The sequence below is a fragment of the Rhinatrema bivittatum genome, chromosome 3 (assembly GCF_901001135.1).
Source record: "Rhinatrema bivittatum chromosome 3, aRhiBiv1.1, whole genome shotgun sequence".
NCBI lineage: Eukaryota > Metazoa > Chordata > Amphibia > Gymnophiona > Rhinatrematidae > Rhinatrema > Rhinatrema bivittatum.
The window spans coordinates 299,452,716-299,741,073 of NC_042617.1; the positions used below are offsets into that span (position 1 = coordinate 299,452,716).

General features: G+C 45.1%; 4 protein-coding genes and 1 long non-coding RNA gene across 8 annotated transcripts; 2 read left to right on the forward strand and 3 right to left on the reverse strand.

Moving 5' to 3' along the window:
* Nucleotides 1-24,276: 24,276 nt before the first annotated feature.
* On the reverse strand, nt 24,277-72,692 carry LOC115087623 (keratin, type II cytoskeletal 80-like). The gene is made up of 11 exons (XM_029595031.1): nt 72,650-72,692; nt 71,658-71,762; nt 70,137-70,357; nt 60,900-61,117; nt 46,418-46,478; nt 43,815-43,910; nt 39,884-40,048; nt 34,586-34,711; nt 25,329-25,549; nt 24,701-24,753; nt 24,277-24,544 (listed from the first exon to the last, which is right to left on the reverse strand). The coding sequence occupies exons 1-11, from the start codon at nt 72,675-72,677 to the stop codon at nt 24,420-24,422; spliced, it is 1,419 nt and encodes a 472-aa protein (XP_029450891.1). The 5' UTR covers nt 72,678-72,692; the 3' UTR covers nt 24,277-24,419.
* On the forward strand, nt 70,692-93,072 carry LOC115087624. Of its 3 annotated transcripts, none has more exons than XM_029595034.1 (3): nt 70,692-70,926; nt 90,890-91,284; nt 91,442-93,072. In XM_029595034.1, the coding sequence occupies exons 1-3, from the start codon at nt 70,785-70,787 to the stop codon at nt 91,517-91,519; spliced, it is 615 nt and encodes a 204-aa protein (XP_029450894.1). In that variant the 5' UTR covers nt 70,692-70,784; the 3' UTR covers nt 91,520-93,072. The 3 variants fall into 3 exon arrangements, 2 of the variants coding, with proteins under 2 accessions (XP_029450894.1, XP_029450892.1); XR_003855564.1 differs by lacking the exon at nt 70,692-70,926 and adding an exon at nt 71,101-71,166; XM_029595032.1 differs by having other exon boundaries at nt 90,890-93,072.
* Nucleotides 93,073-94,971: 1,899 nt separating this feature from the next.
* On the reverse strand, nt 94,972-239,783 carry LOC115087626. 2 transcript variants are annotated; one of them, XR_003855566.1, is made up of 3 exons: nt 239,722-239,783; nt 220,013-220,164; nt 94,972-97,532 (listed from the first exon to the last, which is right to left on the reverse strand). It is a non-coding gene; the product is annotated as an uncharacterized LOC115087626 (long non-coding RNA). The 2 variants fall into 2 exon arrangements; XR_003855565.1 differs by lacking the exon at nt 239,722-239,783 and adding an exon at nt 236,125-236,215.
* On the forward strand, nt 178,765-197,372 carry LOC115087625 (keratin, type II cytoskeletal-like). The gene is given in 10 exon segments (XM_029595035.1): nt 178,765-179,436; nt 180,286-180,497; nt 184,337-184,397; nt 185,950-186,045; nt 188,212-188,376; nt 188,820-188,945; nt 196,287-196,507; nt 196,887-196,921; nt 197,040-197,119; nt 197,122-197,372. Coding segments are annotated over 10 exon segments (1,605 nt in total). The 5' UTR covers nt 178,765-178,938; the 3' UTR covers nt 197,233-197,372.
* Nucleotides 239,784-275,617: 35,834 nt separating the features above from the next.
* On the reverse strand, nt 275,618-285,602 carry LOC115087627 (keratin, type II cytoskeletal 5-like). Its single transcript, XM_029595036.1, has 9 exons — nt 285,016-285,602; nt 284,494-284,708; nt 283,316-283,376; nt 283,012-283,107; nt 282,033-282,197; nt 281,169-281,294; nt 279,921-280,141; nt 279,425-279,459; nt 275,618-277,680 (listed from the first exon to the last, which is right to left on the reverse strand). Exons 1-9 carry the CDS (start codon nt 285,493-285,495, stop codon nt 277,457-277,459), a joined length of 1,623 nt encoding a protein of 540 aa, XP_029450896.1. The 5' UTR covers nt 285,496-285,602; the 3' UTR covers nt 275,618-277,456.
* Between the last annotated feature and the right edge of the window lie 2,756 nt (nt 285,603-288,358).

Genomic DNA, 288,358 nt, shown 5'->3' on the forward strand with positions numbered 1-288,358 from the left:
AACAATTGGATAATTTTGATGATTGATTCTGTGGCACTTCCTTGAGATGTGCTCTTCATCAACCAATCATCCAGATGCACTCCCAATATGTGAAGTTGCACAGCCACCACTGCTAAGCATTTTGTGAATATGCATGGTGCTGACACTAGACCAAATGACAGAATGCAATATTGGAGGTGGTGTTTCCCGTTATCAAATCTGAGATATTTCCTGTGACCTGGAAATATCCATATCTGGGTGTAGTGATCTTTCAAATCCAGGGAGCATAGCCACTCTCCTTTTTCCAAAAAAGGAATTAAGGTATCTAGGGAAACCAACCTGAATGCTTCCTTTACTAGAAACATGTTCAAGGCCCTTAAGTTCTAGGCTGGTATGGAGTCCTCCTGACTTCTCCGGGATTCGGAAATACGTGTAATAAAATCTCATGCCTTTGTTCCCATGGTGGAAAGGGTTCAACTGCCTTGGTCTCTAAGAGGGAAGAGAGCTCCTTTAAAAGCAGATCCTGATACTGAGAGGAAGATCATGAATCTCTCAGTAGTCTGGTGGAATTTCCAATAGATGTAATTTGTATCTGTTCCGGATTAGATTAAGAATAAAGTTGTCAGAAGTTTTACGTAAACTTCTGCCTCACCCTCCACATCAATTAGGTTAAACCTGAGTAGGATACTTTTGTCCTCAGAGGAGGCATTATCCTTTGCCCCCTTGCCTCCACCATCAGAGGTTTTGCTCTCGAGCCAGACAGCAGAAGACTCCTAAATCACAGCTGGCCCCCCAGTCAAAACCTGGCATGGGATTTTGACTGGTTCCAGGAAAACATATTTTGGTATCAGTTCTGAATACTGGAATATTTGCTGTTTCCTGGATCCAGCCAAAACCCAGTCAATATCCTTTTACCCCTTCCCTCCACACACCTCTCACCCCTTCCAGAGCCCCCAATTCTTTCCACTGCTTTTCACCCCTTCCCCAGTTGTTCACCACCTCTTAAACTCCCCACCCTTTAGTTCCCCATTGCTTACACACTCAGTCTCCGAGTCCCCGTTGTCCTCCTTTCATGTATGCAGATAAAATCCAAATTTTGATTCCACAGCTACTTTCCTGGGCTAATATTTTTAAGCCCTTTGGGAAGTGTATAGATACCAGGGCTTGAATGGACCAATTCACATTCATTAAAATTGAGTACAGAAAATACTGAAGTGCTGTAGATAGGTTCCAGTCTGTGGCTAGAGTTATTCACCATTCCAGGTGGTGGTTACTTAGTATGGGCTTTTGTCTGAGGTTAGCTGTTATTTTGGATTAGGCGTTAACATTAGACAGGTGGCTTCCGTAGTTAGGTAATCTTGTATTAAAGAAAGGTTAGCGTAACAATTTTAACCCCTGCTTTGCCCTTCAGACTTTAGTGGTAATATGTGTGAGGTCGGGGGGGTGATGGTAATTTTCACTGGGGCTTTTTGCGTTGAAAATTACCGTCTGTACCTGTGCAGGGCTGAAGTCTGCAGAGAAAAAGTATCCCCAGATTTTAGCCAGAAATTTTAAAGTGGAATTTTTCCCACACAAGTCCACTTTGAAAGCTCCCGGATTGTGCCGGCACGAGACACAATAGCAGCTGTTAACTTTGATTACATTTAGGCTTCGGAAAATCTAAAGTATGTTTTCACGAGAACGTCTACCGTGAACGGAGGGGGTGGGGGGGGGTAAACTATGCACAAAATCGGGGTTTTTCGTACCTTTCCCCACACGGACCCCTCCTTCCTGGTCGAATTCCAAGAGGTGATTCATGCACGTAAACCAGGGTTTATGCACGTACATCTTTTGAAAATTATCCCTTTGTGTATTACTTTGATAACATGTACAAACGGTCACGCCAACAAAGTTTGCTTTGTACGGATCGGTCTGTCTCTGTCGAGGCGTGAGGGTTTACAGGTTTCTCACCCTCCATATAGCTAAGCACACCGCTGTAAGTAAAACACGTCCACTACTATATATCATCATGGCATAATACTATTACGGGAGCAGGTGCCTCCCTTTGGCAGCGCTTATTATCAGCAGACCGCCATCAAGCGGGGAGGGGGGAGAGAACGCTCTGGGCCCCGCCCGAGCCAGACCGCGAATACTTGTCCCTCGCTGATTGGCTGATACGCGGGCCCGCCAGATTCTCACACCTGGGGGAGAGGGCGGGCGGGGAGTTCCCGCCCACAGCGCAAGACGGCAAACGCGAGACAAAAATAAGGGATGGGGGGGGGGGGAGGCTGAGAGACAACTCCTCTCCGTGGCTGCGTGAATTAATCACTGAGGTGGGGGATTCATTCTGAAAGGCTGCACGTCTCGGCTTGGGGGGGGGGGGGCACAGCTCCCGCCTTAGGCTGCCGGGAGGACGCCCCCCTAGTCCTGGCCCCCATTTGCTGCCAGCGTTCCAGGCGCAGGAGTCACGCGCGCTGAAACCTTTTAGGGAAAGCTGGTAGCAGCGTCCGAGGGGCGCCGGTAGATCCTTTGCCCTCTCCGTGCTTGTTGTTGAAAGCGGGATCTTAGCGTAGACGGCAGCAGCAGCCCATGACTGAAACTAGTACAGACTATGGCAGCCAGGGCGGAGGTGGGGAAAATGAATCTGTGCGGCACTGACAGTTCTCAGGAAGTGGCAATGCATCTTAACCACTATGTTCAGCACCACCAATTCCGGCTTTTAATTATTCTCCTGTTCTTGGCTCGGATTTGTGCCACGGCGATAAATCTTATTGTAGCGTTTAATCTCAGATATTAAACTTCCTTTATCCATGCACACCTTTGCTTTTCATTACTCAGCAGCAGAGTGTTTTATGTACATCACCATATAAGGTTGGAATCTTTTTAGGTTAGGGCATGTTATTGCTTTTGTGCCCTCAGAATGCCAGACTAGCCAGTCCTTACTCAGGACGTGCAGGTACTCAGTACTTCAGTTTCCTGACAGAGGACGCAAGAGCTGCTTGTGTATTAATGGCATGACATGGTTTGTGGCCTCCTTGCTGTAAAGAGAGAAGGAGCAGGACCTCAGACTCAAACTGAGACACAGGACAGGGGACCTGTAAGTGCTAGATTTTCAGAAAAGCAGCATAAATTTGTCCCTTCTCAGTTTCGCCAACTTCAGACTTTCAATGGCCCCTGCCTCACATAACCCATTTGTCCTTCCTTTTTCAAGATTGCCAAGCCCATCTTTTCTGATCAAAAGAGCAGATGGGGTCTCCTTTCTTCTGCAGGTCAATGCAGAAAGCTAGGTATTAAGAAACTGCACTGGTTTTCAGCACATATTTGTAACACCCGGATTCATTTTTTGTTTTAACTCCCAATGCAGTAACTTAATGTTATGCTAATACACTGGGAGTTAAAAAGCGCAGGCCGAATGCACATTTTAACTCAGGAATGTGAGGGGGAGGCATTCCTGATAGGCCACTGCCACTTACCTGGATAATTACTGACTTATCTGGTTATCTGGGTGCAGCATGCCATGATTTGCCACTAGTTAGTTGCCAGGTAGCCAGGTAAGTCAGTACTGATCCGGTGCGTATGTGGTGACTACTGTTGCTTACCCAAATAATGTTCTGGACTTTTTCCACTTTTTTCCCTCCTTTTTTTTTGTGCCATTGCAGTAGTGCTGGAAACATAACTTTAGCTCTGACCCAGGGGTTACGTTTCCAGTGCTATGGAAGGTGTGATGGCCAAATGCATTGGGAAGTACTCCTTAATGCCCTCATTTGCATAAGATTTCCATGTAAGGCTCTAAGCAGTACTCCCGTTTAGGGACACATGTTCTGCACGCAAAACTCATTGCTGCATCAGCAGTAAGTTTTGTGCACAGAAAATGCGTTGAAGTGCAGGCAGAAAAATGCATTCAACTGAATGCATTTTTCTGCATCAGCCTGTCAGTAAAACGGAAAATGTCATAATGCCTCTGTATCACTCCATGGTGAAACCGCACCTTGAACACAGTGTACAATTCTGGTCGCCGCATCTCAAAAAAGATATAATTGGGATGGAGAAGGTACAGAGAAGGGCTACCAAAATGATAAGGGGAATGGAACAGCTCCCCTATGAGGAAAGACTAAAGAGGTTAAGACTTTTCAGCTTGGAGAAGAGACGGCTGAGGGTGGATAATATGATAGAGGTGTTTAAAATCATGAGAGGTCTAGAACGGATAGATGTGAATCGGTTATTTACTCTTTCGATAATAGAAGGACTAGGGGGCACTCCATGAAGTTAGCATGGGGCACATTTAAAACTAATCGGAGAAAGTTCTTTTTTACTCAACGCACAATTAAACTCTGGAATTTGTTGCCAGAGGATGTGGTTAGTGCAGTTAGTATAGCTGTGTTTAAAAAAGGATTGGATAAGTTCTTGGAGAAGAAGTCCATTACCTGCTATTAATTAAGTTGACTTAGAAAATAGCCACTGCTATTACTAGCAACGGTAACATGGAATAGACTTAGTTTTTGGGTACTTGCCAGGTTCTTATGGCCTGGATTGGCCACTGTTGGAAACAGGATGCTGGGTTTGATGGACCCTTGGTCTGATCCAGTATAGGTATGTTCTTATGTTCTGTCTGCTGCCTGCCCTGACCTTTGGCTTGTTTCCTGGATTTCGTCTGTCTGCTGCCTGCCCTGACCTTTGGCCTGTTTCCTGGATTCGTCTGTCTGCTGCCTGCCCCTGACCTCGGCCCATCTGGTTCTGCTCTCACCTGTCGTCTTCCTGGATTTGTCATTCAGAGACCCGTGCCTAAGTCCAGCTGGCCCCGGTACCCAAGGGCTCAACCAGCGGGGAACGAGGATTGGTAGTGGTGAAGGTCCAGTTGAGTCTCTGCACCGCCCTGCTCTGCCTGCCGACGACGGGGACCTGCAGAGGGGATCTCCTTCCATTGGTAGCGTCAATCCTGCCTCAGCCCAAGGGACCATATCACAACACCTCTAACCCTCCCTCCTAGTATCCTCCAACCCCATCCTCTCTTCTGTCTCTTTCCCAGCATCCTATCCCCATATCTTTAACCCTCAGCATTATCTCCTCTGCCTCTTACCCACCCCTAGTCTCAACATCACTCCTCGCCCCATCTGCAATATTTGCCTTCTACCAGCATCTTCCTTTTACCACCCCTCTCCCCCAGCCTCCACTGCTGTTCCTCCTGTCTCCTCCCAAACAAAATACGCATTTAGTGGAAGAGCCGCTACCACCACTTTGCTCTGTCAATGCCAGCTCTGCAAGCATGTCCCAAACTTGTGGGCTGACACTTCAGTGCTGATCTTATGGTGCATGAGATCAGCATATAGTTTTTGCCAGCCTCTAAATTTTGAACATGCTCGCAGAGCTGGCACTGACAAGGAGGAGCAGCAGCAGTAGCAGTGGCATCATGGGCTCCAAATGTTCCTCCTAATCTACCACTGGGGGACAGATCTACACAAGTTGAGGTACAGCATGTGCAGCGATTTAAGGAATGCTACTTGTTTGCACATGCACACACTATAGGGAACAGTGATAGTGCTGACCATGGCTGGCAGCACCCCTCACTGTATGGTGTGCTACCCTGCCTGCCCTACGCTAAAGCTGGCACTATGTGGAGGCAACTTTCACAACCCTTTGGAGGAAGTTTATTCTTTATGCAATAGCAGTACCTAATGACCATGCTCAGTGTCCACATTAACCAGCTTCCAGAGGGAGCTGCAGTTTGTGGCTCATAGCTGAGGAATGACTGCTTCTTAGACAGGGAGTGGGGCCCGTGAGAACCTTGATGCCCTCAGATACTTAATGGACATGTCTTCCACTTGAGGCAGTACAGGACTGTCTATTAGAGATTGCTAGCTCTCATTATTTACTTAGAAAGGAATGTGAGCAGGAAAAAGGCTCAGCACTTTCAAAGCCTCAGCCTGTTTCTCCAAGCCGTAGAGTTCAACAAGCCAAGGTTACCACAGCAACCCTCCCCTTGTTTAAAAAACAATTCAAAATCCAATGAACAAGACAGTGCAAGGAATGGAGTTTATAATGAAAGGTGCTGAGAGCCCAAGGATGTACTGACAAAAATTAATTTATCAGTGAATCATTGTTGGCACGGAGCTAGAGAGGTAAACACTGATACAACTTCTAGGTCACACACTTAGACAACGCACATAGTTCCTCTCAACACACACTCACAATCCCTCACTCTTTCTAACAGGGCTGTGTTGGATATGCTGAGGCCCTGGGCAAAAAATAAGGAGAGGGCCCCCTCCAACCCCAGGTCTTCTCTCCCAATCACAATCCTAGCTCCTCTCCATCATGGCTTTTCTGTTGCAAATGCAAAGACCCCCATGCTGATTCTGTCTCTGATTGTTGCCCAAAGACATACATGACAGGGAGGGCCGTGCCTCTGTAACCTGCTACTACACTCTCAAAATCAGCAGGATATCTCCCAAAGAGATAGGTTTTGGGTATACCTTTCTTTCCGGTCCCTCCACTCTCCATGTTCTCATGTGCTTCCACATAAAACTAGGGGTTTCACTCACTTTGAGTCCAACCATCTTATTTATTTTTTTACACATATAAGACACAGAAAGCACAGGTCCCGGTGCAGATGATAAGTTCAGTAAAATCCCCAAAGCTGCCAGCACATTAATGAATAGCCTTACTGTCTGATACAACTTGGCAATGCTGCTCATAATTCTGAAATTTTTCCATTGATAAACAAGCTGAATTAGCCATTACATGTGGGGTGACATCCTCTGGTGGCACTCGACTGAGCATGTGCAGGAGTTTCCGTGCAGGCATTATCTCGTGAGTCTCCCTAGTGATTTTTGGCCGAGAACAGTACAAAAATGAACTCTGATATCCTATATTTTTTCTGTAAAAATCTTTAAAACCTTTTTTCAATTAGATATTTTTCTCATTTTCTACTTGTTAAGTTGCTTCACTGCCTTTACAGCCCCAACAATAGCACTTTTCAGTGTTACTAAAAAAACAAACCAAAAAACATCATACCACCAGAGTGAGGCCTTCACTTCTACCCTGATTGGACAAAAGAATCAATTATGGTGAGCGGTTTCAAAAGTTGAATCCGTGGAAAGATTATGTCCCTCACCAATGGGCACAAATTGTGTTACCGATGCCTCGGTCTGGAACATGATCAGAAGAACTGCTATTCCTGTGGATGGATGTCCCTGAACTCACAGAGAACTGGCAAAGGAGTTGACCGGGAGCTCCTCATCTGCTCAGGCCAAAGCCATGGGGTCGAGTTCCACCAGCCACTCCATGTTGAAGACAAAGCAACATCAATCATTAGAACCATCGTCTGCGTCAAAGAAGCACAAACATTCTAAGTGGGCTTCATCAATGCCCTCGGCATCAACAGCATTGACACCGCACACTGAATTGACTCGCTCGATGCATCTTCCACCGATGCAATTAATACACGGTGCATCAAGGAGCTCAGTGCAGGACATGCTGAGGTGCTCGACGCACAACCCACCGATGCACTTGATGCACGATGCAGTGGTGCACTTGATGCTTGATGCTCCGACACTATGGAAGTGTGCAAATTTAATGCATATCAACACACATAGTACTCAGAATCCTATATAACATGATCCTGCGATGCACACTGAAAGGATATATAGTGCAGCTCCAATGTAACCAACATAATATCGACCGGCACCGGATTTCTTGACTCACATCTCAAAGCAACCGTCAAAGCATACTAAAGCATCCAAGGCATCCAAACACTCTGCTACATCAAAGCTACAGATGCATCCATCCCAGTTTTCAATATATCAAGCTGCTTTGCCAACAAATCTGTACACAACCTATTCAAGATCTGCAGGAAATTGGGTCAGGTTCCCCCTTCCACCGCCAATAACCAGAGCACTCACGCCACCTAGGCTAGTGGCAGAAGGGTTTCGCCTGGAGACTGCAGAACCCTTACATAGAAACATAGAAATGATGGTAGAAGAAGACCAAAAGGTCCATCCAGTCTGCCCAGCAAGCTTTCACACTTTTTTTTCCATACTTTTGCTACTCTTGTCTCTTTAAATAATTTTTTGGTTCTATTTCCCTTGCACCCCCACCATCGTAGATAGCAGTGCTGGAGCTGCATCTGAGTGAAGTGTCCAGCTAATTGGTTTGGGGTAGTAACCGCCGTAATAAGCAAGCTACTCCCACGCTTGTTTACCCAGCCTGTGCAATTCAGTCCTTGTTGGTTGAATATAAATCCTCTTTTCTTCATACCCCCTGCTGTTGAAGCAGTGAGCTGCGCTGGATATATATTCTAAGTGAAGTATCAGGCTTGATTTGGGGTAGTAACCGCCGTAACAAGCAAGCTACACCCATGCTTATTTGTTTTTACCCAGACTATGTAATTCAGTCCTTGTTGGTAGATGTCTGAATATAAAATATCTTTTCTTCATTCCCCCTGCCATTGAAGCACAGAGCTATGCTGGATATGCATTGAAAGTGAAGTATCAGGCCTGTATGGTTTGGGGTAATAACCGCCGTAACAAGCAAGCTACGCCCCTGCTTTTATGTGGATGCAAATCCTTTTTTCCACATTTCCTCTTGCCGTTGAAGCATAGAGCAACGTTGGAGTCGCACTAACCGTGTGTATGTTTATTGAATAAGGATATTCATCTCCAGGTAGTAGCCATCATTCCCGCAAGCCACCCCATGCCTCTTCTCTTTCATTCACATCCTCTAGACTTTATGGATCCACAGTATTTATCCCACGCCCCTTTGAAATCCTTCACAGTTTTGGTCTTCACCACTTCCTCCGGAAGGGCGTTCCATTTGATGTTTTTGCTGTTTTGAAATATTTTATTGGAAATTTTGGATATTCTATCCATTAGCTGGTTTGAAATATTTATTATTTTTATGAATATGAGTTTACTATTATGATGTTTTATATTTCTTGATTTTATTACTTGTTTTATGAAGAATGGTAATGTTTCTGTTTTTCTATTGTTGCTCTTTATATAGAGGCTGGCTTGTTATGGATTCCAGTTCAATTCTTCTCAGCACGTTTCTATATATACTTTCTGGTCTCTTTATTCTGTATTTGGTCAGGGTCTGTCTATGTTCTGCATATGTGTCTGAGGTGAGGTATTCTGCTGGCATGTAGTTTCTGTGAGGGGTCTATAGCAGCCTGGCTTGTTCTGTTTTCCTAATAAGAGGTGTATTGGTGTTCTAGGGCCTGATGTAATAGTTGCAGTGTTGCCTTTTCATAGATAAGGCTGTTACTGTTTGAGTACTGGCAGTTAGGGTTGCTTTGGTATGGCAGGTTTACTATATTGTAATGGTAATTCTGTTTATTCATGGCTTTTTGAGGTGCCATTACAAATTCCATAGGAGTTCCAAGGGTCTTTTTTGCAGAATTTTCTGGTTGGCACCACAGCAGTGCATGTAAATATAATATACATGTTGTAGGTGATATTTTACCTCAGAAGACTGTACTTTTGAATGTTCTTTTTCATGTAAAATTTAAGTGCAGAATTAAATTTTCTGTGGCTGTAAACAGGGCAGATGATACAAAATTGTTCAGAGTAGTTAAATCACAAGCAGATTGTGATAAATTGCAGGAAGACTTTGTGAGGCTGGAAAATTGGGCATCAAAATGGCAGATGAAATTTAATGTGGACAAGTGCAAGGTGATGCATATAGGGAAAAATAACCCATGCTATAGTTACACAATGTTAGGTTCCATATTAGGTGCTACTACCCAAGAAAGAGATCTAGGCGTCATAGTGGATAACACATTGAAATTGTCGTTTCAGTGTGCTGCGGCAGTCAAAAAAGCAAACAGAATGTTAGGAATTATTAGGAAGGGAGTGGTGAATAAAACGGAAAATGTCATAATGCCTCTGTATCACTCCATGGTGAGACCGCACCTTGAATACCGTGTACAATTCTGGTCGCCGCATCTCAAAAAAGATATAATTGCGATGGAGAAGGTACAGAGAAGGGCGACCAAAATGATAAGGGGAATGGAACAGCTCCCCTATGAGGAAAGACTAAAGAGGTTAGGACTTTTCAGCTTGGAGAAGAGACGGCTAAGGGGGGATATGATAGAGATGTTTAAAATCATGAGAGGTCTAGAATGGGTAGATGTGAATCGGTTATTTACTCTTTCGGATAGTAGAAAGACTAGGGGGCACTCCATGAAGTTAGCATGTGGCACATTTAAAACTAATTGGAGAAAGTTCTTTTTCACTCAACGCACAATTAAACTCTGGAATTTGTTGCCAGAGGATGTGGTTAGTGCAGTTAGTATAGCTGTGTTTAAAAAAGGATTGGATAAGTTCTTGGAGGAGAAGTCCATTACCTGCTATTAATTAAGTTGACTTAGATAATAACCACCGCTATTACTAGCAACTGTAACATGGAATAGACTTAGTTTTGGGGTACTTGCCAGGTTCTTATGGCCTGGATTGGCCACTGTTGGAAACAGGATGCTGGGCTTGATGGACCCTTGGTCTGACCCAGTATGGCATGTTCTTATGGTATTAACCTTTCTACTGCCCTGTGCAAAAAATTACTATGCTGCCCTCCCCCCCCCCGATTCATTCAGTCTCTGTCCTGGGCCTGTCCCTGCTCCCTCTTGCAATGTATATATTTTTTTAGAAATGACACACACCCTTCCATTCAGGAAGGGTATTAGGTACCTTAGGCAAACCTTACAGTCTTGTACACATGCCACCCCCCACATACATAGTAATTTTTTTCACAGGGCAGCAAAAAAAGCTAACACCAGCACTGCCCCTAACTTAAGTTCCTAAATTTAGGGCCTCAGCTTATTTTTTTTAACATTGGCCCCTATCTTTACATTTATACCCTGCCTTTTTATCCGAAAAGGGTTACCAAAACAGCATAAATACATTTCATTAAAAGAGAAGCCATTTTCAAAAGTTCCTATGTTGTTGCAAAGTTCACAGGTCCTTTTTTACCTGTGGGCTTTGCTGCAGTTTTAAATTACCCCAGGAAAAAAGTACTTGAAGATTTGCATCTGCTTTTCCTGTGGATACTCCCCATGAAAATAACACCTAGATTTGAAAATGTCAATTGCAAACAATATTTCCAGAAAACATGTTTTTTACGCTTAAATCACATTTTATATGCACAGATCAAATTTTTTTTTTGTAAAAATCATGATTTGTGCACATAAAACAACTGAAAAAGTGCAATAGAGAGGTATAAAGTTCAAAAGTGCTTCTCTTTGAGGCAGGAACTTATCACAGTTTTTAACCATAGTGTGCAAACTTGAATATGTAACTATCATTACGTAAGCTCTTTGGGAAAGTTACTTATCATAGCACCAATGTCACCATTCTGCTACTCTATATGTACAGCTGTCAGCTGCTGTCACCTCATGCTTCTACAGCTCTCCGTGGCAGGTCCACCATCTTTCATCACACTGTGTCAAGCATATTTTTTATTTATTTTATTATTTATGCAATTTTTATATACCGTTGCACAGAACACAAGATTCTGTCTTTGCGGTTTACATAGTAAAAGTCATTAAATAACAGTTAGAAACAAAATAAATACAATAAAATCAATAAAAATAAAACCAAGATAGCTAAAATCTACTTATTAAAAATAAAAGAAATATAGTTAAGAAAAGAAATAAGAAACCCTCTGTCTATCCTTCCTGTCCAACAGTTCTGCTGTCAGCTGCTCTCCCAGGTCTTATGCAAATATGGAGATGCAAAAGGCAACAGAGATAGATATTTGTACATACAGAGGTAGATTTTAAAAATTTGCGCGATCGCGAACAAAAGTATACTGGATTTTATAAGATACGCGCGTAGCCGCGCGTATCTTATAAAATCCGGGGTCGGCGCGCGCAAGGGGGTGCACATTTGTGCAACCTGCGCGCACCGAGCCCAGCGCGCGCTGCCTGTTCCCTCCGAGGCCGCTCGGCCCTATCTAAACCCCCCCCCTTACCTTTGTTGGCAGATTTACGCCTGCTAAAAGCAGATGTAAATCTGCGCGCGCCAGCAAGCTGCTGGCGCGCCATCACCCGACCCGGGGGCTGGTCCGGAGGCCTCGACCATGCCCCCGGGTCGGCGCCACGCCCCCGGGCCTGCCCCCGAAACGCAGCGTCATTTCGGGAACACCCCCGACACACCCCTTTTACAAAGCCCCGGAACTTACGCGCGTCCCGGGGCTCTGCGTGCGCCGGCGTCCTATGCAAAATAGGCTTGCCGGCGTGCGAGGGCCCTGCGCGCGTAAATCCGGCTGGATTTACGCGCGCAGGGCATTTAAAATCCGCCCCACAGCGAACACTGCGTGATGGTGATAATGGTGCTACCATAAGTACCTTCTCCAAAGAGCTTACATAACGATAAACAATCATACCACAATTTTGCGTTTGACTTGGGGAGAGCCCAGGATAAAGTGCCTTTGGGCTTGAGTCCTGGGACTGAGGGTCTTTGGTTGAGGGTTCAGGACGTGGGTACCTCAATGCTTAGTCCAGATTTTTTTAGTCTTGGAAATTTAATTCTAAGATCAGAGGTGGAATAAAGTGAATTCACATTTCTGGGGCTAATATTGGTCTGTGATGTGCCAGCGTGTTCCTGGAACCTGGGTTCCCAAGATGCAGTGATACCCCTGGGAGACCAAAGTTCTGGACCCCCCACTCTCAGAGCCGATGTAATAAGCAGCGGTAAAGCTGCCACGAGTTTTTCTGCGCTTACTTGCGTGTTTCTGCATGGGGTTTATCCCTGTGCTAGTCTCATGCAGGTATGTAATAACGCAGTGATGGCCAACCTTTTGAGCTCAGTGTGTCAAAATTCATAAAAAAGCCGAGCATAACTCGGGTGGTGTGTCACTTCTAGAAAAATCCATAATTGTGATATTTGTAGCTCTAATTAATAACAAGTTATAATTTTAATATATGTACTGTATTTATTAATAAAGCAAAAACAAATAATTCTTTACCTTGCCTGCTTAGTGACTTTTTTGTTGCAGAATTTCGTCAGCTAAATCTTCAATTAAAACACTCTCTCCCCCTCCACCCCCCCTCCCACACAAACTCTTACTCCCCTGGATTTTCTCATACACACGCATGCTCTCACACTCACTGGCTCCCTCATATACACACAAACCCAGGCAGGCTCCCATTCATTTTCACACCACTCCCGCTCCATCCTCCAGGCAGGCACCAATTCATTGTCACACACACAGACCCCCAGGCAGGCACCAATTCATTCTCACACACACAGACCCCCAGGCAGGCACCTATGCATTCACACACATACACCCCCAGGCAGAGTCCCATTCATTCACATGCACACACTAAAGGCAGACCCCCTCTCTTTTGCCAGCAACCTCGGAACCTCTCTCATTCCTCTGCTGCCACTGTCACTGCTGCCACATGACTATTGGGGATGTTACTATTCTTGCACATTCCCAAAGATTACATGTGCCAATCACTAAAAATATATATATATTTTTTAACCTTTGCTGTCTGATCTTAGTTTTCTAATTGATTGGTCACAGGCTTTTTTTTCCCACCTTCCCTTTCTTATTTTTTATTTTTTTTTTGCCAATTCCTTTTATATTGTCTTTTTTTCTGTTTCTTTTCTCTCCATCTTCTTCCCTCAAACACACAGTCAGGTTCTCATTCTCACATGCATTTCTCTCTCTCACACACACACACACAGGCTCTCACTGGCACATGCTGTCTAACTCTCACACACACAGGCTCTCTCTCACTCCCACATGCTGTCTTACTCAAGCACAGGCTCTCACTGTCACATGCTCTCTCACACACACACAGGCTCTCACTGGCACATGCTGTCTAACTCTCACACACACAGGCTCTCTCTCACTCCCACATGCTGTCTTGCTCAAGCACAGGCTCTCACTGTCACATGCTCTCTCTCACACACACACAGGCTCTCACTCCCACATGCTGTCTTGCTCAAGCACATGCAGTCTCTGCAAACATTCAGGTCCTCACTCTCACACACAATCTCTCAACTCATGTCATACACGCGCGCACACACACAGACCCTCAGCCTCTCTCTCACCTCTGGGCCTCCTCTTCGCGGGTCGCGCAGGATGGGCTCTGCAGTGGCCCTGCTACCGGGCTTCTTCCTCTTCTCGGGCCGCTGCGATTTGAGATTCGCGGCGGCCCGTAAGTGCAAGCGATGCTCCTCTTCTGCACGCTCTGATGCTTCTCCTCCTTCCTGCCCACGCGGCTCCGGCAACGTTTACTTCCGGGGCCGCACAGGCAGGAAGGAGGAGGAGCATCAGCGCGTTTAACACGATCTTTTCCCGTCGATAGCAGGGCTGAATTAGCCATGCTGTCATGGGATCTGTCCATCAGGCCCAGAGGGCGGAGCTTGATAAAGCAGAGGTTAGACTTTTAGTCCCTCTGCGGCTGCGCGTGGGTTCCCGCGCAGGAAGTACAGATTCTCCTCAGTCTGTTCTTTCCGCGCGCCAGAACGCACGCGGAGCTTGTAATGTCTACAAAAATGTCGTCAAAATCGGGATTTAAACGTTGCCGATGCGGCAGAGTGATGGCAAAAACGGACGGTCATGACCGCTGCTATCGCTGCCTCGGCATTAACCATAAAACAAAAGAATGCGAATTTTGTGCAAAAATGTCGCCGCGGGCGCTACGACAGAGAGCTTACCGCATTCAAGAGTTAATTACTACCTCTGATCCTTCAGAGGTTCAGTCCTCACCGGGACCGGTGAAGACCAACCAACAAAAGAAGAAAAGACCCACTTCGTGTGATAACGTATCGGATAACGGTCAGAGCCCAAAAAACCAAAGAGGCCGGTCACCTATCCGAAATCCGCAACCGTCCACTTCCAGGCATGCCAAACATGGCGCAGACCGCGCCACCCGACCAAGTAAGTCGGCACATGGCAATGTGCGCCATACTAAGGCGCAGGACAAGACGGCGCCAGCGACTGCGGCGCAGGAAAAGAAAAAATTAAAGGCGCATAGGCATTCTACGGCGCGGTCAGCGCCTCGATCCCTCACTGCGCAGACGGTACCGTTTGTGGACCTAACGAAGACAGCGCATCATTCGGCACAGTCGGCGCACACTGCGCAGCAACCTCCTGCGCAGACTATGTTAACATCTGCGCAGACGGCGCCACAGACACCTTCTCCGGCGCAGTCCTCTTCCAATTACACTTCGGCGCGACCGGCGCTACATTTAGATTCGGCGCAGACGGCGCCCTGTCAATCTACTGCGCCATCAGCGTTACCTCCTGTTGGCTTAATGGCGCAGCAGGATCTTTCTATTTCAACTGAATCTGACAAAATAATACGGGGGATGGATATTCCTGGGAAAGACTCCACCCGCAGACTAAGAGTAACAGAGAAGTCCCATAGGAGGGATTGGTACTCTCTTTCCGGAAAGTCCATATCTGAGGACACTACACATGGAGTAAAATCTCTCAAAGTCCATCGCAAACGGAAGCGTCATTCATCTCATTCCGCTAACTCTTCTGGCTCTCATCCTCCTTCCAAAACTTCGTCTCATACACGGAAAAGAAGTCATAGTCCAGTTCTTCGGACTCATCAACACCGTGCAGAAACTCATGCCCCTTCTGATATGAGAATCTCTGGAGCCAGTAAAGGGAAATTTTCTTCCTCGACTTCGTCATCTCGCTCTAAGTCTATCACCAAGTCAACAACTTCTGTTTCTGTTTCTCAACACTCTCTCTCTAGAAGCAGATCTCTTACCCCGGTTTCTAAATCGCCTCCGAGCCAACCGGAAAACCGTGTGAATCAAAGGCCGACAATGCCATCTCACGCTAAAGAAGCGTTTTTCCAACTGTCACAGTCTTTGACTGGCTTCTATGAAACCATAGAATCCGCATTTATGATGCCTGCTCAGAATGAACCAGCACCGGCTATATCAGCATCTCCAGTGAAAACTGCTTCTCATCAGCGGCGATTACAGTCTCCAGTTTCAAGTCACAGTCTATCACCTTCGTCTAGACACCATACACATCGTGGTTCTCCTTCGCTGTCCCCATCTCTTTCACCGTCCTCTTCAACGGGGTTCCCTTCCGACCCATTGGATGTACCTTCTGAACCGTATTCTCCACCAGAGGATCTTACATATCCAAGGTTTTTGGAGAAGATAGGAAAGATTCTAAACTTACCATTGCAGAAGGAAGTGGACCCTCGGGCTGAAACCCTTGGTCTCCTTCGTATTTTTGAGACTCCCGGTGAACCTCTGGCTATACCGCCACACGAATTGCTTCACCAAGTTCTGTTAAAATCATGGGAAACTCCTCAATCCATTACATCTGTTTCGAGAAAATCGGACCTAAAATTTCGTATAAAGAAAGAACCACCTTATGCACTTCCACAGCTTCCACATGACTCCATTGTGGTAGAGTCCGCTATGCAGCGGTTTCGGAAAATGAGAACTCACGCTTCCTACCCGCCAAATAAAGATAACCGCTATCTAGATGAAGTTGGAAGAAAGCTTTTTCAGAATTCAATGTTGAGTACTAGGATATTGAACCACCAGTTTTACATGGTTCAATATCTTTATGAGTGTATCCAGGCGACTAAAGGTCTCTTGACCACTTCAGCCACTACTACCCCTCAGACCCTCCATGATATGGAGGAGTGCACCAGGCATTTATTACGCTCCATATATGAAGGCATGGAGACTTCCTCGAGAGCGTCCGCAATTTCCATAGCGGCTAGACGTACCGCATGGCTTCGTTCCAGTTCCATAAGAGAAGATGTCCATCACAAATTGGCGAATCTTCCGTGTGTTGGAGATAATCTATTTGGCACCAAACTCCAGGAAACGGTGGGGAAGCTAAAAGATGAGGCACTCGCGGTACAGTCTCTACAGTCCTCTGCTTCAACTCAGTACCCCAGGCGCAATTTTACATCTAGTCGCCGTTCAAACTATAACCGCAGACCTTATAGGTCTTACCAACCCTATAGACCTCCTACCTATCCGGCCTACCAGAGGCCACAGCAACAGTCTCAACAAACTCAACAGCCACGACGAGGACGCCCTCGTAACCAACGTTCTCAACCACAATCTTCCACTACAACTACGAAACCTGCACAGGCTTTTTGATTTGGCAGCCACCACTTTCCCTCCATGCTCCTCCGGGCAGAATTCAGACTTGTTTTCCCAAATGGCAATCCATTACGTCCGACCAATGGGTATTGCAGATAGTACAAACCGGTTACCAGTTACAATTTCAACACAGACCGAACCTCCCGGTTCTTCCCCTACCTCGGTCTCCGAGTTCAGAAACTCAACTGCAGTTAGAAATCTCCTCTCTCCTTCAAATGCGAGCCATCAACAAACTTTCACAAGCACAGATCAACCAGGGATTTTATTCCCCATATTTCCTTGTGCCAAAGAAGACGGGAGGACATCGCCCCATTCTAGACTTGCGAGAGCTCAACAAATTTCTTGTGAAAGAGAAGTTCAAGATGGTATCCTTAAAGACCATTCTCCCCTTACTGCAACCCAACGATTGGATGTGTTCCATCGACCTCAAAGATGCTTACACTCACATCCCAATCCATCCAGAGTCCTGGAAATACCTATGTTTCACACATCGGAGCATACATTATCAATACAAAGTACTCCCCTTCGGCCTTTCAGCGGCCCCCAGAGTATTCACCAAGTGCATGGTGGTAGTGGTGGCTCATCTTCGGAAACGTGGAATAACGATCTTTCCATATCTAGACGACTGGCTCGTAGTAGCCTCTTCCAAGGACGCTTTACTCAGTCAGCTTCAAGTGATAATACCCTTTCTACAGGAACTCGGACTGGTAGTGAATTTTTCAAAGTCCCATCTCCAGCCGACACAGAAATTAACTTTCATAGGGGCGCAACTCGACACCACTCGTTGCAGAGCTTATCTTCCACAGGAGAGGCAACTTCTCTTCAAACCTCTCCTCCTCCATCTCTGCGGGATTCGTTCAGCGACAGCGAGACAATTGTTAGTAGTCTTGGGTCATATGGCGGCAGCCAACTTCATGGTGCCCAACACCAGGCTCCACATGCGCCATCTTCAGTGGGGGTTGAAGCGTCAATGGAAACAACACGCCCAACCACTTACACGCATGATCACAATTACTGCAGCCATGCGACAAGACATTTTATGGTGGATGAAACCCACTGTTCTAAACAAAGGGGCATTATTTCGCACTCCCACTCACGACTTAGTTCTAACTACAGACGCCTCAAGAAAAGGTTGGGGAGCGCATCTGGACATATACGAGACACAAGGTCTCTGGACTCCGTCCGAACGCGAACTTCAAATCAATTTGTTGGAACTCAGAGCCATCAGGAAAGCGCTTTTAGCATTTCAGAGTTACTTACAAGGCCACAGAGTAATGATTTATACGGACAATCAGGTGGCCATGTTTTATATCAACAAACAGGGAGGGACGGGATCCTGGACCCTTTGCAGAGAAACGTTGTTGATATTTCAGCATGCTCATCTCCATTGCATTCATCTACAAGCAACATATCTACCGGGAGTGGACAACACGAGAGCCGACAGATTGAGCCGAGTATTCCACCCTCACGAGTGGACTCTGCATATGGAAGTCGCCCGACATGTATTCACACAGTGGGGAACCCCCACAATAGACCTCTTCGCTACGGAAACCAATACACGGGTTCCACGTTTTTGCTCCCTTCGGCCCAGCCACTACAGGGAAGCGCAGGATGCGTTCCTGCTGTCATGGTCGCACGGTCTCCTGTACGCATTTCCGCCCATCCCTCTCATTTCCAAGACCATTCAGAAATGTATAGAGGACAAGGCCTTTCTGATACTAATAGCTCCAGCGTGGCCTCGTCAACCGTGGTACAGTTTTCTACTCCACCTGTCGCAGCAGCCTCCCATTCATCTCCCACAACGTTCCGATCTTCTAGCTCAAGATCAGGGAACATTGCTACACCCCATGCATGCCTCTCTGCATTTGACAGCATGGCTATTGAACGGAGCTATTTCACCGATTACAACGTCTCTGAATGAGCACAACTCATTCTTTTAGAATCCAGGAGGTTATCGACCAGACGTAATTATAATTATAAATGGAAACGTTATGCTGTTTGGTGTACAAACAACGGGTTACATCCAAAAGATTGCCCTCCAGACAAACTGTTGGACTATTTATGTACGCTTTTTGACACTGGGCTTGCTGCCTATTCGATTCGGGTACATCTCAGTGCCATAGCAGCTTACCATACGTTGTGTAACAACGCAAGTATCTCCACTCATCCACTCCTTTCACGTTTCATCAGGGGACTCTATCGCATACGTCCACCTACATCCAAACCACTCATACCGTGGGACATTAACACTGTTTTAGAACGTCTAATGCTTCCCCCATTTGAACCAATGGAATTAGCACATCCCAAATACTTAACCTGGAAGGTGGTCTTTCTGGTAGCCGTAACATCGGCGAGAAGGGTGAGTGAGTTACAAGCATTGGTACACTACTTTCCTTATTTTCAGTCTCACCCACACAAAGTAGTGCTCAGGACACATCCCTCCTTTTTACCAAAAGTGGTCTCGTCCTTTCACCTTAACCAAACCATTGACCTTCCAACCTTTTTTCCACCACCTCATACCAATGATAGGGAAAAGCTACTTCATACCCTGGACTGCAAACGAGTACTACAGTGTTATCTCTCCAGAACACAAGCAGTATCGAGACCTTCACAGTTGTTCCTTTCCTTTGACCCTAAGGCACCGGGTCTGCCGGTCTCTAAACGGACCATTTCTAGTTGGATTGTACAGTGCATTCAGTTTTGCTATAGATCTAGCAACATACCCCTGTCCTCCACGCCTAACGCTCATCAAGTCAGAGCTTGGTCCACCTCATGGGCTCATCTAAACAATGTCCCACCAACGGATATCTGCAAAGCAGCAACGTGGACTACTCTCCACACATTCACTGCTCATTACTGCCTCCATCAGCAAACCACTCAGGACGCAAAGCTGGGGCAGGCTATACTCCATTCCTTATCATCTGATACTCAAGGACTGCCACTATGATATGATCACGAACAGTTACCACTTATATCAACCGTGATCGGGAGCTTTGGACTCCCATGACAGCATGGCTAATTCAGCCCTGCTATCGACGGGAAAAGCAAGTTTGCTTACCGTAAACGGTGTTTCCGTAGATAGCAGGATGAATTAGCCATGCTGACCCACCCTCCTCCCTGGCAGTCCATGTGTCTTCAACTACCTTAGCTTAATCACAGACTGAGGAGAATCTGTACTTCCTGCGCGGGAACCCACGCGCAGCCGCAGAGGGACTAAAAGTCTAACCTCTGCTTTATCAAGCTCCGCCCTCTGGGCCTGATGGACAGATCCCATGACAGCATGGCTAATTCATCCTGCTATCTACGGAAACACCGTTTACGGTAAGCAAACTTGCTTTTTCTTTGGGCTGTGGTGAAGTGAGCCTCACCACGGCCCTGCCTGTCGCTGCGCCTCCCTGCGCCCGGGGGCATTGGGAGGGGGGGGGGGGGGGGCTGGAGGGATACTAAAAAACTAATTTTAAAGGGTTGGCGCAGCCGAAAAAAAAAAAAAGGCTCGGCACAGCCAATAAAAAAAAAAAAAATCGATAGTCCCGAAACGCTAGGCGTGTCAGCAAAAACGGCTCGGCGTGTCACCTCTGACACGCGTGTCATAGGTTAGCCATCACTGTAATAACGTATTCAGGACAGAAAAAAGTGACGTTTAAAAAATTCATGGCAGGCTCTGCGTGAGTGGAGGCGATTACATAAACACGGGCAATGCAGAGAGCCGTGCTAGCAGGGAGATCGGGTTTGTGCAGGGTTTTTAGTGCGGGTTTTTAACACCTGAGTCAGGGCAGAAGTTAAGTGAACGTGCCGGTATTGAGACCAGTGTTTTGATGCTTTTGCGGGTCAGCCAAGCGGCGGATGGAACTAGTAGAGAGAAGGCAGCTTCTCGATGAGGCAGGATTGCTGATCTGCATTTCATGCTCTCACCGGCAGTTGGAGTCCAATTATGAAGGGGTTAGATATTGCTCTACTCACCTTTGTATCAACTTTCGGCCCACCAATTTATTCATTTTTTTGAAAAAGAAAGGCCAGAGAATCAGTCACCGGTGTTCACAAGCTGATGGGTTTCTGTGCAGGTTTCTGTGTGGATGTCTGTGTAATTTACTGTGCGCATTATCGGGCGGATTTTCAAAGCCCTGCTCGCGTAAATCCGCCCGGATTTACGCGAGCAGGGCCTTGTGCGCCGGCGCGCCTATTTTCCATAGGCCGCCGGCGCGCGCAGAACCCCGGGACGCGCGTAGGTCCCGGGGTTTTCGGAAGGGGGCGTTTTGGGGGCAGGGCCGAACGACGCGGCGTTTTGGGGGTGGGGCGTTTTGGGGGCAGACCCGGGGGCGTGGTTTCGGGCCGGGGCGTTCCGGGGGCGTGGCCGCACCCTCCAGAACCGCCCCCGGGTCCGGTCTCGGCGCGCCAGCAGCCCGCTGGCGCGCGTGGATTTACGTCTCCCTCCGGGAGGCGTAAATCCATGGATAAAGGTAGGGGGGGGGTTAGATAGGGCCGGGGGGGTGGGTTAGGTAGAGAAAGGGAGGGGAAGGTGAGGGGAGGGCGAAACAGCGTTCCCTCCGAGGCCGCTCCGATTTCGGAGCGGCCTTGGAGGGAACGGAGGCAGGCTGCGCGGCCCAGGATAGTGGCAATGAGAAATCTACCAATGGATCAATAAAAGCAACAGTGTCATCAATGATGAGTTATGCACTCATGAATTAACTTGAAATACTATGGGGTAAATTTTCAAACATACGTGCAGGTGTACATGTGCGCCTGATTTTATAATATGTGTGCGCAAGGGGGTGCACACTAGTGCATTTTGCACGCGCCGAAGCCTTCCCCATTCCCTTCCCCCTAAACTAACATTCCCACCCCTTCCCCTTCCCCTACTGCCCCCTAGCCCTAACTTAACCTCCCCCCCCAATTCTTTTAACTTACCTTTGTACCTGCTCTGGGCAGGCGCAATTTGTGCGCGCCGGCAGCCTGCCAGCACGCAATCCTCCGACTCAGCAGCAAATGGCCTCTGGCCCTGCCCTGGACCACCCCATCCCGCCCCCATCCCTCCCCTTTTGTAAAATATCGGGAATTGGACGCGTCCCGGGGCTTTACGCCCATCGCTGGGCCTTTATAAAATAGGCCTGGAGCGCGTAGGGCTTTTAAAATCCGGCCCTATAAGAATGACAGAGCATAATCTGCATAGATGTACACATTCCATTAATTGTGTGTGCGCATGTGTATTATTGGTGCATTGTTCATTTTTTCCAATGTTATAGAAATATTATGAGTGCATCTACACCCTTCACTGATCTCTTCTTAAGATGCTCTCACAGTAGGTTGAGAGACCCAAACACAGCACAAGACACAGCCTCTTAAATACAGCCTTTGTATTACGGTATTAAGGTATATATAATTCTTGTTTTCTATGTGGATTTAATGCTGTCTTTAATAAGTTCACATTCTAAGACACCTCTGTCTCCCATGAGAAATAGATCACTGTGTCAGTCCGATACATCAAACCTAGCAGTTTTCAATAGATTGACTAAAAATAATATACACAGAATGTAAGACCTTCAAGATCAAAGGCTCCTTTATTGGACTCAACCTGAAAAGGGAACTCAGTATACAAGATACAGTATTTCCATTTTCCCACACACTCAAATTAGGAATTTTTTTAAAGTACCTACAAAATTACAATTCATCAAGAACTCATGCATTAGAAAATGTCAGGTGCAAGGGAAGGGGTTTAAAAGGGGTTAACTTTGTTTCTTTAAGGTACACTGACATCTGACATTAATAACTCTAACAGCAGAACAAACTGAAGCAAACGTTTGGGTTTAACTTTGATACTATAGATTCGCCACAGTTTTGAACAGCTACCAGCAAATCTTCTGTTTGCATTTACCACATGGGTTCTTTGCAGGTTGTGTGATACTTTTTAGTGGACCAATATAAGAATTACCCAGATGTTGCATCTGAATTTTTGGCACTACAGGGTGCCCCTTCTTCAGATGTTTGTGGAAGAAGCTATCAGAGCAAGGGAACTTTCAAACATCTATTCTGGGAAAAAGTGAGTGAAATTAGTGCGGGCATAACAGGTTTCTGTCTTCCGCTCACCTTTTCACTTGTGATGACTGATTAATGTGTGTGTGGTGAGAAGCCTATTGTTCAAAGCAATGGGACTTAACATACTGTAATTTGTGTTCCATACTGTTAGAATATCTACTGCAGAATGCTAGCGGGAGGGGTGGAAAGTCCCTGCTGATACACTGAAATGGTTCCAGAAGACTTGGAAGATATTGTCAGTGGAAGAACTTAGAGGGTTTTTTGTTTTTTTTAATTGAATAGGTATAAAATAGGTTACTGGCTCCTAAACCAGTATCAGTCAGTTCCTTCAATCCTATTTAGTAGCCAGTTAATGGAGGTTTTAATTCCAGCTAGATCTGTGGATTGACATATCTTTGCTGCACGTTTGAAATCTTTTGTCAGTGACTTCCTATTCAATAAATTTATACTCTGTGAAATTCTTACCCAGGGGAACTTGTTGCTGTTCATACTGGAATTTTTACTAGTTGTCAAGAAATGCAACATATACTATTATTGTCAAAATTCTGTAAAACAATGAAAAAAGAATTGGAAAGGAGACCAGGCCCAGCCTGTGGGTTCATGACATGGGAAGCAGGTAGACAACACTGGCAAGAAAATAAAGGGTAACTATCAGGAAATACAAAATTCTGTTGATTCAAAGACGCAGGATGCTAAAGGGACTATAAGATACATGCTACCATCCATAAAGGTTACCAGGTAACTCCTTGCCGCGTAAGACAAGTTGATCCAGGCCTAGTTGTACCACATTTCAAGTACTGAGACGTAGTTCCCGCTTTTCTTAGGGAAATCAGAATTAATTAATTAATTTATTTATTTAGATTTTTTATATACCGGCATTCGAGACAGCAGTCACATCATGCTGGTTCACATAAAACAGGGGTGCAAAGTAAACATAACAATAACAATGGTGCTGAAAAGGCAGTTACATATAACAAGGTGATAAGAACTTGGCTTAGAGGAAGAGAAAGGACAGGTTATTAATTTACACAAGTAAACGATAGGAGATAAGGTCGACCATAGTGTAGATGGAGATTAGGGGTGGCTTGGAAGTATTAGATCAATTGACGTCTGGGAAGGCTTGTATGAATATCCAGGTCTTTAGTCTTTTTTTGAAGGTTGAGATGCATGGTTCTATTCTGAGATTTGAGGGTATGGAGTTCCATAACGGTGGGATGGCTGTAGAGAAATTGCGTGCAAAGGGGGTAAAACCAAACTAGCTGACATGGAGTCATCTGAATTACCCTAATCAGGGCGAATGGAGAGTAAATAGCCTGGCCACTGTTGGCGGCGGAGCTACTTGGAATGCGACTGCGTGTGATACTCCACGGCTTTAATAAGCAGGCTCTTGGATCGGTTCTTCCTTGGCGGTTGGGGATTCGGACTTCCCGCCCACTCAGCTGCACATCCTTTCTGCACCACTGTTAACAGAAAGATATATATATATATATATATTTTTTTTTTTAATAAAGTTGGCGGAATATGCCAGGACTCGGACATCTTCAGCATTGAAGACAAGAGGAAATGAGAGCAAATGAGGTTGAAAAATATATTTTTTTGTTTCCGGGTATACTTACAGCGACTGGGCCCAGTCTGGACACTGACGATGGCAGCAGTGGGAACCTGTAACCTGCAGGGAGAGGGAGAGTGTCAGAGCGCTGTGGTGAACTCCAGCTGCATTCTGTTTTCCTTTCAAAGGGTTTTTTTCCCCCCTAATGATCTCTCTTGCCACATTTTCCCCCACCCAGAGAAGGTTCAACCAGTCAGCATTGTAGAGTTATGTCTACATTTGTACAGTATATTCTCTTCCTCTCTTATTATACCAGTAGTTGTACCTCATACCAAGGGACTGTTCCTCTGAGCTCTATAAAGGAAAGTACACGCAGACTTTAGCCATTCGCAGGCCACTGAAAATTACCTTCTACTGTATAAGTAAAGTGGGATTGAGCAATATTTCTCTGTGAAAGTCCATATCATATGATGTCACTTGTGACTGAAGCCCTCTTAATGAAATAAGGATGTCTCAAGCTCAGAATGATGAAGCCATCTGATCAATGGATATGATTGTTAAACTGGGCATGGCTAACTGTGGCAACTCTGGAACAAAGGTAGCTGCCGTTGCCAAAAACCAAACCAATAGTGAGATTTTCCTATCAATGAATGGACACAGATATTGTGTCCCACACCTCATCATAAGTATCCCACCTGCCTTCTTCTCCCTCCAGTAGTTTTTTGTACGTGATAATCTCCATATCCAGCGCCAGCTTGATATTCATTAGCTCCTGGTGCTCCCGGACCTGGCACGCCATGTCTTGCTTGGCCTTCTGCAGGGCAGCCTCCAGCTCTGCCAGTTTGGAATCAGCATCTTTGGTGGCAGCATCACCGTCTGTTTTGGCTTCTTTTATAGCATTTTCTAAGTGGACGCTCTGCAGCAGCCAATAAAAAAAAAGAAAAAAGTGGCATTAGCTCTGTGGAAAACAATGGAAAAAAATAATTACTACAGCCAAGGAGACATGTATCATAGGGCTATGGCATATAGTAAGGAGACCTTTTTTATATCTTTTATTTTCACTACTTTTTTTTTTAATTCTTTATTTATATCCTTTTACAAATTTGTATATGAGAAATACATGGTTATTCAGAAAAAGAAAAAGAAAAATTAACATAACCAATCAAGGCGACATAATACAAACTCTGTATCCATTTTACCAAAAATCATTTTGGACAAAGAAAAAATCCTATGTTAATATTGAGAGAAAACCTTACATAACATTTAAATATCAAAGGAAAAGCCTAATCACAAATTTCCAGCTTACACTTTTTTTTTGTTTTTTTTTTTAACTATAGAGGAATTTAAATCATGGACTTTTTTGCATCAAGAAAAACTTTTAATTGTTCAACAGAAAAAAAATATATATACTTCTGAGCCCTTTTTTAGAACACATTTACACGGAAATTTTAACAAAAAGGAAAAACCTAAATCAAGCGCAGCTTGACGTAGAGTTAAAAAACTTCTACACTTTGCTTGCGTTATAGGGGCCAGATCCGGAAAAATCTTTATTGTCGCATCCATAAATGATACTGAAAATAGCTGAAAATACTTTTTCATAATAGCTTGTATATCCATCCGAGTTATAAACGATACTAGTAATGTAGCTCTATCCATTATTTCAATGGATGAGCTTTCTAAAATGTCAGTCAAATTTTCTTGCAAATTCGGTCTAGTCTTTGGTGGTCCAGATTTAGGCAGAAAATAGCATTTATTGATAGAAGGCATGTTTTCTTGTGAGAAACCCAGTGATTTTTGAAGAAAAGCCTTTAATGTTATAAACGGTATTTCTCCCAATACCTTAGGAAAATTTAAAATCCTAATGTTTAAGTGTCTATTGCAATTTTCCAAAGTCTCCAGCCTTCTATCTATTGCTTCCCGATCTTTAACTGTTGCAGCTTTAAATTTCATATTTTCCTTGTCTTTTCCCTCCAAGGCTAAGACCTTATGCTGTAAAACATTAACTTGAGATTGTATTTCTATTGTTACTGAATCACTCTAACGAATCGAATGGTCCATTTTAGTATTTAAAGTATTAACAGCTTTCATTAGTCCAGCCATTAAATCCCATATAGTATCAAGCGTTACTACTTCAGGACGAACTGGTATTACTAGGGGAGTGAACTCAGGGGGGTTTTCTCGCAGTAATTGCAGGTTTGCTGCGAGTGGTATCCCCCCCACCGTCCCTATCTCCACCCGGGTACCTGAAGTTCCAGCGCTGTTGTTATTTGTCGCTTCTCCCAGTGCAATTTCTCCTTGCTCTGGGATTTCGGCCAGTGATTCTTTCTCTGCAAATGACCCCGATGTAGTACTCTCAAACTGTGGTACAGGGTGGGAAAACGATCCAGCTCTAAAAGTAGGTACTTGTCTGAGATCTGGACTCAACGATGTCTCCTCCGGTAACAGCGGTCCTCTCTCACCAGCTGCTACAATGGGCTCCTCGACTCGTGGACTTTCTGCTGGAAAACTCAAAAAACGTGTGATTTCCTGCTGCATTAATGGTGAAGGCAGCGGGACACTTGGGTACACACGTACCTTCCCTTTTCACTTTGCTAGCATCTAAAAAAGAATGAAATCAGTAACAAAAAGCAGGAAGTCACTCGCTCTGAGTTGTGCATTCGGCCATCTTGGATTTACTCTTTCCTTTCCCTTAAGGTCGCGATGAGACCAGCACATAAGGTTCCTCCTCCCAAGCCGAACTAAGTCCGGACGAAGCCGGACAAAGCTGTGCGCACCCCTTAGGTGCGCACGGCTTTGGTGGCGCGCCGCTGCCTCGTCGATTTTCTTCTCGCGGCTCCTCCCTCTCACTCACGTCCAGCTGGGCAAGATGTTCCGGTGCAGGAAGTAGAACCAGCAGCCTGGTCTCACGCTCTCCTCAAGCGCCGCCGCGTCAATTTTCTTCTCGCGGCTCCTCCCTCTCACTCACGTCCAGCTGGGCAAGATGTTCCGGTGCAGGAAGTAGAACCAGCAGCCTGGTCTCGCGCTCTCCTCAAGCGCCGCCGCATCGATTTTCTTCTCGCGGCTCCTCCCTCTCACTCACGTCCAGCTGGGCAAGATGTTCCGGTGCAGGAAGTAGAACCAGCAGCCTGGTCTCGCGCTCTCCTCAAGCGCCGCCGCGTCGATTTTCTTCTCGCGGCTCCTCCCTCTCACTCACGTCCAGCTGGGCAAGATGTTCCGGTGCAGGAAGTAGAACCAGCAACCTGGTCTCGCGCTCTCCTCAAGCGCCGCCGCGTCGATTTTCTTCTCGCGGCTCCTCCCTCTCGCTCACGTCCAGCTGGGCAAGATGTTCCGGTGCAGGAAGTAGAACCAGCAGCCTGGTCTCGCGCTCTCCTCAAGCGCCGCCGCGTCAATTTTCTTCTCGCGGCTCCTCCCTCTCGCTCACGTCCAGCTGGGCAAGATGTTCCGGTGCAGGAAGTAGAACCAGCAGCCTGGTCTCGCGCTCTCCTCAAGCGCCGCCGCGTCGATTTTCTTCTCGCAGCTCCTCCCTCTCGCTCACGTCCAGCTGGGCAAGATGTTCCGGTGCAGGAAGTAGAACCAGCAGCCTGGTCTCGCGCTCATTTCACTACTTTTAATCAACAATGTATATTTCCAAGCAAGCATCATTCAATAATAGTTACATTCTATTTGTTTTTGGCTTAGGGTTAAAACATAAAGTACATAATGCGTTTTTATTATGGGGTGGTATCTGTTAATAAAGTTCACATATACCTGTTCCAGGGTTATCCACTATACACCAAAGATTTTGTCTACAGGTCTTTATCGCCATGCGCCTTACAATCGCTTCCTATTGGAAATCGGAGAACATTCCGGAACTGTCAGATGTGTTGGGTCGTGTTTATGTCACAAAGCGCTTAGGTTTTCTCACATCACTTAAGAATAATCCCCTTGCCACCTTTTATAAAACTTGGAAGCCGCTATCCGCTCCGGATATATAGGGGTGGATAGTTGATTTTATAGTAATGTGAGACTTGCCTGCTTACCAAATGTATGTTCCCTCCTTTTTCTTTTCTACCCTCTCTTTTCTCCATTTTTTCTGATTCAGGCCTCACTATGAATGTCACGTACACACTCGGATCATCAGTACCTATATGTTACTAGATTCAAAGCGTATCTTATACTTAATCTTTTACTAAATGACACATATTTTATGCTCATACAAGCTGGAAGCTTATAGTTTATTGTATCATTTAAACAGAAGTAGAAAACGGGTGGGAGGGGTGGGATGGGTGTTAACCGCTTCCTTATGTTACTAGTATTGTTATCAAAATTCGAATGTAAAAGAGTTGTAAAGTTTTCAAAATCCAATAAAAACGTTAATTATAAAAAAAATAAAAAAAAAAGTTCACACAGAGGGCCTGGTTTTCAAAAGCACTTACATGCACAGAAACGTATTTTTATGTACGTAAATGATCTTTTAGAAAATTGCCCCAGGGGTTGTGTGTGTAAAAATAAGCCCAAAAGCAATTTTATACATACTTTTAGAAAGAGGCATTCCCTGGGTAGAATTGAGGCTACCAAACCATTTATATGCATACTTTTGATTCCAGCCTGCTTGGTCTTCTGCATTCTCAAAAGAAAATGCGTAAGTGTGCTCCTACACATTTACACCTGCTCCCAAGCAAACGTAAATGTGTGTCTGTGTGTGTGTGTGTGTGTGTGTGTCTGCGCTGCATTTGGTTCAGCATAAGCCTGCTGATTTTCAAAGTGGACTTAGGCAGGTAAGTCCGCTTAGAAAATTTGGACTTAAGTCCTGTGCAGGCTGTTATAAAATTGTCCACAAAGTGCATTCCACAATGATAATACGATAAGGCATCATAGTAACAGCCCCTTATTCTATCAAATAATGTTGCACAACATACATTTTTGAGCCTACTTGCCCCTTCCTTCATACAGTCAATGTAACTTATAAATGGCTATATATATATATATATATCCCAGTATCTATTTTTAATGAAATTTTATCACAGGTTATCTTTGCTCTTGCCAAGGGATCTCATAGCTTCACAAACCACTCCTTCACATCAGGTAATTTATGAAGCAAGATGCCTAGCTAAAAAAGGAAATTAGCTTTAATAGAAGGAAGTATTTTATCATTTAAGGACACATTAAGTGCTTCTGACTTTGTATAACTAATTTTAAACCTTGAGATCTTACTGAAAAGTAGTAATTCTTTGAATAAACAAGGCAACGATGTATGGCACATTGTAACCATTAATATAATAATCATCTGCAAATAAAGCCATCTTCACCCCAAGTTTTCACAGTTCACTCCCTCTATATTCCTATCACATATGGCAAGATGATCCAGAACCCAAACACAAACAATACTGAAGTCAGGGGATATCCTTGTCTAGTTCCTCTTCTGATTCTCAGCAGCTACCATTTGCTTTGTTTCTGGTGTTTGATGCAACTGAATAATTCTTGCCTTAATTTTAATTTAATGTACTAATTTATAGCACACTTTTCCAGCAAAGTCCAAAGCAGATGACATATAGCAACATAAACAAAAATTAACATATGTGACAAACTATATATATATAATGTGACATACTGGTAGCAAACTACAGATACAAAATCTTAAAAACACAAGGTATAAATGCCGATGATCTAAAATTAGGCCCAAGATGAATCTTTTGAAGCGCTAGTTTCAAAAACTGACAAGTCTTTTTTCAGTATTAAGTTACAAAAGTAGAGTTTGGCTTTTATCTGTATGAGACTTGTGTATTACATTCAGTATTTTCCTTGTGTCATGTGTCTTGTCTTCTTGCCACAAATCCTGTCTACTCTTTATTAGGGCAATTTTAAAAAAAATGTAGCCTCATGAATGTCAAATCTGTAGGTGCGTCTACCCATGGACTTTGCACCAATTCTTAAATAAGCCGATGCAGTATTGGGGCGCGTTAAACAGGCGCTCATGAATATCTGCTCTCTTAACGCGCGCCGATCCACCTCTCCCGGACGACCGATTCAATATTTAAAAGGGCTGCTGCGGTAGAAAGCAGGCGCTAGGGAAAATTTTGCGTCCCTGGCGCCTCCTCGGCATTGGGCGCCCAGGAGAGGTGGCTGTCAGCGGATTAGGAAAAACGGGCGCTCAATTTTTACAAGCGTCCGTTTTCCTAACCTGACCGCGGGCGACACTTTTATTTTTCTGTCCTCCTGATTTTAGGTTCCTCTGACTTAATATCGCCACAGAGGAACTACAGAAAAGCAGTGTTCTTTGCTTTTCTGTAAATATTGAGAGTAAAAATGTGCACTTCAGGCGTACATTTTTATTTTTTTTGCATTGGGGGGTAATAGCTAATAGCCACATCAACATGAATTTCCATGTGATGAGCGCTATTAGCTTCGCGCTTGTTTGGACGCACGTTTTGGATGTGCTAATCCCCTTATTGCATGAGGGGTTTTTTGAAGCGCATCCAAAACGCACATCCAGGTGCCTGTAAAGTCGTGCGCTCAGCTGAGCATCGGCCTGAAAGAGAAAGTGCGAGCATTCTTGCCTTTGGAAATTCGCACTGGGAAAAATATACCCACAGAAATTTCACCTGCTTAATCTGCGGGTACGTTTTTTCCCTTTAAAACGACACTGGTAAATCCGAAAATCCAATCTTTGAACGTTGTTTCCCTCCTACAACCTAACCATGTCCCTGAGCCTTCCTATTTTATTCCCTGGATAAAAGTACATGTGTTGTTGATCCCCCATGTGTATTATAACACGGGTATAACGTGAGCAGTTTTCAAATAGCCAGTTTACCTGAGTGAATGGCTTCTACAGATTGCCCTCTGTTTATCATATCTGATAAAATTCTGTTCAACCTTCTTGCCAACATTTTCACATATATCTTGACATGCAGGTTTAACAGCAAGATAAGCCTATATGAGCTGCATTCTGCGGTGTCTTTACTAGGTTTGGGGAAGATTGTGGTGCTAGATAACTTCATTGAATGTGGCAGGTTTTCTCCAATCAGCGGATCATTGAATAACTTAACTAGACTGTCTGAATATAATTACTAAAAAGCTTGTACAATTTAGCAGTAAGCCTGTCTAAACCTGGGAATTTGCTTGCATGAAGTGATTTAATACCACTAGCTACTTCATACGATGCCACTGATGAAATAAAAGAAAGGGAATGTGATTTAAGAAAGCTCGCCTCTTTTCTGATGGCTATCCATCATACTTTCAGGAGTACGGGATTTCTCATAGAACTGAACAGAGTGTTTTGAAATCTCCTTTTCAGTATACACCATTCCATCTCCCCCAGGGCCGGCGGAAGCACTAGGTGAGCACCGACTATTAGGGGGTGCGAGACATGTGGGGCTGCGAGTGGTGGCGGCAAAGAGGAGTCGAGATTCAGCCGACCGCTCGCTGCTTGCGGCCCATAAAACTGAGAGGAAGGAGTTGGGGCAGTGACCGGGTTTGGGGGGGTGGGGGTGCACAAGGTGACAGGTGTCCTGTTGCCGGCCCTGATCTCCCCTGCCTTTAATACCAAAAATATTTCCTTTATGGATTTGTTTTGTAAATGTAGCGCTGACAATCTATCTGCGTTATTTCTATTTTCAGAAAATGTTTGTTTTGCACGTTATTGTGTGCTGAAGTTTTCCTCCAGCTGTTGTTAGTTTTTTAAAGATTTTTTTTTTGCTTCCAGTATTCTTATGTTCAGTTTCTAGCTGGTTTGTTGCTGTGATAGTAAGGACTTTTCAGCATTCCTAAGCTTATCTTTGCTCACTCATACTTGATTACACTTTCACCTCCCAGGTTTTGCTTCTCTGTTATCTCCTGGGTTCTGCTCCCCCCTCCCCTCACCCCTATGCTAAAACAACAGATCCCATATCCCTGTCACCTCCTGAGCTTTGCTGCCTCCTTTCCTATACTGTAAAGATAGAGGCAATCCCCGGTATTCCTGTCACTTCTTAATGGACCTGAAGCAAACTTTTTTCATTGGAAAGGCATCAACCACACTTAGTTTTATCCAAGCTGTGGAAAGGAAATTCCCATGAAACAAAACTTGGAAGGGGATAGGCTCAGGAATAGCATAAAGATCTGGCTGTCCTAAAGAAAAGGAAATTAGCAGGTAAGTAGTCATTTCTTCATCAAAATACTGGTGGATGCATGAAAAACCAAAGAATCAACATGAGAACATAAGAAATTGCCATACTGGATCAGACCAAGCGTCCATCAAGCCCAGCATCCTGTGTCCAACAGTGGCCAATCCAGGCTACAAGTACCCAAACATTAAATAAATCTCCCCAATGACAACATAAAACAGCATCTTTCTAACAGAGATAAAAGAGACTATAATAAGACCCAGGCTGAAACAAACAAATTTCAGCAGATCCATAATCAATAACTACGTACCCATGCCCATTCTACCACATCTGGGAAAACTAATTGAAAGAATAACAGTGCATCAACTAACTAACCTGTTGAGGAAGGATAGTTCCTTTACCCAGGGCCAGCGCGTCCCAATAAGCGAACTAGGCGGTTGCCTAGGTTGCCAGCCATTAAGGGGCGGCCTAAAGCAGCCATGTGGGGGCCATGAGCAGAGTCCATCACCACTCACGGCCGAGAGGAGTAGAGACTCAGCGGGCCGTGAGCGGCAGAGACTTGGGGGGGGGGGGGGGGGGCTGCGAGCGGCACCCATCCTGCTCGCAGTTGAGAGAAACAGAGTCTTGGTGGGCCAGAAGCGAAGCCTATGTTTGTGTGTGTGTGTGTGTGTGTGTGAGAGGGATTGTGTGTGTATGAGAGAGCAATGGTGTTAGTGAGAGAGAGGGAGTGAGGGAGGGAGCCTGTGTCAGGGTGCCTGTGTGAATGAGACAAGGAACCTAAGAGTGTGTAAGAGAGGGGGCCTGTCTGAGTGAATGAGGACGGGGCCGGAGCTGGGGGGGGAGAGGGGCAGGCGCAAGGCAGAATGTTTGCCTAGGGCTCCAGATACCCTTGCACCGGCCCTGCCTTTATCCTTTCCAGATGTGAAAAAACAAAAGCAAGACTGATGCCTTGGAAAGAAAATTTATTGAGTACAATAACGCCCGACTCCGGCGGACGTAATTTGTTGTGTTTTGGGAGGTGGCGACATGGCGACGCGCTGGAGCAGCGAGAATGTGGTGGTGGAGTTCCGGGATTCGCAGAACCTTGATTAATCAACAGGATACGGATTTAAAGTGTTTGTCAAATTAACACTGTAATCATTCTAAGCAGCTGCAACTCACACCTTTATACAAATGTGAATAATGTCATATTTGTAAAGTATGCAATCATAAGCCACTGATGCAGCCGAAAAGGCAAAACTTGGCCGGAGTCGGGCGTTATTGTATTCAATACATTTTCTTTCCAAGGCATCGGTCTTGCTTTTGTTTTTTCACCTCTGTGGCTACCCTAGACCGACTTCCGTTTTGTTTTTTTGGGTCTATCCTTAACAGTCCTGTGGAACACTGCCCCAAAAGAAGTAAGAGCCATCGATGATTACCTCAGATTCAGGAAGGCATATCTTTTTAGGTCCAACTTCCTGGGATATGCCACATTTTCCATTGACCCCCACCCTATCCATTTTAAAGATCTCTTCCCAGAACCTGCCCTAGACTAATCCTATCTCACTGAAACTACAACCTGCCCCTTAACCACTCTCAGTATTGAATCTATCTCCCCTCCCCCTCCTCCTCCCACCTTCCTAAACTACCGAACACAACCCTTCTACCTCATTATTCGTATTCCCATTACTGTACCCAATCTATGCAACGTGCTAAATTCTAACCACTAAATATACTGATCGATGCCTCTGTCCGCACTGCCGTTATGGTACTGACCCATACCATACCAATACTGAATCTATGCTGTGCGCCTCCCCAAGCACCAGTTTGATTCAGTGCTATATAAAAATAAAATAAATAAATAAATAAATAAATAAATATTCTGGGCTCACCTGATCCTGCATGGCCAGGATCTCAGACCTCATCCTCTGGATGCTCATGTTGAGCTCTGTAATTTCACTCCTGCTGTTGGCAAGATCATTTCCATACTTTCCGGCCCTTGTTGTGCTTTCATCCAGCTGACAGAGAAAAATTCAGGAAACATCAGCACCCCTAGCTCCCAGCAGACAGCACAGAGTGCAAGCAAGCAGATTGCTCCTGCAGAAATCCTGATTCTTGGCAGGCAGTGTTAACTTTTGTAGGACCCATAACCAAACTATCCAAAGAAGTTGTATGTGAGTGAGGTCTTTCCTTCAGATGCCCGTGTCTGTTTCTGTCCTAATCAGTACCTGATATCATCACAAAACCGCTGGAACAGGTAACACCCCAGAAACCTGCATCAGCAACACTGCATTTACAGCAGGGTCACCACCAACTTCATTTCATTGGTAGTTAAAACAGATTTCCCTCAGCAGAAAAAAAAGGTGTTAAATTTTACCTGTGGTGAAAGGAGGCCTTCCACATACACTTTTACTTGTGAAATTTAAAAAAGTTCCTGCACATTTTTTGGGGCAGAAAAAGTAGTCACACACAAAAAAAAGAGGCACAGGTTTGTGGGGGTAACTATTTCTTAGGCAATTTTCAAAGGGAAAGATTTCCCATTGAAAACTGTTGCAGTCTGCAGGCAAAATAAATACCCATCGGCTTTGCACTTCTGTGGACAATATGAACATTGCTTTCTTTCTCTCTCCCTCCCTATATGTAAATGTAAGGAACCATAGCAATTCCTTACCAAAAGAAGTGAACCAAATTCCCGGGGAGGCACAGAGAGATTTATTAAATAGAGTTTGGGGTTTGGTTCCCTCATGTGGGAGAAGGAGATGGTGTGTTCGAAGCCTTTAAAAAACCCCACCACCATCTCAGAGCATGGATTTTTGAGTTGGATTTCCCAAAGGGTAGCATATCCCATGCTGGTCCAAGCTTATTATTTTCTGGATTAGTGCTCAAGGCTCTTCCTAATTAGAGGCTGGGTCAAGTAAGGAGACCCTTACAATTTTTGTCCATGAATTGTTGGAAATTTTTTGGTTAATTGAGAAGGAAGTTTTTTTTTCTATACCATTCCTTCTCCTCTGAGTGAACTGTTTTGCATTTTTGTTCCTGAGGACCCAAGGGCCTGCAGTAAAGTGCGCTCAGGTTGAGCGCTCTGTTAGCCCCCGTTTGGCCGCACGTTTTCGATGCTCTATTTTTACCCCTTATACAGTAAGGGGTAATAGCACGTGGAAAACACGCAGCCAAGCCCCCCGAAACTAATAGCGCCCACAACATGCAAATGCACGTTGATGGGCCTATTAGTCATTCCCGTGCGATACAGAAAGCAAAATGTGCAGCCAAGCCGCACATTTTACTTTCAGAAATTAACAGGCAGGCGTTAATTTCGGCTGGCACTGGGAAAGTGTACAGAAAAGCAGAAAAAATGACTTTTCTGTACACTCTCCGACTTAATATCATAGCGATATTAAGTTGGAGGCCCCAAAAATTAAAAAAAAATTAAGAATTAAAAAAAAAAAATTAAAAATCTGCCTGCGGGTTGGAAGACGGACGCTCAATTTTGCCGAACCCGTGGCTGTCAGCGGGTTCGAGAACCAATGCCGGTAAAATTGAGCGTCGGCTGCAAACCCGCTGACCGCCGCCGCTTCTGTCAAAAAGGAGGCGCTAGGGATGCGCTAGTGTCCCTAGCACCTCCGTTTACCGTGGGCCCTCATTTACATTTTTTTTTTCTGAATCGCGCGCCCAGGAGAGTGGCCTGTGCACGCGCCGGGAGTGCGGGTGCTCGCCAGCTCTCCCGCGGGTTTTTCTGTATCGGCCCGTAAGTTAGTGTAGCTGGGTTTAAAAAAAGGTTTGGATAAATTCTTGGAGGAGAAGTCCATTAACTGCTATTAATCAAGTTGTGTTAGGGAACAGCCACTGCTATTACTGGCATTAGTAGCATGGGATCTTCTTAGTGTTTGGGTACTTATCAGGTACTTATAGCCTAGATTGGCCATTGTTGGAAACAGGATTGAAATGGGATTGATGGGATTGCCATACTGGTCTGACCCAGTATGTCAATTTCTTATGTTCTTAGTGTATACCTGCATCACCTTTTCCCTGTTTTTTTTCGCCAATTTCTGGCCAGTACTGCCTTTAGCTTTTCATACTTCACTGGCTGACCAAAGTGCCTCCTTGCTCACATGAGCTATCCAGTGGTCAGGATGGATAGGACTACACTTGACAGGGTGTAGCTTGGGTGACTTCAGGCCTAGCTTAACTCCCTACTTGGGTATTTTTCAGCTAGTGATCCCATTTCAGGGATTGTCTTTCATAGCCTGACAATCTTGACCTCTGTCCTGGTTGGTCAGTTCTGTCTGGTACTTTGGCAGGTAGAGTCTTCCACAGACCTGGCCGCTGTTGCCGCTTCTTCTTCCAAGTGTTGCTTGGGTTTATCTGCCCATTGTATCTATCAGTCAATAATTAGGTGCATTCTGCAAATGCATTCTGTCCTTCAGATGCTAGTGGCCTGCAGTTTCTTTCTGGAGGGCTTTCTGGTCCCAGTTGTTTTTTTGGGTTTTTTTTGGTTGTCTTGTGACACTGAAGGTTGATTCTCTATGCCTTTTCCTGTATCGAAAGGATCTAGACCTACTTTGCTTGTCAGGGTTTGCTGATCCTAAACCCTGACTGTAATAGTCCCATGAGGCAAAGTATGCTTCTCGCTGGACTTTGCACCATGCTTCTGTCTTTGGCGCCTCTGCTACACATCAGGGTATTTGTGTCTCAGTCTGTTCTATGCTTTTCTTTTGTAGTATCCACATTTTTTCCCATGGGTCGGCTACCTTACAGGCAAATGGGAGAAAGATGGTGCTTTCATCACTGTGGGGTTCCCTCCTTTGTCTATAGCTTGGGAATCACCCATGTGGGAGTACTGCCATCATGCTTGTCCTCGGAGAAAGCAGAGTTGCATACCTGCAGCATGTGTTCTCCGAGAACAGCAGGATGTCAGTCCTCACGAAATCTATTCGTTGCCCCTGGAAGTTGGTTTCTCCATGCATTAGCTATATCATGGACGGAGGGACTCTGCCTAGGGGGCAGAGTGATAAAAACAGCTGGACATGCTCAGTAGGGCATGTTTGAAAGCTCTAGAATCTTTGAGGTCAAAGTCCCGGGCCGGGCTCCATCCAGTGATGTCACCCATGTGTGAGGACTAACATCCTGCTGTCCTCGGGGAACGCCTGTAACAGGTTAGCAACTCTGCTATATTACAAGATAATAACACATTGCTTAGGCATAAACTGAAAGAGGAAGCCATAGATGTAAGAAACAGGCAAACTGATGTACTGAACAGTGGAGGTAATGTGGCTGCTTCTACAGAACAGCAGAATTATAAGCAGGCAGTTTAACATTTCTTCAGGACTTGTATGCCATATACTGTCATTCTCCCCCCACCCCCAATTATTTGTTTTTGTTGGATGGACGGCAGTGGAAGAGCATTTCTCCTCTGGCAACTGCAAAGTCCCCACCCCTACCTTCATCTGTGCAGCCCCCTCCCCCACTCCACTCCACTTCACACACCCCCTGACCCATACACTTTGCTCCTGCTATAGCTGCTCATTTGTGTCCACTTTGTCTGTTCAGCATTCCAGACAGAACCTGCTCTGGCTTTATAATCAGGATACATTACAGCGTACCATCTATATATAACAAACTTCTAGGAATCTTCTGTCTTCCTTCTGTGTTTCTTTTTTTTTTTAAACTCCAGACTGCAGGTTTAAACCTCTACCATCTGCTGGAGACAGAGAAATACTGAGGGACTGCAGGCGGCACTCTCGTTGAAGTAGCAGTGCAAGAAAAGTTTTGTTCTCTGCCTCCATCTGCTGGTAGGGATGCATAAACCCACTGGTCTGGACTGATCTGGGGTATGACCAGGAACCTGCAATTATTCATAGCTGCTCTGGCTTTTAATAGTGAATATTTCTCTTTTCATTTCTCTCTCTCCATTTCTATCTTCCTCTCTCTAAGGCCTGGATTTTCTAAAATCGCAGGCCTTAGTGAATCGCGCGGTACCGGGGGGGGGGGGCCTGCAAAAGCCGGCAGTGATCGCACCACCGCGGTGTTATCGCTGCCGGCTTTCGCAAACCAATAGCACCACCGTGAAAAATGGTGCTTTTGGGCGTGTTACTGGTGGCGATAAGGGGCCTAACCTTTTCGCCGTCAGCGATGTCTTCACCGCGTCCGCCCCGGTGCCGCCCCGACTCCTCCCCTTCTGGTGCCAATTCCACCCCGATTGAGCTATCGTGTGCGAAAAGTCCCTTTTTGCGTGCGAAAGCTATAGAAAATGACCCCCTAAGTTTTCCTCCCTTTTCTCTGAGTTGAGACTGCAGAAAGATTTTTTAATATTTAAAAATGATTTAAAAGCCTGGCTTTTTAAACAAGCATATGTGGATGTAAAATAAACATATGACAGATCTGATTGCTGGATTAACATCAAGATTAAATGAGGCCTCATGAATATGTTTCCCGATTTTATAGTTGTGTTTATTTTAAGTCTGTGTTTTGTAATAGTTCACTTTTAGCAAGCATTTTACTTGAATTGTTTTTTTTAATCTGGCTTTATTATAATCTTTTAATCTGCTTGTATTTTATTTATTTATATTGTGAACCGTTATGACTGTATACAGAATATAGGTATAAAATAAATAAATAAATGGACAAATAAATAAATAAATAAATCTATTTCTTTCCCTTTCTTTATTCTCCTCTCTCTTTCTATTTCTCTCTCTGGGTCGGATTTTAAGACAAAAGCGCAGGAGTATATTTGTGTGCGCAACCCGGTGCGCACAAATGTACTCCCGATTTTATAACTTGTGCGCGCAAGGGGTCGGCGCACGCAAGGGGGGTGCACACTAGTGCACCTTGCGCACGCCGAGCCCTAGGGGAGCCTCGATGGCTTTCTCCGTTCCCTCAGAGGCCACTCCGAAATCGAAGCGGCCTCGGAGGGAACTTTCCTTCCGCTCCCCCGCCCCCCAGCCCTACCTAACCCCCCCCCCAACATTTATTTTACAAGTTGTGCCTGCCTCTGACCATGCCCCGCCCCAACCTGGACCGCCCACGCCCCGCCCCTTTTTACAAGCCCTGGGACATATGCACGTCCCGGGGCTTTGTGCGCATCGCCGGGCCTATGCAAAATAGGCCCGGCGCGTATAGGGATTTTAAAATCTGTCCTCTGTGTTTATTTTTCAAGCTGTAGTTTTTGTCACCAGTGCTTAGCGTGTGGGTACCTTGGCTTTACACAGGGCTTCAGCATCCTCCCTGCTCTTGGCAGCTATGGTCTCGTACCGTTCCCTTATATCTTTCACAATGTTCTCTAAGTCCACGGTACATCTGGTATCCATCTCCACAATCACCGAAATGTCCTTGATATCATTCATCAGGTCCTTTATTTCCTAAAATTGTAAGAAGAACAGCAGAGATGAGCTGAAAAAAATACGACGTCCGGGATTTGGTATGTCATGGTGTATTGACTCATCTATATTTGTATCTAAGTCTAGGTATTCCAGTCCCAGTAGAAAACCCCCGCTGACCAATGCACAACTGGGATGAATTTCTTTTTTTTTTTTTTTTTTTAATTTATTTTTTATTGAAATATAACATTTTATACAAATGAATATATTCAAGAATTCCAAAAAGCAAAAACAAAGAGAAAAACTCACGTTATTATTAACTCTCATTTTTTAGGATATCTAGCCCACGTCTAGGGAGAGTGGGAGTAGGGTCTGATATACTGATATATTCTAATTTCAACCATTATTTATACAGCCGGCATTTCTACTGATGACTTATCCCTAAGGAACCGCTCTAAATGTAACGGATCATTAAACACAAACTTATTATTCTGATACATTATATGACATTTGCAGGGAAATTTCAAATAAAAACTAGCTCCTAAATCTAACACTGATTGCTTATGAGACAAGAACTGCTTTCTACGTGCTTGTGTAGCACGCGAAACGTCAGGAAAGACCTGAATCTTCTGACCACAAAAATTCTGATCTTTAAATTGAAAATATTTTGCGAAGAATAGGTCTTTCTCTTGTCTCAAAGAAAAAGAAATTAATAACGTTGCTCTGGTCGGAATATTATCCATGGAGTCCTCTAAAAAAGTAGAGACCCCAGGACTTTCCATAACATCAATTCCCCCTTCTTGTGTCAATAATGTTTTCCCTTTTGGGATATAATACATCTTTGAAAGTAAAGGAATCTGTGTAGAATCATAAGATAATATCTCAACTACATATTTTTTATATAATTCAAAAGCTGACATTAGCCTAGATCTCGGGAAATTTAACAATCGCAAATTACTTGATCGTAACTCATTTTCTAATAGCTCAATTCTATTATGTAGGATGATGTTATCTTTAATGGATGATGCAACTATTGCTGGAATATTAGTAACTGTGGGGTTCAAATTTCCAATTAAAGTTTCAATTTTATTGGTTCTGTCTTCTAACTCCACAAACTTTTCCCTGGTTTCCACAGAGAAAGTATGGACCTTAGAGACAGAGCTAGACAATTTCTTTTTCTGGTTGTTAACCTCCATAGATCCAATAATGTAACACTTTCAGGTTCTACCTCATTTTCAAAACCCTCATCACTTACATTAAAAATTATAGCGGGACATTTGACTGTTAAGTTAACAGCCAAATTCCCCCCATTCACATTATTGCCTTGTGGCTGTATATTTCCACTTGGTACTGTCCCCCCCTTTACTTCAATAGGAGGTGAACTTCCCAAGGGATTTATACCTCCAGTAGCCTCAGGAGTACCATCCCTTCTGGGCTGTATATGATGTTGTAAGGGCCTAGGACTTAAGGATATCCCTGATTGGGAATCTCCTACTATCATGTCCTCTACAATGGACTCCCCTAAACGAGTTATATGGGAGTCCATGGGTCCTATCATTCTTGGCACTACTGGTATAGGAGATGAAGAAAAAGTTTTTGACTTCTGTTTTCTACCCATAATTATCCTACGAAAAGAAATTTTTTACCAGGGGCGCGCCCCTTTGGCGCGCGGCTTTGGCTGCGCGCCGCAGGGTCCACAATCTTATACTATCCGGGTGGCGCCCGTCAATGACGTCACAGCCTGGGTCCGCCCACTCGGTCTGGGCTCGCTTCTCACCACGTTATAGAGAGAATGGTAAGTCTCTTGCTGCACTCCTGCAGCTAAACGGGTGCCTCTCAGCTCTCTGACCTTCCTTCGCACTCCCCAGTCAGTCGCCGCAGGGCCCACGATCTTATACTGTCCGGGTGGCGCCCGTCAATGACGTCACAGTCTGGGTCCGCCCACTCGGTCTGGGCTCGCTTCTCACCACGTTATAGAGAGAATGGTAAGTCTCTTGCTGCACTCCTGCAGCTAAACGGGTGCCTCTCAGCTCTCTGACCTTCCTCCGCGCTCCCCTACTGGGTTGAATTTCTGTGTGCCACTGACTTCCATGAGAAGGCAGAGAGATAGTAATCTTTCATATTCAGGTGCATGTGCTGATCAAAAATAAGACAGCAGAATGAAACAAGCTCTGCTGGTTAGAACTAGCTGGCAAACACATGTAAAGAAAGGATTGCTGAAGTAGTAGGGGCCAACTCTGAGGGGCGGATTTTAAGAGCCCTGCTCGCCTAAATCCGCCCAAATCCGGGCGGATTTAGGCGAGCAGGGCCCTGCGCGCCGGTGAGCCTATTTTACATAGGCTCACCGGCGCGCGCAGACCCCGGGACTTGCGTAAGTCCCGGGGTTCTCCAAGGGGGGCGTGTCGGGGGCGTGCCCGGTTGTCACGGCGTTTAGGGGGCGTGTCGGCAGCGTTTTGGGGGTGGGTCCGGGGGCGTGGTTACGGCCCGGGGGCGGTCCGGGGGCGTGGCCGCGCCCTCCGTACCCGCCCCCAGGTTGCGTCCCGGCGCGCCAGCGGCCCGCTGGCGCGCGGGGATTTACGCCTCCCTCTGGGAGGCGTAAATCCCCCGACAAAGGTAAGGATGGGGTTTAGACAGGGCCGGGCGGGTGGGTTAGGTAGGGGAAGGGAGGGGAAGGTGAGGGTAGGGCAAAAGAAAGTTCCCTCCGAGGCCGCTCCGATTTGGGAGCGGCCTCGGAGGGAACGGAGGTAGGCTGCGCGGCTCGGCGCACGCCGGCTATACAGAATCCATAGCCTTGCGCGCGCCGATCCCGGATTTTAGCGGATATGTGCGGCTCCGCGCGTATCTACTAAAATCCAGCGTACTTTTGCTTGCGCCTGATGCGCCAGCAAAAGTAGGCCAAATCGCGCGGTTTGAAAATCTACCCCTGAATGTGCAGAACAGTTTGCCAGAAAGGGACTAAGACCCAGTCTGATCAATCAACTCTTGGCAAGAATTTAAGTCTGGAAAAATCATCGTACGGGGAATACTAGGATTCCTCTTTCCTTTCAATGCCTCTTCCTCCTAATGATTTTCTCTAACATGAGGTATTTCTCTCTGCTAGCCCCTTTGCACCACTCCCTCTCTCTCTCTCTTGCTTTTTCTTCCTTAAATAGTCTTCTTTTTGCGTGTTTATCCTTTTCTATGTTCCTTTGACTAGTTCTCTTTTCTTGTTCACTATTTTGTTCTCGCCTTTGTCTCTCTTCCTCTCTCAATCCCTTTGACTCTCCTCCTCCTCCTCATTGGCTTTTAGAGTGGTAAAGTCACAAAGATTATTATATGGAATACTTTGGGGACATTATGATCCCTCATTGAAAGGCACTGTACTGGATTTTATATATATATATATATATATATATTTTATTTTATTTTTTTTTTTTTTTTTTTTGCAGGACAGGGCAGAAAAGTGATCATTCTTTGAGCAAAAACAAGGGACTGTCTCATCAAATGATCTCTGTGTCTTAGTTTCCCTCCATCTGGAGCAGTTTCATTTCTGCTGACTGCTACGCCTTTTCTAATTAAAGTGTTTAAACAACTCTTTTGCCTTTTTCTTTTTAATCTTTAACAGCTTTGTCTGGTGCTTAAATGTTGCTGTGATACCAAAAAGGGACCTACCACTCCTAAAAGACAGATAATTTGTTTTCTCTGGATGAACACTATCCAGGGAACAAGGCTGTTCATTATATTCTTTAATTTCTGGATACATACAGGAGGCTTAAACAGTAGCTTTTAGCTGATAAATTGAAGGGGGGAAGGAGGGAAGGATTCTTACCTGCTCATAGATGAATTTCATTAATTGGATTGTTCCCTGGACTTCCGACAGTTGTGATTCCAGCTGTATATTGTCCAGGGAGATGCAGTCTAGATCCTTTAACATAAAGAATATAGATGAGTGCTGTAATTCCTGATTGGCATTTTATATCCTGCTGGGCATTTCCCCTCATTATCCATAGCTAGAGTTACCAATAAGCTCCCTATTGTAAGACAGAGCTGAACCAGTCCTTCATCTATAGACTTATTGTTGCAATATCTCTGAGGAAGACTGCACCCTCTACTAATGCGACAGTATAAAACCAATACTGGCTTATGACTGACAATTCTATGCCCGCTAGACCAGCCAAGGGAGGCAGTCTGGTTATTTTTTAAACCCTTTTCCCATTCCCGTTTATTCTTTAATTCACACTACTGGCTTAACATGACAAAAGCAGGACTGAAAGCATCAAAACATATTGTGGAAAAATGCAAAAATATGGATTTGAGTCTGATCTTCACACAATGTTTTCCACTAGCAGCCTTAACCACCAACTATCCATCAATATCAGCATGTAAGCCCTGCAAACTTGGGCTCTGATTTTCTCATGCATCACATGCTGTGGGACATAATGTTAGTACTTGGGGAATGGGGGTGAGAAGAATTGGAGGGGATGAAATGGGATGCGAGGAACAGTTTTCCTTCTGATCTTTTAAACAAGAGTACATAACTCCGGATCTCAAGGGTCACAAATGGGTCTTTTTTAAAAGATATCCACAGCCAACCAGAAGTCCATAAAATCCAACTTTCAGCTGGGATAGCAAACTCTACTCTACGCTCATTTAAAAACTCTTGGACACTTTTTAATACAATAACAATTATGTATTTTCTATTTATTGGTAAATCCAACCACAAATCATATAGTGGCTTATCTAACTTCACTACATGTTCTATTTACAATTTACTTGGGGGAAAAAAAAAAAAAGGAAGATCCCTTCTTCAGGGGACATTTTTAGATAATTCCTATGTTAAATTGTCATGATCTGTAAAGAATTAGGTAGTAGACAAAGGCATTCCAACTTTTACAATGGGTTTAACTAGCCATACCTGATCAGATAAGAAGAGCTTAGCTATGTAAGTAAATAAACTTTTGCTGAAGGCCAGAGTGGGGGGGCTGGAGGGAGGTTCCTTAAACCAAGTGGCTGCTGCAGATGAGATCAGGATGCAATTTCTCTACACAACTCTTCCCATGCTGCATTTTACCCAGCTACCCTCTGTCAATGTCAGAGCAGTGTCGGGCTCCGGAGTCATCATGACAGTTGTGAACAGGAGGGCGAGAAACACATTAGAGAAGGAGGAATATAAACACCTGGATCTGGCTCCATAGTGCTTTGGTTTTAACAGTCAGGAGATGCCTCTAGGAATTGAGTACATACTTTTTGCATGGCTGCTAGAAACTGGGAGTGCCTGAGATAGAGGGGTCCCAGTTTCTTATGCACATCCTCTGAGCACCTGCCACATGCCTCTGTGGGAAACAGGATGCTGGGCTGGCTAGGTCTGATTTAGTACGACAGCTCTTATGTTCTTATCTTTGGTTATAATTTTAATTATTAGTTCTGGTGGTAATTTCCTCAGTCTGCTTGTTTCTGTTTCTCCCTCTTTGCTTATTAGAGCTACTTCAGCAGAGTGCCCGTCCTCGGACACCATGAAAAACATGTTCTAAAATAGCACACACAAATGCCCAAGGAGGGTAATTTTAAGAATTTTTTTACACAGGTAAACTGTTTACCTATGTGAAAAGCATGTTTGAAAATTGCTCTCCCATAATTGGTAAAAGTATTCATGCTGTTCACAACGAACCACACTTTTACCTGTGGGGAAAATGGGGAGGGGTTTAAGTGGGGGAAGGGAAATTAAACATGGGGATTTCATTTTGAAGTCAACCCCCCCCCCCACCCTGCATTCCCCTGCCAGCCAGAATTTTCAAAAGGAAACTCCTCTGGAAGTTTTCCTTTAAAAATGAGCTTGCAAGACCCATGGATAGGTTAACTATCTCCTCCAATATATCTAAAAATAAAGGGGTCATCATATAAAACAGGCGAAAAGATACATCTACAAGTCATTAGGCCACTGATGCTCAAACTGGTTCTTGGGCCTCCCCTTACCCCCTAGCCAGTCAGCTTTTTAGGATTTTCCTAATGAATATGCAGGAGAAATTTGCATACATTGGAGGTGGAGCATGCAAATTTATCCTGAAAACCCAACTGGCTGGGATCAGGTTGAAAACCACTATCTTAGGCAATCAGTGTGGCCTTTGCTTGACACATTGATTTTATTAGATTGTATAAATTTAGTTTGTTTTAGTAGATCAGGAATAACCAACTTCTGGAGTGCTACAAACAGATCTGGTTTTCAGGATATTCACAACGAATATGCATGGAATATGTTTGCATGCACTGTCTCTACTGTATGCAAATCTATCTTATGGATATTCATTGTGGATTATTCTGAAAACCAGATCTGTTTGCAACACTCCAGGACTGGAGTTGCTTACCTCTGCAATAATCATGAGATGTTTTAGGATTATGAAGCATGATTTTGGACATCATTTTCTCACCATTTACCTTTTTTAGTTGAACAAAGGAATATTGCAGGTCTATGCGAGTGTTGAATTCATCCTCATACCTGAGAGGTAAAAAAAAAATGTGACAGAGTGATTTATACCCTAGGATGCTTAGGAGCAGGGCTTGCAATAAACATTCTTTGCTTTTACTGCTATGTTAGGCCAACTGGTCATATCCTGGGAGGAATTTCAGTGACCCTGAGAAAAACAGCTTTTAGAGCTACGATACCGGATGTTTAGGCAATAGGCACACTATTCCTGCTAGTTATTTAGATTATTATGGAGCTTTGTGGTTAAACATGAGCTGGTGTGTGGGAAGGAACTTAGGTAAGGATCTTGTATGCTCATTTACCCAAGAACAAAATGAGGGAGATGAAAAAGACTGTCCTGAATAAGAAGAAATCTTAGAGGTGCTCACACTCTGTGGCTGGCAATTGGGATGTATCCCTAGCAGTGTGGACAAAATAACAAGAGATGGAATGGTCTTTTTCTGCAGTCATCTATGTTACTATTTTACTATAAGTCAGGGCATTTTCTTCATAGTGTTTTGCATTAGTGTCCTTATCCCACAGAATTCACTGATTTCTGAAAATGATCTTTAGCATCTGCATAGACTTAAAGATTAAACATTTCACTGACAGATCTCTCAAATACAGTGCTAACTGTGAATAGCAACAACTTTCATGGGAGAGCAGAAATATGTTGTCTGCCTGGTACCCTTTTGCAATCCTGTTCTGCAAAAGAGTGGGAGGGGAGATTAGGATGGATCATGCAATAAATCAAGCCACACTCCTTGGCGGCAAGACGCATTAGAGAGATTTTAATCCAGGAAATGTCTATTAGAGAGACTAATCATATTTATATATTTTAATATTCATTACTTTTACAACATCACCAGTGCACACCTTGTGACACAAGATAAATCACAGGGCTACAAGGTCCCCGCCCCCAAAGCAACCCCAATTTAAGCTTGAGCATGGAGAGACTAATAACGGACTTCCTCAGGGTCGTACAGTGAGGGGTAGGGGGTTTCCAGGTTTTTGTGTTCTGCATGCTGACTTGGACATGGAGAAGCTCTTTTGTTACATTGTGGGTTGTTTTTTTTTTTTATTGGGAGACAGTCATTAAAGAGATGGGATCAAGTCAGGATACTTCCACTACAAAAGTGAATCATACTTGGAGACTCCATCAGAAGACTTCTGCATGCAATAAACAATAAAAAAAAAATATATGAATCAGTGTGGAAGACCTTTGTCAGAGAGCTGCCCTCTGGATGGAAGGCTTCAGTGGTGATTTTCTACCAGGTCATAGATCTGAAACCTTATGTCGCCAACCTGGGACATTTTTAAACTTGCTTCCTTGTCCCTTTTGCAGTCGGAATGGAAGGTAGAAGCTACCGCTGGCCCCAACCTGGTTGGTTTTTTTTTAAGAAATTAGCTCTAGAGGGCTTCAATTAGAAAAGTGAATCAGGCTGGGAGAGGTTTATAACAGAAATAATATGGGCGAAGATTCTTTGATGAGACACACTGGGTGATGTCTTGGGTGATGTCTCTATCTCCAAAATAGATTAAGGTGTATATACCTTCACCTTCAGGCGAGGCTAATAGGATTTTGTAAGCTTTCTAGAAATAGACCTTTGTTTATGCCTTCCTCTATTAATTCATATAGATCCAATCCTGCTGTTTTCAATCAGGAAGTCTTGGGTTCCATTAAAAGAGAGGACAGAAGTTTTCAAAGGATTTAAAAATTGCCCTGCCCAGAGTGGCTAAATATGACCGTCTAGTTTCACTAGGTGGTTGCATTTAATTGCTCTAAATGCAGGCATTCCCAGAGACATAATTTGGTCCTTCATATTGAATATTCCAATAGATGCATATGGTTTCCCCCACCTAATCCCATCTGCAGCTATAACAGGGGCAGATAACTTCACCTGTCCAAAAACACCAGAAATCCCATAACTGAAAAAAAATCTGAACAGAGAGAGTTCACTGGCCTGTTCTCCACTGTCACCCTCCAGGAGTTGAATGTATGGCCTCATGGTTTTAGAGTAGCGGGTGGAAAGCCAGGGATCAAATCTCACTTTTCCTTGAGACCTTGCACAAGTCACTTTGCCCTCCCTTGCTGCAGGTATTAACTTCAGTTGTAAGGCCTCTTTAAGGCAGGGAATTGTCTTGAGCAGTGATTTGGAAAGGCAAGTAACTGAATCCAAATCATTAGTGGAAAAGGATCTTGGGATACAGATTCCATAATAAGGGCTCAACTGATCTGCTGGGGTTTACCAGCTATAAAAATATTTTTTATGAACTCGTGGGCTAAAACCAACTCTCACCCAGACCACGTGCGTCACACATAAGGAATCTTCAAAGTCAGATGTATGTGGGAAAGAAAGCTCCAAAACTGTACGGGCAAAGACATTAGTCTGGCAAGTCTGTCGACACAGACAGGTGACCACCTACAGAGCGGCAGATTCCTTCCACTTTCCACCCTGTTAAGGAATTTATACCTGTTTCATCATCCCACATTTTAAAAAAACTAAGCTCCTTTGAAAAACATCTGCCATTCCAGTTTTTCTAGCCTTTAATTTTGATGCTTAAATCACCACCAGCACAAAGGGATGGTGCTTAATTATAGCTTCATTTGATCAACAGCAGCAGAGCAGAAGCTGAAACTTCAGGCTGCAGCCCTACTACGGGCTGGTTGATGAGTCAGCCCAATATGTTTCATTGCATTTTGTAAGGTAATGGCTTCTGGTCACTAGAGGCCAGGTATTCCACAGGGTTTTTTTTCCTACTTTGTGTTAATGGGAAGTAAAGCTTAATACATTTGGCCCCAAGTATGCAAATTTGCAGGGGGCCTGGGCATGTGTCACTATAATAGAATTTCATACAGTGCCACAGGAGTAGGTACACAAGTGCTAGTGTTTCTTGATGTCTTCTGCTGCTGCCCCAAACTCATGCTTTCTTCCTTTGTACTAAACCACACCACTTAACTATTATTCAAGATATCAGTTCGGGGGTGGGGGGGGTGTGGAATGGTCCTAGAAAGAATGAGGATCATCAGTGCTGTGTGCTCCTCAGGGCTCTGAACATTAGAAAGCAGAAGGAGGGTCATCAGTGCTGCATGCTCCTCTGTGCTTCTGTGTAACGGGACTCATTAGACCCAGTATCAAAATCTGAAATAAACCAACTCATCACTAAAATGAAGCCTGCCACCCACCCACTGGACCCTATCCCCGCAAGTACCCTGAAAATAGTAAACAGCATAATAATTCCGATATTCACAACCATAATAAACCACTCGCTAGCAGAAGGATTGGTCCCCAATAAGCTGGAATCAAACCAATACTAAAAAATAAAACTGGCAGAATAGATGACTGGGACAATTACTGACCGATATCCATCCTGACTTTCATCAAGTCCTAGGAAATGCAGTGTTAACACAATTAGAGAATCACCTAGAAGACAATAATATACTATACCCAAACCAATTAATTCAGGAAAAACTGCTCAACAGAAACTCTACTCATTTCCTTAGCCAACCCTGCACTCCAGGGGTTTGTCAACAATGAATCATATACCCTGGTACAAACTGATCTTACAGCAGCATTGGACACAGTTGACCACTCCCTGCTATGCCACCAACTGAGAGATACTGGAATAGATGGAAATGTCAACAAATGGTTCTCCTCCTTCCTAAAAGATAGGACATTTCAAGTCAAACTTAACAAACAAATATCTGACACCTTCCCAATGGATACAGGTGTCCCCCAAGGTTCAGCTCTCTTGCCCACTCTATTCAACCTTTATTTGCTGCCTATACGCGCACTACTGGTAAATCTAGGAATCAACTTCTTCCTATATGCAGATGACATTCAATTCTACATCCCTTTCAACAAAACATTTGAAAAAACTGTGTTGTGAAGAATATGTCTGATTAAGATAACCAAGAATTCCCAGATGCCTTTGCTGTATCGTGGCCTGTCAGAGGTGAATGAACTTTGAGAGACTTTCTGACTATCACAGATTCAACGGATGCAGAAGATTTTGGGAAACTGGTAAATCCTGCAAAGCTTATAATTACAGGCCAGGAAGGCATCAATGACTTGCAGAGAATCTCTGAGACAGATTTGCTGGCAACAAAAGGAGAGAGGCCTATTTTAATGGCCACATTTACTTCACAATGCAGGGATACTCGTTCTGCAGGAAAACAGGATGCAAGCCTTTATCTTGCAGATATTGGTTTCAATGACCTGAAACCAATTTGAATGAATCCTGGTGCCAAGCTCTATTCAAGACCCAGACTGGGAGGTGTTTACAATAAACAAAGAAGAACAACAGAAGACAAGAAGAGAATACTTGCATCAAAGCCAGTATGATACAGGAACTTGTTTACATTGGGAGGAGTAACAGGGTTAGAAGAATTCTTAGTTGAGGGAGGTCCTCACAAGCATTTCCTATACAGGATAGATTGTCATGACAAACAGTATCATGTGTTTGTGGGCGGTTACACTTTTCTGGAAGCTTCGAGAATGTTGGATTTTAATTATATAAGTCAGAGCAGGGCAGAAATTCATGGAGATGCTACTTATTACAGAAAGAGGGCAGATTGCATCTCACAAGAACACTTGTCTCTGCATGTCTTTTGAAAAAGCCAAAATAAACTAAATTTTAAAACCTCTTGCTGAATTGCAGTGTTCTTGTGCCCTAAGCTATGAGTCTCAAAATTAGACATTTTGGCACCCCAGATGGGACTCTAATAACTGTTGTTATTGTTAATTATTAATTATTAATAAGCTGTAGTGTTATGGTTGGTGGACAACCTAATACTAGGTTCTTGAAGGGTAAAAAAATTTGGCTTGCCGTTCAAAGATTGAGTTACCCAGGTAGCCTGGAGGTTTATCCCGGAGAATTATGAGTTCAGAGCAGATGTGGAATGAAGTTGGATCTATTTTGTGAGTATGTAACAAGAAAAAAAAAAAAAAAAAAAAAAAAGGAAAAATCTGTAAGTAGCAATGTTTTTATTTTATTTGTTGTACAGTGTATATAGCTTGTGTGTTATATCAGGTTTAGAATATTTTTTGCAAAATGTTCTTTAATATATGTTAGGGAGACAGGACATGAGTTGATGATTTGATTAAAATCAGATTGAACAATTGAACAAACAGAGGGATAGCCAGCACTAGTCAGTCTGGGGTCTTTTGTTCTTAGACCGCATGGCATGCGCTCAAGCAGTTTCACTTTCACTTTACACCTGGTGAACGGCTGAGTAGAGCGGCTGTTGTAAGTGTGTAGATTCAGAAGGAGAAAGAGGGAATAAGATACAATTGGTAAGTTGAAAGTTTTATAATTAGTATGATAAGGTGTTTTTCGTTAGTGGATTTTTACCAAAGTTTAGTTGTTAAACAAAAACAAATGCGGTGCTTTTAAAACTAGAAACTGCATGGCTGGATATTATAGTTTATAGCTGTCTGTGATTAGAGGTACATAAATGTCTCCAGTTTATTTTAGTCTATGAGATTTATTGTTATCAGTTCATATTTAAGTTTGCTTTGGAGTTAATGCGTGATTGCTGTTAGGGTATCATTAACCAGAGAAATGAAGTTTTTCAGTTTTTTGGTGTTTTGCTTCTCCCCTCTCCCCCTCAAGGTACAGAGCTGACTAATGTAGCCATGGCTGGCCACAAGGACTCTTATGTTCACTGTAAACGTAGAAAAAGAATAACCAGCCCAGTAAGCTTTTTAGTTTTTGGTTTTATTTCCTACCATTAATGCAGAGATGCTCATATTTGCATCTAAGTTTTTAGAATTGTGTGATTACCGAGAGTTTATTGTGCATTGTGTTTCATTTCATTTGGTAAGAACGAAAGCATGAACTTGTGTTTATTTAAAGCCATTTATAATTAGATTTGATTTATCATTGGAGAGGGATGTATGGTTTTTTCTTTGGTCAGGGGTATAGGCAGAGAGATAGAAAGGAAAACAATCTATAGATATACTACAAGAGAGCAACTTTATTTTAATGAAATGATTTGTTTAAGGGTTTTATCACTTAACAAACCTATTCATTGAGGGTAACAGTTGTTTGGCGGGAGAGGAGGTGACCCCCCCCTTAGGAATGTGGTTGAGAAGAAAGGAAAAAAAAAAAAACACCTGGGAGTGAGTCACTTTTAAAATGGATTTTATAGTTCTGCTGAAAGGTTTGAGGTTTAAGTATGTTATAGGACAGAGTGCACAGGTGATAGAAGAGGGACTAATGAATTGATCTGTTTAATGTGAAAACAGAAATTTGTGTTGAAAGTATGGGGAAAGTGAATATTAGGGATGAGAGATGAAGTAATGTTGAAGAGGGAAGAGATTTAGGAATATGTAGAAGGCTGTGTGCTGAGCAATATATGTGCAGATAGGATTTATTTTAACTTAAACACAGGTTAGAAATAAACGGACGGCATGCAGCAGTAAGGATGATAAATATTTCTCAGTTTTGATTATACTTCAGTAGCTGCTACCTTTTAGAAGAAAGGAAATGAATTAGGTTGTTTATTTTGATGGGAGTTCAGGTAGTACATGTTTGTATTGTGGACTGGTTAGATGATATGTAAAGGAGTAAGATTGTGAGACGGTGAACAACAGAGAAATAAGCAGCAATGCATATTATCTATTTATGTGCCAGTAAGAAAAACTTTTGGTTAATGTATATTAGTATGTGCCATCCTTTTATTTTGCATACTTCCAGACTTTTAGCTGATATGTCTGTGCTTTTGGAAATGATTCGTATTTCTATTTAGGGTATTTGCAGGATTTGGTAGTAAGAACTTTGTGGAACATATGCATATTGGATGGAAATAGAATGACTTCTAATTAAGTGAAAACAAAAAGAGATTTTAGATTTGTAAAAGGAAGTAGCTCTTATCATAGGGGACAGCGCCTCCTAGGGGTGGACCATCAGAGAAAGGAAAGTAGCTTTATGACTGTTTTTTGCTGAATTAAGGTATAACAGTAGTTTGACTTTTAAAGAACATGTAATGTCATTTTTAACTTTCATTTTAATCATTATATTAACTGTCATATATTAGATTTCTTTCCAGGGTACCAAAGCACAAAGCGCATCTGTCTCTATGCTATGGGAGATGAAGATCAGTTTTTTTCCAGTTTGATTCCTTTTCAATTTTTGAATAGATCTATTTTAATTTTCATTCTGAGTTTTTGTTTTCTTTTGTGGATCGATCCAATTCTTTTATATTTTTAAAATACGTTTTTCTTTTTTGAGCTCAAACGTTTGACATGTTGTCTGTTCTATGTTACATGTGTACAAGGAGGAATGAATGAATGAATGTATTATGTGGTCAGTGCTGTGACATATATGTTTTAATGTATAGACTGAGTATTTATGTTTGGACCATTGCATGATGTTTTGAAATAATGTGGGGATTATTTGGCAACTTAAATATAGGGAGTACGTGATATAAAAGTATTTTCTTACTACTTAATCGGATTTGTTGCACTTTTATTTAGATTTGACTTCATACACATGCATCTAACCTAAGGAGCTAAGAGATTCTGCCTTGACATCATCACTGAATCCTACTAAACGAACTATATACGCCCTGAATGCAGAAATTATGGTCACAGACTTTCTTACATATTATATGGACTGCAAGGCTTACAATTTATACCTGATATTTGCTTTTTCTATGTTTTGTGGGAATGACTTTATGCAGAATTTGGGTTCTTTCATTCTCTGTCAGCACTTAGGTGTTCAAGTTAATAATATTATTTGAAGTGATGCTGTTTTTATTAGTTTGTATGTTCCTAGTTAAGTAGTATTTTCCAGTCTTAGACTTTATAATACTTATATGTTGAATCAGTTAAATGCATATGTACTAGGTTTTCCTATCTTTATCTATGGAAGCTGCTTTGATCACATAGAGGGTGATGTGTTTCATTGTGATTCAAATATGATAATTCAGGGTTCAAGAGGGAGATCTCTTTATATTTCTCTTTCACACCAGCCTAAGTTATAAGCTATTTCTATTCTTTGGTTTTGCAGCTTGCACTTAGGATAATCACTTTGTTGATCTTTAATATCTCAATATTCTATCTCTTATTCTAATGTTTTTGCTGAACCCTTCTTTGAATATCTTTTCTTATGACACTATTTACTAGATTTTACCTAATGACTGTTTCACTCTCTTTCACAAAGATTACTTTTCTCCTTGAAACAAATACATACCTTACACATGAGGAGCTCTGCTATAGGGATTTGTAATATTCTATTACTATATTTTTGGGTTTATTAATTGCTCATTGTTCTTTTCTTCTTATCTTGGTCCTTTCATTATAAACTCTATCTGTGACTTATAAGCTAGTGGGTTTCTATTTAGGATTCCAAAGGGGAAGATATAATTTTCCTTATTTCTGTCTTTTATTTATATGACATTCCTTCCTTCCCTGTGTAAAATCTTACACTGATGGTTTACATAATATGTTAAAGACTTTCTCACAGAGTTAGCTTTCATCTATTGTTATGATTATCCCCAATATATTTAGACTTACCATCATTTGAGAAGGGTATTAGCCCCATTTCCCCTAGAAGTATCTGAAGACGAAGCAGTATTACTAGCCATCATTTACCTTAATAATTAATACTTGCCCTACACAGCTGTATTATCTCTTGGATATATGACTGCTACAAGTGAATTAGGACAGTCCATACAGTGAGTGCTTTCACTGCTACAGTTTATTGTCATAATACTGGATAGTACTATACATACCCTACAGAATTAGTATGATGTTTCAGACTTTTGCTATGCCTTTGCCTATCATGCATATGCTTTTGTATTTGATCTTCCATCACTACAGCATATGACTAGAATATGTCTTATGCTTTGCAACACTTTTACATCATGTATGCACAACACAGTATGAGTTTTTCTATAGATTCTTGGTTTTCTTTTATGTTATTGGTTTCTTTACTTTTCTGGTAAGGTGCATTGATTATATCCCTGTTTGCCATTTTAATGAATATTATCCTGGGTAGTTGTTCACAACAACAGTATTCATTGAAAAGATTTGCCCAGTATACCTAGTCTTATATGAGAAACACAGTACTTTCATACTAGTCTCTCTGTGTACTTATTTTTACATGTTATACCACTATTATGTACTTACTTGATTCTGAAAGATAACATATGTGATCATGTTATTATGAAGTAGGTCCTTTTTATAATGCAGGTATCTGTATAGCTCCATTATAGAGCTAATAGCTACCTAGTGAAAATTAGTTTTGATGTTATTTTTTGATTAACTAGTGAATGCTTGTGGGAGCATCCTTCATATTAATTAGGAATCTAGAGGGACACACACCTATGCACTACACCTGATAAATACCAAGGTTAGGGGTTAGGCTACACTTTTAAGTTCCTCTGTCATGGCTTAGCATCGAAGACTGATTGATGTGACACCTATCCATTTTAAGGTGTCCCATAGAGGGAAATGAAGAATATGTCTGATTAAGATAACCAAGAATTCCCAGATGCCTTTGCTGTATCGTGGCCTGTCAGAGGTGAATGAACTTTGAGAGACTTTCTGACTATCACAGATTCAACGGATGCAGAAGATTTTGGGAAACTGGTAAATCCTGCAAAGCTTATAATTACAGGCCAGGAAGGCATCAATGACTTGCAGAGAATCTCTGAGACAGATTTGCTGGCAACAAAAGGAGAGAGGCCTATTTTAATGGCCACATTTACTTCACAATGCAGGGATACTCGTTCTGCAGGAAAACAGGATGCAAGCCTTTATCTTGCAGATATTGGTTTCAATGACCTGAAACCAATTTGAATGAATCCTGGTGCCAAGCTCTATTCAAGACCCAGACTGGGAGGTGTTTACAATAAACAAAGAAGAACAACAGAAGACAAGAAGAGAATACTTGCATCAAAGCCAGTATGATACAGGAACTTGTTTACATTGGGAGGAGTAACAGGGTTAGAAGAATTCTTAGTTGAGGGAGGTCCTCACAAGCATTTCCTATACAGGATAGATTGTCATGACAAACAGTATCATGTGTTTGTGGGCGGTTACACTTTTCTGGAAGCTTCGAGAATGTTGGATTTTAATTATATAAGTCAGAGCAGGGCAGAAATTCATGGAGATGCTACTTATTACAGAAAGAGGGCAGATTGCATCTCACAAGAACACTTGTCTCTGCATGTCTTTTGAAAAAGCCAAAATAAACTAAATTTTAAAACCTCTTGCTGAATTGCAGTGTTCTTGTGCCCTAAGCTATGAGTCTCAAAATTAGACAGTTGTCCCTGTCAACATACATGAAGGAAATACAACAAAAACTTTCTCAACTGGAACTAACTCTAAACCTCAAAAAAACATGAAATTGCGTGGTTACGGAGAGATACAACGATAATCAAACCGCCATCACTAGACAAAGGAATTATTAATATTACTCCCTCAGAACAAGTACGAGACCTAGGAATACAAAATGATGAGAACTTCACCATGAAAAAGCATATAGGCAAACTAATAAAAACAGGACACATTGAGCTGAGAATATTACACCGACTGAAACATAGAAGTTAAAAAGAAAAAAAACGAAAAAAGGTAGCACCAAGGGTTGCACGAAGGGGTGCACAAAGGAGAGTGCCCCTTTGTCGCGCCCCTTCGGCGCACGACGCCAGGTGGAATGGCGCCATTTATTACTAGGAACAAGGAAATTTGACCACATCACCCCTTGCTGATGGCACTGCACTGGCTTCCTATACAATCCAGAATTCACTATAAAGTATTAACCCTAATTTTCAATATCGTCAACATCAATAACCCATGCTTAGTAGGAGTACACTTCAACACTGTGCACCAGAGTACCCTAAGAGCACAAAACAAGGGACTTCTAACGGTGCCTTCTACTCAGAACACACATCTAATGCAAATAAGGGACCGAATGTTCTCCATAGCAGGCCCCAAATTGTGCAGCTCCCTTCTAGAGTCATTACGCCAGATAACAGAAAAAAAGAATTTCAAACGTGAACTGAAAACATGGATCTTTAGAGAAGCTTAAGATTTAACATAAAACACCAGTATACTGAAAAAAAACCTCATCGTCAATACAAGAGACAATGGCAGTGAAGTGAGCAATAAGTAATGAATGATGTATAGGTAGTTGAATCAGAATCTGCATTTGTTGTAATGCCAACTTTGAAAATGTACGAATATGAAGTCTGTAAATCCACTGTCATGTTGATCAAGAATATGTACGAACATGAATAAGAACATATATCTGCTGTGGTTTTGACCTAGATTATGAATGCTGGCACAGAATATGATTGTTAAACAAGAATATGAATGCTGCTGTGTCATGTGAGAGTACAGAAGGAAGGGGTTACTGTGGAAAGGATGTAGCTCATTAGTGCTGTGTTCTCCTCTAAGATGCGGTGTCATGTGAGAGTGCAGAAGGAAGGGGTTACTGTGGAAAGGACGTAGCTCATTAGTGCTGTGCTCTCCTCTGAGATGTTGTGTATAATAAAAACAATCAGCCTCAGTATTTTCAGTGTGCTCAGTCCGTTTATCTAACCTAAGCTCTAAGTTGCAGGGTTGGTGGTAAGAGGGAGGTGGAGGTGGGGGTGGGAGGGATGATGGGATAAGGGGATGAGCCACAGTGTGAATGAAGGGAACCTCCCTTGCAGAATAAACAGCTTTTATGATCCCATGATTGCAGCTGTTTGAGTCTATTTCAGTTCTGACTTGTGGGAAGGAGAAAGTGGGAAAAAAAGAAAAGAAAAGCAGTTGCAAGGTGATCCTGTTTAGACTTTTTTTCCCTATTTGTCTTTCAATGTTTTTATAACAATAAATCATTATTCCATCATTCTAAGGGCGATTTTCAAAGCGCATTTCCACAGGTAAAACATTGTTTCACACACAAAAAAATGGGCTCTTGACAATTGCCCATCCTCTCTGGGCATAAATGTAGGTGCACAGCGCCCAATTTTCAAAAGCATTTAAATGTGTAAAACTGGGTTTTACATTTGTAAATGCACTTTGCCCGTCTAAGTGGGCTTTTGAAAATTGCTACAGTATATGCCACCAAATTGTGCATAGGATTTACGGTATTTGCAAAAAAAGTGGCCTTTAAAAATTGCTGCAATAGTATGTTACATTTACGAGCGTAACTCCTTTGAAAATTCACCTGAGAGAGAGAGAGGAGGCATTCCCAGAGGCGGATTCAGGAAGGGAATAGAGCACAGGCGCTGATCGGGCTGGGAAAAGTACCTGCACAAAGAACAGCAGAGACTGGTCCGGGCACAGATTTTTTCCCCAATCTGTTTTTTTTAAAGGGAAAGCTTTTCCCTTCGAAAACTGATGCACAGTGTCTTTATGGGTATAAAGGACTTGCAGACGTTACACATCTGCGAGTCTCCTGACTCACCGTCCAGGGGCTCCGACGAGCAGTCCCACATATGTAGTTTTGATCTGCCCGGCAATGCAAAAGCGCGCGGTTAAAAATATACGGCCAAAGCTCAGAAGGGTTTTTTTTTTTATATAGTTCCAAAACGTATTTATTTATAAATGTCGAAAGCATCAAGAACGCGAAGTCCTTCAAAAAAATGATTCACAATTATCAAACACCCTAACAATTCAGAATTTCATGAATTTCAGCAGCGGTCGGTAACAAGCAATCACATTAGCAGTGGATCACGACTGAGTTGCCCCCGACGCGGCCGGGTTTTCGTCGCGCGGCTTCATCGGGAGGGGCGCTGCTGGACGGGCAATCGGTAAGTTTAACAACCACAGAAGAGGGGGTAGTGTTTCAAGCACTGATTGAGCTTCGCCCATACATTTTTTTCTCCTCCCACTCCTTTTGCATTATTTTGCATCGTTTGGTGTGAGGTATTTATTGTTCATAGTCACCTCGCTCTTGTCGGCTTTGATTTGCCCAACAAACGCAGGATGATATCTCCGTGCAGGCAGTGGAAGTTAAACCAGGACTGGATGGCACTGTCCCTTCTGACACAACGCTGTGTAGTCACTCCAAGGGGGAGGTGATGGAAAAGGGCACTTCTGTCCATTTGGTAAGGACAGAAAACAGAATGAAGGAGATCAGGGCCAGATATAAGATTATGGTGCCCGCAGGCAGAGGACGGGGGGGAGGGGAGGGGGGCAGGACATTTTTGCCCCTGGAAATCAGAGAGGGTAAGTCTCTGATTTTTTTTGGGGGGGCGCCTTCAGAATTTGGTGCCCTGGGCGCGTGCCTGTGTTGCCTACGCCTAAGTCTGGCCCCGAACGTGACGTAGGAGCATTAACTTGGTTCCATGACATTTCGATGTTTTTCAGCAGCTTGGGATGGGGGAAGGGAAACAGTTTTAATGCTGTCAGTAGATGCAGATGGGGAAGAGAAGCGGCATTTTTTCGGGGTAAATTTTCCAAACGTTTACGCATGTAAAACTGGGACGTTTCACACGCAGGTAGCACGTACACGTGTAAGTAGCCCTTGGCAAGAGATCAAACTATGTGCGTGCTAGCAGCGTCACATGGAAATAAGAGAGGATGGAAAGGGGGTGTTTGGGGGAGTTCCGGGTGGGGTTCGGAAGTTCACGCACAAGGTTCGTGTTTTGCAAGTGACATACACGCAATTCCTTATCGATCTTGTCCACACACTTTCCCATCCACTAATTAAGTCATAGAGACGGAACTGCGCATGCTTTTTGTTTTACAGTTTTTGGGGAGGGGGCTGTGTGGATTATGTGGAAGTACCAGAGGATCTGGGCGAACTGGCTGAGGTGTCGGCGAGCTGGCGACTGCAAGCATGAGCACAAGTATCTTCATAAGTGGAGCATGCCCATTCTTTATAAAATATCCACTTCCGTGTGTGCCTCGGGGTTATGATGCGCACCAGGGTACAATTATTACGTGCGTAAAATATATGCATGTATTTTTATAAAATGGTAGAGAAAGTACGTGTTTTCCTGCATCACAACCGTTTGTACTGAAACATGCACAAGTACTTGTGAGGCAGAAATACGCATTATTTAAAAAATGGTATAGCTCCTGCCACGTAGTCGATAATATACTGCTGTAACTAGATTCACAGACTTACGCATATCTGCTGACTATATCACATTATTCAAGATTACCCTCATAGTGTGTTTAGCATATACTAGACCAGTGTTTCCCAGCTCTCTCCTAGAGGCACACCTAACCAGTCGAGTTTTCGGGATTTCCACAATGAATATGCATGAGGTAGATTTGCATACATTGGACACCCAGGGTACGCATTTCCCAACCCTCTCCCTCCAGGAGAGGGTTGGGAAAGGCTGTGCTAGACATGACCCCTCACTAACGTTGGAGCAAGAACACTTGTACCACAATTTTCCTTCCACTGAATCTATGACATGGTCCACACAATTCACATAACTCTCCCGGTCCTGCAAACAAATTCTTTCTAGCAAGGCTGGAATGGCTGAGAATGGTCACTTACTTGTCTTTGTAGTCATGGACAGAATCCATCGTTTTCATCACCTTTGACTGAATGTCGTTATTGTCTTTGTTGATTTTGGTCAGGTCTTGGAGTAGCTTGCTGATATACATTTGGTAGAGGGGCTCCATATCTACCTGGTTGGACTGGGAGATATCCTGGTCCTGCAAGTGAGCCCACCTGTCTTCCAGCATTTGCTTCTGCAGCTCCAGATACTGGATCTGTAGTGCCACAGAGACAGAGAAAGAGAGAGGAATGCACTGGTAGCATCTACAGCATAAGCTGAACACCAATACTTCAATATTCAGTAAGCCTGTGAGCAGCAAAATTATCTGGAGAAAGTTTCCTGGATATTCAGCGGGCCCTGTGTATAGAAGTCTGCCACTGAACGTACTCGGATAAAGTTGCGTTCAGGACTTGATCTGGGCAAAGTTAGGACTGCTATTTTTCCCAAACAAACTTGTGCGTGTAACTCTACACTGAATATGCATTTACCGGGTATAGTTCAGCCCTGCCCATGGAATGCCTACACAGGCAGAAAATGCCTGTGACATTTTCACTTGCTTTGTCTGCCAGAAAAAACTTTCTGGAAAACAGTGAATGTACACATTTATTTATTTAAAGTCTTTTCTATACCGTCGCTAAGTTATATACCATCGCAACAGTTTACATGTAGGCACATAAGTAAGTTTGGAGTAAGTGTACTATATAGTACATTCTAAAAGGTGCCATTAAGTTTCGGTTACATTAAATCATAAAAATACGTACAAATGTTTAGTGATGTAGGTTCTGGCCAGGTGTACCTAGAAGGTACTTTTACAGGTCAAAAAAATCACATTTACTGTGTTATATTATTACATTCATTGTGTACTCAATTTGTTAAAATATTGTAATGCACATTTATGAGAATAGTGCTGTGTGCCGTGCTCTTCTGTTTATTCCGGTGTATTTTCTATTCTCCGGTCTCTTTATAAAAGGCTTTTTTAAAAAGCCATGTCTTTAGATTCTCTTGAATGTTTTGGGGTCTCTCTGTAATCTGGTCTCCAAAGGCATTGTGTTCCAGAGTGTGGGTCCTGCTAAAGACAATGCCCTTTCTCCTCCCTGGGTTAGTCTTGCTGTCTTGACTAAAGGAATGGTTAAGAGAGCTTTGTTTGCTGAGCGAAGGTTCCCGTAGTGCAGTGTTTAGCCAGTCCGCTTTTTCATCATGTATTAGTTTATGTATGGTGCATAGTGCTTTGTAGTTTATTCTTTGTTCTATTACTTCCCTTCCATACCTCCAAGAATGTCTCCCCTCAATCCTACTAAAATCACGCACACTGTGGTAGGTGATGTGCACTTTTAGCTGGATTGAGTAAGGGCAATTTTCCAACAGGTCCATTTATCTGGGTACATATTTTTAAAACCTGTCCTCAGAATGCAAAAAAAAAAAAAAAGCATGTAAGATCAATTTGCAAAGGGATCTAGGTGGCTAGGTAAAGACTTAGCCGGCTAGATCAAAGCCTTGAAAGTTAACCATGTTGAGTGGATAAATTTAGCTCCCTAAGTTTCATTAGGTTGCTAAATTTAGTCAGCAAAATTCTGGGCAGGCTCAATAGCGGAGTTAGGTCAGGGCCTGGGAGACAGGAGGAGGAGAAAGTTAGGAAGCTAGCACTGATTTTCAGATCTGGCCACCTAACTTGGCTGGTAAAATCTAGAATGCTGCAGTAGTAGACCCAAATCTGGCCAGCCACCCTCCCTCCCTCCTAAAAAGTAGCACCCACTAGTGGTATCTGCTTTTCCTACCTCATGACAGACACTTTTTGAGTTTGATTTTTAAAGTAACTTGTGTGCCTAAAACTTTGTTTTATGCCTGCGATGGCACTTTGAAAATCAACCAGGGGCCAGTGCACATAGAAGTACATACATAACCCGGTCCTGCCTACATTTTTAAGCACACTGGAAGTAGGCACTGCGGAGGGCAGAGTCAGGATGGGGATATGCCCATACTTTCATATTTTTTTTTTAAAGTATGTGTGCAAGTTATCATTTACAAGCTAAGTGCTGATCGGAGCAGGTGTAACTTTGTGAATAGACAGATCCACGCAATTAGAGATGGATTCTCAAAGTGAACATATGAGCATAAGTTTGATTTGAAAATACTCAGTAAAGTGTACATTGCACAGGCAGACTTTACCGCTGTGCAGGGAGTTAAATTATTCCTCCCTAAAAAAAAAAAAAAAAGTCCCCACCTCTGGATGTGCTCGCCATCTCTCCCACCCTCCCCACTGTACTTTATAATTGTCCTCACGGATCGATCGTCCCACTCTCCCACCCTCCCGACAATCCTTGTAAAAAGAAAAAGCCTCCATGACCTGCTCTGCCTGCCCAGCTTCCTCTCCACTCTCATTTAAACATCACGTTTCATGCTTGGGTCTCCCTTCCCTCCGTCCCTCCATGCCGTCAAAAAGAAAAGGTGTTTGTGGGGCATCCCCCTCCCTCTCTTTTGTCAAAAAAGGAACCCCCAACCCCCTAGTATCTCTGAGGTCTAACGGATCCCCCACCCCCCGTCAACCCACCTCCCGCACGTCGCTCTTGTTGCAAAAAAAACAAACCCAAAAACAAAAAAACCAGAGGTTTGGGGACCCTTAGTCTCTGCCCTAAAATAGAAGCTCTGCACCTTTAGAAAGGTTTCCCTACCATACCCGACCCTCTTGGAAACCTCCTGGGACCCAGTGGGGGCAGGAGCGCTATCCATTCATTCCTCCCCCGCTGACACCAATTTTTTTTTTTAAATGGCGCATGTTGACCCCTGATACTCCTTTGCCTCTCTGCGGGCCTCCATTAGACTGAAAATAAGCTGTGGTGGTGGTTTCCGTGAGAGCGCCTGGGATGAAGGTGGGGCTGTTTGAAATGAATGGGAGTTATACTGTGGGACAAGGACAAAAAGGACTTGGAACCTTTCTCTTTTTTTTTTGCAGTAAGGGCCAAGGTGTGGGAAGTGGTGGGTGGTAGGGGGGGGGGGGGGGGACTCCCTAAACCTCCAGGAATACTGTGACTTGAGGCTAGGGGATTGTTGCTGGGGCGACCCTTTAACTCATAATCCCGGGAGCATGCTCTTGGGGGAAAGTTAACTTCTCCTCTTGAGGTTTAGTTAACTTGAACCGAATAACGTGGCTTGCCAACTTTAATATAAAAAAAAAAAACGTTGCCAGATAAATTCATCAACTTAGGAAATACAGAGAGAATCTCTGAGTTGCTTATAAGAACATTTTAACCTTCATGCCACCTCACGGATACTGGTGCAAGAGTTTTGTCTTCCAGTTTTTTCACCGCTAAATGTACTCTTTAATCATCGGTCCAAAGAGCACGTAGAATAATTTTTAAGCTGAAAAAAAAAAAAGGAAGACAAAACTCAGTATCCGCGAGGTGGCATGAAGGTTAAAATTTTCTTATAAGCATCTCAGAGATTCTCTGTATTTCTTAAGTTGATGAATTTATTTGGCAACGTTTTTCCTATAATAGTTTTATTTCGGTTGGCACTGGACACTGTTGACTTTTTTTGGTGTGATTTACAACTTTAATATAAACCACGTTATTTTATTTGCATAAAGCCTTGCGCCGGATTTGGCAATAATGCACATAATTTCAGCTCAGTGAGATTCTCTGTATTACAAAATAATGTAAAAAGGGGCTCCTAAGAGCTCCCAGAGATCTCATTGATTTAAAAATCCTCCATACAAAATCCCAACATGGCTGTGTTTTGACATTAATAGAGACCGTCTGTCTCAAGGCAAATGTCATGTAACAGCAAATCACATTTTGGTGGCAATTTCACTCCCACAATTGGATCCAGCAATCTATGACAGTGGATAGCATAACAATTCATGTCCACTCTCTGGCTGCAGTTTATTTACTGCTTCTGTTCACTGCCTCCAGATAAATATCTAGATTTGTCAAGTGGTTTGGGGAGCCAACATCTGTTGGCCTTCCCTCATTTTCAAGCGGAACCTGGGACTTGTACTTCTTGGGTGGCAGCACAATTTTAAGCAGGCACGTGTTCGGGCCTTCATGCTACAGACCCATCCTTGCCATGCTACGATGAGAATGCCATGAAGGGAAGTGTTGTCAGTCGGACAATACAAACATTGTTTTGAGAGCACAGAAAAACCGGGACTATTTCAGTTATACCTTATATTCCATACTGAGTCTGAAATCTGACATGCCCAAATTCGACAATGTCATGGTGAAAGCTTGGAGGTCATGCCCTACTGTGATAGCTGGACCAAGTGTTATAAGGTTCTCATATTTCATGGACAGGCCCCCTATCCTTAGGTTAAAAAAGGAATCAACAGTTATGCTGCAGAGAAAAATAAAGGTGGCTTTGTACAAACATGCCTTAGGTGTATGAATAAACTTTGGCTTGTAAAAAATATTTCCTTTCCTTCCAACTGTTGAGAGCGGAGAGGAAGTCTGTGAAAGGCCCTTGGCTGGAATTGCTGAGGTGCTGCAGGTTATCCAGGGCAGACTGCTGAGCCCATCTCCATTACGCCTGTGGACCTGCATTTCCTATTTCTCTAAGAAAGGCAGAGGCTGCAAGCCTACATCTGCCATGGGGCAGAATCCAGGATGTGCTCAGCCGATATCCCTTAAACCACATGGAGCATGTTGTTAATGAGACTCCATCTACATCGTCACTGATGCAATGAAAAAGAATAATCCCACAGACCTTACTGAAAGGCTGTATAGGGTGTCCAGTTAGCTCCATGTCAAGGGGGACAAGCTAAGCCAGTCCTGGGTTTACCCCATTGCTCAGTGGTCGCCACTTAGCCAAATAAGTACTTATCTAGCTAAGTGGTAGGCATGATGGGAACGTAATGGGGAGAAGCTACTTATTCGTTGCATGCACGGCAATGCAGTCCCACTTTTCTTAGGGAAATCAATAGAGAATCCAAACTATAGGTCCAGGTATGCAATGGGGTAAAAGGAGGACTGGCTCAACTTGTCCTCCGGAACATGGAGGCATATGGTCACCCTGTGTAAAAAGGGTGGCCTGTCTTTAGGGTGTAGAAAGTAGGCCTTGTGAATTTTCAAAGAGAGGAGGAATGCAGTAGGGTTGGAAGCTTATCCACTCACAGAACATGAGCCCTATATCTATGCCTTCTTGAAGACTGAAGAAGTGAGGCACTAGTTCCTCACTGGAAAGGTTTAGGGCTCACTTACAGTCCTTGAGGGCAGCAAATGGACTGGGTTTTCAGGATTCCAAATGAATATGCATGAGACAGATTTACATACAATCGAGGCAATGTGCATGGAGATCTGTCTCATGCATATTCCTTAGGGGTAGACTGAAAATCCAGCTTGTTTGCGGCCCTCATAGACTAGAAGTGAATACCACTAGTTTAGAGGGAAATGTCTGTCTTTCCTGGAGGATGAGTAGGAAGGCCTGCTGTTCTCACTGGAGGGTTGCAGGAGACTACTCTTCACCAGAAAAGCCTTATGTGATCTTCAGGATTCTATTTGCTTTAAAGTCCTATAATATGAATGACTGGAAGTGGTTTGTGAAGTCTCATACTTTAATGTTCAATGCAGATATTCAGCGGATCCTGAGACCCTCATGATTTTATCCTGCCTCCTCATTTTACATTCCTAATACCTTCGGGGCCAATATTCAGCGCCATTTAACTGGAGGGATTTCTCTGGCTAAGTGGCAGCATTTAATGATTTAAAAAAAAAAAAAAAAAAAAAAGTTTCTATTCTGCTTTTTGACATTTTAAAGCAGATTACATTCAGGTACTGTATATATATTTTCCTGTCCCCAAAGGGCGCAGTATTAATCTGGCTAAGTGGTAGGAGGGATGGGGGCATAATAGGGAGGAGCTAATTATCCAGCTAACTTACCCCTAGATTCATCAAAATGTGATAACGAATGGATAACGCCGCAATATGAAAAAGGGGAGTATTTAGGGTAATCTTAGAATTACCACAATATGTGGTAACATTGAGCTTCACATAGGTATTGTATGAGTGAGTGAGAGAGAGAGCCTCTGGGGAGGCCGTCATAGTATACAACTATTTATATGCCCATAGGAGGGGCATCTAATAGCTCGAGGTGAGGTGTTTGTGGTGGTTTAGTGGTCAGTTTATAGTGCAGATTGAGACGTACAAACAACACAATACACCTCGGTGAAGATTTGACTTCATTTGGAGTGAGGAAAGACTCACAAAGATGACATTGCTACTATGTTCTCTCACCTTAGCTTGATGGACTCTATAACAGGGTACCAAGAAGCTAGGGCGAGATAACAAAGTACAAAATTTCATCTTTGTGAGACTTTCCTATCTCCAAATGAAGTCAAATCTTCACTGAGTTATACTGTGCTGTTTGTACGTCTCACTCTGCATAATAAACTGGCCCCTAAACCCTAAATCACCACCACCTCACGCTATTAGATGCCCCTTCTATAGGCATATAAATAGTTGCATACTGTGACGGCCTCCTCAGAATCTCTCTTTCTCTCTCTCTCAGCCAAAATGCAATTCTAAAAATGTATCGCAAATTGCATTATGGCCATTTTGGTCATATCGCATAGCTTAACGCCAGGAGAAAAGGTGGAGTTAAAACCGTATGATATTGCCCCTCATTCTCATAAATCCGCCCCTTCCCAAAATTTGTATTTGCACCATGCAATAGCATTATTATTGTGTGTGTTATACCTGGATAACTCAAAAGTTATCCAGGTATATTCAGTGGCGCAGCCACACTGCTGAATAGCCTAGCCAAGGGCCTGATTTTCAAAAGCATTTGCATGCTTAAAAATGGGTTTCACATATGTAAATGCACTTTACTTGTGTAAGTGGGCTTCTGAAAATTGCTATAATACATGCCATTGAATTGCTCTTAGGATTTATCTGTGTAGGTGCACTTTACGCTGGTAAACGGCTTCTGAAAATTGCTACATTAGTAGTTAGATTTCCACCTGTCAATCCTTTTAAAAATTACCTTCTAAGTTAGCTGGATAAGTTTATATACTAAACCATGATGTTGTATCGCAGAAGGGATCGCACTATCGCGGAGTTGGGGGGTTGGGGGGGTGTCGCTGTGATAGTTGGGGCCCCTCCCATGAAAAAACATTGTGGCCCTCTGACACATTTTTTTGTCTCATGGCCAAACTCCGCAGGCCAAAAGATCGCAACCAGCAGCCCTTTAACGAGATGGCGGCCCTGACCTCATGGGATCACTATTGACTTAAAGGGCCTCTCATCCAAAAATAGCAGCAAAACGGGGAGGTTGAGCTGGGGTCTGGGCTAACCCCCATCTCAACTCAGGGCCACCACTTGATGCAGCCCCCAACTCCCCCCAAATTATAAAAATAAAAAAAATGCACCTTTGCAGTGACGGCCCCAGCCCTGCCACCCTCCAAATCCATCAAATAGAGACTCTGGCCCCGGCCCCTCCTTCCCACCCCTACCCCAAGTGAAAAATAATGTTTCAACACTCTCTGCACAAGTCAAACATCCCCAAGTCTAAGTTCGATCCCCGGACCTTACCCCAGTCACATGACTGGGGTAAGGTCTGGGGATCTGTTTTAAGGTTTAGGGGGGGGTGCTGGAATGGGGTCAGGGGTGGGGTGGAGGGTGCTGGGATGGGGGGCCTGGACCAATATATGTTTATCTCTTGGGGGGTGGAATTTGGGGGGGAGGGGCCTTGATGTTTGACTTGGGGGGTGGGAGGGTGTTGGAACATTATTTTTCACTTGGGGGTAGGGGCGGGGCCCGAGCCTCTATTTTATTTGATGGATTAGGGGGGATGGGGGGGGGGGGTGGCCGGGGCCGTCACTACATGGGTGCATTTTAAATATTTTTACACTTTGGGGGCCATTGGAGCCTCTTTGAGTGGTGGTGCTGGGGTGAGACGGGGGTCATGTGACCCCTGCTCAACCTCCCCAATTTGATGCTATTTTTTTTTATTCAGCTGCTACTTTAAATGTGGGCTTCCCACCTCACATTTCACGCTTTTGAAATAGGTGTTATTTTATCGCGGCTGACGACCTTCTTAGTTGGCCACAATTAAATATTTGTATAGAATTGCTTATGCACTGCCTTCTTTGCATATATTTGCATTATTCATATATGCAAAACACATGCAAAGAAGCTGATTGTGATAAGGGAGGAAACCTGGGCAGGGATATTCAGAATATTATGTATATCACGGGGTATAAACTGTTTAATGTGCATTAGAGCACCAATGATGAATCTGCCAGTTAGCTAGCCAGCTAGCATTTAAATATTGATTCCACCTATGCTATCCCTTTGAGGAGGGCAGTTTACCTGGGTGAATCAATTCACCTGGGTAAATGGCTTGGAAAATTGTTCTCAGAAAGAGCAATTTTCAGACAGTTGCAGTGTGTGTTGGCCCCAGCAAGGCCATCAGAGAGGGGTGGACAAAATGGGTGCCCGCCTGGGGAGCCATGCAATCCTTTTGAGTCAGTCTGCACGCATGAGAGCCTGAAAGGAAAATAAGTCATCAAAAGTAGTCTTTGGCCAGGGTGCTATTTGTCTGGTGACTTCCCTGAACCACGTTCTGAATAGTAATATTCCTCTCTTGTTTGGGTCTCTTTATTTCATCTTGTTTTCAATGAATAAATAGAAGAATCCTTCCGTCCTCCCAGGGACAGATTTTGGGGTGAGCAAGCTGGGCGGTTTGCTGGGTGCCGTGTGCTGGGTGGGGGGGGGAGGGTGCCCTGAGAACCACCAGCATCACCCATTCTGTCGCAGCGTAGCCTTGGCAGATCCCATCCCGCCAAAGAAAGGTCCAGTGGTCGCGGTGGATGACATCCTGACACGGCTGTAAAGAGGCCCAGGGTGGGGGTAGGGCACTTTTCACCCAGGGTGCCATTTGCCCAAAATCAGGCCCTGTACCCTCCCCTTATGAAACAATCTCTCTGTAACATGGCCATATTATACTGTGATTTCTACAGCAGCTATCCCCCAGTCTGGTCCTCGAGGGCTGCAAACTTCAGAGTTTCAGGATTTCAGCAATGAATGTGCACTGTATGCAAATATATCTTATGCATACTCGTTTTGGAGACCCTGAAAATCAGACTTGTTTGTGGCCCTCTAGGCCCGGATTCGGGGACTCCGGCTCTCTAGTGCAGAACCAAGAAGTTCCTCCCCCCCCCCCCCCCCCCCAACTCCACGTGGCAGAGCTTCCCCGCCTTTCTCTAAGCCTCTTTACCAGTGCTTAGTTTCCATTGTGCTTACCTTTTCAATGATGGTGGAACATTTGCCATTTAGACTGTCAGTCTGTTCTGTCCCCTTCTCCTGTATTGTCACATGCTTTGTTGAAGACTTCTTCTTCAGCGATGAAGTCAGCTGGGCTTGTTGACCTGTCACATGGGTGACAGATGACGAGTAGCTGTACCCGGAACTCCCAGACTTGGCCTCGCCGTTAGCAGCAGCGGTATAATGGAGACTGCACGAGTCTGGGGTGGAAGTGATAAAGTCAGAGCTCGCACTTTCCTTCTCAGTGGATGCCTCGCGACTGCTTAAAAGCAGCCTGGGTGGCTGTAAACAGCTGGCCATTACAGCTTGTAAAGCTTCAGGCCTTGCAAGGGGGAAAGACGGGACGGGACTATGAGCTCCGGCTCAGCTATTTGTGGCAAATCCGACCCGCAGGAGAGTACTTTTGTGATTTCCCTCTGCTAGGAGTCTAGTTTGGATAATGAATCACAAACACTTCTCCAGTGTTCACTACAGCCACAGAGAGGGCGTGCCTGTTGTTATTAAAATCCAGATCAACCTGTTGGGTTTTTTTTTTAATGTTATATATTTATCTATATATCGCCACGTTTTTCATGCAGCTTATTTGGGAGGAAAGCTCAGCCTCGGCACAAAGGCACAGGCACGGGCATGACGCAGATTCCTACAGCCCACACGTGCAGTGCAACCCTGGCCGTTCCAGCCTGGCGACACCGAGCCCTGTGCACCGTGGCAGGAGGGTGCAGGGCTGAGAGGAGCCAAGATCGTGCAGCATCAGCACCTCAAACGCAAGGTCTGGCAAAAAAACAAAACAAAACAAAACAAAAAAAAACAAAACCCCATCAAGGAGCGCTTGTAAACCTGTTAGAGGAGTGCCGAGATTTTAAAAGCGTTCCTCAGAAACTCAAGACTCCTTGAGGTTTTAAATGATACGTGAGCAGGCGCGGGTTACACTTGGCAAGGAAGGTGAGATGTCACCCGTGATTAGCTGGTGAGGCAGAGTGCTGGCTCTGCCTCGCCACGAAGACATTAGGTAAGTAGGGTGGGATCAGCAGCAAGGGCCCGGGGTACTGCTGCCCCTGTGTCTGTATTTCTGTAACACAAACATTGCCCTCACCGATCTGGGTGCTGCCTTCGTCAGCGGAACGCTTTTTAGCGCTGGCTGCCCTCCAGAAAATATTGCTCAGTAGGGAGGGGCCTACTGCTTGGTCCCCGCTTGTAGTGAGGGCGGGGAATGTGTCCCTCCTTACCACACTATGGTTCATCTCTACCATATTTTAGAATCCCCCAAGCCAGCTGTGCCAAAGCACTGCCGGGAAGGTGCGGGGTCCAGGGTGAATCAACCGCAACGGGGGCCCTGGGACGCTGAAAGGGGATGGGACTAACATGGCGGTGCCAGGGAGGCCACCCTTATTCGCCCCTCCTCCCCCAGGACGGCCCTACTGATCGGCACTGCTGTAAGAAAGTTTCACGCTCCTGGAGTCCCAACTGGCACTAAGACTGCATTAATTTGGTGAAACTCACACATCTGGAGTCCTAGCTGATACCGATAAGGCACTGCTTTGGGGAGCCTTCCCGTCGTTCTGCTTTTTTTTACTGAGTGAGAGTAGTACTGTTGCACTCTGTAGACTTGATACAATAAGACATGAGTACAAATGACAGGTGAATGTCAAGATAAAATAATGGTTTAACTCCCAATGCAGTAAGCTAATGGGATGCTGATGACATAGGAGTTTAAAAAATGCTTAGCATGCACAAAACATGATTTGTGTGCGTTATGATGTACAGCAAATATGATTTCTGCACATATAAGTTGTGTGCACAAAACATGTTAGCAGCATAAAAGCTGTGCTCATAAAAATTAGGAGGAAGATGTCAATATTCAAAAAAACATACAATGGATAACTTACCGGCTATGTGAATTCAGCAGTAAGGGGTTTGGGGGATTCTGGGTTTGATGGTAATATTCGGGGTGGGTTTACAGGTAGGGGGAAGGGTGGCCTTTTGCCAGCGACATATGTTACAGTTCAATATTGCGATTTCGGGAAGAGAAGGAAGCCTTTCAGGCCTACAGACCCACAATGTTTGTGGCATTTTGGGGGGCATTAGATGAAGGGAGGCTGGGGAGAATAGCCGGCAGAGGGCTTTTTTTTTTTTTAACATCTCTACTTAGCTGACATATTCTTTTGAATACCAACCAGTTAAAGTTATTTGGCTAACTTGACTCTGCCCCGGAATGCCCTCGAAATGCCTCCCACTTATCTGGATATATTTTATCCGAATAAATGGTGGCAAAAATTCAAACACCGGCATATATCCGAATATAGCTCAAAAGTTATCTGGATAATTGCCTTTGATTATTGACCTCTTCTAGAAGCACAAAACATGAGTTAGCAGCTGAAAAGCTATGCATATAAAACCTGCATCCAGGTCCCCCAAACTCCAGTTACACTGGAGCACAGCATCATAGACTAATACTAGCCCCAGCCATGCGAGTCAAATTGTCTTTTCTCTACCTCTGACCAGGAGTTCAAATCCCAGCATTAAAAATAACAGTCTTCAGGGCTATACTGCAGCTCCCTGCATTGGGAAGTAATAGCGAAAGCCTTCATTAGCATGTGATTTGCATGGAGGTACACTAACCTGAATGTACATTTTTTGTGTGCACAGAACACAGAAAGATGTGTGGATAGACCAACGCATCGGGGCCTGTATTTGTAAAGAAGGGAGGCAAGGAAATTTAGCCAGGGGAGGGTATGCGGGAGACCGTCTCTTTTTTTGCCTGCTTTAAATAAGGAACAATAGTTTCTTAATTGCTATTGTGGATTTGTTCTGCTCTTGTCTTGAAACTGGAGCATTTTTTCAGAGGCGTGGGTTAGAATTGCTGAGCTGGGGGGTGGGGTGAAACTGGCAAGTGTTAGCCTGTATTATCTGGCTGGCAGTGCCTGGCACCCTCCTTCCAAGCTTTGAAACAGGAACCTGGAAGAGCAGACACCAAATGTAAAAAAAAAGTGCAAACTATTCAGTGCTCTGCTGTCCTAGGATCCTGGGCTTTATTTACAAACTGTGCTATAAAATGTGGGGTCTCTCTGCACAATAATCCAAGATCTTTTTATAAAAATTCACCCCATCCCCCATCTTCACTCATTTCTGATATTTCTTTTCCTGTCTCCAGACCAATTCAGCTTTTGTTGGGAGCTTGTCACACACTGCCTAGGAAACCACCAGTCCTTTTCACGTTGAAGGCATTATTAATCTCACCCTGCATTACTTAAAAGTCACTCCCCACTCCTAATGCCTCATAAAAGCCACTTGAATTTCTATTTACATGGTCTGGACAATGACCTGAAAACCTTGGCTCCAAGGTGAGCGCTGGTAAACAGTAACAGTTTGCTCTGGTGACTCCACAGTCAGGATAATCACTATAATTCTCCAGTCCCTTCTCATAGGAAAAATTGTATAGCAATTGCTCATTTTGTCAGTTTGCTATGGTGTCTGGAACAGTCATTTTATAAACTTGAGTGACAGTAATTATCTACACTTCACTCAGATGGTTTAGTGCTGATTTCATTTCTCAGCTTCACTTAACAATGGTCTACCAAGCAGTTCCTGGAATAAGAACTAAATAGGAAGGTAAAAAGAAATTCTATTACTACTCATTTTCAGGCCTGTGTGTGTGTTAACACCAACAAATATTAACCTAGATTTATCATTTTTGCTCTAAGTTGGCATGAATAGAGCCTGTGATAAAAAAAAAAAAAGTGCGTGGTTAGGGTAATTTTTGAGATACCATATAAGAATATAGGAACATAAGAAGTTTCCAACAGAGGCCAAACCATCCCATGCTACTGATGCAATTAATAGCAGTGACTATTCCTTAAGTCAACTTGATTAATAGCAGTTAATGGGCTTCTCTTCCAAGAACTTATCCAAACCTTTTTGGAACCCAGCTACACTTACTGCACTAACCACATCCTCTGGCAAAAAATTCCAGAGTTTAACTGTGCATTGAATGAAAAAGAATTTTCTCCAATTAGTTTTAAATGTGCTACTTGCTAACTTCATGGAGTGCCCCCTAGTCCTTCTATTATCCGAAAGTGTAAATAACCGATTCACAGCTACTTGTTCAAGACCTCTCATGATTTTAAGGACCTCTATCATATCCCCCCTCAGCCATCTCTTCTCCAAGCTGAACAGCCCTAACCTCTTCATCCTTTCCTCTTAGGGGAGCTGTTCCATCCCCTTTATCATTTTGGTCACCCTTCTCTATATCTTCTCCAGTGCAACTATATCTTTTGAGATGGGGTGACCAGAATTGTACACAGTACTCAAGGTGTGGTCTCACCATGGAGCGATACAAAGGCATTATGACATTTTCCTTTTTATTTTTTGACTGCTGCAGCACACTGAGCCGACAATTTGAAAGTATTATCCACTATGATGCCTAGATCTTTTTCCTGGGTGGTAGCTCCTAATATAGAACCTAGATAATAACCACCGCTATTACTAACGGAATAGACTTAGTTTTTGGGTACTTGCCAGGTTCTTATGGCCTGGATTGGCCACTGTTAGAAACAGGATGCTGGGCTTGATGGACCCTTGGTCTGACCCAGTATGGCATGTCCTTATGTTCTTAACATCGTGTAACTACAGCATGGGTTATTTTTCCCTATATGCAACACCTTGCACTTGTCCACATTAAATTTCATCTGCCATTTGGATGCCCAATCTGCCAGTCTCACAAGGTCCTCCTGCAATTTATCACAATCTGCTTGTGATTTTACTACTCTGAATAATTTTGTATCATCCGCAAATTTGATAACCTCACTCGTATTCCTTTCCAGATCACACAGTCATGTGCTTAGTTTTTACTCATTTATGTTCCTGTTCCTGATCTGTTCCAGTCCTGCATTCCTGTTCTAGCTCTTGTGCTTCAGTTCCAGTTTTCCGTTCCTGACTCTCGCTTGTTCCTGACTACCCTTTGGACGGATTCCTGGCTTTGACCCTTGCTTGTTCACGCTTTGGATGGATTCCTGGCTTTGACCCTTGCCTGTTCCTGACCACGCTTTGGATGGATTTCTGGATTTGACCCTCGCTTGTTCCTGACCACGCCTTGGACGGATTCTCTGGCTCTGACCCTTGCTTGTATCTGGCCTTGTCTCCAGCTGTCTGCCCTGACTTCAGCTTGAACCTGACTTTGCCTCCAGCTGACTTCTTGACTTGGCCTTTCTTAGGCTTTTGCCTATTTACAAGCCCAGATTTAACGTGTTCCTGACTTCTAGCCTGCTTCAGCCTCTCCGGGCTTCTGGATCCAGACCCTGTCTTGAACTCTGCCTCCTGGCTTCCTGCCTTGAGCATCCTTCATGGGATCAACCACGCGGAGGCCTGCCTAAGACCAGCTGGCCCCGGTACCCAAGGGCTCAACCTGCATGGAATGAGGGCTGGTATTGGTGAAGATCCAGTCGGCCTCCGCTTCCCGTTCTGCTCTGCCTCCCGACGGTGGGGACCCGTGGGGGCTTCCCCACGGGTAGCATCAACTCCACCTCGGGCCGAGGGTCCACCTTCGCAACATCAGTTCATCTGACATCACCCTTGAAAACCATCTCTGGAACTAGTATCTCCCCAACATGCTCATTAGTAATCACGGAAGCAAATAATTAATTTAATCTTTCTGTAATGGCCTTAATTTCCCTAAGAGCCCCTTTAACCCCTCTGTCATCCAATGGTCCAACCGACTCCCTCACAGGTTTCTTGCTTCAGATATATTTTAAAAAGTTTTTATTATGAGTTTTTGCCTCTACGGCCAATTTTATTTCAAATTCTCTCTTCGCCTGTCTTATCAATGTTTTACACTTAACTTGACAATGCTTATGCTTTATCCTATTAACTTGAGATGGATCCTTCTTCCAATTTTTGAAGGATTTTTTTTTTGGATAAAATAGCCTCTTTCATCTCTCCTTTTAACCATGCCAGTAATGGTTTTGCCTTCCTTCCACCTTTCTTAATGCGTGGAATACATATGGACTGTGCGTCTAGAATTGATTTTTTTAAACAATGTCCATGCCTGTTGAACACTTTTACCCTTTGCAGCTGAACCTTTCAGTTTTTACCTATTTTCCCATTTTATCAAAGTTTTCCTTTTGAAAATTTAGTTAGAGTTGTAGATTTACTTATTATCCCCCTTACAGTTATTAGTTTAAATTTGATCATGTTATGATCACTATTGCCAATTTGCCCCACTACCGTTACCTCTCTCACCAAATCCTGCGTTCCACTAAGAATTAAATCTAAAATAGCTCCCTCTCTTGTTGGTTCCTGAACCAATTGCTCCATGAAGCAGTCATTTATTACATCCAGGAACTTTGTCTCTAGCAAGTCCTGATGTTACATTTACCCAGTCAATATTGGGGTAATTGAAATCTCCCATTATTATTGCGCTGCCAAATTGGTTAGCTTCCCTGATTTCTCTTAGCATTTCATCTGTCTGACTATTTTGTCCAGGAGGGTGATAGTATACTCCTATCACTATACTCTTACCCAGCACATATGGAATTTCTACCCATATAGATTCTACTGAGCATTTAATCTCTTGTATGATCTTTATCCTGTTGGACTCTATACCCTCCCAGACATAAAGTGCCACACCCCCATCAACTTGATCCTCCCTATCATTGCAATATAATTTATAGCACTGTCCCATTGGTTATACTCTTTCCACCAGGTCTCTGTGATGCCAATTATGTCAATCTCATCATTTACTGCTATACACTCTAACTCTCCCACCTTACTTCTTAAACTTCTGGCATTGGCATACAGACATTTCAAAGTGTGTTTTTTGTTTGTATTAACAACCTGCTTTTCAGTTGTTAGGGATAATTTAGAAATCATTAGCTTTGGTGATTTTTTACATATAGACACATGGACTATGTTTGCTTTTATTGGAACCTCTCTGTTGGGATGCCTAACTCTCCTGTTTCATTAGTATCCTTCAAGGAAACATTCCTCCGAACCATGCACTGCTGAGTGACATTAAATTTATCACACCCGCAATATGTGATAGAGAGAGAGACTCTTTATAAGACTCTCATATAAGTAAAAGATGAGATTTGTACATTGTACTCTTGACCTAGCTTAATAGCAGCTAGGTAGAGAGTGCATCAAGCTAGGTCGAGAGTACATTGTAGAAATCTCATATTAGTGTGCTTTTCCTCACTCCAAATCACATCAAATCTTCACTGATGTCTACTGTGCTGTTCGTACCTCAAACTGTGCATTCAAAACTGCCCCCCCAAACCTAGCCCACCACCAAAACCTCACCCCGAGTTACTAGTTGTTCCTCCTATAGTGGTATAAAAAGTTGACTAATATATGTGCCTCCCCAGAGGCTCTCTCTCTCTCTCTACTTCCCTCCCCTCTCTCCCTCTCCTACCTGAAATGGGATTTGTAATTTTTAGCGCAAATCCTGTTTCGGGCATACTGCACAGCATAACACCAGGGAAAAAGGTGTAGTTATTTCCGGCGTTAAAATGTGCGATAATAATGCATTATGCTATAACACGCAACATTACTCACCCCTCATTTTCATTTACTCCACCTTAACTCCGCCCAAATTCCTCCCATTCGAGAAGAATTTTAAAATTTCAATACGCTTCTCTCGATGCTTTATTTATCGTGGATGTTAGGGCCCTAACCCCCGCAATAAGGTCCTAAAGTGATTTGATAAATGACCCTGACTTTTAACAACGAGGATCTTGCCTGAAACATGGAAACATAGAACATGATGGCAGAGCAAGACCATTCTGCCCATTCATTCATGTTCCCATTTTACCATATTAAGAGTTTTTTTTTTTTCTTCCATTTGCATCCCCACTCTCCTGACCACTTTGCCAGCTTCTCTTAGCATTTCCAGATATTGTCGCCTGTCTTCCCCTTTCTGTGATCTCTTGTAGTTTATGAACACTAACCTATTTTTCTCTTACCTTTTCAGCCATTTCCTTAGAAAACCACAGTGGCCTTCAGGGGCGGCTCAAGGCAATCTGCTGCCTGAGGCGAGGGATGAGATGGCGCCCGCCCCAGCCCCAAAGGCAAAGCACAGGTCAAATCATCGAGAGGGTCATGGGGGGCAGAGCGTCCCCTTGGAGTCTGGCCCTTCTGGTGATTGGAAATGCTGCAGAAGTGGGGGGAAAGGAAGGGTCAGAATTCCCGAAGAAATGGCAGACCGTGCATCACAGATGATATTTCTTGGAAGCTGGCAACCCTGCTACACGCCCAGGAACACTATAACCAACCTGCCTCCACATTTCCGCAGCATTTGCCCCCAGGAGAAGTGGGGAATGGGTGAATAGTGTGTGTTGGGAGGGATCGGTGTGCCACTCTTGCACATTCCCAAAGATAACATATGCCAATCGCTAAAAATTAAACATTTTTTTTTTTTGGTTTCTTTGCTATCTGATCTTAGTTTTCTAATCGGTTGGTCATAGGCTTTTTTTTTTTTCCCAACTTCTCTTTCTTAGTCTTTTGCCAATTCCTTTTACAGTCTCTTTTTTTTCTGTTTCTTTTCTCTCCACCTGTCTTCTTCCCTTAAACACACACTCAGGTTCTCATTCTCACATGCTGTCTCTCTCTCTTTTTCTTTCTCTCTCATACACACATATACACTCTGGCTGTCTTTCTCACATATACACACAGGCACAGGATCTTACAGTCACATGCTGGCTCACTCTCACACTCTCACAGGCTCTCTCTCTCTCACATGCTGTCTCACCGAAAATACAGTCTCTCAACTCACTCTCATACATACACACACACACACACACACACACATTCTACAGGGCCTCAGCTTTTCTCTCACTTCTAGACCTCCTCTTCGCGGGTCACCGCTGGATGGGCTCCATGGCAGACCTGATCTTTTTGGGCCACCTCGAGGTGGGATCCGCGGTGGCCCTGCTACTGCCCTCCTCTTCTTGGCCGCTGCGAGATGGGATCTGTGGCGGCCATGCTACAAACGCAGGACACAGCTCCTCTTCTGCACATGGCGGATGCTCCTCCTTCCTGCCTGTGTGGCTCCGATAATGTTTTTCTTTCAGGGCTGCGTGGGCAGGAAGGAGGAGGAGCATCTGGAGGTGACTTTTTCTTTGGGCCGTGATATTACCACGGCCCTGCCGATCTTCCTCTTGTGTGCTTCCCCTCCCCCCTGTTATGCCACTGAGGCAGTGTGAGGCGGATGCCACAGCGGCATTCTGAGAGGGGCATTTTTTGCTGCCTCAAAATTCTGCCGCCTGAAGTGGCCACCTCACCCTGTCTCCTTATAGAACCACCCCTGGTGGCCTTTTTAAAATTCTACCTTTGTTGACTTTCCTAACAAAAAGATTTGTTACCCTTAAAATATCTTCTTTTAGTTTTGCCCACTGCTCTTCTACTTTTTGATAAGGGGAATGGAACAGCTCCCCTATGAGGAAAGACTAAAGAGGTTAGGACTTTTCAGCTTGGAGAAGAGACGGCTGAGGGGGGATATGATAGAGGTGTTTAAAATCATGAGAGGTCTAGAACGGGTAGATGTGAATCGGTTTTTTACTCTTTCGGATAGTAGAAAGACTAGGGGTCACTCCATGAAGTTAGCATGGGGCACATTTAAAACTAATCGGAGAAAGTTCTTTTTTACTCAACGCACAATTAAACTCTGGAATTTGTTGCCAGAGGATGTGGTTAGTGCAGTTAGTATAGCTGTGTTTAAAAAAGGATTGGATAAGTTCTTGGAGGAGAAGTCCATTACCTGCTATTAAGTTCACTTAGGGGCGGATTTTAAAAGGCCTGCGCGCGCCGGCGCGCGTAAAGCCCCGGGACGCGCGTAAGTCCCGGGGCTTTCGAAAAGGGGCGGGAGGGGGCGTGTCCGGGGCGTTCCCGATATGACGCGGCGTTTCGGGGGCGGGCCCGGGGGCGTGGTCGAGGCCTCCGGACCAGCCCCCGGGACCGGAGGATGGAGTGGGGCTGTCGGCCGACGCGAGCAAAGTTACGCCTGCTGAAAGCAGGCGTAACTTTGCCAACAAAGGGGGGGGGGGGGGGTTAGGGAGGGGAAGGTGGGGGGAGGGCGAAGGAAAGTTCCCTCCGAGACCGCTCCAAAATCGGAGCGGCCTCGGAGGGAACAGGCAGCGTGCGCTGGGCTCGGCGCGTGCAGGTTGCACAAATGTGCACCCCCTTGCGCGCGCCGACCCCGAATTTTATAAGACGCGTGGCTACGCGCGTATCTTATAAAATCCAGCGTACTTTTGTTCGCGCCTGGTGAGCGAACAAAAGTACGCGATCACGCAAGTATTTAAAATCTACCCCTTAGAGAATAGCCACTGCCATTAGCAATGGTTACATGGAATAGACTTAGTTTTTGGGTACTTGCCAGGTTCTTATGACCTGGATTGGCCACTGTTGGAAACAGGATGCTGGGCTTGATGGACCCTTGGTCTGACCCAGTATGGCATTTTCTTATGTTCTTATGTTCCTTAGCTTTTTCCACCCAGCTAATGACTCCTCATTTTCTAAGCATTTTTCCTATAGAACTTCGCCTTTGAATGAACCACCACTGACTGTACTCTAATACTGGAGCACACCATTTGGTGATCACTGGATCCCAACTGATCCCCCATTATGCAAGAGAAACACTATCTCCAGGTCCAAGTATTGCTTTCTCCCGTGTGGGCTCCATTAACGGTTGCCGAAACAGTTGTCGCTGCAGAGAATCCGAGATGCCCCAATCAACATCTGGCATATTGAAATCACCAAGCAATAGCACTTCCCCTTTTATAGCAGTTTTGTGAATGTCTTTAACTAAATCTCCATCCATTTCTTCTGCCTGTGGAGGTTTATATGTCATAGAAATATAAATGGATGTTCTGTTCTTTCTTTCCTTATCTCTTAAACCCCACAGTTATTTTTAATAATAGTGTATAACACCACTCCTCCCCTCCAAATCCAAACCAGTATCTTCAAGGACTGCCTTTATTTATATTGCACTTTTAAAGTGGATTACATTCAGGTACTGTAGGTATTTCCCTATCCCCAGAGGATTTACAATCTAAGGGGGTCATTTTCATAGCGTATCGTATGCGAAAAGTCCCTTTTCATGTGTGATAGCTAGATCGGGGCGGAGTCGGCCCTGGAAGAGGAGGAGTCGGGGTGTTGTCGGGGCGGAGGCGGCGGAAACTTCGCTGGCAGCGAAAAGGTAAGAACCCTTTTCGCTGCCAGTAGCGCACCCAATAGTACCACCTTTTAAGATGGCGCTAATGGGCGCAAAAGCCGGCAGCGATAGCACCGCGGAGGTGCGATTGCTGCTGGCTTTTGCAGGCCTGCCCCTCGCTTCCCCCCCCCCCCCACCTCACCACCCGTTACTGCCGGATTCTCTAAGGTCTGCGACCTTAGCAAATCCAGGCCTAAGTTTGTACCTAAGGCAATGGAGGATGAAGTGACTTCTCAAGGTCACAAGGAGTAGCAGCAGGACTTGAACCCTGGTCTATAGCCTGCTGCTGTAACCACTAGGTTACTCCTCCACTTTATTTTCCATACTATGAAAATTAGTGTGTATAACTTTCTAGACGCTGACATTTTTTCGAATTTCTCTAAAGGTGTTATATTTTCTTATTGGAGGGCTTTGTCTACCCATCCCTAATGATCTTAGTTTATGGCACATCTCAGTAGGTTTGCCAGTCTATTTAGAAAAACATGTTCCCAGTTCTTCAACAGCTGGACCCATCTCTACTCAGCAGTCCTTGGAATATCATTCTAGGGCTAGGAAGCCGAAATACACTCATTGACACCATTTATGCAGCCATACATTGATCTCCAGAATGCAACCTTCTCTGCCTTAGACTGAGAAGAATACCACACGTGCACATAATAGCTTTACTTTGTCTCCCAGAGCTATGAAATCACTTTTGATATATTCCATGGGGTACCTTGCAGTATCATTCCTGTCACTGGATAATATTCAGTAAGCTTGATGATTCTCAGCAATCTGTCTATTATGTCTTGAATCTTAGCATTCAGCAGACAGCACACCTCCCTGGACATCATGTCTGGCCATCAGACAGATGCCTCTGTGCCATGCAGAAAGGGGTCACCAGTCACCACTAGCCTTTGTTTCCTAGATGTAGTGATTGCTGATGCTGCTGCTTTGTGGTTTACAGAGTCTGATCCCTCCTCTACCAGGGACGATTCCTTCTCTTCCACTTCCAGGGCCACATAGCACGGCTTGAGCTTGAAGGAAACTGAAGACGAGGTGTGGCTTTCATCTTCCCTTCATCTGAAGTTTTCCATCTTTGATGCGTCAGACGGCATTATGTCGATGTAGTCCTCATTGTCCCAGAAACTTAGCAGCCTTGCCACCTCCTCTCTGAGCTCTACCACCTGTTTTCTGAGGGCATCAACCTGCAGACAATCTTTCACTCTGAACTGATTCCTCACTTTGGATAAGTGTATCCAACTGGACAGAGGGAGAAGTAGTAACAGCGTTGACAGTGACACAGTGTTTCCTGGTTATCCTTCTACTATTAAGTGCTTTGGTATAAGTTCTGCTCATCCACCAGCAGATGTAGCTTCTCCTATCAGTGTTGCCTCTGCAGCTATTTCCTCCCAAAGGCCCAAAATGCAGAAAGCATTTTTTGTGCACATAAAATCATATTTTATACACAGAAAACATGATTTGTGCATATAAACCATATTTTCTGTGCATATAATATGAGTTGTGCACATAAATCATGTTTTGCTGTTTGCAAAGCATTTCCTTTGTGCAGATTTTCTGGTTTGTGTGCACTTTTTAACTCTCAATATATTAGCATATCATTAGCTTACTGCACTGGGAGTTTTAACTTGTGCATCAAGAAACTGTACCCTAAATTTCAGCACGCAGTTTTAGCTCAGCTTTTTACATCAGCCCCAGTGTTAGCTGCTGACAGGAGGAAGTAGAACTTGAAACATGCACCGTGAGACTAATCACCCCAGCTATAAGGTTAAACCTCTTGAGTTTTTGGAACAAAAGCTAAGCCTATTTAAAAGTAAGAAGAAATTATTTACGCATATTACTTCAATTCCCAGGAAGGCACAGATGGCATCATACAAGTTGCTCTCAATGGCAGAGGTGGGCACATTTTTTTTAATCATGGCCACATTACTGGTGCTTATATCACCCTTAGAACTCCATGAGCAGGGGGGTTGGGAGAGGCAGGCAGTACACTACACAGTGAGAGGACCAAAGCAGCAACCATACCAATAAGAATAATAATTCAAACTACTTAACAAATAGAATAACGTCTACATAGTTCAAAACTCATATAAAAATGTTCCAAACACCCATAAAATATTTCAAACAGACACATCAAATAATACCCAATAATTAAAACTAGTAAGGATTTTAAAATATTCTCTGCTCTCCATCCCTGGGAACTTTTGATTTCTAGATGCCCTGAGATTGTCATGGATTAGCAGGCAGAGAAAAAAGGAGTGCTCTCTCACCCACCCACCCACACACATACACTGCTTCTCTCACTCACTTTTTTCCCTTTCCAGTAGCAGTCTCTGGCTTCAGCCCCCATGGCTGACCCAAATGTGACCATGACGAGTCATGCCGCTCCTCCTAATGTTCCACCGGCCAAGATGCCAACTCCAGCAGGGCGTGATGCTCTCCTCTTCCAAAGTCCCACCGGCCACGCAGTCAGTTTTGGAGGGGACGCGATACTTCTCCTCTCCCTGCCCTGCTGGCCATGCAATCAATTCTAGCAGGGGACATGATGCTCCTTCTCTTCCTGTTCCACCATCCGCGATGCTCCTTCTCTTCCTGTCCTGCCTGCTGCAATGTTCCTTTTCCTGCCCGCTGGCCACGATGTTAGTCCTTTTCCAGCCCTGCTGGCTGCAATGCTCTCCTTATGCTGCAGTGCCTCTGAGGGGGACGTCACTGCCAGCCACCAACACCCAGGTCAACATCATCAACAAAGGCCCGTGATGTTGATGACATTGTTCTAAAGTGCTGGTGGGCCGGTTATAATGGGTCAAATTGCACAGAAGGAGAGCCGGAAAAAGCCTGTCATTGGGCCGGCCTGTGGGGCTGTAGTTTGCCCACTCCTGCTCTATGGGATACAGAATAATAAGGTGCCAGGGATGTGCATTTGTTTAAAACTAATGCAAAAAAAATAACAAATTAGGTTTTTTTCAGTTTGTTCTGAAATGGAACAAGCTAAAAATGGCTTCCTATGAAGATACCTGAAAATTTGAAGGTATTTTCATATTGTTTAAAAAAAAAAAAAAAAAAAGGGGCCTCCCACAGCCCTCAAGCACCCATCCGCCTAGCCAGTGAGAAGAGGGCTCACGTGTCAATGCCCTGTGGTGACGCAAGGGCTGGGTTCCCATCCCCGCCAGTGAGAGGAGGTTCCGTGCAGTGGCACTGGATGCCTAGCACGCCAGTGGGCCAAATAGTAATCTGCTGGTGAGCTTCCCACACCCGGCCAGGAGGAGGAAGAAGATAAGGACCACAAGCAGGGATGGGTAAGTCGTAGGTCGGATTGTGACTGAGAGGGAAGGGAAGGGGTGAGAGTGGTGAGTGACTGAGAGGGAAGGGGGTAAGTGACTGAGAGGTGAGTGAGATGGAACGGAAAAGGGAGTGAGTATAAGAGAGGGTATAAGAATGTGTGTGTGTGTCTGTATGTATATATATATATATATATATCTGAGAGAGAGAGAGGAGAAAGTTTGTATGTTCACGCCTCACCTCCATGACAATCTCAAGGTAACTGGAAATCAGAAGTTCCCAGGTATTGAAATGGGGAAATTTTTTTTTATCCTTATTTTAATTATTGGGTGATATTTCAAATGTCTACTCTCTGTTTCCTTTCTTTTAACCAGTTTGTAATCCACAAAAGGACATCGCCTTCTATCCGATGACTTTTTAGTTTTCTTAGAAGCCTCTCATGAGGGACTTTGTCAAATGCCTTCTGAAGATCCAAATAAACTACATCTACCGGCTCGCCATCCCCTGGCACAGGCCGCTGGGCTGGAGGACTCGGGACCGCCCCCGAACCTCCATCACGCCCCTGGACCGCCCCCTGACCCGCCCCCGGACCGCCACCATGCCCCCGGACCCGCCCCCGGACCGCCCCTTTTTCGAAGCCCCGGGACATACACGCGCGCCGAGCCTATGCAAGATAGGCTCGGTGCGCGCAGGGGCAGCTTTTCGGGGGTTATGCTCGTATCTTACGCGTGTAACCCTTTGAAAATCTGCCCCTAAGTCTATGTCATCATTCACTGCTATACATTCTAATTCTCCCATCTTACTTCTTAGACTTCTGGCATTAGCATACAAATATTTCAAAGTTTGTTTTTTGTTTGTATTTTCATTCTGCTTTTTAATTGATAGGGAGAGAACGGGGAAAGCCATCAGAGGCTCCCCTTGGGCTCGGCGCGTGCCGACCCTGGATTTTATAACATGCACCGGCTGCACATGCGTGTTATAAAATCTGCGCCAGCGCATAACTTTAAAAATCTGGTCCTATGTTGGCATCTCAGAGACATGGTGGAAGGAGGATAACCAATGGGACAGTGCTATATCAGGTACAAATTATATAGATGTGAATAGGTTATTTACTCTTTCAGATAATAGAAAGACTAGGGGGCACTCCATGAAGTTAGCATGGGGCACATTTAAAACTAATCGGAGAAAGTTCTTTTTTACTCAATGCACAATTAAACTCTGGAATTTGTTGCCAGAGGATGTGGTTAGTGCAGTTAGTATAGCTGTATTTAAAAAAGGATTGGATAAGTTCTTGGAGGAGAAGTCCATTACCTGCTATTAAGTTCACCTAGAGAATAGCCACTACCATTAGCAACGGTAACATGGAATAGACTTAGTTTTGGGGTACTTGCCAGGCTCTTATGGCCTGGATTGGCCACTGTTGGAAACAGGATGCTGGGCTTGATGGACCCTTGGTCTGACCCAGTATGGCATATTCTTATGTTCTTATGTTCTTAGCAATGATAGAGGAGCAACTTGGTGGCAGGGTAGTGCTTTATATCCGGGATGGCATAGAACCAACAAGATAAAGGTCCTGCAAGAGACTAAAAATACAACTGAGTCTTTATGGGTAGAAATCCCTTATGTGTTGGGGAAGAATATAGCGATAGGTGTATACTACCATCCACCTGGCCAAAATGACAAGACGGACAGTGAAATGTTAAGAGAAATTAGGGAAGCTAATCAAATTGGTAGTGAAATAGTAATGGGAGTTTTCAATTACCCCAATATTGACTGGGTAAATGTAACATCAGGAAATGCTAGCAAAATAAAGTTCCTGGATGGAATAAATGACAGTTTTATGGAGCAACTGGTTCAGGAACCGACGAGAGGGAGCAATTTTAGATCTAATTCTCAGTGGAACACAGAATTTGGTGAGAGAGGTAACGGTGGTGGGGCCGCTTGGCAATAGTGATCATAATATGATCAAATTTGAATTAATGACTGGAAGGAGGACAGTGAGTAAATCCACGGCTCTCGTGCTAAACTTTCAAAAGGAAAACTTTGATAAAATGAGAAAAATAGTTTTAAAAAAAAAAAACAGAAAGGTGCAGCTAAAAAGGTTAAGATTGTGCAACAAGCATGGACATTGTTAAAAAAATACCATCTTAGAAGTGCAGTCCAGATGTTTTCCATGCATTAAGAAAGGTAGAAGGAAGACCAAATGATTGCCGGCTTATTTAAAAAGTGAGGTGAAAAAGACTATTTTAGCCAAAAGATCTTCATTCAAAAATTGGAAGGATCCATTAAAAGAAAATAAGATAAAACATAAACATTGGCAAGTTAAATGTAAGACATTGATAAGGCAGGCTAAGAGAAAATTTGAAAAGAAGCTGGCCATAGAGCAAAAACTCATAATAAAAACTTTAAAAAATATATAAAAAGCAGAAAGTCTGCAAGGGAGTCGGTTGCACCATTAGATGATAGAGGGGTTAAAGTAGCACTTAAGGAAGATAAGGCCATCACGGAAAGACTAAACAAATTCTTTGCTTCTGTATTTACTGAAGAGGATGTTGGGGAGATACCTGTTCCAGAGACAGTTTTCAAGGGTGACGATTCAGATGAACTGAATCAAATCATGGTGAGCCTGGAAGATGTAGTAGGCCAGACTGACAAAATGAAGAGTAATAAATCACCTGGACCGGATGGTACACACCCGAGGGTTCTGAAAGAATAAAAAAATGAAATTTCAGACCTATTACAATAAGGGCCGGATTTTAAAAGGGTTATGCGCGAAACCGGGTCTACGCGCGCCGGGGCCTATTTTCAAAAGGCTCGGCGACGCGCGTAAAGCCCCAGGACACATGTAAGTCCCGGGGCTTGCAAAAAGGGGTGGGGGTGTGTGGGCAGGGAAGGGGCGGGGCCAGAGGCCTCTGACAGAGCAGCCATTGCCGCTTTGTTGGAGGATCGTGTGCCAGCAGGCTGCTGGCACGCGCAACTTGTGCCTGTCCGGAGGCAGGCACAAAAGGTAAGATAAACATTTGGGGGGGGGTTAGGGAAAGGGGTGGGAAGGTCAGGTTAGGGGGAAGGGAACGGAGGAAGGCAGCGCGGCTCAGCTCGCGCAAGGGGGTGTACAATTGTGCACCCCCTTGTGCGCGCTGACCCCGGATTTTATAAAGTGTACGCCTGCGCGCGCATGTTATAAAATCGGGCGTACATGTGCGCGTGCCGGGTAGCACGTGCACATGTAGGCCTTGTGCGCTTCTTTTAAAATCTACCCCTTAGTTTGTAACCTATCATTAAAATCATCCATTGTACCTGAAATGTAACCTCACTATTTAAAAAGGGCTCCAGGGGCAATCCGGGAAACTATAGACCAGTGAGCCTGACTTCAGTGCTGGGAAAAATCGTGAAAACTGTTATAAAGAATAAAATCACAGAAGATTTAGATAGAAATGGTTTAATGGGACACAGCCAGCATGGATTTACCCAAGGGAAGTCTTGCCTCACAAATCTCCTACATTTTTTTGAAGGGGTAAATAAACATGTGGACAAAGGTGAACCAGTAGATGTGGTGTATTTGGATTTTCAGAAGGCATTCGACAAAGTCCTTCATGAGAGGCTTATAAGAAAACTAAAAAGTCATGGGATAGGAGGCGATGACCTTTTGTGGATTACGAACTGGTTAAAAGACAGGAAACAGAGAGTAGGATTAAATGGTCTATTTTCACAGTCGAAAAAGGTAAACAGTTTAGTGCATCAAGGATCTGTACTTGGACCGGTGTTTTTTAAAATATTTATAAATGGTCTGGAAAGGAATACGACGATTGAGGTAATCAAATTTGCGGATGACACAAAATTATTCAGAGTAGTTAAATCTCAAGCGGATTGTGATAAACTGCAGTAGGACCTTGAGAGGCTGGAAGATTGGGCATCCAAATGGCAGATGAAATTTAATGTGGACAAGGTGTTGCATATTGAGAAAAACAGTCCTTGCTATAGTTACACGATGTTAGGCTCCATATTGGGCGTCTTAGTGGATAATACATTGAAATCGTCGGCTCAGTATGCTGTGGCGGTCAAAAAAGCAAACAGAATGTTAGGAATTATTAAGAAGGGAATGGCGAATAAAACGGTGGATGTCATAATGCCTCTATTGCTCCTTGGTGAAACCACGCCTTAAATACTGTGTGCAGTTCTGGTCGCCGCATCTAAAAAAAGATATAATTGCGATGGAGAAGGTACAGAGAAGGGCGACCAAAATGATAAAGGGGATGGAACAGATCCCCTATGAGGAAAGGCTGAAGAGGTTAGGGCTGTTCAGCTTGGAGAAGAGACGGCTGAGAGGGGGAAATGATAAGAGTTCTACAAAATCATGATAGGACTTGAACAGGTAAATGTAAATCAGTTATTTACTCTCTCAGACAATAAAAGGACTAGGGGACACTATATGAAGTTAGCAAGTAGGTCATTTAAAACAAATCAGAGAAAATTCATTTTCACTCAACACATAATTAAGCTCTGGAATTCATTGCCAGAGGATGTGGTTACGGCAGTTAGTGTAATTGGGTTTAAAAAAGATTTAGATAGGTTCCTAGAGGAGAAGTCCATAAACTGCTATTAATCAATAAAGAATAGTAGCCTGGGATCTATTTAATGTTTGGGTACTTGCCAGGTTGGAAACAGGATGCTGAGCTTGATAGACCCTTAGTCTGACCCAGTATGGCATAAAAAAAAATAAGAGAATTAAAGAAAATTGCATGGACGGCTAAGAGACCCATCGAGAAAAGATAAATTGCTGACAGCTTTTTTCATTTCTACTGCATTGGCTATTGCAATTCAACTAACATATAGTTTTCCCCACATCTGACTGTCCTCTGTATAAATCTGTAGTAGTGGAGTACAGTTGAATTGGTATAGTTCATCTAGCTTTGGCATGATAAAGATCCCTAGATACTTTATTGTTCTAACAAAATGGGCATTGGAAGCATCTTTTCAGGATGTCAAAATTCTCTCTATTTAAAGACATCATTTCAGATTTGCTGAAGTAAACTTTATACGCAGATAGGGCCCCAAACCTATTAAATTCCCCAAGCAACCCTGGAATTGAGAACTCTAGATCCCTCAAATTATAGGAGCATATCATCTGCATCCAAGATTATCTTTTGTACTTTCCCTTGTACACTAATTCCCTTGATCTGGGATGAGTTTCTAATATGTCCCAGTAGCAGCTCAATAACTAAGATGAACTACAAGGGTGATAAGAGGGTAGCCCATCTAAGGAGGTCATCAAAAGTGTCCCTTATTTGAGGGCAACTTATGTAAGGGTGAAACCAAAAATGTCCCATACTAAATGCATCAGTCTCCACAGACCTGGATGTGATGTCGGAGAGAGTAGGAATGTGTAATGTTGCATTACACATCTCCAGTGGGAGGCGTCTTTAGAAGTTGAGTTTAACAAAATACGCAAGCTAATTATGGCTAGAGTTCTTTTCTTTTATCTCATGTCCTGAGAAGCTGTCTGGGACCCAAGGGTGGGGTTCCCAGGCCCTATGATTTGGGATATTTTCTTAAGATCCAAGGAGGATCTTCAGAGAAAGAGAGAGGGCGATCTTAGAGAAAAAGGTAATTTGGTTTCAATAGTGTGCAGGAATTTAAGAGGACTGTCATTGAACAAATATCGCCACAGATGAGAGGGGGAGGGGCGATAGGGAATCCAAAAGGGAACAATTTTGGCTATATACACTGAATATAATGACTCCATGTGGTCTGAATGAAGAAACAGAATAGTATTCTTCATTTTGAATCATGAAGTGGGTTTGGTTCCGGTGACTACAGTCTCTCTTGCTGATTGGTTCCTTTGTAGGCTGTTGGAGATTTATAAAAGAGTTCACTCCCAGGAACAGGCCAATTAGCCTGAACAATGCTGAGCAAAGCTGACATCAAGAAAAATGTTTAAAAAAAAGCGATGAAAAGAAAGTAAGTGGTGACAGAGACAAATATACAGACACCCCTGCAGAAGAAAGAATAATTTTGAAACGCGGCCCGTGTTGGGTTTTCTCCAGATACAAAAGAAATGGTGTAGACTGCATTGAATATCATAGATATGTTTTTAATGAGACTTTTTGGCACTACTCATTAGAAAAGTCAAAAAAATTGCAAAAATCGGGGGAGAACCCAAGATGGCCGCTCCTGAGCAGACATGCTTCCAGCTGCTCCCATAATTTTTCTTTTTTCCTTATTTCAAATTGCCTGAAAACTTTTCTTACAGGGAAAAGGAAGGGAGCAGTAAAGAAGGGAAGGCCACCTGCAATGTTTGCTTCCCTTCGTCAGTCTACCATGCTGGAATGTGCAGTTACCCGCATGACGGCAGAGGAGTCCAGCTTGACCAGAACAGGAGATGCTAGTCTGTCGGTGGCTGACGTTTCACTCGGCCCTGACTGCCGTTCCATACCGTGGCCTCCAAGCAGTGCTGCCTCTTTCACAGATGATTTCTCGGAGGCTGCTGGAATTTCTGAGGTTCCTGCTTTGCTATCTGGCCGTGTTTTCCCTGCCTCACCATTGCTAATTTCGCGATCAGGCTTGGTGGGAGACTTGCAAGAATGCCAGGAGACACAGAGGGAATGTCTGCTTGATTACCCATGCTTGACTGGGCCTTCTGATGATGTAAGTTCTTCAGGTTTGATACTTCAGTCTTTGACTTCTTTAGGTCTTGGATTGGGAACTTCCTTTGAAAAATCTGCTGTGATTACATTGGAAGGTTTATGGACAGTAATGATGGCTATTAATAAATCTGTTTCATCTCTCGTTACTTTATCCACAGACTTGCACTCCAAATTTCAAACCCACGAACAATGACTATCTAGCGTGGAAATCGAGAGGTACAGACCAACATAATTAAAGATTTATCTTCATCTTCACGAAGAATTGAAAATATTGAGAATTCCCTCAGGTCTTTGAACTTGAGAATACTAAATTTTCCTCAGATTCCTCTGATTTCTCCAGCTGAGCTGTCTTCTTCCTACAAGAAAGAAGATTTGTCAATTCCAGAGACTGCACTACCTCCCATAGAGAAGATTTTCTTTTTATCTGGGTTCCAACAGGGTTCCTGGTAAACTCTCAAATTTTCTGGGGAACTCTGGAGAAGACAACGTGTAGTGGGTTGTGCTACTCTACTGGTGACGTTTGTCTTCATGCAAGATTGTAATAATATTTTCAGATTATATTTTGCCATAAAAACGTGTTGTTTTTATGGCAAAATGCTAAATCTGGAAACATCCAGAAAATGTGGATGTTTCCAGATTTAGCAAGGGTCACGCATGAGCGTAGAAGAAAGGTTTCGGCTATGAAGTTGTGTTAGCATTAGGGGCTACTTGTATTGTTCGTCATCCCTGCACATGTGTGATAACTTTGGATGCTTCATGTTTTCTTTTCTTTGACCCAGCACAATTGAGAAAGTTCATAGATGCTAAGTATGGTATTTCAACTCAGTCATTCTCTGTTAGTGTGGATAATTAATGATATGGGTAGTGTTCTGCTCTGAAGTATCCATCCTTTCTTTTGTAATTTTCTTATTTCTATATTAGCCTTTCCCCACGGCTATTTGCTGTCCTCCCCCAGAATTATAATTGGGGTCTAATGTAGGCTTATATCATGGATAATTTGGTTTTCTTTTTTTAAATCATTTTCTTATTATGTTTTGCTTAATATGTATAATGCCAGTTTTTCTTGTCAAATATTTTATATTTGATGTTTGATTTACATGCATAAATAAAAAGTTTTTTAAAAAAATTGCAAAAATGCCCATGAAATAAGGGGTGATGATGATACAATGGCTTAACCGTTAAACATTTAAACAGTGGCAATCCATGTATGAGCAGTATGCCTTTTACGCATTATAACGTTGTTGTTTAAAGTTCAGATCATGTGCTAAATATGGTGATGTGATTTTCCATCTGTTAGTAGATTGTTGCATTAAGAGGGGAATTTGTGCCGTACTCCTTGTCTGCTTTGAGAGTTTCCTCATTGCTTGAATTCTGAGAAGTGGAGTCCTGACTGGAGTCAAGGGAAGACTGCCAGTAGTGGAAACTCGTTTCCAAGCTGCTGTTTGAAAGGAGTACATCTTTTCCAATTCAGAAGAGTGCACGAGAGCATCTTTGCCAGTTCAGAAGAGATATCCAGTTCCCATCTGTTGGACTATGGGAGCCTGCACCTAGGAAACAGGTACTGCTACAAGGGAAGCCCAGAGGGGAAATAGCCCAGAAGTGTACTCTTTATGAGGGATCCAGAGGACAGGATCCCAGTGCGCAGAAGATTTCTGTGTGTTTTTCCCGTGACTGTACTTGCAACTATGTGGAGTTTCATTTTCTTTACTGGAGTGCACTATTCCAAAGTGTAACATCTGTGAATTTATTCAGTTGCACCAATTTTACTAGTAAAATGATTTATTTTTGAACAGCTGATTGTGTACAGTGTGGTTTTTGGGTTTTTTTTCCCACTGGAAGATGTGAGAACCCTCAGAATTTGGAAAGACTGATTCTTTCCCCTTACTCAGGAAAGAATCCCAGCAGTATGGGTGGCAATCTAGCCCCAAAGCGAGTCCCTGCAACAGACTAGTGGTAGGAACACGGGCTATACCTGTATAGCCGACAAAAGTCCAAAGATCGCCTATTCACGCCGACCTCTGCTCTAAGGAGTTTGCACAGCACTAACACCCATTCTCTAAAAGCTTTGCAGAAATTGAAGCCCAAATCACCAAGGGCCTCCAATTGACCCTATCCCAGGTGTTTTCAGCATCTAACATAACATTAGCTGCTTCCTTTCCCTGCTTGCTCACAATATCTATTACTTCTGGAATTTTATGCATATTGAGGATAACTTTCAACCAAATGGGTGTGGCGGCATATACGAGTGTATATGGCCACGCATAGATTTATGATAGTATTTTATAACCCATGCAAATCACATACACATGTATTATAAAACATGGGGCGGATTTTAAGAGCCCTGCTCGCCTAAATCCGCCCAAATCCGGGCGGATTTAGGTGAGCAGGGCCCTGCGCGCCGGTGAGCCTATTTTACATAGGCCTACCGGCGCGCGCAGAGCCCCGGGACTCGCGTAAGTCCCGGGGTTTTCTGTCGGGGGCGTGTCAGGGGCGGGCCCGAACCGCGCGGCGTTTTCGGGGCGTGTTGGGAGCGTTCCGGGGGCGGGCCCGGGGCGTGGCCGCACCCTCCGGACCCGCCCCCAGGTCGTGTCCCAGCGCGCTAGCGGCCCGCGGGCGCGCAGGGATTTACGTCTCCCTCCGGGAGGCGTAAATCCCCCGACAAAGGTAAGGGGGGGGTTTAGACAGGGCCGGGCAGGTGGGTTAGGTAGGGGAAGGGAGGGGAAGGTGAGGGGAGGGAACGGGGGTAGGCTGCGCGGCTCGGCGCGCGCCGGCTATACGGAATTGATAGCCTTGCGCGCGCCGATCCAGGATTTTAGCGGATTCGCGCGGCTACGCGCGTATCTACTAAGATCCCACTTACTTTTGCTTGCGCCTGATGCACCAGCAAAAGTACGCCAAATCGCACGGTTTGAAAATCTACCCCTATGCGTATCTCTACTCTGCAACATACACACGTATGTATGCTTACGTGCAAATGCATTCAAGGCATTGAAAGCAAGTTTAATGCATTAAGGGGCGGATTTTAAGAGCCCTGCTCGCCTAAATCCACCCAAATCCGGGCGGATTTAGGCGAGCAGGGCCCTGCGCGCCGGTGAGCCTATTTTACATAGGCCTACCGGCGTGCGCAGAGCCCCGGGACTCGCGTAAGTCCCGGGGTTTTCTGAGGGGGGCGTGTCGGGGGCGTGTCAGGGGCGGGCCCGAACCGCGCGGCGTTTTCGGGGCGTGTTGGGAGCGTTCCGGGGGCGGGCCCGGGGCGTGGCTACGGCCGGGGGCGTGGCCGTGCCCTCCGGACCCGCTCCCAGGTCGCGTCCCGGCGCGCTAGCGGCCCGCTGGCGCGCAGGGATTTACGTCTCCCTCCGGGAGGCGTAAATCCCCCGACAAAGGTAAGGGGGGGTTTAGACAGGGCCGGGCGGGTGGGTTAGGTAGGGGAAGGGAGGGGAAGGTGAGGGGAGGGCAAAAGAAAGTTCCCTCCGAGGCCGCTCCGATTTCGGAGCGGCCTCAGAGGGAACGGGGGTAGGCTGTGCGGCTCGGCGCGCGCCGGCTATACGGAATTGATAGCCTTGCGCGCGCCGATCCAGGATTTTAGCGGCTACGCGCGTATCTACTAAAATCCCGCGTACTTTTGCTTGCGCCTGATGCGCCAGCAAAAGTACGCCAAATCGCGCGGTTTGAAAATCTACCCCAGCACGTGTACTTTTCCTATTTTAAAAATATATGCGCATGTATTTTACATGCACAAATAAAGTAGGACTTACGCATGTAAATCATGCATTACATGTGTGTTGCTATATTTTAAAACGTGCAAATAATCGAAATGATCACGTTTACCAATTACTCCACCAGTTTTCCCAGTCCTTCTCCAGGTTTGAAACCCTCCTGGTTCTTCAGCCTGAATTCTCCCCAGTTCACCCAGACCTCACACCCAGCCAATAGTACACTATAAACACATTTGATAACTATGCAAGCTAATTAGCAGATATAAAATTATGCAAATTGTCAAATCTACGTGCATAAGTCTTTTTTAAAATAGCAACTAAAGCGCGTAAATGTTGACCGCACTCTGGAATGCCCCTAGACCGCCCCTTTTTTATGCATGCACATGTGGGCGCAAAACCAAAATTACGCGCGTATTTTTGATGTTTATAAAATACAGATTATGTGAGTACAGGTTACGTTAATGCATGTATGCTCATTTTTACTTGTGTAACGTTTTGAAAATTCACCCCATTATCATTCGTTGGTCTCCCTAAAACGAAGCCCATATGATCTCTATGAATTACTTTTCCCAATAAACGATTCTGGCTATTTACCAATATTTTAGTGAAAATCTTCATGTCCGAATATAATAATGAAACTGGGTGGTAGGAGACACAATCATCTTTGGGCTTCTCCCCTTAAAAGTGAATTTTAAAAGCCCGACGCGCGCATTAATCAGGGGATGTATGAATATGTGCGCGCTGAGTGGATCTTAAAAGCTGCTGAGATTCGCGCGTATCTCCCGGAGTGGGCCCATCTTGAAAGTTTTCAAAAAGGGGCAGGGTGTGGGCATGGTACGGGCGTTTCGGGGCTTGAACCTGAGATGTGTATGTAAATACTTACGTGACTCGGAGTGCGCTGAGGTCCCTGCCACGTAACTTTACTTCTGCTATGTATGACGTGTAAGTTAAAAAATGGAAAATAGGCAGATATGCGTGGTTTTATGGGTCAGCCTAATTGGGGGGAATGAAGGCTATTTAACCAGGGAGGGTTTGGAGGACCTACCTCTTAACTGGGCAAACTGGGGACGAATTGGTAAAACTGGGAATGGCGACGGCATGTGCCTCTTTTAAAATTGCTCGATCTACGCGGTAGAAGTGGGATTTGTGCGACCGTTCACGTGCCTACTTAAAATTTGGCTCGCACGTGCATGCAGCCGGGCTATTTTATAACATGCTGCGTCCCTGGGCATGGGCTGATGCACACGTGCATATGTGCACCCATGTGCCAGTTTGAAAGTTACCGTCTTTATGAATTATAGCTATTGAGGCGTCAAACATGACAAGTGGAAAATGTTTGGACTCCAAGATAGTTTTAAATAACTGCACTAACAGATGCCAGTTGCAATGCAAATTTCTTCTGGTAATTTATTCAAAATCCATCCATCCCACTTGCCTTAACTGGCTTTAACTTCTTCATAGAGAATAATACTTCTGTCCTGTCTCCACAGGTGCTTTCCTGTTTATTCACTGTTGGCCTGATTTCACAGTGTCCTGCTTCCACAGCAGCTTTTCTGTTGATAATGCTGTGTGCATAATTTTGGTGTTTGCCTTTGTACTACCAAGTGGTGGTCAGCCTGCACATTTATAGTTTCTGCTGTATTCAATGCAGCCGACTCTAAAGGGTTAACTCTGATTGAAGCAGAGGTGCCTGGGAGTTTCTTGCCCCCTAGTTCTCTCTCCTCTCCGGTCAGGCCTATGTGAAAGAGCAGCCAACTTGGCCAACCCTGCATAATTATTTTCATTACATCTCTTCTTATTTCTGTGGCCCAGCTTCAGTTTATGTACAGTAAGACTCTGTTATTTGTTTTAGCTGTTAGTAAAGTTTGGAGCTGAAGAAGCGGTCTCCTCTGTCTGTGAGTGAGGACCAAGTTATTCTGTCTGTTAAAGCAGTGCATAAGAAATGCATAGAGAAGAACGAATAACTTCCTGATTCATGATCGGGAGTTCTAGCCTATCCTGGTGTTCCTAGCCAATTTCAGGATCTTAGCTTCCCTTAGATAATCTCATATTTTCTCTGTTTCTACCATTTCCCTGTAAATTAAATTGACCTCCTTCCTATTTCATGCTACACATTTTGACGCAATTGAGCACCAGTATATTGACCATCATACTAGGTATCATGGTGTGGTAATTAAACCATAATCACTCAACCTTACATATAATCATCGGTCAGTCCATATTTTTTAAGATTTTTTTGAGCATAAATTATACTCGTGAAAAATAATATTCGTGAAAAATCACATATAACGTAATTGCAAAAATTCTTCTTAAAATTTTTCTTCTCAATCCTGATATTCAATATAATACTTATCTCATCATGATACGCAAATTCTGAAGTTGGAAATGCACCAAGTTGCAATCCTATTTCATACGTCTCAGTTCATTGTTCATGATACACGCAAGCTCACTTGTTGTCCGCTCAATTCTTGCCCGACACCGTACCGTGTTTCGGACTAAATCATGTCCTTCATCAAGGGCTATGTATCTGCGTCTAAAAATCAATGAATATTGCTTATAATATAAAGCGATTTTTTTGTTCATTAAGCACAATGTAACAGTACTCACTTTTATGACAGCATGGCGTTTCTCAGCGTGTTCTTAACTGCTTCTCTTCCGGCTATCTCAATACTACGACATTTAAACTCTCCCGCGTTAGTTGACGTTCTACCTACGTCACTTCCGATTATAAAGAATACCAATCTATGGCATTGTTCAATCCAGATGGATGCATTGTATGCATTTGAAAGATCCATTGCTGTTCACGTAAATTTAGTGCCCGATTTGGATCCCCTCCTCTCGGGTTTAAAGGGACCACATCTATAACACGCCACTGTAATTGAACAAAACTATGACTCTTCTCAATACAATGAATTACCATTGGTGCTGTTAACTTGGCAGTGGTGATACAGCTCCGGTGTTCAATTAGTCGTGTTCTAATGGGGCGTTTTGTGCGCCCAATATAATATAAGTCACAGGGACACTGAATTAAGTAGATAACTCCTGTTGTCCTACAGTCTGAATATTGTCGAGCTGTATGAATTACACCAAATTTATCTACCCAATCACTTCCAACTATACTCTGCTCACACAACACACACTGTGTTCCTTGTTGGCATTTCCAATGGCCCGACTTTTGCAATGAGCGAGGGTTATTACAAGGAATCAAAAAAGAATGTGAAACCACATCACCAATATTTCTGCCTCTTGTATATGTAATGATAGGAAACCGTTGAAAAGTCTGATGGGTTCTTAAAATCGGCCAATGTTGGCGAATCAGAGCAGCTATTTGTCCAGCTCGATTAGTATATGGAATGGTACATACAGGACGTGTGTCTTCACATGCTGGATTTTTTTCTAATAACAACCACTGACGCTCAGCGTGGTACGCTTTTTTTGTGCTTTTTTAATACATTTATATGGATATCCACGCAACAATAATCGACGTTGTAACTGTTCAGCTTGTATTAGAAATTCTTGTCTGGAATCACAGATTCGTCTAATACGTAAAAATTGGCCCATCGGTAAATTCACCCTTAAATGGTACGGATGATAGCTCGTATAATGTAGTAGTGTGTTTCTTTCACACTCTTTTCGATGCAGTGTAGTGGACAATTTATTCTCCTTTTTAATGATCCTAATATCCAAAAAATTAATAGAAATCCTGTGATATGACAAAGTGAATTGTAAATGTTGATCCAGTGTATTGATCCACTGATGAAACAATAACAAGCTCTTTTCATCTGCGTGACCTTTTCCGAACTGGATTTGATCTTTGTTAAGCATTGAATTTGGGTTTTCTACCATTTCCCTGCCATGTATACAGCTCCTCAATCCCTTTTTGAGGAACTCATGATCACATTTCCTGATTTCAGCTCTTTGGTAGTGTGTGGATGGTTTTCCCCTTGATTGGTGTGCTAATATCCCTTCCAGTCTGTTCCCTTTTTCGGAACACTGAATTTTTTAAATACTTTTTTGAAGACCTTGATTTCTATGATACAAAATTTGGAGTCATAAAAGGCAGTAAAATTCAATTTTTTGTCCATTATGCTAAAGAGATATTGATGGTTTACTCTATCAAAGGCCTCCTTTTGTGGTCCAAATGTAATATATATACCCTTCTAGTTCCTTAATTTTTCCATACTTAAATATTTCCCATAAACGTATCAGATTGTCTGCAATAGTGCAGCTCTTAATTGCATACATTTGTATATCACAAATCACTATCTCAACTATTGTACTTAATCTGGTGCCAAGGGTGCTGAAACCTTTGAAAGAGTGTGAGTGGTGGGGAGAGGAATGCAAAACTTATGAGGGAATTAAATCTTTCTTAAATATTATTTATAAAGATTTGATATTCTGCTTTTATCCAGGTGCAGTTCCTTTCCCCATATACACCCTCCCATCTCTTCCTCCCTTATCCCCCTGCCATGGACCTCATCTCTCTTCTCCCTCTGTGAAATTCATCTCACAGACAGACACCCAACCCCCTTGCCATGGACCTAATCTCTCCTCCCTTTCTCCCACTTGTAGATCTCATTTATTTATTTTCTAATTTATTGACTGCCTCTCTCACAGAGGCTACAAAATGGTGTAGAAATCTCATCTCGCCTCCTCTCACCTCTCGCGACAAATCTCACGCCTCTTCTGAATTCTCATCCCCACCCCTCCGGTGCTGTGAACTACATCTTTCTCCCCTCCTCTGTCATTGGCCTCACGTGTCTAGACGTGCAGAGAGGGTGTTGGGGCCTGTCCCGGGCCTGATGGCGGCAGGGAGGAGTGAAAGCAGAGAATGAGCCTGCACTCACTCGCAGGCCCCACGCTTTCCTGGAGTCGGAGCCTATGAACACACGCCGGCTAAGCCCCTGCACTTAACTCCCTGTGGTGGCTGCTTCCACTGGGCCTGGAAGTGGCTCCAGCACCCTTCCTGCACTCATGAAAAGATAAAGGTCCATGGGTGAGCAAAGAATGGTGGAGGTCATGAGGCATCTATTTCAGGTAGCCTTGGCCTCCCCCAGCCCCCTGATTCTTATAGTGGTGTCTAATAAATCCAATTTATACCAAAATTTGATAATCCGCATTAAGCAATGATATTGATCTCCAATGTCTAATTCCTGTTGGGTCTTTCTTCTTATAGAGTATTAACAAATATGCACATATGTACATGTAAAAAAATTGGCAAACCCTTCATAAATGATTTAGCTTGCACAAATGAGAAATTGGGTGTCGTTTGCCAAAGGTATAAATCTAGCATTGGGCAGAATTGTGTAAAAGAAGTGAGCTCCTAAAAAACGTGCTCATAGACTTAAATGTAGCTTCTAGTTGATTTCATCTCTGAAAAGAATTCTGCAAAAGAAATGAGCATGTTTGGTTCTCCTCACCTTAGTTTGGAAAAAGAGCTTTTCTTATCACCTCTACAAGTCTGGAGACAATCACAGACCTATTTCAACATTAAGGGGCCGATTCAGTAAGGCTTTTCTCCAGTGTCTATAGGAAAAGACTGATGAATCAGGCCCTGTCAAAAGATTAGTTTGTAATCAATTACTCATCCAAACAGGTCCTGCTCCACATCATTTAACCATTGCAACACTGACAAAAGTTAACAAATCATAAATCTCTGCCTATGGATTAAGGATTTGGTGCTCTCTTCATTGACCTACTTAAAACAGCTGTGTGTTTTACTGAACAAACGGAGTCCTGTCTGGAACAAACAATGTAGGCCTAACCTGGATAGAAAATTAACTTGCTAGAGGAGGCAAGCACAGCCCCTGCTGATAGATATCCATAGGAAAGTGGCTAACCCAAGGTCAGTTTACACTGTTGGGCTGTTATACCCTACTGCTTCTTTTTTTCTCTGAGTCAATGCCTGAGCATGTACCTCTTCCCCAGACAGGCCCTGACTGTTGCAAGAAAGATTTCTGTTTTCAGTCTTTTACTCACCCACATTAATTAACACAGGCTGGCAAGTGACCCAGTTTCTGGAGCAAGATTTCAGACCAGTTCTTTCATGTTTTTATTTTACTGAATATTCTCGTACCTGGAAACTTTAGAGTGGTGGTCACCCTGAGATTGCTGTTGATTAGCAGATGGAATGGAATAATATGTATCAGCTTTCTCTCTTCCACTCTCTCCCCCGCCCCCAGATTTCTCTCTTCTACTCCCCACCCTCACACTTTCTCTCTCTTTCTTCCACCCGCCTCATCCCCTGTCCCTCCCTCCAGAGATGACCCCCCAGCATTCTTCCCTGTCCTCTCTCCCAGACCCCAGCTCTCTCTTTGCCCCCACCCCCTGTAAGTCACAGCTCCATGTCTTGCATATCCTCTCTTTCAGGCTATTGGACGCGCGTTTTCCCTTACCCCTTATTCAGTAAGGGGAGGAAAACGAGCGTCCAACCCGCGGCACCTAATAGCGCCCTCAACATGCAAATGCATGTTGATGGCCCTATTAGGTATGCGCGCGGGATACAGAAAGTAAAATGTGCAGCCAAGCCGCACATTTTACTTTCATAAATTAGCGCCGACCCAAAGGTCGGCGCTAATTTCTTCTGGCACCAGGAAAGTGCACAGAAAAGCAGTTTTTACTGCTTTTCTGTGCACCCTCTGACTTAATATCATGGCGATATTAAGTCGGAGGTCTCGAAGAGTAAAAAAAGTAAAAAATAAAAATTTGAATTCAGCCTGTGGCTGTCGGGCCGAAAACCGGATGCTCAATTTTGCCGGCGTCCGGTTTCCGAGCCCGTAGCTGTCAGCGGGCTCGAGAACCGACCCCGGCAAAATTGAGCGTCGGCTGTCAAACCCGCCGACAGCCGCCACTCCTGTCAAAAAGGAGGCGCTAGGGACATGTCCCTAGCGCCTCCTTTTCCCCGTTTCTACCGCGCCGCCTAATTTGCATAGTGGATTGCGTGTGCTGGGAGAGCGGGCGTTCGTCCGCTCTTCCGCGGACTTTACTGTATCGGCCCGTTTATCTTTAGCTGAGTGAGTCCCAAGACCTGGAATCAAAGCTGCGAACTGAGTTTTGTGTGTATTGCAGCCCCTCTCCAGTTTCTCCTCAAATGCTGCTTGCAGCATCTGCTCCGGACTTACCTATTTCTGTTCTCTGCAGGCTTACTGAGGCAGGGTAGAGGCTGCGCTGTAAACAGAGAGGCCCTGAGATTTCTAGTGTTTCCCCTGAGACCCTGCAATTGATGCAAATTCCCTGAGTCTCAGGGTGAGATCCTGAGAGTTCCCAGTTATGAATATTTTCCTCCATGCAGAGCATAGGCATGACATATGCATTTTTCTATATTGCACCACACTTTTGGAATAATTTTCCTTAGCAGAAGCATTTTGCTGATAATTTATTAAAATTTAAGAAGGGCGTAAAAACCTATCTTTTTAATTTTGCTTTTCCACCTTAGGTCATATTTTTCAGTAGTATCTACTTTATAAGATATTTACTGCTTTTAATTAATTGTGGTTATGTTTTCTTATACATGTGTAATATGTATTCTCTGTTGCTTATATCATTATTAATTCATTTTATTTAAAAGCATTTCTTACCCGCCTATCTATAAACCTAGGCAGGTTATTTTATTTATTTATTAAAAAATCATTTATATTCCACCCTACACCAAAAGCAAGCATAAAAACCTAGACACTCTGATCTTATCAGGTTGGTTTGTATTTCCTCATTATATTCCACCTTCTTTTCTACAGTCTTAAGATCTACTTCCAGTTTTTCCACCCTCTGTTTTGTTACTTGATTTACCTGTAAAGCATCCTGTACTTTATTAGATAAGGTATTAATTGACCTCTGCATTTGAATAATCATTTTCCCAATTTCTTCTAGTGAAAATTTCTTTGAGGTTGTAATCTGTATTACATCATCTCCCACCCTTGTAGAGGCCTCTTCATCTAGAACTGGATCATCCTGGGTTTCTGATTCCATGGAACCCCTAACCTCGGGGTTCTCCGACACTTTGGGTGTATCCCCTAAGTGTTTTTGGATAGGATAGAATATTTAGAAAACCAGTCAAAAAATCAGAATTTGAGAATGTTAAATTTCCTAAGACAAATTTGATGTCTCCTATTGATCTTTTTCGGAGTTACATAAAGAATATTCTGAAATACTCAGAAGCTTCTATACCAACGATTTCCAGAATATATTATCTTCCTCAAATTCAAAAACGAGAACAGGGACAAAATCAAAAAGAGGAATCTGAAAATGTAGATCTAGATCTAACTGATTTTTTGGAAAAATCTTTTGAAACACATATAACATCTAGAGCTACTTTGTTAGTTCAATTTGTTTATATGGTAGAAAGAGATTCTGTGTTGAAATTATATTTTAGAAATCAAAATCAGTTATTCTACGGTCAAAGTATTAGAGTTTTCCCAGATATTGCCCGTTCGACACAGATTCGTCGAAAGAAATTTATAAATATGAGAGCTGAAGTTATACAGAGGGGGGCAAGTTTCATGTTAAGATATCCATGTCGGTGTTTAATCATATACCAAGACTCTAGGTATGTTTTTCATCAACCAGAGCAATTGAGGGGATATCTGGATTCTCATTCCTAGTGACCCTTGTAGAAGGGGGGTAAATTGAGTAAAAGATGGAGAGATATGATAGTATAGTGTTAACTTTATATTAATTTCTTTGATCTGCTCAGATATAATATGTATGTCTCTTTTTACTTTGCATTATGAATGATTTAAGATAATTCAAGGCAGGGATATACTACTTTTGTATTATTATGTAATATAAGAGAATTGTTGTTTTTCCTTGTTGTTTCTTTTCTTTATACCTTGAATTTGTCAATAATATGGAAAAATTAATAAACAGTAAATTTAAAAAAAAAACAAAAAAAAACAAAAACCTAGACACTCATCAAAAACCAGCATTGCTGACATTTCAAACACTAGAACTGATGGGAAAACACATATATTCTGTGGTATCTGAATTTCAATGTATTAACATTTATATGCCGTGCTTTCACGGGAGAACATCACAAGGCAGCTTAAAAAACAACATATATAATAAAAACATTATACAAACAAATAAAACAACACTAACATGGTACAATCATACAGCCAATTATGATTATCATGCTTGAAGGTTACATTATAAAAAAATAAGTCTATATAGCCTGTACAGTTTCATTATAATAGCATGCATGTTGATCGTGAAAAAATGTTCTAATTAGCTCTCAGCTCCAATATAAAGGTTTGCCGGAATAGATATATTTTTAGTGACTTTTTAAATTGTTTTTTGTTAACAATTGTCCTAATACTATCTGGTAGCGAGTTCCAAAGAGAAGAACCCACTAGTGAAAAAGCTCTCTCTCTTGTCAATTCAAGTCTTGCTATTTTAACTGAATGAATTTCAAGAAGACATTTTCCTTCAGATGTTAGTGCACGTCCTGGTCAGTGTATTGTCAGTATAGAGCTGGTCCAACATATAATGTCATCATTAAATATTGGAACAGCTCTGAATAAGACATGCAGTAAACATGCCTGTGTTTTACAAAAATGGTTACGCATTAAATGCCCGCTCAAGTAGACAGTCCTTTCAGTTTTTCCTAAAGGATTTTAAGGCAGGTCTTTGCACTCAGTCCCTCAGGTACTGAGTTCTAGAGGGCTGGACCAACCATGGCAAAAATGTGTTCTTTGGTCTCACATAACCTTAAGGTACCGAAAAGATGGAATCTTCAGAAGATTTCTCCCTTGTGCATGAAGGTGATGGGCTGAAACATAGATCTTTAAGGTTGAACATATACTTGAGTTATTTTACCTTAATTAACGCCTTAAAAACTAGTAGCAGCACTTTAAACTTGACACACCATGTGACTGGGAACCAAGTAATGCATACAAGACTGGTGTGATATGTTTCCGCCGATTAAGTTTTTATAGTTGTAATAGTTTTTATTAATAATATTTTTAAGGTTTTCTATGTATTAGGAAATGTAATTATTATGTACTGTACACTGCTTAGCTCAGAGTGGTCTGTTATAGGCAGTTAATAAATGTTTTTAAATAAATATATAAAGAAAAATAAGTCTAGGCTATCAAGTGTGCTCTGACATGTGAAACAAGCTGCAAAGGTCTTAATATGATGGCAGGGAGGCTTATGTGAACAGCATTACAGTAGTCAGGGCCATTAATCACTAATGCCTGGACTACCGAGTGAAAATGATCTGGCTGTAACAGAGAGCGAAAGTTTACAAAATTCTCAGTTTAATAAAAGGCACTTTGTACTACCCTCTTAATGTGGATGCAACAATAAGTTCATATAAAAATAACACCAAGATTGGAATCTGCAGGTCTTCAAATAAGAAAAAAGAAGAGGTGTCTTCAGCTTGAAACTGAGCCAAATACAAAATCTCAGTCTTCTTTACATAAAATGTCACTAACAGAGGTGAGTTGTTTTAAGGTTTATTTAATGGATGACTTAATAAGTAAAGAAAACTGTATATCATCTGCATACAATTTATAATCAAGATTAAGATTGGCCAAAGCCCTGCAAATTGGATGCATCAATATGTGAATGTGTGTGTGTATAAAAGGCTTGTGTCAGTCGGTTGGTCACACTGTCATGTCTGTCTGTGGCCCCCAAGTGGTGCCTGGAACAATGGAAGGTATACTGTGCACAGACAATATGCTATGTCTGCAAAGCAGTGTCACGAACACACAAGCATACACATACATTGGCACAGGCAGGCACCCACCACACACATACAGCACATACTACCTCCTACATACAAGCAGTGGCATCAATGCAAACACCACAGGCATAGGCAGCCAAAAGCACAAGCATACACAAACAGCCACAACACACAAAGGCTGTTATAGAACAAACAACCCAAGCAATGCTGGGTAATATTCACTAATATGCTCTGTCTGTGAAGCCCTGTCTCTCATGCTCCCACCACAGTAATAGACAAGCATAGGCACACACAAATAGGTGCACACACATGCGCACAAGTGCGCACAAGTGCGCACAAGCTCACATAATTAAATAACTTCAAGAATACAGAGTCTCTTTTCTTTTTCCTGTTACTGTCTTAATAGTATGACTACCTATAAAAACTCAGCATCCCCAAATTGAGAGATCACCTCCCCCTAATCCAAATCATCCCCACCCTGATCCTCTGCAAAGACAGAGTCATCTCTAACCACACTTCCAGGACCCATAGGGAGGCCTAAAGCCTGGGAGGCATTACCTGTTATTGTGGTTGGAGAGTTGACAATTAGAGCAGCGAGGATTGAGAGTAGTAAAGAGGCTGCGTTGAGGAGGCCAGTGGTTACAGCAGGGTCAGCCGGGAAAGGACTAATGGCTCCGGGTTTGGGAGACCTAGCTACAGGAGCTACTTCACAAATGCCCGGAATACAATTGATCTTGGTAAGCAATATACCAGAAGCTATGTTTTATTGTGGACTCTGTATGCAAGTGAAATTGGATACTGCCAGGGACAGGCTTCTGAAGATATGAATAAGGCATAAACTCAGGATGGCTAATTTTTATAATCCACCCCAATGGTTTTATCCTGTTCCCAGCCAGCCCACTTTGTATATGTTAGAACCTGCTCCTATGCCTATCCTGGGAGAAGGGAGAACATCCCCAACTATGCTACCAGTGGTTTGGATACTGGAAAGCTTAACAGCATTTAAAGAACCCCATGGATGCTGGTTTCTGTCCAGTTTTAGTTCTTCAACAGTTGTGCAAAGAACAATGGGGAGAACACCTGAAGAGGACTCAGTAAGTGCAGATGAGCACAGTGACTGAGGAGATGATCAGAATATGGAAAATGTCTTTTGTAAAGAATCCCTGTCAGATTGATGGGATAAATTGCAGCTGAGTGGTGAAAAGCCTATTACAAAAATAAGTTGGATGGTAGGAGCTGTGTGCAAGGAGCAATATCCCCACGTTCCCACTTGGCTCAAGGAAATAGTTGAAAGAGACAGAGATGACTGGGTCAAGAAGGAAGCTTTGACAATGCTGAGAAAGGACCCCAAATATGAGGGCATAGATCCAGGATCATGCAAGCCTATTTGGCACCCTAGGCAAACCTTTAATCATTCTTTACCCCCAACTTACCTGTTGGCAGCAGCTCCAGCACAGTGTTCCCTCCTACCCTCGACAGTGGTTCTAGGACAGTGCTCCTTTCTTTGGCAATAATTTGCCTAATGGAAGCCCCGGTCTTGCTTGGATCCAGAAGATGCTGTGTTGCGTACTGCTCTTCAGGATGTTTTAAAGAAATGGACTGAGGGGAAAAACTGTAATTCACCAAGATTTTTGGATCTGAGGAATAGAAATTGGTTAATTAAATAAATAAATAAATAAATAAATAAATAAATTTGAGGATGCACTGCATAAAATGCAATCATCCCACTCAAGGAAGGAAGACATCTTTAGTGACTTAGGAGCTGCAGCTTCAAGTGATTTTGTTTAAAATCCAGATTCAGATTGCTATGACTAAATGTTGTTAGCAAGAAAGTTTACAGCATCTGCTTTGTTGCTTGGGGTTGATTCCTGTCAATCAGAACACATTTGAGAGAACATTGTTCCTGAATACAGGTATGTAGTCTCTGCAGACCAGGCCTTTAGCTATTGAGGTCTAATATTTTGCTCTTGAATGAGACTCAGGGCTACGTGCTTCATGGGACTTGATGAATACATTCTGACGGGCCGATACAGTAAGGAGCGGTAGGAAGAGCTGCGTTAGTGCCGGGCGCAACTGCGTTTGCCACACGCACAGTCCGGCTCACCTACCGCTCGATACTGTATTTAAATAGCTTGCAAATGCAAGCCGCGTCCAAGAAGCGTCCGTGAGGCGTTAGGCCCGCGCAACCCATTTTACTGTATAGGCGCTTTATACAGCGCCTATACAGTATCCTGGGTGCGCTGGTACCTGTCATTTCAAATGTCATTTCAAATGACATTTGAAATGACATTTGAAATCCCCTCACGACCCGACATGCAAAGTTAAACTTACTTTTCCCGCAGCCCTCCCCCGGAGACGGACCGTGGCCCCCCCTGCCTCCCGGGGGCAGCCGGCGGCGATCCCCTCGCGACCCGACACGCAAAGTTAAACTTACTTTTCCTGCAGCCCTCCCCCGGAGATGAACCGCGGCCCCCCTGCCTCCCGGTGTTGCCCCCTGCCTCCCGGGGGCAGCCGGCGGCGAAAGCGGCTCACGCCGCCGGCGAAGACGGATGCCTGCACGGGCCCTCTCCCACGATCGCTCCCGGGCGGCTTTCTTACCAAAGCGCGGCCTCTCCTCTGCAGCTTCTCCGCCCTTCCGCCGTGACGTCCATTCGGGCCCCCAAGCCAGCAAAGCACCGAACGGGCGTGTGTGCGTGACGTCACGGCGTACGACCGTTCGTGCGCTTTGCTGGCTTGGGGGCCCGAATGGACGTCACGGCGGAAGGGCGGAGAAGCTACGGAGGAGAGGCCGTGCTTTGGTAAGGAAGCCGCCCGGGAGCGATCGTGGGAGAGGGCCCGTGCAGGCATCCGTCTTCGCCGGCAGCGGGGGCTGCTTTTGCCGCTGGCTGCCCCCGGGAGGCAGGGGGGCCGCGGTCCGTCTCCGGGGGAGGGCTGCGGGAAAAGTAAGTTTAACTTTGCCTGTCGGGGCGCAAGGGGATCGCCGCTGGCTGCCCCCTGCCTCCCGCAGCCCTCCCCCGTCTCCGGGGGAGGGCTGCGGGAAAAGTAAGTTTAACTTTGCGTGTCGGGTCGCAAGGGGATTTTAAATGTCGCTTGAGCGCCCAAATTTCGCTTTTCGTTGCTTCGGGAGGAGGGTAGAGAGGACTGGGCTGCCCCGGAGACCGGCACCCATGGACGTGGCCAGAGCAGGTGAACGAGGGCTGGGGGAAAGTTTGCCGCCTACCCTTACCCCTGCCTGTAACGCAGGGGTAGGGGTAGGCGGTAAATTAGCAGGTTAAATGCGCGGCTAAACTGCAGGTTAAAAAGGCGATAGTCGGGGCGCGCGTTACTGAATAGGGGGAATAGCTAATCCGATCGTTTACATCTCATATACATGCCGCGGGCGGAAGGGATTACTCGTTGATTTAAAGAGGCGGTAAGAATGGGTGAAAGGGGATAGTGAATCGCGGGTTGGACTAACGCGGCCAAATTTTGAGTAGAAGGCGGGTTAGAAGCAGGGTAACCACGGCCGCACTTTACTGTATTGGCCTGTGAGTGATGCCAGCCACCTCAGTTGTGCTCAAGCCTATAAAGCCTTTAGTCTGTGTTTCTCTCTCAGGTTTTACTTGAGCTTCAAGATTTTTTGATGGTTCTTCAGGGCTGAACCTGCAGCAGGCCATGGATTTGAACTGAGCAGATGTCTTCACGCACGGCGCCGAAGACATATGCGTGCACGGCGCCGAGAACACTTACGCGTACGGCGCCGACGACATCTGAGCGCACGGCGCTGGAAACAACGGTGTCGATAACTATTGTGCGCATGGAGCCAAAAAGATGTGCGCACAAGTCTAGATCGGCGCACAAATCCAAATCGGCGCACAAAACATTGGAATACCCATCTCAGATAATACAACATGGGTTAAAACGACGACATGGACACTCACAGAGGTCTTCCTCCACCTCTCCATCGATAACCCCACCTCGTTCGGGTTCTTTCCTTTCTTCGAGAGCTACTTCGCCAGAGTTTACCATAAAATGTAGAAAGCGATCACCATCTTCATGTAGAAGTCAGACAGACTCATCGTCATACTATTATCATAAGCACTAACGGCACTCCCAACACAAAAAGACGGCAAAGAGGAGTGCAACATGGAACGTAAGCCCTTCGACTTCTAAATCATCTCATGTACCACCTTCAAATTCCTTCTCCCACAGAGAGGTAATACAAGTTGCTTCCTCTAACGCTTCTACAGCTTCAGAGGATTTGATGGACATAACATGTGAAAACAAACAGAAAGACCATAAAGTATCTAGTAATTTACCTCAGACCACTCCAATGCAACCTAAAGCATGTGAGTCACAAGAACCAGATGATCGTACAATAATGCCCCCTCGTACAAAAGAGGCATTCTATCAATTGTCCCAATCCTTAGCAGGATTTTATGAAACACTTCAGTCATCATTCAAAATGTATAATCTTGCCTCTGTCAGTTCTCCGGAACATAAGAGACAGAGTGCTAGAGAACTGTCGGTGGAGCCTCCAACATCTCCCATAGTGAACCAACCAACTTCACGAATTATAAACAGGATACATCTTTTGATTCTCCTTCACCGCAAACATCCCCATCATCACCTTCTACGGGATTCCCATCGGATCCACAGGAACAACCTCAGGAGCCGTATTCTCCTCCGGAAGACCTTACATACCCAAAATTTCTGGAAAAATTGGGTACAATACTGCATCTAGAGGTCCAAAAAGAGACAGACCCTAGATCAGAAACTCTTGGTCTCCTAAAGATTTTTGATACTCCAGGAGAACCAACGTCTCTTCCACCACAAGAACTTCTGCACTCAGTCTTACAGAAGTCCTGGGAAACACCTTATGCAATCTCAGCGGTTTCCAAGGAGACAGATATAAAATTCCATATGAGGAAAACATCACCATACTCTATACCACAATTACCTCATGCTTCAATTGTAGTAGAGTCGGCGATGCAAAGATTTAAGAAAACAAAATCGCATTCCTCATACCCACCAGGCAAAGATGATAAATATTTGGATGAGTTTGGCAGGAAAATATACCATAACTCAATGTTGAATGCCCGAATTGTGCACCATCAATTCTACATGGTACAATACCTATATGAGTGCATACAAGCTATAAAAGGTATGTTGTCTTCGACTGCAGATCACATACCTCCGCCTCTTCATGACATGGAAGAGGGTTCTCGACACCTTTTGAGGTCGATCTATGAAGCATATGAAACGTCTTCCAGGGCATCTGTAACAGCCATTGCAGCCCGAAGACTAGCGTGGGTACGCTCAAGTTCGATACGTGAACTTTTTCACGAGAAACTAACAAACCTACCATGTACAGGAGATAACCTGTTCGGAGAGCGATTCCAGGACACAGTAGGTAAATTGAAGGAGGAAGCTCTAGCAGTACAATCATTAACATCACAACCCCACTATTCAACCACTCGTCGTTATATGGCATCTACTCGGCAATCATATGCCAGGAGACCTTACAGGTCTTACCAGTCCTTTCGTACACAGACATACCCTTCTTACCAGCCTCCTGCTCCACAACAGAATACCTCCAGCCAACGCAGAGGTAAAGCATGTAACCAGAGACAGCAGGCACAACAGCCAGCTACTGCAGTAAAATCGACTTCATCTTTTTAGTTACCCAGCCACCATCACAGCATCAAGCACCACCCGGCAGGAGAGGATAACATCTGATCAATGGGTTTTGGAAATAGTACGGCACGGTTACCAACTCCAATTTGTCACAAAACCCATATTACCTTATCTTTCCACTCTCAAGATTCACAGTTTCCATCCACAACTAGGGGAGGAAATTGCTTTGCTTCGCAAACAACAAGCAATTCGACAAATTTCCCCGGGAATACAATCAGTAGGATTTTATTCCCCATACTTCCTCATACCCAAGAAGTCAGGTGGCCTTCATCCCATACTAGACCTAAGGGAATTAAACAAATTTCTCACCAAAGAGAAATTCAAAATGGTATCGTTGAAATCAATCCTTCCTCTGATTCAAACCAATGATTGGATGTGTTCCATCTGAAGGATGCTTACACATAGATTCCAATCTACCTATCCTCGTGGCGTTACCTATGCTTCCACTACAAAACTCAACATTACCAGTACAAAGTTCTCCCCTTTGGATTATTGGCTGCACCCAGGGTTTTCACCAAATGCATGGTTGTGGTGGTGGCTCATCTCAGACAACAAGGTATAACCATCTTTCCATATTTGAACGATTGGTTCATAATCGCCCCAGCTCCAAACATCTTACTCGATCACCTCCATCGGGTGATACAATGCTTGCAGGAATTAGGATGGGTGATCAATTTTCAGAAATCACACCTACAACCGACACAACAGCTACAATTCATAAGAGCATGCCTGGACACCACTTGCAACTGGGCATACCTACCAAATGACAGAATATCAAACTTCCGTCACCTTCTACATGGATTGAACCATACTCAGAGACCTTCGGCGAGGCAAGTTTTAGTAGGCCACATGGCGGTGGCTATTTTCACGGTTCCCAACACCAGGCTACACAAGAGACGCCTGCAATGGGGCTTGAAACATCAATGGAAATAACACTCGCAACCATTGACACAGAAGGTATCGTTGACCTCCGAGATGAGAAAGGACATAACATGGTGGTTCCTGGACTCCACCCTGTCCAAAGGAGCATTGTTCAGTTCCCCACCTCACAATGCAGTCTTAACCACAGATGCATCTCACAAGGGCTGGGGTTCCTCACCTTGAGATTTACAAAACACAAGGGTTATGGACAATCTCGGAACAGAACCTGCAAATAAATTTATTGGAACTCAGAGCAATTCGGAATGCGTTACATGTATTTCCAGGACCACCTGAAGGGCCGCAGGGTCATGATCCACACCGACAATCAAATGGCAATGTTTTACATTAACAACCAAGGAGGGTCCGGTTCATGGTCCCTCTGCAAGGAGACCCTGACAATTTTCGAACACGCTCACAGCAATTGCATACATCTGCAAGCAACTTACCTGCCAGGCGTGGCAAATACAAGAGCGGACAGGTTAAGCCGCATCTTCCATCCTCACGAATGGGCGCTCAATACAGAAATAGTCCAAAACATATTCATGCAGTGGGGGACACCCTCGATAGATCTCTTTGCAATGGAGATCAATGCTCAAGTTCCCAAATTCTGCTCGATAAGACCAAGTCAATTCAGGATCGCTCAAGATGCCTTCCTCATTCCGTGGACGACAGACCTCCTATACGCCTTTCCTCCCATAGCACTCATAACAAGGACAATTCAAAAGTGCGTAGCAGACAAAGCTCAACTGATACTCATCGCCCCGGCCTGGCCGAGGCAACCATGGTACAGTTTCCTTCTCCGACTATCCATAATGGATCCAATTCGGTTACCGAATCGACAAGATCTTCTCTCCCAAGATCAAGGGACGCTTCTACACCCGCTGCACTCATCTCTCCATTTGACAGTGTGGAGATTGAGAGGCTCCTTTTAACAGAACAGGGAGTTTCCACTTCAGCACAATTGATTTTACTAGAATCCAGGAAACTCTCAACAAGGAAAAACTATAACTATAAATGGAAATGATACTCGACCTGGTGCACTTCTAACGGTGTACCACCATTAGACTGTTCACCTGAGGTACTCATTGATTATCTACACACACTGTACACAGCGGGTCTTGCAACCTCATCCATTAGAGTTCATCTCAGCGCCATAGGGGCATATCATAGGCCAGTTAACAATATTCCTATATCCAATCACCCTTTACTATCTCGTTTTATCAAGGGGTTAACTCACCTTCGTCCTCTGATCTCTAAGCCTCCAGTTCCATGGAACCTCAACATAGTTTTGGAACAGCTCATGCTTTTCCCGTTTGAACCCATGGACTCGGCACATATTAAATACCTCACATGGAAAGTGGTATTCCTGATTGCAGTCACTTCAGCACGAAGAGTTAGTGAATTACAAGCCTTGGTCCATTATTCTTCATATTTACAATTTCATCACCAAAAGGTAGTTATCCGAACTCACCCATCCTTCCTACCAAAAGTGGTTTCCCAATTCCATCTCAACCAGACCATGGAATTACCCACCTTTTCCCCTAAACCTCATGCAAATGATAGAGAAAAACTACTGCACACCCTAGATTGTAAAAGAGCATTAGCATACTACAAAGAAAGAACAAACTCGGATTCCCGTGTTTCTCAACTCTTTGTCTCCTTCGACCCAAAGGCACCTGGATTACCAGTAGTTAAACGCACCTTCTCCAGCTGGATAGCACAGTGCACCAGATTCTGTTATGACAAACAGAAACTACAACTACATTCAGAGCCTAAAGCTCACCAAGTCAGAGCAGTAGCAGCCTCATTGGCACACCTAAAGAATGTGCAACCCATAGACATTTGCAAGGCAGCTACATGGTCATTGCTTCATACCTTCACATCTCACTACTGCCTTGATCAACAGGCAGCTACTGATGCGAAGATAAGGCAAGAAATCCTATAATCTCTATCCTCATATCCACGGTGACCGCCACACTGTTAAAGATCTCGTACAAATACATATATCATACACAACGTGATCAGGAGCTTGGGACTCCCATGACAACATGGCTAATTCAGCCCTGCTATCGACTGGAAAAAGCAAGTTTGCTTACTGTAAACGATGTTTCCATAGATAGCAGGATGAATTAGCCATGCTGACCCACCCTCCTCCCTGGCAGTCACGTAGTCTTCGACTACGCTACAGCTTAATCACAGACTGAGGAGATTCCGTTACTTTCCTGTGCGGGAACACACACGCAGCCGCAGAGAGCAAAACTCTAATCTCTGCTTTGAGAAGCTCCGCCTCCTGGACCTGATTGACAGATCCCATGACAGCATGGCTAATTCATCCTGCTAGCTATGGAAAACCGTTTACGGTAAGCAAACTTGCTTTTTACAAGTTTTTTTTATATACCGTCATTCGGTGGGTTCCATCATAACAGTTTACAATATTTGCATAAAAACTTCTAATACAGTTTCCATTCCTAAATTCATACATAAAAGTATTACAATAAAAGAAAAAGATGTAAAATATATATATAAAATATTAATTGCACATAAATGAAATATGAACATATAGAATGCTTTTTTTTTTTTTTTTTTTAAAGAAATCACATATTTCAATAATTAATTGGACACGGACACTGGCAGGCATGGGAGGACATCACCGAAGCCTCCTGGGTACAGATGCCCCTCTTGATCTTGTTGCTGGCAGGGGCACGCAGCCACTCAATAACTGGACATTTCTGGTTGGGTCGGAGGGAGGGAACTGTCAGACAGTGTGAACTTTCAACACTAACCAGAGAGGTTATGCAGCCAACCCTGGGTGCAGGAACAGTAGGGTTAAATCTGAAACTTCGCCTAAATTTAGCAGGCCATAACCATAGATATTGCTGCAGGTTGGCAATGGATAGCAAGTGCCACCCCAGAAAACAGGCTTGCCACCCATTTATCACCTCGGTTTCAGACATTGGATTGGGCCCGAGCTAACCCAAACCCCGTTATGAAAAAGGAATCTTCCAAACAAGAGAAAGTTACAGTGAACAAAAAATACAGTGCGAAAATCTAAAGGGCGGGACTGGACTTGCCCACAACCTAGAGGCTTCATCTGCTGGTTTCTGAGCATTTCCTGGTGAGTATACAGAATCATCTCCAAATCCTCAGGGAATTTCCAGACTGAATGGAATTAAGTAGGAAAAAACAAAACATAAATCCTTCTTTATTAACCACACAAGTTTTCAAGCTTTTTTAAAGGCGGATTTGGCGAGATAGAGAGGTACTATAATTTTGCACTGACATGCTTTGAGGTTGGTGACATGAGGATATTCAATTTAATTAATTTCCTATTTCTAGTTTGGACTGATGAAGCAAGAGGGTAGGTGATCTAAGAACGCCGTGTAGGCAAATAGTGGATTAGACACCAGATGTTGTCAGAAAATTCTTTATTTGAATGGAGACACAAAATTCAGGGCAAAAGTATGAATTTTGTGTCTCCATTCAAATAAAGAATTTTCGGACAACATCTGGTGTCTAATCCACTATTTCTAGTTTGGCTTTTGTGATAGGACAGCCACTTCAAAGCGGATTACAGTAAAGTTAGGCAAGCCGCTACCAGCAAATTACAATAGAGATATTGAATTAAGGGTTGTATGTGTAGACATGGGGAGGGCAGTTGTATAGGTCACCTTTTAGCTGTAAAGTTTTCATGTACAATTTATACACAGACTTTACTGAGGATTTTAAAAGGAAGCTTATGCACATAAGTTTGCTTTGAAAATCCTTCCCTAATTGGCCAGACACTCGTGGAATTGTCCAGGGGAAAGTTATACTTGCTGCAAGCAGGACATGCATGGTAAGTTACTCCTACACTTTTGAAAATATGAGCATAAGATATATCCGTGCCCCAGATCTGCCTTCCAAAACACCCATTCCCAGTGCAGGCAGACGTGCACACGAAATCGGGTTTCATACACTGGCCCCTGGTTGATTTTCAAATCACCAGTTATGTACTTAAGACAGGATTTTATGAACTTAAGTTCTTTGAAAATAAAGCCCAAAAGCAGGTCATTTTATTATTGTGCACAATGGGGAAAGTCTGCAAATACCTTTTATCCGCAGACTTTACCCAAAATTTTCAAAGAAATGTGCTTTGAAAATTCATGGATAATTGGCCTGGTAGTTGTACACAATAACATTCACAAGTTATGCCGCCTCTTTTTTGTGTGGGTGTGTGGGGGGGGGGGGGAGGGTGGTGTATAATTTGTGCAAGTTAACTTGCGTGCATACTTTTTTTTAAATTGAGAAGTGTGTGCATAAATTCCAATTCCGCTCCAGATTCACTTCCCCAGAATGTCTCTCCCCAGTTTGCATAAAGGTGCGCATGAAACCGATTTATGCATGTACTTTTATGTGCACTGAATCCCAGGCTGTTTTCTAACTTTTATGTGCACTGAATCCCAGGCTGTTTTCTAACAGCTACTTATGAGCATAGACCATAGTTTTTTGCATATTAATGGCTTTGAAAATAAAGGCCAAAAAGCTACAAATCCGTGCATGTTTTGGAATAAGTAACAAGGGGAATCAATAAATGTCCTTATGTTTCATGGGGACAACGGCCACGGTTGTTTTATCTGTCTGATTGGCCTGTGGTGCAGGTCTGGAAGACCCATGGCCTTGCTAGTTGTTTTCAGTTGGCAACAAAATGCCATGTGGTTGGGAGAGCGTTCCACAGCTCAGGTGCAACTCCACTGAAGGTCCTGGATCTGTCATTCTTCATTTGGAGGGTTTTGAGACAAAGAGTTGCTGCTTTTGGCTTGATTGTAGGTATCGGTTAAGACAATAACCCCTCACTTTGTCTATCAAATAGTTGAGGCCAATACCCTTCACCACATTGAATGTAAGGGACAGGATTTCAGATTCGATGTGCAGATAGTCTGGGAGCCGGTGCAGCGAGTTTAGGAAGGGGGAGGCCCATTCCCATTTTCTGTGGCTGGCGATTGTTCTGCCAGTTGTGTTTTGGAGTATATTTAGTTTGGTGATTGTCTGTTGGGGTAGTCCCCTATAGATAGCATTGCAATAGTCCAGATTAGTAAGTGCCACCGATTGCATAACTATTGTGAAGTCAGTTGGTTATAGAAAGGGTGCAATTGCTTCACCAACTGAGGCACCAGAACCCTTTTCTTGTTACTGCTGCTACTTGGCTCTCCAGGATCAGGGCAGAGTAGAGTATGACTCCTAGGCTTTTGGCCTCACATGTATGTTATAGGGTGAATGTGATGTTGTTCATCCGTCTTTTTATTAAGTTACTATTGTATTTATTCTATAATTTTATTTTTACATACAGTATGTATTAGTTTTGGTTCTTATCCTGTTGAACTCTGTACATCGCATTGATTTACAAGTGTAAGAAATTGCAATTAATTACATTTATTTATTTATTTATTTAATTTTTTTTATTATTTATTAATTTTTTCATATGATATACAGAAACAAATTAGCATTTGAATTATCAATTCTCCTAAGACAATCATTAAGAAAAGAAAAGAAAACATTTAGGAAACAAATTATACAGCATTTGTTCCTATCTTAATTCCTCTATCATATTTAAATATTAAGCGGAATACTGGGGGATCCAAGATTTACAGGACATTGGGGGAATTAGGGGAATTAGGGCTGGAGGATACTGGAAGCCAATAGTAACAGGTGGGAGAGAAAAAAAAAAGGGGAAAAAAATGGATAAAGTGCGTAGCTTGCTGGGCAGACTGGATGGGCCGTTTGGGTCTTCTTCTGCCGTCATTTCTATGTTTCTATGTTTCTAAAGAATATAAGTAATTAAGGAGGCGTTATATTACTACTCTGGCTCGAGATGTTTTCAGGTGGCACTCCCTCTGTCTTATGACTGTCGAGAAACACACGCATTGGATCTGGTTCAAAAAAGACATAGCAAACATTATTCCATAATAGGATACATTACTTTACTCTGGCCCCCATCGACCTTGCTTCCTGGCGCATCTCTAACATTTTTTTCTCTGATTTGCGTCGCTTTGGTAATGTCTGGGAAGATCCAGATCTTTTGTCCGTAGAACTCTTTCTCCCTGTTTCTCAGAAATAACTTTAACACCATTTCTCTGTCTGTTGGAAAAATGAATGTTGCAGAGACAGTTCCACGGAACTCGACCTGCTCCTCTGAGGATGTTTCAAGAAATGCTGTTAGATTGTCGCCATCATTCAAGGATGGATTATTCAAATTCTTATTGGCAACATAAAAAATATTTGCAATGGGGGAACAGCTTCAGCCGGCACTAGTAAAGTCTCTGAAAGATACTTTTTAAATTGATCCCTCAAGGAGATCAATCTTACTTGGGGAAAATTTAAAATTCTTAAAGTATCTTGGATATTTTCCATGTTTTCTATCTTTCGAGTCATCATTGAATCAGATTTAAACCAAGTTTATCTGAGTTTCTTGAAGGACAGAAATTTTTTTGTCCATTTCTTTTATTTTAACTTCGTGCTGAGTTACACATGGTTCTATCTTTTTAATAGCTTCTTGATTATTTACTAATGCCTGTGTTAACATAGCAATTGATTTTTCCAATGTTATTAAGGCACTCCAAACCGTTTCCAATGTTATCTCTCTTGGTTTAATCAGTTTTTGAACGGGGATTGTGCCTACCTTATCCCCTCGGCAAACTTCTGAAACCCGGAGGGTTTCGCTTGTCGAGTCCTCTTCCTCCATTAGATCTATTCGTGCAGCATTCAATCCCAGGTCGGCGAGCGACTCCATTTTGGCCTCTGATCTTGACGGCCCCTCACCACCTCGCTGCTGCTGTCCGTCAATGCACACGCAGCCGCCATTCCTCTCTCCCCCTCTGTGGCGGGCTCTCTCTCTGCTTCCCGCTGAGAGTTAACCTAACCGGATCTGGATTGTGGCTGTGGGCTGGAGGGGAAGGCTTCTCGGGTGCTCCGGGGCTCAAAGATGTCTGTGTGTCCTGGGGTGAATCAGCGCGTCCCTCGCCCAGCACCCCCGCGGACCTCTCTCCCGGAGTCGAAACAATATTCGGAGTGAAGAAGCTCGGTATCTTGGATTGAGAGGGAGTCATTACTTCAGGTACAGAGGTTTCCTGATGTATTCGCCCCTTTCTCTTAGTGTGAGGCATGATAAACGCTGTAAAGTTTCTAATAATACGGAGCTCACTTCACTGCGACCTCTCCTTAGGACGCCATCTTGGATCCTAATTACATTTATTTTGTATTCATTTTTCTATTATTAAGTGTAATATCTGATTTGTTGTACTTTGTTTTTTTTTATTTGTATGACACTTAGGGGTAGATTTTCAAATCCCGGCACACGTAAATCCCGGGGTTTTCGAGTGTGGCCAGGCCTTATGAGCGCCGGGCCAATTTTCAAATGGGCCAGGCCACACGTGTAAACTCCAGGATGTGTGTAAGTGCCGGTGGAGGGCACTGTTAGCCCGGGTTTGGATACGCGTTTTCGACGTGCTAGCTTTACCCCGTTAACTTCTTCCGGCACAGGGAAAGTGTACAGAAAAGCAGAAAAAACTGTTTTTCTGTACACCCTCCGACTTAATATCATAGCAATATTAAGTCGGAGGCCCCAAAATAAAAAAAAAAAAAAATTAAATCGGCTGGCGGCCTGCAGGTCGGAAGACGGACGCTCAATTTAGCCAGCGTCCGTTTTCCGAACCCATAGCTGTCAGCGGGCTTGAGAACCGACGCTGGAAAAATTGAGCATCGGCTGTCAAACCCGCTGACAGCTGCTGCTCCTGTCAAAAATGAGGTGCTAGGGACGCGCTAGTGTCCCTAGCGCCTCTTTTTACCGTGGGCCCTAATTTGCATGTTCTTCCCCCCTGAATCGCGCGCACAGGAGAGTGGCCTGTGTGGGCGCCGTGAGAGCGGGCGCTCGCCCGCTCTCCCGCGACTTTTACTGAATCGACCTGCTAGCGATTACATTTAATTTGATTAACTGCCATTCAATACAGTATTCTCATAGTGGCTTACAATAAAATATAATTTACATAAAAGACACAGCAAAACAATACATTCAAATTAAAAAACAAGAAGTGAGGTATGTAAGATTAAGATTAAGGAAGTAGGGTATATTGTGTACAAATTAACCATTTTAAACAGTGACTTCAGGAAAACTAACTTTGTTAAAATGGGGAGTACCTCAAGAACTCATAAACTGGTTGGGAGATCTAGTGGAAGAAGAGGAAGAGAAGTGGGCCAAACTATTGTAAGGGCAACTAATCTTTTTGTTAGGGAAGTGAAAAAAGATAAGAGGAAAAAGAAGCTGCTATGGTTTATTAATGAAGTAGCTGAGCAAGTAAGGAAAAAATGTTAGCGTTCATAAACTACAAGATACGGCAGAAAGAAGACGGGCCACAATATCTGGAAAAGCTTAGAGAAGATGTAAAAGTAGTCGGAGAAAGCGAAGGTGTAAATGGAAGAAAAAAATAGCAAATATGGTAAAATGAGGGGGTGAGACCTTTATTTAGAGGAAGTGCAAAAGTGGCACTGTGAGACTCAGAGATGAAGGGGAGGAGAGGCCGACAAGGAAAAAACAAAATTGCTTAACAAATATTTCTGTTCCCTGAGGAAGGGCCTGGAGTAGGACCACAGAAAACAGACACAAATAGTTCTGGAAGTGAGGTAAACCTCAAACAATTTTCAGAAGACTGTGCTTATGAGCAGCCAGCTAAACTAAAAGTAGATGAAATGATGGGGCCGGACGGGTTACATCCAAGGGAATTAAGGGAACTAAGATACGTTCTGGCAGCTGGGCTGGCTGACGTTTTCAATGCTTCCTTAGAGTCGGGAGTAGTTTCTGAGGGCTGGAAACAAGCAGAGGTGGTTCCTCTTCACAAAAGTGGAAGTAAGGAGGGGGCTGGGAACTACAGGCCCCTTAGTCTGACATCTGTGGTGAGCAAATGAATGGAATCACTGCTAAAACAGAACATAGTGCAGTTTCTGGAAGGGGGTAGGAGTGACGCTCTGGTGGGTCTGGGCGGTGGGGGTGTTGGCAAACTTTCATTTGTGTTTCAACACAAATAAAATAGTGTCCAAATGCCCCTTTCTATGATATGAAAACCTGATATTTGTCTGTTATTTGTCTAATTGAGGCCCAGACCTCCAGGGATGAATCAAACCCAGTGTGAATTTATTTACAAATTCTTATATTCTGCCATCTCCCCAAAAATTTGCCTAGTGCAGATTACAAAATCACATTCATAGTCACATAAAATCACATTCAAATATACATACATCAGAAGTAAAATACATTCACAGGTCGGTGTTGATAAATAAATCTGTATATTATTATGCCTGTCGGTCGCAGACGGCTGTGACCTCTCGTGCTCACCTCTTTTTTCTCCGCCCCAGCTAGTCTAGGAAGAAAGGCGGTGTCTGCCAGTTCACGCCGACCTCTCCGGCGTTCCTGAGACAGCGTGGGCGCTGCCGACTGCCATCTTGGACCTGGAGTTACCAAGGTGCCTTATTTGAATACGTCATGGCGGGAACCTCGGGGGCGTCCCCACCCGATGACATCAACCCACTAGCGTATTTAATGGAGCCAGCCCTTGCCTTCCTCGAGTTAGCAAGGAGTTCCGTCTTGCTGTACTCTGCTCATTCAAGGACTTCCTGTTCCTGTTTTGGCAATTAGACTCTCTGAGTACCCGCTCCTCGGGGGCTCCCCTGCGTTCACGGCTATCCGCTCCTCGGAGGGCCTGCCTGCCTATCTGCTACTGATCTGCTTCCCTGATCTACTTGCTCCAGGAACCACCGACTGTGAGTACTTCTACAGACATCATCTTTTCTGGACAACACTGAGGAGCCTGCGCGGCATACTCCGATCCCTCAGGCCATTACCGCCCTTCTTCAGTGAAAGCCTATCTACATTCCTACTCTACAGTATTCCTGCTCATCATCTGCACAGGACTACATCCGAGTTTGGCATCGGTACCAACATCTACAGTACAGACTTCCTCGGCGAACCCCGCTCCGCGGGCCACTACTGGATCTGTATCCTGAGGTGTCTACTCTCGCCAGAGGGGATCTCCGGAGTACCCTGCTCCATGGGCCACTACCGGATCTTCTCCACTGTGTCTCTTTCTGGGTAACTCCCTGTGCCCAGAACTGAGCTTCTATTCTGCTAATACTGTGGACATTACTGTCCTTCCTATTTTAATAAAGGTTCTATTTCTAGCTGTGTGCCACGCTACTGAGACTGCGCCTGCTGACGGTGAGGCTCACAGGGCTCCTCTCTGTGGGCGGAGACATCGCTCATCTCAGCCCAGGGGTTCACATCCTTCCCTAAACACAACATATATCGGCCATATGATTGCACAACTTGCTAATCACCCTGAAGAAAAATTGTCAACGACATGAGGACAGCCAGCTAATGGTGGTGAAAATAACTTGTTAGCCACAGTCTAGAGAACCTGCTGACTTAGCTGAAGATGTCAGGAGGGGAATTCATGGGGAATTAGGATACAATACAACCCAGGCTAATTGCTAGAGGGCTGGTTGCTCATTTGCTAAAGGGTTGATTTCTCATTTGTGCCCTTTTCGCTGCAAACACAGCGACGACATATTGGTGCCATCTGCTGTCTGCACCCATCCAGCAGCCTCTTTCAGCTTGGCACCTCCCTTTGAAATCTTTCACGGATGTCGGTGCCAAGCTGCTTCTGTGTTCTGCAGGAAAACAGTCTTCTGCTATCATAATGCAGTTAGAGAAAACTTCAGCCACTTTAATTAGTGATAATCCATTAACAAACAGTTGGTTGCCCATGCATGCCTCCCCATGGGCTGCTATAAAGATAAATGCACCTCTATTTACACCAGGGTGCACTGAATCTGACCTTCAAGGAGGAGTGGAAGATCAATGTGAATAAATAAATATTCAACCCTCAGTAAACACCAACCCGTGGTTTATGTGACAGGCTGCCTTTGACCCCAGTCTGGTGCGGTGGGCTGTCTACACTGGGGGTGGCAGCCGACCACACCTTTGGGTTACCAATCCCTATCTGGCACCTTTGTATACTTTACTTTCACAGACTATGGGACACTCCAGAAAACCCTGGGCCAACCTTTAGAATGAAACATTATCGGGATCAGTTTTTAGAATGATGTCCCAGCATTCTCTCTTGCCTTAAAAATAGATCTTGTTTGAAAGTTTCCGCGCAGCCTTTTGTCTGGCTTTCTCTGAATGGCCAGCGGGCACTGTGCAATACTTGATCTCCATTTAGTGGGGGGAGGAGAAGGCGTGGGTGTAGGAGGTGGAGGGGGGTCAAGGCAAGGTTCTCAAAGGCAGTCTGTGGATGGGTCGGTGACTTATTTATGTGAAACCAGCCTTTCTTCTGTTAAAAGAGTGATTTGGCTTTAGGCTTAATCTGGCTGCACAATGCAGGGTCTTAGCACAGAGCTGTAATCTGGAGAGCAATTTCTCCTATCTTCCACTTACTGTGTGACCTTCAGCTTGCCACTTAATCTCCATGTGCTCCAATTAGGGCTGTAAATTCTTCAAGTCAGAGAATCTGTCTTATTTGGCATCAGTGGTACTATATAACTAATGAATTTTTTTTAAGCCTGCATTTCTAGAATCTCAAGTTGAATAAAGCTAACTGCCTCAGGCCTGAAATTTCTGCCAAGGTTAGAGCTTTATTTCACTTCCAACCTTTTTTTTTTTTTTCTTCATTAGACAAACAAACTCCCTGGTGAGTCAGAGATACACACAAAGAGCAGCACTGATATAAAAGTCACAACCAGAAGGTAAAACTGTTTACAGAAGGTTTCCCCATTCATGCCGTTTAAGGTTGAGCACAATCAACCTATAAAGGTGGCTGCATTTATCAGAAGCTTTTCAATAGTATTTGAGTCACTGCTCTGACTTGCTGATCTTATATACCCTTTGCAAAAACCACTTCCGCTCTGTCCTGAACAGACCAGGTGACAGATGTGGCTTCCCAGATGGAGATGACTGCAGCTTATGTATGCCATCTCCCACCTACTATGACACCTGGAATAGGCTGACCCACCCTTGGTTTTGCCCTTCCGCATGCATGGAGATTTATTTATTTATTTATGAACTTTTCTTAACCGACATTCGTGAACACATCATGCCGGTGTACAGGCAGTTCCGATTTACTTCCCTCATGCAACAGGGTAAATATAAGACTGGATCAGTCTGTCCTCGGTGATATAAAGTCATCTGATAACCCTAAATCTAGGCTTCCCATACCTGTCCTAGTGAAGCCCCGCAGTCAGTTGGATTTTTCAAAATATCCATAATTAATATGCATGAGAAAAATTTGCATAAACTGGAGGCCAATAAAATAAACGCACATATTTCTCATGCATATTTATTGTAGATATCCTGAAAATCCAATTGGCTATGGGGGGTCACCAGTGCAGGTTCGGGAAGAGTTGACCCAACTATAAGGCCGACGCAATATCCGTGCGGGAAAAACGGGCGCTCGTGATTCCGCGCCCGCTTTCCTAACGCGAGCAGATCCACTTCTCCCGAGCACGCGATGCAGTTGGCTAATGAGCCGCTGAGTTAAAAAGAAGGCACTAGGGGGAATCGTGGGTCCCTAGCACCTCCTCGGAATCAGGCGCCCAGGAGAAGTGGCTGAGCTCGGGTTAGGAAAACGGACGCTCGTAAATTGAGCATCCGTTTTCCTAACCTGACCACCGGCAAGACTTTTTTCCTTTACATTTTTCTTTTTACCTTACTCCTTTTTTTCGGTTCCTCCGACTTAATATCGCCAGGACAGTGCTCATCACGTGTAAATGCCATGTTGATGAGGCTATTGGCTACTACCCCCTTTTGTAAAAAATAACCATGCGCCCGGCGCGCACATTTTAACCCTCAAAACTTAACACCTGCCCCAGAGCTGGCATTAAATCTTGAGGAGCCCCAAGGGCCGGATTTTAAAAGCCCTGCATGCGTAAATCCGGCTGGATTTACGCGCGCAGGGCACTCGCGCGCCGGCGCACCTATTTTGCATAGGCCGCCGGCGTGCGCATAGCCGTAAGTCCCGGGGCTTCGTAAAAGGGGCGGGAGGGGCGTGTCCGGGGTGGTTCGGGGCGTGTCCGGGGGCGTGGTGCCGGCGCGGAGGCGTGGTCAAGGCCTCCGGAACAGCCCCCAGGTTGGGTAATGGTGCGCCAGCAGCCCGCTGGCACGTGCAGATTTATGCCTGCTTTTGGCAGGCGTAAATCTGCCAACAAAGGTAGGGGAGTTTAGATAGGGCCGGCGGGGGGTGGGTTAGGTAGGGGAAGGGAGGGAAAGGTGAGGGGAGGTGGAAGGAAAGTTCCCTCCAAGGCTGCTCCGATTTTAGAGCGGCCTCAGAGGGAACAGGCAGCGTGCGCCGGGCTTGGCGCACGCAGGTTGCACAAATGTGCATCCCCTTGTGCGCGCCGACCCCGGATTTTATAAGATACGCGCGGCTACGTGCGTATCTTATAAAATCCAGTGTACTTTTGTTCGTGCCTGGTGCACGAACAAAAGTACGCGCGCGCGTAAATTTATAAAATCTACCCCCAAATTTTAACAGAAAAGCAGAAAATACTGCTTTCCTGTGCTTCCTCCAACTTAATATCGTGGTGATATTTGGGGCTCCTCAAGACTTAATGCCAGCTCTGGGGCAGGTGTTAGGTTTTGAGGGTTAAAATGTGCGCGTCGGGTGCATGGTTATTTTTTACATAAGGGGGTAATAGCCAATAGCCTCATCAACATGGCATTTACATGTGATGAGCAGTGTTAGCTACGCACTGGTTTGGACGCGTGTTTTGCACGCGCTGATCCCCTTATTACAACAGGGGTTATGGATGCGCATCCAAAATGCCTGAGCGCACGGTATTGCATCGGCCTGTATAAATGAACTCTAGGAAGAGCTGCTAAGTGACTCAGTCCCTGAAGGGAAACTTTAGACCAATGCTGGTTTTTGTTCTTACCGAATAATGCAGCCTGGTAGTTGCAGATACTGCAGGTACCAGAATGCCTCCGGTTGAGATTGACAGGAATCCAGAAATGGTCTAAAACCATCCTTTCAGGAACTGGGGCACTTAGCTATTATGCATTAAGCCAGGGCTTTCCTTATCTGTTCTGTTGACCCTACAGCCAGTCGAGTTTTGAGAATATCCACAATGAATATGTATGAGATAAATTTGCATGTGCTGGGTCTCCAATATATGCAACTTTGTCTCTTGCACATTCATTGTGGATATCCTGGAAACCTGACTGGCTGTCATCACCAGGGCAGGTTTGGTGATGACAGGTTTGGTGATGCCAGTAGTGCTAAAACTGGTGCTTGGGCCCCTTCCCCCAGCCAGTATGATTCGTATGTATCTAAATTGTATGCAAATATATTTCATGCATATTCACGAGTGATATCATGAAAACCAGACTGGCTAAGGGGCCGGAGGACTGATTTGAGCAGCACTAGATTAGACAGCCAACAGCTCTTCTAGTTGTTACGGTGTTTTTAATAGTTTTCTCTTTTGCATATAAAACACATATACAAAATAAAGCATTTTGGTTTAATAACCATTGGTAAGGCCTCAAAATATAAAGGAGAAACCCAAAGCAGTGCAATGTCATTAGCAAAGTCACCCAACTAAGGGTCATTTTCAGAATCTCAGAGCTATAAACTTTCAAAGCAAGTTAATGTCTGTCTGGTAGTTTTTAATCTTGGTACAACAGACAAGTATCATTTTGCATTCTTATTAGACATGTCATGGGTGCAAAACCTGATCCAAACAAGTAACCTAGAAGAAAAGAAAAAGAGCCCTGGCCCAGAACAATGCTCCCTTTGACAGTATTTTCTGACATATGAGCTGTATTGGAAAGTATGCAGGAAGCCCTGGGTTGCACTCAATATGGCTCAAATCTGGAGGTGACAGCATCTGCTGAGGAAGACTCGTATCAAAAATAAGAATGTTTATGGGACTTGAAAGAAACTGTAAAAAGGGCCGGTTCACTTCTTGGATGGATTGACTACATTCATCTCCTGGTTAAGGTGACCAGATATCTCTGTGTCATTGGGGAGAGAATGAGCCCATCCTGGTTTTATCTGCACTATATCAATGGACTTGCAATTCCTTTTATTGAACTGGAAGTCCTTAGGTAGTACATTGGGCACATATCCTGTCCTTTATATCCTGCAGCTGTCTGGTCACCTTATTGCTGGTTGCTGGTCTGAATCTGACCCAGGCCCATTGGTCCTGTGCATTATCACCACCTGGATTACTTTAGATTTCCATGTTAGATCAATGGGTGGTATGAGAGCAACCATCAGCATGGGTGGCATTCATTTACGCCGCAATCTGGATTGCCAACCGAGAGAAAGGTGAATGGACATGGAAACTGCAGTGCATTAACACTGATGCATGGAGTGAGGCAGGACTGGGACATGCCATTTTAGCTGCCTCATGATGGGTAATAAAACAAGCTGCTTGTGTATTGTTGGTGTATTTAATTTTTGCAAAGGGGATTCTTGGGCTGATGATGTTGAAAAACTGAGAGGGCAGTAACAGAGTAGACGACAGCAGCCCATCCAGTCTGCCTGGTTGTTCACGTCTACAATGTTGTAACTAAAGATATGCTTGACTGCCTACAGGAGATTAATCTCTATTCAAGTCAGACAGGTCTCATGTCTTCTCTATTATTCTGGGTAGATATGGCAAACATGAATCCAACACTCAAGCCCCCCCCCCCAAGCCTCAACCCATGTCTTTTATATAACCGCAACCCTGTTCTATGGATCTGTGAATTCTGATGCACGCCTCATCTCTAACTTTTGACAAGAATAATGATGAAAGAGAGACTACTGCCCTCTATTTTTGTCCCAAGCATGGGTACATTCTGTCATGGCATTAGTTTCTATCACCCATGCTACTAGGCTATTCCAGCCATCCATCAGTCTCTTGATAAAGACTGTATTTCCTCATACTTCTTCTGAGCCTCTCGCTCTCCAGCTTCATATACCCTGTGTGATGTAAACCGATCCGATATGGTTTGTCCATGAAGGTCGGTATAGAAAAGTGTTAAATAAATAAATAAATAAATCATGACTCCTCCTCTCAGAATTTTTTTCAACAGAAAATTGAACCTTCAGGAACTTAATTGAAGAATGCTAAATATTTGAATATTTCTATCATATCCCCCCCCTTCCCCTTCTTTCCTCCTGCATTTTGAGTTTCTTAAGCTTTTCTGTGCAAGGTTTGTGTTACAGATCCTGTATCATTTTAGTAGCCCTTCTCTGAACTGCTTCCATCTTTTCAAAGGCATGGCCTCCAGAACTGAACGCAGTACTCAAAGTGGAGGGTCACACTTGTGACCTATACAAGGGTCAAATTACCGTCTTTTTTCCTGCTGATGATACCACTACTTAAGCAGCAAAGCAAATTGTTAGCTTTCTCTCTTACTTTATTACATTGACAGGCATCCTTCAGGCCATCTGAGATGACTGCTCTTCCTTGTTTAACAGTTTCCAGTTCATGCCCCTCTAACGGATTAGTGGCTAATGGATTTCTGTACCCTAGATGCATGAGTTAACATTTTTATTTATTAAAGCTCAACTTCCAGATCCTTGTCTATTCCTCCAGTTTTTTGGAATCCGCTTTCATTTTTTCTACTCCTCATGATGGGCTGAATTTTCAAAGCCATTTATGTACAAAAAAACTGTGTTTTATGCATTTAAATCAATGTTAGAAATAGCCCGGTGCGCAGTGCACACAAAAATACACAGGTACCTCAGTTACACCTGTATTTGCACGCTGGGGAGAGGCATTCTGGAGGGCGAGGTTGGAATTTAACGTGCATGTGTTTTGAAAAGTATGCGCGCAAGTTAATTCACACAAGTTATGCTCTCCGAAGAGGAAGTGTAACTTTTTGCAAGTTAGTACACAGAGCAGGCCAATTGCCCATAAATTTTCAGAACTAACGTATGTGCACAAGTTCGCTTTGAAATGCAGGTAGAGACAGTGTGAAACATGTGCACAGATTTTTACTCAACTGTGCAGTTAAAAAATTACCCTCAAGTACCCTCAAGTACCAGATATTTACTGTCAAGCCCCTATATAGTGTCCTCATAAAGATATTAAAGAGAACAGATTCTGGAACCTCACTGGTCAGTTTACCTTCATCAAAATGAATTATATTGACTACAACTTTCTGAGTTTTGTTGCTCAACCAATTCCTCATGCAATTTATAACTTGCTGTCCTATTCCCAAACTGGCTAGTTTGCTTACTAGTCCTCTGTGTTGAACATGTCAAAAATCCTACTGAATTTCGGATAGGCAACATCTACTATACCTCCCTAATCCACCATTTTTGTCATGTCATTAAAGAACTCAATTGTTTGTCTGCCAGGATCCTCCTTTTGTGAAACCATGTTGTATGGGGTCCAGTATTCTACGGAAGTTCATATTCAGAGGCATTTAGCCGGATAACTCACAAGTTATTGCAATCACAGTGCGATATTCCAAAGACACCAGAATATGGCACGGTTTACATCCACAACAGAAAGCAAAGTGTGTTTTTGAAATATCAATTGACTGGATAGACTAGCCCCTTATTTATTTATTTAAAAGATCTTTTGTACTGCACATTAAAAGCTCTGAGCGATTTTCAAAATAAAACATTCATAATAAAAAAAAAAGACATAACAGATGAATATAGAACACAAATAATAGAATCCTGATCTGAAGACCACGTACTAGAAATAAAGCAAATCCTGATTAATGTATAAAGCATGTTTAAATGCTGCTTTAATGATCCAAAAGGGATATCCATGTCATGAAAAATTCATCTGCTGAACCTGTGCAGATCAAACTCTGGCCAACTGGGCCTATCAAGTAATGAACAACTGTTTAATATTAAGCAATTGAACTATATGTTGATCTTTTAGTTCCTGATTTCTTTAGATTAACATGTTTATGCTGTCTCCATGCATGCGTGTACAGGGGAATAAAAAAGTTTTTACCATGGGTGTGGTTGTAGATATTTTTATTCCAAGCAAGGAAAAAAGGGACCTGAGGATCTGAATATTTATAGATCACACACCATGTAGATCTCTCTCTCTCCCCCACCACCCCATATCCAGTCTTTCTTCCTGTTCCTACCATCCCAAAAAAGTACAGTAAAATGAAGGTGGTCCCCCCATCACCCCTCTGATGCCTGGCACTTGACCATCTTCTCCCCTCCGACTGGCCATATCCACAGCTCTTCTTTGGCCTACAGCAGGAGTTGGTGATTAACAGCACTTCAGCTTCCTCTGCTGCATAGGGCTAGTCTCCTCCTGCCAACCAGGCACATGGCCAGAGGTGGGATGGAAGCAGATCCGGCCCAGTCCAATGGGCAATTCCAAGGTGCCCTTTGTCTCACAGTGCACTGGGCAACTGCCTAGCTCACCCACCTCTAGACTGGCCTTGGGCATATGACACTACCACTCAAGATGGTGAAAACTTAGCAAAATCTGATTCCTGAACGTACCCGGATCAGTCCAGACAGTGGGTTGAGCCTCCTTTCCAGCAGGTGGAGACAGCAGCAGACTCAGTCGCGCTGGCACATCAATCGACTGGAAATGTTGGCGGTCTGCCTGGCACTTCAGGAGTTCCTTCCCCTGATCCGCGGCAAGGCGGTGCGAGTCCTGTCCGACAACTCCACCACAATGGCCTACATCAATCGCCAAGGGGGCACTCGCAGTCCCCTGGTAGCCTTAGAAGCCAGCCATCTCCTCGCTTGAGCGGAGCGTAACCTACAGTGCCTTGCGGATTCTCACATCGCCGGAAAAGACAATGTTCAAGCCGACTTCCTCAGCCGGCAGTCGCTCGATCCGGGAGAGTGGGAGCTCTCGGACGCGGCCATGACTCTGATAGTGGACAGGTGGGGTCCTCCTCACCTCGACCTCATGGCGACTCTGCGCAATGCCAAGGCCAATCGGTTCTTCAGCCGCTGGAGGGAGCACGGCGCAGAGGGCGTGGATGCTCTGGCTCTACCTTGGCCAGCGGACGTCCTTCTGTACGTGTTTCCCCCGTGGCCACTGGTGGGGAAAGTTCTCAGGAGAATCGAGCTCCACCGGGGACCGGTGATTCTCGTCGCTCCTGAGTGGCCGCGAAGGCCGTGGTTCGCGGATCTCATCAATCTAGTGGTGGACGGGCCCCTGCGCCTCGGTCATCTCCCTCATCTCCTCCGGCAGGGGCCTGTATTTTTCGACCAGGCCGATCACTTCTGTCTTGCGGCCTGGCCTTTGAATGGCGTCACCTGAGGCGCAAAGGTTATAGGGAGGAGGTCATCTCCACTCTGCTGCGAGCCCGGAAGCAGTCGACTTCTCTGGCCTATGTGCGCATCTGGAAAGTTTTTGAGTCCACGTGTACGGAGGCGGGTGTCCCTGCGCGCTCCGCCTCGATTCCTTTGATTCTTTCTTTTCTTCAGAAGGGTCTCTCTAAGGGCCTCTCCTTCAGTTCTCTATGCGTTCAAGTCTCTGCGCTCGGCTCTCTCCTGGGTCGGGTGGACGGTCATGCCTTAGCAGCTCACCCTGACGTGATTTGTTTCCTGAGGGGCGTTAGACACCTCCGCGCCCCCCCCCCCCTCTCGGGCCACGTGTCCATCGTGGAGTCTCAACCTAGTCCTTCGTGCTCTCTGTGCGGCTCCCTTCGAGCCTCTTCGCCACACTACGCTCAAGGACCTTACTCTAAAGACTGTCTTTCTGATCTCTATTTCCTCTGCTCGCCGTATTTCCGAGCTTCAGGCGCTGTCCTGTCGGGAGCCCTTCTTGCGTTTCTCGGATTCCGGGGTTTCTCTCAGGATGGTTCCTTCCTTCTTGCCTAAGGTTGTCTCCGCTTTTCATGTCAACCAGTCGGTCGAACTCCCAGCGTTCTCTCCGGAGGAGATTGCGCGTACGGCGGGTGGCGACCATCGGCTAGATGTAAAACGAGTCTTGCTTCACTATCTCCAGGTCACCAATGACTTCCGGACCATCTCTTCGTCCTTTGGAGTGGTCCCAACCGCGGTAAACAGGCTTCTAAGACCATGATTGCGCGGTAGTTGAAGGAAGCCATTTCCTCGGCGTATCTTTGTCCAGGTCGTCCGCTTCCTGAGGGTCTGAAGGCCCATTCTCTGCATTCTCAGGCTACTTCATGGGCGGAGAGTCAATCTGTCTCCTCGCAGGAGATTTGCAGGGCCGCCACTTGGACGTTTCTGCACACTTTTGCTCGGCACTACCGTCTGGATGTACACGCTCCGGTGTTCGGTTCCTTTGGGCGGCAAGTGCTTCAAGCAGGACTGTCTTGGTCCCACCCAGTTTAGGGAAGCTTTGGTACATCCCACTGTCTGGACTGATCCGGGTACGTACAGGAAAGGAAAATTAGTTCTTACCTGTTAATTTTCATTCCTGTAGTACCACTGATCAATCCAGACGCCCTTCCCTGTCTGTCTTCTGTCCTCTCGAAGCTTGTTTTCTTGCAGGTCTGCAGATTTCCATATATTTCTTTGTGCAAGATTACTGAGCAATTACACCGGAAGCCTTGGTCGTTTTCTTATACCAAGTTGATGCAAGAGCGTATAGGTATACCATGTTTTCTACATTATTCTATATTTGCTCCGTTGAGCTTTACAGTTACTTGCTTGATCCTATTCTTGGGTTTGTTGTTTTATGCTTTGACATACGTTATACTGAACGGGTAGAGGATAGGCTCTGTCCTGATATAGGGCATCCTTCAAGTTTTAGTCTGTGTCCACCTGCTGGAAAGGAGGCTCAACCCACTGTCTGGACTGATCCGTGGTACTACAGGAACGAAAATTAACAGGTAAGAACTAATTTTCCTTTCATAATGCTAAGCTCTCAGGTTCCTTCAATAGTAGATGCTGGAAAAAAGGCTCCAATGCTAACTTCATCATTGTCAGTAGCAATATAACAGCACTAAGTTGCAAGATGGCCATGGATCCAATTACATATTCCCAACACTGCCTCATCACAATGCAAGCTCATGCAGTGGTAAAAAACAAAAATAGTATCATTTGGCTGTTACTTGAACTTTAAGAACTATATCTGAATATATGAAATTGATTCCATTGCAGAAAATACCATCACAATAGGTGAAGAATTTGTCACTGGATTGTTAGAGTAACAACTCAAGTTATGGCAGGCATTGATCAAAACCACAGACATGACTCACAATAACTAGAAAGCTTGGTCCACAATCAAGAAACTAACAATTCACAGAAGAATGAGCACAACAATGTATGATGTAACCAGGTGGCATATAACTGCTTAAAAATAGCAAGCTACCAAACAAACACAAAATAAAGTTTCAATGAAAAGAATATTAAAAAAAGAAAAACTTCAATGATGAGTTCATGTACAAATGGAACAAATTATTGAGAATATAAGGATTGGCAAAGCCGTAGGCCTTGATTCAGACCAGCAGCAAGGTACTGGCTTCTGAAACTGTTCATAAGAACATAAGAAATTGCCATGCTGGGTCAGACCAAGGGTCCATCAAGCCCAGCATCCTGTTTCTAATAGAGGCCAAACCAGGCCACAAGAACCTGCCAATTACCCAAACACTAAGAAGATCGCATGCTACTGATGCAATTAATAGCAGTGGCTATTCCTTAAGTATATTTGATTAATAGCCATTAATGGACTTCTTCTCCAAGAACTTATCCAAACCTTTTTTGAACTTAGCTACACTAACTGCACTAACCACATCTTCTGGCAACAAATTCCAGAGCTTTATTGTGCGTTGACTGAAAAAGAATTTTCTCCGATTACTTGCTAACTTCATGGAATGCCCCCTAGTCCTTCTATTATTCGAAAGTGTAAATAACCAATTCACATCTACTCGTTCAAGACTCTCGTGATCTTAAAGACCTCTATCATATCCCCCCTCAGCCGTCTCTTTTCCAAGCTGAACAACCCTAACCTCTTCAGCCTTTCCTCATAGGGGAGCTGTTCCATCCCCTTCATCATTTTGGTTGCCCTTCTCTGTACCTTCTCCATCGTAACTATATTTTTTTTGAGATGCGGCGACCAGAATTAAACACAGTATTTCAGGTGTGGTCTCACCTTGGAGCGATATAGAGGCATTATGACATTTTCTGTTTTATTAACCATTCCCTTCCTAATAATTCCTAACATTCTGTTTGCTTTTTTGACTGCTGCAGCACACTGAGCTGACGATTTTAAAGTATTATCCACTATGATGCCTAGATCTTTTTCCTGGGTGGTAGCTCCTAATATGGAACCTAACATCGTGTAACTACAGCAAGGGTTATTTTTCCCTATATGCAACACCTTGCACTTGTCCACATTAAATTTCATCTGCCATTTGGAATCCCAATCTTCCAGTCTTGCAAGGTCCTCCTGTAATGTATCACAATCAGCTTGTGATTTAACTACTCTGAATAATTTTGTATCATCCACAAATTTGATAACCTCACTCATCGTATTCCTTTCCAGATCATTTATATATATATATTGAAAAGCACCGACCCAAGTACAGATCCCTGAGGCACTCCACTGTTTACCCTTTTCCACTGAGAAAATTGTCCATTTAATCCTACTCTCTGTTTCCTGTCTTTTAACCAGTTTGTAATCCACGAAAGGACATCGCCTCCTATCCCATGACTTTTTAGTTTTCTTAGAAGCCTCTCATGAGAGACTTTGTCAAACGCCTTCTGAAAATTCAAATACACTACATCTACTGGTTCACCTTTATCTGTTGCGGTCTGCACCGCTTCCCCTCTCTTCCCCGTGACCAGCGCCTACCTCCGCGTCTGGGGACGCCGCACTCTGCGGTCTCCAGGACCCAAGGACGCGCTCAGTTCCATGTGGCATCTGCCATTTGCCTGTCTCTCTCACCGCGGCCTCGCGCGCACGAGTACGGCCACTTTGAGCACCCAGAACCCGGAAGTCAAGCCCCGCCTGCGCTGATGACGTCACGCTCTGAGACAGATATAACCGGCGTCCGGACGTTTCATCATCGCCTTGCAACGAGGTTCACTACAGTCTTGTAGTTCTGAGTTGCGCTTCATCTTGCTGAGTTCCTGCCGCTGACCTTGGAGTTCCTGACTACGCTCTGCCTGCTGCCTGCCTCGACCCCGGTTCGTCCCTGACTACGCTCTGCCTGCTGCCTGCCTCGACCCCGGTTTGTCCCTGACTATGCTCTGCCTGCTGCCTGCCTCGACCCCGGTTCGTCCCTGACTACGCTCTGCCTGCTGCCTGCCTCGACCTGGTTCGTCCCTGACTACGCTCTGCCTGCCGCCTGCCTTGATCCCGGCTCGTCTCTGTTCCTGCTCCAGCCTTCAGCCTTGCCTTCACCTGCTGGCTGCGGACCCCGCTCCAGGTTTCTACTTGCTCCTACTCACGTCTGCACACTTAGAGACTCTATATTCTTTGGACTTCCTGGTTCTCTGTTGCTGGACTCTCTCTCTAGTACCCAAGTCCCAAGGTGCCAGAACCCTACGGGCCCCTCCTGGGAGGTTCTGGGTACCCGGGTGAAGATCTTGTGCTAGACTCAATTACCATTGGACTTCCTGGTTCTCTGTTACTGGACTCTCTCTCTGGTACCTAAGTCCCAAGGAGCCAGGACCCTACGGGCTCCTCCTGGGGGGTTCCTGGTTTCCGGGCAATCACCTGGTGAACACTTTGAGCCTTGGCTCCGCCTCCCGGCCTACCCCGCCTCTCGTGATAGGTCGGCCCAAGGGTCCACTATTCCACAGCAGTACCCAACTGCAACAGTTTGCAAGGCCGTGGACTCGGCGGAGACCCCGAGCCTTCAGGCTATCCCGGGAATGGCTCAACGCCTCCAGCAGCAGCAACACTGCATAGACACCCTAGCAGCCACCGTAGAGCAGTTGGTCGCCCAGCTAGAGGTTTCTGCTCGGGAGTCACGTCAGACATCCACTGTCTCTACTGCCTCAGTTATGCAGCTACCTACGCCCCCCCGGTATGCCGGGGACAGCAAGTCCTGCCGAGGGTTTTTAAACCAGTGTCAAGTACGGTTTACCCTTCTGCCGGCCCAATTCCCTTCTGACGCAGAGAAAGTGGCATTCATATTTCACTCCTGGACGGTAAGGCCCTTAACTGGGCTTCACCTTTGTGGGAACGCCGGGACTCTATGCTACAGAATTTGGAGGAGTTTCTCCTCAATTTTCGGCTTGCCTTCGACGACCCAGCACGCCTAAGTGCCGCAGCCTCAGAACTCCTGACCCTCCAGCAAGGAACACGCCCTGTGGCGGATTATGTTATCGAGTTCCGCATGCTAGCCATGGCGGTCGGTTGGCAGGACGACTGTCTGAAGGGCATCTTCCTTGAAGGACTATCCGGCCGAATCAAGGATGAGCTGGCTGGTCGAGACCTACCAGGGGACTTGAACGATCTCATTGACATAGCTGGTAGGGTGGACCGTCGTCTCCAGCAACGAGATAAGGAGATCCGCTCGTCCCGCAGACCGCCTCCTCCGTCATCTACCACTTCTAGATCCCGGGCTCTCGGGGCTTCTCCTACTCCTGTGTCTAGTGGGGAACCCATGCAGGTCGGCAGATCTCCACTGACTCCTGAGGAAAAGAAGAGACGGCGTACGCTTGGCCTCTGCCTCTATTGTGGAGGCAAGGGGCATTTTCTCTTGACTTGCCCGGAGCGTCTGGGAAACGCTCCTGCCTAGGCTATACTGAGGAGCTACACCTAGGCGCTTCCGGATCAGCTCCTCTGTGCACATTGCCTGTAACCCTGAAGTATCCTGGAGGGTAACTCCAGGTCCGTGCGTTCATAGACTCAGGTGCAGAAGGGAACTTTATAGCGGCCGACCTGGTGGCCCAGCTCGCCCTCCCCACAGTGCAAAAGGTCCCTCCGCTGCGGATCTCATCCATCCGAGGCACTCTGCTCCCCGGGGCCATTACCTGCTCCACAGCTCCCGTTACTCTACAAACCGGATTATTCCATTCGGAGCAGATCTCTTTGCTTGTCTTAGAGCGAGCGGTGCACCCCTTGGTTCTGGGACTGCCGTGGCTCCGTCTGCACTCGCCCCTAATACAGTGGGATGACTTCCAGCTGGTTCGGTGGGGGCCAGCCTGCTTTGAACACTGCTTGCAACTTCCGCATCCGCCTAGACCCCTGAACGTCTACTCCTCCCAACTGTTGCCTGAGCCATACCAGTCCTTCAAGGATGTTTTCTCCAAGGAGATGGCAGAACTTCTTCCGCAGCATCGGCCGTTTGACTGCCCCATTGACTTACTGCCTGGTACCACCCCGCCTCGCGGCCGAGTGTACCCTCTGTCTTTACCCGAGACCAAGGCCATGTCGCAGTATGTGACGGAGAACTTGGCCAAAGGGTTCATCCGGCCCTCTCGCTCTCCTGCAGGCGCCGGCTTCTTCTTCGTGGCTAAGAAGGACGGTTCTTCCAGCCATGTATTGATTACCGGGGCTTGAACGCCATTACCAAGCGGGATCGTTACCCACTCCCGTTGATCCCGGAACTGCTGGACCGCCTTCAGGGTGCCCGTGTGTTTACTAAGCTGGACCTCAGGGGGGCCTACTACCTGGTACGTATCCATCCTGGAGACGAATGGAAGACGGCTTACAACACCAGGGACGGGCATTACGAGTATCTTGTAATGCCCTTCGAACTCTGCAATGCCCCAGCCGTCTTCCAGCATCTCATGAATGAGATTCTACGAGACTTCCTGAACACTCATGTTATAGTATACCTAGATGATGTACTCATCTTCTCAAAGGATTTGGACTCCCATCGTCATCACGTAAAACAAGTCCTTCAGGTCCTCCGGGAGAACCGCCTTTATGCCAAGATGGAAAAGTGCACCTTTGAGGCAGAATCCCTGCCTTTTCTAGGTTATATTATCTCCTCAACCGGCTTCCGCATGGATCCAGAGAAGGTAGCGGCCATCACCCAGTGGCCTCAACCCAAGGGGCTCAAGGCCCTCCAGCAATTTTTGGGCTTCGCTAATTTCTATCGATACTTCATTCCAGGCTACTCTCACCGGGTGGCTCCACTCACAGCTCTGACCTGCAAGGGCGCCGACGCCAGGAACTGGCCTGACGCCGCTGTTACAGCTTTCGCTGATTTAAAGGAAGCCTTCCTCTCCGACATTTGCCTTCGACACCCGGACCCCTCCAAGCCCTTCATAGTGGAGGTCGACGCCTCCAGCATCGCCGTGGGAGCCGTGCTGATACAGCATTCGGATTTTGGACAACTCCTACCCTGCTCCTACTTCTCAAGGAGGTTTTCCCCCGCTGAGAACAACTACTCCATTGGGGACAAGGAGTTATTGGCTATTAAGCTCGCCCTGGAGGAATGGAGGCAGTGGCTCGAGGGGGCGTTACATACCACCACGGTATATACCGATCATAAAAACCTTGAGTTTCTGTCCCAGGCCCAACGTTTGAACCCCTGCCAGGCCCGCTGGGCCTTGTTCTTTAGCCGATTCAACTTCATCCTACAGTACCGACCGGCAGCAAAAAACGTCCGAGCAGATGCTCTCTCCCGGACATCATGTAACGAAGGGGATCAAGAACAGCCTCAATTAAATCTGGACCCGAGTAAGGTCCGTCTATCAGCCCTGACGGTCCTCGCCCAGGATAGGACTCTAGTTCCTCGCAGGGATCGCCTCACGGCGCTACGATGGGCTCACGACTCCCTCGTCGGAGGGCATGCCGGGCGTGAGAGAACAATGGAGCTCCTCAACCAATTTTATTGGTGGCCCAACCTCCGGCGGGATGTCACCACATATGTGAGGTCCTGTCCTACCTGCGCTCGTCAGAAACCCAGCCTGGGTTCCCCATGTGGTCTCCTCCAGCCCTTACCCATACCCACCGAACCCTGGACACATCTGGCCACAGATTTTGTGGTAGACTTGCCTCCATCTAGCGGCCATACAGTAATCTGGGTCACTGCAGACCGCTTCTCGAAAATGGTGCATTTGATCCCTCTACCTAAGCTCCCATCAGCTCCCGAACTGGCTCTTCTCTTCACTCAGCACATTTTTAGGCTACACGGCCTTCCCCAAGATGTCGTCTCCGACCGAGGTCCCCAGTTTGTGGCATGTTACTGGAGAGCCCTTTGTAAGTGTTTCAAGGTGAAACTTAACTTCTCCACGGCCTTTCACCCGCAGAGCAACGGGCAAACCGAGCGGATGAATCGGACCCTGAAGTCCTACATCCGGTCCTTCGTGAATAAGAAACAGGATAATTGGTCGGAACTATTGCTCTGGGCCAAATTCGCCTACAATAATCAGGCTCACGCGGCTACTGGCAGGTCTCCATTTCAAGTGGTGTACGGGAAGCCCTTAAGACCACCACTCCCTCTCGACACTTCCAGCGCTTCACCTGCTGCCCAAGTCACAGCACAGCAGCTGCGGGCACTGTGGCATGGAACCCAGCGCAAACTGCCGCCTCCTCCAAGCAAGTGGCTGATCGCCACCGACGGCCAGCTCTAGCCTACCAGCCAGGAGATCGGGTGTGGCTCAATACCAGGAATATCCATCTCCGCCTTCCATCACGGAAATTTGCGCCCCGGTTCTGCGGTCCCTTCCGGGTAGCTGAGAGAGTGGGCCTGGTATCCTATCGACTGAGACTGCCGTCCACCCAACGGATCCATGATGTCTTTCATGTATCCCTGCTCAAACCCGTGGTCCTGTCACGCTTCCACCGCGCACCTCCGGATCCCACCTCTGCACCCATAGATGATGATCCTACATATCAGGTACGAGAGGTTGTGGACATCCGTTTCCCCGGGCCTCCTCCTGCGGCGTCTGGCTGCTCTACAAGGCCCTTCCGGGCACTGCTTGCTGGCTTTCCCCTTAGGCGTGAGGCCGTGCCTCCCGGTGAGATTTAAAGGGGCCTCGTCTCCTAAATTGCTAACACCTGCTCCTAATGGGCCAGGCACTGAATCCTATTTAAGGAGACTGCCCACAGTCATTCCTCGACTTGGCAACAAGTCTGCTCATTCCGGTGAGTTCTCCTGGTGCCTTGAGTTCCTGGTTCCTGGTTCTGGCTTCTTCTCGGACTTCTCTTCGGTGTATGACTTCGGACTGACAAGCGGTGATCCTTCGGCATGTGACTTCGGACTGGCAAGCGGTGATCCTCTGGTACTCGACCCCGGACTTCCCTATCAGATCATCCATCTTCAAGGGCCCGCCTAAGTCCCAGCGGCCCGGGTCCCTACGGGCTCCTCCCGGGGGGACTGCGGGCTTCCAGTGGCGAAGATATAGTTGGCCCTTGCACCGACCTCACGCCTCATCGACCTCTCAAAGGTCCACCTAAGTCCCAGCGGCCCAGGTCTCTACGGGCTCCTCCCGGGGGGGCTGCAGGCTTCCAGTGGCGAAGATCCAGTTGGCCCTTGCACCGACTCCACGCCTCTTCAACCTCTCAAAGGTCCATCCAAGTCGCCTGCGGCGAAGATCCAGCCAGTCCCAACTTCTGTTCCGCCTCGCCACCCGATGGGGGAACCTGAGGAGCAATCCCCTAAGCTCGTACCAACTTCCCCATCAGTCCAAGGGTTCACATCCCTCCTGGTCGTAACAACGTGTCATGATAAATTGAGCCTACTTTGAAGAGTGCCACAGGGATTGGTGTTGGGACCGGTTCTGTTCAATATCTTTGTGAGCGACATTGCGGAAGGGATAGAAGGTAAAATTTATCTATTTGTGGATGATACTAAGATCTGCAACAGAATGGACACGCTTGAAGGAATAAAGAGAATGAAAAGTGATTTAAGAAAGCTTGAAGAGTGGTCAAAGACTTGGCAGTTTGGGATGCCAAGGAGTGCAGAGTCATGGATCTTGGGTGCACTAATCCAAAAGAGCTGTATGTGATGGGTGTGAAAAATCAATGTGTATAGACCAAGAGAGGGATCTTTGGGTGATAGTTTCTAGCGATCTGAAGGCGGCAAAGCAATGTGACAAGGTGATAGCTAAAGCCAGAAGAATGCTGGACTGCATAGAGAGAGGAATAACCAGTAAGAAAAAGGAGGTGAGAGACCCTTGTACAGGTCCTTGGTGAGGCCTCACCTGGAGTACTGTGTTCAGTTCTGGAGACCGTATCTCAAAAGGGATAGAGGCGGTACAGAGAAGGGTGACCAAAATGTTGTGCATTCTTCATTGGAAGACTTATGAGGAGAGGCTGAAGGATTTGAATATGTAAACCCTGGAAGAGAGGAGGTGTAGGGGAGATATGATGTAGACTTTCAGATACCTGAAAGGTTTTAATAATTCACAGAATTCAAACCTTTTCTGTTGGAAAGGAAACAGTAGAACTAGGGGTCATGAAATGAAACTCAAGGGAGAGCAACTCAGAACCAATGTCAGGAAATTTTCTTCACAGAGATAGTGGTGAATGCCTGGCATGCCCTCCCAGAGGGGGCGGTGAAGATGAGAACAGTTAATGAATTCAAAAGAAGAATCCTAAAGGCTTAAAAAAAAGGAATGAATGATGTAATATTTCTGCTAGGGGTAACCTGAACAGAATGGCAGTTACTACCCTTAACAGACTGCATGGGAGTAACCTGCACAGAACGGCAGTTACTACCCTTAACAGAATGCAAGGGAGTAACCTGCACAAAACAGCCATTACTAACCTTAACAGAACAAGTGGTGGTAACCTGCACAGGGTGGCAGTTACTATTCTTAACAAAAGCATGGTGGTAACCTGCATGGAGCGGCAGTTACTACCATAAGGAAATTGTTGGGCAGACTAGATGGACCATTTGGTCTTTATTTGCCGTCATTACTATGTTACTATGTAGATACAGGCATTTGAAAACTGTCTCGAGCAAAAAATGTTTCTAAGGTGTCTATAGCTATATGCTGTATGAACGGAGAATATTATCTATTAAACATTTGTGATTGAGATATATTAAAGGTGGCAAGAAACAGCTTAGCCCCTTCAGTAACTAGAATTGTTAATCTTTCCTTGACAAATGGCAAAGTTCTTCCACCCTGAAGAGAGCCTCCAATAGGCCACTATTGAAGAAAAATGGCTTGATCCTCTGATTCCATCTAACTGAAGACCAATTTCTTCATTGTCTTTTTTTAACAAAGATCTTGGAAAATTTGGTTCTTCATCAACTGACTGAATTTCTAAATACACACCCTTACCAATTTGGATTCTGGAAATCACTGAGTACTGAAACCTTATTAGTATCATTGATTGATAATTTTAGAAGAGGCCTTGATAGGGGAAAGAACTTTATGCTTGTTACCCTTGACATCTGTTCGGCATTTGACACTATGGATCATCAAATTCGGTTACATTGCTTAGAGTGTGGTATTTCTGGAATGGTCCTAGATTGGTTCAGCTCTTATTTATCTGAGCGATATAATCAAGTTAGAGTACAAAACAAACAAACAAGGTTGTACTCAGTGTCTACGGAATCCCTCAGTGCCTACAGAATCCCTCGTTATTACACCATTGTGCAAACTCCTGATGGGAGTTGTTTATTAGGTTTTACAGATTTTACAAAAATAACTTGCATTCAGGAAACATTTGCAATACATACAAGAAAACTTAAAGATGTACAAAGGAAGAGATTGAATTAACATATACCACATTATGAGGAGAGAAACATAAGAAAAGTTACAAAACAGGAAACCACTAGTAATTTTTCTTTTTAGTTATTGGTCTATCCCACCTCCCTATGGCTAACAAACAGTTCAATTAGGAGTGGTTTTATTTTGTAAAAAAATTTCCAATTGAATGGGATCAAAGAAAATATAATTAGTACCTTGAAGTTTAACTAGGCACTTGCAAGAAAATCTAAGTAAAAAGAAAGCGCCAATAGCCAATACTCTGGGCTTTTTAATAAGAAAAAGCTTCCTATGAGACTGTGTCTCTTTAACAATATCAGGGAAAACATCTATCTTAGAGCCAAAAAATAGGGAATCTTTAAAGCGAAAAAAAAGTTTAAGGATCTATTGTTTGTCATATTCACGAGCAAAAGTTACTAACAAAGTAGTTTGATCTTTAACATCCGTAACAGAATCTTCCAAAAATTCAGTAAGATTTAATAATTTCTCTCTCGCATCCTATTCTCTTTCTACAACCTCTCCCTGAGCAGATGATTTATTGCCCAAGATATAAAAAGTGTTAACAATCTCAGGGATAGTCTCTTTAGAGATTTTTTAAAAATCAATATAAAACTTCTTAATCATTTCCAAAGGAAAAAATAGGGAACAGCGAGGGAAATTAAGAAATCTCAGATTACATCTTTTAGAAGAATTACCCATATTTTCTATCTTCCTGTGTAAAGATTGATTGTCTCTAATCAAAGAGACTGTAGTATCTCGTAATTTATTGCAATCAGCAACAACATTAACAATCTGACTTTCAAAATCAATAATTTTCTGAGATTGTTCATTAAGTAAACCAGGTAAAGCCCCATAAGATCCCAAAACATTATCAATATGTGAGGAAAGAGCTGACTCCAAATTAGTGATAGCAGACCATAGAGAGTCTAATGTTATTTCAGGCTGGTTTAGCCATCTTACAAGGTGTCACCGGTAAAGAAACACCTATCTCCTGGAACCTCACCTCCAGGGAAGGATTGGAAAAATTAGCTACATTTACCAATCCTTCCCTAGGGCCCATAAGAAGTGGATTAGGCAGCTGCGGAGGGATTGGACCAGAGGGACTAAGCGCGAAAGCTCTGCAGGAGCGGAGCCAGATAATCCAAAAGTTCCAAGCTCACTTGGTCCCAATAATGAACTAGTGAAGTTAAAAGTTTCTAAACCAGGTTGGGTAGACCGAGGGGTAGATTGAGAGGCAGGAGGGAAACTTCTCAAAGTACCTTTTCTCTTCTTGCCCATATCCTGAAGCGAAACTGTTGTGCCCGTCGGTTGCAGACGGCTGCAATCTTTGCTGCTCACCTCTCTTTTCCCTGCACCAGCGATTCTCAAGGCCATGGTGGCCTCAGCCTGCAAATGCCACCTTCCCTGGCGTCCTGGGATGGCATGGGCGATCCCATCCGCCATCTTGAACCGGGGATTACCTAGGGCACACGCACGCGCGCGCGCCAGGCCCTCTCTTATCCATGTCATGACGGGAACCTCGGGGGCGTTCCCTCCGCATGACGTCACCCGCCAAGTGTATTTATACCATCCAGCCTTTGCTTCCTACGAGTTAGTAAGAACTTCCTTCCTGCTTATTGCACTCCATTCGGAGACGCTTCGCTTCACTACTTGAACTGGTTCCTGAACTCCTGGACTTAGAACGCCTTAGGTACCAGCTCCTCGGGGGCCTTGGTACGTTCTGGCTATCTGCTCCTCAGAGGGCCTTCCTGCCTGGAGAATCCATTTATCCTGGTTTGGGATCCTGCCTGTTCAGCCTTGTGAGTACTATTCTCGTTTCTACTATCTTGCTGACGGAACTGCCGGTGTACCCCGTGCCTTGGGCCACTACCATGCTCATCACAGCTACCTTCCTACACTACGGAGTGAGTACCATCATCTACTCTGCTCTGCTGACCTCCTGCACCTCTCTGAACTACTACTCGCTGATCCTCGGCATACCCCGCGCTGCGGGCCACTACCGGATCTACAAAGAGGATGTGTGTTATCAAGAGACGAGTTTCCTGGCGTACCCTGCTCTGCGGGCCACTACCAGGGATATCAACAGATATCCCTGGTAGTGGATATCTGTTGATATCCACTACCAGGGATAAAGCAGAAAGGCTTTACTATTCTGGACTGTATTTTCTCTCCACGCTGTGGGTACTACCCACGTTTCCAGTATAATAAAGTCTCTTACATCTGTGTCCGTCTCAGCTGAGACCACACCTATCGTAATGAGTCCCCACAGGACTCCTCCCTGTGGATGGAGTCAGCTCTCACCATGATCCAGGGGCCACAACTATACCAGAGTATAACAGAAACTTGAGAAATACAGTGGAGAAACTTCCAGGAAAAAAATAGTAGAAGGGGTGCACTCCTTTGGCGCGCGCTGGTGGTTGCACGCCGCTGCACGCCACGCTTTATTGGTGCGACCCTGGACTTGCAGTGACGTCTACTACTGTCAGAGGACACATTTAACTCAGATTTTGGGGGGGGGGGGGGGGGGGTGCGGTGTTACATTGGACTGCCTAGGGCGCTACAAACCCTTGCACCGGCCCTGGCTGACAAAGGAGGTGATGTGGAGGAAGAAGGGCAAGAGAAGAAGATGGGTACACAATGGCTGGAGAAAAGAGGGAGGGAGGGAAAGGGGGGTCTCAGCAGACATGGGGAAGGGGGAGTATTCAATGCAGGGGGGGGGGAAGAGTGGATCAGGCACACACCACTCAGTCACTGCTCAGATACCCACCATCTTCTCACTAACATTCCCACCAATCCTTTCATGTATACACCCCCAGCCTATTCACTCAGGTCACTCATACACACTCCATCCAGTCACTTATTCATTTCTGCCCACTCAGTCATTCATTCATACACACACAGAGCCCATGCCTTGACCCACGGACTTTCTTTCAGACACAGACCCCACATAACCTATCCCACCAATATATCCTACCCACACCTCCATCTCTCCACATAGACACCCCTGCCTTATGTAAATATTCTGCTGCATAAGGATCACGTTTTAATATATAATTTCTGATAGGCTTTTCCACTGGAACAACATATTTCTTCCATTTCCCCCCAGGATTATGCAAAAATTATACAAAAATGTTTTTCTGCTCATTCTTTTGTGGAAAGTCTTTGGGAAATGTTCAAATCAGAGAACAGTGTGAAACGATGTGAGAAACAGCATTCCCGGCAAAAGCATAATCAGAAAGATGTTCGCTTTTAAGTGCTAGTAAGCAGCAAAGCAAACATGAAGAACTGTGACACCAGAAAGAGAACAAGGCGCACATGAATAAGATCTATAGGCTAAAGACTGTAACTCATCTAAATCTCTCAAGCACTGATTGGAATCTGTGTCAAGGGAGAAGAACCCACTTTGAAAATGTGTCAGAGCACTATGCCAAAAAGAAAAAAAGATGCTGGTCCTTAGCCAGACGTCATGCCACCCATGTGAGGAATTCATTGCTAGGCGTTCCTCTTCACGGGACTTGGGCAGAGAATTTTTCACATGGGTGGTGGATTGTGGAGTATTTTCCCTTTAATATTTTTATGGGTTGCCCTTTCTTATCTCTGTTTTCATGGTTTACATCCTGTTTGTTTTAATGATTTATGCTCCCCTTCCCCACCTCAGTTTTGGTTATCGGTTTAAATATGCCCGACTGTTCAGTTTCATTTGAAAATAATGTTCATTTCCCCTCAGTTCAGGCCGTTGTGAAAGGACAAGGCCCGGGCAAAGAAGATGCCACATCTCAGGGCACTGGTATCCCTTCATCACTGGCATATAATTGTAATATTTAGTTTATTTTCTGTTTACATTGTGCTGTTAACATTGACATTGTGTTTGTTCTGGACATCAGGGGATTACTTGTGCCTTTTGCTCAGCCAGGCCGGGGGGGGGGGGGGGGGGAAACGAGGCTCCTCCTCATGCACAGATGACTGACTCCTCGTTCCCTCTGCAGGGTTTGTAACCTCTCAGTTATGCCCCTGATGACAGAGCACCACCATCATAAAAGAGAAGAGTCAGCCTAAGGGGGAGAGGGGAGGAGGAGGGAAGGGCTATCCCCACCTGGAATGCTATGAACACAATACATACATTAAAAGGAGCCCTTTCTCTTGTTCAAATGGTGCACAGTTACTACATCCAGAGGCAAAATAGCTGAGATACCCTCTGCATACCTGTCGGTCCATTCATTTCCCCACATAGGCAGAGTTACCATGGCAGCCTGAATAACAAAGGGGCCAAGCTGCGGTCCAGAAAGTCTTAAGACTATGGACCAACCTTGCTCCCTGCAATGCATTCCGAAGCAAAGTGCTAGGGACGGGAGAAATTGCTGTGTTCAACACAGAGCCCACAAGAATTTGGCGAATTCCAGTTTTGGCAAAAAAAAAAAAAAAAAAACAACCGTGAAGCTGAGCCCTCTGCCCGGCTCTCCCACTCCTGCTGCTATTTTATTTATTTATTTTTTTAAGTTTCTCACCGCTGGTCACAATAAGATTTGAGGTGAATAACAGATAAAACAGACAGCACTTTAAAAAAAAGAATCCACAAATAAACACCACAACAAATACAATCAGGAATTTTTTACATAAACATAGCAGTTGAAATATAAACCTATTCATAGTATGTACAAACTAATTACATGAGACTCCGCCAAATGCCTGCGAGTATAAATATGCTTTTAGGGCTTTCTTAAAAGATTTTACATAGGTTGACATTCTAAGCTGTTGCTAAGTATGAGCCCTACCACCGAAAAAACCCTCTCTCTAATAAAATCCAGATATGCTAGCTTTGCAGCTAGAACTTCTAATAGGTTTTTATTAGCAGACTGCAAGGAACTTAAAGGTTTATATATACGTAAAATTGCATTGGCCCAAAGGGCTGAATCATTATGCAGTAGCTGAAAAATGAGTGTTGCTAGTATATATTGCACCCACCATTTTATTGGAAGCCAATGGAATGAGGGAATGACTGGTGACATGTAATCACACATGCATGTACCCATTAAAATCCTGGCTGCCGCATTCTGGATTATCTGCAGTGCTCGAATGATGTTTGCTGGTAAATCCACATAAAGCGAATTACATTAATTAACACAAGCACCTGAAGGACAGTCCTGAAGTGGTGCCATTCTAGCAAAGGCTTTAAGCATCTAAGTAGAGGGAATTTATAAAAGGAGCATTTTACTACTGATTTGATCTGTGGATGAAATGACAGTGTGGAATCGAAAAATATACCCACATTCCAAACAGTTTAAGAGATGTGACCATCAAAGTGAAAAACAGTCAGGGCATTGGATTATATTCAGTGGTTCAGTGTTTTATGCATTCAGCACTCATTTGAAATAAACACAGTGACACTAAGTCAAATGTTTTTTCCATGAAGAATCAAATGGAATGAAAAACCATCATAAACTTTGCAGCTTACGTTGAGACATAAATATTTTACAGAGAGGGGACGAGTAAATATTGGATAGGGTTGCTGATAGGGTAGAGCTCTGGGGGAATCCAGGGGCCATGGGATTCCAACTTGACAAAGCCCTGCCTAATCTAAGCTGCTGAAACCAGATTCGGTAGATATGAAGTAAACCAATTTAAAACCGTATTTGATATACCAAAACACTTGAAGCGTCGCCAATAGGATCTTCTGGTCAATTGTATCAAATGCAGCTGATACATTGAGTAGCACCATTACATAAGTGATACCACTATCAAACCCTTGTATTTTGGTATCAAGGCTTGACAGCAAGAGTTTCAGCAGAGGCCTGCTACAGAGGGTGGTCCATTACCAAAGGGGTTTGCCCCTTTAGGAGCTCCTTTGGGAGCATCTGTGAGATACCAGGTTACAATCTTAGGTTATGGGATTTAGCTTTCACAGTATTATTTTTGTATCGTATGATGTGTTGTGTTTAGGAGTAGAAATAAAAAGTGGTAGAGAGTCTGGGAGTGTGATTTTGTTAAATAATGCTATTTTGACTGTATTTTGAGATGAGTTCTGTCCTTTACTCCTAGTGAGAGTATATGTGTGTGTGTGTGTGGGGGGGGGGGGGGGGGGGTGGCAGCATCTGTATTATGTTTTATACTGTATTTTTATGCTGATATATTTTATGCAGATTTTAGCTATTTACTGATGCTGTAAACTGCATTGGGTCATTATTATTATTATTATTATTATTATTTTTTTTTTTAGAAAGGTAGTCTATAAATGCAAATGGAACTGTACTAAGTATTTTTTCTATAGACACACAATGGGAAAAAACCTTTAGTACATCTGGCTTGTTTTATTACCATTAAATCGGGGAATTAGTGGTAACAGTGTTAACAATGCCAAAATAAGCAATAAGACTTACAAATAAAACCAAATATTTATTGGAGATCAAAAAGTTACCCAAATAAACTATTATAATATCAATCAGATTATAGCATATATGTATTCAGATATTTCGATATTTGTATGTACTTGGTGTCTCAGAGGGAATTTGTAAACAGAGAGATATAGTTTTGTTAGTTTATCCTTGCAAAAGGACTTAATGGCAGTTTAGCCTAAAAATGCTTCTTTTAGATCAAATGGGCAGAGATGTCAGATGGTATGTCTCTCCCGTGCTTGAATCTTACAGGAAGATGACGACTCTGAAGTTCCTTTGTCTATCTCGTTTCTTTTAACCTTTCAGGCAGTGTGTTTCTTGTCCGTCATCCCTGTCAATCATGAGTCATATTGTATGCATTCTGGACAGAGAAGCTGTCATTTTTCACTTAAAAGGTTGTTGTCTCCTCACTGGCAACATATCTCCTGTTGTTTTCGTACAACAGGAGAATAACAGGAGAGCAGTTTCTGTAAATTGAGTTGTCACAAAAGTTATCATGAGTCTCATCTTCAGTCTGTACCTGAAACCTTATCTCAGGTATTAGGCGCAATAAATATAATTCAGCAGAACCAAGATTGACCACCACGACTGGTGTTCAAGTTTCATTCAATTCTGACTTTACGTGTAGCTGGTGCTTAAACATAAAGAAGGCCTCTCCACAGCCAATGGTGCCTGCAAGTTAGGGTTGCCAACTTACAGGTCGATTTTAAAAGCAGCGCTTCTGCAAAAATGCCCACATACGCATGTACGTGGGCCGTGTGCAAGCAACGCTGATTTAAAAATGTGTAATATGTACCCGTGTGCATGCGAGGAGAAAGAAGGGCCAAGACTTACATGCATGAGTACACTAGATATCCATAACTTTACTGCTGCTTCTGATGGGGAGCAAGTCTGTAGATCTCAAGTTTTAGAGCTTATAGGAAAGGGTGAAGGGGGTCTGGGTCAACTGGGCAGCGTGCAGGATGAAGAACCAGGTGGGTCTGAAAGACCTCACTATTAATTGGACAAACTGGGAACGTGCCTCATGCGGGCATGTTTTAAAATTCACTGACACATGCATATAAAAGCTGATAAGGTCCTGTTGAAGACACACGCATGCTAGCTGTACTCCAGTAACCTCTTAAAATTAGAAGCATGCTTACGCGTGGTCAATGCATTTTAAAATATATGCGCGTAAGCACGCGCACAAAAATTCTAGCGTATTCTTGCTCACACGCTGATACGTGCCTATATGGGCACATGCGCGCTAGTTTAAAAAAAATATATATATATACAGAAGACCAACTCTCCACTGAGCCTCCAAAGCAAGCCCTTTTCACCCATGCTTCCACTGCAACCCCCCTTCTGTTGTCAGAGAAATGCTGGAAGCACCGGGAGCAGAATACCACACTTCCCAATATATGTTTCTGTAAAGAGCCAAGTGTCCCTTACCATTGACTTCCTTGTCTGCATGGACACTGTTAGAGGAGGTCATAGGAAGCAGGCGTCTAGCGGCGTCTTTGGCACTCGCCACTGGGAGGTGTCTTCTTCCTGCCACTTGGCTCAGGGTTCTCTTTGAGCTCAGTTCACTGCAATTCTTTCCTTCCTTTCTCTTGTCCTAAGAGGGTGGCTGGGATGGGTTCCAGTCCAGGAGATTTGCCTTGGGGGGTCCAAGAGTGCACTTCTGACATAGTCCAAGGAACAGAGACAAGGTGTCAAGGAAGAAGTGAGTTAGTCCCATACTCCTCATTGGTTTGAAAGAGATTCCTTCAATGTTTTTGGAGAAACAGGATTTTTGGCAGGAGTCAGAAGGAAGACTGCCTTGCAGGGAGAAGGTCCCACACAGCCGCTGCTTGCAGGAAAGAACCGGTCTAGGAGTTTCTGAAGTGTATCAGGAGAAGGTCCAGTTGCTGCTGGGAAGGAGTCTGCATTCAGTTTGCAGGTACCATTGAGGAAGTGTCCAGGGGGGGATCCCTTGTGAGAAGTACAGATTTATCAGTGACTCTGTCTGTGATTCTCCTCTGGATCTTTATTTCTTTATTGAAGTGCACTATTCCAAAGTGTACACTTCATGACTTTTTCCATCTTCATTCAAATGTTCAGTAAAATGATTTGTTTTTGAATAACACATGACTTGCACAGTTTCATTCCTTTGCTATAAGAAGCAGAAAACCTCTCAGGAAGTGCAGGGCCAGTGCAAGAATATTTGGCACCCTAGGCGAAGCTTTGGTTACCCTCCCCCCTCAATTTAACTATTGATTGCAGCTCCAGCTCAGTGCTCCCTTTTTTGGTGGCATTGACTCTGGTACAGCATCACCCTGGATCGCATACCGACAGGATTTTGATGCCCTCAAAATCTTGGTGCTCTAGGCAACCATCTAGTTTGTCAAATGGAATCACCAGACCTTGCCCTTGTCATGTGATGGAGCAAGGTTAGGTTGATGCCATTTTGAAAAATGGTATCGATAGGCCTGGAGCTAGGGAGCACTATAGGTCCCCACTGAATCCTAATTACTTCGTTGTGAGGTATGGGGTGGGGGTCCAGCTGCTCCTCCCCCAAGTCCGCCAAGCTATTTTTTTTGGGTTGGGGTGAGGAACAACTAGACCCCAGGGATTTTACATTATTTAGATGGGATGGGGGGGATTATATGGCTATGGGCGAACGCAATGCATGGTCTTACCAGGCCAGAAATCAGAGCTGTTTAACTTGAATACTGGAGTTCCACAGGGTTCAGTGCTCTTGGCATCTTTATTTAATATTTACATTGCCCCAATCTGTCGTGTTTAGTTTCTACCATTTTGCTTGGCACAAACGTCAGACTCACTGGTCTGTAATTTCCTGGATTATCCCTTGATCCCTTTTTAAAAACTAGTGTTACCTTGGTGTTACAGTCTTCAGGTACCATAGATGATAATATTGATAGTTTATAAATTTCCAATAGCAAGTTCCCAATTCATTTCTCAATTCTTTCAGCACTCTGGGATGTATACCATTTGGTCCAGATGATTTGCTACTGTTTAGTTTGTCAATTTGCCCTACATCTTCCAGGTTCACTGAGATTTGTTTCAGTTCCTCTGAATTATCACCTTTGAATATCATTGTTGGCATGGGTATATCTCTTTCATCTTCCTCAGTGAATACTGAAGCAAATAATTAATTTAGTATCTTTGATATGGCCTTGTCATCCCTAAGTGTTCCTTTTACCTCTTGATCATCTAATGGTCCAACAGACTCCCTCACAGGTTTTTTTTACCTCAAATGTACCTGAAAAAGTTTTTACTATGAGTTTTTGCCTCCACAGCAAGCTTCTTTTCAAATTCTCTCTTTGCCTTCCTTATCAAAGCTTTGCATCTGACTTGTCGGTGCTTATGCTGTTTCCTGATTTCTTCATTCAGATCCCTTTTCCATTTCTTAAAAGATGTTTTTTTTAGGTATTATAGCATCTCTCACTTCACCTCACCTTTCAACCATGCCCAACCATGCTGTGATCACTATTTGTTGCGCTTTCGCTTTCCCACCTACCGGCGGCTCTCGGGTTGGGTCTGTATTCGTGCCGGCGCACTCAGGTTGGGTCTGGTCACGGCGGTTTCTTTTCGGTGTGTGCAGGACTCTTGGGCGTTTTGTACACGGTCGGTCCTCAGGGAAGCGCACTGGTTCTCAGGCCAAAAGCAGGGCTTTGTTTCCAGGATGGATTGGAGATTGGGGTGTTGCTGGGCGTGCGACCGGGGTGGCGTGAGTGAATTGGCCTCGTTCATCTTCCTGCTTTCCCCTGACATTGGGTCTCCATCTCGCGGTTTGTTTTCTTTTAGATTTAAAGGGTCAGTGTTCTTTTTATCTGGAGACCTTTTTCTATGACTTCACAGTGCAGGGACTATATAAGGATAGTCCCTGTACTGCACTAGTGTCTTGGCAATGTTTTTTAAGAACATAAGAACATGCCATGCTGGGTCAGACCAAGGGTCCATCAAGCCCAGCATCCTGTTTCCAACAGTGGCCAATCCAGGCCACAAGAACCTGGCAATTACCCAAACACTAAGAAGATCCCATGCTACTGATGCAATTAATAGCAGTGGCTATTCCCTAAGTAAACTTGATTAATAGCAGTTAATGGACTTCTCCTCCAAGAACTTATCCAAACCTTTTTTGAACCCAGCTACACTAACTGCACTAACCACATCCTCTGGCAACAAATTCCAGAGCTTTATTGTGCGTTGACTGAAAAAGAATTTTCTCCGATTAGTCTTAAATGTGCTACTTGCTAACTTCATGGAGTGCCCCCTAGTCCTTCTATTATTTGAAAGTGTAAATAACCAATTCACATCTACTCGTTCAAGACCTCTCTCCACTCTCCCTTCTTTTGCACCTTCAACCATAGCAAAAATGTTCTCCCCTTCTAGGTTAGGATAATGAGAGTGAAGTTCCAACATAAGCTGGTCAAGATGGAAAAATATCCCCAAGCACAACTAATATCTTAAATGGGTTCCAACAAGTCAAAAAAAAACCCCTCCAGTTGTAATCCAAAATCTCAGAAGTGTCTTCAAGTTTCTTGATTATCTTCATTAACCACAAATTATTCTCACCATAGTTGTTAATAGCCTAGACAAAAAGATCATTTGATGCAGCCTTTTGGGATACCAACGGGATGCCCTTCCTTCTGGACTGATCAATCTTTCTCGAAAAATCTTCTCAAAATACAATAGCACTCCTTCAGGTCAGTAGTCCCCCAGGGATGAGGCCAAGACCCTTCAGAGCTCCTCTCCTTCCATCTGTCCTTCTCCAAATCCTTTCCACCCCTGAAGACTGAGTGTGGTCATGGGGATTTTTATATCCCACACAAGCCTCCCTCAAAAAGGTGGAGTTACGGCAAGGAGAGAAATTCTAGATCTAAAAAAACCCCTCCTACTTTCCATTGCTAGAAAATTACTAGGAAGCAAATGTTAGTGACTGGCAAAACCGCCGCACACTTCCTTCTATCACTAACATATCTAAAAAAAAAGATATAACCCCCTATTTTACAATGCTTGCTGTTTTTTTTTCTTTTATTTGAATTTTTGCAATCTTGACTTCTTTCCCAGCTTCTCTTTTTTCCAGATATTGTCACTTTTCTTCCTCTTTCTGTGATCTCTTGTAGTTTATGAATGCTAACCTTTTTTCGCTATATGCAGGTCTCCCATTTTATATCTTCTCACCTTTCTTGCACCTTCAACCATAGCAAAAATATCCTCCCCTTCTAGGTTAGGATAAAGAGAGTGAAGCGCCAACATAAGCTGGTCAAGATGGAAAAATATCCCCAAACACAACAAATATCTTAAATGGGTTCCAACAAATTAAAAAAAACAACCCTCTGGCTAAAAGCTTCAGATTTTGCAAAACTCTGCCGCTTATCTGATTCTAAGAGGCCACCCATGGGAAAATGTAACCCTTTTATTACGATAGCTTCACTGACTGCCAGTACCTTAATGTATTCAATTAAAATTTTGTTTTTGGTCTTCCAAGCTCTCAAAGCAGATGGTCCTAGCTACTTGTCAAACCTTCTTATTCTGTAAACCATGCAGCAAGCTTTACGTTTCCAAGATAAGAAGCTCTTACAGATCCCTTCAATGAAAGCTGGTCATTTTAGTGTGACTATGAAGCGGGCATTCTCTATCCTAGGTTCCACACTATGGAACAACTTACCTGAGTTTTTGCGTGACTTGGATAATCTTTCCTTGTGTCGTAAGCAATTGAAGACCTTGCTGTTTCAGGAAGCATTTTCCATCGATTTGGGTAATGACGGCTGACATTTTTTATGTTTGCCAATGTCTTATACATCATTTATTATTTTGTAACTGTTATGCTGTATTTCTATTAAACATTTTTTACTGTTCTTCACCTAGTATGGCAGGTCAGCTATAGGTGAATAATAAATGATGTTAATAAATAAATACCATAGTAGCCTCTTTTTCCTCTTTCCTTTATTTATTTTCCTAATAAACAGGTTAGTTGCCTTATAATGTTTCCTTTGAGTTTTGCCCACTGCTCTTCTACTTCCTCTAGATTTTCCCATCCAGCTGATTTTTTTGAGGTACTACCCCATTTTAACAAAGTTAGTTTTCCTGAAGTGTAAGATCCTCACCACTGAATGAACCTTTCTCTCTTGTGCCCTAATACTAAACCACACCATCTGGTTCACACACTGGATCCCAGATGTTCATCCACTACCAGGCCCGGCGTGACCGGGTGTTCATACCGTGCATTTGCATGGGGTGGCACACCCGGAAGGCAGTGAGCTGGCAGTAGCAAGAGCCTAACCCACTGGTGGCTGAAGAAGAGAGGCTGCAGGCCGTCAGCGCTCAACCCACCAGCAGCTGAAAATGAGAGACCTGGGTCTTCTGTTGTGTGCATGCATGCCTGTGCACAGCTTCTGCTCTCCCCCCAAGCAGGAAGGTCAGTAGACCATGGGGGAGCTCATCCCACCTCGGCCCGAAGACAACAAAAGGCCTGTGGAGCTGTGGTGGAGCCCATCCTGCCACAGCCAGAAGACAACAGGAGGTCATGAGTTTATGTGTGTAAACTTATATGTGTGTAAGTAAGAGCCTGTGTGTGTATGCATGTGTGTGTGTGTCTGTGTGAGAGCCTATATGTGTATGTGTGTCTGTGTGAGAGCCTGTGTGCTTGTGTATGTTTGTGTGCCTGTGAGAGCCCATGTGTCACATCTAGGCTCTCACAGACACACACACACACATAATTTATCTGTGAGGGAGAGGGAGCCTGTGTATGTTAGAGAGTGTATGAGAGAATGAATGTGTTATCATGCATGTGTGCAGCCCTACCTCCCCCAAGCCACAACAGTCTCAGCATGACTGAAAATCAGAAGATCACAGGAAGGGAGAGCAGAACATTTTTTATCTTTATTAGTTCTAATTACTGGATGTAAATTGATGATTCTGTTCTTTCAAAATATTTAATTTTTTAGTGGGGAATAGAACATTTTTTAATTATTGGATTTTTTATTTATCAGATGTTTTGAAATATTTTATTGGTATTTGGGAAATTTTGGATATTCTAATCATTAACTGGTTTGAAATATTTATTCTTTTTACAAATATGAAGTTACTATTATGATTGATGTTTTATATTTCTTGATTTTATTGTTTTTATGAAGAATGGTAATGTTTCTATTTTTCCACTGTTGCTCTGCATATAGAGGCTGGCTTGTTGTTGGTTCCAATTCAGTTCTTCTCAGCACGTTTATACTTTCTGATCTCTTTATTCTGTATTTGGTGATCTCTTTATTCTGTATTTGGTGAGAGTCTGCCTGTGTTCTGCATTTTTGACTGACGAGATATTTAGGTGAGGTATTTTGCTGGCATGTAATTTCTGTGTAGGGATCTATAGCAGCCTGGTTTCCTAATAAGAGTATTATTGGTGTTCTCAGCCTGGTGTAATATATGCAGTGTTGCCTTTTCATAGATAAGGTTGTTAGGGTTGGTTTTGTATGGGAGGTTTACTATATTGTAATGGTAATTCTGTTTATTCATGGCTTTCTGGAGGGCCAAACACACATTGGATGTGTACTCAATACACATTACAAAAGGTCTAATTCCATAGGAGTTCCAAGTGTCTTTTTTTGCAGAGTATTCTGGTTGGCACCACAGGAGTGCATGTAAATATAATATGCATGTTGTGTTATTTTGCCTCAGAAGACTATACTTTTGAATGTTCTTTTCATGTACAATTTGTTATAAATGCATAATTTAATTGTGTGTGCCTGTAAAGAATGTGGGAGTGTGTGTGTGTGTGGAGGGGGGGGCGTGTGTGTAAGGTTTGCCTAGGGTACCTCATACCCTTCCATGAGTTCTGGGGTGGGGGTGGGGTGGCATGTCAGTTTTTAAAAATATAGATTGCAGGATGGAGCTGGGCTTTATTTGAAGAGCCTGGGACAGGGACAGAGATTGAATGAATTTGGGGGAAGGGGGAGGGAGGCAGCACAGTCATTTTTTGCACAGGGCAGCAATAAAGCTAGCACCAGCACTGGACAAAGCTGGACTTTATTTGATGGGCTCGGGACAGACACTGAATGAATCGGGGGAGGGGGGGGAGGGGGGGCAGTATAGTCATTTTTTGCACTGTGCAGCAAAAAAGCTAGCACCGGCCCTGACCACTACAACATCAGTGACACTGTCCCCATAGATAAGCACCAGGTCCTGTACTGCCTCTTCCCACGTGAGTTTCATCACCAGTTGTCAGAACCGTTCTCCTAGCAGAGTATCCAGGATCTCCCTGCTACTAGAAGACACTGCAATCAACATTCGGCAGACTGAAATCCCCTAGCAATAGCACCTCCCCTTTCATAGCAATTTTGTGAATATCCTCCATTAAATCTCTATCCATTTCTTCTGTCTATGATGGAGGTCTGTAGATTACACCTATATAAATAGAGGTTACATTCCCTATTGCCAGATTAATCCACCTCATAAACCCAGCAATGCTGTCCCTTTAATATTGTTTTTTTTATATATACAATGGCACACTTTCTTCTTTCCTAACCAGTCTTTCTTGAATAGATTGTAGCCCATGTTATGGAGTCTTAATTTAGTGGACCCTTGGGCCAACCTGCAAGAGACTGGGAAAGGTATTCAATGTCTCTGGTACACCACAGGCCAGGAGGCAGATGTTCAGGCAGGACATAGAGGTGCTCTTCACCCTGGAAGCTGGTGCTCCCCCGGGAGGAGCCCGTAGGAGCCCGGCCGCTGGGTCTTAGGCGGGTTGATGATCTTGAGACTGGAGCGGGCAGGCTGATAAGCAGGACTGAGAACTGGAACCAGACTAGAACAGTAGACAGGAACTGTAGCAAGACTCGGATACTGGAACCAGGCAAGAACTGTAGCAAGACTCGGATACTGGAACCAGGCAAGAACTGTGGCAGGACTCGGGTACTGGAACCAGGCAGGAACTGTAGCAGGCAAGCAGGAACCAAGCAGGTACTGTAGCAGGCAAGCAGGAACCAAGTAGGTACTGTAGCAGGCAAGCAGGAACCATGCAAGTACTGTAGCAGGCAAGCAGGAACGGAGCGAGTTCCAAAGGCAGCTCACTCCGGGGCACGGAGCAACAGGGAACCGGTTGGTAAGCCCGTTGCAAGGCGAAGACTGAATGTCCGCGGCCGGCTTATCAAGGCCGCGGCATCTGACGTCAGGAACTGGACGGAGTCACCACTGGCGAGAAACGGACTAGAAAAGCGCCCAAGTGGTGGGCGCGTGCGCCTAGAGGCAGGGCGTCCATGGAAGGCTTCCCGCCGGCGCGGCCCTTGCGGGGATGCCGCCGAACAGGCCGTGAACTAGGCCAACAGAAGCGGGAACAGGTCCAGGAACACGGAGGTAAGGGTCTGGTCGCTGCGATCGCGGCCAGAACTGTAACAGTACCTCTTCTCGTATGCCCCCTCTTAGCAGGTCCAGGTTTACTTGGGTGATCCAGATGGAACTGCCGTAATAAGTCCTTGTCGAGGATGTTACAGGCAGGTTCCCACAAATTATCCTTGGGTCCGCAACCCTCCCAGGCAAGCAAGTACGCCCAGCGTCGTTGATGGAACCGTACATCCAAGATCGCACGTACTTGATATGTAATATCGTCCGTTACTGAATGATCCGATGGTTCAGGAGCCCGGGAGTGGTATCTAGACAAAACAAGAGGCTTCAGCAAAGACACGTGGAACACATCATGTATGCGCATGGAGGAGGGTAGGCGTAGTCGGTACAAGACTGCTCCCACTCGTTCGGCGACTCGGAAAGGCCCACAGAATCTCGGGGCTAGTCTTCGAGACGGGATTCGTAGCTGTAGATTTTTCATACTAAGCCAGACGCGGTCTCCTGGAAGGAAGATAGGCGCTGGCTGACGATGCCTATCTGCCCATTTCTTGGCGGACTGGGCGGCTTTACGAAGCTTTCCCTGGATAGAGGTCCATAAGGAAAGAAGCTGGCGGGCTGAAAGTTGCACTGCCGGGAGTGCACTAGGTTCAGGCGAAGGCAAGGGCGGTCGAAGTTGCTTCCCATAGACAACGAGGAAAGGTGAACTTCCAGTAATGGCATGCGTATGATTATTATATGAGAACTCCGCCCACGGGAGTAACTTGGCCCAATTATCTTGACGTTCATTCACGAACGAACGGAGAAAGGTTTTTAATATTTGGTTAGTCCGTTCCGTTTGCCCATTACTCTGGGGATGGAACGCAGATGAAAGACTAAGTTGCACACTGAAGCATTTGCAAAGTGCTTTCCAATAACGAGCAGTAAACTGTGGTCCTCGATCTGAGACTACATCCTGTGGAAGACCGTGAAGTCTAAAGATATGTTGAGCAAAGAGATTGGCTAAATCAGGTGCAGAAGGCAACTTTGGCAAGGGGACAAAGTGCGCCATCTTGGAGAATCGGTCTACGGTCACCCAAATGACCGAATTACCTCCTGAGACGGGAAGGTCCACGACAAAGTCGGTGGAGATGTGTGTTTAAGGCTCCACCGGGATGGGTAATGGTTGTAACAGGCCCCTGGGCCTCCCGATGAGCTGCTTCTGTACGGCGCAGGTAGGGCAAGAGCCCACAAAGACTTGGACGTCCTGTCTCACCGTCGGCCACCAGTAGAATCGGTTCAACAGGTCTAAGGTCCCTTTACAACCAGAATGACCCCCAGTGAGGGAGTCATGGGCCCAAGTAAGGACTGCTCTCCGGGAGCGACGTGGAACGACGGTCTTTCCTTGGGAGGACACCAAGGTTGCTGCGAGGCTCACTTTAACGGGATCCAAGATGTACTGGGGAGTGTCAGAAGTTTCTTCAACCTCAGAGGAGCGCGAGAGCGTGTCGGCTCGAATATTCTTAGAGCCGGGTCGGTAGCGTAGGGTAAAGTTAAACTGATCAAAAAACAGCGACCACCGGGCTTGCCTTGGGTTCAGGCGTTGGGCTTGCTTCAAGAATGCTAAGTTTTTGTGGTCGGTGTAAATCGTAACCAGATGGTTGGCCCCCTCCAACCACTGTCTCCATTCCTCCAGGGCAAGTTTCACGGCTAGCAACTCTTTATCGCCAATACAGTAGTTGCTTTCTGCCGGCGAGAATTTCTTCGAGAAATATGAACAGGGTAGCAATTGTCCAGAATCGGAGTACTGGCTCAGCACGGCCCCCACGGCCACATTGGAGGAATCGGCTTCCACCACAAAGGGCCGGCTAGGGTCAGGATGACAAAGGCTTGGCAAGCGGAAACAGGCCAATCCACCGCGTTAGCTCCCTTTCGGGTGAGGGCAGTCAACGGGGCCATAATACCGGAGTAGTTAGGAATAAAGTGACGGTAGAAATTGGAAAAACCGAGGAAGCATTGCAACGCTTTGAGACCCCTCGGCCGGGGCCAATTCTTAATTGCCGCCACTTTCTCAGGATCCATTTGGAAGCCTGTTGCAGAGATTATGTAGCCCAGGAATGGCAAGGACGTCTTCTTGGAACTACATTTTTCAAGTTTTGCGTACAGACTATGCTCCCTAAGTATTTGGAGCACTTGACGGACATGCTGACGGTGAGAAGGCAGGTCCTGGGAGTAGACTAGCACATCGTCGAAATAAACAATTACGCAGGTGTTCAGAAGGTCCCGTAACACCTCATTCATAAGGTGCTGGAACACCGCCGGAGTATTACATAAGCCGAAAGGCATCACAAGATATTCGTAATGCCCATCTCTGGTATTAAAAGCGGTTTTCCACTCGTCTCCGGGACGAATTCTGACTAAGTTGTAAGCATCTCGTAGGTCCAACTTTGTAAAAATCTTTGCTCCCTGGAGCCTATCGAGGAGCTCCGGGATTAGCGGGAGCGGGTAATGATCCTGCTTGGTAATGGAATTTAGGCCTCGATAGTCTATACACGGTCTCAGCGAGCCGTCCTTCTTGCTGACAAAGAAGAAGCCTGCCCCTGCAGGCGACTTGGACGGGCGGATAAACCCCTTGGCCAGGTTCTCTGAAATATACTCAGACATGGCCCGGGTTTCAGGTAATGACAAGGGGTATACCCTTCCTCGGGGGGCAGAGTTCCAGGTAGCAGGTCTATAGGGCAGTCATACGGGCGATGCTGCGGAAGGATCTCCGCCTTGGTCTTAGAAAAAACATACGTGAAGTCCTCATAAGGTGCAGGAGGACCTAGGGCAGAGTGCATCAACGGAAGTCCGGGAGCCTTAGGCACTTTCATACAATTGGCTAGACAGAAAGGGCTCCACTTGACAATCTGTAGAGTATCCCACTGAATCGTGGGTGAGTGCTTCTGTAACCATGTCAACCCTAGCACCACAGGGTGGACAGCTTATCCAACACTAGGAAGGCTATCTCCTCCGAATGGATCGTCCCAGTGCGGACAGTAATGGGTGCCGTGGACATCATGATAGGTCCTGGAAGGAGCGTCCCCTGGATGGAGGTAATTCATAATGGGATCTCCCATCTATGCATAGGAATTTGCAACTGGGAGACTAAGTCCTGCAGGATGAAATTACCCTCGGCTCCAGAATCCAGGAATGCGATCGTCTCGATGGATCCTCCAGGGTATTCCAGGGTAACAGGCACGGTACATTGAAGAGCTGTAGCACAGCCTAGGAGGAGCTCCTCCCGACCTCCTAGGCTTTGGCGTTTTCCGCATGCTCCTGGCAGCGTACCAAGAAATGGCCAACCTACTTCTTGGGCTAAAGTCCGGAATTCCATAGCATAATCTGCCAAAGAGCGAGCCCCCTGACGGAGCTGTAGCAATTCAGATGTAGCCGTAGCTACTCGGGCTGGCTCATCAAAAGCCTGTCGGAAGTTCGAGATGAACTGTTGTAAGTTCATTAGCGAGGGATCATTGTGTTCCCAAAGGGGAGAGGCCCATATTAAGGCTTTCCCGTCAAGCAGGGACAGGATATAAGCTACTTTCACTGCATCCGAGGGGAACTGCCGAGGCAACAGGGAGAACCGTATTTAACATTGGTTCAGAAAGCCGCGGTAGGTCCTTAAATCTCCAGCGTAGCGAGAAGGTACCGGTAGCTGAGTCACAGAAGAGCTGTGTCCCTCGGGGACCAAGCCAGCAGGAGGCAAGGACTCCAGGCGAGAGGACAGCCGTTCCACCGTAGCTGCCAGGGTATCGATGCAGCTCTGGTGCTGTAGCATCTGCTGGGCCATCCCAGGCAGGTCCGAGGGAGCAGGCGCATCTGCCGAGTCCATGGCCTTGCAATCTGTTATGGAGTCTCAATTTAGTGGACCCTTGGGCCGACCTGCAAGAGACTGGGAAAGGTATTCAATGTCTCTGGTACACCGCAGGCCAGGAGGCAGATGTTCAGGCAGGACGTAAAGGTACTCTTCACCCTGGAAGCTGGTGCTCCTCCGGGAGGAGCCCGTAGGAGCCCAGCCACTGGGACTTAGGTGAGGCTTCACCCTTGGAAACCGAAGCCCCCCCCGGGAGGAGCCCATAGGAGCCCGGCCGCTGGGACTTAGGCGGGTTGATGATCAGGACTGAAAACTGGAACCAGACTAGAACAGTAGACAGGAACTGTAGCAAGACTCGGATACTGGAACCAGGCAAGAACTGTAGCAAGACTCGGATACTGGAACCAGGCAAGAACTGTGCCAGGACTCGGGTACTGGAACCAGGCAGGAACTGTAGCAGGCAAGCAGGAACCAAGGAGGTACTGTAGCTGGCAAGCAGAAGCCAGGCAGGTACTGTAGCAGGCAAGCAGGAACGGAGCGAGTTCCAAAGGCAGCTCACTCCGGGGCACGGAGCAACAGGGAACCGGTTGGTAAGCCCGTTGCAAGGTGAAGACTGAGTGTCCGCGGCCGGCTTATCAAGGCTGCGGCGTCTGATGTCAGGAACTGGACGAAGTCACCACTGGCGGAAAACGGCCTAGAAAAGTGCCCAAGTGGTGCGCACGCGCGCGCCTAGAGGCAGAGCGTCCATGGAAGGCTTCCCGGCAGCGCGGCCCTTGCGGGACGCCACCGAACAGGCCGCGAACTAGGCCAACAGACGTGGGAACAGGTCCAGGAACACGGAGGTAAGGGTCTGGTCGCAGCGCTTGCGGACAGAACCGTAACAGCCAAGTCTAACTATAACCCAAGAATGATTTACCATGTATCACGTCTCTGGGACAGCCACTGTATCTTCTTCCATGACTGCCTCTAGATTTGGGACTTTATTTTCCATACTATGAGTATTACTGTACCTGGCTTTCCAGATATTGCCCATTTCTCCCATTTCTATACAAGTATTCAATGTTTTATTTATGTTAGACTTTTGTTCACCCATCCCTGATGATTCTAGTAGGTTTACTACTCTGTTTTTAACAACACTGTGCCCCTTCTTCGACAGGTGGACCTCATCTTTGGTCAGCAATCCTTGAAATATCATCCCATGATCCAAGAAGCCAAAACACTCATTGACATCATCTACGCAGCCATTCATTTATCCCCAGAATGTGAGCTTCCCTGCCTGGGCCTTTATTCTTGACTGGGAGGATGGAGGAGAATACCACCTGTGCACCTATCTGCCTTACCCTCTCTCCCAGAGCCATGAAGTCACCTTTCATACAGTTTGTATAGTACCTAGCAGAACCATTATTGCCAAAATGGATGGGCAGCATCGGACAGTAGTCAGTAGACTTGAAGATTTTCGGCAGTCTTTCCATTATGTCTTGCATTTTGGAACCTGGCAGACAGCACACCTCCTGGGACAACATGTCTGGTCACTATGCATGCTTTTTTGTTTTGTTTTCTTAGGAAAGGACCCTTTGAGCTTCAAAAGATGAGGCTTGGGTATGGAAACATAGAAAGGGTGCCTTTGCCTAACTTTAGGATTTTTTTGGGAACCTTTATGCTTTGCAGGGAAGGAAGATTTTACAACCCTTCCTTTTTCTATTCTGCTTTCCCCCCTTTTCCAAAGATCTCAGTGTATGCCTACTAAGAGGAATGGTATCTCAACCAAATATCGTAGGTGCATGATTGTAAATCCTGGTGGAGGAATGGACCTGGGTTCATTCATGGGAAGGAGAAGGAAAAGAAGATCTGTGGTACCCATCTGGTGTTAACCACATGTACATTATCAAGATATGAAGAGAGGAGAATAGTGGAACCTCCAAATACCAACAGGTAAGTAAGGAGAATGAGGAATATGACTTTATTTAAATGCATCTAAATTGGGAAATATTATCCTATTCACTAAATTTTGAGAGCAAGCTCCAACACTATCTAATTAATTACAGAGGGCTTGGATAAAAAAATCAATTAACTAGAGTAACATCCTAAATTAATTGGAAGCTTAAAGTCACAGATTTATTTAAAGACCAGAAGTTGTAAATGGATTGTAGAGAACTAGAACTTGTAACTGAACACTTTTAATCAACTTTCCATCGTTAATCAGTAAAAGTTAAGTTGGAAACCAGATCAGCTTCCAGTAGGATTATTATTGCTTGTAGTGTATGGGCTGGCTACGGCAACTGGAACAACCAAGAAAGACAGCAGACTTGGTTGTTCTAGGTAGGAACAAGCTTTATTTACACGGAAAAAAACCCAGCAGAATTAAACTATAGCTCACCTTGCTTAACTATCCAAAGCAATTCATACGTAAACAGTGCAAGCATACCATGAGCTCGAAGCAGTGCTCCAGGGACTGCCTAACTCTTCTGGGACCTGATCCTTTATAGTGTTAAACAGGGAACCTTCTGGGTCCCAGAATCCTTTGCGTCTCTGCACATTAGGATGGACATTAATGACTCTAGCCTGTGCTTTAAAGTGCTCTGAGGGAGTCTTTTGTATATTCCCTCACATACCCTCCCCCTTAAAAGCGTGAGCGCCTGCCTGTGTCAGAGACACCTCTCTGGACAGAAGGTCAGCATTGGCATTTTCCTTCCCAGCCCTATGCTGAATTTTACAACGGAAGAGTTGCAGGGCTAAGAACCATCTCATCACTTTGGAATTATTCTCCTTGTTTCAGTTTATCCAGATGAGTGGTTGGTGGTCCATTACCAGGGTCAACTGCTGACCCAGTAGTTAATTTTGTAAAGTTTCTAGAGCCCATTTTACTGCTAAACCCTCCTTATCTACTGTAGAGTATTTATCCTGTGGTGGGAGTTTCAGACCTATATAGGCTACCAGATGCTCTTGGCCATCCTTCGTTTGGCTGAGGACCACCCCTAGACTTACCTCTGTGGCATCTGTCTGAACAATGAAGGGTTCCGAAAAATCTAGACCTATTAGGACTGGGTTAGAGCAGATCGCTTCCTTCAGCTCATGGAAGGCTTTTTCTGTCTCGGCCAACCATTGGAATTTTTCTGGTGATTTCTTAAGTGGTTCTGCCTTCTGGAAGTAGTTAGGCATAAACCTTCTATAGTAGCCTGTCAGGCCTATGAATGCTCTTACCTTCCCTTTGGTTTATGGGATCGGCACCTTGGCAATCGCTGCAGCCTTCCTGGACCGCAGGTGGACTTGACCCTTCCCCAAAGTATTGCCCAGATTTTGGACTTTTTATCCTCCTAATAAGCACTTCTTCAGATTCAGCATCAGCCCAGCCTTCCTCAGAGAGGAAAGTACAGCTTGCAGTTGGCTCAGGTGTGTTCTCCAATCTGAGTTGTAGACCATTATGATGTACAGGTATGCAGTGTGTTGCATCCTTCGGTCTCAGACGGCTTCGACCTTTGTGCTTCACCTTTTTCTCAGCTCTCCCCACTAGCCTTGGGAAGATGGCTACCGCCGCGTCTGCATGCCGCTCTCTCCGGCATCATCGGAACGGCTATGGCGTTGCCTCCCGCCATGTTCCTCCCAAGGGCCTCCTAAGGCGCGCGCGCGTGCGCTACTCACGTCTTTATTCCAGCTATGGTGCGAACCTCGGGGGCATTCCCCTCAAGTGACGTCACGCCATCCGGATATTTAGCCTACGCTTGTTTGCTAGCTCGTTGAGTTAGCAAGGATTGGATTTGTCCGGTCTACGCTACTCTGCCGCTTCCTGCTGCCACTGGAAGCTCTACCTTGCCCTTCGGGGTATTCTCTAACCTGGGTCCTGCTCCTCGGGGGCCCTCTGCTTTCCTTTCAGGTGCCTTACTGGGATCAGGTACTTGTTCCTTGAGGGCCTGCTCTCCCTGCATCGGTGCCTGTTACCATCTACTTCAACCTGGTGGAATCGCCAGCCTTACAGCTACCATCTAGTGAGTAATCTTTCTCAGTCTATCTCACCCACAGCTTTGCCGTACTGGAAACCTACACCGCAATCTCCCTATACCAACTTGGTGAGACGAGTCCCCTCTGCCGAGGGTCCCTGGACTGCTACATCTGGAACACCTCACTACTGCCACCTCTGGTGGTATACTACAAGCTGTATAATAAAAGATCTAACTCTGTGTTTGTGCATCCCGAGTCTAGCCCAGTACTGAGGCTCCCCAGGAGGCTCCTCCCCGTGGGCGTGGTCATCTGCCACAGTACCCAGGAATCCACTCAAATACAGCTAAACCATAACACAGTGGCATAGAGGCCAAACAGGAGGACCGTAAACTGGAAGAGCCCTGTCAGTGTTGAGAAGGTCGTCTTCTCCTCTGCTATTGGCGTGAGGGATACTTGCCAGTATCCATTGGTGAGGCCTAGGGTAGAGATGAACTAAGCCAATCCCAGATGTTTGATCAACTCATCCACCCCAGGCATTGGGTATGTGTCTAGTTTGGAGACTTCATTGACTTTTTTAAAGTATTTACAAAATCTTATGCTCCCATCCGATTTGGTACCAGGACTATGAGTGAAGACTAGTCATTATTAGATTCTTCTATGACTCTAAGCTGGAACATGTCCTTCACTTCTGTTTCGATAATGCCAGGCCTGGCTTCTGGAATCTGGTATGGCCATTGACGTATGATCTCCCCCCCCCCCCCCCAGTGGTGTAATGATATTGTGTTGGACCAAGTGGGTACGTCCTGCAAGCTGGAGAAGATATTCCAAGTGCCATTTGGGAAGTTAACAGCTCCTTCTCAAAAGGCACCTGGACCAAATTCCACTTGACCCATTATATATTCCTGTGAAACCCATTTCATTAGTCAGTCGACATGGTAAATTAGAGTTTTCTTCCTTTTATCTGGCTGAGCTAGTTTATAATTGACCAGGCTGGGTTTTATTTTGTAGACCTCGTAGGGCCCTTGCCAATGGGTGAGCAACTTGCTTTCAGAAGAGGACAAAAGAACAAGAACTTGATCTCCAGGCTGGAAGATTCTATGAATTATGGGATGGTTATATGCCTTAGTCTGAGCAGTCTGAGCTTTCTCTAAGCAGTGCGGGCTGCCTCCCTGGCTTTTTTAAGATGCTCCTGTACCTGTATGACATAGTCCCTGAGACTCTGTCCAGGGTTTCCTTCATCCTCCCATGTCTCTTGAACCACATTTAATATGCCTCGGAGATCACGTGATGCTGTGAAGGGAGAGGACGTGACTTTCCCTTCTCCGTTCCTCACCCTACATCCAGGCCCATCCATTGGCCTAGTACCGGTTTATAGATTGCCTCAGACTCATCTCTCTCTTGAAGTGCACACCGGACCTTGGGGAAAGTCGATGGAAATCTGATGGTGACGCGATTTAATAAGAAGGAGAAGGAGAGGGGCAGGCCTGCAGATATGCAGCCCGAGGAGGAATCCAGACCCGCAGAGGTGCTCCAGATTGCGGCAATCGCTGACATTAAAACAGTGGTGCAGGAAGCTCTCTGACCGGACCTCCGTTAAGCATACCGAGCTATCTACATAAATAATGGGATTTGAAACTAGTGTCGCCGATCTGGAATAGCAGGTCTCAGATATCCAAGATGGCCACCACAACTTTCTAACAGAAATCACACAGCTGAAAGCTACCCTGGCCAAACAGGCGGATAAGCTGGAGGACCTGGAAAGCAGGTCGCAAAGATCGAATCTTAGATTTGTGGGCCTGCCAGAGACATTGTCAGAAATAGATCTCGCTTCTTTTTTGGAATCGTGGCTCACCCATGAACTGGCCCTTCCTGCAGCGTATGGCCCATTGAGAATAGAACGTGCTCATCGACTCAGTCCTAAAAGAAATGACACCACCAGGCCAAGAGTAGTAATTGCTAAAATCCTCAATTTTGTGCTCAAGAGTGCAATTCTGCGTGCGCTGAGATCAGGCAAATCTCTCATATATGAGAACCAGAAGGTACTTATTTTCCAAGATTTCTCGGCAAACCTCACCATGCAACATCGGGCTATGGCTCCATACTACACTAAAATATATGCCCTTGGTCTTAGAGCTACACTGGTGTACCCAGCCCACCTGCGTGTCTCCACTCTACAAGGAACCAGATGGATGATCACGGTCGAGGAAGAACAGCAATTTCTTCAGAAGCAGGAAGCCTGTTGCACCGAAACACCGGGGTCTCTGAAATCCTGACTTTCCTGAGAGTTAAAGCATTACGGATTTCACGGAGAAAGCGGACTTAACCATAGTCTGGCCTAGCCAGGGAGTGCCTCCAACATGCATGAGGAAAGCAGTTTACCCGCGCTTCAGTACTTGCAGTTCCAAAAGTAAAGAGGCACATGTTAAAGGAGCCGGATTGTTTAAATTTCCATTTCAGATGTTTCTGTCGTGACTATCAAGGGCGTGGGATTGTTCCCAGTGGACTATGGTGGTTGCCGCTCCATACTCAAGTTTGTTTCTGTTTCACTGACCAGGTTTCTTTACAAAAAATTATCTTGAGGCATTTGTTGAACAGTTTTGTATTGCAGTGGGTTGGGGGGGGGGGGGGGGTGCAACGGTGCACACAATTGTGATCTCTCTAACTGAAAGGGGTGAGTTAGGAAAGTATGAAATAGTTGGAAGGAAGGAAAAGGGGATAGGGAGGGGTGGAGGGGAAAGGGGAGGGCAGGGGTGCAGAGGGAACCCTACACACTCTAGTTAAGACACTGTGTTCCAAGATCATACCAGCAAAGTGCACTATGCTTGGTTCAGATGTGGCAAGAGGCGCAGAGGATGGGAGCCTTAGCTGGGAGGGCTCCCATTAGGCTGGCAATTTTTAGTCTTTACACAGTTTATTGGGAGATGCATATGAATGGCTAATCGAGGACTGCGTCTAATATCCTGGAATGTTTGTGGCATTAACTCTTCAATTAAGAGATCTAAAATTTTGACGACACTGAGGAAAACATCCGCTGATCTTGTTTTCTTGCAGGAAACACATTTGAATGACTTGGAACAAGGGAATTATGTAGGGGTTGGGTGGGAGCGGTTCATTATGCCTCGGCCACCTCGAGATCAGCAGGAGTAGCTGTACTGATTAGTAAACATACTCCACTCATAAGGAAATAAAAAACCCAGGTGGCAGATATATTATACTGGTCACTTTTATTTTAATATTGTGATGTAGTGCAGCGCTGCCGGAGGCAGGAATGGATAAGATACCATATGGCGGCTAGTAATACTAGAGCCAGCCAGCAGGAGGAGCAGGTGAAGGCGAGAACTACAAATCCCAGGTTCCTAGAACCACCACCTGACCTGTAGGGAGAGCCTGGAGGTGAGCAGGTGTCAGACTCTGACACTAATGAGTCACACAGGTGAGCCTAGGGAGCTAGAGGAAGGAGGTGCCTAGGTAGCAGCAGTGGCCAGAAAAAGCGAGTGCCAGGAAGCAAAGGGGGAGGAAATGGAGGTAGGTTCCGGGGGAGAGGAATCCTCCAGCTGTCTCAGGGGTACAGCCTAGCCTGAAAAGGGAAACAGAGAACCTGTACCCTGAGGGAAGTTAGGGCAGGTGTGTTTGCGGGTGGACTGGAGAGCTGGGGGGGCTCAAACAGTGCCTTTGCTCCAGCACCTGTGTCAAGGGGTTAGACTGCTGGAGAGCGGGGGCAGGGTCATTTGTTCAGCTCCTGAGGGGACGGAGCCAATGTAACAGATTCAGCTACTCTGCTTTATAAAATTGCTTTGAGGAACTTCTTTCTCTCTGTGTTATCTTTGGGGGTTGGGGGACTGCTTCAACCCCACTCCATTCAAAGAGAACCCAGAAGCCCCGCAAAACCAGGGCCTGCGGAGACCTGAACCAAGGGAGTCCTGTGCGACTGAGGGACTCCAGGGATATCCAGGACTCGCGAGGGGCCTGAGCTGGAGGCAGCGGAGCGGCACCCAAGGCAGCACGGGCGGTGAGCCTTCACAAATATATATGCCCCTAATAATCCCCATCTTGATTTCTTCCGAGAAATTTATAAGCACCTGGTCCCTTACATGGAACATATCATTTTACTCGGGTGGGGATTTTAATACCATACATGACCCTCAGACAGATAAAGATAAAGCCCGTCAACGTGATAACGTCCTGGATAATGGTATTCTTTTTCTTGAACGGTCCCTTCACCTGGTAGATACCTGGCACACTCTGCATCCTACCGAAAAGGACTTTACACACATCTCCCGCACACATATGTCACAGTCCAGATTGCATTACATTTTGCTGAGTGAACACACCTTCTCTAAATTACAAGAGGCGGGCATAGATGATATAATTATATCAGACCTTGCCCCGGTGTGGGTAACAATAATAGGACCCTCCATAGTCCCCACAGCTTCTATTTGGCGTTTTCCCTACTATTTAGTAGACGATACTCACTTTCAAGAATACCTTTGGGAAAAGTGGAAGGAGTACCAACACTTTAATAAGGAACATGTGAGTGACCCTATACTATGTTGGTACACTGCAAAGGTAGTCTTATGGAGGGATATCATCTCCTATATGCCAGAAGGAGGAAAATGTCGGACAAACAGCTTTTAGCCTTAAGTGCCCAACTTCAGCATGCCAAACATGCACTTACACTAGTTAATTCTCAACTAAATAAAGATTTCTGGCAATTCAAGGCCCTTTGATGTATTAATTATTTAATACATCAAAGGGCCAAGAAGAGTCTAATATACTATCAATATAAATGATTTCAATTTAGTAATAAATCAGGAAAGTTGATGTCCAACTTAATTTGGGCACAGTGTGGTTCCCGCTATATTACGGCCATAAGATCCATGCCGGATCAAGAGGTTTTTGACACCCCCTCAATTCTGAAAACATTTAGGAAATATTATTCCAGCCTCTATAAGTCGGAATTTTGGGACCCTGCGGCTTTGGAACGGTTCCAATCTCAGTTGGAGTTACCGCGTCTAACTTACAAACAACAAAATTGGTTAACTCAATGCATAACAGAAGAAGCGGTTTAAGACTCCAGGGCCAGATGGATATTCAGCAGAATTTTATAAAAATTTGGTTGACTCTGTGACACCTCTGCTGATGTGAACCTTTAATGCAATAATTTCCTAGGGGTCCTTCCTAGCCAAAACTAACTGTGCACATATCACGCTCATACCTAAGCCAGGTAAAGACCCAATGTACACCACGTCTTACCAGCTCATCTCTCTGCTAAACCAGGATCCAAAAACTTTAGCCAAGATATTGGCAGAACATTTAGCGACCTGCTCCCCACCCTGATAGGTCCTGGTCAGGTGGGATTTGTACGAAAGTGGTATGCTCTTACTAACATTAGGAAACCTTTAACAGCTATGGCCCTCTGCAACCAAGTTGGGAAACCCTATCTAGTTGTCAGCTTCGACACTGAAAAAGCGTTCGACAGAGAAGAATGGGACCATTTGTTCCACATTCTCCATTCAATGGGGTTTGCTGGGTTCTTTTATGATGCAGTCTGACTGTTATATAAGGACCCATCAGCTATTATTGCAGCAAATAGATCGATGTCGGAGGAATTTCAGGTGGGCAGAGGCACAAGACAAGGGTGCCCCTTGTCACTGTTGCTTTTTTTTATTGCAACTCAAACCTCTCATACGGACCATTCAACAATCCCGGGCGGTGAGGGGAGGCCGTTTTCAATCCGAAACGTTTAAATACGCTGCATTTGCTGACATTTTGGTTTTCTAACAGATCTCCAAAAATCATTGCCACCATTATTGCACATATTTATAGTTTGGTTTATTTTCGAGTTTTAAGCTTAATTCCAATAAATCAGAGGCATTAGTGTTTCCCATCACTCTACAGGGGAGGTGGGAAGGATGGTACCCCCTAGCCTGGGCTAAAGAGGTAATCAAATACGTTGGTGTGTACATTTCCATGCCATCTTCCCAGTTATACACTTTAAACATTACACGATTATTGTCCCACACATAGGAACGACTCAAGGCTTGACACTCTCTTCCAATCTCCTTGGGAGGATGAATTAACTTGTTTAAAATGGTTATCCTTCCCAAGTGGATTTACGTATTCCAAAATGTATCTTTAACATTTAAGCGTAAAGACTTGGCATGTTTGGAGAGGGGACTGCGCACTTTTATCTGGCAGGGGAAAAAGGCAAGGATTCCATTCAGCTGACTGCGAGAGGTTTGGGGGAAAGGAGGACTGGGGGTTCCAGATTTGTACAATCTAGCCAGTAATTTGAGAATAGTACGTGACTGGATACTGGGAGAGACCCAATATGTAAACATTTCAGCAGAAAGAACGCTGGTAAGCTCTCTGGACCTGAGATTTGCTATACAAGCCACAAGGGAGAAAATCACACTTCCAATATCTTTAAAGGTCTTAATCTCTCCTATCCGACACACATGGCTGGTAATCACGAAAAAATTGGCATTACCCTCGATTTGTGCATACCTGCTACCGATAATGGGAAACCCAGACTTCATGCCAGGCTCACAATCGGCAGGTATTAGAAGCTGGGTCCTCAAAGGAATTGCTCATTTGGGCAATAAATCGGATGGAGCCGGGATAATGCTCCCCCTACAAGAAATTACCGACCTTTATGGTCTAGCTAGGGCCCCAGAGTTCTCCTACTTGCAGATAAAGCACTATGTCAAATCTCTACCAGAAGCCTCTTTGCAGCTGGTAGCAATCCAGACCCTTGAGGCATCTCTGCAACTAAATAAAGAACGCACACCCTCATTATCTTACTATTACAAGTATATGAAAGAGCGCGTTTGGATCGATCCAAGTCCGTTACTAGCGGAAAGGTGGAACCTGGAAGGGACATTCACGGTCACAGAAGCCTTGCTCCGCTCTTGTTTTCACATCATATCTCGAAAAACCACTAATATCTACTTCTGTGAAATGCAATATAAGTTCTTATGGAGGGCGTACATTTCTACCACAGTGGCTTTCTAATCTCATCTCGTATCTTTGGCAATCTGTGGGGAAATGTATCCGGGCAGAGACTATGCTCTCACATCTGTTTTGGGGATGTCCATTTATCAAGTGTTACTGGGGTAGAAATGTACACTATCTAGTGGAATTGGATAACTGTAACTCCGTCGCCACAATTGGTGTTGTTTGATAGTTTTCCTCCCTTGTTGGTCTGAGGTATTGGACCACGTTTGTTTTTTTAGGAAAGCATGCTATGTGGGAAAGAAATTAATACTGATCCATTGGAAGAACTCGGTCCCGCCTTCCTTTTGGGAGTGGCGCACTCACTTGCATCGGATCTTACAGATGGACTGTATGATTTGCCGGAATTCCCCAAGACACCATAGCAACTTTCTGCAAATTTGGGACTCTTATATTCAATCTTTACTGCACCGGTCCAGAAGTTTGATATTGAATGGTTGAAGCTGCTGTTTTAGTCAAGTATTTTGTTGTTTGGTAACACAATGCGAGATTTACTGATCTATAGACAGATCTTTTCTGTGTGTAGGAAGGGGGGGGGGGGGGGTGGAACCAGAGAGGCAACTGACTGTTTTGCTGTATTGGACTGCATGTGCACATAAGAGTAATTGTGTACATGCAGTATCTATCTACTGTTGTATGTTTTATTTTGCCAACAATAAAAAACTGTTAAAACTAATATGCCTCTTGGTCTTCTCCCGTATAATAACTCGAAAGGCCATTGAGCTCTGGGGCACTTTGCGGATTGCGAATAATACATAGGACAGTAGCAAATCCCAATTTTTGCCATCTTCATCTATGAATTTTCACAACATTTTCTTAAATGTCCGATTAAAGCACGCCAAGAGACTGACGGTCTGTGGATGGTACACTGATGTATGTCGAGTGTTCACCTTAATACTGCAGAGTAGCTTCAGTTCTTTAGCGATGAATGGGGTTCCTTGATCCATCAGGATCTTTCTAGGGAGCCCCAGCTAAAAGAAAACCTCCATTAGGCCCGTCGTCACCATCAGAGTCTTCATATTTCTGAGGGGAGTGCCTCGGGATATCCTATAGCATAATCTAGGATCACAAGGATATACTTATTCCCTTGAGTTGTTTTTTTCTAGTGGCCCCACGAGGCACATTGCCACCCTTTCAAAAGGGATTTTAATTATGGGCATAGGAATGAGAGGTGCCATCTGAACAGCAGCAGGTTTGCTGAGTTGGCAGGTAGGGCAGGACTAGCAATACCACTGGACCTGTTTTATATCCCCAATTAATAGAATTAGGTCAGTATTTTCTCTCAGGATTTTCCCTCAACCAGGTGGCCCCCTAGAAGGTGATTATGCACTAGCTGCATGACTTTCTGGCAATAGGACTTGGGAACTAGAAGTTGCTCTATTAGCTCCCCTTTCACATGCCCCTTTATGACTCGGTATAGCAAGTCTCATTTCATTATGAAATAAGGAGGCTCAGGTGTGATCGCCAGAGCTCCTGGAACCCCCTTACAGTCTATCCTCTGTAGGAGTTTCCTAGCCCACTTAAAGAACTCGCCCTCCCTCTGGGTGCATTGAATCTCTCTGTTTTAACCCTCTTTTTCCCAGTTAAAGGGGTTGGGCATAAGATTCGAGCTGGAGTGCGGTTCTTCCTCTGACTCAGAGGTAACCTCCCCCTCTGTCTCTTAGTCGGCTACACAATTATAATTGTCCATTGTCTCTGTGTTTTTTGGTATTTTTGAGACCTTAGGAAACAAGTCCATGTCCTCTATGGGAAAGAGTTCAGGAAATGGTAACTCCTCATTATTGGTAGTGGGTGTATCTGTCGTGAGCAGGGTCCAAGGAATGTTAAAGTTCATTCTCTCCTAATTAGGGGGCCACCTGGTTGAGAAAAAAAGGGTAGTAGGGGAGCCATTGCAGAATGCCCACTTCTATTTTGTCTAGGCTGACGGGTGTTTTGATCTGCAGTTGGCAAGTTGGGTATTGTCTGTGGTCGCCATGAATGCAGGTCAACAGTACCACATTATCTTAGCTGATTTGGACCTGTTTTACTGGCTCACGTCAAATGAGGGTCTTCATGCTTCCCGAAACCACCAGGGCCTACATCAGGATGCCATCTATTTTGACTGAAATTCCAAAAGTGCCAGTCTCTTGCCTGGGAATGTCCGCAAAAATAACAATAAGGTAGAGCCATAGCTTAATGTCCAGAGCTTCTTCTTCATGGTGGGGACTGTCCCAAGCAAAATGCCCACTTTCTCTACAAACAAAACATGGGGATCTCCCTAAGTTTTGCTCTGGGGTTACAACTCGCGTTCGGGTTGGTTCTTCCGGCAGCCAGAACCTCTGAATCTTAGGATCTCGTCGGCCTTTACGCTCATCTTAAACCTTCTTTGGGGAGCTTGGTATGTCTGGCATAGCGTGAGCCTGGTATTTGGCCTCGGCCACTTCTAAAGCCTTCTCCAATGTCAGATTCGATTGTTGGGAGACCCACTGTTGCAAAAGCTTTCTGGGGCTATCTAGGAATTGCTCCAAGAGAATTATCTTGGCAACCTCCTTGCCAGTCTTCCCAAATGGTGGAAGCCACTGCCCGGTGACATTGCAAAGTCTATGGAGAAGGATTCTTCCCAGGCTGCAGGAAGCCGGACCAGAAGCGTTGTCGATAAGTCTCAGGGGTGAGCCAGGCTCTCTGAAGAATGGCGGTCTTAACTTCCTGATATGTGTCTGTGCCATCGGGATTTGCGATTTGGAAAGCAGCTTGGCAGTCTCCAATTAGTAAGTTGACCCAGTTAAGTCACCCACCTGTCCTCCAGCCGCCGGTCAGTCTAGCAGTCCACTAAAAAATCTTTAAGAAGCTGTCGGGGGTCCTCTTCAGTGAGTCATCTTCAATATGGCCATGGCCAAGGAAGGTGGACTAGTCTGACTGTTTGCACCGCCCTTGCCACTTGAGTCAGTATGGTGTTCTGCTGAGCCATTTGCAGGTCCAAAATGCTTTGCAGGTCCAGATAGACCAGCATGCTGCTGGTCTGTCTGGACCTGCAAAGCATTTTGCAGCTGTTGCTGCCCAGTAGCCAGAACCCTTATGACTTGCTCCAGGTGAGGTGTTAGACAAACACCACTCTGGGGAAAGAAGAGAAAGCTAAAAAACAAAATCCTGTTGGCCTATCTGGCCCTGTCTTACTTATTGAACCCTCTCTATACCAGGCGGGCTATCCCCTTAGCTTGTTTGTGGAGCCATTAGGCAAGAAACAAAAGAGGCCCCAGGAACCAGTGAAAAAAAATCTCTTAAGTTTTTTTTTTTTCTTTCTGTACTGCAGCTGAGCCAGTACCCTTGATTTTCTCTTTAGGCCACCTGATCCCACTTTTACCACCACGTCTAGCATATGTTCTGGCCACAGCATAAGGAAGACAGCAGAATTGGCTGTTCTGGGTAGTAGGAAAAATGTTTATTTACTAGAAAAAAACCCCCTGTAAAACAAAACTGTAGCTCATCTCACTTAAATATCCAAAGCAATTCATACATAGCCAGTGCAGGGATACCATGGGCTCAAAGCAGTTCCCCAGAGCCTGCCTAACTTTTCTGGGCCCTGAACCTTGATAGTGTTAGGCAGGGAACCACCCAGAATCCTTTGCTCCTCTGCACCTTAAGGTGGACTGGGGCAGATGGCTGTAGTCTGTGCTTTAAAGTGGTCTGAGGGAGTCTTTTGTAAACTCCCTCATACTTCTATACACAAGAAATTTAAATTAGGAATTAATAATGAACCACACTTAGGACCCAGGAGGTAATCTTCCTGCTGTCCCCACCCCATCCCTCTGACAGGGAATCTTGGATATAAAGAGGTCCATATTCAGATAAACTTATGCAGATAAATTTGGAAGTATATTTGGCTATCTTAAAGTTAGCTGCCTAACTTTATCCGGATATCTTTAGGACATCTCTTTGGCCTGATATCGGGCCGATACAGTAAAAAACGCGGGAGATTCAGTAAATAAATGTATTTAAATTAGGCCCGGCGGTAAAAAGAGGCGCTAGGGACACTAGCGCGTCCCTAGTGCCTCTTTTCGGACAGGAGTGGCAGCTGCAACAGGTTTGACAGCCGACGCACAATTTTGTCGGCGTCGGTTCTCGAGCCCGCTGACAGCCATGGGTTCGGAAACCGGATGCCGGCAAAATTGAGCATCCGGTTTTCAATTCGCAAGCCGTGGGCCGATTTCAAATTTTTATTTTTTTTTTTAAACTTTGGGGACCTCCGACTTAATATCGCCAAGATAGTAAGTAGGAGGGTGCACAGAAAAGCAGTTTTTACTGCTTTTCTGTGCACTTTCCCGCTGCCCTGAAAATAAAATGTGCAGCTTGGCTGCACATTTTACTTACTGAATCGTGCGGGAATACCTAATAGGGCCATCAACATGCATTTGCATGTTGATGGCCCTATTAGGTTCAGGGGGGTTGGACGCGCTATTTCCCCTTACTGAATAAGGGGTAAAGCTAGCGAGTCGATAATGCATGTCCAAATGCCGGCTAACAGTGCGCTCCATTGGCCCGTATGTTATCCAACTAATTCTGAATACAGGAGTAAGCCAGATAACTCAGCTCCTCCCAGCCAGTTATCTGAACTCCCCCCTACAACACCCATAATTGTTCTGGCTAAATTATAGATGGCTAACTTATTAGCCAGCTAGTATTTAGCTGGATAGCCCACTACCCTTGGACTTATCCAGATAAATGCTTTTGAAAATGGATCTCCAGATTTTGCTTAACATCAGGAGAGGACTTTAAACAGCTGAAACCTAATTTGAGGTGTGGTCTTTGGGCTCCTGTGGTGATGTGCTAGCCTAATGGTCACATGGGCTTGCTGAAAGATCCTCAAACTGTGCTGTGGGACTGATGCCCACAGTACTTAAATCTGTCCTTCATAGCCTTGTTTTTCAGGATATGTCCATTCTCAGTTTCTGAATGCCACAATGGTGGCAACATGCTTCTCTATACAAGTCACCAAGTGTTAACAGTAAATATCTGTTAAAAATCATTGAAAGGGTTCCTGTTATGGGAAGTGGAGAAAGCCAGGTTCCGCCCCCTCCATTTTATATTTTTTTTCCCCTAATGATTAAGTTTGGGAAAACAATCATAGATCCTTCATTCTTCCTCCTCACCACACACAAACACACATTAATAATTATAAGGCAAAGCATAATTTCCAAATACAACAAATCTTTGTTCATATCAGTGAACCTAACAGCAGCATACTGGCCTCCAGCAAGCAGAGACATCTCCAAACCCACAGGCATACGACAGGTATAAGTCATTTTAGTATCTTGAGGCTACACATTTCACGTTAGGGTGAGTTTCTCGAGTGAGCGGTGAGGCAGGAGCAGCTCGTGGTGGTCAGTGAAGGGACGCATAGCGTTTGCAAGGTGCGTCTTTCCCCCTTTCACGGCAGCGTAGCAGCAGCAGGTAGGTGGAGAGCCGTCAGCCCCACCCAGCCCTGAAATGCTGTAAGCGGATCTCTCAGGCTGCCCCGCAGCCAAGCCCAGCTCCGCTACAAGATAAAAAGGGGAGGGGAAGCGGCGGGCCTCCGGTCAGAGGGACAGTCTCCTTCGCTCTGCTCTCTCTCTCTCCACGCTCCTGCTCGCTTTGCTTTGAGGGCCACCATGTCGTTCCGCTCCATGTCCCACAGCTCCGGAGGGGTGAGAGGCAGCGGCTTCACCTCGGGCTCCGCTGCCCCGGGAGGCATTCGGCAAGTCCGGGTCAGCCAGTCGTATTCCTCCTCCGGGGGCGGGGCGGGCTTCGGCAGACCCGGCGGCTTCAGCAGCTCCAGCCTGCAGAACTTCGGGTCCGCCGGCAAGCGCATCTCCTACGGCCTGGGCAGCAGCCGGCCGGGGCTGGGCTTCGGGGGGGCCGGCGCGGGCTTCGGCGGCGGCTACGGCAGCGGCGGCGCGGGCTTCGGCGGCGGCGCGGGCTTCGGGGGCGGCTACGGCAGCGGCGGCGCGGGGTTCGCGCCGGGCCAGGGCATCCAGCAGGTGACCTACAACCAGAGCCTCCTGGCGCCGCTCAACTTGGAGATCGACCCCGCCATCCAGCACGTGCGGAAGGAGGAGAAGGAGCAGATCAAGACGCTCAACAACAAGTTTGCGACCTTCATCGACAAGGTGAGCGCCAATCGGCTGCCCCTGGCCCTCTTCCGAGCGGGGCTGGGAACTTAACTTTCTGCGTCCCTCATCCCCTTTTAAGCAGACTGGAAAACTTTTTAGCCAAGGGGACCAATATCATTCGGAGACCTGTAGCAGGGCTTATTTCAGAACCATTTGACAATATATATATATATATATAACAGCAAAATATAGAAATTTTCCTGTTATATTTTATCTTCATCAGTAATTCCTGCAGCTGCAAATTTCCCCTCACCAGGCTGTACCTCGCTAGTAACTTTTGCTGCCAGTGCCTTTTTACACCTGTCAGTTACGAGGTAAACAGCGATTTACCCAGGCAAAATGGCCTGTCTGACAATTGGCCTCCGCCCTGTTATTAAGTGTGCACGGGTTGCCTGTAGCCGGGTTAGAAAGAGGCGTTCCCATGGGCGTGCTGAGGTCCGGGAGTAAAACAGCGCGTGTACGTTCAATTTTCAAAGGCATGCATGCTATTTTGCCCCTCTCTGCTGCCTGAAAAAAAAAAAAGATGTAAAGCAGGATTCCCTTTGGCCACTGGCTGCAGCAAACATGGGCTATGCATTTGTAAAAGGATGTGGGCTATTCCAAATTATCCCCGTTAATGTTTGTGACTAGCTCCTTGTGACTTGTAAATGAAATCAGTTTAGAAGGTTTAGCGAAGTTTTGCTGCAGTGCAAAAATTGCCCACTATTTATGAACAAGAACACCCCGGTCCTGGAGGCAAAACAGACTGCAAAATTCTGCCCCCCCCCCCCCCCCCCATTCCCGCTCTCTCCCTCTTATGGAGTCAATTTTAAGTGCTTGAAGGCCTTCTCTTCCCATGGGTTACAGGTGCGGTTCCTGGAGCAGCAGAACAAGGTGCTGGAGACAAAGTGGGAGCTCCTGCAGAACCAGAAGTCAACGAAAAGCAGTAACATCGGGCCCTTGTTTGAATCGTTCATCAGCAATCTCCGAAGGCAGCTGGATGGATTGGGCAACGAAAAGATACGACTGGATGGGGAACTGAAGAACATGCAGGATTTGGTGGAGGACTTTAAGAACAAGTAAGTGAGGGAAGACCCACATTCCTTTACAAGTGAAACCATTAAACAACCCCCCCCCCCCCCCCCCCCCCCCCAAAGGTTATTTATTCCCTGCTTTCCGGAGACAAGTTTTTCTGACATCACTCTAGCCTTGCAAATAAAGTCTACCTCCGACAGGTTTCAACCAAATATGCTTTATCCTTCAAATTAAAAAAAGAAAAAAACTGGCTTGTCTGGTTTAAGTGCAGCCTAGAGTATAATGGCACACCGGTATTTGAGCAGGCCAGCGTGTGGGTGCCAGCTATGCAGTTTTTTTTCCTTAATGAAGCCCTGTAATTGGAGATGAGATTAGGGCTTGCTCTGTAGTTTATTCCGATGGATACTTGTACACTCCTACACCGGGTTGGGGGGGTAGGAATGCTGACAGAATCAGCCTCCCGAGCTGTGCCTGCCTGCACCGTCCTGCAGGGCCCCTCTCTCTCTGATGCTGTGTATCATTAGAGGGCGAAACTCGGCCAGAGTCGGGCTTTTTAAAGAAACTCTGTTTTATAATAAAGAATCCAAAGATTGGACATTTTGGCTTCTAATTTTCAACGTGTTGCCTCCACGGCTTGGTTAGATAGCCTTCCTTGTTGTTTTATCAATCCATCAGTTTATTCTTGGGACACACCTTACTCCAAAGCACCTTCCAACCACATTGGGGGGGTGATGGTGGGGTTCTTTTGGTTTTGTAAAGAAAGGGAACAGTGATTTCTTTCCTGTGTGTTTTTCGTGTGCTTTGACGTTTATGCAAAGCAGTTTGCCTTTTTTCCAAAAAGCTCCCTGGCTATTTGAGTACTCTTTGTTCCATGGGAAATGACGACCTTTCCTCCTCCCCCCCCCCCCCTTTTATTTTTTTATTTTTTGCATCTCCCTCTCTAGAGTTGCAGTGTTCGCCCGTTGCTCCTGGCGTGTACACACAGACACGCCACATGCAAACAGACACCAAATGCTCTTTAACAGCTCTGTCTCCACTCCCCCGCAACCCCCATCAGCTACACAAAGACTGCCCTTCCTTGCCAACCGCTGCCCTGCAGGAAAAAAAAAAAAAAACAGAAGCAAACGAAATCGCCAAACAGAAACGAGACTTTAAACAAAAGCTGCCGAATGGACGATGCTTAAATTGGCTGGAAAAAAAAAATACAAAGCAAAAAAACAGGTGCAGTGCAGAAGGGTATGTATCTTTTGTCCTTCTCATCTATAATTTAATATTTTCCTGCCGCCGTTAGAACACTGCAGGCTATTGTGAAAACAGCAAAGCATGGCTTACTAGCCATGGCACCTGAAGAAAAAAAGCCCCTTCTGGTACCATTAGCCACACCCTTGTACAGTAGTGGTGGGGGAGGGTTAAAAAAAAAAAAACAACCTTCGGAGTTGGCAAACTAGAGCAGACAGGAACTTGACCAAGTGCTAGAGATAAAACCGCTGGGTGTGTCCTACCCAGGAAAGTCAATAGAAGGTAATCTATACCCAGGTGGAGCTCAGATTTCGAGAGCTGAAGCAACAAAGACAGGGCTGGTCTACAGTGAAAGGAAGTAAAGATCAATCGCTGTATTCTTATCGAATCTGGCTACAGTAGCCAGGTCATAACACACACCTCTCTCTCTCTCCATCCCACCCCTCTCTCCTGTACTTATCAGACCTAGCTTCAAGGGCCAAGTTACATTACTTACTCACAGCTTGACACACATCCATAACACCCCCCACCATGCAAAACAGGGGCTAGCGCATCGATAGAGCGTGTAACTAACAGCGCTCATTACATGTAAATTCATGTTGATGAGGCTATTAGCTATTTCCCCCCCGATGGGAAAAAAAAAAAAAGCTGCGCCCAATACACACATTTTTATACTAAAAAATTAACACCTGCCCCAGAACAGGCATTAATTCTTGATGAGCCCAAAAAGTGTACACAAAAGCAGAAAATACCACTTTTCTGTACACTAGCTGCTGAGGAGGCACTAGGGGTGAACAATTTCCCCTTGCGCGTCCTCCATTTTACTGTGGCAGCCCCATTTGCATATTGCAGCAGGCACCCCAGAGAGGTTGACTCGCGCGTGTTGGAGCGGGTGCTCAGTCATGAGTACCTGCTTTCTTGCGTGCTGATATTACATTGGTCCAATCTCTCTTGCTCTTCTGAACCTACTATTGGCTGGAGGTTGCTTAACTCTTAAAACAGCTTTACTTAGCAGAGCTGGCCTTAGCAATAGCCGTCCATAAGTAATTAATACACACTCTCTCTGGCTTGTCATTGGGGTTGGCTAGGCTACATCTCATCCTCTTTGATTGTTCACCAGCAAGTACCTTGTTTTCAAGCTGGGTCCCGGAGGTACAACATAAAGTGACTTGGCTATGATCACACAGAGGGTCAAACAGTAGAGGGGAGTCCTGAATCTCTGTCCCACATTTCCCCTAGTTGTACATCTGACCTGTCTAGAAGTGCCAGGCCATAACTAAAATACAATCTTTTTCTTCTGGATTTCAAAGCAAAATTGTCAGCTTTGAAGTATATTATCAGTCACAGGAGACATGGACACAACACAAGATGGGTTAGATTTAGGGCAAGATGAAGAAAGAAACTTCATATCATGTTATCTTTTTAACAGGCTCCTTAAGCTTTCTTTGCAATACACACCACAGATATTAATATTGAATATGATGCTGCAATGGTAACATGGAATAGACTTGGTTTTTGTGTACTTGCTAGGTTCTTGTGGCCTGGATTGGCCACTGTTGGAAACAGGATGCTGGGCTTGATGGACCCTTGGTCTGACCCAGTATGGCATTTTCTTATGTTCTTAAGAGCAGTACTGTGTGCCAGGGAAGGTCTTAGCGGGGTGGTGGCCCTTGGGGTGGGGAGAGGGTGTGTGTGTGTGTGTGTGTGTTGGTGGTCATGTCAGAGACTGAGAGGAGGAGAGCAGCAGAGAGCAAGCTGTCCCAAGAGAGGCTGCTGCAGGCATTCCCTTGTCATGCCTTGGAAGTGGCAAGCAGTGGGCCTGCATGAGCTCATGGCCAAGGATCAAGCACCCTGCTCTCCACCCTGTAAGGCTGCCCCTAGTTTGGTGTCTTATCTCCAGTACTAAAGCATACAGATGAAGTCAAAGAAAAGCACGAAGGTTCAATAGATAACAATGGAGAGAAACACAGAGTAGAGAATACAATGATAGACAAAGTCCTCCAGGCCTATCTCATCTGTCCATTGTAATACCACAGACTCTGACTTTATCTCCAGTGTCACCCCCTTGCTTCCTCACTACATCTGTGCTTGTACCTTGAGAGCAGCAAGGGCTGTCCGATTGGCAGACAAGCAAGGGAAAGCCTGGGTTTAATTTTGAAGTTGCAATTTATGTTAAAAATACATAAATTGGATTTTTTTTTTTAATGCTATATTAAAGATGCTTCTTGTTTTGAAGAATACTTTTTACTTGGTATTGCTGCTTTGAAATACAAACTGAGGTGTCTGGGGTGAGTGTGGGGGTGGGGAGGGATCCCTGTTGGTGCTGTGGTCCTTAGCTTGCTGCTTAGGTACAGTGGGGCCTGCTTCACCTGATGTTCGCCTTCTCAGGATGAGCAGGAGGGGGGCCTAATGGAGGTTTTCATCCCCTGCAAAGCTTATTTAATATTTCAAGGCACAGCATCAGCTCAAATACTCTCAAATATGAGGCATCCTTAAGACTGAATAAATAGACTTTATTATTTTTACCATCTTATTTTTTTTTTAAACATGAAATGAGCCACTGTCATCCCACCACTGTGAACCAGGGATTCTGAAGCCAGAAAGTGGCAGCTGACTTCTCCTTTTCTGTTTTTAACTCCTACAGGTATGAAGATGAAATCAACAAGCGCACGGGTGCGGAGAATGAGTTTGTGGTGCTCAAGAAAGTGAGTGGCACAGAAGTGCTGTAGCATTATCTTTCTAACTTGGGCTTTTAGAAACAGACAGACCGACGCAATAAAGTGTGCCCAGTCTAGCGCCCAGGTTTACAGGTGGGCTGGATGCGTGTTTCGGACATGCTAGACTAGCACCCGATGCGATAAGGAAATCTGCACATCCAAAACACGCCCCCAAACAAATGCATAGCTGATAGCGCTCATCACATGTAAATTCCACATAGATGAGGCTATTAACTATTATCCAACGTTGCAGAAAATCGCTGGGCGCCTAACGCACACTTAACACTGCAAATTTAACTCCAGCCCCAGAGGTGGCATAAAGTCAATCCACGAGTCAAGGGCTCATGAGAAATTAAAAAATACAGTACTCTGTGGTTTCTCCTACTTAGTATCATCGTGACACTTAAATTTACTGCTTGAGGTGTTGAAAAATAAATGTCTACTGGCTTTAAAAAAAAAAATAAAAAAAAATAAATAAAATCTTCTGGACGCACAGTTTAGACGCCCATAGCAAGGGGCACTTAGCTATGGACGTCTTCAGCAACCTCAGCAAAACCGGCCAGAAGAAGCGGGATAAATACGGACGCTCGTATCGCATGCCCATTGCAATTGTGGGCGCCCGATGGCATTTGAGTGCTAGGGACACACAATTCTCCCTTAGCGCATCCTTTTTTTGCACAGCCCCTCATTTAAATAGTACGGGCTCCCAGGAGATGTGGCTGCATGCTTTTTAGGTAAACGGGCGCTCAGCATGAGCATCCGTTTTCGACTTGTGCCTTATTGCACTGGCCCCAGAAGGTTGGGGGGGGCAGATAATGACCACAAGCATCATCTGCCCATTTTCCTTACCTACCACAGTACCCCTCATGTCTGCAGGATCTTGCATGCCCTGGTATCCCAAAGCACTTTGAAAACCACAGGACCCCAGGAATATGTATGCAGCCATTTCTGTGGTGGAGGCCCATGTACAGTGCCTTGCAATAACTGCACGACAGTTGCTGAAAGCAAGGCGCTGTGATTCAAGTCATGACTGGGCAAGGCAAGGCTCAAGCAGGCACCTTAAACTGACTCAGGGCCAAGCATGGGGTTAGTGGCGGAGCTGGAAGGAGAATTCAGGAGTCCTAACTCCTAGTCTGGTGCTTCATCACCTGGCTAGTACACACAGCCTTGTAACTTCATTATGTTACTTGTATATTTGTGGTGTTTGTGGACTCATTGGTTTGACATAAAGTATCTAGCTCTGTATTTTTGTTATCTTTCAGTTTATCATTCTTTTTCTCTATCTGTCCACTTAAATATCTTTTTCTCTAGCTATACAGGTACATTTTTTTTATCTGCAGCCCTATTTTCACATCTGTCCACAACACAGAACCTGCATAACTTCCTGGATGCTAACCTATTTCCTTTCCTGTGTTGCTGGATCTCTGGCAAACACAGTGCCAAAGGACATGAGTATTTATTTATTTTTGTTCAGTGAAAGCTCACGGGGTTGACCTTCTTCTAATCCTTCTCTTCCCCCCCCCCCCCCCCCCCCCCCCAGGACGTGGACGCCGCCTACATGAACAAGGTGGAGCTGGAGTCAAAAATGGATGGTTTGACTGATGAGCTGAACTTCTTGAAAGCACTGTTTGAAGCAGTAAGGACCCTCAGTTTATGATCATGTTGAAAAAAAAAAAAAAATCATTTTAGTGAATCTAATGCTCAGGGATCCAGGCTCAGGTCTGTTTTGGAGGGATCTAAGGGTGAGAGGATACTTTGGTTTTCATGCCTGAGTAATCTTTGGCCTCTCTGCTGAGACTGCCAACAAAGGTGCCAGTTAGTGCTAAACTATAGTTGTGCTTTTAGTGATGTGGGCACTGGACTGAGACTACCAGTACATGTCACACAGGCCATTGCAGGGTTTGGTTTTTCCATTAGGCAAATTAGGCCTTTACCTAGGGCACCAACATTTTGTGCGGCATGGCAAAAACCCTGGAAACCTCAGTGCTGCTTGGGCACCACAAGAAAAGGCAATGGATGACGAGTTAAATGTGTTTGTGTGGAGAGGGGTAGGTAAGGGTGGAAACAAAAGAAACTGGGTGAGTGGGGAACTTGTGGAGAGAGACGTTCTGGGCAGGTGAGGGTAGGGTGCAGGGGGGGTAGAAGAGAAAGGATGCAGGGCTTTAAAAAAAAAAAAAAGAGGGGGGCAGAGAGATTGGAGTGATGCTTTTGTGCTGAGCAGGGAGTGAAGGGAAGAAAGAAGAGGAAGAGAGAAGGGATGCTGGCTGTTGTGGATAGGGTCGGCAAACGGAGAGGGTGCAGAGTGTGGCAGAGGGAGAGAGAGGAGGTGGATGCAGAGCAGGATGAGGGGGGGAAGCTGATCCAGAGCTGCAGCTGACAGGCGGATGTGTAAGGGAAGGAGACCAAAGGTTCACTCAGGATGCCTTATACCCTTGCGTTCAGTGGCCCAGGATCAGTGCTTTTCTGATGGTAATTTATTTTCAGTCACTGCTGACCTGAGGTGGCTTCGAGCCCATGATTAAGAAGTGAGAGGCTCTGTAGCCCTGTGCCAGCTCCCTGCCAGTGTGTCCGTTTTGCCTCTTGTCTGCCAACACGTTATATTTTTTCTCCTGATCCACCGTTACAAAAACATGGCAGCATGTTCAAAGGAGAGATTAATTTTTTTTCTGAAAAATGGATTTACAGGGATTTTATTTGCTTTCAGATTTTCTTCCTTTGTGTTAGATGCCATAAGTAAATCTAATGAGATATTTTGGCACTTCTATGCAGATAATCCTGCACTGGGCCACACTTCCCCCACTTTCAAGTAATGTTGTTTTAGTAACTAGTAATTGTAATGGGTTACTTTTCTTTTTTTTTTTTTTTTGCAGGAGTTTTGTGAGGTGTGACTTAACTGAAGCTCACGACGCTTGTGGGCCGAGCACTAGTACCAGGAAAGGGGAGGGTGTAAGGGGGAAGTTAGGTTTGTGTGGCAGGAGTTTTAATGTATCTATTGATTTTTTTTTTATATTCTGCTTTTCAGCCCCTCAGAGTGGGTTATGTTAAAGTACTGTAGGTATTTCCCTGTCCTCAGGGGGCTTACAAATCCCTTACTGTATCTGTTTCCTTAGGGCTCCATGTGCAAGTGTATCAGCCAGTTTATTTCAAGATAAGCAGGTTGTAAGTTTAAGCAAGCCAAAATCATTGCAATTCCTCCTCCCCCCCCCCCATTCTGTTTTCTTAAAAATGTAATTCCTGAGGAGTCTCTTGTGCTTGAAACTTTTAAAAAGCCTCGCCTGCATATCTTCTCTCAAAATGCTGAACTCATAGGGGGGGGGGGGGGGGATGCTGCTGATCCATGTGAAACATGAATACAGCACGGACAGCTGAAAAGTAGAATCAGGTTTTTAAGAACAGGGAGGCCTGACAGTAAGAAACACTGTACACCTTTTATTTCCCAAGAAGTATAACAATATAAGAAATGTGTTGGACTGACAATATATAGATCAAGCAAATCTAGAAATAAGATTTAAAAAAAAAAAAAAGGTAAAAGGAGCAAAAGTACAGATTGTTTGTATCAGGTGATTGCAGTATCTTGTCGAAAGCAATTACTGAAATAACATCCCTAATAAAGTTCAGTTGGAAATGATTCATTGCTTATTCTTTAATTCCTGCTGAACCCCAGTGAAAGGGGGGGAGGGGAAAGTGGGTTTTCACTTTAAGTGACCTGTAAATGCTTCTGCATTCCATTACTTGAAGTGCCTGAGCACGTGCAAAGGGGGAAGGAAGGTGTATGGTCTGTGACAGACTGGTTTATCCGTAGGAGCTGCAAGAAATGCAGACGCAGATTTCGGACACCTCGGTCGTTCTGTGCATGGACAACAACCGGAAACTGGACCTGGACAGCATCATCGCCGAAGTCAAGGCTCAGTATGAGGATATTGCGAACAAGAGCCGAGCCGACGCAGAGGATGTGTACCAACACAAGGTAAGCAAAGGGTTAACTTCCATTTGCATGTATGTATAGTCCATGATTTCTACCACTAATCGAGATAGCACCAGACTTCCCCACTATGAGCGCGCACAAAAAAAAATCAGCTTTTATTTTTCCTGTACACGAAAGGAGTTCTTGAATGTACAATTAAAGTGTAGCATATAGAGGCACCCATCCCCCAAGTATAGTATACAAGGAGAAGCATTTTACTAAAGCAGATCATGCATGGGGTTTCCTTCTCCCCAGTCAGTGGGCATGGACATATCTGCACATCTGTTACAACAGTAGGGAGCCCCTTCTCTCACATATGCTCAGCTTACAATCCTGGAGGGGAAACAGTAGTGTCACTGTTCTGTGACACTGTCCCATAATGACATAGTGGCTTCAGTGGATTCCATTTTTATATCATGATCTGAGCTGTGCCCTCTGCCTTTCAGTATCAGGAGCTGCAGGTCAGTGCCAGCAAGCATGGCGATGACCTCCGCAACACCAAGAGCGAGATTGCTGAGCTCAACCGCATGATCCAGCGGCTGCAGGCGGAAATCGAGAACCTGAAAAACCAGGTGGGACGTGGCTTTGCAATTACTGTTCTGGTGCCAAAGGGGCCTGATAGGAAAGCAGCGCGATCTGTACAGCAGCTAGAAAATATGCATGAATCACATATGTTTGCCAGTACCCTTTTTCTTTTTATACCACTGGGAAAGGTTGAGTGATCAACTCCCCCCCCCCCCCCCCATAAATATAATGCAGGCTGATCAAAGTCATTGATTCCTCCCAGGATCCAATCTTATTTTTGAATTTGAGATGGTGATTACCAACTATTAAAGAGTGGGAAATTTCCAGCTTTCACTGATGGTGGCCTTTGCGACTGACATTGTGAAGGGGATAAGAAAAGCTCCCATAGCTTGTTTGTGTATCTCCCCCCCCCCCCCCCCCCGACGCTCTTACATCTTTCTGGACCATAGCCAAAGCCGTACTCTTTTCTCACGGATATTATGAGGCCTTATTCATCTTATGATCATGGTTTCCTTAAGCAAGGTGACTCCTGTCACACCATGCCATAGAGATTGTTGAAATCAATGATATGTCAGAACTGCAGTAATTTGATCTACAAGTATTCCTGAGGGAATGCTGAGAGCAGACACTGCCCTGTGCTAGAGACCGAACAGGATCTATGACTATTTGGTGTGCTGGGGAACGTTTTGTGACTTAAAAGATTGGGAGAGAAGAGAGATTGAGGGGTAAATAGGCTATTCCTGTGGCGTCTTTATAATTTGTTCATATTCTGCCTTTCATAACGCTTAAAAGTGGAATATGCTCATGTACTCTTGGTATTTCCTAGCATGTAGCCAGATAGGGCCACAATCTAAGGGCCTGATTTTACAAAGGCTCTTCTCCTTTTCTCTGTCTAAATGTGGCCCTTAGTTTGTACCTGAGGCAAAGGAGCATGAAGTGACTAGCCCAAGGTCACAAAGGACTCGAACCCTGACTTCCCTGGTTCATAACCTGCTAATCTAACCTCTAGGCTATTTCACTCCACTTTTCTACTTTACAATTTTAAAAGTAGCTTATTCTTGTCTTTGCCCATCCCCAATTCCCGCACAGTCTCTGATTTATAGATTGTTTTCCCAATTAATAGGACAAGAGGGACATTTTCACAAAAGTCAAGTAAGGATTTACAAAAAACAAGAGAATCTGCTCTTATACATTGACCAGCAAGGGTCCAGCAGTTATTGACAACTAACAAAATACACCAAATTTAAGGGATTTTGTGTTAAGCATCCTTACTCCTTTAGCAACCTTAAATAACAAGCAACTCAATAAGATGCAGACAGCATGTTTCGCATAGACATAAAAGAGCAGTCCCACACCAGCCTGCTCTTTCAAATCACCTGGAAAGAGAGTATCCTCCTCTTGTAGCAGGAAATGAAGCTGTAGCTAGGACAGGTGATGCAGTATCCTCTCCCACCAAGGATGTATCTCCAAGGGCATGTGCTAAGAAAGGGTTATAGCAATTCAATCATTGGGAACATAGGTGGATGGCAGGTGAGCATGAGGATTGCTTGGTAAGTTGCCTGACTGGTGGCAGAACTTGAGCACCACCTAGACAGTATTTTGGACTGTGCTGGGAAGGAGCCAGCTGTTGCAGTTCATGTGGGCACCAATGACACAAGTACATAGGAGGGAGGTTCTGTAAGCCAAACTTAGGCCTAGATTTTCTGTCGCAGAGCTCTTTGAATCCCGTGGTAGTGGGGGGGCAGGCCTGCGAAAGCCAGCAGTGTTCGCACCACCGCAGTGTTATCACTGCCGGCTTTCACACCCAATAGCGCCACCGTGAAAGGTGGTGCTACTGGCGCCAATAATGGGTCTTACCTTATTGCCGCCAGCGAAGTTTCCGCAGCGTCTGCCCCGACACCGCCCCAACTTCTCCTCTTCCAGTCCTGACGCCGCCCCGACTCCACCCCTTTCTAGCTATCGCATGCGAAAAGTCCCTTTTCGCGTGTGATAGGGATAGAAAATGACCCCCTAAGGCTTTTAGGTAGAAAGCTGAAATCTAGAACCTCAAGTAGAATTCTCAAAGAAACTATATCCATTCAGTGGGCAGAGCTCCAATGTATGGATGAAGTAATGTGGTACAAGGAAGAGAGCTTTAGATTTGTTAAATCCTGAGCAACATTCTGAGGAAGAAGCCTGTTTCAGGACAGGCTCCACCTTAACCAGGGTGTGACTTAGCTGCTGTAGCTAACCTTTAAAAAGGAGAGAGAGCAGTTTATAAACTAAATCATGGAGAAAAACTGACAGTTGCTCAGGAGTGCATAGTTCGCAGTGAGGCATCTTCAAAGGAAATTCGGATAACAGGTAATAGAGGCAGGAGTAGCCCAGATGCATTTAAATAAAAAGCAGATAGAGATAAATGATTCCAAACTACCCATTTCAACTGCTAGGCAGGTTGTGAAAACTATTATGAAACTCTGAATTGTCTATATTTGAATGCCAGTCTAAAAAAAAAAAAAAGATTGGAGAGCTAGAACATATGATACTGGATGAAGATGTAGATATAATTGGCATATCAGAGACCTGATGAAGAGAGGATATCCAATGAGACATTGCACCAGGGTAAAAATTATATCAAAATAGTAGGCCAGGTCAGATTATTGGAGAGGAAACAGTATATGTTAAGGATGGATTAGTCAAACAGGATAAAACTCCTGCAGGAGACAAAATGCAATATGGAATCTCGACACAATTCCATATGATGAAGAATATAGCAATGGGGGTACACTACTATCCACCTGACTAGGATGAAGACAGATGGTGAAATGCTAAGAGAAATTTAAAAAGCTAACAAATTAGGCAATTCAGTATTAATGGGAAATTTCAATTGCCTGAATATTGATTGGTTAAAGTTTCTAGATGTCATGCTGCTTTTTTTGCAGCACCTGGAACTGATGAAAGGGGGGTGGGGGGATTACTCTAGATCTAATCCTCATTGTGACACAGGATCTGGTGCGAGAGTTAACAGTGATAGGGCTGCTTGGCAATAGTGATAACGTAATCAAATTTAAAATAATCACTGAAGAGAGAACATAAAGAAAATTATGGCAGCAGCATTTAACTTTGAAAAAGGAGGCTACAATAAAATGAGAAAATTAGACATTCTCAAAAAAAAAAAAAAAAAAGTAAGCAACTTTCTTTCCTCTGCTTGCTGCCCACAACGCAATATGAGCACAGACTTGTCAATAAAAACCCTTGGGTGAGTGTCTGGACTGATCCGTGGTACTACAGGAACGAAAATTAGAAGGTAAGGGACCTTAGTTTTCAGTTTATTTTTTGTCTGGGAATTTTAATGTTATAACCAAAAGTCAGTGGGGGAAAAAAAAACTTTGCTATAACACACAGGAGAAAAATCAGTAGAAAAGACATTTTCCACTTATTTTCTTTGTTCTAACATTGAAATTCCCAGGCAAAATAAAACAAACTGAAGGTCCTTAAGTATTCAAGTAATATTAAGAAAGGAATGAAAAATAAAACAGATCATGCCTTTGGTTTGTTCCACTGGCACTCTAAGTATTATGTATAGTTCTGGTTGCCCCATCTCAAATCAGATATAGCAGCATTAGGAAAGGGGCAACCAAAACTATAAAGGAGAGAATGGCTCCCTTATGAGGAAAGGCTAAACAGGTTAGGTCTCTTCAGCCTGGAGAGATGTGATTAGAGGCCTATAAAATCATGAATGGGGTGGAACAGGTAAACAGGGGAATGGTTATTTTCACCTTCCAATAGTACTAGGACTAGAGGACACTCCATGAAGTTAATAGGTTGCACATTTAAAACAAATCAAAAAGTCTTTTTTTTTTTTTTTTTTTCCAGCCAGCTCACAATTAAACTGTGGCATTTGTTGTCAGAAAATGTAGTGAAAGCAATTAGCATAGCTGGGTTTAAAACTGGTTTAGACAAATTCCTGGAGCTAAAATCCAGAAAGCATTATTAGCCACGTAGACTTGGGGAAAGCAACAGCTTATCTTTGGATCTATTTGGGACTCCACTGGGTACTTGTGACCTGGATTGGCCACGGTTGGAGACAGGATGCTGGGCTTGATGGATCTTTGGACTAACCCAATATGGCGTCGCTTATGTTCTTATGAAATGTAAAGGCAAGGTCTATGAACGGAACTATCGCAAACACAATTTGCAACCAGCGTGAAATGCTCAGAATTGTAAAAGCTGAATTTCTTGGCAGATTGTCATACCTTTTAATGGACAGTTTTAAGAAGTGTCCAAAAATACTATTATACATGAGCTCTGGAGACTACACATGTCCCTTCTCAGGGAGTGTCTCTCTGATCTGGAAACATCACCGTTCCAATTTGTTGGGACTTCTTGCATCTTTGCAGTTGTTAAAAATGCAGCAGCACGGCTTTTGACCAATAAAAGAAAGTATGACCATGTTACGCCATTATTGATAGAACGTCATTGGTTACCTGTCCAATCTCGCATTTTATATAAAAGCTTGACAATAATTCAAAAATCCATTTATGGCAATAATTCAGAATGGCTTAACGCGTCTTTGCATATACACACCACACAATGAAATTTAAGGTCCTTAGGAAAGGCCTTACTATCTATCCCTTCACCTACATTAGCTCACCTGATTTCAGTTGGAGAAAGAGCTCTTTCCTTGGCAGGACCAGCTCATTGGAATGCTCTCCCACTTGATATCAGACTGGAGACAAATGTAAGCACATTCAAAAAGTCTTGAAGATGTGGTTGTTTGAGCAGGCTTATATGCAAACTGGCTAAATTCACAGAGTAATTCTTCTCCCTATTCACGTACTTATTTTGTTAGGATTATTTTATGATTTTAATTTGTCTTTTATTTTAAGTATATATTTTAATGGAATTAGTCTAATATAATTGAAACATGATATAGGTAAATTGCTTTATCGAGATTGAATATTTATGTAACCTGTAATTGAGTGCTAGTCTGTTCTATAATTGTTTGGTTTGGGCAACGTATAATAGGTGGCAATTTTGGTACCAATTTTAACTGTTTGAAGAATGTTTTATCTATCCATGTTTTATAAGAATCATGTAAACCGGCTTGAAGTAATTAATGAAAGTCTCGATATATAAAAAAACGTTAAATATCACAGCCTGCAAAGTATTCAGCTTTCTCCAGGGCTAATATGACCAATAGAACTCTGTAGTAAAATGTTTTAAGGCAAATCTGTATGTACTCTATCCTACCTTATCACTGCTTCCTAGCTGTGTCCCCGCTATAAGTTGAGTAAAAAAAAAAAAAAAATTGTGCTGAACTTCAGTGCACACTTTATTCACGCTAAAAATAGTTGACTCTGGTTACAGTGAGATATTGGTATGCTAATGCATCAGGATTTGAAAAGCAACTAACCTGAAAATGTGTGCAGAAGGACATGCTTAACATGCACAAATACTATTTATATGCACAAAATGTATTTTATGCAAATAAAACAATTTGTGCACAAAGTATGTTCTCTGCACATAAAACTTGATTAATGCGCATAAATCGTGTTTTGTGCACATAAATTTGGAGCACCACAAACTGGTTCAACCCCAGAAACTTTACTCCATCTCTAACAAGGAGTTAAATTTTCAGTGATAAAAATACAAGAGTTAAGCCTATGCCCCTCTCTGCAGTAGGAAGTAATAGTTAACTCCTTGATTAATATGGCATTTGAATGGCTGCATGTTACATTGTGCCCAGTTTTACTCACATTGGTGTGCATATTTTTTTTTTTTTTGTGTACTAGAGACCTTGTTAAATTGGCGCATTAATGTGCACACAGTCAAATGCATCTTGCCCTCATAACATGCAAATTTCTCATGCATATTCATTGTGGATATCCTGAAAATCTGACTGGGGATCCTCAAGGACAGATTTGGGAACCTCTGTAATTTACACATGGCAACAGCAGCAAAAGGGCAATGTTTTCTGGGGGGAACAGTTGGGTATCACTCACCTCTCCTCTTGTACAAATGGGCTTACTTTCCTCCTTACTCTTAAATGGGGTGGCCAACTAGGATAGCACACAGCCCAAAAGGTTTCTTCCTCAAAAAAAAAAAAAATTAGAACATAAAATGCCATTACAAGGGTTTATCAAGCCCAGCATCCTGTTTTCAGCAGTGGTCAGTTCAAGTCACAAGTACCTAAACACTAAATAGATTCCACGCTACTAATGCTGGCAACAAGCAGTGGCTATTCCCTTTTGATTAACAGTTTATGTACTTCTCCTCCAGGAATTTATCCAAACCTTTTTTTTTTTTTAAACCAAACTACATTAATTGCCTTAACCACATCCTCTGGCAATGAATTCCAGAGTTTGTGTGAGTGAGAGAATTTTCTCCAATTTATTTTAAATGTGCTCCCCTAGTCCTTGTATTATCCGAAAGAGTAAATAACCAATTCACATTTACCTGTTCCAACAAAGTCCCTTCATGATTTATCATATCTCCCCTCTGCATCTATTCTCCAAGTTTAATAGCCCGAACCTCTTTAGCCTTTCCTTATAGAGGAGCCGTTCCATGCCCTTTCTCAGTGGAATAAGGTAAACTAGTGGAGTGCCTCAGGGATCTGTACTTGAACCAGTGCTTTGTAATATATTTATAAATGATCTAGAAAGGAATATGATGAGTGAGGTTATCAAATTTGCAGATGATACAAAGCTATTCAGAGTAGTTAAATCACAAGCGGATTGTGATAAATTGCAGGAGGGACCTAGTGAGGCTGGAAGATTTGGCATCCAAATAAGAGGGACTATAATGTGGACAAGTGCAAGGTGATGCACATAGAGAAAAATGCCCCCTCTCTCCCCCTGCCTTGAACTCTTGTGTTTAACAGCTGAAACCAGTCCTATGTGAAGATTGCTACAGCACGCCAAGGATGTAGATCTTTCATGTTAGCCCTCCAGCCTTCAGTAATTTGTACTATGGATGATTAAGAACATATGTCTAATTAATGGTAATGGTGCCTGGAAGGGACAACTAGTTGGTAGCAGAGAGCTTGCCTGTGATTCATGGTTTCAGCTGAAATGCATGGTTTCAGGGCAGGGTGGATGCACATGCTCCAAACCTAATCCTCTGAACATGACAAGCTGCCTCTAAATTATGAATGAAGTGAAACAAGTTCTCAGCATTTAGCAGTTCTGACATTATATTCCATCCACTGGTGTTCAAGCACTGTGCTGTCCTTTACGGGCAGCCATGTTATAAAAGACAGTGTCCAAAAAAAAACTTTGAAAATACATAGCATGGCACCTTGTTAGTTTGTATTTTTTCCTAAATTTGTATATTTAGACTGTAGATCAAAAGCAACCTATTATATGCTGAAATCCAGATCTTGATGTCTTATTTTTACCCTTCTTCAGCGTCACAAACTGGAAGCTTCCATTACTGAAGCCGAGGAGCGCGGGGACCTCGCCCTGAACGATGCTAAGGCAAAACTGGCTGAGTTGGAGGCTGCCCTGCGGAAGGCCAAGGAAGACATGGCCCGCCAGCTGCGGGACTACCAGGAACTGATGAACGTCAAGCTGGCCCTGGACATTGAGATCGCCACCTACAGGAAGCTGCTGGAAGGGGAAGAATGCAGGTGAATGCACCATACAGTCAAGTGTGGAACAACAAAAAAACAAAACCCCAGCTTTCCAATAGGAAATAACTAAAGATCCATGCAGAACTCCCTGCTAATTAATGAAGAGACCCCCCACACACAGACATTCATACCAACGCTGGATACACCGTATGTTTTAAAAGCAGGTAGCATGCAAGGATTTCTAAGTAGGATGTAGGTGAGATCAAACAATCGCTGGCTAACTGAGCCAAGTCATTCTTATACCACACTTTCAGCCCAGGCTATGGAAGTGCTAGAACTGCACCCCTAGAGTTGAGGAACCAGTTCCAGAGTACTCCCCAGGGAATCCTAACCTTCCTCTGACCTTTTTTCTTTTTTTGTCTACTTGTCCTGTCAGGTTGGCCGGAGATGGGGTCGGTTCTGTAAGCGTGTGTAAGTATTCCTGAGTAGTAGTCTTTTAGATTTTTATTTCGTTTTGCTAAAATTCTCTTTTGGGGGGGGGGGGGGGGGGGTGACTGTGATGTGGACTAACAGATGGGTTTCCTTGCAGCTGTGGTGAACTCTAGCGCTGGCAGCGCCGGTCTGGGCGGCGGGAGCGGCTACGGCGTGAGCTTTGGAGGTGGCATGGGAGTAGCGGGATCGGCTTTGGAAGTGGTATCGGAGGTGGTATCGGAGGTGGCTCCGGTGCCGTGAAGTCATACTCGGTGACGACCTCTTCAAGCAGAAGCAGTTACAAGCGCTAAACCTTGTCGCACGAAGTCTGCTGTTTCCAGATTAAAGAAATGTTTTCACTGCCTGTTGACAGCATCACCATGAACCGTATTTCACCATGAATTTATTAAAAAAAAAAAAAAAAAAAAGTCTTAATTTCAGAAGTAACTGAGCCACTACTCATTCTGCAATGAAAGTGCTTTCCTTCACTGTAACAGTTATTACAAGGGCACGTAATGCAAGCCAACTCCTAGACCTGTTAGAAAGTCGAAGAGAAATGCTTTCATTGTAGAAGGTGGGATGATGAGAAAGTAGCTCTGCCCCACTATTAAAATCAGGCGGAGTGGTGATTGATCAGGTTAAATCAAATTCATTTATGCCCTCTTCTGCTTGGGGAAAGTGAACCGCCCTACATGGTTATTTTCACCGCAGGGATGTATGGTGCAAATGCCACTGTTGTCAGAGCGACACCCCCAATGTTACATGCTCATTTTAATACCTCAGGAAAAATGTGAACCGTGTCCCTCGCAGACTGTAAGAGATGCAGCAACCGTTTTAATGTGGGAAAATGGCCTATGGAGTGTTAAATAACAGCTTGGGCTCGTGTCTTTGTTTCTAAGCGATTTGTGATACAAGTGATTGCTGTAGCTGTCAAAGGGCAGTCTCTCTTTTGAACTCAACTTTAGCTGTTTCGTCCTGCTGATCCCCCCCACTCTGCCCTGTTCCCCCATCCCACCTTGTGTTTTTCCTTGGATGCCCATGGTTTTGCTGCCTCCTTGAGTATGTCATTTGGATCGGAGATCTCATTGGCTGGGAAAATGCATATTATATAACATTCCTTGGGTATGAAGCACCTTTCAAGTGGTGCTGATTTGGCCCTACAAACTGCTACACATCTGGTTCTCTGTTAGAATAGTTATATAAGAAAACAAATTATCCCTGTGTCTAGATTACAAGAGACCAATGGGTATGCTGAGTGGAAAATGCTATGCTGTAGCACATGATGATCCATGTTTCCCTCAGATATGGTGCTAGAATTAAATTCTTAAGAGAGCTAACTGTTTTATGACCAATTTTCAGTTCTTGAAGAAATAGCAAAGGTGGAGCATGGAAGAGGCTTGATATTTTAGAATACTGAGTTATAAGAACTTGGTACACCAGCCAAAAGTTGCCTTCCAAACTGAATATACCATTGGGGCAGCTAAATATGCAGTCCAAATTTTCCTGCTGTGAATGTATAAGAGCTAGACCAGTTTCACTGAAATACATTTTATACTTTGTGCCAGACTCTAAATTTCTGAAATCCAAAAGCTGGGTAAAACCTCCTGAGCTTATAGAGAAGGGGTGTGCACATGTGCATCATGCACAACTCCATTTAAAAAAATAAAAATAAAGTTTACTTATTCTGTCCTAAAATTGCTTCTGCTTTTTTATTACTTTAAAATCCCTAGTGGGTTGCTCAGTGCAGCTCTGGAGATGGGTCATGTGATGCTGATTGGAGTGGTATCTGCATTCTTATTAGATTTGCTAACTGATCCAGTTTGGGTTTTATGGCCTGCATGGATGGATCTGTAGCTCTGATTTCTCTGACAAGCAGGACTATAAATTGGGGCTTTCCAAACCTGTCCTGGTGTCCCCAGAGCTAATCTGCTTTTCAGGGTAAGCACAATAAATATGCATGAGAAATGTTCACACATTGGAGGCTCAGTATGTACCAGTTTCTCATGCATATCCATTGTGAATATCCTGAAACACCCTACTGGCTGAGAGTCTACCTGGAAAGGCTCAGGAAGCCTGGTGCTAGGAGGCTGATGACTTACTATTGCAGCATCATGGACCACTTCCAGCATTTAGTACATGCCCTTGAGTAAGTCATAGAGGGTCATTTTTTAACTGTAGGGTAGGACTAAAGTCTGCCTGCACTTTGAACACTAACTTTTTTGCCAAAAGTTTCAAAGCAAACTAATATATGTAAGATATGCCATACTGGGTCAGACCAAGGGTCCATCAAGCCCAGTATCCTATTTCCAACAGTGGCCAATCCAAGTCACAAGTGCAAGTTTGCTTTGAAAATACTCAGATTACTGTCCTGGTGTACACGCAAAATAACATGCAACAATTTGCAGCACCTCTTCGCAGGGTTTCACTTTCCTGGATACTCAAGTCCCAGGAATGCCTCTCCCCAGTGTGTGTAAAAGCATGTATGAAACATAAGTTTCATACATGCTTTGCCTTATTTCACCTCTTTTGTTTAATTTAATTTAGTTACGCTGCAGTTATACCCTTGTTAAATGTAAACCGATCCGATATGGTTATTACTATGAAGGTCGGTATAAATAAGTGTACATACACTGAGCACCAGCTGCTTTTATAGCCACTGTTTTATACATGTAAATGGTGCTGAAAATTCAGCACTTAAATTTCCCTGCCTACTTGCTTAGAGGGTAAGCGCAGTGAGGCTTGGAGCCTTATAACTACAGCATGCAGTTTACCTCACATGATGCAGCATACACCAACTGTACCCTTGTAATAAGCACCGCTAGTTATGTTCCACACTGTCATTAGAAACATCGGACATTCAAAGTGGGCATGGTAACAGGGCCAGTGCTTCCATTAGGTAAACTAGGTGGTCATCCAGGGCACCAAAATTTCAGAGGCGGTAAAAAAAAATCATGGTAGTGCAAGGCATAAAAGGGTAGTGTGCCAGATCTAATACTGCTTAAAAAAAAAAAAAAAAAAAAAAAAAAAAAGCACTGTGCTGGGAAGAGTGCAGTGGCGGAGCATCCATTCCTAGGTAAGTTGGAGACTGGGTGCATGATCAAAGGTTCATATAGGATGCCAAATCATGCCTCACCTCACGGTGCAAGACTGTGAGGTGTGGTGCGCCTAGAGTCAAGGCTAGATTGTAGTGCAGAAAAGCAGCCACTGCTAGGGGTCAAAATCAGGTTTATTTTGTTTATGCTAGGTGAAGTAGATGGTGAACCACACATTCTACCTATCAGCAGGAGATAGCCCCTTTATATCTTGACTGAGTCAGACTCTCCAGTTAAAAAAAAAAAAAAAAAATTCTTTATAGTAGGTGGTTGATTAACCTATTTTTTGGCTGGAAAGGAGGCTGAGGCAAGTAGCCATTTGGCAGGCCAGCAAATAAAATATTTACCATTCCGAAATGGAGCAGAGGCATTGTGGGATGGTATAGAGGGTGAAAATGAACATGTAAGGAAGCATTTCAGGCCTGCTTTCTATATGCAGACCTCACTACATTTAAAAAAAAAAAAAAAAAATAATTGAACATGAAATCAGTTTATTGAATCAAGATAAAATAGCCTGACATACTTATGTTTCTTATACATATCAAGTAAGTCAGAAATATATAGAAACCAGTAAAGATTTCATTTTCTCCTCTCTGCTCCCAAAATGTCCCCCTCCCCTTCTACAAGAGCACACAGAATGGGGGAACAAAGCCCAATGACCCCTTGCTCATATCTCTACTGGTCAATACTAGCCAGACAGATATTTACCTATAGATGAGTCATTTATTTAGTGCTTTTTTTTTATACCTGCATTCATGATACAATCATATGTCGGTTTACAAGGAACCGGGGTAAAATAACCTTAAACCTTAACAAAGCAAAAAGAGGCAAAAGTTACAATGTCCATTCCCTTTTCAGCAACCTTTCCTCCCATCCCTATATTCCATTAATTACACTGTCATGTCAGTAAAGGCCATTAAACAAGGGGCAGCCAGAAGTGGCCTAATAGCTATATCGAATACACATACCAATAAATGCATGTGATACATCAACTAAACTCATCCCCAGCCCAATTAGGGATATTTAAGCACTATTCTCTTCACCCTCAGAGTTAATGATTGTTTTCTAGCATGTAGCCAGATGGACTCAGGACCAATGGGTTGTGCTCCCCTGCCAACAGATGGAGACCGAGTCAGATTTCAAAGCTAACGTCACCCTAGATACACCTCTGCAATTCCTTCAGTATTTCTCCAGCAGATGGTGGATGTACCTCTCCCTATGGGGAGTGGGGACTGCTGTACTATTTGGAAGGAGAAATTCTACATTTAAATTGGAGAAAAAAAATTGAGCCCTGCTCTCCTGTGGTGATGCCTAAAGGTCTTGCCCCCAGCTGAGAATTCCCGAGGCGATTTCTGAGATCCCTCAGAGGTGTGCCTTGGTCTGGTAGCCGGTTCCTAGCGCGGACTTTGCTGCTTAAGCAGCTGAAAGGCAGCGGGTGCAGGAAGCCAAGCGCGGCAGTGATGGCCTAAGCCCTCTTTCCCCTCTGCCGGAGACTCTCAGTGCTCAGCTGGTAAGTTTAAAAAAAAAAAAAAAAAAAAGATTTACCTCCTGATTCAGAGACATTTGGAGAGATTTTGGTAAAACCTCATCCGGTCTCCTTGCTTGGCGCACCATACCATCATCGTTCCGATCCCATTAGGGTAAGGGTAAGAGGATGTGGGCTTCCGAGCAGGTTGTATGGGCCCCCTGGTGGGCTTGATCAACACACTGTATGGTAGGCCACGGTGGTGCCATCTTGCACATGTCTTTGTGCCTGTTGTATTGCAGTGATCCCCCAACCCTGTCCTGGGGGGTCCACCAGCCAGTCGGATTTTCAGGATATCCACAATGAATATGCATGAGAGAAAATTTGCATGTTATGGAGGCAGTGCATGCAAATTTTCTCTTATGCATATTCATTGTGGATATCTTGAAAACCCGACTGGCTGGTGGGCCCCCAGGACAGGGTTGGGGACCACTGTTGTATTGCTCTCCATAGAACACCAGTACAGGCAGTGTGTCGGCTCTGCGCATGTGCTGTGTGCATAATGTCACGTGTACATATGCGCACAGCCTACGAAGCGCAGAATACAGATAAAGCCAGGCACACGGGCTGTGCATGTGCTTTGCTGCATCCCGCCTAGGCGCCCAAAATATGTATGCACAAAAATTTAAGCTCAAGTCAACAGAGCACTCAGCGCCGCCAATGGCTCCGGCAGCCAAGAAACATAAATGCCTTTCTCTCTGTGCTGCTTGTCATATTAGGGCTTCACAGTCTGCCCTAGATTCCAACTTATGTCAGCACTGTGAGGAAGCCCAGGGAGAGTTGGTCTCCCTGACTTTGCTAAGCCTGGCTCCTCCCATTCAGAGGATGGGTTAGCCACAGCCTTAACTGGAAGTACCCTGGTTCTGACTACCCCTGGGACTAGGTCATCCATGGGAGAAGGAAAGTCAGTGGCATCTACCTCAGTGCCTCCTGGGCTAAGCATGGACCTGGCTGCCTTCTCTTGGGTGGAATTTTTCCAGGGCCTTCAAGCCTTCGTACAGGTGCAGTCTGCTATCTCACGTCCCTGCCAGACAGAGCTCAGCCAGTAAGCCCTCCCTCTCCCAGTCCTATTGGCAGACCTTGAGGCATTCCTTGCCTCACCAAGGGTATCCCTGGCAGGGACACAGATGGCACGGATGAAGAGGAGGAAATTCCCCCTGGTTTAGAACCATATCGGACCATGTTACGGTTTTTCCATAGTGACAAATTGCCGGCCCTGGTTTCCCAGACCGTGAAGATGCTGGGAGTTCCTGGGGTGGACTCTATAATGGAACCAAAGAAGAATCCCATTCTGATTTCCCTATGGAAAGCCTCTTGCTACTTTCCAGTACCGGAAGCCATCCATGAGTTGATTGACCTGTAATGGGATTCCCCAGAAGCAAGTTTTAAAGGGGGACGAACGTTAGAAGCTCTATACCCACAGGATCTGGCAGTGAGAGAGCATTTGTGTTTCCCTAAAGTGGATGCGCTGGTCTGTGCCATCTCTAAGGGAACAACTATCCCAGTGGAGGGAGGAGCAGCCTTAATTAAAGGATGCGCACAATAGATGGATGGAGTCCATCTTTAAACAGGCCTTTGACGCAGTAGCAATGACTTTACAGATTGCTTCTTGTTGTGCCCTGGTAGCTTGTTTGTACCTACTCCTCGCTCAGGAGGTGGATGACTCAGGGGTGAATTCCAGGGCGGTTATGGAACCTGCCACTGCCTTTTTAGATGACGCAAGCTCAGATCTAGTCCGTACTTCGGCCAGAGGAGTGGCCTCAGTGGTGGCGGCCAGAAAACAGCTATGGCTGCAGAATTGGTCAGCAGACGCAACTTCCAAGGCAAATCTTACAAAGATGCCCTTTAAAGGATCACTCCTTTTTGGAAGTGAATTGGAAAAGCTGGCTAGTAAATGGGGTGAATCTCCAGTTCCCCAGCTACCAGAAGATAAGAGAAAGTAATTACAGTGCCCCTTGCCTATAAAGGGTCGATCCAGGGGCTCCCAATGCTTTCACTCCTACAGAAACTAGAGATTTCAGAGGTCTCGGCCCTTTGGGTGGTCTCTGTCCTTTCATAGTCTACAGCCCAAGAAAGGGGCAGGCTCGGGTTCAGGTTTGTCTCGAACTGCCCAATACAATTTTTCTCACCCACCCTTGGATCAAGGAGACAGGGGGTCGACTGTCCCTCTTCTACCAGCAGTGGGTCGAGATCACTTTGAACAAATGGGTACTGGAGGTCATACGAGAAGGATAGGCGTTGGAATTTCACAGCACTCCTCGGGACATATTCATGATGTCTCCTTGCCACTCCCAGCACAAGAAGTAGGCAGTGGAGACTATTCTTTTAAGGCTCCTCAAAATGAGGGTTATAATCCCAGTACCTGTGCCCCAGGAAAATACAGGGTGTTATTCCATCTATTTAATTGTACCCAGGAAGGAAGTTTCCTTTCGCCCCATCCTGGACCTCAAGAGTTTCAACCGACATCTACGAGTGAATCATTTCCCCATGGAAACTCTATGCTCCGTGATAATTGGGAGAGTTCTTAACCTCCCTGGACCTATCCAAGGCCTACCTACATATTCCAATCCGACAAGAACACAGTTTCCTAAGCTTTGCGGTACTGGGTTGCCATTATCAGTTTCAGGCACTGCCCTTTGGCCTAGCCACTGCCCCCTGAACATTTTCCAAGATTATGGTGGTCGTAGCAGCAACATTAAGAAAAGAGGGAATCCTGGTGCACCCGTACTTGGATGACTGGTTGATCTGGGCCAAGTCCGTGGAAGAGAGTCTCTGGGTGACCAACAGGGTGACCTCCTTGCTTCAGGAACTTGGTTGGGTCATAAACATGGACAAAAGCAGTCTCAAGCCCTCCCAGTCCTTGGAATATCTGGGAGTCCGGTTCCAAACCAAGCAGGGTAAGGTCTTCCTTCTGGCCACACGGATAAGAAAGTTGATTTTCCAAGTGCGTCAGTTGATGAGCATGATACGCCTGACTGTGTGGTGCTATCTCCAAGTTCTCGGTTTGATGGCAGCAACCCTGGAGGTAGTGCCAAGGGCTAGGGCACACATGCGACCACTTCAACGGTCACTACTGTCACACTGGAAAGCGCAGTCTCAAAACTATTTGATTCGCCTCCATTTTTTGAGGGGAGTATGCTCTCGGCTTCAGTGGTGGCTGCAGAAAGCTCATCTGAGCAGGGATGTACCCCTGTTCTCTATGAACTGGCTGGTCCTCACAACAGACGCAAGCCTCTGGGGCTGGGGAGCTCACTGTCAGGAACTGACAGTCCAGGGACATTGGACTGAGGAAGAGGCCCTCTGGAACTCCAACCACCTGGAAGCCTAGGCGGTCAGATTGAAGCCACAGACTTCAGGGTCAAGCGGTCCGCATAATGTCGGACAACACAATGACGGTAGCCTACATCAACCACAGGGTAGAACCAAGAGCCAGCAAGTGTCACAGGGGATAGATCTCATGATGGAATGGGTGGAAATGCATCTACAGATGATCTCAGTCTCCCACAGTGCAGGAAAAGACAACATCAGAGCAGACTTTCTAAGTAGGAAGAGTCTGGATCCAGAAGAGTGGGCGTTGTCGGCCAAAGTAGTGGGCGTTTTAGCTGATAGTAGATCACTGGGGTCTCCCGTCCATCGACCTGCTGGCCACATCTCACAATGTGAAGGTTCCCTGATTCTTCAGTCACAGAACAGATCAGTGGTCCCTGGGGATCGATGTTCTTGTTCAGACATGGCCAGAAAAAGTTATTATACACCTTCTTTCTGTGGTCCCTGCTGGGCAGGGTCATTCACAGAATTGAGCACCATAGTGCTCCATATTGGCCTAGGCGTCTGTGGTATGCAGAGACTCATAGTGGAGACCCCCCTGTGCCTCCCACCTTGCCAAAAGAAAGGATTGCCAAAGAGGTAAACCTCTTTGGCAATCCTTTCTTCCACCTGACTTTTTGCTTTCTTGATTTCTTTCTTCATCTTGAGCTGCCAGGGATGACACTGATAATGGAAGTGGCAGTGGTAGTCGTCCGTAGACCACTTCAAATGGTGTTGATCCAGTGGATGTTGCTGGATGAGAATTGATGGCGAATTCAGTCCAGGGCAACAGTTCACTCCAATCATTCTGGCGAGTGTTCACGTAGGCACGAATGAACTGCTTGAGTATCCTGTTCATTCTCTCTGTTTGCCCGTTAGATTGTGGATGGTATGCTGAGGTGAAGTCGAGAGAAATATCAAACTTCTTGCATAGTGCCTTCCAGAACATAGCTGTGAATTGGGCTCTTCCATCGAAGACTATGTGCTTAGGCATGCTGTGGAGACAGAAGATGTGCGTGATGAAGAGCTTAGCGAGCTCCATGGTGGTGGGTAAGCCAGGGAAAGCCACAAAGTGAGCCATCTTTGAGAACCGATCTACAGTTACTCAAATCATGTTGTTTCCTCCTGAAAGTGGTAAGTCTACCACAAAGTCTGTAGCAATGTGTGTCCATGGTTCATCTGATACTGGCAAGGGTTGGAGTAGGCCCCAAGGGCGATCAGGTGGTGTCTTCCGTCTGGCACAATTTGCGCAGAAAGCAACGTAGGCGAATGTGTCCTCCTTCATGGTGGGCCACCAATAAAAGTTTTGTAGCTTAGACAGAGTTCTGTGTTGGCCAGGGTGTCCTGCCAGTTTAGAGTCATGAGCCCATGCTAACAACTTCCTTCTGAGGTTCTTGGGTACGATAGTTTTTCCTGCAGGTACTGAGTGAGTAGCTGCCAAAATAACCCTTTCTGGGTCAATGATATGTTGCGGTTCCTCTGGAATGTCCTCTGAGAGGAATGAGCAAGATAGGGCATCTGCTCTGAAATTCTTATCTCCAGAGCGGTATTTTAGCACAAAGTTGAATCTGTTGAAAAACAGAGACCATCTCACTTGTCCATGATTTAGGCACTGTGCGTGGCGGAAGTGTTATTGTTTGTAAGGTTTTGGGTGGACCCTTGGACACTGTGGCTGCTGACCACGCCCACGGGGGGAAGTCCCATGAGGGGCCACAGGTCAGGCTCAGCTTAGGACACACAACACAGATAGATCTTTTATTAACAGTATTGAGGAGCCACCAGAGATGGCAGTAGTGAGCAGAGATGAAGCCCGGCTGGGCTTGTAGTCCCTCAGGGCACTGGAACAGCGATCCCTCAATGGCTGTGCTGTAGTGAAGAGAAACTGAGATAGTGAGTACAATGAAGTATATGCAGGGTTCTGCATATACTTGTGCTCCTACCATGTGACAGGGGCCAATCAATGGCACCGGTAGCCCCTGTGACATAGTAAGGGCAAAGGCTATCGGCGCCATTTTGAATACTGGCAGCTGACGGCGCGAGTGCAGGAGATCGCTCCAGGACCCCCGCTGGACCACCAGGGACTTTTGGCAAGGAGACTTGCCAAAAGTCCCTGGTCACATGGTAGGAGCACAAGATGGTGACGGCTGTCCATTGCTCCTACCATGTGACAGGGGCCGACCAATGGCACCGGTAGCCCCTGTGACATTTTAAGGGCAAAGGGCACTGGCGCTATTTTGATTCGAGGTAGGCCCGACGGCCCGACAGGGAGACATTGCTCGCGGGACCCCGCTGGACCACCAGGGATTTTAGTAAGTCTTGGGGAGGGATCGGGATGGTGGGGGGGTTTGTAATAAAGTAAAATTGAAGGGTTGGGGTGGTTTTTTTCCAATTCTTTTTTTTTTCCTGATTCATTTTCCGACTCATTTTTCCCAATCTGTGCCGCCAAAAAATGATCCGCGGGAAAACAAAATTTTTCAACGAAGCGCCCAAACTAAAATCTGACCCGACACGGAAAAACTAAGCTCATCTCTAGTACTCACTAGGTGTTTGCTGTAGGTATGCGATTCCACCAGGATGAAGAAGATAGTGTAGGCACCGAGGCAGGGAGAACAGGCCCTCGAGGAGCGAGTACCTGTTCCCTGTAAGGCACCTGAAATAAAGCAGAGGGTCCCCGAGGAGCGGTACCCAGGTTAGCAGTTATCCCGAAGGGCAGAGAGAGAGCTTCCAGCGACAGCACAGAAGCGGCAGAGTAGCGTAGATGAACGGATTCGAGTCCTTGCTAACTCAACGAGCTAGCAAATTAGAATAGGTTATATACCTGGATGGCGTGACATCAGCAAAGGGGAATGCCCCCGAGGTTCGCGCCAAGGTTGGAATAAAGATGTGGGTGGCGCGCGCGCGCGGACCCTAGTAGGTACCTGGGAGGAGCATGGTGGGAGGCTGCTCTATAGCCGTTCCGGGGACACTGGAGAGGTCGGCTTGTAGACATAGCGGTAACCATCTTTCCTAGGGAAGTGGGAGGAGCCGTGAACAAGGTGAGGCAAACGGGGCGAAGTTGTCTAGCACCGATGGTCGCAACACTTTGAGCATCTATATCAAGCTCAGCAACTAAATGCTTCGCTCGCTTTGACTCTGAACTACAGTATCGTCCAGTGCTCAAAAATCAATGGGCAAACACACTCAATGGCTCCTTCCAGACTAAGGATATTCCAGAACCTCCTAAACACATCATCAATCCTGCCAAGATATTTCTGGCCACTGCAGTATCCATCCCTCCAGGGAAGACGGTCGTACCTTCCAGATTGCATGAGAAAGTTTGAAATGTACCCTGACTCCCGTATCACGGGACACCCTGGACAGACACGAACCCTGGCATTGCTTTAACGACACTACTGGTGGCCCTAGATGAAGCAAGATGTCAAGGCCTACATTGACTCGTTCCCCACTTTCACACAGCAAAAAGCACTGCATGGCCGACCCTGCAGGTTATTACAGCCATTGCCAGCCCCCAGGGACCCCTGGAGCCACTTGACAATGGACTTTTTCGTGAATCGCCCCATCTCTAATGGTGCCACCATAATATGAGTGGTGATTGATTGGTTTTTGAAGATGGCACACTTCTTCCCATTACCAGGTCTTCCATCCGTGCCAGAGTTAGCATGTCTCTTCACCCTCCACATCTTTTGCCTACCTTGGCATATACTTATTTATTAATTGTGCACTGTTGATTGTTCATTGTTATATGTACACCATGTATATGGTAATTCTAATGCTGGTTATCTGTAAACCGAAGCGATATGTACGAGTACATGATCTTCGGTATATAAAAGTCTTTAAATAAATAAATAAATAATACTATCAGATAGAAGAGTTCAGTTCACCGTTCAGTTCTTTGCAAAAGGTTCGGTATCGCCTTGACTACACCACAGCCTATCACCCCTAAGGTAATGGACAAGCGGAGTACATCAGTCGTATTCTCAAAACCTTCCTCTGCTCCTACGTCAATGAACGTCAGGATAACAGAGCCACTCTCTTACCTTGGGACAAATTCTCTCATAATATTCACATCAATGCAGCCGCCAGTTTCTCAGCTTTTCAGCTGATTTAGGGAAACAATCTCTGCCTATTTTACCACTGCCTGTGACAGTCCTCCAGCAGCTCAAGGAATTGCATGAACTATGGGAACGGACCAATCAACTGATCGAGAGAGCCATTGCCAGAGCAAAGAAGACAGCAGACATCCATAGAAGACCGGCTCCCCAGTTTAAAGTAGGAAAAATGTTTTGCTGAGTAACCGGCACTGATGCCTATGACTTCTATTCATGCGCCTGGCCCACGTTTTATTGGACCATTCCCTATACTTCAACAACTGGTTCCTGTCACATACCAGTTAAGGTTAACACCCACGTTAAAGGTCCATAATGTGTTTTATGTATCCTAGCTTAAACCACTGGTACTTTCTTGGCCTTCCAGAGTTCCGTCTGAACCTCAGCAAGTCTCTGCCAATGAAGAGGACATATACAAAGTCAGGGAAATCCTAGACTCCTGCCAGAAAGAAAGTCGAATATCTAATATCATGAAAAAGCTATGGGCCAGAAGAAAACACCTGGAAGCCATCAGCCAACATACTGGATATCAATCTCTTGAAGGAATTCCATCAATAGTATCTTGGAAAGCACAGGGCCTCAGGGAGAGGGCCTAAGGGGGGGGGGGGGTACTGTTACGTTTGGTGGTCCACAGGCTATCCCTGTAAACTGTCACACTTACCGCCTCAACTAGGCTGCCCATCACAGGCCAAAGCAGCCTAGTGCCTCCAATGTGACAGGATGCTGCCAGCATCCAGATGTGGCAGGACACCACCAGCACCTCCTGTGGCAGGATGCCACTGGCTCCTCCACCCTTGCTTCTCCTTAGGCGCATGCACCTGACATCACCTTATTTAAAGGACTAGCGGCGGGAAAGCCCTGACGACGCTTAATGATGATATCACATGCTGAGGCCTATAAAAGGCCTTTCTTGGCTCTCCTTCACTGCCTCAGCAACAGGTCCAGCTTCGCTTCGTAGTGCGACTTGTTTCTCAGCATCTTGTCTTCAGTTCCAGTCCAGCTTGTCTTCAGTTCCAGTCCCACTAGTCTTCTTCCACATTGCCCGCTTGTTCTTCTTCTTGCCCACCTGCCCTGCCTATTTGTCCCTCCTCCTTCCTCTCGGACAACTATCTGGTTTGACTTCAGATATGACTGACCGCTGCCTGCCTCTGACCATTGCCTGGACCTCAGATACAATTGACCGCTGCCTGTCTCTGACCAATGCCTGACCTCAGACACGTTTGACCACTGCCTGTCTATGACACAGCTTACTATGGACCTCTCCTGCCATCAGCAGAGATCCCACCTGCTGGCCCCGGCACCCAAAGATTCAACTTGTAGGGAATGAGGGCTGGTATAGATGAAGGTCCTGACAGGTCTCTGCTTTGCCTGGGTCCGCATTCCTGCAGGTACAGCCAATCCTGCCTCAGCCCAAGGGTCTACTACTACAACACATATCAAACACCCAATAATTTAAACTAATAAGAATAACAATATCCCCCTCTCCATATCTATGAACTTTTTATTTCCAGTCAACCTGAGACTGTAGTGAATTATTATTAGTGTAGGGGAGATGGGGGGGGAACACACAAACTTTCTCCTCCCTTATATATACATCCTTACACTCGCAAACCCTTCTCACTTCTAGAGATGTGAATCATGTCCTCGATCGTCTTAATGATCGATTTCGGCTGGGAGGGGGAGGGAATCGTATCGTCGCCGTTTGGGTGTTTAGAGTATCGTGAAAATCGTTAAAATCGTGAACCGGCACACTAAAACCCCCTAAAACCCACCCCCGACCCTTTAAATTAAATCCCCCACCCTCCCGAACCCCCCCCCCCAAATGCCTTAAATTACCTGGGGGTCCAGCAGTGGTTCGTAGCTAAATCGGGGGAAGGGGGAGGGCAGGAAAACCGGCACACTAAAACACCCTAAAACCCACCCCTGACCCTTTAAATTAAATCCCCCACCCTCTCGAACCCCCCCCCCAAATGCCTTAAATTACCTGGGGGTCCAGCGGCGGTCCGGAACGGTCTCCTGCAATTGAATCGTGTTGTCTTCAGCCGGCGCCATTCTGCGCCGCCATTTTGCAAAATGGCGGCGCAAAATGGCGGCGGCCATAGACCAACACGATTTGACTGCAGGAGGTCGTTCCGGACCCCCGCTGGACTTTTGGCAAGTCTTGTGGGGGTCAGGAGGCCCCCCCAAGCTGGCCAAAAGTACCTGGGGGTCCAGCGGGGGTCCGGGAGCGATCTCCTGCCGCGAATCGTTTTCCGTACGGAAAATGGCGCCGGCAGATCGACTGCAGGAGGTCGTTCAGCCGGGGTCGTTCAGCCGGGGTCCGATTTAAAATATATCGGACGATATTTTAAATCGTCAAAAAACGATTCACATCCCTACTCACTTCCCTCTTCCACTTGCACTCTTCTCCTTCCTTCTCATTCACCCCTTTCTCTCCCCTCTTAGTCAGTCACTCACCATTCACCCTCTTCCTTTTCCTGTCATTTATCCCTCACTCCCTTCCCTTTGTGTCACTCATTCCTCCCTCCCATTCACTCCCTTCCCTCCCCTCATTCTTACCCCTTCCCTCTCACTCCCTTCCCTTAGTCAGCTTCCCCGTCACTCCCTTCCCTCTCAGTCACTCTGTCTCCTTCCTCCTCAGGCTCTTCTCTTTCACTCTTCTTCCCCATTCACCCTCTTCCCTTCCATCTCAGTCACACAGTCTCTCCATCCCATCTTAGTTACTTACCACCCTCACTCCCCTTCCCAACCCACCATGTGACTCATCCTTTCTGCCAGCTTCCTGTCATCTTTTTCCTGCCCGGAAACCCACTGGCAGGTCAACCTTGGGCCCACCGCCGTGCAGGGAACCTCGCCAGCATGTTGCTCCATGGTGCTGTGCGGCCTGTTCTTGCCGGCAGCACGTCACAAGCTGCGCCACGGGCTACCTTCTTTATGCTGGCTACGGAGTGGGAACCCTCTTGCTGACGGGGCGTGGGAACAAGTTGCACAAGCTGCACCGTGTGCTGCCTTCTTGATGGAGGGGATGGGAACCACGCCAGTGCATCATTCAGTAGCGCCGCCGACACACCTTCTGACCTTGCTGCCTATGCTCCTGAGTTTAGTCAGGGCTCGACGCTATGCGGGCCTCATATAATATAAATTCTAGAGAGCTTGGCAAGCCGGAATGAAGATGGTGATGGGCCAGACTTGGACTGCAAGCTGTAGTTTGCCCACCACTGCCCTGTTTTATGCCTTCTTTTCTGCTTTGCACCTGATACTTTCTGATTTGTCTGTGAGTTATCCTGATTAACTGCCCTTTTTGTCTAACTTTCAGACTCATCCAGAAATGCTTATGATTTGCCTTCATGAACAACAGCAGGAGGATGCGGAGGTCTGGTGTAGGAGTGTGCAGGACCTGATAGTGTATACCTATGAGAGTGTTATGATAAAGAGGTATGAAAGGGGTGAGGCAAAGGTGGAGCATAGGTGGATAGTGTGTTGAGATTATATGCAGTAGGGTAGTGACTGTCAATGCTGCTTTTCAATAGACAAGTGCTGCATCTATTATGGTACTGTCTCTTTAAAAGTGGCAAGAAACAGCTTCAAAATGGGACCTTTTTTTTTTTTTTCAATTTTTTTCCTGGAACTTTTTTTTTCTCATTTCATTCCTATGGAATCAGATACAGCAAAAGGAAAGAGGGTGGTCCGTGGCAGCCCCTATGATTTTCAATAGGAGGAAAAGAAAAGAAAAACAAACAAACATTTTTCCTTCCAAAGGAAATGATGGGAGCTATGCAGGGTAAAAGCAGGCTGGGCCAGCTGGATATATTTTTGCTCCGAGCTGGAATAAATCTGTTCAGGGGAGATACCTAGTAGATGAATAAAACCCTTATCTCTAGGAGGGTGAATTGTCATTTGTGGATGGAAGCTAAGCCTGGCAATATGGACTATAGCTGGACACTGCCACTTGCTTGCTTCAAATATCTTTATTAGGACCCTTGTGAATAACATTTTGAAAATTTGAAAACACTGAATAGTGGAAGCCTGGCTGAATATCCTCTTTTAAGAAAGTAAATTTCAGAAAAAAATATTTGGCTGCTATTCACCCTCTGGAGGCCAAAACCAACAGGGGTGAATCATGCTTGATAATGTTGATTTAAACAATATTTTTAATCTAAACAGCAACCCAGCTGAATTAACAATCATGGCATTTCTGAAAAGCATGCACCAGCCACCCCTCAGAGCGGCTGCTCCTGCAGCATAACTTCGGTGACTGAACTACACTATTACTTAAGATTTCTTGACCATGAAAACCAGAACCAGACAAATGGCTTGTCTTAGTAGGAGGCACAAGGAGATAAAGGGACTAGCCCAAGGTCACAAAGAGAATCAGTGGAGTGGCCTGAACTCGTGTTCCCAGAACTTCTGACTCATAATCCATCATGCTTGCTTCTGGAAGAGAGTAAACCAGAATAAGAGAAGAAACAAGGATTCTAGTTCCAAATTTCATCTGGGTAAACTGAGGCTATAAACGGACTTTCCTAAGGTGGCAGTGGGGTGAGCAGTTTTAATATAATTACCCAGAGTTCCGTAATCCAACCTGCGGAGCTCGCCTTCTCATTAGAACATACAGGCCGATACAGTACAGTGCGCTCCGGTGGAGTGCACTGTTAACCCGCATTTGGGCGCGCGTTTTTGATGCGCTAGCTTTACCCCTTATTCAGTAAGGGGTAATAGCGTGCCGAAAACGCGCATCCAACCCTCCCGAAACTAATAGTGCCCGCAACATGCAAATGCATGTTCATGGCCCTATTAGTTATGCCCGCGCGATTCAAAAGTAAAATGTGCAGCGATATTAAGTCGGAGGACCCAAAAGTTACAAAATAGTTAAAAATTAAAAAAAAAAATTTAAATGGGCCCGCAGCTCGCGGGTTGAAAACCGGACGCTCAATTTTGCCAGCGTCCTGTTTCCGAACCCGTGGCTGTCAGCGGGTTTGAGAACCGATGCTGGCAAAATTGAGCGTCGGCTGTCAAACTCGCTGACAGCCGCCGCTCCTGTCCAAAAAGAGGCGCTAGGGACACTAGCGTGTCCCTAGCGCCTCTTTTTACCGTGGGCCCTAATTTAGATAAATTCATTTACTGAATCGCGCGCACAGGAAAGTGGCCTGTGTGCGTGCCGGGAGAGCGGGCGCTCGCCTGCTCTCCCGCGATTTTTACTGTATCGGCCCGATAGCAAGGTGAATCAATTATTGGGCATACTGTGAACAGTGACACCTAGTGAGTTCTCCAGCTACCTGCAGCATGGAGCTCCAAGAATTTTCTTCATACCCTTTCACGCTTTGCATTCCTGTCCAGTTTGTAATTTTTTTGTTCTGAAGTAAAAAAAAAAATGCAGAAAAAAAAGCAGAATTCGAACAGCATGCAGCTTCTGTGTTTCTTCTGAACACAACATGTAATGCTCAGCTTCTTATGTAACATTATCTGAGCTTTCCCCTTGAATTTTAGCAGCCAAGGCTTGCTTGCTTGCTTGATTTCCCGTTCAAGGGATTACATGAACTGGTAATTATTTGGGAGTTCCTTTTGGTTCTTGTGGCTGTTTTGTTCTGGAGAACAAAAGAATATATATATTATTTTTTAATGCGTTTAGACTTAGCTTGGCATATGATTAGGATCAGCTGGAACTGTTTTCTTTTGACCTGGTTTGTTGCTTTTAAACAAGTACTTCTCAGACAAAAAAAAACACTCTTTGTTATTGTTTATTCCTCTGGGTATATATTTTGCTTGGGTGCAGAGGAAATGTATTTTTTAAAACAGGTTTCCTCCTATCGGGAGGGCTGAATATAAATAAAGTGCAGTGTATATGCCCTCCCTTTTTTTCGTGTAATCCAGAGCTGGTTTTGTAAAAAGCTGCGCTCTGAAGGTGCGCTCTGCAGCGCGGAGTGCTGCGTCTCACAGTTGGGCTTTCCACAGACCCGTGATTAGATGCTGTGCAAACAGCCATCAGCAACGCTACCCCACCCACTGGGGAGAGTCCCAATGTCAACTCTGATCCTACCTGGGAACTTTGAGGTTATACTCACAGTGCGGGTTGGTTCAACCATTTAGAGACCAGGAGGGAGGAGAACAGGACAAATAGCTATTCTGGTGGTTCAACTAAATATCATTTACTATGCAATCCTGTGGAAAACAAAATTACTGAGTAGGAGGTCGAATAAATGAGCAAAAGCCATTAGTGAGCATTTAGGGATGAATTCTCAAAAGGGTTTACATGCATAAAACCCAATTTCATGTGCGTTAATGGACTTTTGAAAATTGACCGGGGGGACGGACTGTGCATGTAATGAGCATGCACAAAAGTGATTATGTGTGCATTTTTACACGCACTAGGAGGTTTTTCAGGAAAGAAAGTTGGGGCAGGGAAACTGCACACCTGCTTTCAATTTTCGAAGCATGCGCGTAAATCTATACACACACATTTATATAACATTCATAATAACATAGTAATGAAGGCTGATAAAGACCAAATGGCCCATCCAGTCTGCCCAGCAAGATGCTCTTGGTAGTAACTGCTGCTTTGTGCAGGTTACCTCCATGCCTTCTGTTAAGGGTAGTAACTGCCGCTCCGTGCAGGTTACCTCCATGCATTCTGTTAAAGGTAGTAAGTGCTGCTCCATGCAGGTTACCTCCATGCCTTCTGTTAAGGGTAGTAACTGCCGCACTGTGCAGGTTACCATGCATTCTGTTAAGGGTAGTAACTGCCGCTCCGTGCAGGTTACTTCCATGCCTTCTGTTAAGGGTGGTAACTGCTGCTCCGTGCAGGTTACCTCCATGCCTTCTGTTAAGGGTGGTAACTGCTGCTCCGTGCAGGTTACCTCCATGCCTTCTGTTAAGGGTAGTAACTGCTGCTCCGTGCAGGTTACCTCCATGCCTTCTGTTAAGGGTAGTAACTGCTGCTCCGTGCAGGTTACCTCTATGCATTCTGTTAAAGGTAGTAAGTGCTGCTCCGTGCAGATTATCCCCATGCCTTCTGTTAAGGGTAGTAACTGCCGCTCCGTGCAGGTTACCCCATGCCTTCTGTTAAGGGTAGTAACTGCCGCTCCGTGCAGGCTACTTCCATGCCTTCTGTTAAGGGTGGTAACTGCTGCTCCTTGCAGGTTACCTCCATGCCTTCTGTTAAGGGTAGTAACTGCTGCTCCGTGCAGGTTACCTCCATGCCTTCTGTTAAGGGTAGTAACTGCTGCTCCGTGCAGGTTACCTCCATGCCTTCTGTTAAGGGTAGTAACTGCTGCTCCGTGCAGGTTACCTCTATGCATTCTGTTAAAGGTAGTAAGTGCTGCTCCGTGCAGATTATCCCCATGCCTTCTGTTAAGGGTAGTAACTGCCGCACTGTGCAGGTTACCATGCATTCTGTTAAAGGTAGTAAATGCTGCTCCGTGCAGGTTACCCCCATGCCTTCTGTTAAGAGTAGTAACTGCCGCTCTGTGCAGGTTACCTCCATACATTCTGTTAAAGGTAGTAACTGCCGCTCCGTGTAGGTTACCTCCATACATTCTGTTAAAGGTAGTAAGTGCTGCTCCATGCAGGTTACCCCCATGCCTTCGGTTAAGGGTAGTAACTGCCGCTCCATTCAGGTTACCCCCATGCATTCTGATAAAGGTAGTAACTGCCGCTCCATGCAGGTTACCTCCATGCATTCTGTTAAGGGTAGTAACTGCCGCTCCGTGCGGGTTACCTCCATGCCTTCTGTTAAGGGTAGTAACTGCCGCTCCGTGCAGGTTACCTCCATGCCTTCTGTTAAGGGTAGTAGCTGGCGCTCCGTGCAGGTTACCCCCATGCCTTCTGTTAAGGGTGGTAAGTGCTACTCCATGCAGGTTAACCCCAAGCCTTCTGTTAAAGGTAGTAACTGCCACTCTATGCAGGTTACCCTCATGCATTCTGATAAAGCTAGTAACTGCTGCTCCGTTCAGGTTACCCCCATGCCTTCTGTTAAGGATAGTAACCTACAGGTGTAAATGGGTGCACACGTGCTGTGCTCCATTTCGCACACAGTAGGTAATTTTCAGAAGTCCATTTTGAAAATCCTGTCTAAAGTCTCATGTACTTTGTACATGCAAACTGTTGCCTTATGCATGTCACTGAAACTTACTCTCTTAGAGACAATTATCATAGCCATTTATGTGGGTTAATAGCAAGTCACCTGAATAAATTGGCTATCTAATATTGCCCTTCCTCAATCTGGCTCCAAGCATGTGAGGCATACATTTCAACACACATATGCATTTGGTGGAGATGCTCCCGGGAGTGTGTCTTAGGTAGAATGACAAAATAACACATATAGGTAGTATGTTCAAATCTGCATGTGTTATTTTCCATAAAAAGTCTACACACACAAATGGAAGATGCTAAAGCTTGTGGGTCCTTTTAAAATTTGGTGGAAAGTCAATAGGTCACAAATACCTGTGGACTTTGTACCAAAGTGAACTGTTTGAAAATTGCCCCCTTTAATGAGGGATTTTTAGTCCTGTCCCTCTTGAATGGTATTACTCCTATTAAAATATTTATGAGCTTCATGTATCCCTTTTCAGACATGCAAAATCACTCCACTGATGTTAGTATCATTTGGAATTGGAGAAAGGAAGTGCATGTAACATGCTCGAGGCATAATGGCAGTGTGGGTGGTAGACAAAAATACTCTGTACATCAGTCACAATACAGCCTCGTTTAAATATCCTCTCAAAACATAACATGGCCTGGCTCCGTAGGAAATAATGGGGGAAAAAACAGTAACATGTGGCCGACCCTTTGGTTAAACAGTAACATGTGGCCGACCCTTCGCTTAGCCACTAGATGGCCCTAAGTTCCTTATCATCAAGACTAGTACCAGCTTAGTGGGATTTTCCATTCCTTCTTCAGTCTCTCCAATGAGTTGACTGTGATTAGCTATCCCAAGGGCATAAGGGGGAGCTAAAGATATAGAGAGTGTGGTCAGTTTGAGTTGGCTCTTGAAGAGAAAAGAGCTATTTTCCTTTCACCCTGCTGAGTTGGGCCCACTAACCCAACTTGGTATTTTTCCTGCGTTCAGAGGAGGTTTCTCTTTCTCAGTACACACCCTGGCTGAGAGGATCTGCCTCATTTTTTTAGGTTTTTGATTCATTTTTCTTGTTCTGGGGAACACCCTGTACTCTTTGTTGAGGGGCAACCCCCCCCCCCCCCCAATCTAGAGAGGAGGGGCTGGAGGCCTGTGAGCTACCCCTCTACGCCATAGAAGAAGCAAGACAAATGACAGCACTACCCAGCATGGAATACTTTTGGACTTAGAACAATTTGGCTTTTTCCTCTTTTTGTTAGTGTGGAGGGTTTTTTTGCCCACCCCCTCCTCACAACTTGGAATCAGGAGAGCGAGAACTTTGGTCAAGACTGGTCAGACTTTTCTCCCAGAAAAGTCACACAGATTGGAAAGAGAGTACAGGACTGAAACATCAAGATCTGGAGGCTCCCAACTGGATCTCTACCCCAAAGGGATCGGGGCACAGGCTGAGGGCAAAAAATAGAACACTGGATTCAGATAGGATCTTTTTGTGGCTTGGGATTCCCCATTAGGATTCCCCATCGTATTGGGCTGTTTGTACACAGATAAAGTGACAGCGGCAAGCTCCTAGAGAGCTAGAAAGATGGACACAAAACACCCCAGCAGAAAGACTATGTAAACAGTTCAAATGCACAGTTTCATTTGGGGAAAGTATGTGGGACCGTGATTGACGTTTTGGAAATAGTAAACTTTATTTGAACGCTCCGTCTATCTCCAGCTCGTCTGTCCCTGAGGACAATATATACCACCAGAGAAATACACACACTTAAAGGTAAGATTTTAAAAGCATTGCTCCTGCAAAAACAGCCCCATACATGCTTATGTGGGCCACGCATGAGCAGTGCAAATTTTAAGAAGCCGGGAAGTATGTACATCAGCAAAGGGATGGGTGTGGGGCCAAGACTTATGCACGTAACCCCCAAATTTTGCAAGGCTGAGCATAACAACACACACACACCATGTTACCTGTGTAACTTTACTACTGGTCCTGATGGGATGCAAGTGTGGAGATGTTGAGAGAGAGAGAGAGAGAGAGAGAATCTGACACTCTATCTCCCAGTATACGAGGGGCACTTTCAACTCAGGGTGGGTTTTGGGGAGGGTGGTGTTGCATTGGTCTGCCTAGGGTGCAAGAGTCTGTAGATCCTTGTAACACCGCCCCCCCCCCCTCCAAAACCCACCCTGTTGAAAGTGCCCCTCTTACAGTGGGAGATATATAGAGTGTCAGATTGTCTCTGTAATAGAGTCTCTCTCTCACATCATAAAGGCTCCACACACAGCAGGGATATTTTAAATGATATGCATGTCTATGGGCACTCCTTTTAAAATTTACTTCTTATGGAGAAACACTTCAACACCTAGGCCAAGATACCCCCACAGCAAGAACTCCCTCCCTTGGATCTGCAGAGAGAAGAAGAGGTAGGATGGAGAGAGTAGCCCCGATTAAAAAAAATACTTTCATGGCCCAGCAAACTTCCCGGCAAAGGATTGCAAATAAAACATGCAGAAAATATTTTTTTTTAGAGTCCATAAAAAAAAAGCCTGTAATGGCTTAGAAATGTATACATCAAGATGTATAGCAGTCTTGACATGTAAATGTGTATCCAATGCCATGAAATAAAACTTTTTCAATGTTTCGACTCTACATGCTCCTTAATTGATGAACTGCTCTCATGTGAAAAGGTATAACACTGGCTCCTCAGACAGCAAAATATATCTTTCTCTAAGTACAGGGGAGCTGCATCCTACTTCTCCAGTGCTAGACTCACCTGACAGCTCAGGTAGGCCTAAACCTGGTCAAAGTACCATCAAAAATGTCAGGCAGTGTGAAAATCTGCCGTCTCTCTGTACCCTCCAATGCATGTTACTCCTTGAACAGAATGTGAATAAGAGGAAACGAAAACAGAATCATATTACGCACTCTCAAAATCCAATACCCTTATCTGCTATGCCATGACACCGATAGCAAGCCACACACACCTGCACACGTACCAGATACCGTAGCTCTTAGGTGAAGGCTGGGATACTACACGTACTCTCTGGGATGCTGCACTTAGATCCACCATCCTCAACTTCCTTCTCCTTCTGCCTCTAAAGCTTCTTCCTTTGGCCAGGGAAGATGGTACCAGCCAGAAACATATAGCCTGAAACACACAGCAAAGATGATACTGACTTGGTGAGGAGCAAGGGCCAGAAAGCATTCAATGCACTCCAGTGAGCACGAGTGGCTCTTCAGAGGTCAAAAGTGTGCTAAATAAGGGTCCTGGTGGAGTGATGGGCATAGTGATAATGCTGTTTGATGGCAGAAGAAGAAGGGAGGGAGGGGGTGCGCAAGGGTGGACAGAGTTAACAGTCATTCCATTGAGAGTGTAATCATTATCATTATCCCAGCAAGCAAGCACTTTTGACTTTATCATTATTTTAAAACCTCCTTTTCCTTGGGGTAACCTTCAGAGACTACAGAGGGATGTGAGGACAACTGCTGCAGCCCTGGGAACTGATAAAAGTCCACCAAGGGGGAACCAGACTGTCTCTGGAAGGCCCAAGGGAAGACTTATTACACAACAAAGTCCAAGGTCCATATGCCGTTAGTTGATTCCAAAAAGAAACTGAATTTTATTTGTAAATCCAAATCCAAATGACAAGACAGCAGGAAACATTAGAAGAAATCTTAAGTGGAATAACTGGATACCATCTCACAAATATTAAATAGGTTCAAAATTCTCTCACTCTTCTCTGAGAAGGAGAAATCCTGGAACACAGTCAACATGGATTTACCCAAGAGAAGTCTTGTCTAACAAATCTGCTTCATTTTTTTGAAGGGGTTAATAAACATGTGGATAAAGATGAACAGGTAGATGTAGTGTATTTGGATTTTCAGAAGGCATTTGACAAAGTCCCTCATGAGAGGCTTCTACGAAAACTAAAAAGCCATGGGATAGGAGTTGATGTCCTTTCATGGATTACAAACTGGTTAAAAGACAGGAAACAGAAGTAGGATTAAATGGTCAATTTTCTCAGTGGAAAAGGGTGAACAGTGGAGTGCCTCAGGGATCTGTACTTGGACCGGTGCTTTTCAATATATATAAATGATCTGGAAAGGAATACGACAAGTGAGGTTATCAAATTTGCGGATGATACAAAATTATTCAGAGTAGTTAAATCACAAACAGACTGTGATACATTACAGGAGGACCTTGCAAGACTGGAAGATTGGGCATCCAAATGGCAGATGAAATTTAATGTGGACAAGTGCAAGGTGTTGCATACAGGGAAAAATAACCCTTGCTGTAGTTACACGATGTTTAGTTCCATATTAGGAGCTACCACCCAGGAAAAAGATCTAGGCATCATAGTGGATAATACTTTAAAATCGTTGGCTCAGTGTGCTGCAGCAGTCAAAAAAACAAACAGGAATTATTAGGAAGGGACTGATTAATAAAACGGAAAATGTCCTAATGCCTCTATATCGCTCCATGGTGAGACTGCACCTTGAATACTGTGTACAATTCTGGTCGCTGCATCTCAAAAAAGATATAGTTGCGATGGAGAAGGTACAGAGAAGGGCAACCAAAATGATAAAGGGGATGGAACAGCTCCCCTATGAGGAAAGGCTGAAGAGGTTAGGGCTGTTCAGCTTGGAGACGAGACGGCTGAGGGAGGATATGATAGAGGTCTTTAAGATCATGAGAGGTCTTGAACGAGTAGATGTGACTCGGTTATTTACACTTTCGAATAATAGAAGGACTAGGGGGCATTCCATTAAGTTAGCAAGTAGCACATTTAAGACTAATTGGAGAAAATTCTTTTTCACTCAACGCACAATAAAGCTCTGGAATTTGTTGCCAGAGGATGTGGTTAGTGCAGATAGTGTAGATGGGTTCAAAAAAGGTTTGGATAAGTTCTTGGAGGAGAAGTCCATCAATGGCTATTAATCAAGTTTACTTAGGGAATAGCCACTGCTATTAATTGCATCAGTTCATCAACCAACCTCTTCCCTTCAATAATAATTCTATAACATATACCAATACAAGGGATGCTTGTGTCCTGGTATTACTTATGTACGGTGGCTATTGTTCAAGGACAGCCAATTTTATGGGTGTCCTTCTTTTTAGCCCCGTCTATTAATCTTTATTATCCAAAATTCAATGTAGATTTTCTATTTTGTCTTTTACTGCCCTGGGCAGGCAGATGCGATCCCCGCGAGAAGCAATTGAGACGGATGTCCTGATAAGTATTGACAAACAAGTAGCGGGTCGCCTCATAAAACGGGGAGATAAGGGGATCTTTTTAGATAAAAAAGTAAAAGACAAAATAGAAAATCTACATTGAATTTTGGATAATAAAGATTAATAGACGGGGCTAAAAAGAAGGACACCCATAAAATTGGCTGTCCTTGAACAATAGCCACCGTACATAAGTAATACCAGGACACAAGCATCCCTTGTATTGGTATATGTTATAGAATTAATTGCATCAGTAGCATGGGATCTTCTTAGTTTTTGGGTAATTGCCAGGTTCTTGTGGCCTGGTTTGGCCTCTGTTGGAAACAGGATGCTGGCTGGGCTTGATGGACCCTTGGTCTGACCCAGCATGGCAACTTCTTATGTTCTTATGTTCTTACTCCAACCCCAAGGCCTTCGGGGCAGCATCATTCTCAGAAAGTTCGTTTACTGGAGCTTTCCCAGATGAAGAGTTACCATTTTGGTTGACAGGGTGTCCTCCCTTTATTAGGCTACCAAATCCCCTTTTCTTCAGCCTAGAATCTTTGGGTGTTTTGCTTCAGAAATCTTTGGGTGTTTCACAAGCACTGTTCTCCTCTCAGGATTCACAAAACAACCCCCAACAGAGATATAGAGTCTCATCCCCCCACCCTCCACCCCCTTGTTCATTCCCGATGATGGGACATTACCTCCTCTCATTACTATCATTACAGTGCAAGGGTACTAGGCGCCCTAGGTGAACCTTTTGCCTTGCACCTGCCCCCCCCCCCTGGTTATGCCCGCCCCTCCCCATTGCGCCACTGTATCTGGACTCTTTATTCCCGGGGACCCACCTGTCTGCCTCCCCCAGCTCCTCTCTGGACATCCAAGCCAGCCCTGTGCTTTGCTCCTCTTTGCCACGAGTGGGATAGGCTCTGCTTGCAGCCCCACATGACTGCTCTTCGGCACCCCATAATGGTCGGTGCCCAAGGTGACTGCCAGGTTCGCCTAATGGGATGCGGCAGCCAGTAGCGTAGATTGGGTGGGCCTGGGTGGGCAGTGGTCTACCCAATTTGGGCTGAGACCCACCCACCCGGAAGAGGCCTTTTGGAGCAATGCCATCGTGTTATCCTATCCCTTCGTCAGCGAAGAGGAGTGACCTCAGAAGAGGAAAGGCCACAGCGTGATGCCATCTCCACGATGACGCAGAGGAGGGCTGGAGCTGCAAGGCTGCCACAGGATCCGTCCGTCCCTCGATGGCGAAGAGGAAGGTCAGAGCTGCAAGGCTGCCATGGAATCCCATCCCCATGATGGCGAAGAGGAGGACATGAGCTGCAAGGCCATTGCGGGATCCCATCCCCACGGCAGCAGAAGTAGGACTTTGGTTGTACCTAATGAAAAGGCCTTCTGTGTGTGTGGGTGAGAATGGAAGCTTGAATGTGTGTATGGGGGTGAGAATGGGAGCTTGAATGTGGGTATGTGTGGGTGAGAATTGGAGCTTGAATGTGTGTTTGTGGGTGAGAATGGGAGCCTGGGTGTGTGTGTGTGTGTGTATAAGAATGGAAGCCTGGGGGGGGGGGGGGGGGGGGTGAAAGTGAGAGCTTGTGTGTGTGAGGGAGTCTGTAAGAGAAAGTGTGTGTGTGTGTGTGTGTGTGGGAGGAAGGGAAGAACACAGTAGAAGAGAGGCACTGAAAATGAATTAGGAAATGAGCAACAAGGAAAACATGGGAAAAAGAGACCAGGACCAACTGATAAGAAAAATACAAAGATCAGACAACAAATGTAAAAAAAAATTATTTTGAGATTTTAGCAATTTAAATATGCCATCTTTGAGAATGTGCATGTCTTACATTTTTGAATTTTGCTCTTTCTTCAGTATTCCACTGTTCAGAGACTCAGGCTTTCTATTTTGGTTTTATCTGCATGTTTCTGTTTCTAATTTGTAGTCTCTTTTTTTCTATATTAGGTAAAGGTATGTCTCTGTTTTGCCTGTGTGTGTATACTCTGCTCGCATGAAGTTTCTCTGAAGTAGTCCAGCTTGTTTTGTTATTCCAGTAGGTGATGTATTAATGTTCCAGGGCCTGGTATAGTATTTGCATTGCTGCTTTTTCACAAGGTTGCTGTTATTTGAATCCTGAGAATCAGTGCTGTGACTGTATGGTATGGCAAGGTTCTAGATAAGAAAATAGGAACATAAGAAATTGCCATACTGGGTCAGGCCAAGGGTCCATTAAGCCCACATCCTGTTTCCAACAGTGGCCAATCCAGGCTACAAGTACCTGGCAAGTACCTGTTATGTTTTGGTATGGATGTGAACATCCAAAATATCCTCTACCTGATAGGTTATGTCCTCTTTAGCAGCCAGAGGTTGTGGTTCAGGTGTCTTTTTTGAGAATTCTGAAAGGATGAGCGGTTTTAGAAGAGAGATGTGGAAGGTGTTGTGGATGCGTAATGAAGAAGGTAACTGTAGACTGTAAGAAACAGGACCCAGGCAGCGACGAACAGCAAAGGGTCCAATATATCTAGGTGCAAATCGAGCAGAGGGCAGTTTAAGGTGGATGACGTGGGTACTGAGCCATACCTTGTCTCCTGGTTGTAACTGTGGAGCTGCTCGATGGTGTGCATCATAGAATTTTTATGCCTTTTGTCCAGCTTTTTGCAAAAGGTCCTTGGTGTGTTGCCAGAGTTGGTGAAGTTCTTGTGCTGATGCCTGTGCGGCTGGAGATACTACTGACAACGGCACTAGTAGTGGAGGTAGAGGTTGGCATCCATAAACTAAATGAAAGGGTGATGGCCCTGTAGAAGCTGATGGATGAGAGTTTAAAGTGAATTCAGCCCATGGAAGTAATTCGGCCCAATCGCTTGCCTGGAGTTAACATAGGCACGAAGAAATTGTTTTAGTGTGCGATTCGTTCTTTAAGTCTGGCCGTTTGCCTGAGGGTGGTAAGCACTGGTGAAATCTAAGGAGATGTCAAGTTTCTTGCATAACGCTTCCCAAAACTTTGCGGTGAACTGAACCACTCTGTCGGAGAGGATATGTCTGGGTAAGCCGTGGAGGTGGAAGATATGCCATATGAGTAGCTTATCCAGTTCTGGAGCAGAGGGTAGCCCGGGTAGTGCCACCAAATGGGCCATTTTGGAAAAACGATCAACTGTGACCCAGATGGTGTTGTTGCCGTTGGACTTGGGTAGGTTGACGATGAAGTCTGTCACAGTATGTGTCCATGGTTCACTTGGCACTGGAGAAGGCCTCATGGATGACCACATGGTGGTTTTTGTCTCGCACAAGTGGAACACAACTCCACGTAGGCCTGAACATCTTTTTTCATTGAGGGCCACCAGTAGTACCTTTTCAGGGTAGCAAAGGTACGGGCCTGCCCAGGATGACCTGCGAGCAGGGAGTCGTGGGCCCACCGGAGTATCTTATTCTGGAGGTTCTGTGGAACTAATGTCTTCCTGGCTGGAACCATGTGGGTAGCTGAGAGGAGTACCCTAGCTGGGTCAATCATGTGGCGCAGCGTGTCCAGGACATTTTCAGTGGAAAAAGAAGGGATAGCGCATCTGCGCAGGTGTTCTTGCCTGCTGGGCAATACTTCAGGAGAAAATCGAAACGATTAAAAAACAATGTGGTTCAGACGCTGTGCTTGACGCAAGTATTTGAGGTTTTTATGATCGGTGTAAACCGTAATTTGGTGTTGAGCACCTTTAAACCAGGGGCGCCATTCTTCAAATGCCAACTTAATTGCCAGAAGCTCCTTGTCTCCTATCCCATAGTTTCGTTCGGCTGGAGAAAAACGTCATGAGAAGAAGGAACAGGGATATAAGGTGTGGCTATCAGCATGTTGGCTAAGGACTGCTCCAACCCGATATCCAAGGTACCGACCTCAACAACGAAAGGTCGTAGAGGGTCTGGATGCATAGTAGAGGCTCTTGAAGGAACACCTTCTTAAGTTGTTGGAAGGCACTCATGGTTTCTGGTGACCACTGAGAAGGGTTACCTCCTTTTCGTGTCATGGCTGTAAGAGGTACGGTCAAGATGGAATAGTGATGAATGAATGATCTGTAGTAGTTGGTGAATCCAAGGAATCTCCTCAGAACCTTCAGTCCAGTAGGTTGGGGCCAATCACGAATGCTCTTGGTCTTCTGTGGGTCCATTTGAAAACCACAACTGGACACCACATAGCCCAGAAAGGGAATGGATTATTGATGGAAGGAGGATTTCTCCAATTTGGCATATAATTGATGGTCTCTCAATCTCTGGAGAACCTTGATGACATTCAATTGATGGTCTTGGAGGTTCTGGAAAAAGACTAGTATATCGTCAAGATAAACTACTACACAGGTATAAAGTAGGTCCCTGAAGATGTCATTCATCATGTTTTGAAACAAGGCCAAGGCATTGCAAAGGCCAAAGGGCATAACTAAATATTCGCAGGTATTAAATGCCATCTTCCATTCATCGCCCCGGCGGATTCGGACCAACTTGTATGCTCCTCTGAGGTCCAACTTCATGAATAGTTTGGCTCCTTGAAGCCTATCAAATATTTTGGAGATCAATGGTAATGGGTAGCGATCCTTTATCGTGATCTCGTTCAGACCACGGTAGTCTATACATGGGTAAAGGGAGCTGTCCTTCTTACCCACGAAAAAGAACCCAGCCCCAGCAGAAGATTTAGATGGGCGAATAAAACCTTTCGCCAAGTTCTCTTGGATGTAGGAGGACATTGCTTTGGTCTCTGAGAGAGACAGTGGGTACACCCTTCCTCTGGGAGGCTCGGCATCAGGTAGTAGATTGATGGCACAATCAAAGGATCTGTGAGGTGGTCAGGTGTCAGCTGTCTTCTTGGAGAATACATCTTGATAAGCGGAATACTGTGGAGGTAGGCCTGGCAGCGAAGTGGTAGTGGTCATGCATGGCATAGGAGTCACAACCTTGAGACATCTCCCATGGCAAGATTCTCCCCATTGGGATAACTGTAGGGTACTCCAGTCAAATTGAGGCATATGCAACTGTAGCCAAGTACTGCTTTATCTAGAACTAAAAATGTGATGGTCTCCGTATAGAGAGAACCCATGCGGAGACTGATAGGCTGGGTGGAAAGCGAGACATCACCAGGTAATGGTTCGCCATGGATGGAAGACAACAGCAGCGGTGTGGGTGTCCGGACAGTGGGGATTTGTAGGTGCTCCAAGAGGTGTTTAAGAATAAAGTTTCCACCCGCACCAGAATCCACCAAGGCTAACGTATGGAACTCGAGGGTGTCTGAAGTGATAGAGACTGGAAGGGTCAGTGGAGGAGATGGCATTATGAACTGCGCTGCCCGCGGGTTCCCCCACGAGCAGGCTCACTCACCATCCCTGCTTCTTCACCCGACGCGGCTGGACACCGCCGTCGGGCCTTCCTACGCGGCCAGAGCCACGGTCTGTCTTGGCTCACGCGGCCTGGAGGCCGCCCAAATTCGTCCTCTTCACCGCAGCCGGAGCCGCAGACTTTCCTGCCTTCCTGCGCGGCCAGGAACGCTGCTAATGTTTGCTCCAACTTCGCGGCGCTAAGGCCACATCCCTGGGCTGGAGTGGCGGCTGGAGCCGCCCCCGGGGTCTCCTGCAGTGGCTGGAGCCGCTGCCGACGTCAGGGCCTGCGTTCAGGCCAGTCCTGCCTTCTCTGCTTCTCTACATCGGTGCAGGCCGCTGTCTGCAGTCCTGCACAGCTTCCTGCTTGCTTCTTAGGCGCCGGCGCGCACCTCTTCTCTGGATTTAAAGGGCCAGGCACAGGAAGTGTGCTGGCCCCACCTTGGGAGTGGACTTCCTGCTTCAGCCCTATAAAGGGGCTGCTCCATCAGTCTGTCGTTGCCTTGCATTTGAGTGACATCCCTCTGGAGGCTCCTGCCTGCCAGAGCCTTGTAAGGTCTTCTGATCTTCGTGGAGCTCCTCGTCTTGTCTGCCTTCGTACCATGTCTTCATGTGTTGATGTCTTGCCTGAGGTCCCTGACCATGTCCTAATGTTCCGTCATGATCTTCCTCCTCCTGATGTGTCTGCCTTCCAGGATGTTCTTCCCTGCGTCTTCGTCTGGTGCTCCTGAGCCTTTTGTTCCTGTAGAGCTGTGGTTCTCGGATGATGTCGTGCCCGAGAATGGAGTGGCCTGCAGGTGGGATTGTTCCCTGGGCTCCTAAGCCTCTGTTCCCGCCAGTCATAGGTGAAGCTTCGGATGACATCAGCTCCATCATTGGAGTTCCTCCTTTCCTGGATCTTCCCGCGCTTGTCCCGCTCTCCTCGTGGTCCGTGACCAGCCTCTTAGGGCTGTGTAGGGTGCGTAGTGGGACAGGGTGGTCCGCGACTCAGTCCTGCAGGTGGGCTGAGTAGGGCGCCCTGAGAGACAGTGCCAGTGTCCTCCCTCCCAGTTGTTGTCAAGTTCCAAGTCTCGTCTGTGATGCAGTTGCATCAACCCAAGTGTCTTCGTCTGTGATGCCGTTGCATCAACCCAAGTGTCTTCGTCCGTGATGCCATCGCATCCATCATAGTCCTGTTTACATGTCAAGGCCTCCGTCTGCCCTCAACCTCAGGCCAGGCCTGCTGCTCCATGCTGTTCCACGCAGCAGGTCCGAAAGGGCTCGGAATGGTCGGAGGACCATTCAACTTCCAACATCATCCTGTTGTTGGCCTTGGGAGCTTGCAGGCCTGGAAGAAGGTCAGCCCGTCAGCCATGCTGAACCAAGTCAACCCTCGGGTCGGTCCTGGACGCGTCTGGGGCCGGGCTGAGGCCCAAGAGCACACTAAAACACCAGAGTGTAACAGATGGAGGTGGATTCTAGGTCTGCGGGTTTCCCGGACAGATAGGACAGGTAGGCACTGCGTGGCCCGGTTGACCACAGTACATGCAGAGGCCTAGTCTTCTCCGGTGATGTCTTTCTTTAACCGAGAGATGACTGCGGCCCAACTGTCTGCTGAGTTGTAAGGAGAAACATTCCAGGTCCATTGTAGTGGAAATTTCCATGGATGCAGAGTGTATTATAGAATCAGAGGTGCAGAGTTTATATTGAGATTCTGTCCTTTTATGCATAGACCCTCAGACTTTATGCTCATATTCCATATTGAAGAACTGGCTGAATGAGGATATAAGAACATAAGAAAATGCCATACTGGGTCAGACCAAGAGTCCATCAAGCCCAGCATCCTGTTTCCAACAGTGGCCAATCCAGGCCATAAGAACCTGGCAAGTATCCAAAAACTAAGTCTATTCCATATTACCATTGCTAATGGCAGTGGCTATTCTCTAAGGGGTAGATTTTCAAATAGCGCGATTTGGCGTACTTTTGTTGGTGCATCAGGCGCAAACAAAAGTACGCTGGATTTTAGTAGATACGCGCGTAGCCGCGCGTATCCGCTAAAATCCGGGATCGGCGCGCGCAAGGCTATCGATTCCATATAGACGGCGCGCGCCGAGCTGCGCAGCCTACCTCCGTTCCCTACGAGGCCGCTCCGAAATCGGAGCGGCCTCGGAGGGAACTTTCTTTTGCCCTCCCCTCACCTTCCCCTCCCTTCCCCTACCTAACCCACCCGCCCGGCCCTGTCTAAACCCCCCCCTTACCTTTGTTGGGGGATTTACGCCTCCCGGAGGGAGACGTAAATCCCCGCGCACCAGCAGGCCGCTAGCGCGCCGGGACGCGACCTGGGGGCGGGTCCAGAGGGCGCGGCCACGCCCCCGGGCCCGCCCCCGAAACGCTACGGCCCGCCCCAAAAACGCTGCGCGGATCGGACCCGCCCCCCTCGACACGCCCCCGACATGCCCCCTCGGAAAACCCCGGGACTTACGCGAGTCCCGGGGTCTGCGCGCGCCGGTAGGCCTATTGAACATAGGCGCACCGGCGCGCAGGGCCCTGCTCGCCTAAATCTGCCCGGATTTAGGCGAGCAGGGCTCTGAAAATCTGCCCCTAAGTGAACTTAATAGCAGGTAATGAACTTCTCCTCCAAGAACTTATCCAATCCTTTTTTAAACACAGCTATACTAACTGCACTAACCACATCCTCTGGCAACAAATTCCAGAGTTTAATTGTGCATTGAGTAAAAAAGAACTTTCTCCGATTAGTTTTAAATGTGCCCCATGCTAACTTCATGGAGTGCCCCCTAGTCTTTCTACTATCTAAAAGAGTAAATAACCGATTCACATCTACCCGTTCTAGACCTCCCATGATTTTAAACACCTCTATCATATCCCCCCTCAGTCGTCTCTTCTCCAAGCTGAAAAGTCCTAACCTCTTTAGTCTTTCCTCATAGGGGAGTTGTTCCATTCTCCTTATCATTTTGGTAGCCCTTCTCTGTACCTTCTCCATCGCAATTATATCTTTTTTGAGATGCGGCGACCAGAATTGTACACAGTATTCAAGGTGCGGTCTCACCATGGAGCGATACAGAGGCATTATGACATTTTCCGTTTTATTCACCATTCCCTTCTAATAATTCCCAACATTCTGTTTGCTTTTTTGACTGCCGCAGCACACTGTACCGACGATTTCAATGTGTTATCCACTATGACACCTAGATCTCTTTCATGGGTTGTAGCACCTAATATGGAACCCAACATTGTGTAATTATAGCATGGGTTATTTTTCCCTATATGCATCACCTTGCACTTATCCACATTAAATTTCATCTGCCATTTGGATGCCCAATTTTCCAATCTCACAAGGTCTTCCTGCAATTTATCACAATTTGCTTGTGATTTAACTACTCTGAACAATTTTGTGTCATCTGCAAATTTGATTATCTCACTCGTCATATTTCTTTCCAGATCATTTATAAATATATTGAAAAGTAAGGGTTCCAATACAGATCGCTGAGGCACTCCACTGTCCACTCCCTTCCACTGAGAAAATTGCCCATTTAATCTTACTCTCTGTTTCAGTGTTTCCTGTCTTTTAGCCAGTTTGCAATCCACGAAAGGACATCGCCACCTATCCCATGACTTTTTACTTTTCCTAGAAGCCTCTCATGAGGAACTTTGTCAAACGCCTTCTGAAAATCCAAGTATACTACATCTACCGGTTCACCTTTATCCACATGTTTATTAACTCCTTCAAAAAAGTGAAGCAGATTTGTGAGGCAAGACTTGCCCTGGGTAAAGCCATGCTGACTTTGTTCCATTAAACCATGTCTTTCTATATGTTCTGTGATTTTGATGTTTAGAACACTTTCCACTATTTTTCCTGGCACTGAAGTCAGGCTAACCAGTCTGTAGTTTCCCGGATCGCCCCTGGAGCCCTTCTTAAACATTGGGGGGGGGGGGGGGGTGTAATTTTCAAAGGAGTTATGTGCATAAATGTAACTACTATTGTAGCAATTTTCAAAAGCCATTTACTCACATAAAGTGCACTTATGCGAATAAATCCTATGGACGATTCAATGGCATATATTGTAGCAATTTTCAAAAGCCCACTTACTCGAGTAAAGTGCATTTACACGTGTAAAACCCAGTTTTACGCATGTAAATGCTTTTTAAAATCAGACCCTGGGGTTACATTTGCTATCCTCCAGTCTTAATGATAAGTTACAAATTTTTACTAATAGGTCTGAAATTTCATTTTTTAGTTCCTTCAGAACTCTGGGGTGTATACCATCCGGTCCAGGTGATTTACTACTCTTCAGTTTGTCATAGTTTTACTAGAAAATGAAATTGGCCTGGTTATTTTAAATCGTGCAGAAGGCCCTTGGGATTTTTTTCTCCTTGTGGCTTTTATAGCCAATTTAGGCAGGGGACCGGGCTGTGGGGACAGGCGTAATTTGTGAAAGCGTTACTTTTTGACTTGCCCCTTTCCATACCTAGCTTGCCCCTCCCCCCAAACAATTCTGACTAGAGACGCCATTGCTTCCTGCCTCGTGGATCTGCCTTGCTTTGCGCTATCAGGCCTGCCCTGACTTGCTTTAGTTCCCACTTCTGTGGACCTGCCCTTTCTTGCAGCCACTGTGGCCGCCTGACCTGCCTTCCTTTGCCGTAACTTGGTTCGGCTGCTAGGCCTACTTTTACTGTTGCTGCTGCCTGAACCTGCATTGTCTCTACTGCTACTGCTTAGCAGGGCCAGATTTAGGCATAGACAGCATAGGCAAGTGCCTAGGGTGCCAAATTCTAAAGGCAGCCAAATAGTGGCACTGCCCTGCTGCTCCCCCACCCCCCATATTCTGCCTGTAGGCCCCATAATCTTAAATCCAGCCATGCTGCAGAGTGAGCGCTTCTAAGAGACTTGGGAGGAGAGGAGAGTTGCAAGGTAAATTATGTGGAGGACTGGGAGACCTGGAGTCCTTGGAGGCAGGGGATGGGGGATGGAGGGAGAGAAGTGGGAGCAGGGAGAAGAAATGAGAAATGGATAGAAGCAGGGGAGATGAGAAGGGAGAAAGGGAGTGAGGAGAGGTGGGGACAGGGGAAAAGCAAGCGTGGATAGAGAAGGGGGCTGAGGAGAGAGGATGGGGCAGAAGGTGAGAGCAAAGGGAGAGAAGGACTGAAGGAAGAAGAGTGGAGAGATGCCTCCGAGCCATTGGCATTTTTCTTCTGTGTGTATGGGGGGGGGGGGGGGTTATTATGTTTGGTCCACCAAGCTTTGATTATTATTTTTGTGTGTGTGGTGTTGGGGGGGGGGGAGGTAATTATGTTGTGGCTGCCAAGCCGTGTTACTTTCCCCTCAGACCCCTCCTCTCTTCCTGCCCCTAGTTATAAGTACACACAGGCTTCCTTAGCACGCCTATTTTAGCTGCCTTACAAAGAAGCCTTCCTGTAGGAGCGTCGAGGTCAGGGAGAGAAGGCGGGGCATGCTACTTTCAATGAATGCAAGCATTTTTATCCCCGCTTGGCTGCCCGCGCAAATAGGATGTTTTTTGGCATATGTACTTTGCCACTGCTAATTTTCAAAAGGAAAGCACGTGGACGGCTGCAAATAAACTGCAAATTACGCAGGCTGTTCAGCGCTGCCCCCCCCTCCCCCCCGAATCTGGTGTTGAAAAAACGGGATAACAGATTTCCCAAGCACTATAAGCGATGAATCTTTAGAGAAGCAGGAGTGAGCCAAAGCTCTCGGTGGCTTGCAGTGAGTCGAGAGGCCTTGGGTTAGAGCCCAAGAACGGGAGACAGGAACTCCCGAACTTTCGCACTGACTCTGCCACCTTGGGCAGGTTACTGTATAAACTTGTACCTCTACAGGATGGGGGTAATAAGGAGTTTTACGCCTCTTTGCTTTGTAATTTGTGCATATGTTAGGCAGGCAATCAGCTAAGGCTGGCCGAATCCAGTCCAGGAGGGCGCAACCAGTTTTGTTTTTTTTTTTTTTTTTTTTTTTTAAGCTGACCACAATTGATAACCCTGAGAGGTGTCTCCCCAAATGCTTGGTCTCAGAGGTTGATTTACGTCTTGTGGTTATTCTGAAAACCAGATTCGGTGTGGGTCCTCGGGGCCCAGAGTTGGCTGTCCCATGCAATAAACTTTGTTTTGGCATCCGCCCCAGCAGTGGGTGCTCACGTGTTTCTGACATGTTATGATTGTAAAGCCTGCTGAAAGGCAAATTAATGTATTATTACCCAAACAGGTTTTTATTGTGTAAACACTGAGGAAAACCGAGGCCATGGAAATGGAGAAGATAACAGATGGGAAGCTTGGAATGTTAGCAGATGAGGAGTGGGATTTGAAAATGGTTTACCAGCAATCTACATTCATTTTTGACAGTCACTACCCTTAACCAATAAGCCTGATACCTTTGATGCTACCATAAGCTTCCTAGGCAGACTGGATAGACCGTTTGGTCCTTTTCTGCCGTCATTTCTATGTTCTATGTATGTTCTATGTAAAGTGCTTACCGCAGCTTCCGGCTGTGCAGTATTTCAAAAGCGCCCATACAAGTATAACTCTGAACTTGGGGAATGCTTTAAGATTCACAGGGTCAATCACAAAAGATACTGGGGTTATGTCACAAACATAGTCACAATCTACACAAGTAGGGTAGCCAACTGGCTCCAGATTTTCAGGGAAGGTTGATCCAGTCCTGCTTTTACCCCACTGCATACAGGGACTTGTAGTTCTGACTTCCCTATTGCAGATCTTGAGAAAAGCAACACTGCAAATCCCTGCATACAATGGGGTAAAAGCAGGACTGGATCAACCTGTCCCGAAAATCTGGAGCCAGTTGGCAACCCTACACACAAGTCCCTTTAACCTGTTAAGTGGACTCTATATTTGGGGGGGGGGGGGGGGGGGGGGTTGGCTGGGGAAGGCGGAGGGAGGAGGTTATCCTTCAGGTTAAGGCTGTCAATCACTGAGTGCATGTAAAAGAACCCGAGGGACACTTGATTGGTGTTCCAGCACAAAGTCTTTACTGAAGCACTCGTGCAATAAAAGGAATCTGATTACAGAATCCACTTTTCCTTTGGTAAATCCTCAGCCTAGAAATAAATAGGTAAACCAGTAACTGAGTAGTCCCTCCTCTCTGTTAGGGGAGTCCTCCCTATTCCTGTTGGAAATGGAGGGCCCCCGCCAGCTGGGATTCGGGGACTCTCAGGACTCTGTACAAGGGACACCACCTCCAATTTACTGTTCCTTTTCCATGCAGCAGCAACAGCACGTGCCTGCTCCTGCCCTTCTGAAAATGGGCTCACTGTGCACGGAGGCTACTTACGCCAGTGTCACACGCACAGCCCCCACGTAAGTCTTTGAAATTTGAAACCATTTGTTAGTGCGCTTACCAACATTTTTAATGAATGCACCCTATAGGGGGCGGATTTTCAGAGCCCTGCTCGCGTAAATCCGCCCAAAACCGGGCGGATTTACGCGAGCAGGGCCCTGCGCGCCGGGAAGCCTATTTTACATAGGCCTCCCGGCGCGCGCAGAGCCCCGGGACTCGCGTAAGTCCCGGGGTTCTCCGAGGGGGGCGTGTCGGGGGGCGGGCCCGGTCGTCGCGACGTTTCGGGGGCGTGTCGGCAGCGTTTTGGGGGCGGGTACGGGGGCGTGGCTACGGCCCGGGGCGGTCCGGGGGCGTGGCCGCGCCCTCCGTACCCGCCCCCAGGTCGCGGCCCGGCGCGCAGGAGGCCCGCTGGCGCGCGGGGATTTACGCCTCCCTCTGGGAGGCGTAAATCCCCCGACAAAGGTAAGAGGGGGGTTTAGACATGGCCGGGCGGGTGGGTTAGGTAGGGGAAGGGAGGGGAAGGTGAGGGGAGGGCAAAGGAAAGTTCCCTCCGAGGCCGCTCCGATTTCGGAGCGGCCTTGGAGGGAACGGGGGTAGGCTGCGCGGCTCGGCGCGCGCCGGCTATACAAAATCCATAGCCTTGTGCGCGCCGATCCAGGTTTTTAGCAGATACGTGCGGCTCCCCGCGTATCTACTAAAATCCAGCGTACTTTTGTTTGCGCCTGGAGCGCAAACAAAAGTAGGCTATTCGCGCGCCTTTTAAAATCCGCCCCATAGTGCATAGGCCCCTGCGTTTTAAATTCTTTTCCTGGACTGCAGGGTCTGTCATTTTTAGATGTGTCACAATTTACAGCAATTGGAATGGGAATCCAGTTGAATAGTTGGCATTTTATTTGACTTGATTCTCTCCCTTTCTTCGGCCCTCAAAGCTGATAACATAAATGAGTCCCGTATAATATTAATACAAAAACAATACATACATTGTTGTGCATTTGTGACATCACAGCCCTCATGGACCATTGAGAGCGAGTAAATGTATGGTCATTTGTGAAATTCTTAGCGTTGCTATTTCCAGGGGTCCAGGAGAATTACATGGTAGAAGAATTCAAGAGCAAATGAATTAGCACCAATTTGCTTGGTAGCTTTCTTCTGCTACTTTGGGTTTCTAGTTCAGTTGAAACCTAATCCTATTGGGGATGTGGAAAATCTTTTAAATCTAAGCTGAAAACATTTTTGTTTGTACAGACCTATTTGCGAATATGGTCCATTAACTGGATTATTTGCTCTGATCTTTATCTTTACTGCGAAGTATTTGTTGGGTCTTGGTACAGGTACCTGGGGACAGAGACGGTATATAACAAACGCAAATAAATAAATAAATAACACATTTTCAGCTCCCTGGGTTTCCCACCATTTTTAATCCCTCTCTCTGTTCTTGTCTATCCCAGCCATTGTACTCCCACGCTAAGAGGCGCAGACTCCGCCTTCCTCTGAAACATGATATGAGTGCACTGCTGAGGCAGCCAGTGGGTGTCACTGTTGGGCAATGCTGGAGGCTGCCATCCTCCCTCGAGCAGTGTTGGGTTCCTCCGCGGCATTTGCCGTTCTCTGCTGGCCCGAGAAGCAGGAGCCATGTCTGGGAATCAAATCCCAGGTATCCCACAAGGACACACCCACAGCTCGATCCTGGGCCATTGGGATGGCACTGTAAATATTTTTTTTAATGGCACAGGGTGAGTTATTTCTGTTTTCAAGGTGTATTTTGTGAAATACTGCACAATGCACTGAAGATATAGCTTTTTGTTTTAAAGATGTGAACTCATGAGCTTTTGAACACCAAATGTATCTTTGCTGGAGTCCCAAAGACTTGACTTCCCTTCTCTTCTTTTCTAGCACCCAACGAGATGGTGTTTCCTTCCCTTGTCATTGATTACCAATGACCTGCTCATGTTTTTAAATAAATGAAGGCAAAATGGTGTCCGTTTCCTTGATTTCAGCTTATGTACCTCCTTTTTTGGTACATAACTCAAAACGGTTTACAAATGTGAGTAGCAACACAACCAGTAAGTACAAAATGTGTGCCAGCAAGAAATTGCTGTGACCACCACTGATAGATGGCACGTGCAATGCGAAAGCAATATATTACTCTTTACGAGGGTTGCTTTCCACATTGTGGGGCGGATTTTCAGAGCCCTGCTCGCGTAAATCCGCCCAAAACCGGGCGGATTTACGCGAGCAGGGCCCTGCGCGCCGGGAAGCCTATTTTACATAGGCCTCCCGGCGCGCGCAGAGCCCCGGGACTCGCGTACGTCCCGGGGTTCTCGGAGGGGGGCGTGTCGGGGGGCGGGGCCGGAGTGCGCGGCGTTGCGGGGGCGTGTCGGCAGCGTTTTGGGGGCGGGTACGGGGCGTGGCTACGGCCCGGGGGCGTGGCCGCGCCCTCCGTACCCGCCCCCAGGTCGCGGCCCGGCGCGCAGCAGGCCCGCTGGCGCGCGGGGATTTACGTCTCCCTCCGGGAGGCGTAAATCCCCCGACAAAGGTAAGGGGGGGGTGTAGACAGGGCCGGGTGGGTGGGTTAGGTAGGGGAAGGGAGGGTAAGGTGAGGGGAGGGCAAAGGAAAGTTCCCTCCGAGGCCGCTCCGATTTCGGAGCGGCCTTGGAGGGAACGGGGGGAGGCAGCGCGGCTCGGCGCGCGCAGGCTATACAAAATCGATAGCCTTGCGCGCCGATCCAGGATTTAAGGGGTAGATTTTAAAAGAAGCGCGATCAGCCTACTTTTGCTTGCGCATCAGACTCAAGCAAAAGTACGCTGGATTTTAGTAGATACGCGCGGAGCCGCGCGTATCCACTAAAATCCTGGATCGGCGTGCGCAAGGCTATCGATTTTGTATAGCCTGCGCGCGCCGAGCCGCGCTGCCTCCCCCCGTTCCCTCCAAGGCCGCTCCGAAATCGGAGCGGCCTCGGAGGGAACTTTCCTTTGCCCTCCTCTCACCTTACCCTCCCTTCCCCTACCTAACCCACCCACCAGGCCCTGTCTACACCCCCCCCTTACCTTTGTCGGGGGATTTACGCCTCCCGGAGGGAGACGTAAATCCCCGCGCGCCAGCGGGCCTGCTGCGCGCCGGGCCGCGACCTGGGGGCGGGTACGGAGGGCGCGGCCACGCCCCGTACCCGCCCCCAAAACGCTGCCGACACGCCCCCGCAACGCCGCGCGCTCCGGCCCCGCCCCCCTCCGAGAACCCCGGGACGTACGCGAGTCCCGGAGCTCTGCGCGCGCCGGGAGGCCTATGTAAAATAGGCTTCCCGGCGCGCAGGGCCCTGCTCGCGTAAATCCGCCTGGTTTTGGGCGGATTTATGCGAGCAGGGCTCTGAAAATCCGCCCCATAAAGTATGTGCACGCAAAGTTACGCGGGAGCTGCACAATTCACAAAATACTGCATGGGGCGGATTTTCAGAGCCCTGCTCGCGTAAATCCGCCCAAAACCGGGCGGATTTACGCGAGCAGGGCCCTGCGCGCCGGGAAGCCTATTTTACATAGGCCTCCCGGCGCGCGCAGAGCCCCGGGACTCGCGTAAGTCCCGGGGTTCTCCGAGGGGGGCGTGTCGGGGGGCGGGCCCGGTCGTCGCGGCGTTCCGGGGGCGTGTCGGCAGCGTTTTGGGGGCGGGTACGGGGGCGTGGCTACGGCCCGGGGGCGTGGCCGCGCCCTCCGTACCCGCCCCCAGGTCGCGGCCCGGCGCGCAGCAGGCCCGCTGGCGCGCGGGGATTTACGTCTCCCTCCGGGAGGCGTAAATCCCCCGACAAAGGTAAGGGGGGGGTGTAGACAGGGCCGGGTGGGTGGGTTAGGTAGGGGAAGGGAGGGTAAGGTGAGGGGAGGGCAAAGGAAAGTTCCCTCCGAGGCCGCTCCGATTTCGGAGCGGCCTTGGAGGGAACGGGGGGAGGCAGCGCGGCTCGGCGCGCGCAGGCTATACAAAATCGATAGCCTTGCGCGCGCCGATCCAGGATTTTAGTGGATACGCGCGGCTCCGCGCGTATCTACTAAAATCCAGCGTACTTTTGCTTGAGTCTGATGCGCAAGCAAAAGTAGGCTGATCGCGCTTCTTTTAAAATCTACCCCTTTACGCTCAGAAATTAACGACCTCCCAAGGGCAGGCGTTAATTTCTGAGCAGCCTGAAAAAAGTGTACAGAAAAGCAGGAAAAAAAATGCTTTTCTGTACACCTTCCGACTTAATATCCTAGCGATATCAAGTCTGCCGGTCAGCTTAGGAAAGCGGACGCTCAGTTTTACCGGTGTCCGTTTTCCTAACCCGTGGCTGTCAGCGGGTTTGGAAATCCGACGCGCGTATAATTGAGCGTCGGTTTGCTGAACCCCCTGACAGCCACCTCTCCTGGGTTTCCGCCAATACGAAGGCGCTAGGGACGCGCTGTTGTCCCTGGCGCCTCCTTTTTAGCGCGCCCCCCCTCATTTAAATACGGGATGGCGTGCTCGGGAGAGGTGGCTGGGCGCGCGTTGGGAGAGCGGGCACTCACCACGCAGCGCCTGTTTTCTTGCACTCTGTGGGGTAGATTTTCAAATAGCGCGATTTGGCGTACTTTTGTTGGCGCATCAGGCGCCAACAAAAGTACGCTGGATTTTAGTAGATACGCGCGTAGCCGCGCAAATCCGGGATCGGCGCGCGCAAGGCTATCGATTCCGTATAGCTGGTGCGTGCCGAGCCGCGCAGCCTACCTCCGTTCCCTCCGAAGCCGCTCCGAAATCAGAGCGGCCTCGGAGGGAACTTTCTTTTGCCCTCCCCTCACCTTCCCCTCCCTAACCCACCCGCCCGGCCCTGTCTAAACCCCCCCCTTACCTTTGTCGGGGGATTTATGCCTCCCGGAGGGAGACGTAAATCCCCGCGCACCAGCGGGCCGCTAGCGCGCCGGGACGCGACCTGGGGGCGGGTCCGGAGGGCGTGGCCACGCCCCCGGACCGCAACCATGCCCCCCCCGGGCCCGCCCCCGAAACGCTACGGCCCGCCCCGAAAACGCCGCGCGGATCGGGCCCGCCCCCTCGACACGCCCCCGACACGCCCCCCTCGGAAAACCCCAGGACTTATGCGAGTCCCGGGGTCTGCGCGCGCCGGTAGGCCTATTGAACATAGGCGCACCGGTGCGCAGGGCCCTGCTCGCCTAAATCCGCCCGGATTTAGGCGGATTTAGGCGAGCAGGGCTCTGAACATCCGCCCCTTATTGTCTTGGCCTGAAAGTGCGATTGCAGGTGTAAGCGCGCGCACCGAAGTGAGAGCAGACTGCTTACAAAATACTAACCTGCGCTTGAGATCCTGAGCCCCGCCCCAGAATTCCCCTAACCTCACTTCAGACTGCTTGCATGCGTAACTTCCGGTTTTACCTGCTGAAACCTCTTTTTATATTAACGTAGTCTCCTTCCTTACTGTTGATTTTGCCGCAAATCCTTTTGTTCCCAGGGTCGTACCTTCCTTCGGTGCAAACATCTTCTGCTGCAGCCGGCTATAACGTGACCCGTAAAAGAACTAGCGATGTAAGATGAAGGAGCTTCTAAAATGTTTACACTATAGTTCAGATGTTTTATCTAATATCAGTGAAGCTGGAATTGTGAAATGACTACCCAGACCTGCCGGGGAGGCGCTGGGGCAGCCTGTTTCACAATGGAAATAGGAGACCTCTGACAGCTGCATTTAAAAGGCCGACAGGAACTCCTGAGTTGTTGCTCACATCAAACTGTTCGCAGGTTTACTTAAGGCGTCTGCTTGCCCCAGCCTCATTCCCTCCCCGCCCCCCTCCAAACCTCCATCACCCCACGGTCATGTTTATGTGCTCTTGCCTAACGAATGCCGCATTTAAAGGTGAATTTTCAGAGAGTTGTGCGCTTGGAAATTAGCACGTGTGCGTGCAAATGTGTGTTACGTGCTATTTTATAAACCTCAAACATATAGGCACAAGTAATGGCGCGCAAAGAAATTTGCTCATATTAAAAAAAAGGGGCGAGCTAGGGGGGCATTCTGAGGCAGAGCCAAGATTTACACCCATATGATGCTATTTTATAACCTGCGAAAGTGAGGCACATACGGCTGTTACCCGCACATATTTACACCCCCTGTTTATCTGGTGTAAGTGGGAATAAACTTCTTTATAGCCAAATACTGACTGGGTGAGGGGTCAGGGTTAACTGGGGGGGAGTTCATTCAGGCTGAAGAACCAGGAGGGGTCTTAATGACCTAGAGATGGACTGGGCAAACTGGTGGACTAAGTGGTGAAACTAGTAAATTCCTTCATACGTGCATGTTATAAAATTTGATGATTTACACGTGTAAAATCCGACAAGTGCTAAGGAAAATATGCGAGTTAAATTTCCTCATATAAATTATTAAAATTAGGAGCACAAATATGCATGCAGAGCAGAACTGCGCCTCTTACCCAGATAAGTCTCAAGAACCGCTAATTTTCCAGCTAGGTAGGAAAGCCGGATAAATGTTAAACGTTACTTATCCAGCTATGTTGAAAATACATGTCATGTATCTTTTAGATATGTGAGCATGTTGCTGCGTAGATTTAAGCGCCTTTTATACAAAATACATGTGCATGCACGCGGGTGTCCATATAGCCATGTATATGGGTGCACACACTTGTCTGAAAATTATCCTACCTCTCTGCATAATTCAGAGGTGCACCACCAAATTATGCACAGGTGTCGACCAGCACAGAGCAAAGTCAAACACCCACACCTCCCAAGCTGCCTTGAATATCTATTTTGCAGTAAGAAAAAAAAAATGCTGCGGGTTGTATATCTTCAGTCATGTCGGCGTTGTGCACAGCTCAGGAATTCTGAAGAATCAGTGCCGGAGTTTGCAGTGAATAATGCCATTCAAGCTCAGCACTAAGGAGCTGTACTTTGTTGAATGGTGTGAATGGATTCTCTTTGGAGCTTGTCCTAAAACTTCAATAGTGATTACCAGCTGCATTTTCTGCAGGTCTTCTTTTATTTTCTGTGGTGTTGAACCTTAAATGGTGACTCTAAAGGATTTTGAAAACTGGTTGACTAAATAATGCTATATGTATGCATGGAGGATTTGGCTGCTCAAGTGACAGGTGAAATATGAAAGAGCAGGCATCGTACAGTTTTAGCTCCCTAAATGACACCAAAAACTTAAGAGGCCAATAATTCAAAAAAGCCTCCAATGCCTAACTTTTCCAGCTACGTATGCGTTAGTCACAAATTTGTTCGGTGTACTGGGATAAGAACATAAGAAATACCAAGGTCCATCGAGTCCAAACTGCTATCTCTGACAAGAGGCCAATCTTAAGTTGTAATTACCTGGAAGATCTCATAAAATAGATCTTTTTCACTGTTACACACTATCAGGGATAGCAGTAGCTTTTCTTAGTCCACCTGGTGAATAATGTGTTAAGGTCTGTTCCTCTAGGAACTTATCCAAACCTCTTTTAAAACCTGCTAGGCCAGTCGCCTTCACCACATCTTCTGGCAACAGATTGCACAGCTTGTTTGTGCCAATGCCTAGCCTGCCTTTGCCCAGCCCTAACTTGAAACTCTCTCTCTCTCCCCCACCCTGTCTCCACCAGTCTCTCTCTACTGTAATTCATTGATGTTGGGTTTACTGTGAAAAGCCTGTAGTTGATCCAGAATGTGGCAGTCTGGGTTATTATAGGTAGTTGAGTATTACATTAATTCTGTATAATCTTCATTGCTTACCACTGATGTACAGATCTCAATTTAAGGTTGCCCACCCCACATTCAGGCCGGAGCGCACTGTTAGCCTGCTCTTGGATGCGCGTTTTCCCTTACCCCTTATTCAGTAAGCGGCGGAAAACGTGCATCCAACCTGTGGCACCTAATAGCGCCCTCAACATGCAAATGCATGTTGATGGTATTCCCTCGCGACCCTTCGGGACCTCCAACTTAATATCATGGCGATATTAAGTTGGAGGTCCCGAAGGGTAAAAAAAAGTTAAAAAAAAATTTGAAGTCGGCCGGTGGCTGTCAGGTCGAAAACTGGATGCTCAATTTTGCCAGCGTCCGGTTTCCGAGCCCGTAGCTGTCAGCGGGTTCGAGAACTGACGCCGGCAAAATTGAGCGTCGGCTGTCAAACCTGCTGACAGCCGCCGCTCCAGGCCTAAAGGAGGCGCTAGGGACGCGCTAATGTCCCTAGTGCCTCCTTTTGCCCGTTTCTACCGCCGGACCTAATTTAAATACTGCATTGCGCACACAGGCGAGTGGCCTGGGCGCGGACTTTACTGAATTGGCCTGTATGAAAGTTCTTCATGATCAAGGATATGAATATTGGGTTGGGAAAGTTCAGCGATATGTCCCAGCATGGTATCTGTGTTCAAGGGAAGGTAGGCTTCTGGTCAGTCCATCATTTGACAACTTCACGCCCTAGAAAGACATCGTCATCCAGCGACTTGTTGAGTCATCTATAAAACTTCTGACTACTTGCCCACTTTTTAGGGATGAACCATTACTAAACCCCTGGGAAGGACTGGTCATCCTTACGCATAGTTGCTGCTGCACTGGTGCAGCTCCAAAATATTCATGTATTTATTTACAGTAATTTATATTCCGCCTATTGCCAAAACTTGTGAACTCCAGCTTGAAATACAGCATAAAAATACACCTCTCATTTTAAAAACCTTCCTTTTATTTTCATAAAGGACTCACTTAAAACACTTTAGAAAATCATCGATTGGTTTGATGGCATAGTCAGTGCCCCCAGGCTCCTGCAATTCGGCAGCTGGCTTGGGAGAAACCACATATGGTATTTAGCCTCTTGCTGCGTAGTTTACAACCTGTTGCGCAGTCAACAAACTTGAAGCTCCCCAATGCTAATTTGGCCATCTGAAGAAAACTACAGTGCCTGCGGAAGTGATTTAACAGTGTAACGTACTTGGTATTGGTGGGCCCTTAGTGCCGGATGAGCCCGCTAGGCCCACACCGACAGCTGGCAGACGTGCCCTGCGGTGGGACAGGCTGGAGCTTCACCCATACCAGCCACCTCTCCCGCAGGTTGAGCCCTTGGGTTCTGGTGGCCAGCAGGACTTAGGCAGGTCCCTAGAGCAGTCAAAAGAAGGGAGTCAAAGGCCAGGTGAAGGTCAGGGCAGGCAGCAGCAGCAAATACCGGAAGACAGGCCAGAGGTCGGGGCAGGCAGCAGACAAGGCAGGGTCAGGTTGAAGGTAGGTCAGGTCCAGGCCACAAACAAGGAGTAAAAGGGGTCAGACTCCGGGAAGTCAAGGCAAGGAAAGATAAGACAGAGACAAAGACCAAGACAAGATAATGGCAACGACTAGGGCAAGGCTGGCCAGGGCGGACAAGGACAGGGCAAGGCTAGGCAGACAGGAACTCAGGAACAAGGCAGAAAGACACGGGCAAGACAGCAACAGTGGAGCACAGGAGCACAGAAACAATGGAAATGCACTGAAGGCCAGAGACATATCAGGAGACCCTGTTGTTGAGGCTTCTGATGCTCCTCCAAGAGCACTTTAAATAGGGGAATGCTGATGATGTTATCAGAGGGCGAGTGGCTGTCTTCCTGCTGCGGGCCATTTAAGAGAGGGGATGTCTGATGCGCGCGTGCCTAAGGAAAGCCAGAGAGGTAGTGGTCATGGTGGTATCCTGTGCCAATTGTGTGAGGTTTGGCTGTTGGCGGCATCTCGGCCTATGAGTGCTGTTGGCGGCATCGGTGGTGAGTGAGGGGGCAGACAGGGCTGTCATGTGAGCCGCTGAATGTAACAAACAGCCTTCTGTCTTGATCCCCCCCCCCAAACTAATTTATTTGCTTCATGCTCCACCCCTTCCCTTCCCAGGCCACTTGCAGGGAACAGGAAGAGAGAGGTGAGGCTGAGGCTGGAGCAGACAAAAGCCAAGTCACTCTGCTCCTAAATCCAGCCCCTCCCCTATTCCCTCCCCTCCCCTCCTGTCCAGAAGGAAACAGGTGGGGAGAGGGGTAAGGATGGCATGGACAGAGCAAGCAGTCATTCTTTGATCCTTTAAAGATCACTTCTCTTTTTTTTAAGTCAAATCAAAGGCAATTTAGATATAATTCCTGGATAGATGTTCCTTTAGAAGAATCTTATCTTTACGTAAAGGTAATTGCACCTGCGTATGTAGCAAATCATACACTAGTTGACAAAGACCTGAAAGTATTTTGGAAGTCTGCAGCTGGCTTTGTCCCACAGATTGCAGAACTAGCATTAATTTTAATTAACACCTTGACAGACTTTGCTGATGCTGTGCCTAGTTTCAGCATACATAACTCAGAAAGATTATGAAGACTTTCTCAAGCAAATGTAAAAAAGGATGGTTGTACTGTATTTGAATCCAAAAGAAACGTGAGATTTCACAGTTAAGAGTTTGTAACTTATAGGGTTGATTTTCAAAAGGATTTATGTACATATCTGTTTTGAAAATCTGCCGGGGGACAGTCTTTATCTGCTGGATATTTGAGAGTGTGTTGGACAGCTTTTTCCTCTCTTGTTGACATCCCTTGCCTGCATCAAAGCTGCCTGCCATCTTTGAGCTTTCTTCCAGCCTCTGTCTGACTGCTAACATGGGCCTGCCTACCTGGTGAGGTCACTTCCTGCCCAGCATCCTTAAACACTAACTTGGGCACTTCCTGCTCATTTTGTCCTCTGGCTGTTTGAGTGAGAGTGTTAGACAGTAGGGATGTGCAGGCAAACTGTTTTTGGTTCATTTGTTCATTTTTCTTTTTCTTGTTGTTTTTTTATTTTCACAGATTTTTATTCTCGTTTTCCAATTTTTGTCAAACAGTGCATGCTATTAATAAATAGTAGGGGTGTGAATCGTGTGATCGATCATCTTAACGATCGATTTTGGCTGGGGGGGGGAGGGAAATCTGATCGTCGTGTTTTGTTTTTTTAAAAAATCGTTAAAAATCGTAAATCGCGACCGTTGCCCATATGACATAGTGAGGGCAAAGGTAGCGCCGGCACCATTTTGAATATTGGCAATACGGCCCGCGTGCAGGAGGTCACTCCCGGACCCCCGCTGGACTTTTGGCAAGTCTTGTGGGGGTCAGGAGGCCCCCCCAAGCTGGCCAAAAGTCCCTGTGGGTCTAGCGGGGGTCCGGGAGCGATCTGCACGCGTGACGTCAGGAGCCAGGAACCAAAATGGCGCCGGCGCTACCTTTGCCCTGTCACATGATAAGGGCAAAGGGCCACCAGCGCCATTTCTCTTAACGCAGCCGTGGCCAGAGAGCGGGAGATCGCGCTGGGACCCCCCCACTGGACCCCAGGTAATTTAAAACATTTTGGGGGGGTTCGGGAGGGTGGGGGATTTGTTTTAAAGGGTCGGGTGGGTTTTAGGGTTGTTTTGGTGTGCCGGTTTTCCCGCCCTCCCCCAAATAATTCCCATGCCCTATTTAACGATACAATACAAATGCCCCTGACGATAAATCGGGGGCATTTGTATTGTATCGTGCACTCGATTTTGGACGATTTTAAAATTATCTGACGATAATTTTAATTGTTCAAAAACGATTCACATCCCTAATAAATAGTACACTATTTGCTGAAAATGAAAAATATACATTTTTCATTTTTAAAACTTTTTTGATTTGAAATGAAACATATTTGTCCCATTTTACACATTCATTTCAAACAAATGCACACCCCTATTAGTTTGCTCTTCTCTCTATTCCTGACTTCTCTGGCCTGCATCAAAACTGCCTGTAATCCTCGAGCCAATCAGCCTCTGTCTGATTTCTGATGCTGAACCTGCGTATCACTGAGGTCACTTCAGGGCTGGCATTGATGAATACCGATCTGATCTGGGCGACATGTTCACCGATGGCAGTTTATCACTGAAAGGAGCAAAATCTTTGGAATTCACCCCTTAGCACACCCCTTCATGTGTCCTCTTATGTGCCATTTTTTAAAAATCTGTTTGCTCTTTAAATTTGGGTTGGAGTTTTATTTTATCACTGTTTAAGACTTTGCATGGTATTGGTAGTGCTTTATGCTACTGTATGTTTGTATTCTAATTTTATAGGCTATGCTTCTCCTATTCCTAATCGTGGGCAATGCAATTATTTTATTTTATTTATTTATTTAAAACTTTTCTATACCGTCGTATAGTAGAGCACCATCACAACGGTTTTCAGTTAGGCACAATTATGTGGTTTCTAAGTTATCCAAAGGGTGCCATTATTATATGGTTACATATTTATTTATTTATTTATTTTGAATTTTTATATACCGACATTCTTGTATCAGATACAAATCATACCGGTTTACATAGTTCGATAATAAATGGGAATGGGTGTGGTTACCATTTACTATTAACGGTCTTTATAATTTAATACTTAAATTGTGTGAAAATAACATAAGTAAGCAATACTGCTTTTTCTTGGTGACTTCCTGCTTTGTGTATGTGTTATTCCGCTACCTCACAATTAGTTTTGCCCTGTGCATAAAAAGCACCAACCTTTTGTTTTGGTTTAATAAAATCACTTATCACTTTTTCAGATTGTAGTCCAGTCTGAAGTATTCTCCTCTGAAACTTTCTTTCCTAAACTTTATTTATAAGCACATTTAGAGGGTTATTTTCTAAGGGCTTATCGCACGCGAAAAGGCCTTTTTCGCATGAGAAAGCATGCAAATTAGACTGGGGGCGGAGTCGAGGTGGGGAGGGGCGGAGTCGGCGGTGGCTTCGCTGCTGGCGATAATGTTACTAACATTATCGTCAGCAGTAGCACGCCGAATAGCACCATCTTTCACGGTGGCACTATTCAGTGCAAAAGCCGGCAGCCAGCGCACCGTGGCCACTGAAATCGCACTGCCGTGGTGCGAAGGCTGCGGGCCTTCGCAGGCCCGCCCCCCGTTTTCGCAGGATTCTTCATTCTGCAAGAATGATGAATCCAGGCCTTAGTTTGCAATAAGGTCAATGGTTTGCATGATTTATTTATCAAATATTCCTTAGATGTCTTTAGTTTAGTTCACTCATTTTTGATATACTGCAATGCAACACAAATCTAAATGGTTTATAGGGTGGAACCTGGTCGCTAGATTCAGATATTCCCATTTTAAATTTATTCTGCCTTCCAGGGTTCCATTATGAGCAGCATCCAAGTGTAGCAAGCTAATATAAACCAGGTTCCTGCAACCAAAACTTGTCATGTGGTTGAGCCTTAGAATGTGAACTGAGCTGCATCTGGATCTGAGTGATGTGTTTTGGACCTGAAAAAAGGATTTTCAACCCTGCAGAGACTGCAAGCTGCCACAGCCAAGGTAAAGAAATTTAAAAATATGTCAAAAACCCCTGTGTGCTCTCCTGTGACATTATAAATGCTCTGCAAGAACCAGCATCCAGCATTCACAGAGTTAATAAGTTGGTAAAAGGGCTACATAGCCAGCAGAGGAGGAATCATAAGGAATGCTGGGAGACTATTTAAGGTAGAAAAGGTGCAATTTCGCTGGGTCTGCATGTGTGTGTGGGGCAGGGATGGCCAGGAGTTGGAGCCAGAAGCCAGGAAGATAGGAGTGAATCTGGCATCCCTGCAATCAATTCTTCTCCTGAAGAGCTAATTATCAAAAGGGACAGACAGAAGTCTGTGCTCTGAGGAAATAGAGAGATAGACAGCTGTTCTTGCTTCATAGCCAAGTTACATGTAAAATCCCAACAAGGGACAGAGGAGCTAGGAGCTAAGAGACTGAGAGACTTTCTTTCCAGAGATATCCAGACCCAGGAGCACATGGCTGGATCACCCTCGTAAGAAACTGAGTTAAGTAATCAAAACTTTGTACGGAGAGAATCTTACAGAGGAGAGAGAAGGTTTACTTCCTTGCCTTTTGTCACAAATTCAATATCTCATCTTAACCTTTCAGTCTTTAAGCCAAAGTGAAGCATAAACCCTTGCTGGCAGGTACTGGGAAAGAAAAACTGGTGGAATATGGTCTTTCTGTAAGAATCTGAAACCAGGTCCATTTTCTGTTTAGTACCTAGTAAATCATTTTGGGAAGGGTTCATTTGGGTAAGTTCCCCAGAAAAAAGTGACCTTTCACACACTGCAGTGCTCATCTATTTGGTTTGTCATCTAGCCAGCTCCACCATCAAGAGGGACTTCTTCATTTTCTTGATAGCTTTTTTCCCCCACACAATTTTCTGTTTGGAACAGGGTGCAGCCTTTACAAAATGGTGACATTGAGGTGGATCTATTCCCCCCACCCCACTTTTTTTTGAGTTCTCAAGGGTAAAGACTATTTTTTAATCTCTCTGCTTCACTGCTTTTCCCTCAACCTTTCTCTAATAGATGTGACTCGGTTATTTACACTTTCGAATAATAGAAGGACTAGGGGGCATTCCATGAAGTTAGCAAGTAGCACATTTCAGACTAATCTGAGAAAATTCTTTTTCACTCAACGCACAATAAAGCTCTGGAATTTGTTGCCAGAGGATGTGGTTAGTGCAGTTAGTGTAGCTGGGTTCAAAAAAGGTTTGGATAAGTTCTTGGAGGAGAAGTCCATTAACGGCTATTAATCAAGTTTACTTAGGGAATAGCCACTCCTATTAATTGCATCAGTAGCATGGGATCTTCTTAGTGTTTGGATAATTGCCAGGTTCTTGTGGCCTGGTTTGGCCTCTGTTGGAAACAGGATGCTGGGCTTGATGGACCCTTGGTCTAACCCAGCATGGCAATTTCTTATGTTCTTATGTTCCTTATTTATTTATTTTTTTTACTAGTTGGTTGCCCTGGCTACTAGGCCATACCCTGTGTTATTTTTGCATTACTTGATTTAAAATACGAAAACTGCAAGTTTATATTATACTTCAGTACTGTACTTTTCCCATTTAATGTTCTGGTTGGATTTACTATCTGCTTACACAATATAGTAACAGGGTTAATTACTGTTTTATTCTGGTGCAGAGGCATAGCGAGGATCTCTGTCACCCGGGGGCCAAGGCATTTGTGTTGTCTCCCCTGTACCCTTCTCCCCTTTTCTCCCCCACCATCACCTGCCAGTGCATCACCACATGGCACCACCATGCAGGGCCAGGGCCAACGTTTTGCAGCCCTGGCCCTTCATTTTGTTTGTTTTGTTTTTACATTTTTTTTGTTTTCTTTTCCTAATGATATTAGGCACCCTAAGTAAATCTTACAGCTTTGTGCCCAGCCTTCCCCCCACCATGGCCCCCTCCACACACAATTTCAAATTATGCATTTACAATAAAATATTTTACATGATAAAGGACATTCAAGATTCAATCTTTTGACATAGCATCTGTATTATATTTACATGCACTGCTGTGGGGTCAACCAGAAAGCCCTGCATAAAAGCTAAAAAGACCCTTGAAACACATGTAGTATAAGGACTATTGTAGCGCATGTTGGATGTGGGCTTGGTCCTCAGAAAGCCATCAGCAAACTAAATTACAATTACAATATAATAAACCTCGCATTCCAAAACAGCATTAACTGCCAGCACTCAGTTACAACCCTATGAAATACAAATATTATACCAGGCCCGAAAACAGCATTATACCTCCTATTAGGAAAATAGAACAAACCAAGCTTCTATAGATCCCTTCATTGAAATGACGCATTAGCAGAATACCTCACCTCAAACACAAATGCACAAGTACACAGAAAGACCCTCACCAAATACAGAATAACGTGACCATAAAATATAAATGTAAAAGTGCAGACATAAATTGTACTGGAAACCACAACAAGTCAGGCACCAATGGAAATCAAAAGCATTACCATTTCTCAGAAAACAACAAACAATAAAATCAAGAAATATAAAGCATCAATCATAATAGTAAAACAATACTAATAAAAAGAATTAATATTTCAAAACAGCAGATGAAGAGAATAACATCCAATAATTGAAAATTCATATATATTTTTTTAATTTCCTAAACATCAATACAATATTTCAAAACAGCATACACCTCAAATAACACCAGATTAATTAAAATCAATAAGGATTGAAAAAATCACTCACTCTCCATACCTGGGAACTTTTGACTTCCAGTCAACCTGAGATTGTCGCAGAGTAGTGGAAAGGAAAGGGAGGTGCACAAACTTTCTCCTTCCTCATATATATACATGTTCATCCTCATGCTTACACAAACCCACACAAACACTTTCAAAACTCACAAACAGTCACAAGCTGGCTGGCTCCCTCTTTCTCAGGCTCAAACACACACTGGCTCAACTTCCTCTCTACCACACACACACACACACACACACACACACACACACACACACACACATAAACACACCCTGGCTCCACATGCTGGCTCCACGTCCTCTTCTTCACACACACACACACACACTCACACTGGCTCCACTCCCTCTCCTCCCCCACCCCCCCCACACACACACATAAACACACCCTGGCTCCACATGCTGGCTCCACTCCTTCTCCTTCACACACACACACACACACATGCTGGCTCTACTCCCTTCCCCCCCCCCCCCCAAACACACACACATGCGCACTCTGGCTCCTTTAGTACAGCTGTGGGCCTTCTTCGCCTCTGTCACTGGGCGGGATGACCTCCAGTTCTGCAGCTGGGCGGATGGGCTCCCCTGACAGCCATGGCAGGGTTGGTGCAAAGGTATTAAGTGCCGTAGTCAAACCTTATAGCCTGGCCCCCTCCCCCCACCTCCCCATACACAATGTATGCATTTATAACAACAGATTGTACATGAAAAATTATATTCTGAGGTAAAAAATAATATAGTTACATGCACTGCTGTGGTGCCAACCAGAAAACTCTGCAACTTGGAACTTATATGGCATTAGCCTATTGTAACATGTTGGATGTGGACATGATCCTCTTCTATCAACATAGTACTATCTGTCTATAGTAAAACAGTAACAATCTTACCTATGAAAAGGAAAAAAGGAAAACCTCAAATATTACAGTAGGCTCTAAATCATCAATACAACTCCTAACAGGAAAACAGAACATGTCAAGCTACTATAAATCCCTACAGAGAAACCGCATGGTAACAAAATGCTTCATCTCAGTCACGCATGCAGAACACAGATCCTCACCAAATACAGAAGAAAGATACCAAAAAGTATAAATAGAAATGTGCAGAAAAAACTGAACTGTAAATCGCGACACACCACACTCTGTATACAGTGCAACAATGGAAAAACAGAAATATCACCATTCCTCATGAAACATCAAACAATAAAATCAAGATATATAAATCATTAATCATAATGGTAAAATCATCATAATAAAATAATTTCAAAACAGCTGATGAATAGAATATCCAATAATTAAAGACTCATATACATTTTGAACGCTTTTCCAAACACTAATAAAATATTTCAAAATAGCAGACACACCAAACACCACCCAATAATTGAAAAAAAGGATAAAAAAATCTCCCGCTCGCCACACCTGGGAGCTTTTGATTTTCAGTCTGAGCTTATCATTGATTAGTGGAAGGAAACAGTGGCTGCAATACACACATTTTTTCTTCTCTCTCACATATACATTCCCCAATACATGACACTTGCTTACTTAGACATTTTCATACACACACTCACGCTCACATACATTTGCTCTTTCTCCCCCATAAGTTCTCACACACTCACACATGCTCTCTCTCTCTCTCGCTCTCTCTCACACACACACACACACACACACACATGCTCTTTCCCCCACAGGCTCTCTGTCTCACACACACACATACACTTTTTCCCTTCACATGCTCACTCCCTCACATTCTTTTGCATGCACACACACACACACACACACACACATGCTTTCTCTTTCCCACACATGCTTGCACACACACATGCTCTCTCTCTTCCCCTCACGCTCTCTCACACGCACACAAGCTCTCTCTTCCCATGTGCTCTCACACACACATGCACTCACAGATGCTGACCTACATACACTCCTTTTTTTCTCTCCCTCCTAGGTGCAGGCTTTCTTCTTGGACTTCCACGCATCAGGAGGCCTCCGCTCTTCCTTGTTGAGCAGACACGGCTCCTGTCCTTGACCATACAGGCCGTTTGCTGTTGTTCCTCTTTTCTGCCACATGGCCCAGTCGATGCTGCTTCTCTTCAGCTGTGCAGCCCGGCCGATGGAGCTCTAGCTTCTACCCATTTACTAAAATTAGACCTGGAAAGTTTACTCCACCTCTGATTAGGAGTAAAACTTCCAGCAGAAAGACAACACTCCCTCAGTTGAACAGGGCCTGGGCCAGGGGGGGCTACCAGATTGGGCTAGGGTTTAGTCTGGTTCTTCCCTCCCCCTCCCCCCCCCTTTCTCCTGCTATTCTGCAAAACAAAAAGAGCCTCAGTTTTGATGTCTGGTTAAGTTTTGGGGAAAAGAAGGGAGAAAAGGAGAAAGAGGCAATTGACAGTAGTGGAAGCCTGAAGGACTGAAAGGAGAAGGATTAGGGTCTTGCATTGCACCTCCTAAATCCCTGGCTGTGGCAGCATGGGGGGGTCAGCGGGGCAGGGAAATTATGGCAACTCCTGCAGAGAGCAAGAAGAAGGTTGGAGCACTTCCCTGCAGGGAAATTCTTTTTGGTGATTACGGAGGATATGGTCAAAGTGGTGTTGGCTTCTCATTTGAATCAGTCCGCCTACCTTCCTTTAGTAAGCATGATGAAGGGAAGGATTATCGAATGCTTCATTCCTTGGATGTGAGGAGAGTTCTTTACAGATACCTGAAGGTCACAAATGAGTTTCAGAAATCAGATCATCTTTGTGCACTGTTCACTGGAGTTTAAAATGAGTAAATAAAATGGTGAAGCAGCTACCAAGGCTTCCATGGTGCGTTGGGTAAAGGTTATTGCAGTGGCTTACACTGATGAGGGTAAACCCTCCCTTACCTAAACGAACCGAGGCACATTCTGCAAGAGCACACGCAGCTTTGTGGGCAGAGTTATGTTTGGTTTCTCCACAGGAGCCGTGCAAAGCAGCAATGTGGTCATCTTTGTATTCCTTTTTTGAAGCATTATAGCTTGGATGTGAGAGGTAAGGAGAAGGCCTCCTTTCCTGAAGAGGTTTTAATAGCAGGGTTGGCTGTGTCCTGCCCTGTTCAGGACTAGCTTGGCCCACTGGTTAGATCAGCGGGCTATGAATCAGAAGCCAGGGTTGAAATCCCACTGCTCTTCCTTGTGACTTTGGGCAAGTGCCTTGTAGGTTGTGTAGCGCTGTAGAAATGTTTAGTAGTAGAAGTCACTTCATCTTCCACTGCCTCAAGTACAAACTAAGGGCCTCATTCTCTAAGCATCTTTCCCATAGAAAGAGAATAAGGAAAAAAAACCTTAGTAAATCAGGCCCTTAAGATTGTAAGCCTGCTGGGAATAGGGACATTCCTGTAGTACCTGAATGTAATTTACTTTGAAGTGCTGAAAAGTGGACTGTGAATAAAATAACATGTCCCATTTGTCTGGACTGGATGAAGAGGAAGGCAAAATGTATTCTTATCTGATCCATTTCCTTTCCTTGAATTTAGTCAGACCTGTCTAGAACCCACCCTTTATTCTGCCAAATATATTTCTTTCAGCTTTCAAGGGGACAAAATGAATTTTTGTGTGGTCTCTGGTGAACAGGTATGCTAAATATCAGTCTGTATATAGTTTTCAGTTTCATCCTTCCTGTTTTTATTCTTGGAAGGCCTCTGGTTGTAAGGTATTTAAGCTTTTTTGAGGTTATTTTGTTACAGGTAATACTGGCAGACTGAGGTTGGCACAGATGCCTATAAGGCAGGCATGAGCAAACTACAGCCCGCAGGCCAAAACCGGCCTGATGACAGATTTTTTTTCCAGCCCGCCTTTCTAGGAAATTTCCCATTGTAATCAGCCCACTGGCCCCTTGCGTCGATTTTGTCAACAATGGCCTGACATTGCAGGCCTTTGACATTGACCTGGGTGGTGGCTGCCAGTAAGTGACATGCCCTTCAGCGTTAGCGGAGCATCGCAGCAGGAAGAAGAGCAGCATCGTGTCCCTAGTAGAACTGACTGTGTGGTTGGCAGGGCAGGGAGTGATGCATCACGTCCCTGCTAGAATTGACTGTGCAGCATGTGGGGCCTTAGAGGTACATTGCTTGCTGCTGGAGGGGGGAGAAAAGACATGTACGTGGGAGTGAGAGAGCAGTGGGGCCGAGGCAATATGCCGCGTGTACTCTTAATGAGCAGTTAGACGTGGGTAAAACAGGCGCTAATCAATCCCCTAATGCAATAAGGGGATTAGCGCCTATTTAATGCGCGTCTAACGTGGAGTGAATGAGATAGCGCTCATCACATGCAAATGCATGCGAATGAGCTTATTACTCATTCACTCCCAATGCAAAAAGATAAATGTGCGTCTCAGACGCACATTTATCGCTCAGCTATTAACGCCTGCCCGGAGCAGGCTGAATAAAAACAGGAAGGATGAAACTGCTTTTCTGTACTTCTTTTTTAAAGTAAAAAAAAAAAAAAAAAAAAACTCAGCAGACCGCCGAGTTATGAAGACCGATGCCAATAAACTCGGCCTCGGTTTTCATAACCGGCCGTCTGCCAGTAATGAAAATGGCCGCCGATAAACTCGGGGGACATTTTCATTACTGGCAGACAGGCAGCCGCAGCAGGTCGCGCTAGGAAGGAGGCGCTAAGGTCACGCAAGTGACCCTAGCACCTACTTCCTAGCGCGACCCCCTAATTTAAATATTGCATGGCGCCCCCCCCCCCCCCTTTGGGGCACCATGCGCGTGTTAAGAGAGCGGGCGCTGACTGTTCAGCGCCCGCTTTCTACGCGCCTTTATTACATCGGCCCCAGTGTGTGGGAGTGTGGGAGTGTGGGGGTGAGAGAGAGCAGAGTGTGAGGGTGAACATTGTATGTGTGCAACAATTCCGCCTTCCTCTGTGTCTGCACAGCTAATCCATGACAATCCCAGCACATCTGGAAATAAAAAATTCCCAGGTATGGAGAGTTGGGAATTTTTAAAATCCTTACTAGTTTTAATTATTGAGCATTATCTGATGTATCTGTGTTGAAATATTTTATGGGTGTTTGGAGCATTTTTATGAGTTTTGAACTACCTAGATGTTCTATTTAACTGGTTTGAATTAATCTTATTGGTATGGTTGCTGCTTTGGTCCTCACTGCCACTCTGACTGCCACTCATTTCCACCCCCATGCTCATGGAGTTCTAAGGTGAACCCGGTTCCCGGTCCCAATAAGCACCAATAATGTGGCACTGTTTAAAAAACAGTTTGCTTACCCCTGCTATAAAGAGTGATGTCAGGAAGTCTGTTAATCTGTCTCCATCTGCTGTTCAGTGGGCATAACCCATCTGCACCGGGCTGGCTTCCTTCAAGGAAAGGAAATGGGTAAGAATAAATTTATGAGCTTAAATGGCTATGAAAATTCATCTCGGAAAGGGCTACCAAGGACATAGAGCACTAAAATGTGGTGCTATCTGCCTGGAGGACTATATAACTTGTTAAATTTAAAGGCAGTTTTGTCACAATTCTGAGAAGCTTTTTTAAATCAGAAGTTCCCCAAAGCTTGCTGCCTTAAAATCCCCTGCTGGGCCTATATGAGGGACTGGAGATGATCCAGGGAACATTGCGGCTCCTGTGATAGATTCTACTTAGGATTTTAGCACTGCCAGGAGAGCAAAAAAAGTTTTTAGCTTGCATCAAGCCCCATGTTGATGAGAAAATAACTTTTTGCCTGGCAGCTTCTTCCTGCAGCTTTGGGGATCCCAGTTGCCCACCTGCCCTCCCTTGTTATCTGAAAGGGAACACAGCTCTCAGCTATTTAAAAGAAAAAAATAAAATAAAATCACTAATCTTCACGTCTCTGGTTCTTTTATGAATCACAAACAAATGCCTATGGCTTCACTTAAAGCATCATAAAGCCACTTTGTTCAAAGTTTTTCTTACTAAATTCTGCAGCTGTTGTGGAGACTTCCGTTTTGATTTTGTAAAATGTGGTAGGAGATTTGAGCTGTATCCATTCTTCATGTGTTTAGTATTCTTGAATTTGGCTATCCACAGACAAGAATGTTAATAAACAGTCTTCTTTGCACAAGATGTGTTGAAACTGAAGAAGTTAACTGCTAAGGAGCCTTTTTTATTATGAGCTTTAACTCGTATAATAACAGCTGACTATTTTGATTCTCTGCTTTTGAAGAATGAAGTGAGGATAGAAGGCTTGGTTCTTATGGCCTGGATTGGCCACTGTTGGAAACAGGATGCTGGGCTTGATGGACCCTTGGTCTGACCCAGTATGGCATTTTCTTATGTTCTTATGTTCTTATGCGCTATTAGTGATGCAGAGTCTAAAAATTCTAGGTGGTTGGGTCACATAGAGCTCAGGCTAGAAGTGATTGAAAGCTATTTGGTCACCTGTGTGAAATATTTGCGGTCTTAATCTTTCTCCCAGCAGACAAATGTCCACAATGTTTAAACAAAATCCACCATCAAAAGTAGTCCTTGCTGGTATTCTTGTTTGTTACGATCGTGGGGCCTTCGAATCCAGTTGAGGACGCAGTGGCGTGGTCGCCTGCTCCTGGGATATTTTGAGCCCTTGGGCCACGGGGCAGCTCAGGGAGAAGCCCCAAGACACACCGTGGTGAGTGTGTACAAGCACAGGCAGAGCAGGAACAAGGCTGAACTGGAAGCAAGGCAAGGAATGACAGGAACTGGAATAAGGCAGGCTCAGCCCTCCACTGGACCTACACGCACCAGTGAGACCCAGCAACGCAATGCTGATCTCAGGAGTAGCCCTCCAGCCACTCGGTAGCCCTTCCGGATTCGCCGCTTGGGAATGTCGAGTGCATGAGACCAGAGGGAGGCTGAGGGCAGGAACAAGATGAGACAAGGAACTTGGAACATAGAAGACTCAGGGTACTTGGAAGACTCAGATGAAGACTCAGGATACTTGGAGGACTCAGACGAGTTTACGTGGAACTTGGAAGACTCAGATGAAGACTCAGGATACCTGGAGGACTCAGACAAGACAGGGTACTTGGAAGACTCGGACTGAGGACTCAGACAAAGACCTAAGGTACTTGGAGGACTCAGACGAGGTTACGTGGAACTTGGAACACCCAGATGAAGACTCAGGATACTTGGAGGACTCGGGATACTTGGAGGACTCGGACTGAGGACTCAGACGAAGACTTAAGGTACTTGGAAGACTCAGACGTGGTGACGTGGAACTTGGAAGACTCAGATGAAGTCTCAGGATACTTGGAGGACTCAGGATACTTGAAGGACTCAGATTAGACTCAGGGTACTTGGAAGACTTGGAATGAGGAAGACGAAGACTAGGATTCTTGGAAGACTCAGGCAAGGTTACGGGGAACTTGAAAGACTCAGACGAAGTTACATGGAACTTGGAAGACTCAGATGAGGATTAGGAACTTGGAAGTCTCAGATGAGGATTCAGGATATAGGCATCAGTACTGGGTGAGTACTGCATCGCAGCGCGCCCTACACAGCCACCCATGGCTGGTCACGGACCACGCAGGAAGCGAAGCAGACTCCAGGCGAAGCAGTGGAACTTGAGACCAGGAACATGTTGAAGATTCAGGAGAGGCCTGCACCAAAGCGCGCCCTCACAGCCGCCTATGGCTGGTCGCAGACCATGCTGAAGCAGAGTAGGTTCTGGCAGAGTCTTGGACATAGACAGAAGCAGGCACAAGGTGCTCTGAAGACCGGGACAGGATTCAAGACTCAGGATTCAAGACTCTGAACTCGGATTTCAGGAACAGACCTCGGCATTAAAAACAAGGGCCTTCTGGGGACCTTGCACTGCAGAGATGAGGACAGGCCTTGTGCCACAAGGTGCCCTACACAGCCCCCCATGGGCTGATCATGGACCAAGATGGTGGCACACCCAGAAGGGTGGACAAACAAGGAACCTGGAAGCAGGACGAAGAGCAGAAGGCGAGGACATCAGGACCAGGACTGGAACATGGAACAATAGGGACATCTGGAACACAGAGCAAGGAACAGGCGGAACATCCGGACCGGGAACATCTGGAATTTTGGACGAGGAACATCAGGTCTTCTGGACAAGGAGCATCAGAATTTGGAACATCAGGACTTTGTACTTTGTATGCAATGTCTTCTTCAGCATCAAGAGGCTGTGGATCTGGAGTCTTGCGAGAGAAGTGTGAGAAGATGAGAGGCTTCAGAAGTGAAACGTGGGAAGCGTTGTGTATTTTCATGGATGAAGGTAACTTCAGGCTGTAGGTGAAGGGACCTAGGCGGCAAAGGACAGCGAAGGGACCAATAATAGCATGGAGTGAATCTGACTGAAGGCATCTTGAGGCAGAGGTATTTGGTACTGAGCCATACCTTGTCTCCTGGCTCAAACTGGGGTGCTGCTCTGTGATGCGCGTCATATTGATTTTTGGCCCATTGTCCTGCTTTGTGCAGCACATCCTTAGTTTGAATCCAGAGTTGGTGAATCTCTTCAGCTGTAGCCTGAGCCGCTGGTGATGTACCTGACAAAGGTAGTGGTGGTAATAGTTGATGACCATATATGATCTGGAATGGAGTGAATCCAGTGGCAGAAGCAGGATGAGAGTTCAGGCGAACTCAGCACAAGGTAATAGTTCTGCCCAATCACTCTGACTAGAGTTGACATAGGCACGAATGAACTGTTTGAGAGTCCGATTCATTCTCTCTGTTTGCCCATTTGATTGGGGGTGATACGCTGATGTCAGGTCTAAGGTGATGTCAAATTTATTTCCAGATCATTTATAAATATATTGAAAAGCAATGGTTCAAGTACAGATCCCTAGGCACTCCATTGTTTATCCTTTTCCACTGAGAAAATTGACCATTTAATCCTACTCTCTGTTTCCTGTCTTTTAAGCAGTTTGTAATCCACAAAAGGACATCGTCTCCTATCCCATGACTTTTTAGTTTTCTTAGAAGCCTCTCATGAGGGACTTTGTCAAACGCCTTCTGAAAATCCAAATACACTACATCTACCGGTTCACTTTTACCCCTTCAAAAAAAAATGCTTTTTTTGTTACCTCTTTTGTGTTGAGATGGGGCCTCGAAGGCCTTGCATTCTGTTGCAGTGGGGGTGTTTTAGTGTGCTCTTGGGCCTCAGCCCGACCCCAGACGAATCCAGGACCGAACCGAGGGTTGGCGACGTGTCCCAGGATGGCAGAGACACGGTCTTACCCTCTGCCGGGCCTGCAAGCTCCCAGCACCAACAACATGATGATGTTGGTAGGAGAACGGTCCTCTGACCGTTCCGAGCCCTTTCGGACCTGCCGCTTGAATCGGCTTGGAGCAGCAGGCCGGCCTGAGGATGAGGGCAGACGGAGGCCTTGACACGAAGACATGACACCAAGGTTGATGCGACGGCATCACATACGAGGGTTGAAGTGAAGACATGACACCAAGGCTATTGAAGACATGACACTAGGGCTGTTGAAGACATGACACCAGGGCTGATGCAACAGCATCAGAGGTAAGACGAGGAACTTGACGAAGTCCAGACGAGACGAGAAGCTGGGCGGGTAGACATTGGCACTGTCTCTCAGGGCGCCCTACTCAGCCCACCTTCACGGGCGGACCCAATGGGCTGGTCGCGGACCACCCTCTCCCTCTACGCGCCCTATACAGCCCAAGGAGGCTGGTCACGGACCACGAGGAGAGCGGGACGAGCGCAGGGAAGAATCCAGCCGAAGTGGGACTCCGATGACGAAGCTAGATATCATCCGAAGCACCACAAAGTCTGGCAGGACAAGACAGCTCAGGAGCACAGGACACCAGTCCACTGCTGGCATCTCCCATGACAAAGCTGCGTCACCTGGAGATCCTCGGCCGGCAGAACAGAAGGCTCCGGAGCAAGAATGAACACCAAGGAGGGCTGGAACACCAGGAAGCGATACACCAGGAGACGAGACACCAGGACATCTGGACGGGGACCTCAGGCAATGAAGACATGACACGAAGACATGGTACGAAGCAGACGAGACGAGGAGCTCCACGAAGACCTGATGGAGTTCTGGCAGGCAGGAGCCTCCAGACTGAAGTCACTCCGATGCAAGGCAACGAACAATGGCAAGACCAGCCCTTTTATAGGGCTAACACAGGAAATAGTCACAAAGGTGGGGCCCAGGGCATATCCGGCCGTGGGCCCTTTAAATCCTGGCCTTACTGGACATATCGGCAGCCTTCGACACTGTCAATCATCAAATCCTCATTACACGCCTGACAGAGATAGGCATTGCCAGCACAGCTCTAGACTGGCTCACCTCTTACCTCTCGAACAGAGAATACCTTATAAAACTCGATAACTTTGAGTCCTGTCACATCCCCCTAAGACAAGGCGTCCCCCAGGGATCTTCCCTATCCTCCACCCTTTTCAATATCAACTCCTCCCCCTCTGCAACTTACTCTCAGACTTAGGCCTGGAATTCTTCTTATACGCTGACGATGTACAAATTCTCATCCCCATTCAGAAAACTCTCAATGAAACCATCCTTTTCTGGGAATCCTGCCTAGTCACCATCAACTCCCTACTAACCAACCTTCACCTCGCTCTTAATACAACCAAAACCGAACTACTCTTTATATCCAAACAACCTGAACACGACTCCTCCCCCACCCCACCACGCCCCACCATCTCACCCACACTACCCCCCTCCGTAAGAGACCTGGGTGTCACACTTGACCAACACCTGAACTTCAAGCCACACATCAAATCCCTACTCAAAGCAGGCTTCTACAAACTCCAGATCCTTAAAAAACTCAAGCCTTTACTCCACACTCAAGACTTCAGGTTAGTCCTACAGTCCACCATCTTCTCCAAAGTGGACCACTGCAACGCCCTGCTACTAGGCCTCCCATACTCCACCATCAAACCACTACAAACCTTACAGAACGCCATGGCACGAATCATTACTAACACACGTAAAAGAGAACATATTACACCCATTCTGGTAGACCTGCACTGGCTGCCCATCCAATTCCGCTCCCAATATAAAACCCTTACCATTCTTCACAATATTCTCTACAAAAACAACCCCCCCTGGCTTAAGGAAATGCCCCACTTTCATTTCTCACTCTGCCCCACAAGATCCACCTCCACAGGCACCCTTCACACACCCCCCCTCAAGACAGCCCGCCTCTCCACCACCAGAGAAAGAGCCTTCACTATCGCAGGCCCTGCCCTCTGGAACTCCCTCCCCACACACCTCCGTCTTGAACCCTCACTGCAAAACTTCAAAAAAGGCATTAAGACCTGGCTCTTCAGACAGGCATACCCAGATACAAACCCCTCGTAGTCCACCCCCCTGAAACCCTCCCAGTCCCCCCCCCCCACCCACCCTACCCCCGTATCCCACCGTACTTCACTGTAATTAAGCTAAAATGTAAAAACCTGTGTTAAATGCTGTAAATAAGTTATCCTTTTATAACCTTGTAAATACCGTTTCGTTCCTGTACTTTCTCAGCTGCTATCCCTTCCTCCTTAACTCTCTCCCTCTCTCCCCCCCCCCCTTATTTCGCTCCTGCTCCATTACTCGCTCCCTGTTTTTTGTAACTTTCCTCCTTTCACAAGTTTATTGTAAACCGGCGCGATGTGCTCACACGAACACCGGTATATTAAAAGCTGTTAAATAAATAAATAAATAAATAAATAAGAGAGGACAGCCGCGCGCCTAGAGGGCAGGAAACAGGAACTGTGCAGGACCATGGACAGCGGTCCTGCACAGATGTCTGCGTAAGAGAGGCAGGGCTGAGCTGGAAAGCAGGCCTCGATGTCGGCAGCGGCTCCTGCCGCTGCAGGAAGCCCCAAGGGCGGCTCCAGCCACCAGGCAAGACCGGGGCTTGCAGCCTCCAGCCCTGGAGGTAGACGGGACGTCAGCGGCGCTCCATGCCGCGAAGATGAGGCATGCAGCATGCGAAAGTCCGCGGCGCCTGCCACGGTGAAGCAGGACACCAAGGGCGGCCTCCGGGCCGCGTGAGGAACTCGAGTCTGCGGCTCCGGCCGCGTAGGCAGCCCCGATGTCGGGGCACCTGTGCCGCGTCAGGTGAAGAAAGTAGCAAAGGTGAGTGGAGCCTGCTTGCGAGGGGGACCCACGGGCAGGGTTCATAACATTTTGTTTGCAATTATTGTGGTTATATGGGATGTATGAGAGTACTAACTGGGAGGGGAATGTTGCTTTTTTGGTTGAGGCATCATCCTGTATATTATGGACATTCACAGCCTGTACTACTATGTTTAATTTTCGTATAGTATGCAAAGGACTTAAATACATATCATAAAAACTCCTTTATAGGGATATGGCGGCACTCTCGGCTTCTGTTGTTTTAGTACAAGAGACACACTTAAAGGCTTGCCATGCATATTTGATGTGCTCTCATAAATTCACTTACTATGCTCCAATCTCAAAGGGCTATAAATATACTGGGGTGGGAATATTAATAGCTAAGATGTCCAAGATGTTTAATTTTCTCAGGCGTGAGGGGTTCCTTCTTCATGAATCTAATTTGGTTGGTATTATGGTTTTAGCAAAACTGGGATGAGATCCTGGGCTTAAATCCTGGCATCTAAATGATTCCTTGCTTTTAGACCAAGAATTTGTTAAATCGCTTCAAGAGGATACCAAATTTTATTTCTCTAAAAATGATACTAGCGAAATCTGACCTGAAGTAGTGTGGGATAGCTATAAAGCTTATATCAGAGGGGTGTTTATTGCCAGAGCTGCCTATGTTAAGAAATGCAATATGCACAAATGTGAAGAGCTTCGACAGTCTATACAATCCCTTGCACGCCAGCATGCTGTTATGGTCGTGGACCCTTGGGCAGCCTGAAACGGCAGGTGTTGCACTGTGGGGACCCACAGTGGGCGTCGCAGGCGGGAGGTTGCGCTGAAGAGAGGCTTCGAAAAAGGCTTCACCACTGGAAGTCCGAGGTCCCCCCAGGAGGAGCCCGTAGGGACCCGGACCTCTTGGACTTAGGTAGGACCCTATGCGACCAAGGATCCAGGAAGCGGCCAAGGAGATGGAAGAAGAGGACGGCAGGGCCCAGGAGGCTAGGAGAGTCTTCACCCTCGGAAGCCCGTGGCTCCCCCTGGAGGAGCCCGTGAGAGCCCGAGCCGCTGGGACTTAGGAGAATCCTTTGGGCCAGCAAGTACCGGATACCTGTGGAGACGGAAGAAGCTGAAGTCGGAGTCCAAGAAGCCGGGTCAGAAGCCAGAAATCAGAAGTCCGAAGCCAAAACCAGGGGCGGAAGCTGAAGACGGAGTCAATGGACAGAGCCAGGTTGGAAGCCAGAAGTCGGAAGAGAAGATCCAAGATCCAAAGTAGCAACTAGAAACCCAGGGAACTGAGTGAACCTCGTTGCAAGGCACTAAAGATGTCCAGAAGCAGGGTTTAAATACCCTGATAGCGTCTGAAGTCATCTGAGGCAGGGCTTGAGTTTTCTCACGCTGGCCCCTTTAATAGGAACTCCTCCCCACGCGCGCGCACCTAGGGGGCGGGGCCAGCCGCGGCGGATTGCCGGTGTCTCCCCCGAGGAGGGAGAGATGTGACGGAGGCAGTGCAGGACCGAGGAGGCCTCGAAACGGCCCAGGCCATTCCCGAGGTAGGTGGAGGGACCGGGGCACGGCCCGGGACCATAACACATGCACTGAATGGGGACTCCCGCACCCTCTCGCAGTTGAGCAAGGCTAGGGAAGATCAGAAGCGCGAGGAGGTTTATAACCTGGCCCATTCCTTAAATCTTGTACGTCAGGAGTATTTTGAGTCAGGCAATAAGGCAGGAAGATTATTAGCCCAAAAGCTTAAGCAAACACAGTCTCAAAATCTAGTGCCTAAAATAAAAGATGAACGCAATGGTCTAATATTTAACTCAACTGAAATTAGAAATAGATTCTCACAATTTTATGAGCAGTTATATTCATCAGATGCATCTATCTCACAAGGCCATATCTCTGACTACCTTAAAGGCATTAAACTTCTAGTATTAGCCCCGGAAGCCTGCCAGGATCTGAATAGGGAAATTACCACACCTGAGATATTGTTAGCCATTAAGAACCTACGCTTGGGTAGGTTCTTAATGGCTTAGACGACTTGACAACATGTTTTTATAAACAACTAGCCCCTTACCTTGTAGACCTTAAGATTTTAAGAAAATCTTAAGAAAGCTTTTCCTGAACTAAACTGAACTTATTACATTATCAACCAGTCGCCCAGACTTTGCCTTAATCATGGTAATTAACATCCCTACCTCATAAGGGCAATTCATCAATGCTATAAGCACATTGACTGGCATATATATTCTTTTAATTTAAACCCCTGCTTCTTTTCTCAGATCCAAGTTATTTTATTCCCTTGTTTTATTGTAACTGCATTCCTTAGCCTTCTCTTGATCTATGTTTTTTACTACTATTATTATTATTATTATTTATTACTAAATGTTATTTTTTGATTTTGTTCCTATCCACTTGTTAATTGTGAACCGACATGATGCGATATTTATCGCGAATGCCGGTATAGAAAAACTTAAAATAAATAAATAAATAAATTTTAGCCAAGATTCTAGCTGCTTGGCTGAATATTCGCATTATTACACTTGTCCATCATGACCAAGTAGGATTTATTCCTGGTTGAATGGCCGGTGGCAATGTTCGCAAGCTGGTCAACATAATGTGGAAAGTGCATGCGGAGCAGAGTCCTACCCTATTTCTTTCCATTGATGCTGAGAAGGCCTTTGACCTTGTTCATTGGCCCTTTCTCTTTAGGGTATTAGAAGTTATGGGTTTTGGAACTGGCTTTAGATAGTGGATAGACAAGTTATATGATAAACCCATGGCCTGTGTGAGGGTAAATGGCGGGTACTCTAGCGACTTTGTAGTGGGATGAGGAATTAGGCGAGGTTGCCCCTTGTCGCCTTTGCTCTTTGCCCTGTTTCTCGAACCCCTTGCCACGGTGATTAGAGGTAACACCCAAATTCCAGGAATCTCTGTGGGGGCAAAATCCCTAAAGATGTCCCTATTCGCTGATGAAATCATCTTCACGGTGAGCGATCCACACTTGTCACTATGTGCTATTGAGGCGGAGCTGGATAGATTTAGCTGTGTATCCAGTTTCAAGGTTAATTGGGAAAAATTGGAGATATTAAATATATCCTGAGACTCTAGTTTGGTATCCTCTTTGAAAGCTCAACACCCATTTCGTTGGGCAAAACATAAGCTAAAATACTTGGGAATTTATTTGGGACCCCACCCCCAATCTCTATATGACCTTAATTATACACCTCTGATGGATAATTGATTTAGAAAGATAGGAGCACCTCACACTCTCGTGGCTGGGCAAGATTGCTTTAATTAAAATCAATGTCCTCCCGCGCCTCTTATACCTTTTTCAAACACTGCCATACATATTCCCCACCTCTTGCTGAAACACTGGCAGCGTAGGATTTTCAGTTTCATTTGGAATAGGCGTCCCCTGAGGGTGAAGCGGTTGATACAATATGCCCCTAAGTTTGAGGGTGGTCTGGGAGTCCCCAATATAGAGTCATACTACCTGGCTGCGCAACTTAGGCAAGTTATCGATTGGCAGAATACAGAATATCCTAAACAGTGGGTAATGTTGGAACAGGTGCAGGCAGCTCCAATGCCATTGTCTGCTCTGTTGTAGCAACCTAGCAGAACATGGAGGAGTAACATACGCATTCTACCTACTACTCTTAACTCCCTTAACTTATGGAAGAAAGCGCAGATTAAATTGATTGGACCCAGAGAATATTCTCCCCTTACACATTTATTTCACATTTCTGCCTTTGCCCCATGTCTCCAGTTACGTGCTTTTAAAACATGGATGGCACTTGGGATCTATCTGATTAAGCATGTTTGGGAAGAGGGAAAGATGGTGCCCTTTCAGCAACTATGTGACCGTCATGGATTACCCAAATCTGAATTTCTTGCCTTCCAACAAATAGCCAATTTTTCACATTCAATCAAAATTACACACTATCTTGGCACTGGTGTTTCCCTGTTTGAGGGATATTGTTCAGCAGGAGGGTATATTAGAAACCTTATTTCTAAATTATATAATATTGTAAACACCTCTCCAAGGGGAAAGACGTCACATACTATGGCATGGGAACGTGATTTTGGAAGGTCCTATACAGACGAGACATGGGATTCTGTTCAACATACTTTACGTAGGGTATCTAATATATCCATACTTATTCAGGAAAATTGCCTTAAACTACTATACCGCTGGTATTACACGCCGGATAGGTTACATGTAATGTACCCTGCTATCAGTGGTCTATGTTGGAGGGGTTGTGGCACTCAAGGTTCCTTTTACCATATCTGGTGGGAGTGCCCGATCATCTTAGCATTCTGGATGGAATTGGGAACCTTTCTGTCCCAACAACTACAGACTGCCCTCACACTTTGAGCGGAGCAAGCTTTACTGCACTTCCCTATCCCTGCACTGAACAGTACGCAAACCAGTCTAGTGCAGCAGGTCTGCATTGCAGCTTGAATTGAGATAGCAACATCATGGAGGTAACCACAAGCACCTGCTATGGGAAAAGTTCTACTACACCTGGATAGAGTATCCACAGTGCATCGTCTGCAGTTAAGAGACATGTCTTGTCGAAATTTCATGCTATATGGGATCCCTATTTCAAAGGGGCGTGGATAGGATTTCAAAGGGGCGTGGGATAAACACTATGGATCCATAAAGTCTTGAGGATATGAATGAAGAGAAGAGGCATGGGGGTGGTTTGCAGGAATGTCGGCTACTACCTGGTGATTAATACCCTTATTCAATAAACATACACATGATTAATGCGACTCCAACATTGCTTCTTGCTTCAACGGCAAGAGGAAATGTGGGAAAAAGGATTTGCATTCACAGATAAGCATGGGAGTAGCTTGCTTGTTGTGGCGATTACTACCCCAAACCAAATAAGCCTGATACTTCACTTTCAATGCATATCCAGCATAGCTCTCAGCTTCAATGGCAGGGGGGAATGAAGATAAGAGGATTTATATTCAGACAACAACCAACAAGGACTAAATTGCACAGGCTGGGTAAACAAATAAGCGTGGGAGTAGCCTGCTTATTGCGGTGGTTACTACCTCTAACCAATTAGGCTTGATACTTCACTTTGATGCAGCTCCAGCACTGCTCTCTACATCAGTGGTGGGGGTGGAAGGAAATTAGAACCAAAAAGTTACCAATAAGAGCCCTGACCTCAGCGGTCAGAGTAACAGATAAGTATGAGAAAAATAAGTGTGAAAGCTTGCTGGGCAGACTGGATGGGCCATTTGGTCTTTTTCTGCCGTCATTTCTATGTTTCTATGACACAGCACTCTCCAGAACCTGGCGGTGAATTGAACACCTCTGTCGGAAATGATGTGCTTAGGCATTCCGTGCAGGCGGAATATATGCCGTATGAACAGTTTGGCAAGTTCTGGGCAAATGGTAGTCCAGGTAAAGCCATGAAGTGCGCCATTTTTGAGAAGCGGTCCACTGTGACCCATATAGCTTGATGGTGGCAAATCCACGATGAAATCGGTCGCAATGTGTGTACATGGTTCGTCTGGGACATGTAACGGCTGTAGGAGACCCCAGGGGTGACCGGCAGGAGGCTTTTGTCTGGCGCAGGTAGCGCAGGATTCAACTTACGCTTGGACGTCCTTTTTCATAGACAGCCACCAATAGAAGCGTTGCAGGGTGAGGACTTCCGGCAATGACGTAGACGCACCGGCGGCACAGAAATGGAGTTTCGGAGTCCTGCTCCCTAAGTCGGCGAAAAACCCTGGAAATAACTGCGCCGATAGCTGCCATGCCTTAATAAGTGTTCCTGCTGGTGCCTGGGAGCCCTTGGCCACGCGAATGGGGCGCGGGTGATGCGCCAGAGGAGCACCCGAAGGGCAGTGTCTCAAAAGCTCTGATCTAGAAAGATGCTGCAGATCTCGCAGAGTGTCACCGCAGCCCTTGATTTGAGGCTGATTAAAATTCAATCCTCAATGGAGGAAATAAAGGCTGCGGTGGAAGGTCAATCCAGGAGACTGGACAAAGCGGAGCATATCCTCTCTGATCATGGTGACCGGATGGTGGAGGCGGAATGCCATGTGGCTACCCTGCAGGCACAACAACGGGAGCTCCTTGATAAAATTGAGGATCTGGAGGATCGGGGGCGACGAAACAACATTAAAATAGTTGGACTGCCTGAGACGGTGAAGGATGGTGAGCTACTTGAGTTTGTTGAAAAATGGCTACCCACTCAGGTAGGCCTGGACTTTACCCTGAATGCTCTAAAATTTATTTATTTATTTAAAAACTTGTCTATACCATCGCAATGGTTTACAAATAGGCACATAAAATAAGGTTTGTAAATGTAGGTTATTGTACATTCTAACAGGTGCCAAAAATGTTTGGTTACAATTTTCATAAATAAAATCAGTATTTGAGTAATGTTGGTCTTGTCCGGGTGTACTATTGAGTTACTCTCCATTAGTAATTTTACTTTTTTAGTTGTAAGATTGAATAAATTAATATCATGCATTTTATAGTAGTGGTTTTGTGAACGGGCTCACCGGGTCGGGGCGCTAAGGGAGGGAGCGAATAGGCCCCGGCCGGTGATGGCCAAAATCCTCAATTGGGATCATAAAACAAAGTTATTGAGGGCCTTCAAGCAGAAAGACCTGGTGGAGTATCATGGTAACAAGCTTTTGGTCTTTAATGACTTTTCGGCCAGCACTGCCGCAAGGAGAAAGCTTATGACACCAGCCTGCTCCGAACTGCACAGGAGGGGAATCAAATTTGGATTACTGTACCCAGCTAAACTCCGAGTCTTCCATGGGAACAAAGTCCTGTTCTTCTATACCAAGGAGGAGGCGGATGATTTTTTTGGCATCTCTCCCTGGTGCCGCTGGGACCTGAGTGGTGAGAGAGAATGATCAGGTTACTTTTGACTCTTTATGGGACTGGTTTGAGATCCTGGAGCCCTGTGCCCTACTTTTGTCTTTTTGGCGGAGAAGGTCAGCAGGGGCTGTTGGGTATTTTAGTTTTATTTCCCTTTTTGCTGCTGGCTGACTCTGTCTCACTTTAATCTCTCATCTACCTGCCCAAGGACACTTGCATTTCATAGCAAACTAATGCTGCTGGATTAAGAATCACCGTTACTTGAGTGGGCCATGTGGATTTTGCCTGTGTGTTACGGGGTTGGTGTGCCGATTTGGGGAGTGGGACGGAGGGGGGTTTCCTCTACCCATCAGCGAGTAAGATGGGGGGGGGGGGGGGGGATAGCTCTGCACCTCTTGGGGCTACTGTGGGTGAGGATGGTAGTGTGTGTTTGGGTATGGATGTGGTGTGTGACTGGGGGTGGGGGGGGGGGAGGGGCACAGGGGAGGGATGGAGAGGGAATCGGATAGGGAAGTGGGAACAGGGACCAGGGACCAGGATCAATTCTGCCTGTAACTGTGTGCACTTGTGGCCTAAGCTGGGGGAGCCATGAGATGTGGGATTGTATGGAGATGGAGGCCTTCTCTCGGGCTCTCCTAGTAACTGCTTTTGTTAAAGTGCGGCATGGCGAAGGTCAGAGTGAGCACTTTAAATGTGGATGGCATCCATTCCCCTATAAAGCGGAAGAGGCGACTATCCATGTTTAGTCACATGCATTCCCAAGTTGTTTTTCTCCAGGAGACTCGCTTGTGTGATGACAAGCATCGCAAGCTTAAATGAGAGTGGGTGGGCCAGTGCATATTCTCCTCCTATACGGCACACAAGCAGAGTGTTGCCATCCTTATTCACAAGCAGCTGCCTTTTCGCCTTATTAAAACTTTGCATGATACAGAGGGGTGGTATGTGGTAGCGGCTGAGATCTTAGGTCAACAGAAGATAGTTTTTTGTAATATTTATGGCCCCAATATCTATTCCCAAGCCTTTTTCTCCCACTTGGTGGGCCTGTTAGCAGATTTTTCTGACCATGTCTTGGTGGTGGGAGAGGTTCTGAATGTAGTAGCCAACAAACGATTAGACTGCAAACCCCCTAAACTTGCTGTAGCCAAGGATCAAGAGGTGGGAGTGAACTTCTCGTGCAATGAACTGCAGCTATTGAATGTGTGGCGGGTCCTACACCCTGGCGAACTCGACCACATTTTATTCTAACCCACATCAAGTGTTTTCACGGCTGGATTACTTGCTTGTTGTTGCGGTCCCGGTTGCTAGACTAGCGACCGGGTCCTTACCTGCCTTTCCCTGCTCCAGGCTCCGCCGGGAACCGCCGCGTTTCGGGCCTTCTAGGCCGCATGGCAGTGGCGTCTCCACGAGGCACGCGAGCGCGCGAGGAGCATCGTTTTAAAGGTCCAGCACCCGGAAGTGCTGGACAACCCCCAAGATGACGTCAGATGCCGGCAAAGTATTTAAGCTGGCGTCTGCCTGCATGAAGCTGCCTTGCAACGAGGGGTCTCTGTTGAGTGTCTAGTTGCGTTCCAATCTTCCCTGCGTTGGATCCTGCTGTTCCTGACTCCGCTCCTGCTGTTCCTGTCTCCGCTCCTGCTGTTCCTGTGCCGGCTTCTCCTGATCTTGATCCAGCTCCTGGTTTGTTACTCTGGCTTCTGACCCCGGCTTGCTTACGACTCTCCGTGCCTGCTGCCTGTAAGTGCTAACCTCACCTAGCCTCCATCCCCAAGAATCTCTCTGTGCAAAAAAGTACACATATACTGGCACCACACATGTACTTTTACATACAGATAGGGTAGGCTATTTTCAAAGAGCCTATTTCCATATGTAAAATACTCTACTAGATATACACAGCGGAGTAGAGGCACTCAAGCAAGACAGTCTATGCTCCATAGAGCTTACAATCTACTCAAGACAAACATGCATAGCAAACAAGAATCAATAGGAAGTGAATTTATTATAAGGGGTTAAAAATAGCATAAAAAAGGTGATTTTTTTAGACTGGATTTTAATGTGGTCAGAGAGGGAGCATGACGCACCAACTCAGGGAATCTTTTCAGGCATATGGCACAGCAAGATGAATAGCACAGAGTAGGGAATTGGTGGAGGAGGTAGGCATAGAGAAGTGTGGCTAGTTCGATGAACAGAGTTCACGAAGAAGGATGTGGGGAGAGAAGTGAAGATAAATAATGAGAAGCCAGAGAGTGAATGGTTTTGAAGGCGAGTAAGAGAAGCTTGGAATATATGTGAAAGTGGAGAGGAAGCCAATGTAGTGACTTGAGAAGAGGGGTTACATGGTTATAGCGACTTTGAAGGAAGATAAGCTGTGCGGTCAAATTTTGAATAGATCACAGTGGAAAAAGATGATTTAGCAGGAGGCCCTACGAAGAATAAGTTGCAGTAGTCTAAATGGGAGGTGATAAGAGAGCATTCTGGTCGCGTGCTCAAAAAGGAAGAGATGAATTTTAGCAATGTTACTGATGAAGACTTTCGTTTAGTCTTGCAAGCCCTCATTTTCTCAGGAATTGACTATTGTAGTTCTCTGTTATTAGGAGCCCATATGGAAGTCATCAGATGATGCTAATAGAAGGAATCACAGAAAGCAGGATTTTTGAGGGTTTTTTTTTTGTGAGCCCTTAAGTACTGAATGCTTTAACACCTGCTCCTGGGCAGGCATTAAATTTGCCGCATTAAAATGGGCACTTTGGTCACGCAACAATTTTTGGCATTTCAGGGTAATAGCTAATAGCCTCATTTACAAGTAATTTGCATGTGATGAGCGCTATTAGTTATGCGCTCGATTGGACACGTGTTTTGGACGTAGTAATCCCCATATTGCAAGGGTGGTAAGTCTAATGCGTCCAAAATGTGCGTTCAACCATGTGTTAAGCGGCATGCTGATCTGAGCACCCGATATTGCATTGGCTTGTTGGTTAGGGACAAGCCTTCACTTATACAAACTACAACAATTTTTGAGATCAGCAAACCCCGAGGTTTGTTAGCCGTCCCAATGATCCAGCAGTCGCACGTAGGGAAAGTGTGAGAATGGGCGAGATCAGTGGCTGGACCTACTTTCTGGAACACCATGTCAGAATAGCTCTGCACGATGACTGATGTACAAATCTTTAAGAAAACACTAAAAATGTGGCTTTTTAAGCTGACCTTTGGTGAATCAGAGCCTGGGAATTAGACAGGTCTAAACACATTGAGGTTGATATTAAAAAGCCATTTAGATGGAAAACTGAAACGTTATCCATCTAAATGTCTAACTAACGATATTAAAAGCCATATGCAGCAAAATTCTAGCTGCATAATGAGTTATGTGACTAGAATTTAGCCGCATAAGTCAGAAGCATTCTGGGGGCGAACATTTTGGGGAGAAGCTGAGTTAGCTATATAAGTTATGCGGCTAATTCCTGTATTCGGAGTTATGTCTCTTTGTATTTCATCCTGTTAGGGACTTGTTGTTGCATCTTTTTATCTAGGAAAAGAGAAGTTTCTTTCTTAGGTAAAGAAATCAAAGTACTCCCATTTGTATCTAACATTACTCAGAAAACGAGGAAGGCCTTTTTGGGGATGTGTCAACATGCATTATCCATTGGGGCTGATTTTTTTTTTAATTTCCCTCAAAATGTATTATGAAGCTTCAGGACAATTGCTTTGTCAAATTTAGAGCCTGATGATTTGAAAAATGTTTTGAAGGTTAAACCTTTTTAGGGATCTCTCTAGTACCTATAAGAAATGTAAGGTAACTTTAATGCACCTTCCGTTAGTGGAGCTATTACTTCTGAAGTCTTTAGGAAATATATTGTAATTGTTGATTTAATTTGTTTCTTTTACAAATTATCTTTGCTTGTGTTCCTTCCTATTTTGAGAATGTGGGACAACTTCCCATGGAAAATATTATTATAATGATTTTTTTGTAGAATTGTATTGATGAAACATGGAATGTTTATTACTCTTGATCAAGTGCTTACTTGGCATGAATATTTAGATAACTGTTAATACATTTTTTTTTTTAAAGATGATCTTCCTTTTCATGATAAGAGGGAAACTGGTGTGCACATGATTTTATTGTCACACTTTTCATTATGTGTCTTTGCTCGGTGTTTAAGAAATTCCTGTTAAGAGGACAACTTTCAAACTGTGCGCAGAAGGGAAACGTCTGTAGACTTTACGTCAGTTCTCAAAGAGAAAATGTTCCCTTTTGAAAACTGAATATTTGCACAAACCTGCACCTGCTATTTCTATGGGTTCTATTTCCAGCAAACTTCTGCCTATACACAAACCCGCATAAACCCCCCCGCCCCAGGAACATCTCTGCTCTCTGCATGTAAAACTATGCATGTACTGGCATTGCATGCATGCTTTCACGGGCAGAGAGGGTAGGCGATGTCCAAAGGCCTCGATTCTGGATGTAATTACTTTTAAAATTGCCCTCCCTATAGCAAAATATGATATAGAGAATGTGACACTGATGCAAAATATTAACCCCTCGAATCCTTTGTAAAGTAAAAAATTCATGAAACACCCCCTTCCCAGCCCTGTAAAATGTGCTGTCCAAAATGTAAATGTTAAAATAGGTGAAGTGGGATCATTGTATTTACCTCTGTGCACATCTGTGTTCCGCACGCAGCTCTGAACTGCTGGACATTGTGACGTAAGTCAAACAGTGTTGCTTTTCATTGGATCAATGCAATGATGTTATCAGAATAGATTTGTTGATCCACTCTTACAAAAGTGATCTGCTTTCTTTTCAATACCAAACAGGCAATTCTTTCTTTTTAATGTAAGTCCTTTTAAGTTTAAATAGCAATAGAGTGCTTATTAATATTTAGCATTCTGCTATTTAGGATTTTGAAAATGGAATAACTATAGTTTTGTGGCACTCAGATGTTTTCTTGCCTGCCTCTCCACTGGCAACTGTCTCTTTATGTAACTAGGCCTTTGGATTCACGTATTCTAGCTATTGTATACCTACGAGACTCACTGGTTAAAATACATATAACATACTTGCAAAAGCTTTGGTTCGCTACTTTTGTAATTATAATTACAGAAGCTATATTTATAACTATCTTGTAATTATGGGACCCATGATGCATGCTGTAAAACTATTAGGGCAGCCAGTAAAGATGTGTAAATTAAAATAAGTAAATAAAAATTAGTGGATTAGTTTGACACAAAAAGTTTACAAACATTTTGCGCATTTATCAAACTAGTTCAGTGAACTTAAAAAAAATATAAAACAATGTAGAGTTGCTAGCTTTGCAGGATCAGTGGCAAGGCAAGCAGAGTCCGTGCAGATTTCCATGAATCTGGTTGGATTTTCCCCAGGTTTGCTGATAAAAATCCAATTGATTTCCTCAGACAACTGGATGAAAATTTTAAAATTCCATCAAACTTGAATGAGGCTATTTACCTGGTTTGTGTTTTGACTTTGAATTGTTCACACATCCCTTCTGTCATAGACAGGATACTGGGCCAGACAGACCTGGCCTGACGCAGCTTGGCAGTTCTTTCATTCTTATGTTTCTAATTGATATGATGCAATTCATTGTTTTATTTTCAGTTTGTTACATGTTCCCCTGCTATCCTGGTTCAGTACAAGACATTGTTCTTACTCTGCTTTTCCCAGACATCAAGTTTCAATGAATATATTAATAAACATTCAGGACCTGATATGATGGCACAGTGGAGGCCATCCAGCTCAGGATTCATTCTGTGCTGTGATGAGGCCAAAAGACATTGCGATGGTCATCGTGTAACAGTCAATTAATTGTGGAACAACATTCACCACATCACAATTACACATTTAAGTTAACAACTCTTTATTGAAGAATGTTTCAGACAGTCAAGAGGTGTTTACAAAAGCAATTGCCAAGTATTGGCGACAGTGCTACAGACAGAGCGTATGGCATTACACAAATTCCAGCAGATGCTGCACTTAAAAAGGAAACAACCTCACTTGCCATCAGAACCCAGAACTGGCATCTAAATGGAGATTGGCTAGAGTAGATTGCTTTGAAAAACGAATCATTTTTTTTTTAGTGTAGCCAGAGAACATTCCTAGTTTAAATGATTGAATGGTGACAATGAGCTAGATTATTTTTTTGGCCCCATCTTATGCATTGGCCCATGAAGGACAAAGAGGAAATGGGATGAACATGGGATCTGTGTAACTACAGTTCACTTGCAGGAACACTGAACTGTACACTGCTGTACTGTTAACCACTAAAGCTATCTAGTCCAGAATTCTTTGTTTGTAATGTAGCTGCTGAAGACAAGAATGAAGTATGGAAATTCAGAGGCAAAGATCAACTCAGAGCTGTGAAGATGGCCTTCTCAACAGATGCCACAGCCAGAGCTTGGCTAATGGAAAGCAGAGATGACCCACGGTAAAGAGCAGCAACATCCATGTGGTTGTTAAGTGCAGGGGAAAAAAACAGCTCTCAGGACATTTTTAATGATGCAGCCAATTTCTGAGGTATTACAATTATCAGCAAACGAATATTGGGGGAGATAATTGAGCTACCTGTGGTTACCAAGCCCCATGGATATTTTTTTTTACCTACAGGGCTTGCTGCAGTAATCAATGCAAAACTACAGGGACGATTATTGCATCGATTATTGCCCTCCTCAAAAGTACCCGCTCAAATTTGTGCTTGTTTTTTGTACAGGTACTTTTTCAGGCAAAAACCAAGCACGCCAATTTAAATATGCAAAACTGTGCACATGGATGCTCCCCCAACCTAATCCTGGTTTAGAAACGCCTACAAAAATACACAGATAAACGTCCATGTGTTTTTGACATGAATGCACTTTTACTTGCGTAGAGACAGGGCAGTGACCAACCAGCCCATTTCTGTGGGTAAAATGGTGTTTTATCCATGGAAATGGCTGTCGTTATTGCCCTCCCCATGTCTGTTGCAGAGTTTCCCTAGAACAGACTCGTCCATTCAGGTGGTTGTTGCATTTAAAAGGAAACTATTCCTTTCTATTGATAACACTCTACATAAAGTACAAGTTGTTAATCAATATTGCTAACTCTTCATTCATTTTACATTTCTGTTTGTGTAGCTCTGCTACGTCCTTTGAATGTCTTGGGAAAGAGCCACAGGTTACCTTACTAGAACCAAGTGGTTCCCTTCATCTGTGATGCCATGATGACATCAGACACTGCATGAACCAATCAGATATCAGATGTTTGGTCACCTGGTTTTGAGCATGGCTTTCCCAAGGGTTTCAAAAGACCTGCAAGGGGGAAATTTTAAACACTTATGAAAAATAATTTGTGGCCCAGCATAAAAAAAAAAAAGATATACTTGATGGAGGGTATTAGTACCTTTGCATGTTCTTCTGAAATACCCTCCGGTATTCAGAGGATAATATAGCTTTCTTTGAAGAGGTAACTCCACCTGAACAATACTTTATCATTTTTCCTTAGCTGCCTATCCCAGGCAGATGTCTTTCATTGTTAATGCGGAAAGCCAGGAGGCATTGGTTCTGTCACTGCTACGTCTCTTCCTTAGTAAGATGTTTAGGTCAGCTTATCAACATATTTTGCACAGTTCATTTCTTCAGGCTGGCGATGATCTTCAGGGCTGCTGCTGTCATTTGGGCGCTGATGGCTTGCACTTTACCTTGAGCCATTTAGTACCTTTTCGAAACTGAAGAGGTTTTTGTTACAATCTTTAGGCTGGCGTTCCCGCCTCCTCCTCCAGAGCTGAAGCCACCAGAAGTGCTGTACCCTCCCATCCTTCCACTTCCTGTGCTGAAGGAGCCTCCGCTGAGGCCGAGTCCACCTCCAAAGCCAAGCCCACTTCCACCTCCACCTCCTACTCCATATCCAGATCCACTGCTAGAGTTGACCACAGCTGAAAGAAAACCCAGATGGAGAGATCTTAGTTTGGATTTGGATTATAGGTTTAATTAACTTGCCTTGCCAAACTCAAGCTCAAGGAGAATAGCAATTCAGATACAGGAGGTGTTTCCCTGCTTCACAGTACATGCAATCTAAGGACCTGATTTACTAAGACTTATATAAGATTTGCCATACTGGGTCAGACCAAAGGTCCATCAAGTCCCGAATCCTGATTCCAGCAGTGGCCAATCTAGGTCACAAGTACCTGGCAGGATCCCAAATGGTCGAAAGACTCCGAGCTGCTTATCCCAGAGATAAGCAGTGGATTTCCTTAAATCCTCCTTAATAATGGTTTATGGACTTTTCCTCCTGGAACTTGTCCAAACCTTTTTTTAAATCCAGCGTCACTAATAGCTTTCACCACATTCTCTGGTAATGAATTATGTATTGAGTAAAAAAAAATGTTCTTCTTTTTGTCTTAAATGTATCGCTTAGTAACTTCATTGAATGTTCTCCTAGCCTTGTTACTTTTTGAAAGAGTAAAAGTGATTTGTGATTATCAATGCCACTTCACTCATTATTTTATAGACCTCTATCATGTCTCCCCTCAGCCGTCTCTTCTCCAAGCTGAAGAGCCCTAACCTCTTTAGCCTTTCCTCATAGGCGAATTGTTTCATTCCCTTTATCTCTGTACCTTTTCTAATTCTGCTATGTCTTTTTTGAGATGCGGTGACCAGAAATGCTGGGGGTGGGGTCACACCATGGAGCGATACAGAGGCATTATGATATTCTCTGTTTTATTCTCCATTCTTTTCCTAATAATCCCTAGCATTCTATTTGCTTTGTTGGCTGCTGCTGCACATGGAACAGTAGATTTCAATATATTATTCATGATAATGCATTGATCCTTTTCCTGGGTGGTGACTCCCAAAGTGGAACCTTGCATTGTGTAGCTATAGTTTGGGTTACTCTTCCCTAAGTGCATCACTTTGCACTTGTCCACATTAAATTTCATCTGCCATTTGGATGCCCAGTCTCCCAGTCTTGCAAGGTCCTCCTGCAATTTCTCACAATCCTCTTGTGATTTAATAACTTTGAACAACTTTATATCAGCAAATTTGATCACCTCACTTGTGACTCCCATCTCGAGTTAATTTATGAATATGCTAAAAAGCTGTAGTTCTAGTACAGATCCTCGGAGCACTCCACTATTCCCTTTCTCCCTACTTTCCCTACTCACTGTCTTCTATCTTTTAACCATTTTTTCAATCCACAACAGAACACCACCTCCTATCCCATGACTTTTTCATTTCCTCAAGAGTCTCTCATGAGGGACTTTGCCAAATATTTTCTGAAAATCCAGATACACTATATCAATTGGCTCACTTTTATCCACATTTATTTTCATCTTCAAAAAGAAATGTAGCAAATTGGTGAGGCAAGACTTCCTTTGCCTAAATCCATGTTAGCTTTGTCTCATGGCTTTTCTCTCATTCTGTGTCTATGGGGAAAATGTTTAGAAAATCAGGCCATACATTTGTGCCTGAGGCAATGAAGAGTAAAGTGATTGCCAAAGGTCACCAGGAGCATTAATGGGAGAAGCAAAATTTGAGCCCTGAGGTTCTCTGATTTACAAGCTACTGTTTTAACCACTAGGCTACTTCTCCACCCCTCCATTGACCTGTAGCATGCCAAAGAATTGATTAGAAAAGGCAATTGGTCCAGTAACAGTAGGCCATGTGTCAAAAGTGACTTACAGACGCAGACAGCACCAATTCCATCCCCTGAGATCCTGTTGGAGAAACAAAACAAAGAAAGATAAAATTTCAGCTGAACAGCATACTGTAATATTTTAAGAAAATCAGCATATACAGTCATACTTTAAAAATAATATAACAGTAGATAAAGAGCTCCAGGACCATCTACTCCTGCTCATTCTCCCTTCCTATTACAGTGCCATAGACCCTACTTGAAGTCCAGCTTTACTATCCCTTCCCCAGTGTTAACTTATCTTTTGTGTTTGCACCATTCGTTTTGGAATTCTGATATAATTCTTGTCTCTACCATCTTCAGTGGGAGGCTGTTCCAGCATTTGCCACTCTTTCTATGAAGAGCATATCACTTGCATCACTTCCTAGACTGGAAACCATTCTAGTTTGATTGATTTTCCTGATGTGAGTGGGTGGGATGGGGTGGGGGGGGGGGTGCGATCTTTGTAGCTGAGTTGAAGGCAAAACAGGGTTTACAACCAACCTGCCCTCCTCTCCTTCCAGCAGCTTCCTGTAGGTGGCGATCTCAACATCTAAGGCCAGCTTGCTGTTCATCATTTCCTGGTAGTCCCGCAGCTGACGCGCCATGTCCTGCTTAGCTTTTTGCAGGGCATCCTCCAGTTCAGCCAGTTTCTGCTTGGCATCTTTCAGGGCGAGTTCACCACGTTGCTCCGCATCTGCAATAGCAGCCTGTAGATTGGCATTCTGTAAAATGAAGAGAACAGGTCTTAATTGAATTCTTTATTTTTTTTATTAGTCACTTAAAGTGGGGTCTTCTTTTCTGTCAAGTTGGATTCAATAAGGCAGGTTCAGTGCAGCAATTACTAAGAGCTTATTTTGCACGAGCTTCCTTATCACCCTGTAGTAATCTAACAAGCTAGTAGTACCGTTTGTACTAATTGTGGAATCTTGGCCAATTTTCTAACAAGAATTGGCTAACATAATGGAAAAAGTTGACAATGTAATGCAGCAAAGGCAATATTAAGAAATGCATATGGCTTAATTATGATATCAAAGAACTTTTAAACAAAAGGTTCACTTTGCTGTTTATGGAAAATGATTGTGAAAGGTGTTTTCTTTTCAGTATGGATAAGTGTAGATGCCTAATATTCTTAAAATCTGTAGGACCAAAACAGGCTGTAGATGAAGGTTGGAGCTGTCAGCTTTGTTGCAAATGATTGCCTGGCTTTACTCCACATGTTATTTACTAGGTAAGAGAAAACTGTTCTTGAAACGTTCTCTTTTATTGGACAAATGGCAGTTCGTATACCTCTTCAGTGTACTGTCTCTAACACTGCGGTTAACAAATACTCATTTAACATTTCCAAAGAAAATAATCCAGGAAATTAGGAATTGGATTTTACCAGCATTGAATTAAAAAAGAACCTTTAAAAATACTTTGCTTTTCTTTATTTTTGTTTAAATAGATTTTTTGGGGGGGCATTCTTTACTAATTTTAATTTAAATGGATTTAATTATTGCTCTTTTTTGTTTTGCCTAACAAGTATATATGGCACCTAAATATAAATACTGTAGCTGTATATGAGTCTGAGTAATATTTCTGGTTAACTGTAATGACCGAAAAGAAAAAAAATGGCATAATATGAAAAAGGCAATTTTTTTTTTTAACGTGGTCAGTTGAAGTTCATAGACCCATTCTACTTCCAATCTTGAACACATGTGCACAGTGGCAAAATTCCCCCCCCCCCCAAAAAAAAAAAGCATATCATACCTGTTTTTTCACATTATCAATTTCTGACCGAATCCTCTGTATTGTGCGGTTCAGCTCGGCAATCTCAGTCTTAGTGTTACGGAGGTCATCCCCATGTCTGCCAGCACTGATCTGCAGCTCTTCATACTGTAGTGCAACACCGCCAACAAAACATATGTAAGCTTTAGAACATATATTTATACCTATACCTATCTCTCTGTATATAATAAATAGTGCCTAATGTGATGCTGTATATCTATAGACACTTGTTCTGAGCAATTTTGTCTCACAGTCATGAAATGAGAGAAACCCTTTAGTACATAGGTCCATACAGTAAGAGAGAGGATATAAGACGAATTGTGACTAATAGAAGGCGTGTGGGAAGAGACAGACAGTGAATGCCAAGATGATCTGAAGAACAATAAAAGGCATTATTCTTCTGACACTCACCCTCGTCCTACCTTCTTCATACTGTTTGCATGAGTTCAAACACTTTCATTTTTTTCTACAGTAAGTCTCTTCCGCTCTTCCCTCCCTTCAGGTAACATCTGTTGACTGTTGATTAGTTTTTTCTATTAATGTTAATAATAAGGCAACTGTGTTTCAAAATAACATCTGCCTTTCCTGTAACCGCTGCAACAACATTTGAAGAAGGAAACTTAAGAGCTCTAGATGCTAATGTAATAGAGCATCTACATACATCACCGTTTCGTTTATAGCACAACCTCCAATGTATTGTATAAGGCCAACATAGAAATTATCCAAAGATGGGGTTGTGCATGAGATCTTGAGACCCCCACAGGTCCCTTCTTCAGATGTTTCTGTTGAGGATTTCTCCTTTGTCAGCAAACCGTGCTGTGAACCTCTAGCTGCCTGATTGTTTACCTTGCTTTGGTACCAGGACTCAGCCTCAGCTCTGCTTCGGTTAGCGATGTCCTCATATTGAGCCTTGACCTCTGAGATGATGCTGTCCAGGTCTAGGGATCTGTTGTTGTCCATGGACAGAATGACTGAGGTGTCTGAGATCTGTGACTGCATCTGCTGGAGTTCCTGTGAATTATAAAACCAGCCAAGTTCGCTATTTATCTATTTGCAATTTCTTATATTCTGTTGTGTCGGCAAAAGTCATTCTAGGCAGATTACAACCAATAGCAATCTCATAAACCATAAAACAGACACAAAACACAAAAATACATCTTTAAAACTAATTAAAAACTTGCTGAAACAATAAAGCCTGCCCCTTCAGCTTCTTTCGAAAATACTTGTAATCCTGAATTGCACCCAGTGCAATCAGAAGGAAATTCCACAAAGTGGGTTCAGTCGCCAAGATCACCCATGTAAGAGGTTTTTGGGAGGTGTTCCTCTCTCACTGAAGGTACCGCTAACACTATTTTATCAGCCGTGCATTATGAGTGACTGGAACATAAGGTTCTAGCAGGTCTGGCAAATAACCAGGAGTATCCTCCCTTACTTACCTTATAAACAAATGTGAGAATCTTAAAATGCACTATTTGGACCACTGGCAGCCAGTGCAACTGGTGCAAAATGGGAAAACTGTAGTGCCTTGAGGAACAGGAAACATTTAGATAGCAGCATTTTTGCAGCATCTGCAGGGACCCTAAGATGACACGTTGGAAGTCCAGCATGCGGCGAATTACAATAATCGATGGCGTGCATAATGCAGGCTTGGGCTACCCCACTTGAAAATCTTCAACATTTGTGGCCCTCGAGGGCCGGAATTGCCCACCCCCAGTCTAGACATAGGAAACCTTGCTGAAATCTGAATTGTCACCAGTTAAGTTCATCCTTAGCTGTAACAAAAAAAACTGCCCTTAGGTAGATATAGAACAGGGAAAATAATTACCGCATCATTGAAATTTCTAATGAAGTTCAGCTCATCGGTCAGGGAATCCAGCTTAGCCTCCAGCTCCACCTTGTTCAGGTAGGCAGCGTCCACGTCCTGAAATATAGCAGAATGTTTTAACTCAGATGTGTAATCCAGTGTTTGTCCTTGGTGTCAATGGAATGAAGCCTCAGTGAAAGATAAAATTGTCTCTCTTAAGTTCTTTTTGGGGTTGGAATCAAGATACTTAAGATTCCTATGTTCTTTCAGTAATAGCCTTGCTACCTGCCTCGCTTTCCAGGCCATGGTTAATGTCACTGCTCACCTTCTTAAGCACCACAAAGTCGTTTTCCACAGCGGTACGCTTGTTGATTTCATCTTCATACCTGTTTGGGGTGAAAGAGATTTGAATTTGTGGGTGGTTTTCACTCCTTGTAATGGATAGGGCAGGTGCCATGTTGGAAGCAAGGCATAACGCACTGCCAGAGCTGCTGCCAGGTTAGCAGGTTTCTGCTTAGTGCTTAGCTATGAAGCAGCTGTCAAATGATCTTGCAATAGTACTCCAGTTTAAAGAATAAAATCTCTTCTCCAGCATAAGTGTAGAATTAGAACTGCCATTTAGTTCTAATTTTATGATTATCATCCCGGTCCCTGAGAATAAAAACTGCTTGTCCTGCATCTTAGCTTAATTATACAAAACCATACAATACTGCCTGATCATTAATGGCCAGAAAATGCCCTTATTTTCACATGTACTTTTAAGTGATGTAAAAACACAGGGTTATCAGATGGCTCCGTTCTGCAAGAGGTTGAGAGAACACAAGAACATAAGAAATTGCCATGCTGGGTCAGACCAAGGGTCCATCAAGCCCAACATCCTGTTTCCAACAGAGGCCAAACCAGGCCTCAAGAACCTGGCAAGTACCTAAATACTAAGAAGATCAAAGAGAGAATCCTGTTTTTTTTTTTTGTTTCTCGTTATATATACAGATTTACAGTTGTGCGTTCCTTAAGAAAAGCACAGGACTATGAGTTCATGCATGCAGTAGGGTAAAACCAGGACTGCATCAGTCCATCCTGCAAAAACAAAGCCAGATGGTGACCCTACCCTCATGTAAATTATGGTGGAAGCTTATTGGAAAATACACCCTGATACACAAGTCTCAAACAGCATAATGGCTTTAAATATGCCCTTAATAATTAAATGGTTTTTAAGTAAACTGCATTGCTTGTTTACAGTGATAATATTTCTTTTAATTTTCACAATTCTTCAGTATCTGAGAAAGAATCATCATAAGCAGCCAATCAGTAATTTATTTATTAAGTTCACGGAAATTCTATTCCGCAGATCCAAGCAAACGTTTTCTCTGTGGAGTATATCAGAAACATAAAAAGTTAACCATAAAACCAAACAAATAAACAAGACAATTCAACAACAACAAACAAGCTGAATTGTGCGGAACTTGTGTTGCATTTTTGTAAAGTAGTAGCTTTTGCATTTACTTGTTCTTGAAATCCTCAACGTTATCTTGCTGGTTGCGCAGTTCTGCCTGCAGTCGAATGCTATCATTTCCTAAGCCATCTAGCTGCCTCCGCAGGTTGCTAATATAAGCTTCAAAGATGGGATCAAGGTTGCATTTGGTGGTTTTATGTCCGTGCTCCTGCAAGAGGCTCCATTTGGTCTCTAACACCTTGTTCTGCTGCTCCAGGAACCGGACCTACAATACGATTTAAAAAAAAAAACCAAAAACATATATATATATATATATATATATATATATCCCACTAGCAAACTGGCAGAAATTCCTCAAAAGCATCAGCAGAGCAATGTCATTAATTTCTGGGGTGAGATTCAGAAAGGATTCAAAACTAATGCTAATAGAAATTTGCAAAAAATATAAAATGCAGAATAATACAGAAAAAATAAAAATCACATCAGGCAAATCATTGTATGTTTTTCCACACATGAAATTATCTAAACAATATTCTCATTTTCTCTGAAAAGGGTTAATTGACTGGGCTTACCTTGTCAATGAAGGAGGCAAATTTGTTGTTGAGTGTCTTAATCTGCTCCCTTTCTTCTGTCCGTACCTTCTGAATGGTAGGATCAATCTCCACGTTGAGTGGAGTTAGGAGACTTTGGTTGATGGTAACTTCTTGGATGCCACCAGGTGGGCAAACAGGAAACCCAGGTCCACCACCAAATGGAGCACCCCCTAATGCAAAGGATCCTCCAACTCCACCAAACCCTAACCCGCTAGCTGCTCCTCCACCAGATCCGTATCGTGAGCTGATACCTCCACCAATAGAAATTCTTTTGCTTCTATCTAGATCGTAAAGACTTCTGCTGCCAAAGCTATTACCATCCCTGCCAACACGTCCATAGCTTCCACCTCCTCCTCCTCCAGATCGAGACATGGTCACTGAGCTGTAGCTGGTTCGGGTGCCTGGAATAACAGCAGAAGAGGCACTGAAGCCCTTTCTGGTGCGCCCAGAAGTAAACATGATGTATAAGGAATTAGAAAAGTATCAGTCAAGTATTGCTGATGTCAAGCACAGAGTGAAGAGGAATGAATGTCTTAGGGTCAGAACTGCCCCTTTTATCCGCTTGGAGAGATGGGTTTGGTCACAAAGGATGTACCTACTGTTAATCATCATACTTGTACAAGTGGGCTTGGCATGCCTTGCAGCTATCTAAGCACTGAGCTCATCAGAAATACTCCTATTGTGCAGTAAGAAACATAAACATTTGCATTTTTGGCAGCCCTTGGATACCTGGAAATAACTGGCATCTTCTTACCCCTTGTTTTCTAATCCTGGTTGGTAGACAATAAGATATCTTTGTAAGTTTTATTGGAGTGCTAGCGGTTTTGTCGACAAAGTGAACAAGTTGCTGCAATATCTCCCTTTAAAGTTGCTTATCCAACATCAATAACTCTTTGTGCCAATAGCCCATCCTCTGCGGCATAGTATATCACTGCCCACATTCCACAGCCTGAACAATTTGATCTTGAGACATAAGTGATGGGTTTGTTTCTCTACTTATCATTTCACAGTCACCTTCTTGTCTTTTTTATTTTCAACTATGGTTGACAGCTGGAATTTCTGCAAACAGGGAACATTTGGATATTTGGAGATGCTTTTGTCTTCTTTTTATTACTATATATGTCTGTATATATTATATATATAGGTCTGTAATTTTGTTGTACAAAGTGAAGAGATGGGGGAGATGGGAGAGGAATTCTGGAATCTGTTCATACAAGCAAAGTATAAACCACAAACATGTCTGGAAGGTTTCTGCTATTGTGTTCCTTGTCGTACGTCTTCTGAAGGGTTGAGTAATGAGAATCAGTGCTACTGAAGTGGAACATTTTGGTTAGTTTCTTTTTTAAATTTTTTGGGAAATTAAATAGAACAAAAATGTTAGAAAGCCAAAGTAAATATGTTGGTGCCCTCAAGTGCCATGACCAGTTTTCAAAAACATGTGCATGACCACCTTATAATAAAGACTGGAAAGGGCTCAATTACATTTTTATGGAGTTAGAAAAAAAAAATTATATATATATAAAGAGCAGAAGAGCCAATTTTCAAAGGGTTTAGACTCTTAACTTTTGGATTTAGTCCCCTAAATTGGCCTATTGAAACTTTACGAGGGCTGAATTCCTAAATTTAGGAACCTAAAATATGGGTGACTATAGGGCGGAGTTAGGGCAGAGAGACAAAGTTAGGAGCTTAGCACTGATTTTCAGAACTAGGCACCTAAGTCTAGGCAAATGAATAGCAGACCTACATTTATGTGAATTTTCAGCTGAAAACTTAGGAACCTAAGCTCGCTTGAATATAGGACCAAATGTGGGTTCCGGTTCCTAAATTTAGGAACTCAGCCCTCGTAAATTTTCAAAAGGGCCAATTTAGGTGCCTAACTCCAAAAGCTAGGAGCCTAAACCCTTTGAAAATTGACCCCTCTGTGTCCACATTTGGCATCCTGTGTGGAAGTCAAGTACTCCCGCCCCTGCTTTTGTATGGAAGATTTTGTAATTTATTGAAAGTGGAACAGGAATGAAACATTCTTTTTTTTCCTGCATATGGCTGAAATCTTGACAAAACAGAGAATTCCCACAGTGTATTTTAAACAGATTGATCAGGGCAGGTATCTTGTTCTATATTGTACACCATTACGTAGCATAGTCTGGTATTAAGAGTTGGTGAGGTATTTAGTAAATATCCTATCTTTGTACACTTATTCTACTGTAACTTCTAATTACAAAGAGACATTTATGCTTCCTTGGGACCCCTTTTCCATTTGCTGGTAGCATCTTTCTGTTCTTTGCGCACCTTTATACAATGCTAGCTGACATCTGGAGGAATTCACTGGAGGTTGTATTTACCTCCCTTTTCCCTACTAGTCACTCTAACCCCATCATCTCCATCCCATGCGGGCCCATTCTGCTCCCACAGTTCCCCACTTTGAGCAGCACAGAATGAAGCCTTCAGATCCAACCTCCTGGCTGCCAGGTCCCTCGCCCACTTCCAAGTTACCTGACATCAGCTCCCCATGACCAAATTATGAAACATAGAAACATAGAAATGACGGCAGAAGAAGACCAAATGGCCCATCTAGTCTGCCCAGCAAGCTACGCACTTTATCCATTTTTTTCCCCTTTTTTTTTTCTCTCCCACCTGTTACTATTGGCTTCCAGTACCCTCCAGCCCTTATTCCCCTCCACCCCACCACCAATTTAGAGAGCAGCGCCGTATCTGCATCCAAGTGAACGTCCAGCTCAATTAGGGGTAGCAACTGCTGTAACAAGTAGGCCACACCCTTACCCCATACTCTTACCCACCCCTGTTTTTATTTTTTTTTGTTTGTTTTTTGTGTTTTGTTTTTTTTTTGGAGATAGCAGCCCTCCATCCTTCCGCTTCGTGAAGGTGGAACACTAACTACTGGCCACTGGCATCCCACTCCGTGAATGCCTCTGTGGCTACTGCCGCTCCGTGCAGTGTTTTGCTGCCTCCTCTTTATTCATGCCCTCTAGACTTGATGGTTCCACAGTGTTTATCCCACGCCCCTTTGAAGTCATTCACAGTTTTAGACTTCACCACTTCCTCCGGAAGGGCATTCCAGGCATCCACCACCCTTTCCGTGAAGAAATACTTCCTGACATTGGTTCTTAGTCTTCCTCCCTGGAGCCTCAGCTCGTGACCTCTGGTTCTGCTGATTTTTTTCTGACGGAAAAGGTTTGTCGTTGTCTTTGGATCATTAAAGTTTTTCAATGCTCCTATCACATTAAGCTTGCCAACCCATCCCTCCCCAGGCTGTTGTGGGCGGCCAATATGTGTTGTGAAGCTGACAGTACCCCTGACGGCC

Coding starts and splice junctions, on each gene's coding strand:
- LOC115087623 (XM_029595031.1), bottom strand. CDS start 72,677: ATGCTGGGATTTGAACTCCTGGTCAGAG. Junction 71,763..72,649: donor ATTTGAACTCCTGGTCAGAG/GTAGAGAAAAGA, acceptor TATTGTATCAAG/TCTACAGAGTGCAACAGTAC. Junction 25,550..34,585: donor TCCTGGCCATGCAGGATCAG/GTGAGCCCAGAA, acceptor TGGCTGCTGCAG/AGCGTCCACTTAGAAAATGC.
- LOC115087627 (XM_029595036.1), bottom strand. CDS start 285,495: ATGTTTACTTCTGGGCGCACCAGAAAGGGCTTCAGTGCCTCTTCTGCT. Junction 284,709..285,015: donor TTGCCTCCTTCATTGACAAG/GTAAGCCCAGTC, acceptor ATCGTATTGTAG/GTCCGGTTCCTGGAGCAGCA. Junction 279,460..279,920: donor CTGGAAGGAGAGGAGGGCAG/GTTGGTTGTAAA, acceptor TTTCTCCAACAG/GATCTCAGGGGATGGAATTG.
- LOC115087624 (XM_029595032.1), top strand. CDS start 70,785: ATGACGCAGATTCCTACAGCCCACACGTGCAGTGCAACCCTGGCCGTT. Junction 70,927..90,889: donor ATCAGCACCTCAAACGCAAG/GTCTGGCAAAAA, acceptor CTTTTCTTACAG/GGAAAAGGAAGGGAGCAGTA.